We start from the raw sequence: 203,985 nt of genomic DNA on the forward strand, positions 1-203,985 counted from the left end.
GTTAACTCAGATGGCCTTCTGGGTAATTTCTCTGTGCCCAAGTTCCTGAGGATAAAGGGATAAAAATACATTTAAACCCCACCCCATTCACCACCCTGAAACAACATAGACAGGAAAAATACTGTTTGGAGCTTGGTTTTCAGGGAGGTGAAAATAACTCAATACTAATGTAAAATTTTAAAAGCATTTCTCCTGAGGTTCATCTTAGAAACTTCTGTCTCACCTGGCTTGACATTCCTATAAGCTTCATCCCCAGTGCTCTCAAGTGGCTGCCTCTAGCCCTCAGCATGCTGTCCAAGAGGGAACACTGGATTCAGGAGTTCACGCTAAATGTAAGCTGTCTGAATCTGGGCCTGTCAGGATCACTATCTGCTTCAAGCACATTTTTGCTCATGCTCTTACTAAAGCAGAACCAAGAGCCAGGGGCAAATCCAGATGAAAAATCCTAAGTGTAGGGGTGCTTGGATTCCCTTTCCTTCTGAATAAGATGGTAGTTCCTCACTGCACTGCACCATACAGGAGGCCTATGGTGGGTCCTTTCCATCTTCTACTCCAAAGATTCAGACTTCAGCCCATTCTATACCAGGTGAGAGCCTTGCTCAGCACAACTTCACATTACAGACATCTAGAGCACAGACAAGCAGGAAGAATGATTTGCATTTTTCCCTTTAACTAATTCACCCAATGCACAAGCCAGGAGAGCAGGGGAATATCTGCAAACACATTGTGTCTGAGAGTTTGCTGACAGGAGGCTGAGAAAAAGCTTACCAGATAAAGGTAAGAAAAAAAAGGTGTTTAATTTCTTGCACAAAAAAATTTCAAGGCAAGGAGGGAAAGTCTGGTAAAGTACTGAGGCACTGGGACAGCACAAGACAGGCCCATGGTTTTCTGACAGCCATGGCTTGGCTGAATGAACCCAGCCAGAGAAGTCACAAGGGGCTAAAAAATAAGTAACAGAGTGATGTCAGACAGGAGCTCCCAAGGGCAGGGGGAAAAGTAGAAGGAACAGACAGAAAGTTTCTCCTCTTCCAAGGTTTCTTTGCATTTATAGAAATCCTGGCTGCTGTGTAAGAACAACTTCCAAAAGAAACTGAAACTCAAAAGGGAATCAAGGGAAGAGAGAACCATATTTCCTGCTAAAAAGAGTCATTGGGTTATTCCAGCAGCATAAGTTAACTATTGTGGAGTTCTGCCATGCCATGCTAAATTGCTTTCAGGACAGAAGAGGCTCACACAAACCTAGTCCATGTATATATATCTATGCAAACCTAGAATCTGCACTGTAGGTATGGGGTACAGACATCTCCTCAGTGACATCCCCAAAGGGTAGAAGAACACTCTTAAGCATCAGTTAAATCTTTTTGTTACTGCAAAGTCTTTAAGATCTGAAGAGATGAAGGCTGTGGTGCACCACGATGTAGATGATATACCAAGAAACATATTCATTTACCATAAGTATCACTGAGAAGAGCCTTTATGACCACAGGAGGAAAAAAAAAAGGAGTGTGAAAAAGCTAACCTTATTCTTTAATTTGAGGAACAAAGGCATATCCAGAAGCAGAAGCCAAATATTGGGTTGTGAATCTAACCAGAGGTTGCTTTCCTTGTTAGCTTTCATAGACTCCTTATAAATAATCAGTGGACACCCAGCTAGTCGTGGAGTACAAAGATTTTAACAAAACACATTGCTGGGTAAACTATTTTGGGCTAAATTTAATAGGTTTTGACAAAAGGAGGTCAGACTCTGCAGTCTCTGACCCAGGGACCTGTGAACATGCTGGTGAATGTGGAGTATGAGCCCCTTGTTCTGCTCTGCTTGAGAGTCCCAGTGTCACACCAGCACTGCACCCTTCAGCTGGATCTCTGCGTGGAGGCGTAGCCCATTTCCAGCTTAATTAGAGAGTGATGTATCTGCCCAGACACTGTCGGAAAGGAATGACTGCCTCCTTTGTGTATGCATTTTCCACATGCTTCTCCTACATGTTGGGTGTGTCTGGTTTGTAGGATCCCATGCGACTTGAGTGAAATTACAGCCTAAGTATTTCAGCAGAAGTACGGTAATACCCACTGACATGGTTTAGTGAGGGACACACTTGTAGATACAGGAGAGAGGTGTGGGAAACAAAGAAAAGCCTAAAGTCAGGAAGTGTAAACTGGAAGCAAGTGAAAGGATTGACTCATGTCAGCAGTGATACAAGGAAATGATCACCTGCTTTGCAACTTATTTACTTATAGCAATTTATAACAACTTATAATGATTTCTGAATATTGCTTAACAATCCTGCTTGCCATGACTGTTCTGTGGAAACTTACCAAGGGCTACTGTATTCATCAAAACAAAGCAGTTTTCTGTGGAAACTTACCAAGAATTACTATGTTCGGCAAAAATAAGAGACATGTCCTTGGAAAGCAGATGGGTTCTAACAAGTTTAGTCTTTGTAGTGGATAGATAGCCATATATGGTCAGTAGAAACTAATATACTGGTACTTTTAGATAAGATAGAGGTGGTAAACCAGCAGGAACTACTCTTGTTATTCAAGAAATTGGCTAAGAGAATCTGCGCATGCTCCGAGGAAAAGTACAAGGTGAGAAAGACTGTCGGCCTTCCTCCAAAGACCCCCGAAGATGACCACCAGGAGGCAATGCGCAGGTGCAAAAGACAACATAAACTGCTGACACCAGCCTTTTGAACTAACCCAGCCTTACTCATGTATATGTATATTTGTATTATGTAATTCAATGAATATGTATATCCACACTCTATAAGTTTCTGGTAAAATGTGCTGTTGGTGTGCAAACTTCGTGGAGAATCCCCTTGCACCCTGGCCCAGAGTAAACATACCTGCTTTATAACTCATTCTGAGATGTAGAGTTTGTTTCCGCGAATCAGCAGACAGCCAGAAAATAACACCACACAAGATGTTAAGAGAGAAAATAAGGAAGAATATCCAGGTGGAACTGCCAGTCAGAGGTTATTTCAAACTGTCTCCAAGAGAACTGGAGATAATCTAAGTACAGACAGCAAGGCGAGACCTGTAAGAAATGGATAGGCTTTAAACTAACTAGGACATTTGAAGAAAAAACCAACTTTGGCAGGACAAGGAAGCAGTGCAGTGTGAGAAGCCAGCTTTCAGGAACTGAGCTGTTTGGCATTTTTCACCTGAAACTGAAAGGTTATTTCTCCATTTTCCATTTCCGCAAACTTTACTTGGGTTTTAAAATCAGACTGTGGATGCTGGTTTTAGTTCATCTTCAGGATACACATGGTAACATGCAAAGGAGACCCATATTCCAGTGATACCTGTTGGCTGCATCTGAAATAATTACGGGATAATACACAGTTTTGTCAGTGTAGTGAATAAACACCCTTTAATTAGTACGTTGGTAAGAGAAAATGCTAGATTGTGATGGAAGTAATTTTACCTGTTCAGTTGCCTGATCAGAACAAATTAATTTAACAAATTAACAAATTAATTTAACAAATTAATTTAATTTGTTTAATTAAATTAAACTGAGATTTAATACAATGTTTGTTTTTAAAGGCTTTCCTGAATACATGGAAACCTTAGTAAGACCACTGGAGGGCAGCAACGTCAAAGTGAATCATTCATCAGTGTACTTTTGGGAATTGTTTCCTAAAAACCCAAAGCTAAGAAGACCTTAGCAAAAAAATAGAAATAATTAGAAATAATTTTCTGCTACCCAGATGCAGGTATGCAAAACAGTGAAATTCTTCCGGTGCAAAAGATAGTACTGCAATATCATTACTCTTTCTTTCCCACATCTAAAGAATGACACCTGAAGTCTGCACAATTTGTGCTGTTTTCAGAAAATGCTAGAAACATCCAAAAATATTTGGAGCATTGATGCATTCTTAACCCTATGGATTTCTGAGGTTTCTTTAATCAATATATAACCCAAGGCTATTTTGTATGTATTTTAATATTCATATATATAATTTGAATTATATTTTAGAAATATGTATAGATACATATTTCCAAATTAATCCATATTGTTGCATTAATATAATGGGGGTGGCACGTTCAGCAGAGTTTTTAACTTTGATTTTTATTTTTAAGAGTGTCCTAAATTTCATCATTTCAAAGAAACTTTTCAAGTATCAAGTGAGCGGAATCAGTTTAGTGAGTCCTCCGTCTGTAAGGAAGTCCACTGACATTAATGAAGATTTTGGGGTCACCATGAAGATAAATGTATGAACTTTTCTGCAAGCTGTTTTGATTTGGTGAAAGGATGCTATTATTAGTACAATATTTACACATTTAAGGAGTACATGTTAACAATAATTTAATATTATAGTTAGTCAAACACAGCTGTCTATTGCTTTAGAATATATAAAGAAATATACTGGCTGACTTACAGACCCGGGTCATAACATCTGTCTATCCTTTTGATAAAATATAAGCAAGGTAAATAAAACTGCTATGGAGCTTGCTGTTTTTGTAAAAAGTGTAAGATACAGTTCCACTCTGCTATGTACACATCGCTTCCTATTCAGTACTTGAGCTCCCTGATTGCATTCAAATCACATCTGGCTGGTTTATATACAAATATGTTCTGTATCTGATGGCCTTAGAAAGCTAACAAGCAGAAAGAAGGAGCTGGGCTTGCTTTATCCATAGTGTCATCTGGTACCTGGATGCCTGAACAAACCACCCACATGACTGTAAGGTGATTTTGTTAGGTTACAATGGGAAGGACCCTTTCTGAACATGTTAATATCAGAAGAAAGCATAGTTTTGGACAACAGCTGAACTTTGAAGAGTCCTCATGGGATGACAAGGGATGTGTGAACACATGGGATGTGTTCACACCCTGGGGGGTGTGAACAAAATAAATATAGAAAAGCAATATAATCCTGACAAGACATGGAGACTACTTTTAAGAGTGGAATAATATGGACTTTAGCAGAACTTAAGATTCCTCTAAGGTCTGTGACTTAGGCTACATCTACCTTAGCAAGTGGCTTGGTGCACTAAGAGCAGAGCTGCAGTGCAAAAAAGTTGGTGCTCAGGAGAAAATGTCCACTCTGTAGGCATTTGGGGATGTTTTATTCCAGATTAGTTTTTGCCTGGTCATGTTGATTGAGATCTCATTAGTTGACGGAGCACATGACATGAACTCCTGGAGAGCTTAGTTTCAGATTAATTTCCTCCAAGAGAAAAGCCATCGTGCTCCACACTGCACACAAACATACAAAGTGGGGCCCTCAGGAGTCTTTTCAGATCCACACACACAATCCAGATCAAAACATCAGCATAAAATCCAACCTTACATGGTACAGAGGGGCAATACAAGGTAAAATGTCTGGTAGAAGTCATACATGGCAGTTAGAGAAAGTGCCTACATTTATACCTATAAGTTTCTGGTTTGTTTTTGTTTTTTTTTTTTCCATTTCCTACATGCATGAGTCTCTCTTCAGCCTGTGGAAGTTAAATATCTTAGAATAGTGCTAAAGAGGATGATATATATGCAAATTGTTCTTAATGTTCATCATATTTCTATGGAAATGTGAATATATATGCGAATTAAACAGCTTTACAATGGAAACAGTGGCATTTATTTTTTAACTTTATATGAGTAAATGATGACAGCATAAAAATGGAGATCTAACAAAAAATACACCAGTGTCATATGGGAAAAAATTGTAAGCTCTGGACCAATGTTTAAGCCCTCACTTCTGACCTTGCTTTTGACTACTGGGCAGATGGATCTCCCCTTTACTTCCAGATTTCATGGAGCATTTCTGGACTGCTGTTGGGAAAAAAATGTAGCTTCTAAACTGAGATGATCTGCTTGGCAAGTTACTGAAAGACAGTAAAGATGAAAGTACAGAAAGTTTTTTCCACAGTCAGTTTTCGTGTACATCTATATACTATTTTAAACAAAAACATCTGCTTTACTGCCACTACTCTGAGACTTTCTTAAAGGCTGGGAAAGAATTTTTTAAAAAATGCTGGATTTTATTAACATTCCAGTTAGCAAACAGATGTTATAATCAACTGTAATAGCACATGGCAAGAAAAGTTGGAATTCTGATATGGAAATATGTCAAAATGTGGATGGTCCAACCTACTTTTAAAGGCAAGGGCACACCTACGTACCTGCACAGAAACAAAGCTGTGAACCTTTTCTATTGGAAAACACAGGTACCTGGTCCTACCCTTGTCAGACAACAGTGATTTCTCTGACTTGCCTCAACCTTTGGAACAGGATATTGCAGATTTGCCAAACTTTTTCTTGGGCAACTTTCCCTTTTTCACAGGGAAACTAAAAACGCAGCAGGGCCTGGGAGTCTAATCTGGTATTTTAATCAAAACGAAGGCTTTGGTAAGCTGATGAACTAAAGCTTGTTACACTGTGTATTCACAAGCTCATGTGCCACATGCCTACAAACACCAGTTTTTCAACCACCCACAAGTGCCCCAGGCCTTTTGCTTAAATGCTCGTGGAACAACACCTGTTGGTGAATTATAAATATTTTTGCAATGGTTATTTTCTGTGAAGTACCATCAGAGGGCAGTAACATTGCCCACATCCACTTCCAACCCTCGCAAACCCCCTTTACAGTAACCCCAATGGAGCCCAATGACCCCGATAGTGGTGGAGAAGCCCTGCGGCCCACAGCCAGGCTCCTTCACTCTAAGCAAGATGCAAGGGGGAGAAAAACAGAAAACAAAAAAAGGAGGCAGGACAGGCAGCAAATGCTACGGCCAGGGTGGTTTCTAAGGAAAATATCGGCCAGTCAGCAGGAGCAGGCAACTGTTGTTAGCAACCGGTGTACACAGCCAGAGTGCTCGGGCAGGCAGAAGGGGAAGATGGATAGTTTCTGGGGCTGATGATGGATTACCCCATCTTCCAGCCCTCGCAGCCCGGCTGCAGCGGCAGGGCCGAGCCCTGCCTCTATGTGCCGTGTGGCAGCTGGGGAAGAAGGAGAGGATTTAGCTCCTTCCCTCAGCTGCCAAACTCGGGGCCTGCACTGGAGCCTGATGGCAGCGGAGGGGCAAACCAGCCCTCCTGGAAAGCCCGAATCCCCTGAAAAGTTTCAAGTCAACATTTTATTTCGTTTCTTATTATTTCATATAGCTCCGCTGCTTTAAAAGAGCACAAAAAATACCTATTTTTTACAGCAGCAGGGCAGAAACCAGGTACGAGTCTCAGAGAGACGCGGGGTGCCGCCCTCAGCCCAGTACAATGGCAGGGCGGCGGGAAGGCGGCGAGGGGTTGTGTGAGGGCTGAGGAAGGCCGGGAAGGGGGGTGGGGGGTGTCCCCATTATCCCGCTCCAGGGTAGCCTCGGACAGAGCTCAGCCCCGGGTGCCTCCGCTCCGCCCCCGGGCCGGGTCCCCCTCCCAGCTGCCTGGCCCTTCCCTCCCCCACGGTCGCTCAGCAACGGCGGCGCGGCCGGGCTGCGACTGGAGGCCGAGGGCGCCGGGCTGGCCGGGGCGACCCCAGAGCCGGGACAGCCATGGCTCAGCGGAGCCTCCCCCTGGGCACGCAGGTAACGCAGCGGGACTGGGCCGCACGGACACACACACCCCTCACACCCCACCACACACCACAGACACACCCCCCTCCTCACACCCCACCACACACCACAGACACACACACCTCCTCACACCCCACCACACACCACAGACACACACACCTCCTCACACCCCACCACACACCACAGACACACCCCCCTCCTCACACCCCACCACACACCACAGACACACACACCTCCTCACACCCCACCACACACCACAGACACACACACCTCCTCACACCCCACCACACACCACAGACACACACCCCTCCTCACACCCCACCACACACACACCCCTCCTCACACCCCAACACACACATACATACCTCCACACACCCCACCCCTTACACATACCTACACACCCCTGTACACAGCCTTACACACACCCCCCGCTACACCGCCCCCCACACACCTATACACAACCTTACACACGCACAGGCCTGCACACAGGCACACACATACAGTCTCGTGCACACACACACACATACACACACACGTACCCCTGCATACAGATACATACACACACACCCCCACATGCACCCTGGAGCACACAGTTACATGCCCTACACAAAGCCTTGCACACATGCACACACACACCTCCCCACACACACCCTGCACAGTGCTTGTATCTCTCTCCCTCACACACCACTCACATAGCCCTGTACACTCACACCCCTGAATAAACTATGGCACATGCACACACTGTGTGCACACAGAGAATTGCGTCCGTCACCATCACCTGCACTCACACCCAGGCAGCACAGACACACTGTCTGTGTGCACACACGACCTTGTGTACACACACACACACATACTTACATCCACACCTCAGTGTTCATGTGCGCACATGCAGTATGTCCCCTTTCAGGGTCCTTCCCGGGTACCTTTGCAGTCCTTTTTCCCCACTTTTCCATTTGCTAATTCCAGCTGTTTGCACATGCCCAGGGATCTCTTCCAATCCTATCTCCGGCTTTAAGCACTAACACCCTCGTTTTTTTTCCTCAGGACATCTCCCCCTTGCTGGCTAGTACCTTTGAGGACCTGTACACTAGAGATGTTATTGGGGCAGACATGGAGGCAAACTGGATCAAGTCTCGAGGAGGAGATGATGTTTATCGTGAGAGTTTCACAGAGGAGCTGCAGAAGGTATGAGTCGAAACCAAGTCAAAGTTTGGAGCTCTGTTCAGCTTTCATTGCTACTTCGTAATTTCTAAATCTTCTGTAAAATAAAATAAAAAGGCAGGGTGGGATCCTAGAACTGACATTTTAATGAAAGTTTACTTCACAGTTTCCCACAGAAGCTTTAATGTAAGTTAATATTCACCACATGCTTCTTCATGATATTCTTGGCTCTGGACAACTTTTCAGACACAGAGTAAAACCAGTAAAACCAGTAGTCCCTTATTGCCTATTCTGCTGGCTGACAACTTTTCCCTGTAACTGCTGGTCAGCGTACTAGACTTCCTATCTTGCAATGAAGTATTCTCATGTGCTGCATTTTGAAACCAGATGCTGCAAATATTATTTATATATGCTTACCTTAGTGGTGCACTATGACAATCTATTAGCGTTTGCAATGCTGTTTGGGAATCTTGGATGAAATCAACAGTAGGAATGCAAAATACTTGTATTATCATTTATTATCATTGTAATTATCAGTGATTATCATTGCTCTGATAGTTATTGTCAGTGTAGAAAAGTAGAGGCTATTGCTGGAGGTATTTTTTCCATTTTGTGTCATCAGACCCCCTCAAAGGTTCTCAGAGCTGAAAAATTTGAAGTTTTGTATTTCTTTTGAGTCATTTATTAATACATTAGTAGACACAGTATGTTCTGAGTAATAAACATGAATACTTACTCCCGAAATGGACTGCTTGGATAAGATTTCAACTGACAGTACATGTCTGTAACATGTATGTTGCATCTGAACTAGTTACTCAAGGCTCTCTGTACCATCAGAAAAAAAAAAAACCACCCACCAAAAAACCACCAAAAAAACCCCCCACCCAGGCACTTTTAGGGCACAATCCATCTGACCTGTTTTAGGAATCAATCTTGGCCTGAGGTGGAATTGTATCCTGGATTCCAGTGATAGCGGAGGGATTCCAGAATGAGCAGGAGAGGACGAAGCATCTCATTTTAGCTGAGATGCATCCTAACCTTTCTATTAAAAAGATTAAATAGAATTATTTAGTTATATTAAATGAGCCAAAAGGTTAAATCTTGTTACATAAAAGTTCTACAGAAAGCTCAGTTAGGCTACAGATGCTCTTGAGACCAATGTCTTTTAGTTTCTCTTGGTGTTGGTCTTGTATGTCTCTGTGCCTCTGGTATATTCTCTCTTTAACTTACTTTGATACATCTTTGAGGCAGGACTTTTCTTTTAGAGTTGTACTTACCACACTGGGCACTGATCCAAAATATATCAGGAGGAGGGAGGTATCACTGTTGGGTTATTTTGGAGTTTTAGAAACCATCCTAGTAACTAGGAGGGAACATCCACTTAAAATTTATTCCTACACTTACGGGCAAAATACAGTGCAGTAGCTACTGTCCCACAGAAGGTAAAAAGATGTTTTGCTTGCCCTGAGAGGGTCTCCTCATCTTTCACACATTTTTCTTAGGCAGTGCTTCTTACCCAGCTCAAATGGTAGGAATGACAGTATTTTAGCAGGCCAGTAATGATGTTTTACCAAGCTATTTCTATTTACCTCTCAAAGGCAAATGGAAAACATTTATCTGTAAGGAGATCATAACAGCTCAAATTACACTCCTTTCTCTACATTCACCCATGCCTGTGATAGCTTCTTGCTGAGTATAAGTGCCGACTGACAGAAACTGACATAGTAGAAGAGAACATCATTTGGGCCCAGGATCGTGCCAAAACTGAAGAAGAAAGGGCCCTAAACATGCTGGAGGCAGATGCAGGGGAAGATTTCCACAAAATAGGATTGCCACCAGGTGAGGATTCTGGAGGTACTGTCTCTTCCCAGTACATGCCTATGGTACCTGGAGACCGATGCAATGTTTGTCTAAATCACTGGTAGGACTGACACTAGACTCAGTGAGCTTTTGGTTTGGCTTTACATCAATAGAGCAACTTTGAAGGATTTTGTGCAGAGATTCAAGTAGAGTAACATCTGTTTAACACTGTAAAAAACTAAACTAACAGGTCATTTTCGAGGTATTAAGTCAGCAACTAATGACTTACCACCTAGCTTTATTACAAGCTTGCATACCTTGATATATAGCAACAAACAGAGATTAAACATTTCTCTGATGGCTGCATACCTGGGTTTGCACTGAATTTAGAATTGTGGAGATGCATGTCTAAGTCTTGGGATTAAAATACCAGACTGTTTCTCTATCCAAAAATATTACCTGACAGTGATAAGTTATAAAGACAACATTACTCTGGATTGATCAAGATATTGTATCTTAAGGGGCTAAGCTTTTGCATTTTTTTGATTGTGGTTTTTTTGTTGTACTGTTGCAGTGGCATCCTCTTTTAGGTGGATTGTGGATAATGAACTTCTCAGAAAAAATCGTTTAACCTGCCCTGATGATTACATCACTGATAAATTACCTGTTACTAGAGCACCAAAAGGTAACTTTTAAAGCAGGGAATAATTTAGACTTTTTAGAACACTCTGTAAGAATTGAAGCATTCGGGGATGTAGGAGATCTGAGTATATTTTTATAGTTTTCTGCCAAAGCAGAAGGAACTCTAGTATTATAAGCATAATATTCCTCTAAAGGGACATTGTCAAAATAAAATTCATAAATTAAAAATTATTGAGTTTAAATGTGCTTAAATATGAAATCGAATGATGGTAGCAGATTTGTTTACAAGTCTTTACATCTGACACAAAAAACTATATTAATTGTGATTGCTCTGCCTCTATTCAATTTCATTAGCACAAAGCTGCAACTGCATCTTGTATATGGAGAAGGGAAGTGGTTATATTAAAGTAAAAAATATTTTCAGTGAAATAAAATTGTATTCTTTATTTTGAGTTTAAAATTTTACAGTTCTGGAAATATATCAGTTTAATTTGCAAATTAAGATCAGTAAGAAAAATCTTTTGGGCAATGTCAAGACTTTTTTACTTCTTTTACTCGTGTGTGAGCCAAGTAAAAGGTTTTAGTATCACTAAAATTAAATTTTTCAGTCAAGTCAAAATAAACATTTCAGAGTAATCAATTTAGTCACAAATTCCAAGAGTTGGGATTTTGTTTCCATTGTAATTCCAAGCAAAGCCAAAAATCTAATCTCAGAGTTTCCTCTGAGGTGGCAATTTTGTTGTCTAACTATAGGAACATGGGACTAGATGGTACATCCTGTTTATGTCAATTTTCTGACTGTCCTAAGTCCATCATATAGATCTTTTTGCAAACTGAACAGGTCATTCTAAGTCCCACTCACTTGTAAGATCAACATAGCTTTCTGAGAGTAATATAACTTGCTTGTTTAATTAGTATTTCTAAAACCTTTCTTATTAAAGCACTAAGCTTCATTCGTGCAAAATAAATTATAAATGTAAATTAAATTCTAGAGGATTTGAAGTGTATTTTTACCATAAAATAAATTAATACACCTATGCTTAGAATAAATGCTTATAATTCACATTTTTCTCTTATAGAATTAAATTTTTCATTGAGTTGCAGGAAAATCAGAACGTGGCTACATCAAAGAGACATTTAGTTTTGAACAGCGTGTTTCTTCAGGCTCGCGGTACCAGATGCCTGCAGAGATTACACACCTACAGAAAATACCTGGTAGTCTGCCAAACGTGTTTTTATGCACATTAACTCTGCCTTCAACCCCAGACTCTAGCCACCAGACTAAAAAGACAAATAAGGTACATTTCACAGATTTATTTGTTTTAGTCTGTCAGAACTGTAGGGTCTATTGCTGTTCCTGTAACAAAGGGTGAATATCAATGTGTTGCTGATTTGGCTCCAGTACTTATTTTATTTGATCTGTTAAGAAAAGAGTAATACAGTATTTCTATGTGAATTTTCAATGCTGTATAGCTTTAATCAGATATGTACAGATACCTTTTTCATCATGCTCAAAATTGCTGTGTTTAATTTTGCACTTGATCTCTTTGTTTTTCAAAGAAAACTAATGCCTCACAGAAGCTGGCCTGGAAAGAGCGTAAGTGCAAAGCAGAGGAAGGAAGTAAGTGTTCTTACCTTACCAAACTTGAGAAAAAGCAGAATTATTTGAAGAACCCCCGCTTTTTCCCACCAAATGCTCTTCATGGAGGCAAATCTCTTGTCATTTCGCAAGAAAAGGTGGAACAAACCATAGCCGGAAGAAAAGCAGAAGATAATAAAGGGTATGCAGTATATACAGTTTCTTGATTCTGAGCTGGAGCCCAGAGGGAGCTCCACTATAGAATTACTGTGGATTTACATGTAGATATTTTGAGCTAAATGTCTGTATAGTCTCTTAGGAAATAAAATATGTCTGTATGACATTTTGGTTTTGCTAAAGGATACATTTTGCAATTTCTCATTTTATCAGTATTTAAAGAACTAGGCAGTAAGAGAATGTCTCCTTTTTTTATCTTTCAGTGATGCCTTGTTTGTTCCTGTGTTTCTTGCCAATCCACCTACTGTTTTGTTTTCTCATTATGAACTTGGCCAGGTCTATGAGGTGAGAACTTACGTCTTTGTAGAGAGTTAATTCTACCACTGAGAAGCATTATGTCCTGCCATGATCTACATATTTCACCCAATCTTTTGGCTTTCTGCAGTTTAACAAAAGTCTGAGTTTCTTCCTTATATTGAAGTAATGACCCTTTAGCTTCCTTGAAGATACTCTTTCACACATGCCACTGACTCACTAACCAGTAAAAACTAAAAGGAATCCTTTTCAGTCTCCGCCTCATTTTGGTAGTATCTGATTCAGCTCTTATTGAATAAACTGTGATTTTTAGATTGGTTATGATGATAAATTAGTTACGACTAGCAGAGTACTAGGGAATTTCAAACATTAGAATGAGTGATGATAAGTACAATGGAGTATTATATTTTTTCTTTTTAAATTAAGATGACTATAGAGCTGCAGAACATCACTTCAACATGTCATCATGTAAGACTTATCCCACCCTCTACTTCAGCATTTGCCATTGGGCCAGGTAAGGGTACTTTTTACTGCCTTTAAGATGTTAACATTAAGAGATCTTAATTTATCTGCTTGAACAAAGATTTTTCAGAGATACTCTGTTTGGTTCTGCTACCCATAGTGCTCAGTTCTTTAGCAACTGAAGGCTGACTTATGTTTCTAGGGCCATTCACATGCAACGCATAACCAGATTCAAATGGTCTAATGAGGAATTCAGGAAGACTAACTAACATTAAGGTGTTTGAGGTTAGATTGAAATGTAGCCATGGAACACTTAAATTGAGTCTTATCCAAAATTCATGTAGGAACAGACGTAGTTTCTACTGAAACCATTGGGTGGAGAGGGCAAGAAACACCATACTTCAGTTGCAGCAAGGAAGATTAGGTTAGAGGAAAGTTCAGAAAAACATCTTTCCTATAGTAGGATAGCCAGGCACTGGGATAGATTTCCTAAGGAGATTGTGGTATCTCAGTCACAATGTTGGAGGAATATTTAGAAGTTAGATGCCCCCATGTAAGCCTTGTTGTCTGTGGCAGAGGAAAACTGGGTAATGTCTCTAGGTTTCTTCTCACTGTGTTTTCTGTAGTTATGACAATCATATTTCAGACAAAAATTCTTCTCTGAGTTCAGTGGAAGATATGCACGCACACAGATTACACTGGCAGGCCTTTTGGGGTCATTTGTTTTTATCAGCTTGACTTAGGCAATAAATGGGGAGAGTTTACAGGCACCTTTCCAGAGGGAGATGTGATCATAAATACATGTGCCAACTTTGGGAGGTTTTAATTTTTTTAATTCCCTGCATTTTTTTTTTTCCAAGGAAAATTTCCAGGAAAGGGAGGAATGATTGCTCCTGGGATGACATGCCAGTATACGGTCCAATTTATTCCTGAATATCTAGGAGATTATGAAGATTGTATATTAGTGGAGACTCAAGTATCAGAACCTCTTCTGATCCCAGTCCAAGCTAAAAGAGCACCTCCAGTGTTAACATGTCAGTAATGTCCAGTCCTTAAGTTTCTCTAAAGTTAAATAGACTTGGGGTTTTTTTCATTTGATCGTCTCCAATTTTATGTCACAAAACAAATGTGGATGAAGCTGGCAGTGCAGTTTCTACAGTTTGATTTCTACATTTTAATATCTATCTCCTTTTCACTTATAATAGATTTATTAGTTATTAAAATGTAATCCTGTCAAATTATTCCTCAATTAGTTGTTCTTGCCACATCATGCTCATTTTTTTTCACTGTATGAGAGGAGTGAATAGGAGCCAGTTTTCTAGGTTTGTGTCTTGTCAATTCCTGAACTCCTAACTGTAATTATTAATCCTAAATATTAAGGAGTTATGATTTAGTTATAAATATTTGATGCTATTAATAAATATTCATAGAATGTTACATTAATTATATATGGATATGACATATCTGCAGGATTCACCTCTCAGATATCTAGCCTCAACACTGACAACCAGGATTACTTTTGCAGAAACTTGCTTTGATTTTTTGTAAATTCATTATATATTTGTTATACTGAGCTTTTTAAAAAATCATCTTACTTTTTGATATCATCCAATAGTGTCTTTAAGTAGCAAATACCATTAAAATCTAAGATGAATGTAGAAATAGGCACCTCATACTGTTTAACATTCAAATGGAAAGAATTTGAGGGTTGTTAGGATTGCAGCACCTGGCATATTCATATGCAGTAATGTTGTCTGTAAAGAGTTATTTAAGAAGTAGCTGGCTTGGCCAGCTGCTAGCCTTCACTGTCTGGGTAGTCTGATTTTCTGTGTTACTCATTACAGTGCCTCACATTATAGACTGTGGTTCTTGCCTTGTTGGAAGAAAAAAAGTAACGATGATTTTGTGCAGAAATGAGGGAATTGGCACTGGCAAGTTCTGTATAATGCCAAAGAAAGCCTGGCCACCTCCTAATTTCAGGGTGAGTGATTAGAAGGGAAATACTGGACATGGCATGGTATAGGTACTCTGACGTGAAGGCCTTTTGAGCTAGTCCTGGTATATTAGCACAGAAGTCATAAGGCCTTGCTGAAGACATCTGTATTGTGCTGTTCCCTCAGGGATTCACATTTATCCTTGAGATCAATCTCTCTGGATATCCTTACCTTCTGCTTGTGCTCTGGCTTGCCTCTGGAAAAAGTTGTCTTGCTCAGTGGTGAAGTAAACTCAGGCATAGATCAGGGAAACGCAATAGAAATGCAATAGTTTCTAGCATTGCTTGAGCTAATTTCCTCCCCCTCCCCACCAAAGATATCACTTACTGACCTTGCTGCACCTGTAAACCCTAGCAGTCCATTCCAGTACGGCTCTGTCTTTAGCTTCCCATCACAAACAGGGTCTAAGTGAAACCGACAAAGAAGATAAGATGTGACTGGTAGATCGGCATTTTATGTGCTGGAGAAAAAGCTAACGGGATAGCTGATGTGCCAGGTCCTCCCTCCTGAAACATTTTACAGTTCCAACTCAAGGTGAGCCATAAGCATGGAGAAACAGACAGAGCTCCTATGGTCAGGCATAGCTGTTCTTCTGTGAACAGGAATATTAGGGCTTCTGACACTATCTTTTGTCTTTGGAGACAGCACCGTCCCTCCTGCTTTCACCAAGGTAATTATAAAGCATGGAGCATTCTTCTAATTAAGCCATATACATAAGCCTCATACTTTTGAGATGTGTGAAAAAAAATTATAGTAAGTGGTGATGTAGTATGCTGCCTGTTTTAGGTAACCCTGTATTTTAAAAATAACAACCCGATCAATTTAATTTATTAATCTTTCTTTTCATTTTTTAACATCTTAGGATGTTGACGTTGATTTTGTGATACAAGATCCTTTTGCAATCCATCCTGCTGTTTTTGAGCTAGCTCCAGGGCAGAGTACAACAGTAGAGGTTAGTACCAACTGCTACAGAAAGTATTTGTACTTTACCAAATATATTAGCAAGCAAGATCATTTTAGAAGATCTTGGCTGGACCTTGTGAATTTGGGTTTGTGCGAGCAAAAATGCTCAAATCCTTTTGTGCAATTATGCTGGAAGAATTGCAGTTGTGAGTTTTACTGGAGAGTCTTTCATTGCAACTTCTAAGAAACCAGTCAGATTTTCCCCACACAAAAAATCCTGTCAGAGAAAACAGGAATCTGAGAACACAGGAGTGCTAACTTCAGTCCAGCTGGGGCATCAAGTTCAAAAAACTTTTCCTTTCTGAGCTTCCTTGGAAAAAAAGGACATTTTGGGAAAAAAATTCTTTCACTGTAGAGCAGCAAGTACAAATCCTTCACTTATGCTGCGCTCTTTACTGAAAAAGATCCTGCACTACATGTTCATTACTAGTTGTCACCACTGCTTTGTCTGATGTGGGCCACGTTTAGAAACAAATTTATAAATAAAATATATATTATATATTTTGTTATCTATTATATATATTATGTATGTGGGCCATATTTTATTTTATATATATTATATATAATATAAAATATATATTTTTTTATATTCCCCTCCTGTGGGAAGAGGAAGAGTGATATGGTGAGTATGGTTAGCCTCCAACCCTTCTTTCTATCGTTACCTTCTCGCTGTGGATAAGACGATTGGGTCAGGCAGGTGTGGATAAAGGAGAAATTTTTCTCCTCCTTTCTGCCTCCACAGGTGCATTGCTTCAACAGAGCCAGGCACATGTAGGGGAGAAAGAGGACATGTATTTCGCATGGTGGTAATGGATAGCAGGCAGGAGAACCATGGTGCATATTACACAGCCAAAGGTATTTGCCCTGAACAATATTTGTTGAGGTGGAACTCAGGGAGGACAGACAGCAGCTGCCCTGCTCACACTGTTGTAGCTTGATAGTCAGCAGTGGTGTACTCAGTAAGTGACTGAGGGCAGATCCAATTCTGAGGGTGCAGTTCATACAACTAACCCTCTGGTGACCATTCGGATGCACAGATGTCAGTTTAGTGACCCAGAAAACACCTATTTCTTTCTGGTCTGTATTAAGGGAGTGTGACACAGTCTGTTTCTTGCAAATGTAAGATTTAATTACTAATCACTAGAACAGTCCTTTAGTGAACATTTACTAATTGAAGTTTATTACTTCCTGAAGATACATTAGTTACAGACATTGCTATTTCACTTCTCTCTTTCAGGTAGTGTTTTTCCCTTCTATTCCAGAAGTCTCACAGCAGACATACGCCATTGTTTGTGACAATTGCCAGGTCAATGATGTTACAGTCACAGGTTTGTTTCTAACACCTTTCAGAGACTGCATTTCTAACACCATAGATATTCAGATAATGTGAGTGGTTGTTGATGGCTTGAAGTAATGGTAACGTTTTATGTCATTGCATTAAGCAAATACTTTGTCCCCTGATGGTGTTAAATGCTAAGCATTTATTATTATTATTATTATTATTATTATTACTGCTCCATCCCAGTGCATGAAATACATGGGATTCAGAAAGCACTGAGCTCTTAACCCACTGTAGCCAAAAATCCAAATGTAAAATCTAACTAGCAGAAATAAAACCCTGTTATCAGGTGCAATTGATTTATTAGACTTTTGTATCAATAAGATAACATGGCAAACTACAAAACAGCACCTTTAACAGGGCAGAAATACATCTGGTTGTGAAGCAAATTTGGGGCAAATCTTGGATTAGGGTATTCAGGAGAGATAGGCAGTCTTTGGATTAGCTAATGAAACCAGTTGAAAATCCTGTAAATGTTAGTACTTGTCCTGTGATGTAATTGCAAATTGCTATAACGTTAGGCTTGACTTGTAGTCTATTTAATTACTTTATTGCAGGTATTTCATTTGGAATTTTTTTAATATGCATTTGCTGTTTATTTTTATTTTAATATACTGCTCAAAACATCTGTGAGCCACATTGTCAACCATTGCAAACACTCTGCTCACTTCAGTGAAATGATGCTGATGTAAGTGAGCTGAGGTTTTGACCCTGAAATCCAAATCTGTTAAATTCATGAAGATCTCTACTGATATATGTTGATAAACAAAGAATATCAGGAAAATATTGTACAATTAACACTTTCTGTAACTTGAGGAAACACCAGGTATCATCAGTAATGGCCATTGCTGGCATTTGCTGTTAATGAGTAATATGAACAACGTTAATAGCCAGATGGTAAACAGTAATACCTACTTATTTCTTCAAGGGGTTGGACAGCTGATAGCTCTGGAGCTTTTGTTTGTCACGGGTGGAGAAAGCAAACCTGAACCTGGTGAAGTTACTGATGTAACAGCACAGCATCTCATACAATTTGACCCTCAAAACCCACACACCACCGAGGAGAAGAAATTGATTATAAGAAACTCTATGTACGTACCTACTATTAATAGAGTAGTGCTCTGCAGTCTGAACATACTGATAGGGATCTGATTTGTGATACCATATTCTCTCAAGCTGGAGAAACCTTCATGCACTTGATAAGCTTTGTACAGAAGCCTTGCTTCTTTTTGCTCCATTGTTTCGTAATTAAGGTTCAAGGGTATGCTTGTAAGAGCAAGAACATTACACATAGATCAAACATTATGGCAACCATTAGCCATACCATTTGGCTCATACACTGGGTCAATATATTTACTTCAGAGTCAGGGTCAATATATTTACTTCAATATAGATAAATCTACAACTCCAAAAGATTTGTAAATATGTATAGTTGCAGGAAGTATTTAACAGGATCATCTAGACGAGATTTATCTAACTTTACATGTCTACAATGTATACTTGTGCAACTGAGCTAAAGCACCTTATACTCTTTTCCTTTCATAGTGCAGGGAAATACATGCTTTTAAGGATGCAAATCTGACTGTAGGCATCTCCCACAGAACAAGTCATAATGTGTCCTTGACTCCACTGGATCTCCACTGATTAAAACAGGAGCCCAATGTAACTAACTCATATTCAAACTTTCACATGATTCCTACTATTGAGTCCTAATAGATTTAAATATAAATTCTATTTGAAGTCAAGGAATATGTCCCTGTGTACAATGACGTTGTACTGAACATAGTGTCATCCTGATTTTGCTCAAAATCAGTTGGGCAATAAAGGAAGTACACTAATGTGAATGATTGCAGTAGTTAGAAGCTGCAGACCCTCAAAGCACCGAGGAGGTCAGTGCTGGGTTTGGATACATGAACATAAATTGCTACTTGCTACAGTGAATCTCTGGAAGTTTGTTTTGTGGCCTGGAAACCACAGGTGCATAATGCCAGAACCGAATGCTGTTTGGGTAAAGAAGTGTGATTCAGTAAGCTGGATACTGTTAACATGTCTTACACATTTATATAATTTACTTCCATATATTAGCATGTTCTTTGTACAACTTATATACTCTGACTCTATGCTGCCTCATCAGCTTTGTAGCTCACAAAGACTGGTAAGTCTAACTCCTGTAATTTTTAAAGAGAGGAATTCCCTACATGGAAAAAGGAACTGAAAATTTTCTCCCAATATTTTACTCAAAAATATAAAATTTTTTAATCATAGCTTTTTTGTTGTTTATTGATCTCTTTGCAGACACACAGAACTTCCTTTCTACTGGCAGATAATAAAGCCCAATCAAAAACCATTAATACCAGAAGAAACTGCAGACTTTATGAAGCTCAAATACAGTCAAGACACAGAGTCAGCCTTCTCCCTAAATCCTGAGCAGGGAGTTTTGCTTCCCCATGCGAATCATGAGTTTATTCTCACTTACACTCCACAGGAGGTATGGATTGGGATTCCTTCCTATCTGCAAACTCCAACTGTGTATTTTTATGCAAGTCATAAAATCCTTGTTGTGCAGCTTTCTAAATTAAATTTTATTAGCTAGTACTATGCTCTGATAAACAGTGTTCAAAATGTAGAAAGACAGTAAAAGAAAACATGTTTTGACTGCAAAATGTGAGACGGTTTCTGATCTCATGTAATTTTTGGTACTGACTGGACACAATTAATTTTACACTGAAACTATGGACACGTTCTTGTAGCTGCAGCTGCACTGGCTGGTAAAGTTACCACCCTCACCATACTACCAGCTCCTTCACAATCTCCTGACCCTTCCCCTTCTGCTGCGTGAGCTGCTTTGGGGATATGCCCCATACCTACTGCAGCCTAAATAAGTTTGGTTAGCAAACAGTGATTATTTAAACTGTTTCCAACTGTAGCTTTTTTGGGCTGAAATGGGTCCTGTGAAGAGCTGTGTGGTAAATTAAGGGAATAGTAGTAACCTTTGGCACAGAAATGGTGGTATGCAGCTGTGGGTAAAGAGGGATGCGACAATGTTTGAATGCAGCTGTACCAATGACTGTTGTCTTAGTTTCTGCTCCTCTGTCTGTGTAAATAGGGAGCATGAGCTCACTGTATTTAAAGAAATTTGATCCAAAGTAAGCTCAAGAGTGGGAATATCTCATGCTGTGGTGATTGACAGACACAGGAATACCTCAAATAAGTACTGAAGAGAAACTGACTGAGTTTTTTAGGTAGTTTAGTTAGTTAATAGGAAAATATATTGAATTAACATATACATTTAAATTAATATCTATCTACGAACAAATGAGTCTTTTGCAAAGCCCTTCAGATTTAAGGCCTGCTTCTATGTTTCCTTTTTTTTCTCCATTAGAATATAGAAGGCATCCTCTTTTCCCATGACAGAAAAGTGGTGGTTTTTACTCAAAATCAGAGTGATGGTCAATTAAGCTAAATACCCTGAAGCAGTAAGGAGAAACTTTAAGTTAGTACAGCAGTACTGAGCTTAATTTGGGGAATCTTTGCAGATGCTTGTGTGTAGTATGCAATATACTAGGGAAATAATAACAGGCATGTCAGAATGAGTATTTTTCTTGGAACCATACACCATGAGATCAGAATCTGGCTGAATGTTTTGCAGTCAAATATGTTTTCTTTTAGTAACTCTACAGTTTGAATATCGTTTATCAGAGCTTAGTACTCCAATGGTGATCGCTTATCCTTTTAATCCTCAACATAACTGATTACTTGAGATTAAAATCCTCTCTTCATCCATGTAGCTGAAGACTTATCACAGTGTGATTCAGATGGTACTGAGGGACATCCCAGAATCACCTTGGTAAGCTGAGAAACTATTTCCTGGTAAGATGTGTAGCCACATTTTAGCTATGCTATTACATCAAGTTACTGGGATTCTTTATCTTTCTGGTGATGATGGACTGACAGTTATGAAAGATTTTATCAGCACAACTAATAGTGGTGAAAAGAGTGTTTCTGTGAACTTCCCTCATGTCTGAAAACATGCCTTAGCCCTAGCTAGAGCTGCACCTCTCTTGGAAAAAGGTAATACTGTCATTTTGCCATTTATTCTCCAGGCTTTCTGCTGAGATTTCCAGCAGGTTTTCCTGTTATTACTGTTTGTCACAGCAGTCTATGACTTACATACTTGTTCATGAACAGACTGGGACGACTAGAGTACTTTAAAGAACCACTGGAATTTTTTCAGTTTTTAATTGTCCCCAGCCTGAGGTAGTTGCACACTGGCAATCTGTAGTTGAAAAACTTTTGATGATTTTCAGTTTTGATCTGTCAATTAAAAGATGGGATCCAGTTTAAACACTAGTTTAAAATGCTTAATAATTCTACCATATTTCCTCCCAAAGCTTAAGGAAAGAGGGGATGCTTCAAAACATCCCAGAATACAAAGCAGAGGATGTAATAGCACTGGAAATAGAAGTTAAAGGATCAACAGAACCGTTTCAGCTTCTTCTGGAACCATATGCCATTATCATCCCTGGAGAAAACTTTATTGGTGTGAATGTCAGGAAAACATTTAAGGTTCGTTTGCTTTTGACTTCATTGATATCACGTGCTTTGCATCACTGGATGTCATAGGTATATTAGAAAATATCAGACAATCCATGTTATTTTAGTTTTTCTTAAATACTTTTAAAGGAGGCTGTGACTCCAGGAGGGTCTGTACTGAAATCCCCTAGCAGGCCTCCTGAGCCCCACACTCCAGGCAGTAGGCTTTGTTCTTTTTCCACCTCTCAAGTTTGATACCACAAAGTATTAGCCTTCTAAATGTTCTTCTGGGTCACTAACCTGTTGCTTATCACTTTGTCACTCCTGTAATGTAAAAGTTTTCCAGTTGGGAGGAATAGCTAATGGATGATTTAATTACTTCAGAACAGAGGCACTGTTTATTCAAAGGACTACATCAAGCACAGAAGAACCACAAAAGTCACACATGCTGCAGCTTACAGGACCTTATTCTTACCTGCAGGTTCTGATAATTTCTGTTTGGCCATTATGGGACAGACTGCTGCTGCAATTGTCCACTCACTCAGCATTCTCCTCACTATAGATCAGGATCTTTCTGATCTTAGACTCACTTGGGGAAAATAGGCCTGTTAGCAAGAGCCAGGCAGGAAGACATTTCCCAGTTAATGGTCTTCCCATTTTTTCTTAGAATGCTAGTTGGCATTTAGTTTTATGCTTTCTCTTCCTAGAAGTTCTTTTCCAACTTAAGACAGCCATTTTATACTTTCCAGTAATCCAGTATAGCTACACATGTGGTATAGGTAATTAAGTCACTTACTGATAATATAATGACATTCCTCACGGTTTCCAATTGTTGTTTCAGTCTTAAAAAGATAAGCATTTGAACTGTGTTTAGAGATAATTGTGCTTCAGAGAACAAAGTTATTTGCTGTAATTATGAAATAATGTCTGAATAGATCTGAAGAGCAGGCCAAAGATTTCAAGAGCTTACATCTCCCTCACAAACAGATCCTTTGGCAAAAAAAGGCTGCTCTCAAAAGAAAGAGTAGAAGTTTAAGTTTGAAGGTCCATTACATTTTTGAAAAATGGGGAAAAAGTTTAAAAGGCTTCAAATATGATAATGTTATTTGAAAGAATGGTTAATGGATCTTCTTCAAGTTTTAGAAAACACCTTCACCTGTGTGATCTCCACATCTGAGCTACCTGAACTAAGCTTTCCTTATAGTCCTCAGAGATTGTTAGCAGCATCCAGGGGGTGATTAGTTTCATTACTCCCAGCACTCTCTAGTTGGCTTTATTTTCATTACAGAGAATCCTAGGAGATGAGTTCAGAGGTAGCTCTTGCATCTGTTTTGCAGACACCTGAAATCCAGACAGGTGAATCCCACTTCTTTTTGTCCTTGTTTTACATGGCAGAGGAGAAACGAAAGAGAGGACACAGCATTATCGTGAAAATAGCAGTAGCTAGTGCATAGTGCTGAGTTAGTACTGTTCAAGTCAGAGGTTAGATGAAGTTCTGTGCCTTTCCACTCCTACTGTGCTCGGTTTATTTCAAGATTCAGGTGAAGATAGAGCATATTGTAGTTAGATTCAAGCTATATTAGTATGTCATAATATTTAGTGGTGATCGGAACATGGTTAGAGTTTGCAAAGTATGTGTTGTAAGACTTGCAATACCCGGTTTGCAGTGCATCAGTACTCTCAGCAAATTGGCTTGTTGCTATGAAGCCTTAAAGCACATTAATCGTCTTGTTGATTTTAACTGTTTTAGATGTGGAATAACAGCAAATCATTGATCAAGTACACATGGGAGAAAATCATGGCCTGTGACATCATGGAAGTTGAACCTCATACTGGCGTCATAGGTAAAGTTTCTGTGACTTGCAAGCATCAGTTAATGACAGAAATATTTAAATTGGTATGAGTGGAAGAGAAAAGTCACAGAGCACTATAATGCAAGCTGCAAAACAAGACAGGATCCCCAACCCACTGGACCCAGCAGGAAACTTAATTTGGTTCCAGGAGTTTCAGTAACAGGCTTGCAGCAGGTGGTTTCATTGCAAAAGTGTGAGACAGGACCTGAATTCTTCTTTTCTAGATATGAATAAGTACTGTGAATTTGAACTGACAGTTACTGGAAGCAAACCTGGGTGCATCAGCCGTAACCTGCAGTGTGAAATTGAACACTGTCCAGAGCCAGTTGTGCTGCACGTTGAGGCTGCTTTTAAGGTAAGGAACAGTTCAGTGTTGCGGGATGACTAACTGTGGGGCCTGGCCATTTTCCATATAAAGCTTTTTGCCTCTTAGAGGCGTGACAAATCAAAAGCAGTTACAAACAGGAGGTATTTTTCCTGTCTAGTAACTATTGAGGCAATGTTGATACTCCCATGACAGTAAGAATTTTTCTGTGTTACACGCAATGCATTTGCTTTCTGCTATTCTCTGTGAAACTGAATGTTAATCTTAGATAATGTATGCTTCTTTAATTAAGAAGTTTTGGCAGAAATGTCTATTCTGACAGCTGTTTCCTGGTGTCCTAGGGTCCAATTCTTTATATTGATGTTCCATCACTCCGGTTAGGTTTGACTAAGCAGGGTGAGAGTGTGTTAAGAACCTTTGAGATTAAAAATCTGTGTCAGCTGCCAGCACAATGGAGAATGCAAGAAAGCCAGGTCTGTCTAGCTGAAAGGAATGAAGAGGTAAGTCACTGCTATAGCTGGCTATGCTCCCTCCCTAGCTATTTCTTCCTTATGCTTAGGAGTTGTAATCATTCCAGATATCAAAAGTGCTAATTTCTGTGCCTTCTTATGAAACTGGTTCTGTACAGCTCCATAAGTGCACAAGTTCTTTTGAGAATAAATGCTTCTTTGCAATTTTCTCTATTTCCATTTATTACAAATTCGCTGCCAGCCTGATCCAAAGAGACATAGAGTATTTCCTGTATGACAGTGATTTCAGCTGCTAAAAGGGTAAGACTTTATCAGAATTGAGGCTGCTAAACATTCTTCCCGCACACCCACAACAGCATCTTGGACCGAATCTCAGCACCTACTGAACTGGGCCTTTTGGCTCCAAACAATAGCTCTGAAACACACAGGTGTGTCCTAAAATAACTTCAGTTCGCGCAGGCAGGGCGAGCAGACAGGGCGCAGTCTATCTCCGGGCTCTAGAGCCTATCTGAACTAGTTTCTCTTATTGTCCTCCACGAGTAGACTGAACCATGGTCTCCACTCGGGTCAAAACCACCACCAGAAAGAACGTGGCGACCCAGACGGAACTGCCACGCCAACATGCAGCGGTCCAGGTTCAGGGCTGCAGGGAGTGTCTGAGACTGTCAGTCCTGTTGGAAGGCACCAGTGATAACACCTATGTGCACTGTGATCAGCTGGATGACCTGCTCAGCCTGGTGGTGCAACTCAAAGAAGAGGTCGAGAGATTAAGAAGTATTAGGGAGTGTGAAAGGGAACTTGATTGGTGGAGTAACACCCTAGCACCCCTAAAGCAACAGGAGCAAATGGAGTCTCCAAATGAGGTAGGTAATCCCTCAACCTCTTGCTACCAGGCAGAAGGAGGGGACCTAAGAGATGGGGGATGCTGGAAACAGGTCCCTGCTCGGGGAGGCAGGAAAATCCTCTCCCGACCTCCCTCACCCTCCATGGTGCCCTTCACAATAGATTCGGGGCCCTGGAACTTTTGAGTGAGGAAGAGAAGAAGGAAGGAAATGAGACAAACAAGGAGGAAGACCAAGGTCCACCAAGGCCAGGTCATTCTAGACCAGGTATTAAAACCAGTTCTAAAAAGAACCCCAGAAGAGTCATTGTAGTGGGTGACTCCATTCTGAGGGGTACCGAAGGCCCTATATGCAGACCGGACCCACTTCATAGGGAAGTCTGCTGCCTCCCTGGGGCCCGCGTCAAGGACCTCAAGGCAAAACTCCCCGCTCTAGTGAGACCCAAGGACTACTACCCTCTCCTGGTTTTTCAAGTAGGTAGTGACGACATTACCAGGAGAAGTCCTAAAACAATTAAGAGAGATTTCAGGTCCTTGGGGAAAGTGATTAAGGGGTCGGGGGCACAAATTCTGTTCTCCTCCATCCCTTCAGTTGGGGGAATGGATGAAAAAGAATACAGGAGAACTCAACAGATGAACTTGTGGCTCCAAGACTGGTGTTACCGTCAGGGCTTTGGATTTTTCAATCATGGGTTGGTATACAGGGCACCAGACCTTTTGGCTTTAGATGGAATGCACCTGTCCCAGAGGGGGAAGAGGATCTTGGGGCAGGAGTTAGCTGGGCTCATTGACAGAGCTTTAAACTAGATCTGAAGGGGGAAGGGGGCAAAACACCAGCCCATCTGAAGTGCATGTATACCAATGCACACAGCATGGGTAACAAACAGGAGGAGCTTGAAACCATGATGAAACAGGAAAATTATGATGTTGTGGCTATTACAGAAACATGATGGGATGTCTCCCATGACTGGAGTGTGCCTGTTGAGGGCTAAAAGCTCTTTAGAAGGGACAGACAAGGAAGGAGAGGTGGTGGGGTGGCGCTGTATGTTAGGGACGGTTATGATTGCCTTGAGCACAAGTGTAGTGAAGACAGGGTAGAATGTCTTTGCGTTAGAATCAGGGGGAAGGCCAACAGGGCAGATGTTGTAGTAGGAGTCTACTATAGGCCATCTACCCAGGACAGAGAGGTGGATGAAATATTCTATAGGTATTTAGGAGAAATTTCACGATCGCTTGCCCTTGTTCTTGTGGGAGACTTTAACTTCCCAGACATCTGCTGGAAATACAGTACAGCAGAGCAGGACCAGTCCTAGAGATTCCTGGAATGTGTGGGAGACAACTTCCTGACGCAACTGGTGAGAGAACCAACCAGAGAAGGTGCCCTGCTGGATCTCCTCTTTGTGAACAGAGAAGGACTGGTGGATGATGTGGCGGTCGGAGGACGACTAGGGCACAGCGATCATGAAATAATAGAGTTCTCTATTCTTAGAGAGGCCAGGAGAGTGCTAAACAGAACTGACATCCTGGACTTCAAAAGGGCTGACTTTGTCTTGTTTAGGCACCTGCTTGAAAGGATACCTTGGGAGACGATCCTGAAGGGTATAGGGGTCCAGGAAGGCTGGGCACTCTTTAAGAAGGAAGTGTTAATGGCTCAGGAACAGGCAGTCCCCAGGTGCTGTAAGAGAAGCCGGCGACAGAGAAGACCCCCCTGGCTGAACAGGGAGCTTTGGTTGCAACTCAGGGAGAAAAGGACAGTTTACAGCCTTTGGAAGAAGGGGCTAGCCACTCACAATGATTACAAAGAGGCTGTGAGGCTATGCAGGGCAGAAATCAGGAGGTCTAAAGCCCAGCTGGAAATTACCCTGGCTTCAGCAATCAAGGATTACAAGAAATGTTTCTATAAGTATGTCAACAGCAAAAGAAAGACCAGGGAGAGTATCCATTCCCTGCTGGATGCGGGAGGAAACATGGTAACAAGTGATGAGGAAAAGGCTGAGGTGCTTAATGCCTTCTTTGCCTCAGTCTTTAATAACAAGACTAGTTGTATTGAGGGAATCCAGCCTCCTCAGCCAGACGACAGAGACTGGGAGAACGACCCCCCTGCAATCCAGGAGACAGTCAGTGACCTACTGCATCACATAGACACACACAGGTCTATGGGACCGGATGGGATACACCCGAGGGTGCTGAAGGAGCTGGCTGGGGTGCTCGCCAAGCCGCTTTCCATCATTTACCAGCAGTCCTGGCTGACCGGGGAGGTCCCGACAGATTGGAAATTGGCCAATGTGACGCCCATATATAAGAAGGGTCAGAAGGATGATTCGGGAAATTACAGACCTGTCAGCTTGACTTCGGTGCCTGGGAAGCTGATGGAGCAGCTCATCCAGAGTACCATCACACAACACATGCGGGACAACCAGATGATCAGGCTCAGTCAGCATGGGTTTATGAAAGGCAGGTCCTGCTTGACAAACCTGATCTCCTTCTACGACAGGGCGACCTGCTTATTGGATGAGGGAAAGGCTGTGGATGTAGTTTACCTCGACTTCAGTAAGGCCTTTGACACCGTTTCCCACAGCATTCTCCTGGAAAAATGGGCTGCTTGAGGCTTGGATGATCGCATGCTTTGCTGGGTAAAAAACTGTCTGGATGGCCGGGCCCAAAGAGTTGTGGTGAATGGAGTTAAATCCAGTTGGCGGCCGGTCACAAGTGGTGTCCCTCAGGGCTCGGTTTTGGGGCCACTCCTGTTTAACATCTTTATTGATGATCTAGACGAGGGGATCGAGTGCGCCCTCAGTAAGTTTGCAGATGACACCAAGCTGGGTGGGAGTGTTGATCTGCTCGAGGGTAGGGAGGCTCTGCAGAGAGATCTGGACAGGCTGGAGCGATGGGCTAAGGCCAACTGTATGAATTTCAATAAGGCCAAATGCCGGGTGCTGCACTTGGGCCACAACAACCCCCAGCAGCTCTACAGGCTTGGGAAGGAGTGGCTGGAGAGCTGCCAGTCAGAGAGGGACCTGGGGGTGTTGATTGACAGCCGGCTGAACATGAGCCAGCAGTGTGCCCAGGTGGCCAAGAAGGCCGATGGCATCCTGGCCTGTATCAGAAATAGCGTGGCCAGCAGGGACAGGGAAGTGATCTTACCCCTGTACTCAGCACTGGTGAGGCCGCACCTCGATGACTGTGTTCAGTTTTGGGCCTCTCACTACAAAAAGGACATTGAATTACTCGAGTGTGTCCAGAGAAGGGCAGCAAAGCTGGTGAAGGGTCTGGAGCACATGTCGTACGAGGAGCGGCTGAGGGAACTGGGGTTGTTTAGTGTGGAGAAGAGGAGGCTGAGGGGAGACCTCATCGCCCTCTACAACTACCTGAAAGGAGGTTGCAGAGAGCTGGGGATGAGTCTCTTTAACCAAGTAATGAGTGATAGGACAAGAGGTAATGGCCTCAAGTTGTGCCAGGGAAGGTTTAGACTGGATATTAGGAAGCATTTCTTTACAGAACGGGTTGTTAGGTGTTGGAATGGGCTGCCCAGGGTGGTGGTGGAGTCCCCATCCCTGGAGGTGTCTAAGAGTCGGGTCGACATAGTGCTTAGGGATATGGTGTAGTTGGAAACCGCCGATGCTAGGTTAAAGGTTGGACTAGATGATCTTCAAGGTCCTTTCCAACCTAGATGATTCTGTGATTCTGTGAACTTCTTACCACAATGAATACCAAAGCTATTGTTTAGTATTATCTAGACTGTGATATGTCAAATGCAGTCCATTCCAGTCTTTGACTTCAGAGCTCCTTCCACTATTTCATATGAAATAACTAAAGCAGGTTGGAGGTGATACTGGTGGCAAAGAATTAAGTGAGAGCTGCTATCTGTAAACCATCACATATTCCTAAAATTAAAAAAAGAAAAAGGTGGCAAAATACTTATTTTGATTATTTGTGGCTCACAGTCGGATTTGTAGCTAGATTTGTCCTTGGTGTTATGCATTAAAGGGAAGTGAGGAAATCTGGACTCTGGGCTAAGTGCTTTTTGTTGTAATAAAAGGCCAAATTCTGCCTGTAGGGCTCTTTAGATAATTACCCATGCAGGAAACTGAGTTCACTTGTTTCACAGCAAAATTGGTCTCATTGCTGTTCAGATGTTCTGTTTTTCTGGACAGACTGTCAGTTTTGCAAAGGAGAGAGGAGCTTGTTAAGCAGGAACTTTCTGTTGACCATCAAGAGATGGAAGCCTGCACGAAGTTGTACTGTATCCCCATGAGTTCTTGAGCTTTGTTTTCTTTTCTACATATCATGTAGATATCTCACCAACTTTGAGTGAAAGTTGATGGCAAAAAAAAAGATTTATGAGTGGTGGGTATGGCAGCCTTGCAAAACAGTTGTGTGTGTGTGTCTATCCCTTTTCCCCAGAACAATTCTAATCAGAAGTACTTGATTAGGGATAGGGGTGCCCTGGAGGAGACCCTGTGCTCACAGTCTTCAAGCCCTTACATCTCACTGTTATTCCTCTGTCCCCTGCCATTCCCAACAAATTCCTGAACCCGAGAGAGATTTTAGACTTAATCTCTTGAATTTGTCATCCCAGAGCCTGTTCATATCCCAGTGAAGATATAGATAAAGTGCTCCATTCCTCCTGCATAAGAGCTACCCCTTTCCTTTCCTGAACCTCTCCAGTCCCCACCCCACACTGGTGCTCTTCCTGTTTCACTCCTCCAGCCCTCCTTCCCTGACCTTCTGTCCAAGAATCTCCTCAACTTGTGGCATATTGCATAGCTGCTGCTCAGCCCCTCCATGTGGGAGGAGACACTGCTACTACTGCTGGCTGCTTCTCCTTCACATTCTCCCTCATTTCGTGCACAGGCGTACCTGTTATGCCCTTGGCTCTGACTACCATTCTCTTAGGTCATTGCCTTCTTATTAGCTGTCCCCATAGAAGCAAAGTGCTGCCTCCTTGTCTAGCCAGGTTTTCACAAAGCTAGCACTGTGCTTACTGAAATCAGCCCAAGTGGGACTCTAGGGGCAGAGAGAAAGGACATGTCTGAGGAAAAACTAGACACAGGCAAGTCCTAATTAGATTGTGTGGCTTCAGTATTCTACACTTGCTTTGCAGACATCAAAGAAATTTCTGTTTCCTCTCTCCTCTCCTAGGTATCTCCCTTTACCATTCAACCATCTGCTGGAGAAATACCTCCTTTGGGTATATGCAGTGTGTCAGTTCAGTTCACATCACTGCTGTGCCAGCGTCTCCAGACAGTATTAGAACTAGAGGTAGAAAATGGACAAGCAAGGTAAGGGGGAAAAGTGGTGTCCTGCTTTGTTTTTTCCTGAGATTTACATGTGATTTTCACTTCAGGTAGTTTTATCTCCTAAAACAAAAATACGTAGCAGGAACTCAGAGTGGGGTTGTGTAACCTATCAATGAACTATCCGATTGCTAATATTGCTAAATAAACATAATCATCATTCTTTCCAGCGTGCTGCTGTATGTCTAGCGCATTTCATTAACGATAACAATAGACCATCTGTGTGTTTATTTCCAGTCATCTTCCTGTTTTTGTTGAAGTTCAGACCCCCCAAGCGTGCCTGATGTCTAGTCATCTAGTATTCAGTGAAATTTATTCTGGAGTTCCTGCCAAAGCAACCAGCAAACTTTTTAACCAGACACTGCTGCCAGCAAAATACTTATGGGGAAAGGTAAATGCACTTCTAATGGATGAAGCATACAGCAGGGATGGAAATTGCAATTTCTATCAAAATACAAATAATAACTGCTCTTAAAGGCTTTTCTGATGTATGTTTTGAGTAGTGATTGCTTTTTACTGGCTTATGAGCAGAACTTCAACTTGAGACCAGCCTTTATGAGAAGATTAACTACCAGTTGATGTCAATATGCTCTTACTGTCTGTGGATCGTCCCCAGGAGAATGGGTGGGCAGAGATGCAAGGGGAAATAAGATGTAAGCCACCAGAGTATTAAACAAGTACCATGGCAGTTTAGGGTTTGTATTTAATTTAGTAGAGCAAAGAAACAATGGTGCTTTTGAATTGGGTATGAATTTTGATTAAATTTCACATTCTGGGTGGGATTCAGCTTACAGATTAGGACCCCTAAATTTAATGTCAGTATGTAACCTATGGTCTGAATTCTCTTTTCAGTCAATGGAAATCTGAGCAGCAAGTCAGTCACCAGAATATATATGTCTAGTGTTGTTTTGGGTGCTGTAGAGTGTTATTCCTGACCTCCAGGTGTCACTCAAGAAGTGTGGTCTCTTGTAAGTCCTGTCACGCCAGCCAGCCATGCATGTATGGCTTGGCTACACTCTGTACCTGTGTTTAGGCAGCTGAATCCTACCCCATCTATACAGTCAATGGAGTCCAGAGAAGCATTCGTCTCCTCTTAAAATAGACACCTACTTTGGTCTGCAGAATGCTTTCTAGTACAACTAACCTGCATGTCTGTTGGCTACGATGGTATGTTGACACCTACTACACATACACTTGGGTGACTAGCCTGTAAGCTGAGTCCTACTGTCAGTGCCTTGGTCATTCAGATCTACTCTGACATCCAGGGTTCAGCTCAGTTGCCTACATAAAAGCATTCAGTGCCATCCAAGATGTCCTCAGGTGCCCAAGGGGTCCTAACAGAGCATGTGGATGATACAGGACCTACAGGAAAACATTTTGGAACAGCTGCAGGGATATCCACAGTATTTTACGTGGTATCCAATGTTCACGTGTGAGCAGCCAAGTTGAACCCCTGGATTCATGCCATGTGCAGTTAGTCACTTAGGGAAGGTGCCAATGCCAGGACTGACTCTTTAGGCCACCTCTGTAGTCAGTGGAGAGAGATGGGGCACCTCAGATTCTGCTCCAATACCAGATATGCTGACTTCACCCTGGAAAGGCTTGGGACCGTGAGAGGAATGACAGTGCTCCCAGCCCAGATGCCTCAGTTGGGCACCTGAAGTAATTTGGAATGAATGTAGGCATGAGGGTCTTACCAACCGTGGGGGAATTGTAAAGCAAGCCTCAACAAACTGTATGTGTTGCTACCTAAAAGTGACCTAAACCTGAGAATAACTCTGTCTTTATAGTCCTTTTTGATCTGAAGAGAAAATCTGAAAGAATCAGAGTTAGCTGAATGTCTGTCCTTTCTGTTTGGCAGCTCATTGGAAGTCAGGCAGCTTTCTGCTCCGCCACTGTCCTGCCAGCCAGTGGCACCTTAGGCCCAAATGAAGAAAAAGAATTCTGCCTAGAGCTGTCAGCTAACATCATGGTAAGTTAAAAACTGATGCAGTTTTACCAAAATAGCAACACTGGCATTCTCATCTCGCGTCCATCTGGCAAAAGGAAGGATTTTTATATACAAAAAATAATGCTCTTTTTTTTTTCTGTACAATATCTCTGAATTTGCTTTGGTTTAGAGGCACCATTGCTGAAGGCAAGAATTAAAGCAGTCCACATGGTGTGTGATTTTTCTACCCTGCCTCTTTGTTTTCAGCTGTTCTTGTTTTCTTTTGTCCTGGAATGTCTATTCAATTACTCTTAATGCTTATCACTTGTCTTGGAGCATACAGATCCTCGCTTTGGATTATTCCAAATGAAATGGAGCAGACTGGCATATATAGTATACATTTGGTTTTCTGAATGCAACTGGGCTCATGACATTTTTATATTTGAAAAGTTAAAAGGGGCTGGTGGGACTAAGAGTCTGCAAAATAGGGTGTAGCCTGCAGAGTTTGCAAACTTCAGGAATTCAGCCATAGACTTTATAGGGGTATTCAAACAGCTGATGTAATGCAAGTAAATAAAGGAGCTTCCTATAGGTATGGTGTACTAGTTCCCATTACAGCCTCTGGAGACCCAAGTTTCATTTATTCAGTACAATCAGAGATGCCCTAGCAGATCTTGGATACCCATGTATGTCTGGCATATGTGGCATAGGATCCCAGTAAACTTGAGCCTTCTTCATGGAAAGCTGGAAGCTCAGCAGGACATGTTGGGCAACTGAAAGGGCACTTCTGCATATGGCTGGGGAACTGGATGCCATCTGAGCCACCTATAAGAAAGGTGAGCTAGATGCCTAAGTACCATTAATGAATCAGCAGATATTTAGAGCTCATATTTGGAGTTCACCTTTATAGATGAACTCCAGGGCTCACATTTAGGGAGTTACATTTAGAAGCCTAAATCTGGAGCTGAATCCCAGTCTATTACTTTATGCAGGATGCACTGATTCACGTATTGATAAGGCAAAAAAGAATAATAGTGTTGAATTAACCAGAGTACTAGTGTAACTGGGCCACTTAATTCATTCTACAAGTCCTGCTTTAAAGCCAAGTAGAAATAAAACTTTGGTTTTGGAAGATTATTTAAGCATGACTAAAAGTGATTAATGCTTGGAGCTTCAACACTTGCAGTATAGGAAGTGTGTTAAAAATCACTAATGGAGCAGTTTTAGGCTTATAGACTGTATAGACAGGTACAAAGCCAAGAAATAGCCACAGATGTTTACCTTGGTACTGCCTTCTAAGCAAAACTGATGCTGGCAGAAAATGCACTTAAAACAATTCAGTAAAACTTTTCACAATTTTATTGTAGTTCTGGTTTTAGTCCAGTGAAGTTTATACATGTTTTCTAAATAAATTTCCTAATGAGGCTGCCTTTCCTCTGTGATATTTGCTTCATTCACAAGGAAACTTGACTCTTCTCCTTTCAGGGTGAGCTGAAAGACCTTGCCCTTTCCTGTAGCATAGAAGACATGATTGAACCCCTCTTTCTGAGCATTTCTGGAAAAGTGAAAGGACTGCATGTCACCTACTCAGTACCATGTGACAGTGGAGTTGCCAGGTAAATCAAGGGTCTACCCCTGAACTGAACAGAAATTACTTCTTCCCAAAGCAAAAATACTATAGAGAGGGGAAAAAAGCACCCTAATCTACGTAAACTTCATTCCTCCTCCTGCTGTAGGCAGCAAGGATAGTAAACTGTGCTGAAGGTGCCTATGTGAAGAAAAGGTACTGGGTTTACACTCCAGCCACAGTCAGCATCTGCATAAACCCAAGAGAAGACTGGAGAAGAGCACTTCTCCACTCCCACCATTGTTTAGCTGAAAATTAAATTAATGACTGTGAATCCATTAATTCATGAACAATAAATTGATATGAAGTTAACTGCACATTAGTGAAACTCATGTTCATGTGTTGTGTCTGTTCTCCCTTGTGCTCCTGGCACTTGTAACCTGCCAGTTGCCTTGACACTTTTGTGTACAGAGAGCACGAAAAATTACCTTTCTCCCTGGTAACCAAAGTGTGGGACCTCTGCAGTCCCTCACATGTTTGTGAGTAACAACCATTTTCTGGAATGCCAAAAATTTGCAAAGTCAACTCTGAGATGCAAATTTAGAATTATAGAATTATACCCAAGGCCCTGTACTTTGGACCATTAATTTTTGTTGCTGCACTGAGACATGATATTAAAGAAAGATGAATATACTTCTCTTTGACTTGGTATATCTGACTGATTTTAATTTTATTTTTTTTGATACATAGCATGATTACTTCCTTTTGGAATATGCTCATCTTCATGCATTTTTATATAAGTAACAATGGCTTTAATTGGTAGGTCAGCATGTTAAAACATACAGGATAAAACAGCCTGTTATACATGATAAAAATTTTACCCAAAATAAATCCTTACATGGACAGAAGTGAAAAAATGAAAAGCAATAAATGCCAATGGCAAAAATCATAGCCTGCATGGTCCTTTTACACTGGTTATCACAACCACCTTGCATATCGCACATTTTAAAATCTACTGAAATTATCTGTGGCATAAGAAAATAAGACTGATATTTTAATACTAATGTGATTTTTTTCTGACAGAGATGAAAGACAAATGTTACAAAGCCCATGCGATCTTCTTTTGGACTTCGGATCTGAAGTTGCATACAAAGACACAGTAAAGCGTCAGCTAATTCTTACCAATCACACTGGAATCAGTGCTCCATTCAAACTAGAAGCTGAGTATTTTACTGTCTATTCACTTACTCCAGAACAAGGAATCTGCCCGTAAGTCTTGCTTTTCTGCATAATGACTCAAATACTAATTTAGGTCTGGATTAAATAGGAAATCAGGACAGAATGCTATTGCCTCTGTCACAAGATACACTTTCTGCAGTGCTCTGGTGGGGGTTTTTTTAAGCTCTTACTCTTACTTAAGCTCTTGTAGTAATGAAACCTGCTGATGAGCTTTCCTGCAGAAACAGAGAGCTTGCAATGTAAGGATGGAAGATTTAACTGGTGTAAACAGCAAAACACTCATGTTGCCAATGAACATAAGCTGGTTTACACCAGCCAAGGCTCTGTTGTGTTAGATTGTACACAGAGTCTTACAACTCTCAAGTTGATTTGCTCTTAAATATGTTACTTTCAAAAAATGCTTTGTAGGTAGTCCTTCTTTAGGTTATAATGGCCACTAATTTAGGATACAGGTAGCGCTGTTACTTTAGCAGAGTCCTTCTCATTTCACGGAATTGTTGTGACTTTTTTTTTTTTTTCCCCCCCAAGCTCCTCAAGCTACCTGGTGAAAAGGAGAGGGCCTGTCACAAAGCATGCAGCCAGAAGAGCACAGTCAGGTATGAGAATGGCTGTTTATCCCCTCAGTGAAGAGAAGACAAAAGCCAACTGACTAACATATTCAGCATTAAATGTGCCAGTCAGGCACATCATTTTATTTTTGGAGTATCTGGCTAAGTCTACACTGTTAAATGACTTAGTTCCTTGGTTCATTCTTGAGTTTGAAAGCCCACATTGCATAGGCATAAGGTCAATTTCTCTCTTCCCCCTGCTTCTTTTTTTCTCTCTCTCGTCCTCCTTTTCTTTCTCTCTCTTTCCTTTTTTTTCTTGAAAACAACAGTCTGAAACAAAGATGAGTGATTCCGGTGACAGTTCACTCCCAGGATCACTCCCAGCACACAGTATGAATGACATGCATAACGTTTGGCTACTTCCCTCTTATACAGTCTTCCAATACCATTGCAGCAGGCTTTTCTCTCTCAAACCCTTTTATATACCTTCTCTACTGTGGAAAGCTACAGCACAGCACATCTATCATTTCTGATGTGTTGTACTGAAAAATAATAATATTTGGAGCCACATGAGACCCAGGGAGGAGGGAAATGGGAAAGAAATGCTATAAAATGTGGATGTGTCTTCTGTATCCAAAATAAAACTTGAACATATTGGTACCTTGCCATAGTGTTTGGTATCTGTTACAAAGACAGAGCTTTTCAGCTGTTGAATTAGTACTTAAGATTGGAAAAGTGCTGTTCTGACAGATTCCATGCAAGGTTATTGATTTAGAAGGCTAGGTGACTCAATGTGGAAAGGCTTTGCTCTTTGTAATTCATTCTTTGTGTTGAAGAGCACACAGAGGTAAACAGGCAGCTGCTAATGGAACGATAACCAGTTTGCACAAATTCCAGCATATTTTTCTCAAATTGAGGGTGTGTTTTCATGTAACCAATTAGTGCCTTGCATATCCCAAAGAGTCCTGGATCAGGTTGTTGGAAGGGAGTCCTATGAAATAATCTCTGCAAGAACTAACTCTCAAAAAACAGATTAGACCCACTGCAAAAGGGATCTTGGGTGAAGTGGTATAAATGTGGGTTGTGTAAATGATCCCAGATTTTTTTGAAGCCAGTGAGGTTAGGCCGGTTAACATCAGCAAAAATATGGTCCTATATATTCTTTGAAAGACTAATTTTGTCCCATTTCCTCAAAATTCAACAAATGCTTCTTTGCTGTGCTCCTTCAGCGTTTGCAGCAGCAGTGCTGTCTCATGGGAAGGGAGTAGCTTTCCATATACAACCTTCCACAGGAACTCTCAAAGCCTTCCAGCAGCTAATCATAGAAATAACAGCTTACAACAACATGTGGGGAGAGTACCGGGATGATCTTGTCTGTAAGGTAGGTGGGGCTTCGGTTTTCAGTGAAGAAGATGGCAGATTTTACACCAATTATATTTCCCAGGTTCCTTTCTGTTAAAAATACTTTTTCAGTTTGTTAAGGCTTCTGTAAGAATTCAGGGTAGATATTGCTATACTGCTACCTCCATTGACAAGTAAAGAACAATTGTTTGCTCTTACAGTGCATGGTTTAGTTTTGGGGTAATGTGTTTATCCCTTGGGAGGTTTTCATGTGCCTTTAAAATGACTGGAGCAGTTCTGATTTATCAAATCTGTTTGGTAGCTGGCCAGTGCACTACTCTGCTCTACCAATACAATATATCGTGTTGTATGGAAAGCTGTAGGGAAGCTGATGAATGCGTGAGGTATTGCATTCTCCTGCTGAGAAGAGCTTTCGTTAGTATATGAATTAGATGCTGTCAAAAGAAACCAGTCAAAAATATTTGCAAAAGCAATCAGTTTTCAAAGCATAATTTTATAACCCAGAGAACTAAAGTTTTATCTTGATTCTAATAGCAAAAATTCATTTTTAATAGGTGGGAGACTTACAACCTAAATTAATTCCTATGCAAATGACTGTGAAAGGCTGTCCAATCTTCCTACAGATGACAGGACCACAAACAGAGCAACCCATAATCAGGTATAGTGCAAAATACTGTCAGAGAATTAAATACCATTGGACTATAGCCAACATACACACCTGTTCCCATCTTTTTGTGATATAATGAGAAGGTCAGCAAAGTGACTGCCAAAGTACAGTATCTTCTTCTATAACACCAATACATTTGTCTCTGCCAGCATAATTAGAAAATATTCTACATACGAGCTCTCTCAGGTTTATCGAGAGCAATCACTCTTCTGGGCTTACAGTCATAGTTCACCCAGTCCAGCCTCATCTGATTCTGTGGAGATGGCAGCTGGTACATGGTGGCAGTTATCATCATCTACATTTCATTTCTCCCTGTCCCTTTACCTGGACCAGGAGAAATGCAGCCCCAAGGTAAATAGGGGCGGGGGAAGGTTTAAGCCCCCTCATACAGCAAGTTGCATCTACACATCTGGGCGAGAGTTAAAAGGGTTGGTTTATGGGGACCACAACATTGCATGCTCAGCCAGCTGCCATACAGCATGACTGCTTCTTTCTGACTTCAGAGGAATTAGGAATTAGCATTGTGCATCATACTTCAGCCAAGAGCATTTACAATGTCAGCTCTGTAACAGGGCATAGAAAATGGATTTAGCTATTCACCATAAAAAAACTCTTGCGCACCTGGAAATCCGTGTCTGACACGGGTCACTCCGCTGCTGCGTAGCCATTTGCTGCCGCTGCCAGAATGTTTCACAAAAGCTGACTTCACATGTTTACGCTGAAACGTCTGAGTCAACTAAGAAAATGGGAAAAAAGAGTCTGATTAGATAAAGAAATATTGTTCTTCACAGTATAGGCCATGCTTTACCTGATAGCCATTCTTAACAGGCTGCCAGTGCAGCCAGATATGTTTCCACTCTTAAACAAATCTTCAATGATTTCAGACATTCACTTTTATTTTCTACATGTCCTGACAGCAAGATTCCCCCCCCGCAGGTTTGGGACTCATGTCTCTGGAGGGTCTCCTGTCTTTCGGAGGGTCCGGCTCAACAATGCCTCTCCCTTTGGTAAGAATGACTCTTGTACAGCAAACATCAACACTTGCATTGCGCTCCTTATGATAATAAAAATAGAAGAATCCATCAACATATTAATTAACAGGCCTACTTGTTTCCTTATCAAGATGGTTTTTGTAAAAATAATAATAATAATAGTATATAAGAGAGTGTGTAAGCTGTTTTCTAACTTAGCCTGCACAGAAGAATAATACATGTTGTCAGATCTTTATATTCATAGTAGTGTTTATCATTATGGCATTACTGCCATGAATATTGGTTTGCTTTCTGTAACAGTAAAGCAGGTAAGCTGCAGCCAGAGTGTAGTAGAATATATGTAGTTGACTCAATGTGTTGTTACTATGAAACTGCACATCCTATCCTAATGTGTCTGGGGTTTTGCTCATTGAAATGATGGGAATTCAGGATTTTCCATCCTATTTTTTGTAAATCTCTCACAGCACTAACCCTGGTCAATCAGATGTGCTACCTGCTTCTTAGTGGCATCATCTGGCTCTTCTGTGTTTTGTCTTTTTATCTCCTGAGTGAGACTTTTAAGCTCTTCAGAGCAAAGGTCAATCACCTTTATTTTTCTTTCTGAATTCCACCAAACACATTTACTTAGCAAACAAAACACTCATAATATATTTTAATGTTATTAAAAGTATAGTTTAGGACCTAGAGAGTGGCCAAGCTGTAATAAGAGCACAGCACACATGGTCTTAAGTCATTTTAGTTTACAGCAAACATGGAAAGCTTAAGATGTGCTTTAATACAAATCCAGTTGCTAGACACAAATTTGTTACTTGATATTCTGGTTTTCCGGTACCGACTAAGCTACGAGTCTTCTCAATGACCAGAAGTCATTTTCCTTTCTCCTTTTCAATTCAGACATCCGCCTGGACTGGGAAATTTACAACCAAGAGCAAGATGATAAAAAGCTGGTGGACCTGTTGATGTTCTTTGGAGACCCTTTTCCTCCTAAGGACATGGATGAAAATGAGACTGAATCAGCTGGTAGTACCTCAGAGTCAGAGATCGTGTTAAAGTTGGATCAAACTGCCATTCCCTGCGGAAGCATTTATCCAGCTTTGCAAACCACAGATGAGGTCAGCTGTTAGTCTGTTTTTTATACTGCTGCTGAGATACATGATGGGTTTCTTGGCATGAAAGGTTGAAAACAATAACACACGATGTAACTTGTAACTAAGAGCTGGATTGTTAAAAGAAATGTCAGCTCCTCTCACAGTCAAAAAAGCAATACATGGATAGATGACTATTGGTATCAGCAATCAGTTTCCAGAATGAGCCATAAGCAAATAGCTCTTCAGCTTGTCCTTTTCTTAAGATTGTTAAAGAAGCTGATGAGATACTTTTTAAAATACTGTCATTGGAAAACTAATGCCATTTTTACATGAAAATGTTGCTATAACTAAAACTCCTTAATTTGGGTCTACTTTTCTCATGGGTGCTTTATGGTGTCAATGTGTGCTGTAGTCAGGGAGCAGAAACTAACCTGCGAAGTTCAAATTGCAGCTAATGATATGGAGGTATTTATCCCAGTGCTAACGTTAGATTGGTTCAGTTACTCTGCTAGAATATGGTAACACCTATTACATGAGAGGTTTGATTATAGTATGACAATTGACTCTCTTGAAGGGCTAGGAGCGACAGGGAGAAGATACCATGAGGATATGTATAATTCTCTGGCAAAAGCTTTACAGAAAAGATTAAAATCACATTTTCTCTGCTTCAGCTCAGAAGGCATAGTTGTTTTGAATACACCTCTAACCTTTCTTGTGCAACAAGAGAACGTTATTGCCCTAGAGTTCTGGTTTGTATAATGGGCCAGAGATGTCACAGTTGAATGCTTCTCTTGGTAGAATAGGACCCAAGCATGCACATTTTTCAAGGAGTTCAGGAGCAGTTTCAGGAGAGCAAAGCTATACATGAAAAAAATAATGTACAGGACACATCCACGTGTCCAGCTTTTGTGCCAGAAAGAAAGAAACTGGAGCTGGCCATACTCACTGACTAGTGCAGCATTCCCTGTACGCTTCACTTGCATTCCTCCTTTGCAGCGTAACAGTTTTAACCATTCCCCACCCTTGTGTCCCTGCAGTCTTCAGACTCGGACAGCAAAGAGAAGGAAACCATCATTCAAGAACCTACAGTACAGGAAATTGTCTCTGTACTTATACGACCTCATGAAGGGGTTCCTGCACACAACCCCTACTCCATTACGCCAAGACAGATAGTAAGCTTTTACATTTTTTTTGTGCTTAGATTTAGCATATTTTCTGCAGGACAGAGGAGACAGAGGAGGAGGAGGAGGTAGCTTTGGCTTGGGGTAGAGACTACTAAACAGTGAAACAGTAGGTTGGGAGGCTTTGGGATCTCGAAGACGACCATGAGAAGAGTTTGCAAAGTCAACAGAAAACAGAAAGCCTCCTACCTACATTTGAGCAGTTAACTGATGACTGGAGTCTCTAGGCTCTCTAGAGTAGCATCTTTGGTCTTCCCACTTGTGTTGCCTTGGTGAAACATGTGGCATTATGTGGGAGGCATCCAGCCTGGAGCTGTGGAAGCATGTTACTTAACCAGGGTAGATTTGCTAAGTAGACGTGGCAGAGCTGGAAAGCAGGCTGCTGGGAAAGAAGTGCTCTGTAGACAACTCCTTTGAATAAACTGTTGTAACTGTACAAATACAGGCCACAGGGTCACAATTCCTTAGGAATAAGATAAAGCAAAGACAGCGCTCGAAAGTTCTGAGTGACAGGGTTGTCCAAAACATAAGTGTGTCAGTTCTGATCCTTAAATATTAGGAAGTTTTTTGCCAAAGGGTTTCAGTTACAAGTTAGAATGAGCTAAAGATTACATAGAAGAAATAATTACAGAAATGACATCTCAAAGTAATGAAGCCTACAGTCAGCTCTGGGGTGATTGAGGCTGAGATATCTCAGATAAACAAGTGCCTCATTGTGGAGGCAGCCTCTACCGGCTGTAGCCAGCAGTGAGCTTGGCCCATGTGGAATGGGGCTGATGCCTATGGAGCCATTCAGGTAGTCCTCTGCAGAAATGTTCTCCATGTTTTTGCTATTGCTCCAGAAGGTCTGTTAGCTCAGGTGTTGTGCAGCACAGCTGGCCAGACCTGGCTTAAGTCCATGTCTGAACAGCTGAGCTCTATCTATGACCACAATGCACAGACCCTGCAGTGTTGTAGGACGTGACACAGCTCTCTAGCTCTGCTCTGGCCCTGCTAGACCTTAGGCAGAGCTTTCTTACGCTCCTCACCACTCTGAGCAGGGGAATGCAGTGCAAGGAGAGCTGATCTAGTTTTGCTTCTACTGAATGTAAGTCCAGCAAGACCAAACACCTCTCCCTGTGATCACACAAAATGGGGGAGTTTGTGTCTGCACAGCACTAGCCTGAAAGCAGTACGTGCCACATGGTCCCTGAGCTTACAAACTCGGCTGGACATGAATTGGCTCTGTAGAGAGATGGCAAAGGTTCTTCTGCAGCAATAGGAGGATTGAATCATAACCTGTCTATATTTCTGCAGCAGGATTTCACCATAATATGCATAATACACCTAAAGAAAGCAGAATCTATTCAACCTGTAAATCCCAGAAAATCCACTGTAGCTGGCTAGTGCATTTGATTACATTCCCTGCTGTCATGTAAAATAAAAAAATAGCCAAGAGCAAACTGAACTGTAAACTACTCTTAATTCACACTTGTAACCCTTCAAAAAATATTTCTTGTATCTGTGAGTGCTGTCAGTTGTGGGAGAATCATCTGAGTTGACCATGGAGTAAGAGTGGGCAGAACTGGGCATTTTTAAAAACGAACAAACAGGTATGTACGTATGTTTGTGAACTTAGAGAGCTGGTCTGTGACTGTGCTTAAACTCTGATGATGCTAAAGAGTGGCTACACCAATATTTCCAGCTGAAATAACTGTCGGGTTTGTTGTCACATGTGGTCATTTTAATGCAAGCCTGAGCGTAGCCCATTCCCAGGAGATTTCATGCTGTTTGTGCAACTCAGTTTTAGCAGCCGAGTGCCGAGGACGCTTGGGCAATCCCAGGCAGCCCCCCTGAACAGCTGTCTCTCGACTGCAGGTGGTTCCAGGAGGTGGCAGCATCTCCGTTTGCATCTCCTTCACCCCACGCGTCCTCCCAGAGACCGTGACCGAAGTGCAGTGTGAAGGGTTTGTGCTGGGTTTCATGAGCCTAGACGACAAGGTAAACTATCACAGCAAGGCTAAAGGTGACTAGAAAATAATCGTTTCCCTTCCTGTAATTTATGTACAGGCTGCTGTGTACCTGGCCAGTCTGTATAAACAGTCTTGTTCCTGCTACCCCATACATCCTTCCAGGGTTGTTAATTTGTTGCATTTGCCTTTTAGCTTGGAAGCATTCTAGGGTGGGAATGTCACCATCTTCTTACATTGTCTGGTGCAGCAGACCCCAGACAAAAGCCCAGGGTTTGTAACGCTATCACAACATCAGGTTTTATTGATAACAATATTTAACAATGGGACTGAGACTCAGGACTGCTGAGTTCTGTTCCTGGCTCTGCATCCACCTTCCTGTGTGAATTTGGACAGCGTATCTCTCCTCTGGGAAACTTCCTCTTCAGCAACCGCAAGCGCAGCTCACAGGCTAATGTGAGGCTTGAATGGTGTTTTATGAATTGCTTTGCTATTCTCTGACATGAACCATTGCAATGGTGCATGGTAGAATGAATGAATGATAACAGAATATTTAATAAAAACATCCCTAATGTTTCCGATTGCTGAGGGAAGAAACATCTGCATTTGTATTAACCACAGCCATTCAGAGTTCAACTACTGCTTAGCTGTTGCTGTTCCTTGTGCGCTGCCCACGTGTCTTACAAACAGGCAATACATTGTCAAGCAGAATCCTATTTTGGCTACAAACAGCCTCTCGGGCTAGAAGTGGGGTTTCAGCTTTTAGCACTATCACTTTATACATCATTTCTGTTTTCATTTTGTTGTCAGCTTGCAAAGACAGTGCCTAACAAAGTGCATCGCAGACACGGCTATGAAGCTCCACCGTTACGAGTGGACTTGCAGGCTGTCGTAAGGCTTGCTCTGTAAGTACCATCACACCGACCGCTGGTACGCTCGCAGGGTGAAACAGCCTGGAGGGCAGGGCTCTGACCAGCTCTGATTCTTTACACTCAGGTTAAAAATAGACATGGATCATGACAGAGGAGTGGTGTTTCATTCAATGGCAAGTGATCTCATACCAGATGAGCCTCTGTTAGGAGTAAGTATTTCATGCACCCTTTGTACTACTGTGAGAATTCAGAGCTGCGTGCACGTGGTTTTTAAAATGCAGCTTTATCCCCAGCAGCCTCATGTTGCAATTTTCTATATTGCACATGGCAAGATAGGTAAAAGGACTACAAGTACTTATTAGCCAGGAATAAGCAAAGCTGAGCTCAGACAATGCCTATTTTATACATCTTTCTCTTTCTTTGTATAGGAGTTTGTAAGTAGAAAAAGTAGTACTCTTTTCAGGACATAAAGGTCTGATAGCAGAATGAGTCACTTAGAGCAGCCTGGTCAGTTTCTGTGACCCTTGACATTCAAAGACTTTTAAACTTTATTACATTATTTGTATTTTGGGTTTTTACTTAAGAAATTTTGAAAAATACAAGTAGAAAATACTGGGTTGCTTTGGGGTAAAGTCCTTCAAATCCCTGGTGGTGCTGAATGACCAGACAGACTAGCACAAACCTCTCAAGGGAGTTAAAACTAACCAATTTTGGATCATTTCTCCACCAGGTTTTGACAGATTCAGTAATGACTCAGAGTTTGAAACTCATCAATTGCACTAAGGTTCCTCTGTACTTCAGGCTCCTTCTGTCTACGCCCTTCAGCCTGTCCAGCACGGATCCCAAAAAGAGCACCAAAACATCCCACAGCAAGAAGGACGAAAAAGAACAGCAACCACAACTTGTACTTTATCCACAGCAAAACATGCTGGTAGGCTCAAAAAATAATAATCCTGTGCCAGAATAGATAGTTTAGTAATTGGTGTGTTAGCGTGGCCCAGATGAACCACAAGAAAAACACAACCAGAAATCTCCCAATTTCAGGGGAAATAGTGGTATATTAGCAAATGCTGATTACTGCAATTTTGCCTGCTATATTGCGGGTACAAAATATTTTCCTAGAGTGGCCCTGATGTGCTTTCCTCTTCAACTCTGACCTGTTGTAAACTCCTGCAGAAAAACCTGTGGTTTTTGGAGCTCACTTAAATCAATAGCCATATATATGCTGGACAAATTAAAAGTTTTCCCAAGACTGCAGTTCCTCATTTCCTTAAATTAGATGCAGGCAGTGCAAACAGAGAAAAATTTGGTTTGTTTTGGGTTTACACAATGACATTAAAGGAATCAAAGTCCTGGAGTCAAGAATTAGCTAGGGTGCAACGAATGAGTAACAGTTGCATTTTTGAAGTGCGCTTCTCATTTTTCAGTGTTTATTTTGACATAGAGACACACACGTCTTAATTCTATGTGTGCGGGAAAAAAAGAAGACTACATGTTTAAGACAGCTTTGGGAATATGGTATTTGTAACCTCAGGAATTTAGAACCTTTGTCTTGCTAGAAACTGTTTCTCCCCTGTGGTTCAGAGATTAGCTGTTCACCTTTACACTCCATCTCTGTGTACTGGACTCATAGGAAATGGCTGTGTTTTTTCTTTAATTATAATGCTTTGTTCCAGTGGGAATTTGGTTGCTGGCATGACACCTTTGGGTTCCAGTGGGAAAATGTGTGCCTGGGCCTTTGAGCAGTGTTTACTTTGGATTTCCTGCACACAGTGTCTTCTTACGTGATGGTCATCTGAATTCCTCTTCCCACAGGTGAAAGTGTCATTCCACACAACTCTGGAGTTACTTATGTATCAACATTTGCCAGATACCCAGCTGCTTCCTGGATTCCAAGTGCTCCAGTTTGAGAACGGAGAGAGAAAGCTGAAGTTTAATCAAAATCTGGTCATTGAACATAGTAACTGCACTACGCAGGTAAGATCAGAATGACAGGTCAGGGACTGTTTTATCAGCATCTGACTCAGAATGACTGTGCCTTAGGATTTACTCGGCTTTGAAATACAGCCACCTCTGGAGTAAATTGTGTCACCCAGCTGAAGTGAATGGCCATGGGTTTGCAAAAGGAGACTGTTGAGACTGCAGAGTGGTTTTGGGTCCGCACGCTGGTATTTGTACCCCAGCTCTTCGCACGGCGCAACAGCCTGACCGGTACGGCTCAGTCAAAGGCAGCACATTCCACCACAGCAGGACGTGCGACGTCCTTCTGGGATGTGGGGTCAGGGCTGCCTCAGTGAACATGCCAGCGACTGAGTCACCCAGCATCGCCTCCTGCAGTACCCGAGTGCTTCTTGAAAGTCTCCCGAGTCTGTCTAAAACTCATGTGGTGTGGTCACAGCCCACACATGTTTAAAGACCGATCTCTTCCAGATGGAAAGGTATAACCACCCCCCCAAGTCCTCAGCAGTTCCAGTACACTGCAGGCTTTTTTTTTTTTTCCATACCAGGTATTTCTGAGGACTGATCTGTGTAAGATCTGAGCACCATATCTAAGATACAGTCAAATTACTAATAATCTTGGGCAATCTGCACAAATTGAATGACTCACAGAGGGCCATATACATTCCTAAGGGACAAGATGCTGTAATGTCTGCATCCCCACAGAAAATCCTAATAACAAATGAGAGTGCTCACTCCATGTTACTTCATTAAGACCACAGTGTCTGGTTTGAAAACTTATCCCAGAACTGTAAAACAAGCAACAATTTTATTCATTCAAAGCTGTAGAATGGGGAGTTGATTCTATTGCAAAAGAACACAGAACAACTATTCTTGATTAAGTGCTGGGGGTTAATAATGACCCAGCTGTAGCAGATATTATTAAAGCTCTACAAAAATAAGGTGGGGTGCTTTTCTCCTTTCTCTTTCCTCTGTTTTGCAGCTGGTCCCAGTGACTGCGTACCTCGCTGTTCCAGTTCTGGAGCTCTCTTGTGACATGGTTGATTTCAAGACCTGCTTTGTTGCACAGACCAAGACTGAACATGTCTTCCTGTGTAACAGGAGTGGCTGTAGAAGTTACTGGACTGCTTTGCTGGGTATTCTGGTTTTGCAGTTGGATTTCCTCGTTACATAGTTTCACTATTCCGTGTTTTTATTTAGTAAAACTGCACACACTCAATATATAGCCAATATGCGATGATGTTGGTTGCAAACATATCAGCTCTGCTTCTGTTCTCAGTTATGTGGGCTTTTTCTTTTTTTTTTTTTTTTTTTTTTAACATCATTGTATCTCTGCTGATTTCAGCAGCTACTCCAGATTTAAACAAAAGATTGAATCACAACCGCCACAAGTAGCAGACTCGCTTTGCTGATTTATAACACAGTCCTAAGAGGCAACAAGAAGCAGTAGCTCCTCATGAGTTCGGTCTGAGCTTGTGCCTGATGATGTTAACAACAGATGGGCTTCAAATGAAAGAGCAGGGCCTTATCATTTTGAAGTGGAGGCCACTGACCACTCCTCTTGATTAGAGGATGAAACCAGACACTGTCCACATGCACAGAAAACCTCTCACAGTGCAAGACAGGATTGATTAGTTGGCCAGCAAGGAGACGCATTGATTTGGGTGCTAAATGCTGTACAAACTTACACAAAGGGGCTTGCATTGCTTTGTTTGATATTTGCCCCTTTCACTGCAGATGAACAGGAAAGGCATAATGACCTGGAAGTATTTTCTGTCGCCCCTACTAATGGCATTTTGGAGGCACGTGAAGGGGATCCACCTACCAAAGAGATTTTGCAGATCAGCTTTACTGCAAGGTAAACAGGACTGAAATCTTGCTGTTATTCCCTGTCAAGCCTCAAGTGTGAGTAGACATTGAAAGCAAAGAGCGATTCTGCTGCCTTCTTGTGTTCTTGTGATACCAGGCTGCTCATTTTGCTTCTAACACTTGCCAGTCCTGGGCCTCAGCTGGTACTTTTTCCATATGACCGTGTTCCCTACACTGCTCCCATATATGGGATTTCTTTTGGATTTGGCACCCAGAATTTCAGACTTCAGATTTACCCACTCGAAATCATGCTGTTCCAACAGTTGGCATGACACACTGGCTGTGTGCCACTGGATAAAATCCCTTTCTTTAGGGCAATGTCTTGAATAGAGTGCAAAGCTCTAGCCGGTAATTCAGTGCAGAGGCTGATACAACAGTTGAGTCCTTCATGCATCCAGCACTTGATTAGTACAGAGGGAGAAGTGTGTCTGGAGTAGCTCAAAATTCCAGTAAAGCACCTGTTTGTCATGCAGGAAAGCGCAGTGTCTTTTGCAGTCAGTCTCAGGGATCCTTCACAGAATCGTCTAGGTTGGGAAAGACCTTGAAGATCATCCAGTCCAACCATTAACCTGACAGTTCCCAACTACACCATATCCCTCAGCGCTATGTTGACCCGACTCTTAAACACCTCCAGGGATGGTGACTCCACCACCTCCCTGGGCAGCCCATTCCAACGCCTAACAACCTGTTCTGTAAAGAAATACTTCATAATACCTAGTCTAAACCTTCCCTGGTGCAACTTGAGGCCATTCCCTCTTGTCCTATCACTTACTGCTTGGTTGAAGAGACTCATTCCCAGCTCTCTGCAACCTCCTTTCAGGTAGCTGTAGAGGGCGATGAGGTCTCCCCTCAGCCTCCTCTTCTCCAGACTAAACACCCCCAGTTCCCTCAGCCGCTCTTCGTATGACATGTGCTCCAGACCCTTCACCAGCTTCGTTGCCCTCCTGATGAAGCAAATAGAGCAAAATGTTCTAATGCAGTGATGAAATTTGGTTTACCCTTGCTTAGCCTGGAGCCATGTTTAGTGTTACAGTCATATTGATGTTTGATAAGAAAACAATGTATTTTTGTTGCCTCTAGTCCAAAGGTTTTCTACACAACGAAGATAATGTGAGCTGCAGGCAAATGACAGCAAAGAACAGAAGAGAGCAGATGAAAATTATCTTCTTTGTCCTATAAATGTCTAATATTGTTCTAATTATGGACATCTTATCATAACCTCTGTCAAAGCTAGGAATTAGCTGTGAATGGCAGAGGTAGTGACCCAAACCCTTTCATTTCTTTGCTCTAACTGGGGAGATGCAACTCCTGTAACAAAATTCAGCTTCCACTACAAATTATTTTCTTGGAAGTTATCACTCAGTGGCAGAAAGTTTAAAAGACAGACAGGTCCATGCCAGTATTTCCATGATCTCTGAACGCCGCAGACAAGGAAGTTTCAAGAAGCAAACTATAGGTGACACGAGTTGTTGTACCTGCGATCTCCCTGGAACACGCTGTGAGCTCTCCATCACTGGAGAGACTGAACTCTCAGCAGCAGCTGCTCTAAGCTGTTCCTACTTGGAGCAGCGTTGTCGTGGGCCAGAGACCTCCCCAGGCTTCTTCTGACTGCCTAAATTTTTCTGGAGTGCTTCTGAATATGCCTGAAGCGCTTCTTTTTGTCTGACAGCAGATACGCTCATCAGCATGCCTGAAAGTACCAGAAAGCAAAGATGTTGCTGTATTGCAGCCAGCTGTCTGTTCAGCTCCAGACGAAGAATTCCCAGCACAGCGGAGCTCAGGACCAGCATGGCATTAGTACATAATTACATGCAAGGTGTGAGGTGATTTTAATAATTCGCCTCCCTAAATAAGCGGTCTTCCTGCAGGGGAATTGTGTACAAGAAAGGAAAAATAAAAGTTGTCTGGCAGGACAGGCTCTTGCCTCAGGCCTTTACACCAGCCGTCTCTTAGAGGCAGAGAAGTCCTTCAGATGCACAGTCTCAGGAGCGTTTGGGTAGCATTAGCCTTAGGCAAATTACGCTGCAAGACTTCCACTTAATGCAAAACTATGCTTGCTGTAAGCTTCTTGATGTTCATTTACAACCAGGACTCCACTGACTGCCCCTTGTCTTAGGGGAGTTGACAGAAACTTTTCCGTTTCAAACTCTGTCTGTCACAGGGAGGAGTTTTCACATCAAGGCAGTGCAGGCATTTGCTCCCAAACACTATCCCCCAGCACGCCTTCATTTTATTTATTTAACTAAAATAGAATTTCACAAGAGATTCAAGTTCTTCTTTCAAACGTGAAGTTAATAATCCAATGTCTTCACTTCAGGTACAGACTGGACCACTCTTTTCAAACACCCTGTATGTAGCCGTGGGAGGTGACACCGCAGTGAATGGCTACCCACAGACTCGACACTAATGTTAGAGACCAGTGCTTGTGACCAGGAGCGGTTTATGTCTTAGGGCCTTAGGGCACCATTCTCCCCCTTTTCCTCTGCAAAGTAACAAATCTCATCTTAAAACACAGAATCGCATCTAGCTGTAACTGAACTGTCCTTCTGCTCTGCATTTTAGGAGTGACATTGAATACGAAACTATCGTGACCATTACCGGAATGCTGGGAGAGAAGCCTTGCAAGCTGCAGCTCAGGGGACGAGGAACATATGATGGGAAGTATGAAGACCTGTATTTAATTTAAGCAAAACTATGTGGAACAAATGTCAAGGTAATGGGTCAGATGCAGATGTGCCATCAGTGGAGCCTGTATTTTTGTCTACTTCAGTTGTTTTAATATGGACTGGAATTTTAGCAGAATGAAATTTAAGTTATGAGGAAAAAAAAGCTCATGGTACTTTAAAGAAAACAGTCATAACCTCATTCTGTGCTAGTACTTTTATTACCGTGATAAGCTTACCATTACCCACTGAACCAGGCTCTGCAAAATAACTGGGTTTAAATTGCAAAGCAGCTTTGGTAACAGCTAGACCAAAACCCTTCCCATATCACAGTATGACTCAAATTACAATTAACGACTGTTCATACCTTAAAAAGTAGCTTTTGTTTTGCCTTATTTGTTTGAGATTAAAATGGACATTGACACATAATAAAAAGCAAGAATTAGTGAATAGGACAGTATTCCCGGCCTGTTTTCTCAGTGCCTTACGTGAAAAGGGGAAGAGCCAACTTTCCCTGGACTCCTTGGAAAATTACCAACCTGCATGTTTCATCATGCTTGGGTACTGAGAATATCCCCTTCAGCTACAGAGGGAGGAACCCTTCTTCCTTTTAATTCTTTCCCCTCACATGGTTCCCATTTACTCACACTTCTCTTTAAATGTTTTTAGTATTACTTTAGCTAAAGGTCACAGAAATTCCCACTTCTGAGCCTGTTAAGTTTTCCACTCCCATCATATAAAAGGTTTTTGTTAAAGGCGGTGTGTGTGGGGAGGAGGGGGCTGCAATCCACACTTGAGGAGAAGAAAAGCACGATAGCTGCCTTCTGCCTAGTTTAAAACAGACTTGCACTAGGACTGAGAACTCCTTTTACACACGGGAACTTCAGTGTGAAAAAAAGGACCCTCAAAGATGCTAATACCTCTCTGCCCTCTCTAAATAATCTAATCTTCTTGCTCTAAAATACAGCATGCGTGACAGCTGGGAGAGTGAAACAGGCTACAGCACAGGAATGTGAGAACATCAAATAGCACTAACCAATCCTGACCTTCAACTAACAAGCATCACAAAAAGAAAACAAATATATTCCAAGAACCCAATTGTATTGCTGAGTGCAAAAACAAGAGTCAGGACAAAGAACCTCAGTCTGTGTTACAAATTTAAACTTTTCTAACATGTCAAAGATCACGAGTACATTTCTTTTTCAAGCCGTTAGCTCTCAGTTTCAGTAATCTTTCTGCTCCTAAGAGAGAGAACAGATAAGGGAGAACCTTACAAGATGAAATACACATTTGTATTAGTGCATAGAAGTACTGAGGTGTCACTGATGGTCAGGTAGTGCCTGCAGTAAGAGTAATGCTGAAACATGTTTCGCATTAGCTAAGTAAATATTATTAAGCATAAGCTTGTCCTCTAAGTTGGAGTCACACAAGCTGATAACTAGAAACGTGCTGTAAAAGATGGAACATCCACCTTCAAATCCCTGGCTCCTGGCAATTCAGCAGAACAGTTCTATTCAGGCACCTCCTGTGTAAGTTACATTCTCGTCCTTCCATCTTCCCCCGCTGGAGGCATCAGAGCAGCCTGGTTAAAAGTAGAAAGCTACAGCACATCCCCCAGCACAGCGACAATTTAAGATATAGCCAATTTATGACGAGGATAGGACAGGCACAGTTGTGAAGGAAATGATGTCAAGTCTTTGCACTGCTTTCAAAACAAGCTGTTCTAGACTTCTTGAAAGATGGTGAAATCTTTCAAGAAAACCCTGGAAAGGCCTTTTCATGTGCACTGATATTTTTGTTCTGAGCAACCCTTTTAGACAATTTGTCATATAAAAACACTGTACCATGAGCTACTTCTCTCTGATAATATTCACAGAATAAAGGGATTGATTAAACTAGAAACATTCATTCATAATCACCACACAAGGGCCTGTAGTTGAACTTCAGCTGAACTGATTTCTCTTCTCATGTCAGGATGCTTTTTAACTCTGAAGCAAATACCAGTTTTGTATTTTCTCAACTGCTTAGTAGATCTGTATTATTTACTCTGCTTCATAATTTGTGCCTAAAATTTGTAGATCTAGTAGCGAATCCCTGAATCCAATTGATTTCACAGTGCAAATCATTTGCTGTTACTAGAGAAGGCAGAGAATTAGCTGTTGTGTGGTTTCGTCAGTGCACTGAAGTTTAGTTCCCTGGGTACTCAAATACTGCCGCAGCGCCCATGCCAGTTCCAATGCACATTGACACAACACCGTAGGCTCTGAAACAAAAAAAACACATGGAATTAAGAAAAAGACAGACCAGGTTTAGATCATCTGGCACAACAAAGAGTACCATAAATTTGAGCTACCCACTGCTTTCCTGTGTCACCAAGAGATTCTGACTCCAGAGCAGGTCCTGGTGCCCTGGAGTTCTTGCGGGGTGGTGTTTGCAGAGCACGGGGACACACGTTTCTCTCTGCCTGCTTTGTGGAGAGGAGCAGTGCGCCAAAAGCAAGCTCCTTAGCCACCGGCCTCAGCCACTCCAGCAGCAGGGTCAAGCTAGAACTGCTCTGATTCAGATGGGTTGAGGATGAAACTTCCTTTCCTGCCTCCTGCCACTGCCCTTCACATGGCTTTGCCATGTAAAAGTTCGAGGCAAATTTGAATAGTCAGATGACATGCAGTAGGGTTTGTAGAAAAAGAGCAGAAAGCCTGACTTCAGAGTGAGTTCTTCCACTTCAGTTTGAGGTGGTTTAGAGTTTTTGCCTGATTGGCTTGGTATTTAACAGCTTCCCATCACTGTTACCCTCCCCTCTGGGCCAGGGCACAGCTCGTCCTGGGGTGCAAGTCCAGTGACGTTGTTATGTGCCAGCCCCGACGGGAGCAGTGGCAGAACCAGCCAGCTGCAGCTACGGGGTTTCTTCCATACGTCAGGAAGAGCCCGAGTGCTGAGCAGAGACCAAACCCTCGCAAAGCTGGATGCAGCCCAGCCCTGCAGAGCTCCCACCACGGACACGCTGCTCTAACGCTGCGCGCGGGAGGCATCTACCCCGGGGCCCTGCACCACCAGGGACCAGCAGGGACTCTGTGTTCATGGGCAGCGAGACACTGCACAGCCCTCCCCGCAGAGAGCCACGGGGAATTCACACACAAAGCTATCGAAGGGATGGAGAAAGCTTCACCCAAACTGATGGTTACTTCCGCGCCTACGTTACTTACACACGCATAAGGCATGGAGGCTAATACTGTTCCTCAGTGCTCACCTTCTCCCTCTGCGCTTCAATTCATTGAGCAAAGTCACCACTTGACGAGCACCAGTGCAGCCCAGTGGGTGTCCAAGTGCTATTGCTCCTCCCAGGGGGTTGACCTTCTCCATGGGAATGCCCAGCTTTTCAACACAGTACACAGCCTAGAAAGACAGAGGGAATGGGTTCATGGAGATGCTCTCACCTCCATTAGTTCTCAGCTCTCCTGCAGTGGAGAGCTAAGAGGACTGCAGGGGAGGCTGGTGATCTCATCTGTATATGAAGAGGGACAGCAAACCATCCCAGGCAGCTCTAGGGACTTCAAAAGATTTGTGCTTAAAATGAATTTAGCTCAAGCTATGTTTATTATTACACAAACTCCGCATCGTTGTGTCAGCTCTCTTAAGGCGTTAGGTGGTTAGTACTTGGGGGCCTGACTCCAGTTAGACCACCTTTCCCAGGGGAAAGGGGTGGAACTACTTTACAAATCCCAAGCACACAGAAGAGCGCTAAGCCTGTCAACTTCATCTCAAACTGAGCCCATGTACTTTCTGACAGGCATGTCAGAGATTTGTGGGAGACACGGCAGTGAAGTTTCTACTTTTCATGAAGGACTGCCAACACACTCACACCGATACCACCCAGTAACAAATTACAGCCCTTGTGAAACAGATTTTGCAAGTTGGTACGAGGATACGATAGTAAAGATTACATTCAGTGGACCCATTTTTCCATTGTTTTAAATATTAAGCTGTATAAGCAATGCCCTGCTTATTTTTGTTTGAAGGAAAGGGAATACAGTCTGCACACGTTATTAACATTTGTCTGAAGATGTAACATGTGGAACAAGTTCAAATCTTAATTTGGAGACCAATCTGAAATATACTCGGCTACCGAGCAATGTAGCAACTCAGACAGGATGTTCACTCACCTGGCTTGCAAAGGCTTCATTAATTTCATATATATCAATGTCATTCAGAGTCAGACCTACGGTTCAGGAAAATCAGGATTTAGGAGATATTTTTGCCTTATGACTATATCAAAGAATAATTCACTCACAGCCTCCCTTTGTGAATTCCAGTTCTACTCCACTAATGACAAAAAGAGGGTGACTTTGGCTCCATGTGGGGAGTCTATACTTGTACACATGTTTACGTACAACGTCTAAAGACTGCAAAAAGCCACAGTTTGTGGTATTGTGTCACTGAGTTTGACAATTTTCCTTAGATCAAACGTGATTTCTTTGCAGAGAGATCAAAGATTGAAGGGTATTTCAAGACTGAAAGGCAAAACTATAGGTGAGCACACAACCATAGCAATGACAAATGGACACAACAGTAATCATCAGCTATAAAAGCCATTTAACCTGATGAGTGTGATAAAAACCCCAAGAAAAGCCTGTTCCGCTGGTCAGATACCAGAATTGTAAAGAAAAAAACCTAAAACCCAAACACAAAACCCACATGCTCCTCATATTAAGGAAAACAGCACCAAACGAACACGGAATCACTTGCCACGTGTGAACTGCTGAGACTGTGCAGGGATTTAATCCTGAGCTTCTCAACGGTGAGTGAATGACAATTTATACACAAGTACAAGTGAAGAGCATTACAATAATCCCGGCTGGGATCTCTTTAAGGATTTGAATTTAAGTTCACTGTTCCTATGGCTGATAGCCGCACACGCTAAATTTCAGTCCACAGAGTCTGATTTGCCTTGTGCCAAGTTCTTACCCGCCTTCTCCACAGCTACAGGGATTGCATAGGCAGGTCCTATGCCCATGAGGTCGGGTGGGACTCCAACCACAGCAAAGGACCTAAGCACCCCCAGGACTGGGAGTCCCAGCTGCGCTGCTTTTGAGCGTTTTGCCAGGAGAACAGCAGCTGCTCCATCACTGACCTGGCTGGCATTACCTGTCAGAAGAGATCTATTAACACCTTTTTTGTCTAAGCACATTCTGTTACAAGGCAGGTAAACTGCAGGAACAACACAAATATAACAAGAGAGCTGACCTGCTGTAGTGCTACCATCCTCTTTGAAGGCAGGCTTCAGCTTTGCCAAGCCTTCCAGGGTCGTGGAGGGCCTAATCCCTTCATCTTGGTGCACGGTGATTGTTTTTTGGTTGCCCTGATTATCTAGAACAGTGGTCTTCACTGGAACAATCTCTGTTTTAAACAGCCCCATCTGCTGAGCTTTTGCTGCTCTGTTAAAGAAGAGCATGAAAGGTTAAAATATTCTGGAGGTGAATTGCAAGAGAACTAATGGCAAGGAAACCAGTTAGTAAGGGAATGAACTAAGGTGCGACTTGGTACACAGGTACATCATCGCTGAGCAGTGGACAAGATGACAGATGAATACTTATTTCCATTCATGAGAAGACAAACTTCTTAACTCTATGTTACGGGAAATATATCACTAACATTATGGGCATTCTCCCCAAACCTGGGTCACAGGATCACACACTTTGGAGCAAGATCCCCATTCTGTTCCCATCAACACATTTGTGACTGACTGACCACCACCAGCCCACAGCACGAAGCTGTACTTGTCCAGTGGTACAGCCACATCACAACTGCAAGAAACTAAATGAATCCTAATGTTCAAACATCAATTCTTAGTTTTGCAGTACAACAGGGGAAAGGAGCTAAGCCTCCACATAATGCTAGTAATTTCTGACAAGTTAGGGAACAGCTAAAGTTTCACTCATTCCTGGTTTTGTCCTACTAAAGACAAGTTGAGCTTTAGACCACAGGCTTCAGGTATAATCTTGTGGTGTTTAAATGTAATCTTTCAACCCAAAGTTACTGCAAAGTATGTTGCACAGTTCACCGTGACTACCTAGAAGGGTATCACTTAATTTAGCAGTAAAGGTGCAGCGAAGATTGGGTCTGATCCCTGAGACAGCAGTAGGGAACAACTGACATGACCACACTGATCTAAGTAGGCAGAATGAAAATAGCTAAATTAGAATTAGCTCAGGGCACGTAGTTTTAATCTTTCCTATCAACAATGTATTTTAGAAGCCTCCACAGTAGAGCTGATTTAGAAGATTCACCTTCCAGCAGCAGAGCACCCTTTACAGGGAATACGACCTGGAGACTGAAAGCTTGTTTTACCCCCTCACCATTTTACACTTTTACTAATGAAATGAAAATATTTAATACTCCCAGGTAAGCAAGAGTTAGTGCTGAAGGACAGATCAGTAACTCTGCAGACATCCTGAGACCGAGGCCAGAAAATCACCCCCTTCCTCATGCGAGAGGCGAGGATCGTGTTCACATACCCTTTTGCGTTATCAGTTCGGTGTCAGTGAGAAAGGCTGGCATGCCAAGTTCCCTAAGAAGCAGGGCCAGAATTTAAAGGTTAACTGGCCGGGGCAGTGGCTTCCTGTATTAGATAAATAATTGGACCGGGGTGATGCTTAAACAGAGCTCTGAAAGTCAGTTTAACTCTTTGATGGCAGCAACTATAACGTATCACCTGCCACTGGACTGCCAGTGCAGCCCCATGGATTCCGGGGTCAGCTGACTTTGGCAGCAACTCAACCTAAGAGGAAGGTTATTAGAGTTAGGATTGGACTCACTTGGAGCCAAACACCTGCAGCCAAGACAAGGCACTCTTCTCACAGGCTCGGCAGTTCTCTAGAAACAGCTACATGTAAATACTGCCTCTTAGGAAAGATTTGTTCTGCTGCCACTCCCGTGTTCAGTTTCAAACGATACTGAGCCAAAGCCACTATGAAAACACCGCACCATGCACTCATTTCAGAAACCTCTCAGAGACCATTGTATCCTTTGGATGCTGAAGAACACAGGGGCGCTCGCTGCTCAAGGCTCGCGTGCCTGGTGATACGTGCACTAGATCAGTCCCCAGTCCAGCTCTGGACTCGGGTTTCCTTACCACACAGCCCAGACACGCACCGCTCTTCGCTCTGACCACCTCAAGCTTCTTTACTCACTATTAAGGTTTGGAAGGCAGCACGAAGGCTGCACTTAACCACTCTTGGGAAGTAGCAGTGCATTTTCTATCTGTATTTATTCCTTAACTTAAAGGTTAAAAAAATATATACAAAAACCACATTTACTTTTGTTGGGAAGCCAAGGCAAAGGCATCTTGCTTCTTTCGGGAAACTCCAAACTTCTCTGCCACATTTTCTGAGGTTATTCTGGGGAAAACAGAAATCACAGAATTAATCCAACAACACAGCTAATGGAGCTGGAGTTGGCAACACAAGGTTTGAGCAGTGGCTTCAGTCTCAAAGCTAACTGCTGCCTTCTCGATCTAGAATGGCTTGGCAGAAGCAGATCCTGAACCAAATCACGAACCAAAGCAAGGTTCAAATCCCTCCCTCAAGTTTTTGCTCATTAAGCTCAAGACATAAGACAAGGAAACCTTTCATCAGTCGCTGACTTCACACAATTAATTTTCTACCACAAGCAAGGAGGATGCCAACACATACACATCCAAGCTCACTGCATTCAGGTTGATTTGAGGTCACTGAGGAGACAGACCATCTAGAAAAGCCTTAAACTTTGGAAGAGGAAACACTTACCCCATAGGAATAAGGCAATCTCGAGCTTTACTGTTTTCCATCAAACTGGAGCTGATATCACCAGGGTTATTTGCACTTCTGAGGGACATCGTTTCCACACTAAACACAGGAAAAATTTGAATTTGCAACCAGTGCCTTCATACTACATTTGTGATAATTGCTCCATTGAGACTGATGGAAACTCAGCATCTTGACAACACGCCTTCCTATCACCAGCTAATAACTACGAACTGGCTGAGGCAGTTCTGCAATCATCAATATAAGAACTACCATGAAATGAAAACTGATTTCTAGATTAAATTGGTCCTTGTTTCACTAAGAACAGGATACCAACGTCAACAGTTCATTTCTTGGGTTTCCACAGCTAGGAAGGAATTACTAACGATTCTGGCACTTTTGTCCCCAAACATAACAAGAAACCTAAGGTCCTAGGACTGGAGTTTCCAGCAGGATTGTCAACATCCATAAAAATGCCACTTACAGCTTAAGAACAGGAAGAAAAGCATTAAGCAAACCATGACAAAGAGACTTCAGTGAGTTACGCCATTTGTATTTCACAACAGAAAGAATTTAAGACATGGATCCCAGAGGCTGCAGTCTTTGACCTACAAATGAGTTAACAGATTAAAGATATCCAAATTTACTGCAGAAATACACAGCCACCACTTAAGACTAGTGAGCTTTTGTAAAGTCAGCCTAAACCATGAAGCCTACGATGGGAAGAGGGTTTGAATTCTACTCTGCACCACACAAATACACTCATGAAAAGTAAGTAACACAGAAACTATTGCTGGAAAACGCAAGACAAGCAGAAAATAAGGTTTTTCACCAGGCTTATAGTTTAAATTCCAGATGGCACTTACTAACTCTAACACGGGACACTACATTACTTGACTTCAGCTGCATCTACTCCCTGAAGAAAGGTATAGAATCAGGTTTTAAGTAAGAGCAAACCACAGCTACTGCGTTTTGTGTTGTCATTCAGTACCCCTCCGCCTACGGAGTGGGAGATTCCACTCAGGGGCAGAGCATGACTTGGGATAAACCCAAGTCACAAAAACTATTTGTAACTTATGGATTTTAAGTCTTCATGGAGGACCCTGCAGAGTAGAGGCCAGAAAACTTCCCACTATGAAACCCAGTGGTTTGCACACCCAAAGGTGCAAAGGCTGGATGCCAAACCCTTTGAGCCTTTCAGTACCATTAAGCGTATCATTCTGGTGGACACGGCCAAGCAACTCTTGAAACGAGTGTTTTAAAGGGAACGAGTGAAAAGCACCACGTGTTCAAGCACAAGCATTCCCCGTGAACACCAAGTGCTCTGCCTCCATCTGAGGAACATGCCTGTCTTGCTGAGCTGTTTCTTTCACAGCAGTCTAAAGAAGGGAAGGGCGTTCTCAACATCAGCTCTTGCTCAACCAGGTACACGCAGGTGTTGAGAAGCTGTAAATATAAACATTTTCCTAAGGACTACCACATGACTGTGTATAGTAATAAGTCAAGAAAGACTTAAGAGTTACCAAGGTATAGAGAAACCCAACATTTTTGACTCAGGATTACTGAATACTTTGTTTTAATTCATTTTTCTGAAGTGAACGTGTATGTGGTCACTAGTATTTCTCCAAAGCCAACCTAACATTTACATAACCCTCTAAAAAAATAAATGCTTCTTATGACATTAGGGCTGAAGCAAAGAACAGCATGCCTGTCCATTGCAGAACATCTGTAAGTCTGTAGAACAGTTATTAGCATGGGTAAGATATTAATTTCTTTATCCAAGATAGCTGCTAGTCTTCTAAGACACTAGTTAACTGGAGATTAGTTATAAAGCTAATTATGGCAGGCTGTCAGAGCTCTGCACACAAGTGGCATCCTACAGCAGGGCCAGAGGACCCTAATAAAACAGGCTTTTTGCTTGCTTCTAAGAGATACTCAGCCTCTTATTGCAACCCCAGCAGACATGTCACCAAGACCAAAACTTCCAGGGGAATTAAAGGACTTTCAAGCACCCTCTCTCAGACCCTTTAAGATGACCCAATTTTCTGCAAAAGTACTCAGCAGCTTCTGGAAATACACAAATTGCATTCCACCACTTAAATTTAGGTCCTAATTTTATTCACTCATTTGTCAAATGAGGACAGCATCTATTTCCTTGAGGGGAACAGAGCTGGTTGGAAGGGATTTCTAATTCCTCACACAGAACTATTGCAGAGGGACAGGGTGCTACCTTCAGGAAGCCTAAGCAAGTACCATAGAAAGACTTTCTTACCCACAGGCCAAGCCAATGTCATAGGATCCATTTCGGATGCCACCTGTAACAGCAGTGCATAAACACTCTTACTATCATTAGGAGCAAAAGCACTTCCATTCCAGCTGCAGTTTCATGCACACCTGAGGCACATACCACAGCCAAATGGGGCAATCCCTCTGCCCTACTGCCTGCCAGAACGTAAGCCAGGTCAAGGAGCTGATGAAGACCAACCGTGACCTGACACACAACCAGAGAGGACAGGAGCGACCCTTCTAGAAGGTGCCTGATGTGGAAGTGATGGTAGAATCAACCCCAGAAAACCAAGTTACTTCTCTAGGGGTAAACTCGGCCACTGGAGGATATAAAAGCATTCAGCCAACAACACACTGAAAGTTCCTAACAGCAGAAAACATTATCACTTTTTTACTGCTCTGAGAGATTTGAGGACAGGAGAAACAAGCACTTGGGGCAGGCCAGGCATTGACTCCAATCCAAGCGCCCCTAACACTTACCAGCTATATTGATAATGGCCTGTAGCCCAGAGGAGCACTGCCGGTTCACACTCGAGCACGGCACCGACTCTGGAATACCACTAGAAAATAAGACAGCGTTGGCACAGACTCAGTGACAAATACCACACAACAAACCAAACCTCTAATGAGAGCATTAAGCCACTTGGTTAAACTTTAACCCTCAAGTTCAAGACAGATCCCTTTATACATTTGTTGACCTATTTAGTCCTGCACCAAGAGAAAGCAAAGTTCATAGATAATTTCCACACTTGATTTGCAAGCGGCTCTGAGTGCTGTTTCCCCACAGGTACAGATCCTCCGTAACCAGGGCCCTCTCATCTGCCTAGTTCCTGAGGTCTAATCAGGGCCAGAAATACTGACAAGCTCTGCAACATTCGTCATTACTAGTGGCCTGTGGCTGCACCTCTCCAAAGTGGCGGTTGTATGCTGATTTACACAGGCAAACATCACTCGGCAATAGACACTGGCTGAACTATTTGGAAACTGGAATCCAGCTCAGTATGAGCCATCGACCACCAACTCCACAAAATGAACAGAAAGCCTTGAGACAACTCCATGGTTTTGGGACCATGCAGAGCCGAGAGCAGCACAGCCTTGCAGGACGGAGAAGCAGCAGGTGCAGCTGGGAGCCCACAAAACAAGATCTCTCGTTCAGAGGCTCAACACAGGCAGCACAAATGGATTAAACAGCCTCACCTCTGCCTCCCTGTCCCTTTGCCATCAGTGTCCTCCAAACACTCGATCAAAGTCTAATTTCTAGGCAAAAGGTGATTGGCTGTAACTTCCTGGGAGCGCATGAGCCTCATCACAACCTCTGACTCAGTGCTGCTCTGTAGCCAAGTCCCGAGAAGGAGAGGAAGAACCTCGATCTGGTTGAAAGTTTACCTTAGAAACTGTGCAACTCTTGCAATCAAAGCACCAGCTCCAGGCTGCAGCACGTTTCCTGAGTGCAAAGATACGATTCCAGTCAAACGGTTGCATTTTCCTCGCTATCTGCCACAGGCACCGAAGGGACGTTAACATCACTGCAGCTTGGTATCATCCAGCACCCAGATCAGAGCCCCGCCATGTGACAGAACAGTCGTGAAGGACGCACTGATTTCATAAACCTAACGCTACGCACTAACCCCTTCCAACCCCACGATACTTGCAAGTGTCCCATGGGACACCAGGAGCAACCTGCCCCAGACAGCTATCCAGACCAGGAGTTTCAAGTCCAGACAGAGGTTGTTCACTCACCCACACAGATGTCTCCCAGGGCCTCAGGACGAAGATTGACATCTTGAAGGACAGCCGTCATAACGGCAGACAACAATTCATCAGGTGTAGTATCCTAAAAGCACAGGGGAGTAGCACTACTCAGTGAACACCAGTAACTGCCCTGTCACCAGTTCACCCTCAGACTACTTCAGAGGGCTAGTGTACGATGCTCAGGCAGCTTTACTCCACCTCTCAGCTCTCGATGGTTGTCGTTTTTTTACAAAAGCATTATTACTCTGCACGTTCTTACCCCAGGTACCTTTCGAGGCTATAACACACTGCACTCTTACCTAGCTCGGTTTCATATGAGCACACTTTGTAGGGCCTTCAAAACAAAACAACTACAGTGAGTTGTATGACAAGACTTAGCAAGTGGAGTCCCTCCATTTGTGAAAGAAACAAGGTTGACCCCTCAGCTGGTGGGAAGCACCACCAGCACAAGGAGACCTATTTTGAAGGATGACAAGCAATGATCCTGGCACCATGTTCGTGCCTCAGTCAGAACCCCAGGGCTCTGCGATTGCCACCCAGTGAGAAAAAGGCCACTCCAGGAGAAGGGTGGCACGTCCACGCCAAGGAGCGAGCTGGGCAGGCGAGGGAGATGCTGCTTTTCTGAGCGGTTGCTCTGTTCGACCACAGCACCTAACAGCAGCGTGGTAGAGACCTACCCCAGGCTTTATGGGGAGCTGGGAAACTTGTCGGTGCATTGCCTGGCTTTTTTGGGGGATGCCAGTGGTCCTGCCGCACCTGGGCCACGCATCCCCTGACATCAAAACCATCAGAAAATGTCTTTTAGACCGTTTATAAAGCAGAGCCCCGCTCCTCGGCTGTGGCTGGGGAGGCAGCGAGCAGGCCCAGCACCCGGGTGCGTGTGGAGGGGAGGCAAGCGGGGGGGGTCCCCAACTGCCCGTGGGGGTGCTCAGCAGCTGGGGGGGCCTCAATGCCTGGGGGAGGGGGGGGGGCCCGACCCAGCACCCTCGGGGGGGGGTCTGCAAGCGGCGGGGAGCGGGCCGCCCAGCCGCAGAGGGGGGAGGCGGGCAGGGCGGCCGCAGTGTCGCCGGGAGGGGGGCAGGCGGGCAGGGCCTCCCCGGGCCGTACCTTGAAGCCGCCGCGCTTGGCGCGGCCGATGGCGGTCCTCCGCCCGTGCACCACCACCACATCGTCGGGGCTGGCGGCCCGCGGCGAGACGCCGGCGCGGCTCCCGCAGGGCGCGGCCCGCACCCCGGCCCCGGGCCCCGGGGGGGAACCGGCGAGGTGCCCCAGCACCAGCTGCGCCCGCCGCAGCGCCCCGCCGCCCGGCCCCGCCGCCATCTTGTCACCGCCACCGCCTCCGGCGCGCGCGGGCGCAGCCCGTCACTGGCGTGGCCCCGCCCCCCGCCTCAGCCGGGCTGTGGGCGCCACAGAGGGAGGGAGCAACGAAAATTAAACTAAAAACGTAAAAGAAACTAACACACCCCCCCACCAACTGCTAATAAATAAATATTAAAATAAACAAGTAAATAAAAAATAATTTGATAAAGGAAAATAAACAAAAAATTAAACCAGAAACGTAAAAAAGAAAAAAGAAAAAAAAGAGAAAGGAGGGGGCAAAAAAAGGGGGTGAAAGGTGAGGAAAGAAGAAATAGAAATAACGAAAAATAAAAAAGAAAAATAAAAGAAATTTTAAAATAAAAATAAAGGAATTAAATAGTTTTTTAAAAATATAAAGCCCTGTGCGTTTGGAGCATTTGAACAAAGTGGGACACCAGGGCAAAGGGACACGCAGGGCTGTAGGGTCTGAGAACTGCACAGGCTTGTTATTTCGAGTGAACCCCCCGAACCATCAGCTCCATCCCTGCCTTGTCACCCACCCCGGCCCCGCTGCCACCCGGGGCGGTCACACCAGGAGGCACCGTGTGCCCATCACCGCTCCTTGCACAGCTGCTGCCAGCTGGGATGTGTCCTACTGGGAAGGGACTATACTGGTGTGCAGGGGACAGGCGATGTCCCACTCCAGCCTCCCCCCCAGAGAAAATAATTTCTCGATGGATACATGACGATGCGGCGCGCAAGGGAAAGCCACCAAGCCCACTACAGGCAAAATAAAATAAAATTTAAAAAAAAAACCCGACCAACAAACAAAAAACAACTTTACATGGCATAATATTACATTCTCTTTTCCTAGTTTCATTCTGTACATCGGAACACTGCAAGGGTTTTAAAAAATAAAAAGGCAAAGGCACCTGAGGAGTGAGTCGCACACGCACACGTGCACACACACGTATGCACACACACACACACATGAGCCACATCCATCCACAGGAGGATTTAGGTGGTTTGAGGGCCCTGGGAGTGTGTTGGGGCAGCCCCAGCCCAGGGGGACCAGAAATCCTGGTTTGCTCTCAAGGCTTTGGAAAGAAGAAAAACACTCACCCACCACTGAAGGGCTGAGAAAATCAAAACCAAACAGATTCAATGAAAGAGGAGAAACAGCTTAAAAATGTGGGCCTTTTTTTTTTTTTAGCTTTGGTAAAAACACACTTTGTTACCCTCTTCTGACAAAACCCTTCCCAGCCAACACTGATTTTTTTTTTCTTGTATTTTTTTCCATCCATCCCACATGACTGAACAGACTGATGGATTTGGTCCTATTCACAGAATAAAATTCTTCATTCACCCTTGGAGAAAGGAGACGACTTCAGGCCCCCTCCCAGAGGAGAGCTGCCCATCACTGCCATGGGCAACTGGCACAAACCCCTGGTGCTGCCCTGTCGCAGCCCCAGAGCTTCACTGGAGCCCAACCTGGGTAATAACTGGCCTCTGCAGCTTTGCAGGCAAATTTCTAAGGAATAGTGTCGCCCTGACACTACCAGTGTTGTGGGGTTTTTTTAAACCAAAATAACTCCAATTTTTGCTTCTCTTTCAGAGCTGTGGACAAGGAAATGCTCCCACTGCCACACCAGCAGTGCAAAGTCTTGATCTCTTCCACGTGACAGAATTTGAGGATGTGTGAAGTCACACAAACAACCAATTTTTCAATTTCCTCTTCAGTCCAAGCAACATTTTTTACTTTCAATTAAAAACAATATTAAAATAAACTGGTGTTTGACACACTGGCCTGAACATAGCAACTTCCCAGTAACTGCGTATTTAAAGTCTTTGCTGAGCCAGGTAGAAATAGCTAATGCAGCAGGGAAGGGGCAGGTGGGATGGTGCAAATTTGTCCAAAATAACCAAGATCTGATTAATTCATTAGCTTCCAGGGATTCGGTGCATGCTCTGTGCCCAGGTTTTCCAGCAGGGTAGTGCTGGTCAAAGAGGCTGTAGCCCAGTTCAGCTTTCATCTGGCCCATTTCCTCCTACAACTTGAAATATACTGCGGGAAGAAATCTGCCTCCAGCTGCCCTCGACTGACACAGCTCTGCTCTCCTGGTCTGAAGCTTCACGGTCCTGCAGCTGCTCCCTTGGGCACCACCGTGAAGGTGATGTCCCCCTTCCCTGCACCCAGGGCTGGTCCCAGAAGGCATGGAGGAGAATGCACCCAGCCTTTGGCAGCCCAGATCTGCAGGTGTCAGTCCTCTCTGCCTAATTTTAGGCACCCATGTGGGTTTTACAGGGACTCACTGGGCTCTTCCTGCAGCTCTGCTTCCAAAACACGTTGGCATCCCTCCAGCCCCAGCGTAGCAGCACAGGCACGGGTTAGCAGGGCTGCGGCCATGAGCAGAGAGCTGCCCTCGCCAAGATCCCACCTCAACCCTGATGGTTCCCAGCATGAACTGGCTGGTGCTCAGCCCTGCCCACTGCAGGCATCGACAGCATTTAAACATCCCTCCATACAGCCCATGGCAGAGGTCCCAGGTATCCATCCATGGGTGTACCCCGCAGAGACCTCCTACACCCCGAAAAGACCCCTTCTTCCAAGACTTGCTCACACACACATGCACACACGCACATGCACAAAGGCAAAGTCAACACGGCCGCTGCATCATCACACCCGACTCCATGCTTTGTGCTGAGTCGAGCATCACTCCTTGATTGTAACCGCTTAAGGCACAGAACAGTATTAAATGCCGCCCCACTGGAGACGCCGGCTGGTCCCATGACCTCCAGGAGGGTTCGGTCCCCTTGTGAACGGGGACGCTTGGGTCCCCCCGACTCTGTGGTCTGAGGATGATCTCCTCCGGCTTGGCTGAAGTCCCTGTCTGTTCCTCTGCAAAAGGTGGTGATCGCCACTGAGCATCTTATTCCTCCACTGGTCCCAGGGACGCTGCCAGTGTCACTGTCGTGCTGGGGGGAGGACAGATCCCATTTGCTGCGCTTTTCCCAAGAGATAAGTAACACGGCGAGGGGGGACGACCCCAGTATTGCTGGCGGCAAGGAGGTTACTTGGTCCAAGGCTAGCACCCGCACAGTCCAGGAAATCCCTCGCTCCGAATTCCCGGTGCCAACAGTCCCGAGCGCAGCTTGGAAATCCAACAACGTGGCGGGTGCCGAGCCAGCAATGAGCAAGAAGGGACCTGCGGGGGCCACTGCCAGGACGGCCCAGGGCAGAGGTCTGAACCGCAGAGCGCAAAAGGCCGCGGGTCTGGCGGCCGCCCCCCTCCCACCGGCGTTTCCCCATCCCCGCTGCCAGGGGCTCAGAGCCCGCAGTTGACGAAGGGGTGCCTCAGCAGATCTTCAGCCGTTGGCCTCCGCTTCTCCTCCACGAAGATCTGCTTGAGGAAGTTGCGGCAGGAGTTCGAGACGCCATCGGGGAGCTGGGGGTTGGTCGGCTGGGTGGCAATTTTAAAAATAGCCGCCATGGCTTCAAACTCTGCCCATGGCGGCTTCTCCGTTAACATCTCCACCACGGTGCAGGCCACGCTCCTGCAACAATGCCAAGCACACAGGGGTGAGACAGCGGGTAAGGGACCGGGGTGGTGGCTGTGCATTTGAAGTCTAATCGACTCTAGGATTGTGCCTGCCTGAAACGGACTGCGCAGGAAGCAAACCCGCATCAGAGATGGGCGCACGTCTCTGGTGCTCATGGCCCCCTGAAGCTCACTGTTTACACAGGTCCTTGGCACTGGGCTCTCCACCCCACTAGCGGAAGTGAACTTGCAAGCCTTGCCCTAAAGCTGGTGGCTTTTCTGCCTACATTATCTGTCAGATATTAAGTTTCATAAAAGTGTGAGAGAGCTTATCGGAGCATTCCCTGAAGGGAAACACAGGTACAAGTTTAGACACCACAGTTTCAGCAATAGCACATAGTTCCCCAGGAAGCTGAGCCAGAATGAAACACGTTTGCCTACATCCAACTTCATCTCCAATGTGCACCCGAGGAGGAGCAAGTCAGATGAGCAGCAAAGAGCCTAAGAGGTTTCTCTGTGCTTGTTGAGGAGTCCTTGTCTCAGCAGGGACCCCCTCTGCCATCTCCATTCATAGCTGCTCCTAACGAATTGAACCACACTTCCCTCCCATCAGCCAGAGCAGGGTTCTGTTGGAGGAACTAGTTTTTGTTGACCCTACTTGCTTGGGCACCCAACAGAAAGCACACTAAGAAGACAGGGTTTTCTCCTCATTTATTGCTTTCCAGAATTAAAGAGAAGCTACGGGGTGGAGCTGCACATAACCCTCACACATAATAAGAGCTTCCAAAAGCAAGCTGTGATTCTGAGTGCTCCTGTTTTGGGACCTTCAGCTACAACGTGCTCCCTCTAGGTATCTGCATAATTGATCTTAACATTCAGCTCCTATTTCCATCCTTGGAACTGCTTTGTCTTCCATCTACTAGCTATACCTGTTGTTCCCATTACAACTTCCCAAGGGGATTGTTTGATTTAAGCAGCAGTGGTGGGGTTTCTACTGTATTCCTTACCACACATCAGCTTTCCTTCCGTAGCCCTCTCCACTGATAACCTCTGGGCTCATCCAGTATGGTGTTCCCGTGACAGATTTAATCCCCGTTCCAGACATGCAGATAGTCTGGATGCGTTTGCTGGCCCCAAAATCTCCAAGTTTCACATTTCCAGCAGAATCTCTCAAAATATTGGCACCTGGGGTGAAAAGCAAAAACAAAAACCCCAAGAGATGAAGCAGCAACTTGAAGTGGCTACAGTGAGGACAGCAGGAAGGACACAGGCAAGGAGACAGACATGAGAGAGCCCAAAGGGCCTTGGTGGGGCTGGACTTGGCATTATGTAAAATCCTTCTCTCCTAAGGCAGCTGCTTTCTGAGAGGGTTGACTCCCACCGGCATCTCCTCACTCAGCAGGTTTCCCAAGAGTGAGCAATGAACGGGAGACAACAGATCATCCTCCCCACCCACAGAGAGCAGAACAGAGCCTCAGATCTCTGAATGCCAGGTCCTCTCAATTCTTGGGTGTGTTACACCAGGTTTTCAGATGTGTAAGGGCAGTTAACAATAATCCCTCTCAAGAGTACTTAATCTGGGCTTCCCAAGCACAAAGATAGCACAAGATTTTGGTTTCAGCTGCTTGTTCAAGATTCTCATAGTTCAAGTTGGTGAAGGCCAGGGGTAAAAATACTTTAAATACCAGATCCCAGCACCGTGGTTGCACAGTGGTTTACAGTGGGGCAGGGGGAGGTTGGGTTGAACAAATCCGAGCAAGCAAGAAGCCCCTCTGTATTATCTACTCACCTTTAATGTCTCTGTGGACAATCATATTGCTGTGTAAGTAGAAGACTCCCTGCAGGATCTGCCTGGTGTACTTCCGTGTGACGTTCTCAGTCAGAGCACCATAAGCTTTTAACTGATCCTTTATTGAGCCCTGTTGCAAAGAAGCAACACACATCAACTACAAGGACCAGCAGAACCATCATGTCACAGTGGCTTTTTAAACTTTCCTGACCACTCTATCTTCCAGCTCAAAACCCCCCCACTCTTCTGTAGAAACAGCAAGATAAAAATCCACTAAGTGCTTAATGGAGCAAAGGCGTCCCAAATCCCAGTGGAGAAAAAGGTACCACCAGAGCTACCTTCTGCCAACACGACAGATCTTTTTCCCCCTCTAGTGGCTGGACGTCACCAATAGCTCATGGAGAAGGACCAAACTGATCAGCAGTTACAACTCAAGTGAGAGGATCAACTCCACTCGTTCTTCAAGCTGATAAATCAGTCTTCTATGAAGCCTGCCCCCACAACTTCTCACAGCAAGGAGTACACACTGCCATGAGGCAGACAGAGTCATGAGGGGCATGATCAGCCCCACATGGGACTGATTCAGTAAGACCACCCAGGGTAGACAATTTGCAAGTACTTGAATTTCTGACCCAGGCATGCAGGCTCTGACTGGTTTGATTTTATTGATCAAAGAGGAAAGGAAGCAGGGGTGCAGACATCTATCATCTGCAAGAGGTTAACCCCCCTTGGTTTTAGCTATATTTTCTGTCCAATTGGAACGAACCAGAGGTAGACTTTGGGTTCAGTCAGAGAGGACACACCCAGCTCTACCTCCAGAATTCAAGTTATCTGGAAAGCAGGAGGGGAAACTCATCCAGTTTCTGCCCGTCCTGCAGCTCTGGGGTTGATCCAAGATTGCCATAGTCCTTCGATTCTGGAAACAGTGGGCTGCTCTGCTCCAAGTCAGTCAGTCAAACTTTATCAGCTTTTCCACATCCACCCACCTCTGCTGTTGCTCTGCCCAGCTACTGTTTTGGCCTTCTTTTGAGGCTGGTGGTGATCCTGTAGATGGGCCTCTCCTTTCCCTTTCACACTGCTGCTGAAGTAACCCAAGATGCTCTGAAATTACCCCCTCGTACAACTTGTAGGCAGGGTATGTTCCCTCACCCACAACTAAACAAGCTTTCTTATCCTGGTCTCCCTCATGCTGCTGGGGGGACATCAAACAAGAAGGGGAAATGGGGTTTTTAAGGCCTGTGGTCAAATAGACCATTCTGTTTTCCAAGCATAAATTCAAAAAACTTGTTTATGGGCAGGGCAGGACAGAAAATACAGAGTCAGCTATTTAATGGGGGCAATCATAGGAATGCCAGGTGCCAGTGCACCCAAGCTTGGCCCCATGAAGCTTTTGCCAAGCTGGCTGTGATAAATCAGAAGCTTGACCAGATCCAGCACTGCAGAGCTGTTGTCCTGCAAGGTCTGGGAACTCATTCACTTCCACTGGCCTTGGAAACCAAAGCCCTGAGCTGCTTTTGTGAAATGAGCCGTTGTTGCAGCACAAAAGTCAATCTGTATTTGGTCAGAGCTCTGGTTTATCACTAAAAAAAACAAACACTCAACTTCCAGCCCTTCTGGACACTGCCCCAGCATCAAATGTTGGTTTCCTGGCTGCTAACAAACATCAGCACACTGCAGAATAAGCAGCAGAGGGACTGCTGAAACTCCCGGGTCCATGCCTCGTGGTAAGGCCTGAAAGTGAGATGCCTGCCCACAGGGAGACAGGGAGGACAGGGCATGGAAGAGACTCAAACGTGTGGAAGTCCACCTGATTACTCACGTGCAAGATGCATTAGGGGAGTTTCTAGCACGTTTACTAATGACCAAAATTATTTGTGACGAGATGACTTAATAGTCCCTTCTGACCTTACAAATCTCTGTATAAACAAGGGTTTATTCTCCCACACTCTGGGGAATTAATCCAGCTGGACAGGCGGCACTTAGGAGAACAGATCCTCCAGCAATGTAAATAGTGTTATGCTGGTTTATACCAACCAATGACTTTGTCTAAATGGCTGATGTCATTCACATGCTCGCAAACAGAGAAAAAAATGTTCAACTAATCTGCACATACTCCAACCCCTGCTTAGACTCCCTCTAAGCTTTCTGATCTTCTTTTTCCCTAGGGCTATTTCATCCCATATCAGCAAAGTCACAAACTGAAGCCACTCCTGCATGAGAGGATAATGCTACCAACAAAAATTTCTGTCCTGAACAGGAGACTTACAAGTGAGTAACACTGTTTTTAATACACACGTGCTGAAAGCCATAAATAATTGGTGACAGCTGTGGGTGGACAGTTGTACTATTAGCTTTTCCTGCAGGGATTTGCAATAAATACTTAAGGATAGGCTCAAGCCACAGTGTTTGGAGCCAGATCTGGATCATGTCCTACATTCACCAAGTTCAGATTCCAGACTGGGAACACACCCTGCTCCAGGATTCAAACCTAAAACCTGCCTTCAAGGCTTTTGATTTCACCCAGCGCCATGTTGTGGGGCTTCACCATGACATCTGACTCACAACCTAAGCTTTCCCCAGCCTTAGGAATGCATCCACTGTTTTGGTTTGGCTCATTAGATACAGAGCAGCTCAGCTGAACAGCTTAACTCCAGATCCAAATTTCACCAAACTCCAGGGCAGTCTAAATCTGTTCTCTGTCGCTCAGGATAATCTTTAGCACGAACTGCACTTACCCCTGGCATGTATTCAACAAAGATAGACAGTTTCTTCTCCTCAGGATCGCGCAAGCACCCATAGTACTGCACTATCCTGTCATGGCGGAGAGTCTTCAACAGTTGAATCTCACATTCTAAGGCGTTCACCTCCTGCAACAAAACAGACATACTGTGTGATGAAAGGGAATGGTTACTCTGAGAATACTATCCAAATATTAGTCCATGGTGAGCATTCTTTTCATAGCACCTGTGAAACTGCCCATGAGGACATCAGCAACATAAGGCTCAGAAATGAGGAGCATGGCCCTAAGAAAAAGGTAAGGAGAAAGACAGATGGGATACACAAGGGCTTGTCTTTGAGACAGGTTTACTTATTATTATTGCTTGTGCTCAAGGAGTTTTTCTGGAAAGGTGTGAATGAAGACACCAGCAAAGCTAATGCAGCACCCAGAGTAGGAAGAAGGTGAAGGGAGCAAGAAGGCCGAAACTAAGGAAGAGCAAGACAGACCTGCAAGAGACGATATCTGAGACACAGCAGACCAACATGACCAAAGAACTAGGAGGCAGAGAAGTCACCAGAGCATGCTGACTAGTGCCACAAGCCATCTGGGATCGCTCTGAAGAGAGCAAACAACACATATTGTCTCCACACACTGCCTTCCATCACAGACACAGACCCCTCTGCTACCTCCACCTGCAGCCTCTAGCCCAGGATTCCCCAACGTGCTGCAGGACAACGTCCTGCCCTTGTACTCACTTTACTTGTCTCTTGACTGTCAGGGTCGAAAGGCACCTGCTTCACTGACAGTTCCCGGCCAGTGTCAGCATCGTAGCAGAGATAAACTTCCCCAAAAGCTCCTCTTCCAAGCAGCTTCCCCAGCCTCCAGTTCACAGGTGCCTGCAGAGCTATATGAGAGAGGAGAGGGTTGAGAGAAGAGCACAGCAAGAAGATTTCAGCATCAGGGTCCATCTGCCCTTACAAAGTGCAAATCAGGCTTGCAATAATGCTACTGGTAGGGGAGGATGTCTCCCAGTCTGCATGAGTATAAAGCAGAAACAAGTCCCAGAATCATAGAATCATAGACTGGTTTGGGTTGAAGGAACCTTAAAGATCAGCCAGTTCCAAACCCCCTGCCATGGGCAGGGACACCTTCCACTAGACCAGGTTGCTCAAAGCCCTGTCCAACCTGGCCTTGAACACTTCCAGAGAGGGGGCAGCCACAACCTCTCTGGGCAACCTGTGCCAGTGTCTCACCACCCTCACAGTAAAGAATTTCTTCCTTATATCTAATCTAAATCTACCCTCTTTCAGTTTAAAACCGTTACCTCTCATCCTATCACCACACTCCCTGATAAAGAGTCCCTCCCCATCTTTAAGTACTGGAAGGCCACTATAAGGTCTCCCCGCAGCCTTTTCTTCTCCAGGCTGAACAACCCCAATTCTCTCAGCCTCTTCTCATAAGGGAGGTGCTCCAGCCCCCTGATCAGCTTTGTGGCTCCTCTGGACCCACTCAAGCAGGTCCATGTCCTTCTTATGTTGGGGGCCCCAGAGCTGGACACAGCACTCCAGGTGGGGTCTCATGAGAGCAGAGTAGAGGGGGAGAATCACCTCCCTCGACCTGCTGACCACACTTCTCTTGAGGCAGCCCAGGATATGGTTGGCTTTCTGGGCTGCAAGCACCAGAGTCACATTTCTTTAAGAGTCCTTCCTCCAAAAGCTGCTTTCTTAGCCAATGTTGGACTTTTTGTCCTCTGCTATAGGACTAGTTAGCAGGGTACAGCATGGCTGAACGACAACCCAGGCAGGAACCAGTAAAGAGTTTTATCTCACTGGTCATTTCGAGGTTATTATCCATCACTAAACAGGCCCAGAATGCACCAATTTCTATAACATGGCCAGTCTTGCAATACCAGAGCAGCCTGCAATACCATCTTTGAGTTCTGGGGTGATAGCAATGTAAGCCAAGGAATGGAGACTCTGGACACATTTTCTCCCACATCTCAAGTCTCCTGGAAGCTTCTGCTGCGTGAGCAAACTGACAGTCCAACACAGACGCAATTTTCTGCAACTCAGCAAGTGATGAACACCAGCTGACCCCACACACGCTCTCAGCTCCAGGCCAAGGTAAGATATAGTGTGTTGTATTAAATCTTCCTCACTGAGACATAAGCTAGCACAGTGTGCCTCATGTTGGGGGTGGAATCAAAGTGCATTCACACATGGTTAGCTTAGTTAATGCCCAGTAACTCAGCAGGTCACGGCAACTTAATTTTGTGTCGAGACCTGGATGTACTGAGACCTCAGACACCGGTGGCTTTGATTCACTTACAGTTCCTAGCTTTTGTGGGGGAGGTGCTGAAGACCTGTAGACCTTTTTCACAATTGTTCCACCATTTGGGCCTGTACTCATCGTACTGCAAGGTGCTGAGCTTGCTGTCCCCATTAAAGCTCTTGGTTCGGCTAGAAGGGACAAGCTGAAACAGGTTCTCCTGTGGGAAGTAACTCCTGGGGAAAGTTCTCCGGCCTGTAGGAGAAAAGGGGAAGAGTTACGGCAAGAACGCACACACCAGCTTGGATCTACCTATCATCACCTCCTCACGTTGCTGCCCAAATCCAGTGATGCACCTCTTCAAATTAAACAAAACAAGTTTAATGAAACTGAAGCAAAGCCCTGTGAACATTTTTAATTCAATTGAAGAGCTGTTAACAGCAAGCATTACATCTAATGCAGATGTTTCCAGAGGGTTATGCAACAGTTTAACTACATTAGGACTTTTGTTGGTGGTTACTCACAGTTAAACTCTGAACAGGCAGGGATTTACACTGCAAATTATCCCTGCCATCCCCTAAATCCACAATATAAATGATCATGCAAACAATGCCAGATCTCGTAATTGCTTTCACAAGGGTGGTGTCAGTGAAAGGTGAAGTTCATTCTGGAAGGTTCAATATGTTGTCTGCATGCCCTCAGTATTTTTTTTCCAAGGGAATTTGATTCTTATTCAGTTTTGCCTCCCACCACTTGCAGTCTTATACAGTGAAAGAAGAAGCAGTAAGAAGGTCATGAAGTGGTCCCCAAAGCTCAGAGCTCACCAGCTTAACACAGAGATGTGAACAGATACTGGTACCCTGAAATTGCTAGGGGATTTCCTACAGCTCTGTGAGAAACCTGCTGTAAAGGTCACAAACCAGCATCCTCAAAAGAAAGCAATTTAGGGGAACAGAAAGGCTAATATTGCCAGGGATGAGAAATGCCAATCATCCATGTGGTTAAGTTAAAACAACCAGTGTAAGCAGAGGAGGAGCTGAGCAATGACTTTCATACACGCTGTAGATGCCCAGCACTTTCCAAGAGCAGATCCGCAAGGTCTCACAGAGGATGCTCTTCAGAATACACAAGTGAATCCCAAATTAGTTGGTGGTTCTCCCTTTATTAGAAACCTCTCCTTCTCACGTCTCTCCAGTCCTAAGAATTGTCACAAGCCATGGAGATCCTGGACTGAGCACCTCCCACCCCGATCCTCCATCGTTTTCTTACCATCACTGTAGTCCTTGCGACTTTGGGAGAGGTGGTACTGCCTCGGGAAGGTCCCACCTTTCCCAAACCTCTCACAGAACGGGATGTCAAAATCTGACAGGAGGGAAGAAGACACAGTATAAATGCCCAGAGTGCTTCTTATGGGAAAGCGTTCTGGTCTTCACACTGAATTACAGGCAAGAATGAGGTGACAAGCTGTTCGTGAACACAATCATACATTCCCCAAGGCTCACTCTGAAATCTGTCTAGTCATGCACTCTTTAGTCAAAAATAAGTGTTAGACACACTGGTCTTGGTACCCTAAAAGCAAAGAGGCTTAACTGCTGACTTTATGGATCCTGGCCCACACTGTTCAAATACAAGGCAGGGGATTAACATAGACCATGCCTGGTTTCCACGGCAGAGCACTAAACATGTTATTTGCACATGGAAAATGCTAAAATTAGTGTGGAAACAGAACTACCAGCCAGGGTCAGGCCCAGATCCATCTACTGCAAAACCTCTGCTCTGGTATCAGCTATTTCTAGGGAAATGTAAAAAAACAGCACTTGGCTAACACTGGGTGATCTCTCCCCTTTTTCTTCTCAGATACAATTCCTGACCTCTGAAAGCCAGAGACCAATTTATACCACCAGAGCTCCAAACTTTTATATTTATTTTGATTAAATGCTAGAAAGATAGACTTAGAATATACAGAAGGGATTAAAGACTATCAGAGTTTAGATTAGAGTGAGATTATGAAAGAGATGGATGGACATGTGAGATAAGGACATATTTTTTTAATAAAAAACACAGCACAGGAAGCCATTGCTGGTAGCACTGAATAATTTGAGATTAAAATATCTGCCATTTCCCCCCTCCCCCCCATCTTTCACCTCCTGTTTTTCCTCCATCCAACTCTAATGACACAGTCCGTTCTGATTGTTTGTTTGTCTTAGCCTGGGGCCAGCAGCCGCTCCTTGGAGACCGCTCCTGGCCTCTGCTGTACTTCAGCATGATTTCCCCATTACAGCAGCGCGCAAGAGGAGCACATAATGGCTGAAATATGGTCAGCAAGAAAAGCAACAAGGACAGGTCAGGAGGTTCTCAGTGAGCCACGTGTGAGCAACGATGCTGAGTGGTGTCTCAAACCAAAATGCCTCCCCTACCACTAGGGATGTATTAAAACCTTCAGCAACGTGGACTGACCGCAGCTTCATCTCTACAGTTCAATCTAGAAATCCTGCCTCAGGCCAGAAATGAGTTATCATGCCACAGGCTGACTGCCATTTGCTCATTTTTAATAGTGAAAGTCATTACAATATTACAGAGTTTCCATGATTTAACCAGCTGGATGTTTATAAGTGATTAAGCAGTAACCGATGATCCTTGCAAGTTACCAATACACTTTCTTTAACAGCATTTGCAGTATTACAGATTATTATTAATGCAAGTGGAAGAGGTATAACTCCCTAGAGAGTCTGGGACTTGGGTTTTGCTATGTAGGAAGTTGGGATCCTGAAAGTGCAACGCACGGTACTAACAGAGACGAAATATGATCCCACAAGGTTGTTTCCAGCTTGTCAGTACCTCACAGTTGTCTCCAAATACAACAGCAAGGTCCCCTCAGCAACTTCTATCAACACAGAACTCATCTCTGATCTTTCAACAGCTTTACTTGCTCGCATCCATTTATTTCAGGGCCCTTGCTACCCAGTTTGGACTGTTGTTGCTGTAAATTGATTTCCAAACCAGGCCCAAAGGTTCTTCAAGTATTACTGCCACTGTTGCTGCAGAGCCAAGAAGGTTTAATGACGACAAGAGCAGCCCTGCCTGTGTTTGATGCTCTGGACCTTTTGATTTTAGAGAACATTCATGTTTGATCATTGCAGGGTCATTTCTGAAGTGTAACCTGAGCGATGGAGTGGGTTTACTTGATTGTTTGTAATTGCTTTTCGTGCAGTGTCATCTCTCTAATAGCCTTTATCCAGTCTCTTTACTACATGCTTTTTATACTTTTAAGTGAATGCAAACTTCCAAGAGTGCTTACCCATGCAGTCAAGACTGTCTTTGGGATGGGTCTTCCTTCCAGGAACAGGGGTTTGGGTAAAGGGAGGGCTGCAAAGGGATGAAACAAAAAAAAAAGGATAGACTTTATTATATCAGAAAGGCTATGGAATGAATTAGGAAGTGATTACATACAGAAATGACAGGCTATACCACAAGATGCACTGATCAGACCAGTCTACCCAAATGAGCTCCCATCCTCAAGCTGCACAGGAATGAAGATTGGTTTTTTGCTGGATTGCAGCTTGTTCCTGTGGCAAACAAAAGGGATTCTGCAAAAAACAGAGTCACCAGGCTGAAACGAAGCAGCCAAAGACCGTAACACCTATGCACAAGACAGCACAGGAGGAGGGCTACAGATTTCCCTCAACATCAAGTGTTCAGCTGTGCAACTCTGCTTTCACAGAATCGCAGAATCATCTAGGTTGGAAAAGACCTTGAAGATCACCTAGTCCAACCATTAACCTAACAATGAACATTGCTTAGTTGCTGCAGATGTACACACTGGAGTCCTTCAGTCACGCTTGATTCATGTAGGTCTCCCCTCTGCAAAATCATGCAAGAGGGGCTGTACCATCACTGGGCACACACACCCTCCCAGAAGACCAGAAGGGAGAGTGTGGGATTGGTGCTTCAAGGCTCAAGGTCTTTAAACTACATTGAGAGGATGATAAAGCACTGCAAGGGGATCTCAGCAATCCTAATTTCACCCCAGCCTCTCTAGGGGCCAACAGGGTGATCTGGACTGGTTGTTTTTCCTCTCTCCCTTTTAATAAAATGGGCATAGTAGTAGAAATCTGTTTTGCAAAGTGCTCTAAAATCTACTCATGTCAAAGCTGATCACAGCAGGTTTGCTACAGCGAAGCAGAATTTGTTGTGTTATTTCTTAGCATCAGACTGGTCACCATGCCTGGTGACTAGCTCTGCCCTCTTGAGGCTAATGCCATCTCAAGCAATTGGCTGCAAGGGCTCAGCTACATCTTTGCAGGAATAGCTGTACTTACTCCTCTTTCTGCCTTTGAAGAATATAGCCTTCCTCATGCTTTTTCAAGCTCCCAGACCCCATGACTGAACACAGCTGCCTGCTTCTTTATATGTGAAATCAAGCCGTAGTACCCTCTCACAAACATGCCTAACACTCTTCTCTCAGTTCACAACAAAGTATTACAACCAGGCCGTGTTCCTTCTGTTGTTCTTCCTAGCAAAGTCTGCAAAAGCAAAGCTGGGGCATAGAGGCTGGGACCACAAGGAATCCAGTTTCGATACAGCGGTAACAATGAGCAAATACATCACAGGAAATTATTAAAAGCCACAGAAAGGAAACGGACCTCGATGCTGAGACAAATCCAAAGCGCACAGAGCTGCAAACCTGAAGCACACTACACAATCAAATCAACACAACGCAGACTTGCTGGAACACAGCCTTGGTGCTGTACGGCAAAAGCAACAGGGGAAAAAAAAGAAAATCTTTTATGCAGAGGGAAAAAAAAATATATATATTGCTTCCCAAAAGGACACTGTGTCTTATACACAGCCTACCATGCACAGCAGTAAACATACGGTTGCTGTGCACGTGTGAGCTTGGACCAACCAGCCGCACCAACTATTGAACTGCAGCCTGTGTTAGTACAACGTGTCCTAGTTGCTTCCTGCTGAGAAGCTAAACTTAGTTGTTGCTCATCTGGTGTCCTCAGCACCTTGACTGACACGTCTGTGGCTGCTGGCAGTGCACAGGGGCTGCCAAATTTACAAGTGGTCAGTGGAGAGCAGATAGCGTGCCCAGGGAGGAGGAGGCATGGAAAGGCTAATGGAGTATTGACTGCAGAAAGCCAGAGGGGTAGGAGAGGGATCTGACCAAAGCAGAAAATCTGGGTACAGAAAGCCAGGCTGTCTGCAGATGCCCAGTTACTCTGTCCAGCTCAGATTACTGAAATCCAAATCATACCATCACACAGATGTCTGTGCTGAGATATGGCTTTTAGCACTCAGGATAAATTTGGTTTTCTCAGGTACATCCTCATCCCAACAGGAACCTCAGGGGATGCCACTGACCCTGCTCCTCTCCTGCTGTGAAGCAGAGGCTGCATTTCAGCTTGTGAACATGGTGACATGCACAACTCACCTGTCCACAGATCTGTCCAGTGACTGGCAGCTCCCAGACAGTGACTCATCAGGGCTGATGAAAGCTTCAAGCATCTGACAGTGAAAGAAAAGGGAAAAAACATAAAACTATGCACTGTAGCTCTTCAAGCTCCGATACTAGCAGACCTCCGCAGGGTCACCAAAGCTCCACTGAAGCCGGCTGATTTACACCAGCTGATGCCAGCACCAGTACAGATGAGATCCAATCTAACAGAAGTTTTCTTCCCAGTGGAAATCCATTTACGGTGCCCCTCTGGATTATAGTTCTTTCCAACTACTATTTGCTAGTAGGGAAATGGAGGCAAAGATAATTAGCACCCTGACGTTCAAAGCATGCTGAGAAGTCAATGAGATTCAAAGTACTCGAAGTATTTGTGAAAAAACAATAATAATAATAAAACCATAAATATCAGGACACAAATGATGTGCCCAAGGCCAAATGGATATTGTGGGCCACAGCCAGGATTGCAGCCCTGGACTCCTGACATCCTGAGCTGCCCTGGCACACAAGACCAGCCTTCCTCTCCAGTGATAAGCAAAGCATCATCAGGGCTTTTTGTTGGAGGAACTGGCTTGGCTCTCACTAGCTCAGTGAGTCAAAAGCTGCATTTGTGTTGCTTCCTGGATGAGACATTGTATGGGAGGGGGTTATTTATAGCTGGTTAGTAACAATAGAGGTTTTGTATCGAGTGGCAAACCTAGGGGCTATGTGCACTTCTACGTGGAACAGAACTTGCTCAGGGCCACGCTATGCTACGTTTGGTACAATGCTTCCTCCTGGCTGCAGACCCACTCTGGACACTCACTAACCTCTACTCCGCAGCCAGCCCCAAGACCAGCTCATTCCTGGGAAAGCTGAACAATGAGGGTTAAACACCACGTGGAGTCACACTTCACTGGCTCCTGGACCCACATCGCTCCTCCTTCCCTCTGTACAGCAACAGCCTCCCCTTCCATGCGCTGCTCCTGCGTTAGACCTCCTCGACCAGTTGTCATAACAGCTCGCATTGTTTTGGCAGAACAGTTCCAACTGGAAAGTGCAATTTTTCTTTGCTTCCCAGTTTTTACCCCAAAGCCTCATCCTTCAAAAAACACTAGCCAAAGAGGAGCAAGAGCTCTGCTAGACCCCACTCCCCACCTCTGCCAGCCACACCAGGTCTCTCCCAGCAGTTAAAACAATGCTGAAACAGATACACTTCTCAAAAGCATAAAATTGGGAATCCAAGCAGGCTCCATACTCAACTTCTGTTCATCTGCCAAGCTGATCTCAAGGCAAAGACCACAGTTACATCACAGGCTTGCACAGGGGCATCCCCCAACAGGCAGCAAGCACCAGCTTGTAAGTGGTTTTCTATGAGGCACATATGGAAGCTGCAGCACAAGGACATTCTGAGGGCAAAGCCCATATGGGGAAAAGCATGGCTGCTCAAGGAGGAGAGAAAAAAAAACAACCCACATCCCCAAATTCCCTTTCTCCTACATTTAATTTGCCAGAGAAGGGCAGCAGGCCACCCACAGCGTGATCCTGGGGAAAAGCGAGGAGAGCATCTGGGAACCTTCATCAGGAGCAGGCTCAGAGCTCAGCTAGCGCTAACGGAGCTCCAGTAACAGCCAGTGGAGCTGCGCTGATTTACACCCAAGGGGGAGTTCATGGGGACCCTCCCCCTGCACACACACACACTTTGTCTTAATCCTACTAAACGTGTTTGGAAGGCATGTGAAAACAATAGAAAGCCAACTTTTGGCTGCAAGGAGCACAAGATACATCTGCGCTCTGACGCTGCCAAGACTCACCCGGAGTGACTTCTTATTTTATTAATGGCTATATAATAAACCGTTGAAAACACAACTTTGCCATGGAAACACTGGCACAGCCTGAACACAAAAGCAGAGCTAGTGGGTGCTATTTGAGTGTAGAAAATGCATGTCTCCTCAGGCAAGATCCTTGGGGGCCGTCACAGCAGCCTGTGGAGTGAGCTTAGTGCCTTCCAGATGTCCCTCCATGTCCCTCCTGCACAGTCAGCCCTCCTGCAAACTGTGGATCCCGGTCCTGCCCTTCCAAGAGCTTTGAAAGAATGAATTGTGTGCCCAGACAGCCCCGGTGACTTCACAGGGCCTATATTAAGCTCTTCAGAGCTATAGTTTGAGCAGAGATGCAAATGGAGAGGGAGGCGTAAGCTGCTTCTGCTCTGGTCCCTCGACACTGCAGAGCTTCCCCCATCGTGGGTACCAAATTGACTGGAGGAAGAGGTATTGCTCACCACTGCTGAAGAACTAGCTGCTTTTTTATTGCTGAGGAATTAGAATATACAAACTACTTATTAAGACAGGAAAAAAAAAATATGGGGGAGGGACAGAGAGACAAAACCATAGAGAGAAGCTGTGGGCAGAGCCAAGAACTGTAACTGGAGCTCAGGCAGAAACAGCACACGGGAAGCAGTGAGAGCTGCTGACATCCCCAGGCTGTTGCAACCGCAGGCAATCAGTTGTTTGGCACACTCCCTTGTGGTCCCTGGTATCTGGGAAGGCTGCGGCCACGAGGGCCCGGCAGCTGGCGTGCACGTGTGTCCCAGATCTATGCTCCTCCAGAGCTACCTGATGTTCCCGAGCATGCTGCCATCACCACTGTAGCTGGCTCTTAGGGTTCCTGGAAATCGGACCTGCTGTTTCTTGAGCATTGCAAGCCCAGGGGCACCCATTCCTGGAAAACGCTGGCCTGAGGCCCATGCACAGGGCCCGCTGGGGATTTAATGGTGGGAATGGCACTCAGGGCACAGCCTCCCCTATGCCTAATGCTGCTCTAGTTTAACTGACATGCCCTGGCCCCACTTACGTTCTGATCCATGGTCTCAGGGATGAACTCGCCCTCACTGTTGATGCTGGTATAGGATCCTTGGCGAGCAATCTGCTGTTGCTCTTCAGGAACGCTGCCCGGGGGTGGAGAGCTCCGGCCAGTGTGCAGAGAGCCTAGGACACAGGAAAGGCATGGGTCAAAGAGAGGACTTGCCACATCCAAATCCTTCCAGAGACGCTGTTCCAGTGATCACGGACCTCCTGGACATGCTGCTGGGTTTGAACTTGTGTGGAAGGGAACAGAGAAGCTAGAGATGTGATACTGTTTATGGATGTCCTACAAAGCTTTTGCAACAGGGACAGTTTGTTACTGTGGGGCCACACAACATTTAGCAAACTTTGGCCTTCAACCTACCCTGAATCCTAAAAGCTGTGCAATGTATCTAGGTGCTGTTGATGACAGCAAAAAAAGGACTTTAGGGTTTTCTTGTGATACAGTCAATCTCAAAGCAAAACACAAACTCCAAACCCACCTTCCCTCTTTGACCTCCAGGCATCTCCTCCCTGGATCACATCACTGCCTTGTTCAGCAATCTGGGAAACAGCCCGAGTGAACTCAGTGCAACATCACTTAAACGCTTCTTATACGGAAAACAGTTTGCACTCAAATACCCATCTTCTTTCCCCCTTCCCTATATGAAAGTAAAGAGGATGGAAAACCAGCCCTCAAATCCATGAACCACCCAGAAGGGAACGACCTGTGGGATCAGCTTGTCACATCTCCTGCCAAGGGAGGGTTTTCTCCCCTGTCTGTAGCCCCAGAGGCTCCACGCCTGCAGCTGGCAGAGCCTCCACACCAGGCAGAGCCACCTGGAAACCCCCAGGGCTTTGCAGTGCATGGTGTGCACCTCGGCACAGATAGCAAGGCTTCTGCAGGCTCCCCCACAGGGCTTGTTTAGCAGAAGAGGGTTTCTATTTTGCACCTGGGAGAGAACTCCACAGCTTCCTTACATAGATGTCCCATTCCTCCCCTTATTCCCCCAAATCAACGCTAACTGATTCCTTGTGCCTTTTCAGGCTTTAGGGAGCATTGCCCTCACTTGGCCCAGATGCACAGGCTTGGCTCTGCTTGTCTTTCTGCAGTCCCTCCCCTCCATCCCTGGGCTGTCATCACTTCATGGTGAGGAATTGTTGACGTAGATCTGTGCTGCTCCATGCTGAAGCTTTAACTGGTCAGCGTTGTGCAATGTGAGCCTTCACACAACACAACAACTTGTTTTTAAGCAGACTTCTAAAAAGTAGACATCCTTGAAGAGTTAGAAAGCACATGGAGATGTGTTTCCTTACACTTTGTATCCCTTTTTGCAGCACTCTTGCCAAATCTTTGGTTCATTGCTACCATTTGGTAACAACATGCCCAGGCTAGGCACAATATTGCAAGAAAAAGGTACTGGGAAGGGGCCTATCCCATCGGGAAAAGTCAACACTGATCAATCAACACAACACTTCTGCCTCTTCTGCATCACAGTTACTGTGTCAGATTGATCTCTGGCATAAATCCATCAGCATGATCAACACTACAAATCCAAGTCCCCACCTTTCACTTAAGCCGATACGCATCAGGAGCTTCTAACCTTAACAGTGTCACACCAGCGTTAAATATCACTGAATCAGGCTTGCTGGATTTATACCAAATACATAGATATCTCTATCCCATGGTATGTCTTCCTCCAGACTCCTTGCTCGGATTGCAAAAATAAAAGTCATATGGCTTTGAGTTACTTTTTTTCGTCTTCCTATTTTCTCCTTCACAGATTTCCTGCAGGATAAGAACACAGCGGAAAAAAGTCCAACTGAAGTAACGCCAAGATCAAGGGGAGAGAATCTCTCAAGTGCTGTCGCGCTCATAATGAACTGGCTTTCCACCAGCCCTAAAAACAAAACCAGTTGGGAAGTACAGCATCCTCTCTTTGAAGATAAATAAACAAACGTTTAACCATTTAACAGTTCAGGCACCCTGAATAAATCACTGCATTATCATCCCCTTGTTTGCTTAGCAGATGTCAATCCAGAATGCATCATAAGGACATTTGGGTGGCTCTTGCTCCAAAAAGCTGCTGGAGGATTTGGCGTTGTGTAACCGCTGTATCTTAGCTCTGTTGAGAGTTTCTGTTACTGCTACAACGAGGTGTGGGCCTGCTCGTGCAGTGCTGGGATCTCTCGCTGCAACAACCCATTCATTGCCCAGAAAGTCTTTGACTCGGATTTTACAAAGAGCTGTACATGCCCTGTTTGATTTTGAACCCAGGGAGTTAAATGAGATTTATCATAAGCGTAAAGACTTTGCATGATCTCACATTAAGCCTTTGCCTGTAACAACTACTCCCAGTCATCAGGTCAGTTGTGTTTGACCTTCCAGAGTCACATTTCCTGCCAAAAACTGTAAAAGGGGATAAGACACTAGCCATTTCCCAGCAGGCAAGGAACTTAAACAACATGCTTAGGCTTTTGCACGCCTGGAAACTGCTGGATTGAACCAGATCCGTTTCAGCCAGGCTGTTTGGGTAGAAGAGCTGCTTAAAGTAATGAATGCAGCTTCACACCTCCAAGAGCACTGGCTGCTGCTGCTTCACATCCATGTGTGCCCATCCACCTGGGAGGAAGACAGGGAGGGAAGACAGCAGAGCCCCGGCACCCAAGATTGATTCCCCTCTCCAGTCCTATCCTGCCCCATTAACAAAACCTCAGGCAATCTCAGTGCTGCTGGTGTGGGGGGAATGGAAAACAGGGGTCAGGGAGAGAGAGCAACTGTGGTACTCAGTGGCAAGTTTAATTCACAGTGGGGGCAACACAAGGCATATTGGATATATTAGAAAATGCTGCTTTACCCCCCCAGAGGCAGAGGAAGAAACGGACAGGGAAGCCCAGATGTGCGTGTTTGATACATCACAGATGCTCTTCACACTTGACCAAGAAACAGCAGCAGCACCAGGCAGAGAGAGGACACCCCCAAGACACTGTCCTCCTGGGGTCTACAGGATGACATGTAGCTCCAGCCCTCAGACTCAGTGGGGATGGGGCAGGCTGTGAGGCACTTTATAAGCTGAATGCTGGCCAGATCTCAGCAGCTCTATTCAGGATTCCTGAACTCAGAGAAACTCTGCAGATTGGCACCGATTGAGCATCTGACCTCAGTTACCCTTTGGAGCAAGGTGCTTTGGGAAGGGATTCCTGCTCCATGTTACACGCACTAATGTAAAGCCATATATTTGAGACTAGAGCACAGCATGTCCTGAGCAGGGCGAACCAGGCCAGCATGGAGACTTACAGTCACTGCTGGCATCTGCTGGGGTCTTTCATGTTCCCTTCTGTTATTTTTATTTAAGAAGTGTCTTTCATGCAGTATGTGCAGAGTTTGTGGCGCTGCACGTACAGCCAGGTCTCCTGTGCCAGGCTTGGCTTTCCTCCGCCTCCGCGTTCTCTGGCTTCACCCTTTCCCTGCCCTGGCAGGTCCTTCCCAAAACTCCATCCATCACTGATCAGCATCAAACAGGAGTCCTGATGTAGACGTGAAGACCCTTAAAAGTCAGAGCTGGGGAGGGTTTGTTGGCAGCCACCTACGCTCACAGCTGCAGCCTTGGAGAACCCAGCCCTGGGATGACATCGCCGCAGAGCTGAATGAGGGACATGACATCAAGATGTGCCATTCCTCTGAGCCTTGGCAGAAACACAGAGCTCAGGATGCAGTGGTACAAGGGGAGGAGATAAACCTGCAGAAAATTTCTCACTTTGTGACTGTTGAGGGGAGGTGTGAGCAGATAGACCAAATCTCCTCCGATCTCTTCTTTTTCAGTGGGACCCCTACATGTCTCACTCCTTTCCATGCTGATCCTCTGAGGATCTTAAGGTAAACCTTAGGGTACTTCTACACTAATAAGCAGGACAGAGCCCATTTTCTAGCCCTAAAGCAGCTAGCGTGATGCACACAGACAAATTCTCCTCCTCTTCTCAAAACAGAGGAAGTCTCATCCATCTCAACTCCTGCAACAGGTCCCTAGCCCATGCTACCCCAATTTGTGCTCAGGCACTGCTGGGACAGCAGCCACTGGTACAAGGTTGGCCAGGGAATGTGCTAATGGTTAAGCAACCTCATCAACAGCTAGCCAGTGCTCATGTCTTGGCCCTGTGAATTTAACAGCACAGATATCACCTCCAGGCCTTTGTTCCTCAGAGTCATCTGGCCAGCCTGTGCACCAGCAAAGTCTTTGTACTGTCTTCTCTCTGGAGATCTGCATTCAAATCCTCCCACCCTGCTAGCAGGGGTTAAATGCTGCTGCACATGTGTCCAGTCACCCATGAAAACCTCAGCACCATCACTGCTGTGTCAATTCTCCCAGGTGAAAGTCCTGCTGTTCCCATGGCTGGTCCATATTTGACAGCCTGGATGCAGCCAGCATTCGCTCCTGATCTGGAGAGGGCTGGCAGGCACATGATGCCACAGCTCAGCAGCCTGGTTTGCCACCATAGAAAAATAAAATAAAATTTAAAAAAAAAAAGTTTTTGGGAACTTTCCACTGAAATGGTGATTCTGGAATGGGGCTCTTGAATAATTTGTGGATAATGTTCTGAAACATGTATTTCCTCAAAGTAAATAAAAACAACCCTCAGTTATCTGAAAATCCAGAACCCAAATAGATTTTAGCCAAAGTTTCCTGGCACTCAGCTGAACGTTTGCAGATGCTGGTCACCCAGAGACTGGAACATTTTTCATTCCCCCCCCCAAAGGGGGATTCACTGAAAAAGTTTATGGGAAAAAAGAAAATATTGACTTTGCATAAGGTTTTTCAGGGACATGGAGTGAAGACATTTTCTGTCCAGCAGAAGCAAAAATAGCCAAATCTTCCCCAGAAGATCTACCCGCCTTCCAATGTGCTTGTGCCAACAACATGCAGTTTTATTATTTTTCGCTGCTGCTAACACGGCAGAGTCAGCAGAAAAACATGAGACATCTCAGAAACACTGAGAACATGACCCTGAACCACCTTTTTTTCTAAAGTCACTTTAAATCTCCTTTTAAATGTGATTTCAACAGAAAAGCCAAACTGAGTTAAGATGCTTTCTTGATAGCAACCACTTTGATGACAGCAGAAGCAAACACTGAAATACCTTGCAACTGCAAATGAAAAATAGTTTCTCCTACAGAAATCCCAGCCTCTTAGGCTGCCTTTTGACTATCTACCAAGTTCAATGAAATCCCTGGTTCAGGGAACCACAACACAGGATCATGTCTGTCTATTGCCTGACGTTCAGTTTTATGCTTCATTTGAAACACTGCTCTCCCCTTCAGCTCGCTGCCCAGCTGCTAGATTACCCAGTTCTGTGACTCAGGAGGTCAAAAAAATGAATCTGCTGGATTGCGAATATCTCCTAAGCAGGGCTGCAGGAGCTTCATACAGACCCCAGATAATTCCAAAGAGAGGCCTGGTGTGCTATTACCGTGCAGAGGGTTTGTTGCAAACTCTTTTCAAACTAAGAGCAAGACTGATGGTCTGCATGGAAAAAACAGAGGGATGACTGTAGGGTGGACTGGTTACCTTTGCTACCTAACTACAGAACAGCACCGAGGACACCAGTTTTAGTGCATTAGCCACCAGCATGCAGACCCTCCTGAAGATCCCAACGTTAGCACGCTCTGCACCCTACATCTGGTGCTGCCCAGTCCTCCTCCTCTGTTACCTAGATTAAACCGGCATGTTAGTCCATTCCTCCACTCTGCTATTCAGATATTCCCTCAAAATCCATCTGTACCTCAGGCTCTCACCCTTGCAGAGCTGACACCTCTTCTTTTGTCTGTTTTGTCTTATCTACAGGACGCTTTTCAAGGCAGAGACACCTCACAGTCAGTGGTGTGGACGTAGTCAGGGACTCTCTTGGTATTACAGCAGCTCCAAAACAGTAAGGAAAGGCCAAAGCATGGCATGGAAGTTAGCAGGAAACTCTAACTTTTCAAAAACTAATTTCTCACTAGCACAGTTACACATGGAATCAATTCTGCCCATCATGCTCAGTTCACACATTAGTGACAGCTCCTGGTGCCACAGCTCTTTGCTGGCTTACATTAACAGCTTAACAAGTGACAAAAAAAGAGCAGCAGAGATGTTTTGCTCAAGCACGGTTTCTACTGAGGCTCTGTGCCTTACCATGTATTTGTGTGTGCATTTCATTCAGGGTCATCTAGTGACTCTGCCAGACTCTGGGCAAACTCTCAAGAGCCATGTGAGATATAAAAAAAAAACAAACCCACAATAGAAAAAGACAACCCTAGTACATCCAAACACTAGGCCTGAAGAGAGCTCTTGTACACGTACCACCCACCCCTGGCTTCAGCAAGACTTGGGCATGGCTGCACAAGGGGCTAAATTGGACCTACCCTAGAAGAACATTTCCTATATATCATTGTCTGAGATGCAGCAAACCACAGGGTATGTTATCAAGGCAGCACAGGCTATGAGACAGAGAAAGGGCAAATCCTTGGAGAAAAATACTCTTTTGTTACACAGAGAAAGAAGTTTGGAAGTGTTTACTGCCATATAAGTACAGCCGATCTTTGGAAGATGAAGTATATGGGGCCACTCCTGTTTAACATTTTTATTGATGATCTAGACGAGGGGATCGAGTGCACCCTCAGTAAGTTTGCAAGTTGGGTGGGAGTGTTGATCTGCTCAATGGTAGGGAGGCTCTGCAGAGAGACCTGGACAGGCTGGAGCGATGGGCTAAGGCCAACTGTGTGAGTTTCAGTAAGGCCAAATGCCGGGTGCTGCACTTGGGCCACAACAACCCCCAGCAGCGCTACAGGCTTGGGGAGGAGTGGCTGGAGAGCTGCCAGTCAGAGAGGGACCTGGGGGTGTTGATTGACAGCCGGCTGAACATGAGCCAGCAGTGTGCCCAGGTGGCCAAGAAGGCCGATGGCATCCTGGCTTGCATCAGAAATAACGTGGCCAGCAGGGACAGGGAAGTGATCTTACCCCTGTACTCGGCACTGGTGAGGCCGCACCTCGATTCCTGTGTTCAGTTTTGGGCCCCTCACTACAAAAAGGACATTGAATTACTTGAGCGTGTCCAGAGAAGGGCAACGAAGCTGGTGAAGGGTCTGGAGCACATGTCGTACGAGGAGCGGCTGAGGGAACTGGGGTTGTTTAGTCTGGAGAAGAGGAGGCTGAGGGGAGACCTCATCACCCTCTACAGCTACCTGAAAGGAGGTTGCAGAGAGCTGGGGATGAGTCTCTTCAACCAAGTAACAAGCGATAGGACAAGAGGGAATGGCCTCAAGTTGCACCAGGGAAAGTTTAGACTGGATATTAGGAAGTATTTCTTTACAGAATGGGTTGTTAGGTGTTGGAATGGGCTGCCCAGGGAGGTGGTGGAGTCCCCATCCCTGGAGGTGTTTAAGAGTAGGGTCGACATAGTGCTGAGGGCTATGGTGTAGTTGGGAACAGTCAGTGTTAGGTTAATGGTTGGACTGGATGATCTTCAAGGTCTTTTCCAACCTAGATGATTCTGTGATTCTATATCTTCATATATTTGTATAGGAGGGCCTCACTTTATTCAAGGCCTCTGATGCTGTCATTGCTACAGTTGTCACGTAATTGTAAGAAAACAGTAGGGATCTGTAGAAATTACGCTGTAACCAGCACCCACAGACGTGGCAGAGAATGTTCACTGTATGACAAAATCATTAATCCTGCCTATAGGTTGTAATATGAGTAATCATACCCCTGCTATACAATCCTATGGGCTGCTTTACCAGTTCTGCACAAAGCACCCTGCTCTCTACAAAATCCTACAAGGTTCTTCGCACAAAAAGTCCTACAGAGAGCTTATCAAGAGTGCTTGTCATTTCAGAAAGCTAGGAGTATTTTAGAAATCAAGAAAAGCATAAACTCAAGCACAGAAAACCAAAGAAAAGACTATACAAGGCTATGAACAAACTCCAGTCCTTGCAGAGCTTCAAGAAGAGACCAGGCACTTGCCAGCCTGGTTTCAGAGGCTGCAGTTATCTACTCCCAGAACTTCTGAAGGAAAGGGATACTCTGCTTCATCTGAAATGAGACCACTGCGAAACACTGCACACATCCATTCTCCTGAGAAACCACAAAAGCAGCTACCACAGACTTCATTTCACCTACAAGAACAGATTGATGGCATGGAGACACATATTTGATCCTTATGTGGTGAAGCCAGTCCCAGCTCAGGAGTTAAGGAACACAAGCCCACTCAGTTACATTATTCCGCTAACTGGGAAAGGGAGAGAGATGCTGAGAGAACAACAGCAGATGGTTAAAGGAATAAGTATGTCAAGGTCCCAGAAAGCCCTGGCTTTCTATAGATCCTCACTCTTCACTTTGATAAAGCTCAGCAGCATCGAATTCACTGGAGATTTTTATCACTGCATTTCCCCCCTCAAATTACACCTCAGATCTCCTGTTCTTCTTAGCTTTCATGCCTCTCTGCTCAGCACAACCTCATCTGACCTGTGCAGCTTGCAGAGTCTCTTCCTCAGGCTGAGGATAAGCAGCAGCTGCACTGAGTTACTCGTGGGAGACATCAGGGTGGCTGTCCAGACTGTAGCAGCTACAGAGTTGTGATAGAAAAGAGAAAGGGGATGGTGGCCAGCTTGTAACAGCACAAAACACCCCACAGTGTTGTATTTCACTGACCTGTTGAATACTTCCGTGTCCTCTCAGAGTCTTTGTACAGGGATCCCATGATATCACCCATGGATCGGGAGATCCTCATTTCATGCTGTTTACTGTTGTTCGGTTGGAGGAGCTGGTAATCAGACAAAGGAAATGATCAGACTCAGCCAGAGCCCTTGTGGACACACCATGTGAAACCCTGTGTTTGGGTCCCTATGACCATATTACCCAAGAACTATATATATAAAAAAAAAAAAAAAAAAAGACATGCACGTAATCTAGTGATCCAAAAATCATTCACAAACAATTCACATCTGTTCTTAAAATACTCTAATAAGATTAAGCTCCAGCTGATAATGGTAAATACAGATATTTGACATAAAAGACTGTTCCTGCATTATTTCCAGATAGATACAAAGACTGATCCCTGCCCTGAACCCAGGTTTGCAATCCCAAAATCAGAGCCTCTCCTCCACACTCCCTAGACTTCAGTGGCAGACTGGGCACTGCAGAGGTTCCTCTGTAAAAGTGCAGAGGAACAGAGTGGAGGATCAGGCTCTGCTAGGGAAGGTGGATAAGGGGGAGAGCAAAGAAATGCATATCCAGCTGGCAATTTAAAGGGTAGTGGCCATGTCTTACTAAGATAACATGCTACAGCATGCTGTGATTTTGTGATAATTTTATGTATGGCCTTGGAACCGTATGTTTCAGAGATGGACCTACTCTCAAAGGTATGAATGAATCTACCTGGCTTTCCTGCTCTTAGTAGCTGACTTGCAATACTGCTATGTTCCCATGGTTGCTAGGACAAATCGCTCTATTTCTGCCCAGGATTTAGGAAACCCCAACTGATGGCTCAGTTTTCCCCTGGGACTCTGGTCCCTTCACTTTCTGAGAGCCTCTCAAAAGAGTGAAGAAGTTCCAGGAGCTTCAAGCACCAGCGGTAGCATGAGGACAAGCACTATGAGTTTCAAGACTCCCAGTCTCTCCAGTACTTCTAGGAAATATAAGGAAGAAATAGAGTTGCAACATCTGCAAATCCCTTGCTTTACAGCCTGTGCTTGGGGCAGCACGACATGTGCTTTGGCAAGACATTCTGTGCAAGCGAGGTCAAGCTAACAGGCTTAACTGCAAAACCACTGAGCTCAGGAAAAACAAATAAATAAATACGGAAGAAAAGACAGTCCTGCATGAGACTGCAGGAATCTCCAGTTAGCTCTTCCTGGCCTTTAGTACTGCAGCACCACATGGAGAGAACAACCTTCACACTGCCACCCAGCATGGCAAGGGCCAGGGCATCACCCTGTATATGGAGGAGAGGCTACAGAGGAATGGTGACAGCATTCCTGGGCAGAAAGCACAAGGGCTTCTCTTGGGGTTTGGCCTTGTTTGAGGATCAGTATGGTGTTTAACCCTTCACAGGATGCAGGAGGAGCTAGAGGGAGCTGAGATCAGTCTCTGGGCTGCCACCACAGGAGGATTTCCGAGCAGCTGAGCCAGAGCAGGGCTGACCCCCCTCATGACCAGCTTGCCCTCTGCTCTGCACCATCAGGAGACTCGTTTCCACTCCCCAACACAATAACAAGACATCTCGCTCTGGACACAAAAGAGCAGAGAAGACGAAGGGCTCACATTCGCTTTCTTTGGAGCGCTCACAAGGATCCGCAGGCTCTTCAGGGAAGGGCTCAGCTCCAACTGTTCCATAGCTTTGTCCAAATCTTCCTGGGATTTCAGCGGGATCAGGAGCTGGAAGGGATTGAACAAACACCGGCACATGGCAGTGTCACACTTTTGGGTAAACAGAGGAAGGCAGATCCTTGCAGTGGGCAGCCTGGGAATCGGGGGACAAGGGAGGAACTTGAGAAGGCGGATGGAAAACAGAGCCCCCATGCCCTCAAGCTTGCCAAGCTCTAACATTTTCTTGCAAGTTCTCATCTACCAAGGAACAGACGCAAAAAAATCACAACAAAAAACATCTGCAAGGAGACAGCTTAAAGGTCACATCACCAATTCAGCTAGTGTGAAGAGGAGAGGGCTGAGATGAAATGTTAGGCTTGCTGCCTGCTATTCTGGGGCTGCTCTGATCTTGGGAGTTTGTAGGCAAGACGTACTGCTACCCAGCCCCAAAACAGCCCCACACATCCTTCCTGGGTTTCTTCCTCGGAAGATGATCATGTAATGGTGCTCCAAGAAAGCAGCGAACTGCACCCATGGATTTACTCTGGTAGTAGCCTCAGTGGCCTTCCCTACCCCTGCAGCCTGTGTTCCTGCTCACTGATGCAGTCTCCCTAGTGCTTGGGTATCAGGTGAAATCAGGGAACATCTCACAAATAAGAGGCTCTTCCCTTTTGATATGAAAGGTGTGCATTGCTCTCCCTCCAAGAACCCCTTCTTTGACTCCCTGCAGGACAAATTCAGCTTCTGCTCTTTATAACGTTAACAGAACTGGGAACGACACAGTGCCATGTCTATCAGGCAGCTAAGGGTCCTGATGTTTTCCTGGTAAGTGGCAGACTATTGCCTTCATATCTCCAGAGGGAATTTGACCCTCCTGACATTGCTGTGTGGTGCACCACATCCTGCAGACAGCCTGCAAAGCTTCCAACACCCAACACAGCTGCACTTCAGAGGGACTCTGTGGCCTTCTGCTGCCTTGGGCTAAGATTAAAACCACAACTTTTTGTCCCTCATTCAGGGACATTCTGCCTAATCTCATAAAAACCAGGCCTCAGCCTCTGTAGGTTGCCTCAGGCATTGGGACTAAATCCAGCCAACACAGCACATGTTATACTCATGGCTGTGCCAAAGTACACAGCAGTTCCACCTACCAAAGGGACTGAGTGGCCACAGCTCCCAGTAGGCTCTCACTGGTCTTACTGGGCACCACAGTTGCCCAGAACTCCTGAAAGGCAGGTCAGCCCTCTGGGTGATCAGGGTTCATGCCACCAGCCACAGCAAACGCACCTCAGATCAACCGCCACAGAAGACAACACTCAAAAGCCACCTGTGTCTACCTTTTTGATCCCAGGGTGTTGCCAAGGGTTTGGCTGTTGGCCTGTAGGCAAACACACCTCAGACTGTGTGCGCTGAGGCTAGAACTTCGGAGATGACCAGGTCAAGGGAAAACTGTGTGCCCTGGCCAACAAAGATGAGGTTTCACCTCAGACAACTGCCACAGTCATCTCCTCCACCCAAGGACCACAGAATGAGCCTGCCAAGTTTGATCCTAGATGTCCATGTGGCTGCTGTTTCTACATTGTGAGCACCTCAAGGTTTGGGTTGAGTTTCTCCTCTCCTGTGTGATAGGAGAGTTATCTTTCGTTCCTATTTTGCAGACATATGCGGGCCACCTATTTCATATGATAAACATCAGGCTTAACATCATCAAATCATAGAATCATTTAGGTTAGAAAAGACCTTTAAGATCACAACACACAGTCTAAACCTCCCCTGGTGCAACTTGAGGCCATTTCCTCTTGTCCTGTCACTTGTTACCTGGGAAAAGAGACCAACACCCACCTTGCTGCAACCTCCTTTCAAGTAGTTGTAGAGAGCGATAAGGTCTCCCCTGAGCTTCCTTTTCTCCAGGCGAAACAACCCCAATTCCCTCAGCTGCTCCTCATAAGACTTGTGCTCTAGACCCTTCACCAGCTTCATGACTCTTCTTTGGACACACTCCAGCACCTCAATGTCTTTCTTGTAGTGAGGGGCTCAAAATGTCCCACCAGGAAAGCCAAGCTCCCACCACTGTGGTGGTCCTGAGCTTACACCTGCCTTAGGCAACTAGCTTTGAGATACTAAAAGCCAGGTCTGCAAAGGGGCACTGCAATGGCTAAGTTTAATGCAACCTGCTATTCTGTAGAGTTTACAGTCCCAAATTAGATACCCAGGACCCCTATAGCTTGCATGGGAGAGTTAGATATCCAGAAATGGGATTAACAGGTGAGAAAAGGAAGCTGCCAGGTGTAAGTGCTGGAAGCAGTGGTAATTGCTGAGGAAAGACCAGGCCAGTTCTCAAAAGATATTTAAGCAATGAACTCCAGGTTGAGCTAGGAGTGCTCTTCTGGTGTAAGGTATGCAAATGTGGTTGAGAAATTTCTACAAAAGACAGAAAAAAAGACTATAGAGCAAAGTATTTAGCACATGCACACAGGAAGAGGGATAATCAGGCTATGCACCCTTTGTCTGAAAACTATTTAGTTATTTGTGTGTAGGAAAAAGATTCCACAAGGAACTCTTGAGAAAGCCTTGCCCCAGGATATCCTACAGGTGTAGGGACTTGAGTTCTCAACCCAACCAGATGGGGAAAAGTTCAGGAAGATGTACCTTACCTCCCAAGCAAGGGACCTAACCAGGTGGGGGGTTTACAGAGAACACCAACATCAGTCTTCTCTGGGCTGGCCCTCACAAGCAAGGCTGGAAACAGATTCCCAGTCTGGGACAGGGATTGGACATGAAAGAAAGGGAAGTACCAGGTAGATACCAACTATTTAGGGCTTTCAGTAGGTCCATGGAGTAAATGGTTAGACCATGGTTCATGGTAAAACTTTGGGATCTGAATGAATGACCTGTGTTCACAGCAGATATCAGATGAAGATGATATTGAATATGTCTCCCAAATGCTGTGCAGCTGTTCTCAGACAGTCTGATTCCTTAAGCAGTAGAGCTTAAGAGATATTCTCTCCATGCACTGCTTAACCCTCTTGAAGTTCACAAGGGTTCCACAGGTGTATCAACTGGAGACAAGCCTTCTCTCCTGCATTCACCCAAACAGAAATGAGAATGGTGAAGACTGGCTCCCCCTCATTTCACCACCAAGCAGAAGCTAACTCTGAACTGTAAGTATAGTCCCAGTGCTCACCCACCCCTTTACTGAGCTCCTCACAAGTGTTCAGAGCAATCCTTCAGCTGCTGCTTTGAACAGAATGTTCTGCAGGTCACTCCATCTCACTCCAATATCACAACATTAACACATTTGCATGCCTGCTTCAGTGGAGCCAAAAACATCAGGCAAAATTTGCCCTCCTGTAAAAGGGACTGGAGCCAGTATTTAGCTTGGCTTTACCTATTACCCACATCTGGCAAGTAGATTTTGCTCCATTTGGCTTCCAGACTGTGGCACATATGGATATCAGGAACAGATATCTACTGGGCATGAAACTAAATATAGACTCATGCAGAACCATGGAAGTAATTGCCAGGGTGCATTTCTAGTAACAGGGTTTATTCTGTCTATGGAGTGAGCAGCTGTGATGAACAGCAAAGTTTACCTACATCAAAGTTTCACTAAACAGAGCTTATTAGATTTTCTTCTTGTTTTAACACAGTATACTCCCCTGAAGCCTAATATTTTAGTATGGGACTTGGTAGTCAATCCACTGCAGTCTAAGAAAGTGAGTGCAAAGGGTGAATTTTCACCAACTACAACAGTATTGCTAGACCTCACTCTGTAAGACACTGCAGAAAGCCAAAGAATAGTAGGAAACAGGGTTGGGGAAAAATCTGAGAGGTCAATTAGTTCATCTTCCTGCCCAATGCAGAAGCAACTGGCATCAACAATTCTCGACAAATGTTTGTTAAATACGCTTTTATCTCCTCCCCCCCATAATGGAACTTCTACCACTTCCCTAGGCTTTAACTCTCCCTAAACTTCCAAAATGATGCTGAGGGACAGCCTCAGAGGAGACAAGAAAGGAGGTCAGAAGGGAACTAGAGGCACATCGAGATTCAGTGTTCTGCCCAAGGACATATCACAAGTTGGTCACGGAGATGGAACAAACGACAAGGTAACACTTAGTCACACCCGAAGCAGCTGTTTAGCGGTGCATACAGACCAATTCAGACAGAGCGTTTGCTGCGGAAGTCTGTCTTTCAATCCATAACGCAGCCAACTATGTCTAGCAAACACCACGCCATGCTGTCCATGGCCAGGCCAGATTTTGCTGTCCTGCTCACCAGAAAGATGAGCCCAGCCTAGAACTAACATGCAGACATGCCCCATGTACACCCACATCCAGGCCCTGCTCTTATCTATACCAGCCCAAGCCTCCTGATTCCATGGTCCCACCAGGATGTGATTCATGAGTGCCCCTGCTCCACCCAGCTGGCATGCTCATCTCACTGAGCTTGGCTTCAGAACTCCTCCTTCACTGGGACAGGGACTGCCATTTAGTGAGCTTTTGTAGGGGCCTGTTGATCTCAGTGTAATTTTGGTCTATAAGGTGCTACTGCAAGAGAAACATCTGACGGCAAGAAGGAATTACTGCACAGTTCCCTTTGAGCATGAAGAAAGGGTGAAACATTTTATTGTAATGAGTCTGTGGTCAGGTGACCTCTGAGACTTGCAGTCATGAGACTCAAAAACCTGACCCAGAACACACTAGGAGCCAGATGCCGGGGTGTCACCATGTGGACATGTAGGCTATCTCCCCAAAGGTCACTTTTGTCTATTTATAGTGTTTCCACAATTAACAACTCTGAATTACTACTGCCTAGACCTCTTCCCAAAGGTGTGGGTTCTCACAAAGAGGAATTTTTATGTATAGAAAAACAAATCACTGAAAGTCGTCCTCAACTCTAAGAAGTCAGGAGTACCCAAAGGCCTGCTCATGGTCCTGCTGTGTGCTGTGCACATGCCCAGGAAGACAGTCTCTAACATGGGGTAAAATGCATTATTTAAGCTTCTGTTTGCTGTTGTTGGAAAAAATTCCTCTTCCAGTGGAAAGAAACCTGGAATGAAATGAGTCATTCCTGGAGAATTCAATGGCAGGCTTTTCCCAGGAGGGCTGTCAGAGAATGCCCAAGATTAGAAACCTGACTGGCATTCAAACCCAAAACCCAGCGGACACTGGTATCATGAGGTACCTATTATAAAAGAATAGCAACTTTTTTGTGGATCAAATTTCCATTGAAACAGAAGGGAGAAAAAAAAAAAAAGAAAAAAGAAAAAAAAGAGAGAAAGATTTCTTCATGCACTCTCTTTCCATTCATACTTTAATGAAAGGCTGTTACTTGAACAAGCAAGTTGTCAGGACAGATCCAAAAGAATTTTTTTTTAAAAGCCCACCTATTTGTCATCTGGCCCTCTCCTCCTTCCCAAAGCCAAAACCACATTGACAGCCCAGTGGCTCTGATGCCTGCCCAGCTCATGGCGAGATGCCTCACAAGAAAACACTGAGCACACCAAAACAGATGCCTAGGGTTTCCCCCTTCTAGGTAAAAGGACTCATCAGTACCCTCCTTTCAGATACAGTGCTGGGCTCAAAGAAAAAGTTGGAAAAACACAGTGGCCTATGTTATAAAGAAGGTTGGAGAAGAAAGGTCTTCAAGCCTTAAAATGCAAGGATTGCAGAAGGAGGGTTTCTTGGCTGCTCGTATGTGGCCACAGGACCTGCTAAGGGAACCTTCAGTGGTGCACATTTCACTGCAGACCTAACCACAAGAACATGCACATGGATTTGGGGTGAAACAAAGTCAATGCTAGATAGAAGTATACTGTGTTAGCAGCACCGTCCCTCATGCTCTGGACTTCACCATGCTCCTGCAACTGCCCCCAAGATGGGAAGGCTTCACATCCAACCCAGTCACACAGTAGCCTACAGTCACTTCATGGGGCTCTCAGGAAAGCCATTTGGTCTCAGCTGTTCTCCTCTCTGTGCTGTGTGTGCTCTCACCAGCCAGGCACACTCTGAAAGTTGGTCCTATTGACCCGAGGGTACTAATGGGAAAACATCTAGTGCTGCTGACTGTGCAGTTGAACTGACAATGTCTCCATCATCTCAGTTACTTAATCCCCCCCCTGCCTCAGTTAGGGGGATTTTTTGTTCTGGGGGAAAGACAATGTTCCTATGTCACCATTTAATAGGCCTTAATTGAAATAATTTTGTGAAGGGAAAAGCCTGGCTTGGAGTCTGAGAATCCAGCTGAGCTGTGTCCAGACAACAGCTCTTGTACGCTCACTAGCTGGGAACCACAAAGTAAGATTATTTTTCTTCACATCCATGTACAACATTAAATTAAGGCCTTAAGAACAAACCACTGCTCAATTCTGAAGTGGGCCCCAGGCACTGTAAAACTCCCCCTTAGCAATAAGGAGAAGAGTACCTCATTGTTCACACAGACTAAGTCCATCGTCTGTCCAAAAGCATCTGTGACCTTCTGCACCACTTCTTTGAATCTGACTGGTCTTGGAAACTGGATAATCCTGTATACACAAACAAATACAACAATAGTCTCAATTTAGTAGAAGCATACTGGAATTCGGGATTAGACTGGTAGTTCAGAAGAAAGGACCTGTATTCTTCTATCATCAAGCATAAAGCTCACTCCTTGCTTTTACACTCATAGAAACACTTCCTGTCTGCTATGCCCAAGAAGGGACTTGACCTACCCTGCAAGAATATCTACCAAAAATCCTAGTGCAGCTCCTCTGCTCCTCCTCCTACTGTGAGGTACAGGTGAAAAAGAAGAAAGTCCAGCAGCCCTTCACTGGAGAAGACCCAGGATCAGGCACTGGTCAGTGATTTATCATCTCCATTTTCAGCAAGTGGCTCTGAAGAGGGAGGAGCAATGGAAGAGAGAATGATGCAGTTTGGCACCCTGTGACTCTCCTGCACCATTACATGCAGCAGCCCTATAGGTACATATCAGCAGGTACAGTCTAGCTCTACGGTAACAAACTTAAATTTTCTTTGGCTTTAACATGCAACTTGGACCATCAGCCTGTGAGTTTCCAGCCCTGTGTCCTGCCCCGCCACAGTCACCAAGCATCAAGCAGAGGTGATTCCATGAAAATGTCAAGCAGGGAAGGGCGGGCAAGCTTTAACTCCCAGCTCTATTTTTATGGGACCCATGCCCAAAATCTGGTTATCTTAAGTAAGTGTCATAGGCTGCTAATCAAAGAACACATTTCTGTAGAGTTGCAGCTCAGCTGTCGTTCAGCAGGGCTCAAGAATTAAAAAGAGAAAAGGATCCAAGCATGCACCCTACGTCCCTGGTAAGAGGCATTTAATGACTTCCAGTTTGGAACCACTTTGCCTGCGTGCAAATCCCAGGAGGTACTTGCAGCAAACAGGATGACGAGGCAAGGCTCTTGCATATAAAACTGTAGTTGATTTTAGGGGAACGAATCCTGCTGTGAGTTCATCTGCAGCTGGCTGACATCAGTAGGACGACATTGGGTAAAAAAGGTAATCTGTCCCTGTACAGGTAGGGGACTGAGTTGGGTACATACCTTTTCTCTCCTTCATATTCAAACTTGATCCTGACATTTCGCTGCTGAAAGAAAAAGCAGAAAATAGTTAGGTCCCAAACTGCATCCCAGATTGACTCGCAGATCCAAAGCTGACAGGAGTTCTCGGGGAGACTTCCCTAACTTCAGTGGGTGTCTGGCCTATTTAGGGCCAAGCTGCCTGCTGGACTTGTGGACTTTGGGGAAACTCCACATGGCTGATAAACGTGCTTGTCAAAAAATAAGGTCTTCTGTAAGCAAGAGGACACTCAGGCATCTGTATAACTTAGTTTTAATAAAATGCATTCATAAAAGTGGAAAACTGTGAATGCTCTCAACTCAGTTGGGAACAAGCCACTATTATCAGAAGCAAACATGTTAAGTGTCTGATGTCCATCCATCTTCAGTGCTTCCCATGGTTTTACCCCAGTACTTTTCTGCTGGAAACCCAGAAAGAAAGCTCAGAGGATGTTTAATAGAACACAGGAATATTTGGGGCAAAGCAATAAGAAGTAAAAGCAAGCATCCTATAGTGGAAGTGGAGAGGCAGTCTTGGATTTTAAAAGCCAACAGTGCTGGGGTGGTGGTGAGGGTGGGTGTTATTTTATGAGGACATACAAAATGCAAAGTATATCAGGCATCACTACACTATACGCAGTAAATGCCCACCCTGAACTGACCTGTTGCTCACCTCAAGAGAAATCATTATATTTGCCCAAAGAGCCAGCAGAGCCACAGGCACACTGGGCACACAACTTTGTAGGGACTAGTAAAAGCCACTTCTCCCATCCTCTATTTGTGCATATTTAGCAGTGATCAAGACTACAAGGAGCCTTTTCATTCATTCAGCTTCTCAGACCAAGCCTGAGTCAAGCATCCCTCTAGCATTCCTTGGCTCATTCAAGGACTTTATGATGGTCTCAAAACCCTCTTCACTTCCCAGACCAGGTTCAGTCACCCCAGTCAACCAGGGTTTTGCCCCCACAAGTGCAGACAAGCCTCCTCAAATAGTAGTTTTCTTCCCACAGAGAAAAAAGTGCTGGCCACCTCCCTCCAAGGTGTAACACCAGGGAGGGCTTGGTCCCGCGCCGCCTGCATCTCACAGGGATAATCCCCAAATGGGTGGGTGACAGCCCTTCCTGAGCAAGGGCCTTATCTCTAACCCTGGATTGCCAGAGCATGAAGGCACACTTTCCATCCTCTCAGAGGGAAAGCAGATCCACAGTGAAACAGCTTTGTCTCTAATGAGGAAAATGAGCTGGATGAGCATCCTTAGGTTTATTTTTAAACTGACAGCTTTTCGAGTTCTGCAGACACCCACCGAAGTTCAGGAAGTCAAGGCTGGAGGCGATTCAGTTGAAAAGCTTAAAAAAACCCCATCAGATTCAGGGTAAACATGTTGGATCATCTGAAACGCATCCTTTTTACCTCTGCTTGTGGCATTTTCTGTTTCCAGAAAGGCTGGGAAGAACCAGTGCTGGGACAGTCACCAAATGGGGCACTCCAGCAGTGTTACAGGCCTGTGCTAAACAGGCACTTACATCACCTTGGTGTCTACAGCCAGTTCTCCAGACCCACAATGTTTGGACAAACTCCAGCTTTGCTTCTAGAACCAGGCCCAACTCATAAAAACACCAGTCCAAAATTCAAAAGGAGAAGAGATGACCATAGCCAACTTAGTGTCGAAGGTCCAAATCATTCTATAGAGACAGGCAAATATGGGCGGGATTGCCATCCTGGATTATCTCTGTTGGAAAAGGAAAAAATATACAGGCTCTTTTATGCCAACTGTTATTTGCATGTGCCTCTCTGAACAGGGCCTGGCTGGTTCATCCCTCCTGGACGCTGGCATTAAGTCAGCTGGTATGGGTTCGTTGCATGTAGCTCTGCAAAACCCTTCTCTAAAGTAAGAGAAAAAAAAATCAGGGCAAGGAACTTTCAAGGTTTCTCTTTACAAAGGAGCAGGACATGTAAGGGGAAAAGCTCACGCAGCTCCAGCCTCGCTGCAGGAAACCTTTCAAAACACAGGTTTCACTTTCAGCACAGACCCAAATGCTGCACCGAGCTGGGACATAGCACACGCTGCCTGTTTATGCTGAACAACAAAAATTTTGCAGACAAATAAGTTTTGAAAAACAGCTTGTGGCTGGAAAATGTCAAAACACTCATATAAAGCTCCAGAGAGAAAAGAAAAGGAAAAAAAAATGAGGCACGACCCTGCTGCATCCTTTTCTTCTACATCAACAACATAGCTGATGTGCTGTGGCCCAAAGCCAACAGAAGTAAGCCAGCTGCCCCACACCGCTCCACTCTGCTTCTGAGCAGAGCAACAAACACACTGGCTGCAATAGGGGAATTAAAACTCACTTCATTTGTTAATTAGATTATTCTTTTTCTGATATAAAACACACTAACTTCTCACCTCCCTCAAACAAACCAAGACCTTAAGCTCGCAAGCATTTGGAAGAGGGATAAATATATATTAATCTATAGTCTGAGAAGTTGGTTACAGTTTTATTTTTCAGTCTTCCTTTGGCTTGGCCATGGTTTTGACCCACAGCTAAAGCTGAATTCATCACTGCTATCAGCAACAAATACTTTTTTCCGTTAAAAAAAAAATGTGGGCAGTGCCCAAAGCACTAGGAAGTCCCAGGGGATGCAAAGCACTTCCTAAATGCTGGAGCAGGCTGTGATTTTTTACACCCATGGAAATCTGGTTTGGAGCAACTGGTTTGAGATTACACAGGGAGTCTGGGGCATTGCCAAGTGCTGGAGCAAAACCTCACGCGAATCTGCACCCAGCATCTCAAACGCATGATCAAGGGGAAGGCAGGACCAGCATCTTCTCTGTAAGGACCTCAACACAATGTGCAAATGCTTGAGGGCAGGTTGTGGAAGAGGTGCAGGTGGTGGGGGCTGCTGGGTCCTACTCACTTTTGCAATTTTGTGAGGAATGAAGACAACATCGACTCCTCCTTGCACAATCCAAGTCATGCTATTTACCCTCCCTGCCATCAGATGTCAAATGAGGTTAATGGCAGCCTTGTTCTCCCCACAATCAAGAGCTCAGTAGTTGGTGCCGCAGAATAAGCTGAAACATCCAAGAATGGCATGTGTTGAATATGGTGGAGGAGAGGGGTAAGGCCATGCTGCAAGGCATTAGCCTTCAACACTGAGCTCTGGCAGAGGATTTCATTGATGGTTTCATGGAGCGCTATGAAAGCTCAGGCAGGTATTGGAGGAAGCAGGGGAAACTGAGGCATGAGGCACTCTTCCTAAGGGTGTGAAGAAAAAGCCCAGCCTAGGGAAGAGAAATCTCCAAGGAGACCTTATTTCAGCCTTTCAATATATAAAAGGGGCTTTAGAAGATGGAGAGAGACTTATTCCAGGTCCTGTAGTAACAGGACAAGGGGCAACAGTTTTAAACTGCAAGAGGCTAGATTTACGTTGGATATAAGGAAGAAATTTTTTATGAGGGTGGTGAGACACTAGAACAGGTTGTCCAAAGATGTTGTGGATGCTCCATCACCGGAAGTGTTCAAGGCCAGGTTGGACGGGGCTTTGAGCAACCTGGTCTAGTGGAAGGTGTCCCTGCCCATGGCAGGGGGGATAGGCTAGATGATTTTTTAAGGTCCTTCCAGCCCAAACCATTTTGTGATTCATTCTGTGAAGCAGAGTGGGAGAGCCAAGCACAAAATTTAGATGTTTGATCTCCTGGGTTGTATGTAGTGCGCAGCTTTCCCTCTCCGTGTGCGTTTCCATATGACACAGGGCACAGAGGAGCCCGCATCTCAGCTGGCGCCTGTAGGCCCTGCTGCGACACAAACAAAATAAGCGACAACCCTGACAGGAAATACCACAGTAATTCCCTTCGTTTCTGGAATAATTTCTTCTCCGAGATACTTGTACTGGCATTTCCTCCAGCCCTGCTAACAAATGGTATTTTACTCTTTCTTGCTATCCGACTCAGAAAGGAAAAAGCAAAGCCACTGCAGTGGCCACAAACCCATCACCATCTTTCCAGGCTTTCCTTAAGGTATTTTTAGCTCCTTCCTCAAAACTTCTAATTTCATGAAGAGAAAAGACCACAACTGCCAAGCTCCAGAGGAAGCACTGATGGGAATCAGGGGGAGAAAGGGGGCAACCACTTCTGCCCGCTTGGCTGGGGACCATGGACGCTGGCAGGCTCGGCCAAGCTCAGCCCCCAGAGCTAGAGCAAGCAGTCCTGCATGCTGGTTTAGATTAAGGAAAACGCTGGAAAAAAATGGAAAAAGTGTTTCCAAATGAGGTGAATCATGATCTTATACAGAGATCCCTGAAGAGCTGACTGCTGTTTGTAATAAAAGCACACACTGAGAGCAGGAAAACATGCGGTTAGGCCTAAAATGGAAGCACTTCGGAGGAACAGAAGGTGCTGAGCACCCTTGCTGCTGAACACCCAGAGGGTTGATCAGATCAGAGTATAGGTCGAAGCTGAGCAATGCCATGCCTGTGGAGAAGGGTGTCCGATGGCACAGGGACACCCTCACTACACCACCTCAATCCACCGACTGCGGGCAGGGACCCAGCAGAGGAGACGGCGCCACACTTTCACGTCTGCCTCTGTGCTAGCGCAGCACCGGGAGCTGAAGCACGTAAAACTGCCACGCCGCAAACTCCTAGACCAGCGCCAAGTTCAAAGACCTCCCCGTCATGTCCTCTTCTCCTCCCAAACTCAGCTGCCATCAGAAATGGTGTTCTGGTCGGACTCCACCTTTGTGGCTTGCTTTTAAAGCTGCTCTTGTCAAACTTAACAGAGGACAGCTTTGCCCATGCTGAGACACTATAGGGACAGGGCCTTTGGATCACTTCTTCTACCCAAATCCATGGTTGCCTCACAAACCACCTGAGACAAAGCCTCCAACTCCAGCATTAACCCTTCTGAGGTCAGAAAAGGCAGAAAAAATCATCACAAGGGGCCTCCTCTTCCCTTCAGCACTGCACCAAGAGGGGCTCATTCCAGCTTTGCTCTTACCCACCCATGAGACCTTGGGCACTTACTTTGCCTCAGTTTCCCCGTGGGTAAAATAAGGGCAATGGAGACCCACTTCTGCATGCTGGAGGGTAAACGGAGGGACTATTTTGACTTCTCTAATTTTCTACTTGTTGGATTAGGAAACAATGAGAAAACCCCACTGAGCGGTGCAGCATTCAAGCATTAGTGCTCTAGTTACTCCTTTGTACAAAGCCACAAAGCGGTGGGATTTCTCCTCAACTTCTGGCTCTGGCCAAGAGAAATCAGCACCACAGGGCCAGGCTGAGAGGACTTCTGCACCTCCCCGACATGCACGTTGTTTGCATTAATTCTGTGCTCGCCCCTGCTTTTAGCAATGGGACGTCCGTTACAAGCCAGACAGCTGGACCGTGTCCCTAAACCGCAATAGGAGATGACTAATCCGCGTCATTAGGAATTATCTGCACAGAACCCCCACGCGCTTCGGGTTATTCAGCAGCCAGACAGAAAGGGGTTTGTCTGGGATTGCCCCCTTCTCCTCTCGGGGGGTGGAAGCTACAAGATATCCTGGTCCCCCTGGATCCTTACAGCTCTTTTCCTCTGAAAAAGCAAGCCCAGCACGTGAGCAGCTCATTGGAAAGATGCTGTCTAGATTGCTCCCTGTTACAGATATTTTTTGTTTATACAGCAGCAGAAATCACAGGCTTCAAAATGTTTATCCAAAACCACCTATCTGGCAGGGAATAGTTTTTTTTCCAGCTGGATTTCTCCTTGCTATTACCCTCTTAGCACCCAAGTCAGCTCCGCACACAGACAAGGGAAAGCCTCTTCCCCAAATCCCTGGGACTCCACTGCCTTTTCCATCCCTAGCCAAGCCCTTCCCAGCTGGTCCTGCTGCCTTCTTGGTCCCTTGCTTCTGCCTTCCAGGTGGGGCAATCCCTGCAGATCTCATAGAGACTCCCATCTTCAAGGTGATATTTACAGACCCACATTGTATTCCCCAACAGTAAAACAGAGGTGATAAAGCCAAACTCATTTTAGGCTGCTGAAAAACCTACAAACAGAGAGCCCTAGAACATGAGCTGTATTTTATTCTAGTGACGAGCAAGCCTTGTCCTGCATCCAACTTGCCAAAGAAAAGACAGTCCGGAGGTAATTTACTAAAAGAACAACTTTTAGGTCAGTCTGACATTTGTCATGCATGGGAAAACATTCCTCACAAGTATTGGACTTTATTGCTGTGGGAGAACTTGCAATCAAAATTAACATGGCAGAGGAATCGCCATCTGTCATCAGCTGTGATAGAGGCCCACACCAATGACCTGTCATTAGACCAAAGCACAGCACTGACAACCAACTTCATACTGCGAGTTGCCAAGCACTATTCATATAAATAAATGGATGTGCACATAAATAGACAGATGCAAAATAAATGTTAATGTAATCACTCCTTTCTCCTCCATGCTTTTGTTTGGGATTTCTAATTTTGTGGTTTCCCTTCTTATCCCACTCATCTTTTTCCTTCGTGATTACAATGCAAATCTTTATTCTGCTGTTTCCTCCTTCCCCTCTTCAGAGCCACTGCTATAAACAAACTCTTTTGTCTGTTCAGTCTAGGAGACTGCTTGAAAGGACTCCTTCCAGCCACACCAGAGGATGCATGAGGAATAATGGAGTGATAAAAGGAATAATGGAGGAATAACAGTCCAGAGGATGTACTAGGGATAATGTCAGGATGATCCCTCTGTTCCCAAAGAACGGCTCCATTTTAAAGATTGCAGCTTACACGCAGAAGGAAAAGGGTGTCCATCTCTACCCCTCTACCCTGTTTTCTCACAAGGCAGAAAGGCAGCGTAATGTAGAGGCTGACACACCTCACCAGGACTCAGGAGATTCAAGCCCAGCCATCACATCTGCTGCCAGCTGCCTGGGCAATCTAAGGGAGGAAACTCATACGCACCGTGTGTCAAGTATTGCTGTTCTCATTTCCAGCTTGTTCTACCATGAGGCATTAGACATCCAGAAACTCAGCCTTAATCCGGAACTCATTTGTAAGGAAAGCAAACTAAAAAATGAAACATTTTTATGCAATTTGCCAAAGGATGTTCATTTCATAAGATGATCTGAAGCAAAACTGTCAATATTTTTGGGAAGAATACTGTGTAGCATGCACCGTCATAGACTACTTTCTTGTGTGGCCCGAGTCTACCAGGAATACTATCTGGCAGGCTTCAAATTTCAACTGCTGTCAAGAGAGCACTAAGGAACCCCTCCAGGAGACAGGAATGAGATAGCACTTTTGTTGTGTTTCTCTGTGGACCAAAGAACTGCTGCAAGCCACAATGGGACAGGCTACTTAGTCAACACATTCTTATTTAAAGTGTTTTTCAGTGAAAATTTGGAACATTGAGTAAAGGATTCCCATGCCTCAGAAAATAATTCTTCCACAGAAAAAAAAGATTATTTTTTTTTTAATCTAACAACTGAACGTCCAGACCCAAGTATTTCAATGTGAAGATGTTGCTGCAGGGCCTCATAAGAGACACCTACAATGAGATTCCCAAGAGGAAAATTTAGCATCTAAATGCCCAGTGCCTCACTCTCCCTCTCCAAGAAGGGAGACTGTGCAGTGCATCCTTCAGCTCAACCAGTCAACGTGATCACAGGAAAAAATAAAGAAAAAAAGAAAAAACAAAGAAAAAAAAGGGAACACCAAGTACCAAAGGAACCACAAATCACAGGCATGACAACAGCATTTCCAAAGCAATCTTTCCCCCCCATCAATGTCTGTGCTAAAAAACAAGAAAAAAAAACCCCTAAAAGTGACCCAAACAAGTCGATTAAAAGTTTCTGAGCTGCAAAATGAACCAAGTCCCCACTAATTCCACCTACTTTGGCCACTCCCCACCTCACAGACTAGACTCCCGTCATTCCGCGAGCCAGACTTGTTCCAGCTAGTCCAATTTAGTGAAGCAACAATTCAACATACTCCAACGCCCTTCATCTCGTGGGGCCTATCGGTCTGAATCCTCAACCCTGTATGCGCGAGGAGAGCAGGATGCTGACTATTTGCGTCTCCTCCATCGGAGAGCTCTGAGTAACAATAAGCACGCAGCTACGGCTGGTCCGCTTATGGATAAAAAGAAAAATCATAAAGGAGGCAATGTTTCTCCAAGCATTGATGTTATAATTGAGAAAGAAAGTTTATTCCCTAATATAGTAAAATTAAACACAAGTAGCAGCCAACAATTCTCAAGCTGATAACAGAGCACAACATAACTCTATTGGTGACTTATAAATTAAGATACAGAGTGGATGAGCTGTGGATATGAATTTGATTGCAAGATGTCGTCTTTATGAAACTTCTGTAGATAAGAATTCAGCCAATGAAAACTACTATTTTCCTTATTTTCAACTAATTATCTGGCTGTGTATCTGCAGCATTTACAGCAACAGTTTTCAAAAATGACCACAGGGATTTTGCCCCATTGTGAGAAAACAAGTATGCTATTTAAGAGAAGTCTGAAAAGCTTTGCTATCCTGACAGCAACCCGAGATGGCTTGGTATGGTCCCCACCCATCAACTTGCAGAAAATGCTACCCTCAGAGCCATCCAAAGCTGCGCTGGATTGTCTGCTTTGCCTGCAGCTGCAGAAAGCCAGCTCTGAATTTCTCCGGTCAGTTTTGTAAACATCTTGGACTTATTTCAGCATGAGCTGAACACAAATCCAGTGATTCAACTTGGACAGCTGCTACCACCAGGACACACTTTAAAACAGACATGCTACATGCGCACGTGTTTTTATCTGCATGTGTCTAGAAAGTCTAGAGGGATTCGGGAAAGGATTTTTCCCCTCTGCATCCAGGGTTCTTTGTCAGTAGCGCAAGTGCCATTAAAATATGCATGACAACAGTAAACGACAATTTGTTTTCTTCCTCACTAGGCATTCAGCAATTGCAAAGTTGATTGCAAGCTTATTCTGAGCACTAGAAGTAGAATTCCAAGTGGATTTGCTCGCATGCTTCTCCAGCAGCTTCCCAGTCCTCTTAATTACTTTTCCCCTTCTTTCTTTCTTGCTATTTTGACAACTGAATTATTTCTTCAGAATACTTGTGTTCACATAATATTTGTTCCATACACAAACAGGCGACTAAATCCACGTTAGCTATTATATCAGTGTCAGAGAATAATTTCTGACATTGCTCAAGGGACAACGTTTTTGCTCACTAAATCAACTCTGAATGTGCAACAGGGCCAAAATGTTTGGGTTTAGAAGCATAAATGCCAGTAATTAATATTTAAACACTTTATATAAGAATGACATTATTCCTCCCAAAAGAGCCTGGGTGTCTACAGCTCAAAGTTGGCAGTCTATCTCTCAAATATCTGAAGTAAAATGTGCACATGATAAATACTGTATTTCATCAATGCTGTCAATAGAAAACATTTGACTAATCCAAATCTCAAAGCTGCATAGCCTGTAACAAGTTCTACTACTTTCAGTGATAAGCAAAAGAAGTGCCTTGGGGTGGGATTTGAGATTTAAAACCAGTTGCAGGCTCTATTGCTATATTTGTGAATGATCTGGAGTATCACTCTTCTCCTCTGCTCCTTCATTGCTCCTCTGTGACACAGGGATGCCTGTAGCTTCTTTTCAGCTCTTTAAAAAGGGGTCCTAAAGCTTATGCTTTGGTAAAATTATGTTACTTCTGATGTGCTGAGCTCCTGCAGCACTTGTTCACTTCAGTTCTAACATTTAAACTCTTTTCTCCCAGCATGGGAAGCATTGTGTCCACCTCTTTAGCTTACTGGAGTTTGAGGTGGACTCAAGCAATGCCTTACCTGTTTGCTGGAGTGGACACTGTTTTTATTCCTGTTGTTGTCCAGCAGCCCCCCACATTTGCCCAATGCTGCCAAATCCTTCATAATAGAGTTCAGAGCTTCTTCTTCATCTGCAAAAGAAGGAAAGACAACTTAAGCATGGAAGGCAACCTTGCCCCTGGAAGTGCAGAGTAAAAATACAGTATTGCAAATACAATCTTTAAACCCCAATGGGTCAAAAGACATGATGTCTAGCCTTCCTATTAAGACAGGCATTCAAAAACTACACCACAGTCCCTCCCAGTCCATCATGTCTCGGAAATACAGATTTCTTCATCACAGGTGAGACAGATCCTCAGAAACGCCAGTGGCTGAGTGTGGGTGACCAGTGCTCCTCCAGCTCCTCCAGCTCACAGCCTATGTCTGCTGCTCGTGGGGCTCTTTGGAGAGGGACACATAGGCCAGATGCACTGTCCAGGTGGCGCTCTACAGGACAGAAACCTTTCAGGACTCAGAAAGCTTACGCAGCAGGTGATGGAGTACACCACAGTTCTTCATCTCTTCCTTTCCTCCTTCTTCATAAAGATGCTCAAGAGCCACAACTGATTTTCAAAACTAGAGCCAGTGAAAACCACGGGAGAGGGCAAGATACTCATTAGAAGAAGTGACAGACTCAACTATGCTGCATAGAAGACACACACACACTGAGATATCTTATGGTTTTTCCAGTTTCTGCAGTAACTAGAGAACTTTGAAGGACCTGTTTGATCTGAAACCAATCTCCTCCTTTTCAACACTTCTACATCTATGGTTGTGGTTATAGCTATAAATGATTACATTGCAAAATACCAACCACAAGCACTAAAAACCCTATCAAGACCTAGGGCACAGCATATTCATTAGGTGGGTGTGAGAACCCATTGCATGCTCCATGTTCATGATACAGTCAGGACAGGCAGGTATTAGGCACATACAGCTATTGCTGTAAAAATACAAATACAGCTACTGTACTTTCTGTAAAACTGAGTGGCTCCACGGATAGAGCCACCCCTACACCAAGCCAGCCTGCAGATTTAACTCAAACTCCGCTCAGATGCGAAAAATGACAAAAACGATACGAAATCAGACAGGACTGGACCCAAATACTGAGGTTCTTTCCCCAGAGAGGTATATGTCCTATATCCTCATGCTCAGATACAACATCATCTCCTCTTTTCCTGCTCCTCCTGCTGAGTTGCCCTATCAGACTGAAGCTGTGAAAAAAAAAAAAAAAGATGTGAGAAAAAGAATTCTCATGTGTGCTGCTGTGCACCCAAAGCCAACTCATTAAAGAAATAAAGGGAAAAGTGTTTAAAATCTAGTGTCACTTATTTTGAAACTTAGGAATGAGCTCTAATGCCTACATTTTCCTGTAGGCAATGTGTGTGTATATATAGTTAAAATATAATATAAATCTATATATAAATATTAAATATATAATTGACAAAATTATAAGATTCATCTCAAAGTACATTAAAGTGCAATTCCTCTTTCCTTCCACATTTCCCTACCTAAAAACACAGGTATGTTTTTCCAGTGGTGTGGCAGGGAGCATAACCTGAAATGCTACAAGAAAACACTCAAGAAAAAGATAACTTTCAGTTCTAGTTCAGGAAAGAAAAAGAAAAAAAACCAAGAATGCCCATAGTTTTGGGGGGCTTTTTTATTGTTAAAAGGGACCTCTGGGGACAAGCATGGTTTTCCAGAAGATTTTGTAGTAGGGAAAAAAACAACATAAAAAAGGAGAAAAAAACTTTTTTGTGGAGGGGGAAGGGAAAGGGGGGAGGTGTAAGTTAAAAAAAACCCACAAAACCAAAAACCCCATGCACCACCCTCCAGGAATTTTCCACCAAAGCTATAATCTCTAAAATGCCCCTCACCCCTTTCTTTTTTCCAACCTGAGTGACAACAAAAGTTTCCTGAACTCACTGACACAAAACGCAGTTCACTATGTCACAGGGAAACAGGGCTTCAACAGGCAGTGGCAGAGCCGGGCTTTTGCTAGCAAAACCACTTTCACCACCACTCTCCTACCTCCAAACCTCCCAGGACATGCCTGGCAGCATCTGCAAGGAAATGCACCTCTGGTTAACCCACCGGTGCCCTGCAAGGGTATTCCAGAACTCATAAGATTCAGCACTGCCTGTCCCAAGGAGGGACAGCAGGGTTTGCTGGAGGTCAATAGTAATAATAATGAAAAATAACAATAAACCAACAAACAGGGACAGAGTGACTTCAAACTTTTCTGGAGCGACTGTGAGCTGCTCCCTCCGTTGCTCCCAAGAGAAAGACCTGGCAGCCCCAAGAACTGGCCCAAGCCCCCCACAGACCACATCCCATGGGGTACACACAAGGTTTAACCATGCAGCCAAGAGCAATAGCATGAACCATGCTTTTGCCAGGATGTCTGATGAACACATGGCATCACTGAAAATATCAAAAAAGAGAGATCTTTGAGCTGAAGTGGATCCTATCACTATTGCCACTAGAGATGAGTATTCAGTGTCACTGCTTCAGTGTTATACCCCTCCCTACCAGGGAGGTTACTTTGTCACTCACACAGACAGTAGTCACAAGAGATTGCAATGCAATTTCACTAGAAAGAAGCTGGAAGTGAGCAACCCTGCAAAATGCAGAGTCTGCAATTGGAAATCACCTCTGCAGGCTGTACAGAAAACCTGGATGTCCTGGCTGCCTATACTACCACCTGGGGCCTATGCTGACCACCAAATCCGGGTATTGAAACTAACTTGTGACAAGTTATTTACTGATTGACAGAGCAAGGAAGGCAAATTTCCCAGGGACTTGGGTCTTCTTGAACACCAAGGGGTTTCCAATGTCCAGGAAATGTTGGGTATGTTATTACACTGTCCTCAAAGCAATAACTGAGTCTTCCTCCTCTACGTAGCCATCAATTTTGACAAAACTTTTTGCAACGCAGTCTTCTGAGTCTATCAAATACAGGTTTAAAAATTCCTGGTGCTGCAACCCCACCTGCATGATTATGAAAGTCACATTTCCTTAGAAAGTCAGGCTACACACCTCTGCCAGAAGAGACCAAATTTTGCATCTCTCCCAACATAGCAAAGCAAGAGGCATCCACTCACTTTCAGTAACTGCTTAAATTTAGCCCATTTTCAGAAACACCCAACCATCAACTTAATCAGCCTAGAATCAGTGGTGTAACACTGGGTTCTAGCTGTCCTGAATCAGGTACTAGAAGGAAAAAAAAAAAAAAAAAAAGAAGAAAATATTTCTTGTTATTTAGCTGTCAACTCAGCATCTTTGTTCCTCCAACTACCAAAAAGATGATGCCAAAGAGCATTCGAGAATTTTTTATTATAAAACGTGAGTGTTACTTGTCAAAAAAACCCAAACTACATATCCATGCCATCACTGCTACAAAGTAAGGTAAGAAAACTTCTTCCTATACAAGCAGGAAAGGTTGTTTGCTGCTGCTGGAGCATGAAAGAACACAACTTAAGCACAAGCAGAAGTATATTATTACCTTGAAGTAATGTATTTCTATGTGCTTAAGTAGCTTTTAAACTACTTTTAACAGTGTGTTTTTGGTCCAAGAGAACTGCAGTTTTCAGAGGAACTATGACCAAAGCCTCAACTGTTCAAAACAAAGCGACTACACCCCCACACCGTGCTCTGAAGCAACTTCAGAGCAGGAGCACAATTTGCATCATCGGTTGCAAAACTGACACTTCCCAGTCCTCTCCATGACAGCTTTGCACAGGGACTGATGCTTTCCAGACTAAGCCTCTTGCCTGTCCTAATTAGTGCTCTTGGGGTCTCCAAGCTGACTCCCAAGAAGGGTGGAGAACTTTGTTCCATGGAAACAAGCGGCCAGCTCAGCCAGTTCAGTCAAAATTCAAATAAGCACTGAAACTTACTGGATAATTAAATCCAAATGCCACTCACAAGCCTCTCCAGTGAAAGGGGTGTCACAGGCTGTTCGCTCTCTGTTTGGCTTGGTTTGAGCAAGCAGAGAGTGCAGGATGGACAACTCTCCCAGGGAGAAAATGCAGGGAATCAACAGGAATCCCGTGCCCAAGGGACATGCAAGATCAGGTTCTCCTGATCTAGCCCTGCAGGACCCAAATATGCTTCAGCCTTGTGAGAAGGCAGCATTGAGACTACACAGCAAACGTCTTCCCAGGCTTTGCCGGAGCTCCAGAACAAAACAGCTGCAAGTTGCACAATGCCAATGAAGTATCTGCAGAGCTCAGATGGACTCAGAGACGCTTGGAAACCACTGACTTTGCACAACATGCGCAGGTTCTTGCTCCTGAACATCCTTCTGACCCAGCTTCACTCTTGCAACTTTTTGTACAAATTCACTTAAGGTATTGTAGGTTGACAGGATGAATTGTACAGCGAAGCCTGCTCTCTCCCTAGCACAACATGTAAACAGGAATATTTCTATGATGGAAGACCAGGACAAAGAAAAACTGATTACACAGACAGCAAAAATGAAATGTAAAAATCAATTGTGTTTAGCACTGTCCCTTTGTCCCCTATGTCTCTTCTTCCATCCTCAGCTCTTTCTTTATTTTCATTTATTTCCTTTAGTGGGAAACTCATTTCTTTCTTCCCTACTCCCCACCAACAACCCAATTTTGTGTTTTTTAAATCAGCTTCCTGTGACAAAGCTCATTTGATCACACTGCCAGCCCATCCAGCCAAGGATCACTTCCAAACAAACAGAATAGAGGTCTCAAAAGATATTAATTTCCCAAAGGTTTGGGGGCAGGGGACATAGTCACACAGAGGAGAGGAACACACAGAAGAAGCAAGCCAAGAGCACTCCCAGGAAGCAATGACCAGTGGAGCTACAGCGGACAAGGGAAGGTTGGTTTTATACTTCAATAAAAGTACACTGATCCATTTTGGCAGGATATATATAAAAACCAGAATACCTCCTTCTCTCATCAAGTTTTCAGTTCTGTAAGACATTAAGACTTACAGGTCCCAGGCACTACCAAGGTGAATCTAGGGCATTCAGCACTTAGCAAAATCAGCTATGAAGTGAAATCAAAAAGCCACATCTGCCCTTCAGATACATGTTTCCGGTGCTACATGGCTTCGGTTTCAGCATGCGTGCAGGAGAGAGGAACCTGGAGTTTCAGTCTTAGTACAGCAGGCTCATAGCTGAAGGAGAAGAAAAAAAAAGCAAGGGAGAAATAGCAAGCCTGAAGGTCAACGTGGACCACCCAAAACAATTCAACCATCAGGAGAGAAAGCAAATGAAGAAGGGACAAAGGAATAATTTAGCTGTGTTCAGATGGTCTAGACAGTGCTGTTATTGTTGGCTTCACTAATAGGTCATTACTAAGAAGCAGCTTACGGTAGTTCCATGAAGCTGCTTCCATCAACACTGAAAAAAAAAAAAAAAAAGCACCAGCTGGATGAAGCACACAGAAAAGCCTGCAGAAGTAAAACAGTCTTGTAAAACACGGCAAGTTCTGATTTTGGTCTCTTGCACACTCTAGGCAGAGCTAGGGCTGGGAAAAGTTGGGGAAAAATCCTGGGCGTTGCAGAAGAGAAGAATATTGTCCTCTGAGTCATTACTGAGCAAGGCTGGAGTGTGTAGCTAAGGGGCCACATGTTGTCACATACACTTCCGCTTGGATCCAACGTAAAACCACAGACATGACCACTTGTGGTCACTAAAGATCCCACTGTGCTTTTCGCGACCGTGACACTGATAGCCCAGTTCAGCCATTGTGCCTGTGTAAATTCCAGTGGCACCCTCCATTGCTAGCATCCACCTCTCTGGAAGGTGAGGCAACCGCTGGGGATATCCCCAGGCAGAGAGAAGAGTTCTGTGAAGGCTGAGAAAGGATGAAGAGAGTATGGGAAGCCTCACAGAAACATTGTCGCCTTCAGTAAAACCACTTTCAAAAGGCAAGACTTTGAACGTACAGTGACAAAAATATTGAAATGACGTAAAACATAGTGAAAAGAAATATGGAACCATATGACTATAACACTGACAATCTTAACTTTGGCCTGCAAAGGACATCAGCCTTTCATTTTCTCTGTTTTTTGAAAATACACAATTTTTGGATTAACTGGTATACGACATTTATCATTTACCAAAGAGAACCTCAACTGAAAGCCAAAACTCACTACCTCAGCATCACTCAGTAACTGCAAAGGGCAGTCGATGGACTTTCAGATAAACTGTTAGATAGAAAGAGAGATGAGCTGTTTTTTATAGCTCATTTGATGGACAGGAATCTGAGACAGACCGAAGTCTTGCTCAAGACTATACAAATCCACAGCCAGAGCTAAATACATTAATGGAGCTTAAATTCAGAAAGGACTTAACTTTATCTAGCCTTGCTGGGTGTACGCAAAGGCCACAGAAATTCATCTAGCAGCCTCTACATCGCAATCTTGACCTGGAATCATGCGAAACAGCCTCTTTCAGAAAGCTGTCCAGAGAGACTCAGTTTGAGGAGCTCACACACTTATTCCAATAACCTCTCAGTAGTGAATATCTCTCTCAATTCCAGTTTGAGCATAGCTTGCTTTGTATTCTACTCATTAGATCTTGACAGCCTTGTATCACAGAGACCCCACTATGAACAGAAATCTCCCCCTATCTTCTGCAGGTATTCACAGACTGTGACCTCATCGCCTTTTAACCCCTCTTCATTTAACTAAATGGAAACATGTAGCTTCTTACATTAGAGTAATCCTTAATTCATTCCTACTGCTCTTTCTGGTTGTCTTTTTTTTTTTTCTTTATGAAGAGCAGAGCAAACATCAGAGTAGCATACAACATTCAGTGGCCACAACACCTTTTCATTTCTATTTGCACTGTGAACATGGGGTAACAGAAAACTTGGCCCACACGTTACAGTGAAAGTTCACATCTACTGGACCAACAGCAACCTGGACTGTCCCCTGCCTTCATCAGAAGGTCAATGTCATACCAGTCCTGGGTTTGCTTTCGTGGTCCAGGGAACTAGACGAGACTAACCTATGCGAAAGCAGGTGTCAAAGAACTTGCTTGTGAAGACAAATGCTGCCTTTTCTCCAAAAGCCAAGGGAAAAATAGATTAAGAGAAACCCAGGATGTTTGGGTTTCTTCAGTACCTGCAAACACTGTCAACAGACACATACTGCCACCAGGATTCAGGCTATGCACAAAATACCAGGGGCAGAGGTACCAAGACATCATGGACTCGGTGATCTCAAGGGTCTTTTCCAACCTAAATGATTCTATGATTCTAAATAGCAGAAGGGATCAATTAGTAAGTAAACACTGTCACAGTGACTGTCCAGTCAATACTGAGGAGACCAGTGAGCTCGAAGCTCAAGAGCCTGACTTGGACTGTAACAGAAACCCCTAAGCAAGTAAAGAAGGGACCCAGACACTCTCATAGGCAGGTGCAGACACTCTTTTGCAACTCATCCTCCTAGAAGGGCTGTCTGTGAATGACCTGTGGCAAAACAGACTGCTGCATGCATCCACCTATTGAAAGATGCAGATAAACCTCCATGGAAATTAAGCCCACATGTACAAATCATTTTGCCACTGTCTGCAGCGGTGTCCAGTATCTGATAAAGAGAAAAACTATCCAGCTACTCTCCCCTAGTCCAGATTACTGTGCACTGCAGCAGACACACCAGTGGAGTATGTTCCCTTTGCAAGTCAAAGGCTCGCCAGCAGCTGGATCCTGCTGTCGTTCACCCTCCTGCAACCCCACCCAAGGGATGGCAAGGTCACCCCTGTGTATGACTCAAGGGCAGGGCACAGCTCAGCAGGTCGAACAGAGCAATTATACATGAGGAAGTGAGGAAAGACCCTTCTGATATGCAGGATTTCTTGGCAGGAGTTTGCTCACTGACGTCTTATGCTTGGGACAGACAAATTCACATAGATAACTAATGCTTTGAGATGCTGGGGTTTCTTGAAAGCACATTTCTCCTTACCAAGGAATTATGATGCTAAAAGGTGCACCATCTAATAGGTATAGAAGATTATTAATAATTTACCTGACAAATCAATGGTAAACACTTCCTCTCCATAAATGGCATCATTTTGGACTTTGAATTTTGCCTTTATAGCACAACCAGTAACCCCTGTGTGAAAAGAAACAAAATCAAACCCATGAGAGGCTTTTGACAGCTACAGATGTCCATCATGCCAAATGCCCCCCCAAAATCTGTAGTTTTAGGGTACAGTTATACCATCTCACAGACCCTTTTCTCAGGGGTAAAACTCATTTTGAGGGTTCCTGCCTCCTATTCCCCCTCTGCTCCATGCTATCCCTCAGGTGACACAAACAACTATTCATAAAATTGCACAGTCAACAGATCAGAGAACCTGCTTAGATCAAAACCAACCCTTCCCTTTACATCCCCTTGCAAAAGGGGACAGAAATTAGTGATCAGGAATGGGTTTGGGGGGAAGGCAAGAATCTTTTTTAAAAAAGCTAAACCAGTTATTTTTAAAACGATAATTAGTAAAACTGTAGATCACATATATAACTAATTCTGATCACCACAATGACAGGACCCAACCAGTCCTCAAAATACTGAAGTACTAAAATAAGCAAACACCTCCAACATAATACTAAGTGATTGGACTCTTTAACACGTCTGTAAGAGCATTGAGAAAACAGCAAAAGAGAATAAACTGTCAATTAAACAAATATTTTATGTCATAACATATTTGAGATCCAGGGTGTGAGATCATGAAGAACTTCAACTGCCCTCTGAACTTCCCCAGGGAAAACCAAAAGCTAAGGTAACGCTACTGGGACTGCACCTCAGTTTAAGTAAAGCAAGAGCAATGCCTTTAAAACACTGAGTGATCAGTACCTTACAAACACCAAAACCAAAATTTTTCAAGTGCATTGAATGGCAAATTTTATCAGTTATGTAAAAGTTTCAGTGGCTAAGACACAAATCATCAAAGAAATTTCTCTTGATGAATGCGAAGAGCTGTGGCACAATACTGACATACCCTTGTCCCAGAGATTTACTGGGGACTTTTGCAATGGAAAAGGACTCAGGATCCAAAAGGTGTTTGGTTTAGCTCAGCAGGGAGGGAAAGCAGGGTTACGTCTGCAGTTCACCACAACCCTCCGCTCCCAAAATAGCCGTCCCTCTGACAGTGCCGCACGCAGTAAAATTCCACGGGATCAGAGCCACCAGCAGAGCTCTCTCATGCTCTACAACACACTGCCATCCTCCATGGCCCCATCCCCACGCACACTCGTCACCACATGTTCCCCACACATCCCTGCAAAAGCTGAGGGCAGCGAAGCCCGGGTAAGAAGCCATTTTCCCCCTAGATACAGCCCGTACAACATACTGACAGCTGGATTCCGTTAGCTCAGGGATGAGGGCGTATAAACTCCCCAGTGTTACAGGATGAGGAGAGCTGCTCAGAGGCTGCACTGTGCTGGGTATCAGAGCTGGACAGCTTAGAGATGGGCAAAAATCTTTGCCCTTGTGGGGTTTAATCCTGTGGCTTTCAGATAACGGCTCAGGCACAAAACCTGATCTCCTTCCCTCCTTCTCACAGTCCTCCTACTCCAGCAGCATGGTGTTGCTGGGCCTTGTAACAACCTGTGGGGGTCCAGCCAAGGCACCCCACACCCTTCAACCCTCCTCAGCTAATGGAACAAACATCTGACCTAAAATTGGGTTGCATATGGTGGGGGGAAATATTTGCTGAAGAGGGCAGAATTGGGGAAAACACATACTGCCCCTCATATCCAGACAGCGAGTTGGATCCTGGAACATGAGACATGATGGTTCAGTAATAAAAAACACACCAGTTTTTAGCAACATAAAGGGTTTCAGTGCTTCTCCAGCATTTACTGACTGACCCCGTGCCCTGTCACCACAGGGAGGTGGGGCATAGCCCAGGCCCAAGCCACCATGACACCCTGGGCTGCAGCAGGGTGCACAGGCCCAACCGTGTCCCAGGCCACGCGGGACAGGACAAGACCCTGGTGTACCAGTCATACCCACCATGTCTCTAAGAAGTCACACCTCAAATGCCTCTCCAGCCCCCAGCAGGTGTCATTTTGCTGCCAAAAGGGTGGCAGCATGGTGCCTAGCCCTGAATCAGTCTCCAGCACCGAGCGCACCACGCAGGGCTAGGACCCACAAGATGAGTTCTGATGAGCTCTATGCTTCTTAGACTATTTTATATTTAGTCAACTAATCAAGACCAGAACCCAAGCCTGGCCCTGTGACCTTCCACAGCTAACTGCCAGCTCACCGTCTGCTTCATCCATACCACCTCGTAGGCCCCCAGTCAGCTCCCCTACACCCTGGGCTGCTCCCTATAAGGGGAGTAGATGAGGCCACCACGTTGTGGGGGAGGAATTTGGCCATATCCACATGTGCAGTGCCAAAGCATGGGCCATGACACATTTTGTTGGCTATCACAGGTGTAACTGGGTAAGCTGCTTGGCTCCTAAGCACCTCTAAACTTGGCTGTGAAGCAGAAACCATAATGCAGACCGTGTTTACAAACCCCTTTGAGGCACACAGGGAACAACAAGAGCGCATCCTAGTCCCCTACTACTGAAGCTCATAAAGAGATCTAAAGCATGATGAAGATTAAATAAGCAAATCTATTAGCCAAAGAGCAAGCATTTACCCTACAGAGCACCAAAGAGAAACTTAACTCAGCCTTGACCATTCCAGCTGCCAAAAGTTTCCCAGCCCTGACCTGGGTGGCTCCCAGTTGCAGCCCTTGGGAAGACAGGAGGCACAGACAGGAATACAGCAGTGAGAGTCAGGGCTTTCCTAATGAAAGCACAGAGTGCTGCAAGATAAGCCATGCTAAATCTCTGCCTCAGAATCATTTAGGTTGGGAAGGACCTTTAAGATCATCGAGTCCAACCATAAACCTAACACTGCTCTTGGACAAACCCATTGTTTCTCATTTGCTTTTGCAGATTAAAGTTAGTCTAGGAAAACTGCAGGCAGGGGCTAGACCCTTCAAAAGCAAAATGAACCACATTTAAGAAAATGTTGTATGCCTGTAGCTCTGCTGAGCATCAAAAACACACACAAAAAAAAGGCTCTTTGGTTTTATAGCATGATGCTTTTTCTCCCACAGCATCTGCCTGCAAAACTCACCACTTCAAAGGTACCAGGTACTGGTTTCTCTCTCTCACCCCACAACAAACTTTCACAACTTTTTTGCTAACCCTGCCCTTTGCTCCACAGACACTAGCTACCTTTTCCTTTAATGGATTAACATAATTAAATTAAACTTGGGCAATTTTTCCAGCCTGTTTTCCTGCTAAGCTTAAAATTTGCTCCTTCTGAAGAAGGGTTTATGTGCCTAAGAGGCAGCCTGGTTTTTTCCACCTCTATCAGTTTGGTCTAATAAAGGATATTACCTCTCCCCACAACCCATACCTCTCTCTTGAGCACACTTGAAAGGAGAAGAATGTTTACCCAGCAAGAAACATAGCTGGCAAGTTATTTCCCCTGACTGCCTCCGATACCTTTGAAGGTTGTTTGCAGGCTCATAAAGACCTCTTTCTCCCTCCCAGCCCAGCTACTTCCAGTGCTCAAAGCCACAGCCCAGAGCCTGTGAACTCCTAACCTGTTGCTGCAGCAACAGATGCAATGTCCCAAATACAGCAATGCAGGTCCAGTCCCACTTTCCCCGGGTGCCCAAAGTGTCTGGCGTGACCCTAAACAGGAGGTCTGGGTGCAATGGGTATGGTGCCAGGAAAGGGAGAAGGAAACACGGACACTTTGTAACTTGGACACCTCTTGAAAATGACAAAACCCAAGCTAAAAAGCCTGATGTGCCTTATTATAAGATAAGCTACTGCAATTCAACCTGATTTTTTTTTAATAGCTCTCAACATACAAAGAGAAAGTGAAGAGCAAAACCATTGCCTTAGACTGAAGAATAAGGAAACTGAGGCATGGGAGAACTGAGACATCAATGCCTGCGTGCATGGGGATAGGGAAAGTCAATCTGTTCCCCCCCCACCAACTGGGGCAGTTCTCTCAGTCTCAACAGCCTCCAAAAAACCACTGAATTGGGTTAAATGGTCGGACAGTGGCTATGCAAACAGGTCCCTGTCCTCCTTCAGCAAGAGGCCAGCCTGCAGTCTTCTTCTCCAAACACACCCACTCTGTTAAGGCAATACTGTAAATAAGCATCATTCTCCCATCTCCTGCACCTCAGGTTACCTTTCTGCCGAAGCAGAAGTCACACTCGCTCCAGAAAAGTACTAAAGACCTAAACCTTTGAGTTATATGCACATACGCTGAAGAGAACAGGTAAGTGTTCCTCGAGGTTTTTATCATCAGAAACACATGCATGCACACAGCATTTTACAACCAGAATTAAGAACACTTAAATCAATTTTAAACAAAAAGAAAAAAATTAGGTGATAAACAAGCTCGTGTTTTTTATACCAACTTCTACATTTTTTTTATATTACTTTTACTGTGATGTCGTGTTTAAACACAGCAATTTTTAAACACTATTGACCATGGTCCTTCCACTGTATTGTATTGGAGACATGGACATCTTTGTAAGTGTCATATGCACTTGCTGGTCCACAGCTACATTTTGATCAAATTATAAAGAGATCTTGGACCCTCATGAAGAGGTGGCAGATGGAAATGGACTGCAAGCTGGAGGAACTGCTCTGTGCCAGGAGTAAGAGTTGGGACGTTCTGCTTTAGGACACCCATGTTCTTCACTCCAATTTTTCTCTCATAATCAAGGCTGGAAGAGGCAGGTCTTGGACTCTTTGATGCCTGAGAAGAATGGCAATGCAACAACCATGTTAAAAATGAGTTTATTGTTCTTCTAACCAGCAGGAATTACAGTACCAAACTGACAGCGGATAACCACTTCAGGCTCCAGTTTTGGATGATCAATGTCCAGCAAGGTGTGTTGGGGACTAGCCTTCCTGAAGATGTCTCTCTCAGACCCATGCTCAATCACCTTACCCCACTTCACCTCCATACCCAAGACCTGACCCACTCAAGAAACGTGTGGTCAGCTTCTGAAGCAGTGACTGAACACCTACAGCATGGCCACATCTCTCCCTCTAGAAATCACAGTCCTTCCAATGCCATTTCCACCTACAAACCATCCCACTGTTCTCATCACCTTCCTTTTCCATACAAAGAGTCAAATGCTTCAGTACAAATACAGCTGTTACACATCTGGAGTAAAGTGTCCCAGGACAACACTAAATGGGAGCCCAAGTGGTTTACTGAAGACCAAAGCATGAAGCAAAATCAGAACAATTCAGTCCTGAGATCCTATGCTGTATTCAGTTGCTCTTCCTTCCAAAATTAAGCTCTCTGATCTATCCTGCAGAGATACATCCAGGTCCTTCACAAACAGCACTAAGAGAATAAATAACTTTTAAGTGACATGGTCATGGTCATGTCTACACATCATAAGACCCAATGCCAAGGACCTCTACTTAGGCTGGCCCCAAGCTGGCGCATGTAGAGATACTGTCTTGAACCTGCAACAGCAGAGCAACCTACCTGCAGTGCCAGGATGCCACAGCTGCAGAGGGCTAGTCCAAGCACCACTGCACCGCATGACCCAACCAAGCTGCTATGTCAGAGGTGCAGCCCACGGAGATGCCAGAACTCCCCACTTCCCATCTTGCGGTCTCCATCAAGGCCATGCAGCTTTCCTAGAACATGTCCAGGAGTGAACAGTCCTATGCTGTACTCTGAGATACTGAGTAGACTATAAATAGGATCCTAGGAAGAAAGGCAAACCCAGAATAGACCTTCAGAGATCACTTCATCAAACACACCTCTTCTGTGGTCGACCAGAACGAAATAAGTGACATGACTGCAAATTCCCTGCTCTTCCCTTGAAAATGAGTAGAGGAAACAATCACACATATGAAAGGAGGGGGGGAAGTGAAACTAACAAAACCTCAAAACTTAGCCTAATTTTCTGTGTGTCAAAGCTGTTGCAAAGATCCTTTAACTAACAAACACCACTTGGCAACACTGATCAAGATACACATCACTTCATCTCTCTCTCCCCAACAGTCAAGCCAGAGACCAGACTCAGGACCACACACTTTCTGAAGGCAGTCTGGCAGATCTCACTGGTCACTACACAGGCACTGATGCTGTGTTAAGTGATGAGCTATAGCAATGCTCCAAGCAATGACCTTTGGGGAAAGGGACATGCACAGCACCTTCCACGCACACACAAGTGTAAGCAGAGCTGCAAAACTGCACAAGACTCCTACCAATTCAGCTTGCCTTCCCAAAAAACAGTCACAGTGCCTTGCAAAAGGGTGCTCTCTTCACTACAGTATTCCTGCAATTATTGCTTCCCCAGTGCATCCATATTATGTTTACAGCTGACAGTTTGAAGGCACCTTGAGCAGTTTATATCAACCGTACCATCTGTAAAAGAAGTCAAATTGACTAGCTGCTGAGAACTGGACTGGAGCCAGCAGCTCATGCCCTGCTGGTGCTCAGAGCAGGTCTGAACTTTCCGTCTTAAAAAAAAAAATAAAAATATTGCATTGACAAAGGAGTGACTTTTGCCTTCAAAGTGAAAATGTCTCTAAGAAATTTTGGGGTTTTTCACCAGGGATTTTAAACTGAAATTTGTCATTCTTTATATTGAAGAAGCAGGTCTGGACTTTCTCTTCCCTTCCTTTTTTTTTTTTTTTTTTACTTGGCTTTAAATTAGTCCTCTCCCCACAAAATCTCTCTTCTAGGTAACAGAAAGAACAAAAATCAGAGGGGTAAAGCCAGGATGGGGTCAATGCTGCTCTTCTACTTTCTCCATGGGGGAGGACAAACAGTTAAGGTGTGGCAGTGGCTTCACATTTTTCATTTTTTAAATTCAAACCACTATCAAACTCTGAATCACTTTTCTACCAGTCTGGAAAGACAATCCCTAAATTTACTGGTATTCCCCCTGTCCTTTTGTTTTTTTTAAAAACACCATTTCAACCACCCCTGAAAAGTTTTGAGTGAAATTGTGTAAATGCTGCAAATGTAAAAGTGAAGTGCTCAGCTTCAAGCAGGACTCCAAGACCTCTTCTCCTTTCCTGGGTCAGCAGGTCAGGAAGCCATTTCAGGAGATAAATTTAGGCTCCTCTGTAACCTGCCTCTTCTGGTGAAGGGAACAGGATAATCCAATTAGTTCCACATGTTAACTGGGCATTGACACCCATGTGAAATAGAACCTGGCCTTGTTCTTCAACCTGCTGAGCTTTCTCTTTTCTGCAAAATTAAAGAAAGGAGCAGAAACCCCTACAGCTGCTGGAACTGCTACTGGTTGGCAGAATGGCTTGTAGACCAATTTGGAATTGTTTCTGTGGTCAATGTTAACACTGCAAAGAGCTTTCTCATACTTTGCCATGCTCACAAATATATGAAACGCTGGCTGAATCCCAAACCCAGCAGTGCTGCTGTCAGTAAGGCATGCGTCTCCTGCAAAGGGCTTTAGCAGGGATGGGAAGACATCAGGCAACCCTTCCAGCTGTGTCCCACCTGTGTGACAGGTTACAAGCACAGTAGCAGAGCACGGACATTTTCCTGGAAGTGAGGTATGATTTTGCAAGAGTAATGGTGATAAGTTTGAGGGCCAATGGCATGAGAAACTGAAGGGGGGCAGGGGCACTCACACTTATCACCTGTTCATGTGATATGTTCACATGCTAAAACTGAGAAAGTCCAGCACTTCCAAGTGGTCCTGATTTCTGACATAATGAATTCTCTGTAGCAGTAGAGATAAGGTCAAGATCTTTATGTACCTTCAGAACTATAAATAATTTTCACTTTAAAAAAAGTCTCCCTCAGCATCACAGAGCATCTGATACACAACTATTCCAACAGAAGAGGGGGAAGGTGCAAGTAATCCAGGTCACCAATTAGAAAAACAATATACTCAAGCTCTGTGTGAAACAGAAGCTTCCTTGGGAGAAGAGATACAAGGAATGAAGATGCTCTGTCCAGAAATATAAGGCAGACCTGGGAAGAGACTACGCCTAGAACATGACACACCAGATCACACTGACGTTAAGAAGAGCATCTGTCCATTATAGCACCACTGAAAGGCAAAAAAAAAAAGAAAACAATGTAATATTCAGGCAGACCATCTTGGACGTGTCTCCCAGTCTGTTATCATGATTGGTAGCCCCAGTCAAAATTAGCAGGCTGCAGAAAATTAATTGCTTCAGGGGAATCCAGTTCTTACCCATCTTTCCATCTACATCAGGCCTCCATTCCACCGGTCCCAGACACTTGTACCTTATCCTCCACTCTCAAGCATCCACCCTGTAATAACAAACATACACAGAGGTTACAGATTAATTTTGACATGTCAATGGGAACAGAGACTGAACAGGACCAGTCTTCACAAAGCATTTCCCCACCATCATGGGGGCTGGAGGAAAGAAAACCATTTAGTTCGGAATTGAGACCAGGAGTCTGCCCTCCTCTACACAACCCAAAGGTAATGCAGTACAAACCTGGTACCTTTATTGTTTTAAAATCTTGGAGTAAACAACTTATACTTGTGCCATAGGTCTCCTTTTGTTAAGAGCAGACTGTCTTTAATACATTATACTTGTAATGATTTTTGCATTAATTAATGCAACCTTAAAGCAATACCATCTTTAATACATTACATTTTGCAGCATCCCTATGGGATGACACTCACTTGGGGAACAGACTGACAGCAGGACATGGAAAGTCAGTCCCAGAGGCAGCCTGTATCAAAGCAGAAACCTAAATTTAGGCCTTCCAAATTCCAGCCAAGGTTCCTCAAGGCTGGACCAGCTTTCCTCTGACCGCATGGGAAAAAAACTGAGTCTAGGTAGCTCACAGCAGCAATATATGCCCCATACATCCCTCATGGCAGGCATGTCCCTAACAGCCCTCCCAGAGTCTCTACCTCTTGCCAAGTGCTACTCATGGCTATCTGCTTATCTGCCCAAAAACAATGCAGAAGTGGGTTCAGTTACCTGGCATGCTGCATTTAGTCAAAGCTCTGTGCCCAGCAAGGGTTGAGGCTTTTTTGCTCACCAAGAAACTTAAGAGTGTAAACCTGAGCCTACTGGAGCCAGTCCTGCTCTCTAGTGAAAAACTTCATACTAGACTGAATAAAGGCATAACCCACCTAAAGATGGGCACCTTTTAAAGAGCAGTGTGATAGAAGCAATCAGCAAAGACGAGTCCACTTTAGCTGACTGATAAGCACAAAGATTTCTTGGTTGTAAACCTGTGTGACAGCATGAGTAAATGGAGAAACGTCTCAAGCATTTCATCAGACTTGCATGGAGAGAGTAAGACATTCCTGTCCTGCAGTCATGGCAGGCAACATTGACTCAATCGACAAGAGTTGTGCGCACCAGGACACAGACACAAATTCTGGAGTGCTATGTACCATGCATTGGGCAGAAACAGTAGAAAAAGGCACTTTGAAAATCTCCCAGTTCAGTCAAATCAATTTAAACACAATAACAAATCTGACGTGAACCAGGAATGATCACAAACATGGATTAAAACAATTTTCTGCAGCTCCGGTGCCTTGGTTTTGGCAAGCAGGAGGATATTTATCCAACCTATTTTGAGAGAGACAAGCAGGAAGGGAAAGCGATAAGAAAGCAGCAGAGGCGGAGACGTACATGTGCCCCAAAGTGCGTTGTTCCTTTTGCTGGTGCAGCTTCCTCTCTGGACAGCACCATTTAGCCTAAGAGCCCATGGCTGCCAGGGACTCTGCTCTGTCCGTTTTCAAGACAAAGGAGGAGGCAAGGAAATAATGAACAGTCTTGGAAAGGTCAAAAATCATATCTTGAGAAGGAACCAGTGAGTCTACGCAACACTGAATCAAGAGAGAGTAGAAACCCACCAAGAAAGCAGTGTAAAAATTCCATCTGATTATATCAAGAGCAGGAAACGGCTCAAATCTTCACCACTTTTGCTTTCAAAATTGATGCGACACTTTCAGCAATTAAGCTGCATGCAGAGTTTGCACCAAGGGCCACATGCAGATAGCCTAGATTAACCCTAAATTCCTGGGATAGCCCAGGCTAACTCTCCTATCAGTGTAATAGACTTTTCTAATGGCGTTCTGGAGACCTTCCAGACCTTTGCAATCCATATCTAGTTACAAAAGCATCCACCTACAGGAACTGTGCAAACGAACTCTGGAAAAAACAGGTGACCTTTCCATCAGCAGAGCCCTACCCTGTTTTCTTCTCCACCACCTCTGCCATAGCAAGCCCCTGAGATCCCACTGCCCAGCTCTTGTGAGCAAACCAACTCCGACAGACAGTGCAGGAAATCTCCATGGATACACGAGAGCAAAAAGATTTTCTATTTTAGCAGATCTCTTCAATCCTGAGGACAGCCAGCCTTCAAATTGGACTGCAAACACTGATGATTTCCGTGGCTTCCCAAAAATACATACCAGCAGCTTCCTGTTACAGAAGGACAAATTCCTGTTTCTAGTAGAAATTCTGTCCTTTTATTATCCCCCTTAAAAAACACGGGGGGGGGAAGGGAAAAATTTAAGAGGAAAAAAAGATGAAAAATCCTTTTTCTACTCCAATGAACTTCAAAGCAGCATCCCCCTTCTCCTCCCACTAAGCTCCCTGATCAGAGCCTTCAAGTGTTGGCAGTTTACAACACAAACCAGCAAGAGTCTGAAATGGCACTCCACCACTCCCCTGGCTAGCAGAACCAGGCTCCACTGTAAATCTATGCTAAATCTCCACTGTCAACCTACAAACTACTGCCCTACTAACCTTGCCATGCACAAATACCTCCTATCAAGCAATGAAAGTAAGAACTCAGCTAAGTGTCAGCTCCCAGGGATGTTGGGACAATGCAGTACTCATATTCCAGGTTTGTGTTGTGCACGCAAGAGACTTCGGTCTGCTCAGGAAACTTGCTGGAGGTTACTTAACCTGCAGGAAAGCCCAGTATAGATGCTCTAATCTAGAATAAAAGCAGCTTTGATCTGACTGAGCGGAATAAAATTCTGCAGTATTAGTGGCTCAACATCATTACGGCTACATGAGTACAGAGTATGTGTATCCACACAAGAGCTATATGTAAAATTATTAATCCATTTAAAAAATTAATCCCAGCTCTTCCCTCTTCTCCCTATACTCCTGGCTGGGAAGGGATTAAGCAAGACTGAGTTCAAGGGAGACAACAGCAACGTACTGTCCAGCTAAACAAGACTCCAGCCTCAGTGCATCTAAGTTGTGGGAAGTAAAGCAAGGGAGGAAAGGATGGAGAAGAGCAATTTTTCCCTGGATGTGAGGGAAGACAAAAAAGTGACTGGAAGAGACTTACTGAAGGAAGGATGTAGGTGCCCCCAGCATTGAGAGCTGGGGTCACCAGCAGCCTACCATTGATTTGAAATGGGATTTACAGTATCATCTACCCCAAAAAGGGCTTTTCTTACCCCACAGAGGTTCAGCATCCAACATAAAACATGGCCTCCAAGTCTGGACATCTTGCCACTATTGCAGCATAAGCAAGTGGCATCTTCCTCTGAAGTTTATCATCCCCAGGCTTCCAGGGAAAGCAGCACCTACTTATTCCTGCCTGAGCACCACTTAACACTTTGGTTTGAAGGTGTAGGGACACCACTGTAAAAAAAAAAAAAAAAACAACAACAAAAAACAACTAAGCCACAATTGCCCCTGAAATGTGGCTCAGCTGGAAAGCTACTCAAACGAGCATTGCTAAAATTGGGACTTTCCTTGTTTTTTCAAGCAGCAGGGAACAACATGTTGGGCTCAGAGAGTTTAACAAGCAAGAGTCAAGTGGAAAAAATCTCTCCTTTTTAAGAGTTGACCACATTAACTTTCTGCAAGTTTCCGGGAGTCCTGCCAGGGCACTGGAGTTTTGTATACTACGGAACTGTTAAAAATATTATTGTAAATGTTATTTTCAAAAAGCTTCAGAGGCCAGGGCTGGGGTAGTGTTAAAAACAACAGCAAAGCAAATGAGATTGTTTTAACGGTGAGAACACAAATGTATGCATGTTGATAGCTCAGTCAAACAGTCTACAGGCCTACAGGTTTCCTCAGATCATCTCAGCCTCATCCTTATAGTTTTGTCTAGACACTACAGAACATTTAACCTTGTGCACATAGAACTGCCCTGAAAATGGGATCCATATTTCAGGGCTACACAAGAAAACATCTAAATTTTGGTGACACTTCAGACATGTAAGACCCTATTCTTATGGCCTTTTCCACTCAGGTTATCCAAAGGATGCACCACACAGGGGTAGTCAAAAAGTAGCCACTTAAGACTATGTATCTATGTAGATGTGGCACTTAGGGACATGTTTTGGTGGTGGACTTGGCAGTGTTAGATTTATGGTTGGTCTTGATCTTTTAGGTCTTTTCCAACCTAAATGATTCTATGAGTGTGCAACTGGGATGGACTTTTTGCAAACATGCATGTAACAAGGCCAGGTTTGCAGGCATATCTCTCAAGTGGATTCAAGGGACAGACTCCACAAGCCAAAATGAGGAGAAAAAAAAGCCTTTTCTGAGCGTGCACTGATCAGGGTGCTAAGGAAGAAGTGACATGCATCAGCACAGCTCATGTAAGGAGCAAGCTAGTGGTCTGGGAACTACAGTGCATGAAACCCAACAAGCAATTCTATCTGAATACTCATCAGCTCAAGTTTTTTTCTCCCCATTTTTGGTCATGGCACCCCAAAACAGCTTAAGAACCTTTTTCACAAGGTATGTTGCTGGGAGAAGAGATCTGTGCTTCAGAGCCATCATGCACAATGGAGGATACCTTTAGTCAGTGATCCAGCCAATGCAGCTGTATTCAACAGCTGCTTCTGAAGAAAAATCTCCTGAGCCATCCTATTGATTCCAGCACAACATGTAGATAGAATAAGAGCTTTAAAACCTGCATGACTCCTGCTGTTAACTTCCATGACAGCCCTTTAAAATAGCCATTGAGATCTTAAAACCTCTGCCCTCTCAACACTTCCTCTTCTTGCAAATGACTTTGTAAATGAAATGCTGCAGACAGCATGCTCCAGTTTTGGTTTTTTTTAGTTAGTTTCATTTCTTGCTTTACAGTAATAATCCTTTTACCAAATTCAGTGAAATAATCAGTAATATATGCTGGCATATAAAATAGCTTTGATTTTGTATACAGATCTCAAACTTCTAGAAACCCATAAAACAAGCATGCAAATAAAAAGGATTAGAAAAGACTCAGCAAAAATCAGACAGCACAGCCCTATCAGGTCAGAGTTAATGTATTTTTTTATGTATTTAACAGACAAGTCAAGCAACGCAAATTTCCACAGAATACAGGTGGTCCCCACCTGTTTGGTTTTTTACTGGCACCAAGGTCTACACAGCGCAGAACTGCATTTCCTGAAGTCACGCTTGTTACAGAGAAACTGCCTCCTCCAGCAACTGGTGTAGCCAAAGCAATTTGCAGACATGGTGATTACACCCCAAAGCCCACCTCAGTCCCACCATACACTGTGCCTAAATGCAAATTTTTAAATCAGGCACTGAAGTGACAAAGTCTAAAGGACACTCTTCTGCAACCCACTACGTTCACCTCCTGGAAGCTACCTGAGCCAAGATCATTTGAATTCGCAGCCCTACCTGCTGAGGATGAAAGTCTGCAGCTAGAGGAGAGCACTGTTCTGCATCATTTCCCCTCTTACAGGGCAAAATCCTGTCCTCAGTTATCTGTGCACTTATAAAGCAGAGAGAAACCCTACTGCAAGTTACACCAATGGACACTCTCTGATTTCATTGAATACTCCCCTAAGTAAACACGACAAAGGAGAAGGTGTATCTCTATGTATAAGATAAAAGCCAACGCAGAAGAGTGTTGTAATTTCTTCCTCCTGCAGGTTTTCATGGCCTTATCTTTGTATTTCTCCTCAAATGACTGAAGACTTTGTGGGAGGGAAATTAAAACAAAAAAGCGTATCTGGAAAAGTGAGGCTTCAGGCCTCTTTCTTCTATGTCCCCGGGAAAAAAACAGGAAGAAGGAGAAGAAACCAAAAAAGAGAAATAGATACTAAAACCTTCAGGTGAAATATGCCCTCAGAAAAGCATTTGTCTCAGAGCAAAATCTCTCCTAGGAAAAACAACTGGGAGAAAAGCATCTGTGCAGCACCAATCTGCTATCCAGCATCAGAAATGAAGAGTGTCCATGAACAAAGCTTTACGCCAAAGAGCTGCAAAACCAACATTGTGAAATGAAGGACCTGGCCTCAGAGCCGGCATCTGCACCAGGGACTGGGACACCCAGTTCTCCGCAAGGATAATGGCAGGCAGGGACCAACCTTGTCTCTGTAGCTCTGACCTCTAAGAGTATCAAAAGCATTACGAACTTCACAACTGGTCCAACATGCTCTAACAGGGAAGTTGACACTGAGTGACCAAGCTTTGGACCAGGAAGAAGGGAGGTCCATCCCATCCCCTAGGTGGGCAGCAAGACCTCATGGCAGAATCAGGGCTCTGAAGTCACTGTACCATCTTCCATACTCATCCCACCTTCTAGCTGACTCGCTTTCTCTCACTTGCAACATCCCGCTGACAGCATACAGGATAATGTATCCCCTGTGAGTCGTCTTACCAGCCTTTGTATGCCACCATTTACCCTCAACTGGCTGCAATCGATAGTCCTTCTCACAGCCATCCCACCGCACAGCTTCTTCTTTAACAAGACGCAGACTCACCCCCACAGCCTGTCTAGATTTGATTGATCACAACGCGACTTTCCAATCGACTGCGAAGCCAAGGGCTGAGGACTAATTGACCACTTTCTACTCTCTCAGCAGCTACCTGGTTATTTTGCTCCTTCCTCATGGGCAAGAAGCGTGAGCTCCACAGCACGTGGGGAGACCAGGACCTGAGAATCAGCCCCCAAGAGCCACCGCAGAATTTGCAAGGTCCTTTTCGTGCTCATGCCACTTCTGCCATGCAATTCTGGATTGAGATTAGACCGAGGGAGGAAGCAGAGCTCAGCAAGAGCTTAGTGGCAAGCAAAGATTAAAAGACATGCTGTGGTTTTGGGCAGAAGGACCATGTTTCTGCATAGCCCCAGGACACTGCTGTCTCTACAAGCTTCTGGCTTGTGCGTGCTGTCGGTGGGGTGGTGGTGGGGTTATGAAACAGAAACACGTGGGTCTGCTTTCACAGAGGTTTTGTTCTCCTTGCCCTCTTGACTTGTAGTATCACATGAACTCAAGTATACTTGCCTTCATGTGTGACTAAACGCAATAAAAAATGAGCCATCAACAGTGCAGGAACCAGACTGGGCAGCACACAGCCATATGCTCACACAACCTTACAGGTCTGTAGAGCATATGCATTGCCTGAAGCTTAAAGTGCTCAGGGCCTCCCAGATCTGCCCTGCCTCTCCTGCCAGACCTTCGCTATACAGTTTTCACATAGCTGTGGCTCTGCAGAGCCCATGCACAGCCCATTGCCTGCTCCAGTGCATGCAAGGCAACTTCTTTTGGAGAAGGAGAAGCAACCTTGAGTTTCCCAAATTGTGTCACCCACAGCCGTCATGTAACGGTGACCTGCTCCCCCAGTGCAAGGCAGCAGGTCACGGCTGCTGCACTGACTCTCCTTCATTCCCAAAGCCCAATGGACAGATGGAAAGATGAGGAAACTGAGGAGAAGTCAGATCTTGCCTCCAAATCCAGCTTAGGGCATTACAGAGTGTTAGGCTGAGAACATGACAGCTCACCAAGGCCAAGAGCAGTCTGCAAGGGAGGCAAGAGTGATGAGTAATTTCCTCTCCTATGGCATCCAACCTGGTGCACTGCAAAGGAGAGTCACAGGCAGCAGAAGGCTGTGGGCCTTTTCACACATCTCAGAGGAAGTCTGACCTGAAGACTTTCGGAAGAGAGAAGCCCATCACTCTCAAGAGACTGTGGACTGACCCTGAACTGTCAAGGCAGCTGCACAACACCTCTGAAAAGGAAGACCAGTTGCTCAGCTGCTCCAAAATCAGGTCACTTATTAGGCACAGTGGGGAAACAGTCAACTACTTTTAGAAGAAAGCTCTGGAGAAATATAGCTCAACTCAATATTGATTCCCACGGCCCCATTACAGACAGACAGAATTAATTTCCAGGATGGAAAGAAACATATGCCTGCATATCAAAACAAAATACAGAAGCCTTTCCAGTTCTTCAGCTGCATTTCAATGGAAACCAGAAGGCTGTCAGGATGGAAAGATTTCAGTTTTCTAATTAATCCTCCCTGCTGAGCATTTAATGCTGCTAATTGATGAGAAGAGGCGGTGTCCAGACAGCATTTGAAATTGCTTTTTACATCTTTAGACCAAGTTTTCTCTCAATTAAATAATAATAAGGCAGATTTGCTCCCTGCATGCACTGTGCCTGGCTCCAACTCCCTCCCCTCTAGAAGATGTCTGGTTGAGGGAAGGGAGGCGAAGCCCATGTCAGAGCTCATTTACAAGCGTTGGAAGTTTTCCTGGAAAACGTCATCTGCGATACTGTCACTTCCACAGAATATGCCAAGAGAAAGACTATTGGTGCCAGGGACATGGTCTGTACCATGAAACACCCAGCCCCTACCCTCCATGGACGTAGGGGATAGCTTCTCCTGATTCAACAGAGCAATTGCTCAGCCAAGAAATAGATGGCCCCTAACACCTCCAGAAAACTACACAAAATGCACTGTAGTGTCAGGAAACAGATCATCGGGCCCTACAGCACAGCCCCAGATGTCCAACACAGTGTCACCACCAGCAAAAACATCTCACTGGTGGCAGAGCAGTCTTGGTTGCTCACCTGCACCACAGAGCAGTCCTGGTCTCTAATCCTAAATATTGATCTCACACTGGTGTTGACTTTGGAGCCAGCAGTGTGATCCTAAATGCAAAAGCCAACAGTCTCAATATGAGAAGGCAGTTCAGCATATGCCTGGATATGAAATTTCTGCTCCCATCCCCTACCTGTGTTGAGCACATGCTCTAGTTCTTCTCTGAATTAGTTAAGGACAGACTCTGTCCCTTTATACTCAACACTCAGCAATTTCAATCTGGGAGATGCTAAGTACTCTGAGCTGCAAATTAAATCGGGGAGTGCAAAATGAAAAAAAATACACGTGCACAAGGCTGTGCTATGGTTACTGAGGAGTAATAAACGAAACAGTGTTGACGGTCCCCAGGCTCTGGCCTGAAACTCCAGCACTGATCTGTTTGTCATAGCAATAGCATTTCCACCTGCACCTTTCTGACATCTCCTCTGGGAGTCTTCACACACCACTGTCATAGATCATGGCCAGTGGAGCCCAGGCCAGCTGTGCAGATGTCTAGCTGGCTGACCTCTCGTTACTTCTAATTTTTAGGCTTCTAATTTTTTTTTGCCTATTATTATTAGTTTTCAAACCACCTACTCCATCATAAATAAAAAGTAAAATTAGCTTATTCCTAGAACGTTAAAAAAAGATGAGCTGATGTCTGCACAGAGTCCCAGCAAGTCAACAGGAAGGCTCCAAGCATGCAAAGAATGTCGAGTCTAGAGCTTTTGGCTCTTTTACTACAAAATCCTATTGCTGCAAGCAACTTGCACACGTGCAAGTCAAGTCACACGCATGCAGAGCCCCTCACCTGCACAGGCTGGCTGCTACTCTTCCATAGTACCTTGAGTAAACTATTCCTGTCTGCCCAACTGCCTATTAATAAATATACATCAGGGAGAAAAACGGCACGCCAGCAGGGAGGTGGACGAGATGATCTAATAGGACCTTTTCCATCTCTTAACTTTTATGCTTAGTCACAAGATAAATATCTCCCACGTTGTAAAGAAACATGCTGGCTTTGCTTGCCTGCTTATGTTGGGAGAATGTTGCCCTCTGAAAACGTTTCATTTTCTGGCTGTTACTTCACTCACACTAACAGGACTTACCCAGGGAGAGTTAAGAAAAGGACTTGCATCTGCCTGGCTTTCGGCTTCAGTGAGCTCCGAGGCACCCGAGCAAGTCCCCTAATGAGAAACTGTGTTTCTGTATTATCTGAGTACTTGTGCTTCTCTGAGCATTCAAGCCTGACCCCAATGTGGAGAGGCACTCAGTTTACTTTTGCAGAAAGCAGGCTGGCAAGAGAACAGACAGCAAGCATCCCCTCCATCAACCAGCCAGGTCAAGCCTCCTGCAACAGATTGTCAGAAAACAGCTCAAAAAAACCCCAACAACCCAAACACCCCAGAAAGTCAAATGCAAGGAACCAAAGCATTTGGGGAGAAGAAAATGCAATGCAGCTTAGATAGTATGGGTTACATTGCAATTTGCATTGGCATTGATTCATGCCACTAGCAGCAGCAAGGCCCTCTCTTGGTTTTAAAAGGCAAAAGAAGCGCAGTCATGCATAGAAGGGTCCAGCGGCTGCATTACTCCAGCATCTCCAAGGTGTGTTCAAGCAAAGCATGCACCAATATGCAAGGTTTCTACAAGAGACCATCCTCACACATAATCCAAAGAGCATTTGAGAGTCTCAGGATCACAGATCTGCAAATTTCACCATGTAAGGAAAAAAAACCTTTTACCATATAAAGTATAAAAGAACCACACACACCGTAAAAACCACAAAAGCCACACAATCTGGATCTCTTGCAACAATACAGTCACCAAGGGATGGGGAAGCAACACTGGAAAGCGAGTCGGGAGTAGAAGGTTTTTCTTCATTTTCTAGTTCAGCTGCTGGACCACGGGATGACCCTGAGTATTGCCAATTCTCATAGGATTCAGTGTTTTTCATAAGTACTCCGTTCCTAGAGTCACATGATTACATCAGAATCCACACTTCCTTTTTTTTTTGTTAAAAAGAAGTACTTGTAGATGTCAAAAGTTGAAGAAAGAAGTGTAAGTCATGAAGTTTGAAATGCTCAAACAAAAAGGAATAGAAAAAATTATTTTTAAAAAAATCATTAACTTAAATATTCATTTTTTGGAGGAAAGAATGTGATCTAGGATTCTTTTCCCCAATACTATATACTGGAAACCTTAGTCTGGCAGGGAATTACTTAATTTGGGGGGGTTTCCAACATCCCCATCTGTAAGTTACAGATGAGAAAATACAGCTTTCATAGCAACACCTGCCTAGAAATTAGGTATCCCCTTTGAGGTACCCTGATACTGGCCTCCCTCGTCAAAAGAGCATTACGCATTGGGGGACAGTATGAAGGCACAGCAGTTTTATATAAAATAATAATATAGCAGAAAACAGCTTTCCAAATTTTGCTTCCACTTATTTTATCTGGCATCAAGCAGGGTAAAGCCCTGGAAGTCAGCTAATGCCAGCTCATCTGCTGGCATCCTCTGCTCACCAAAACTACTGGATTTACAGCCACTGGTGGGTCTTGCCCAGCAGAAATACCTTATGCTGATAACTAGTCTGTAAATAAGGACTTGACCTTCTGAAAAAGCCTTTGTTGGCTCTTACAGAGCTCATCCCGTGCTGCTGCTGAGCCCCGGGGCAGTGCTTCAGCCCACTGTGCTAGCCCCCACAGCACTACAGGCACGTGGACTGCAGCTAGCCACCTCTTAAGGGTAATAAACTTTGGCCCTGCATGCAACACAAGCACCCCGAAGAGAAAACTGCAGGTCACATTTATTTCCTTTTTTTCCACAGAAGAAAACTATTAAGATCTACAAGACTTGGATCTGGGGTGTGCTATGCTATGCATTGAATACATTACATCCATGGAAAAAGGGGGTGAACACTACACTTCTGATAAACCAGTGGTCTTCACCCACTCCGCCCAAAGCTAACTAACTAAGATGCAGAGAAATTCAGAGAAGGAGAACAGGAAGGACCTGAGAAACTGTGGCATACACACCAGCTTCTGGTGCAGGGTGCTTGTACAGGCAGCAAACCCGGAGCCAACCCCAAGGGGTAGCATCCATCACCCCAACGAGCTCAGCTGTGCCATTTCTCGAACAAGATGCATTTGCTTTTCATCAGATGTGCAGCCAGAGACGATAGCAAGTCATCTGTTCCTGCCTCACAGGACAGGCATGGGGGCAAAAAAAGGAAGCCTCGCTGTTCTCGCTGGCAAACGTTTCTGGGTTTCTGTATTATCTCATCTGTGAGATTAAAAGGAAGTGAGCACAAACCTGTTCAGTCACATTGTTCCCGCTCACCCCTGGCCAACAGTCGGGCCATTATGCTTCTGTGCTCCTGCTGTTCCCAGGACAGATCTGCTGCCCCTCTGCAGCCCTTGAGCAGCTCTAACCCATTCCCGCAGCACACTGGGACACGCTTCTGCCTGCCCCAGCCGTTCAATTGAACCAGAGCCAAGCACTGGCTGAGAGCATGCATGGTACACGAGAGGTTGGTCCACATCTATTAAACTCCTGAGCTCAGCTAACATTGCCCAACCCTCGCTTCCACCTTGCAAAGCACAGGCACGTTAAATCCACCACTCCCCATACCTCCCTATTCAATTACCTTCTGCCTACCAAGGATTTCCCTTCCCTTCTCTCCACCCACTCTCAGATGCCTGCAAAGGGTGGCTAGACTTGGGAAAGATACTGCAGAGGCTGCCGCAACCTGTTTGCAGAGGTGGCAAAACACTTGGGGACCTCCTGCTATCTGAAGTTATCATACAGCTATCGCCACTCTGATTCTCCTCGTTAATGCTAATCTTGTTGCTGCACTCGGTTCTCAGGGATACCAGTGCTGCTCCCTTTAGACTGTGCAGACAAAACTTGAAAGTGAATCAAGGGTCTACAAATAAACAAATAATTTTTAAAAAATTAAAATCAGATTGACCAATCACTGAAACACCTTTTGCTAATACTCTGCCTTGCTGCATCTCTATAGAATCAATCCTCTATTTGAGCAAACATTATCAACAAAAAAAACGTGATGCAATTATGGTTTTGTTTGCAGAATTTTCTCTGCACCTCCTTCTCCCTCCCCAGAAGGATTTGCTTTAAAAGAAAAACACCACCCATAAAGTTTCTGTGCTTGCTTATTTAAGAGGAAAAATACATCTTGTGGCTCTGTAATGTTATTAGTACCCTTCCTCTTTTTACAGCAAAACACGACTAAATGAGACATGCTACAAAAACTAAACAGACATGGAAGTTACAGGTCTTTCCCCCCTCCTCCCCATTTTTGAAATGAAATATTTTATTAGGCAAGCTCAAAAAAACAGATCACACGTACAAAGAAATGAGTTTGGAAATCCCCCTCCCTTCACCCCCACTGCTATTTGCTAAGGAAACCAGATGCTCAAACCCAGCCAAAAAATGATCTCAGCCATTCTTAAGAGAGCCTACAGTGCATTTTCATGAGTCATGGAAAGCAACAACTCGTTGCTTTGGTAATGCTAGGTAAGCAACTGGTCATCCATCCACAACCAGACTTTCAGCAGTAAGTCAAAGAGCAGACCATTTCTTAACAGATTACGTCAGAGACTGCCCCAAAATAGAGCCTCGTGGCAAGTTTATCTTGCAGGAGGTTTTATAAGACATGCTACAATGTATGTCTTATAGAAACATTTAGCAAATCATTCAGCAGCCGGGATCCCCCATGGTCTGATCCTTGTGTGGCAGGGGTGTTTCTCAGCACCCCACCTCCCAGCCCCTGCTCTCAGAGCAGGCAGAGCTGCCCACTGTGAGCGGTGAATGGAGGGGGAAGCAACAGACAAAGGCAGGTATTAGCAAAAAGAAGGCAAGTCCCTTACCCGCCCTCTTCCCATGAGCCAGGGCAGATAGGAAGCCTGCTGCCTGCTGGCCCAAAAGTCAACGCTGGGGCAAGCAGGCTTGTAGTAAGAATCGCAGGATGCTTCATCCACCAGATCCCTTCCAACCTGGGGTCTGTGGTGACTGCACAGCCCATACACACAGGACTCGATGCACATATGCACACAGGTGCATGAAAGATGTACTTAAGCTTTTATCAGCCGCTGACCAAATTGTTTTCTCATTTCTCAAGGACTGCAAGCTAATAACCAGGAGGACGCCAACCTGCGGTTAAGCAAAACACCGCTGTGTCTACTGCCACCTCAAGACTCATGCAATAAATGTACATGCAGTTTATCCAAGCACTGCAAAGGGAAAAGCAGGCTTTCAAAATATGTATTATATATATAATTTCCTACCACCCTCTCTGGGTGAGGGAGGCTACTGCAGGGGCACCACTCAAAGCCCTCAGTGACACTCCTGAACACATCCACGAAGACAGTGGTGTTCAGTGATGTAGCCTCGGTCCCTTCAACCATACCTGTCCATGGCACCCATCCATCAAAACCCAGGGTTAAGGTTTTGAAAATCCAGCCCAAGTCAGGTCAGGGAGGTGGGAAGTTCCCCCTGCAGCAAGGGGAGACCCTTTCCAACACATCCCATGTTCTTCCACACCCACCTCCCACCTTCATCACCTCTTGGCAACTCTCACAGCAAACACACAGCCACCACAGCTGAGAAGCTCCTGCAGAGGTAAGACACCAAACTGCACCTCTCTGGCAATGCACTCTATGAAAGGCAAGTCAGCTTCCCGTGTAATTTTGAACCAGGTACTGGAAGTCTTGCTCCATCTTGTCCAAGTACCCAATAGCTTTGGGACTCTGTGGTGGTCCAGGATAACAGCACAGCACGCCACACCACCTCCTTGGGACAGCCCAACCAGCTTCCTGAAAGGGAAGTTCTCCACTGGATTTCCTGGATATAGACCAAGACTTGAATTAGCTTGTCCCCAGCTTTCCCTCCAGAGATGTTACAATTACAGTTACAATTTTCAGCACCTTTTGCACTGGATCCAAAAGCCAATGGTTTGGCCTTGCCTCCTACAACACAAACTGCAAACAGAAAACACATCCTCATCCCTTACAGCCCCATTCTGAAGCTGACTGGGCATGCACCAGATGTTAGTCACACCAGTAATGCTGTAGGTGAAGTTGCTGAAATATTGCGATGATTAAACATTTTCTCTTTTTCTTGAGTCATCAGTCAGGTAACACAGTGACACACATCACGCACATCTTTAACAGTGCAGCGCCTTGGGGAGAGACTGTGGAGAGCCCCAGCAAGCATCCCTACCCCAAACTAAAATAGGCAAGAGCAGGCATCATTCCTCAAATCCTTTATGCTCAAGTGAGGTGAAGCCAAGCCAGTCTTCAGACAGAGACCATCATCAGGGTACGTAGAAAACAACACAGCTGTCCTTTTGTTGGAACCACCCATGACTCAAGTCAGCATCCAGGAGCACTTCATAACCCCCAGGCAGCACAGCCAAAAGTGACCATATCACAAGAGGGGGAGCAAGCAGGCATCAGCCCAGACCACTGGTGAAGCAGATCCTCCCAGCCAGCAAAGAAGGGTGAGTCAAGGACAGGGAGCAAGAGAGAGTGTGGGGCTGCATGGTCCCACATCCAGGCAGCCCTGATGGTCCCCTCCCAGCTTCAACACCCAGAAGGCTGCAACAGGAGCTTCCCCTGGCTGTCACCATCAGAGGAGCAGCTCCTGGGAACCAAGTGCAGAGATTTCCAGTGAAAACTCAAAAAAGAAGCATGACAGGACTTGCCCCATCGTGATTCTTTCAAGGCACTGCAGTTAGCCCCCTGCAGCCACCGTTCAGCAGGAATACATAGCAAGAGCACTAAAACGACACCTTTCCCTACCCTTTTTCCCCCTGGCAAAGCACAGCATAGCTCGGGAGCAGCTCGAATGCACCCTGCCACTGGGTTTATCCCAGGAAGCAACAACATTCAGAGCAGGACCTTGAACCTTTCAATAAAACCAATGATGCAATAACCTAAGCACAGCTCAATACAGTCTCTGTTTATCTCTTTTACTTGCCACCAGCACCATCCAAAGAGAAATAACTGAAATATTTTGCATATTTCCCTAATGACTCTTGCTACTCTGTTAGCATCGGCACTGAGGGACTAAGACCAAAGAGCAGCAAATGCATTCCACTAGTTTATTAACTGGGCACTAAGGTTTCCCAAAAGCCACTCTGCAAGAGGGAAGCCAGCAGAAGGATTGCAGCAGAGGGATCAGTGGTGCAGTTTTGTGCTGAAAGGCAAACAGAAGGCATCGAGGCTGCAGTGTGAGCACCTTTGCATCAGCAAGAAAGGCTTTCCAGGAGCTTGGCCCAGCCTGGTATCTTTAGTGAAAGATGTTTCATCTGTTCAGCTGAACGAGCCCTGTTCCACAGCTCCACACTATATCAATGTGTTGACCAATCTCAACAGAAGTAAGCCGAAATCTCTGATTTCCAAGGACCGGTTATTCATCACTTACATGCTCCTAGACCATCCCAGCGTACACACCTCCCTTCAGCCATCCACTTCCACAGCAACTGTGTTATTTCTGCTGCAGATACCAAGCTGAGTTATCAACCCATCATCATCATCCAGCCATAGATAACACTATCAGCTGCCCTTTGAGATGGCACTGCACTGACCCAGCATGCAAAAAAGGGACAGTCCCCTACAGGGCACTTCCCAGATAGTGGCAGAGAGGGAGGGATGAGAGGCTGAAAGGAAAAATGTAATATTTAAATATTTAAAACAGGGTTTCTATGCATGCACACATCCCTTTCCTTCAGTTCACCTTCACCACCAGCTGTAACAGGTCTCACCCTACACTTTCTCCCCAGGCCATTTTCCCTGATCAAGCCTTCCTTATCACAGCACTCAAGCCACTCCATGCAGGGGATACCCCAACCCTTTAACCCGAATCAGAGGCAAGATTTCCCCATTACTGAGAGCTGGCAGGAGCCAGATATGCCCATCACCCTGTGTTCACCACCCTTCTGCAGGGTCCTCACGCCCTGGGATAGGGCATCACTCATGTCATCTTATAGAGCAACAGGTGCAAACAGCACCCTATGAAGAGACTAAATATCTGCTATATTCTTTTAAGCTCTTATCAGGGAGGGCACTGCGCTATTTCCAGTTTACAACTAGGCTCTGATAATCTGACTTCTGCTCAGCCACAAAAACCCAAAGAGGTTGTAGCACAAAAGCACTAAGCAATCCAAGTAATCCACCATCCTGATCAAGATGGACTTCCATGTGCATATATAGAATAGAATAGTTCAGTTGGAAGGGATCCACAATGATCATCTAGTCTAACTACCTTCAGGACTGAAGGACAAGGACAACCTCAACAAGGATGGACCTCAACAGATACCCCAAAGAAGAAGCATCTTCCTCTGAACCTCCACACTGAGGCAGCAGCAGTAGAACCTGGTTCACTTTTGCACATGATGGCTGGGCTAATTACTGTTACGTGCAAACTTTTCAGTTGTCCCTTGGGGATTTGTGGGCATTTGAAAGTTGCTGTGCAAGAAACCCTTCCACACAGACAAGACAAATGCAATTGCTCCAGGACAGTCCTAGTAGTGCAGGAGCACTCAAAGCATTGCAGAGGTCACCAACACCCTTTAGCAGCATTGGGTTTAAGACATTCCTACCACCTTTGCAAAGACTTCTTATCTCACAAATTATTTTGTCAAAGCAATCGTACAGTCTTTCTTCCTCTGAATCATCTAGCTATCAATCAGATGGCTTTTTGTTATTTAACACGCGAGCTCCTGGCCATAGCAGGTTTGCAGAGCAGCTCTAATTCACCCACCTAGGGCTATTTTTTCAGGCAATTTGGTGTTTAATCACTACCTGAACACTCACCCCATCTTCCCACCCCACTGAGGACCTGGCCCACACACCTGCTGTTTACACAGTGGCCCACACAGTAGTTTGGCTGGCTCCTTCCAGGATCTGGCCCATGCTGCAGGGCACAGCACGCAGCACGTGTTGCCAACCGGACTTTGTCCCTTGCAGCTTTACAGTGCTGAGCCAAACCCTGACTCAGCTCCACCCTGGGTTTCATTGCTGTTGTGGCTTGTCCTCCCTGGGCTGCCCCAGATCATCTTGCAGAGTGGAGAGTATAAAATTAGGCGAGCTTTCACAGAAATGACGATTAGTTCTGCATAAAATGGTGGCCAACCTGGGTTTTACCTCAGGAGAGCAGGACAGGCTCCAGCCTACTACGGATTCTCATTAAATTCTGAGTCCCTTGGTCTCCACTAACATTTATATTAGGATCTTTCAGCGTAAGAAAAAGTGTTTGGGGAATGCATTTGGGAGCTGAATCCCCCTCTCCAGCAGGGTACAGGTATACCTTACACGTGTCCCTGACTTCTAAAAGCCTCAGAAAGTTCAGGTCAAACCCTCTGGATAGCCTTCGCAGATGTCTCAAGTGCTCTGGGAAAGGAAGCTGGCACCTGAGACCAGACACAGCAATGACAAGCAATAGCATGTCCCCACCCTGGGTCACAGAGATGGGGAGGCAGGGGAAAGAGCTGCGAGCAGCCACAGGGCTCGACCTTGAACCCACACACCTCCAGCTCACTGAACCCTTCCACCTCAACTGCTGTGGCACCAGGTGAGACGGCTTTGGGCCAAACTCCTCCACAGGTCCCCACCGCAGGCCACACTAATGGTATCCTCCACCATTCTCGTCTCAGCTTGGCCCCAAGCCCTGTGGCTCCAGGGAAACCTCCTGAAGCAACAGCCCCAGAGCTGAAACAAAGCAGGTATCCGTGTACCCCCAGCCTGTAGCCCCAAAACTCTCTGCTAGCCCCGCTACAGTGTTCTTCTCTTGCTCTCCCTTCCTGTGTTATCAGTCTTCTGCAGGGAATAGTCTCCCTGTGGCTTTGAAGAGCATCTATTTTACAGGAGATCTTTGCTTTTTCTTTCTTGCATCATTACAGATGAGCTAGGACAGACTGATTCAGTTGGACAGTGGTGCCATTTTAGTGACTAATGGGAAGATTACATAGCCAGACCAGATCAGAACTGCAGGGACAGACAGAAAACAAACAAAATTGCCCACATATCCATGCTCACGCATGCTCACTTGCACCTTCACGGACAGAAAAACACTCGTCCATCTGATGCTCACCACAGCATTCACCACATCAGACGAAGGCTCATGCTGCACGGGGTACAGGGCAAGCCCGCAGAAACAGCATGTTTCAGGTACAACCAAGATGACATTTGTCATCTCTGCATCTCGTATCACACTCAGCAAAGGCAAGTGTGGTCCTGATGCAGCATGCATGGCCACATATGGGGACAGGGAACTGTTCCCTGGAGGGACCCACTGAAAATGCCTGGTCACCCATTTCCCCATTAAGTGGAACTTAAATAAGAAAATATATAAAGTCTGGGGACTGAGAGGGAAGCTGCCAGGTTTCGGATCAGTGGACCATTTATAGCTTTTCTAAAAAGTGTCTGAGGAAATAAAAAAAAAGTTGAATTCCATATTCCTCTTCTTATGGCTCCATAATGCATTTTCCATCTCCCTGGTGCACAGCTGACATTCTGCACATTTCTGTGCACATTGCACTTGGCCTGTACTATGTGCAGAGAAGGGAGTGGAAGTGACTGAGCCCAGCAGCCTCCTGCTGCTGTCAGGCATCAGCGAGCCCTAGCCCCGTCGCCCACAGTTCCCCTTCATGGGAGCTGGGCTGCAAAGGGCTCAGCCACCTCCTGAGAAAGGCTGGCATGTGGGATGCATGTCCCTCTCCTGTGCTGGGTCTCAGGATTTAAAAGAGTACAGAGATTTGTAGAGAGAGAAAATGTATTTCCTTAGACCAGATGAACTGTACAGGCTGAACTGCAGTTGGATATCTCTTTCTTTTATATGATCTCCTGAATTAGAAGAGCCAAGGTAAGCTTAGAGCAATCACTCCCTCCTAACTCTCAGCTCTGAGCTTGCTGCTTCTGCATGTAGACAGGCTTGTATGCTCCAAAGCCAGTCTACATTCACCAAGCAGTCTAATAAAAGATATCCCTTCTTACAGCAAACCCTGACTCACTTCCCTCTAGCCTCGACCTGCAGGTCTCCAACTGCAGGGCCAGACCAACCAGAACAGAATCACAGAATGGTTTGGGCTAGAAGGGACCTTAAAGGTCATCCAGTTGCACCCCCCCTTGCCACGGGCAGGGACACCTTCCACTAGATCAGGTTGCTCAAAGCCCCGTCCAACCTGGCCTTGAACACTTTCAGGGAGGGAGCAGCCACAACCTCCCTGGGCAACCTGTTCCCGGTGTCTCACTACCCTCACAGTAAAGAATTTCTTCCTTGTATCTAATCTAAATCTACCCTCTTTCAGTCTAAAGTCATCACCCCTTTCCTGTCAGTACATGCCCTTGTAAAAAGTCCCTCTCCGGCTTTCCTGTAGTGCCCTTTAGGTACTGGAAGGCCGCTATAAGGTCTCCCTGGAGCCTTCTCTTCTCCAGGCTGAACAACCCCAACTTTCTCAGCCTGTCTTCGTCAGAGAGGTGCTCCAGCCCCCTGATCATCTTCATGGACTCCTCTGGCAGAAGATCCTCCCAGCTTTCACACTGGTTCCCATGTTCATCTGGGGAGAGCTGGACTGGAAGCACATCACCTTCCATGCCTCAGCAGCACACTCCATCCCACTGCTCTGTCAGGGAGCCAGACACACTGTGCGATCCTCACCGGCATCTTCCCAATGGGAAAATTCAGAAAACACATGAAGTCCAACCTGCATGCTAACACCAAGAAGCATCATCAAGGAATAGCAATGTTTCAGAATGGATGGAGAGATGACTGCACTCCTCTGGCTGCCATAATCACTGTCTCTTCATGACGCGGTCTCTCCATCCTGGATGAAAATCCAGACTACATCTCTCTTCGTGAGCACACTTCTCTCATAGGCTGTAACAGCCTCCAAAAAAAGAAACACATCACCCATCAGCACACGTTGACAGGGCAGAGCTGTGGGTTTCTGATGGAGATTTAAGACACACGGAAAAAATTACAGTACCAAAACGCGTTTAGAGAAGGAAGGTATAAAAGAGCCTTTAAATCCACATCCCACCAGGCTGGCAGCCCATCCAGCCTCGCGTCCAGCCTCCAACAGAGGAGCTTTTACAAGCTGCGTAACCTTCCTAGGGCAAAGGCTGTGCCCAGCTGTGGAGGTATGCTCCAAATCTGCAGGAGTCCTGGGAAACCTTGAACCGCCATTTATAACTAATGTCAAATTAGGAGTTCTGGAAACTGGACCATCCAATGCAGGTACGACAAGACACAGGCAGTCACAGGCAAGTCCCTAAACGTAGCCAAGCTCCCGCATGCCTGAGGAACAGCTTCAAGAGCTGTGCTCCAGGCACAAATCCTGCACGGAGCTACACCAAACTGCACATGTCAGGCTGGAAACAAATTCACAAGGTGCCACAGAAGGAAATTCCCCCAAACAGCTCACACTCACTGTAGAAGCAAAAGAGCTTGACCCTGGAAATCCCTGGGATCACTTAAACTCCACACAAATCCCAAGCCTCCAAATCCCAAGTGAGCCCCGTGTTTTCAGTCCACGCACAGGCAATACAGGCAGATCCCGCACCAAACCAGGAGCGGGTCTACTTCCGAAAACCACCGGATTACAAGACAGGAATTGAAGAGGAGGATAAAAGCAGCAGTCGAGAAGGAAACCGCTCTCCAAGAGGCGTCGAGGCCAGCGAGAGACGCGCTTGGCCGCCGCGCACGACCTGGCGAGCCTGCCGGCACACACCCACCCGCGCTGGCACCCGGCTCCCACCTCCGCTCCGCTCCCCGCCCGGCCGCCGAGGGCCGAGCTTTGGTGCCGGCAGAACAAATCCTCCCAGAGCATCAGCCTGACTCGTGGCAGGGCTTCCCCACGACAGCCCCTCGCTCCGTCCGGGTGGAAATCCAACTCCCCAGCTCCGCCAGCCGGCACGGTCCCTGACGCCGCCGCTCGGGTACCGGCTGCCCTCGACCACGGGGGTTCGTGCCCGCCGCAGAGCCTGCCTCCCCGCCGCTCAGCTCATCCTCACCGCTCAGGACAGGCTCTGCGCAGGGAGGACTTTGCTCACGGTGCGGCTGGAGAGCGAGGGCCGTGCGGGCATCCCCGCAGCTCCCCGGCAGGGCCGTGACGCTTCCCACCGACGCGGGGCCCAAGCGCCTGCCGCCAGCAACGCACCCGCTGGCTCCACGGTTCAACCCGTCCGAGAACGGGACCGGCTGTGCTCGGGTCTAATCCCGGCGCTCTCTGTCAGACAGCTGCGGCAGGGACGGGCTCCCGGGCTGACTCATGGCACCCAGGCAAGAACCTGGGAAAAATAGTTGCCCGAGAGCGCTAACAGAAGGCGGGGGCTGTGCCGGGGAGCCCCGGCGCCAGGGAAGGTAAATCCCCAAAGGGGAGGCAGGTCCTGCCCGAGCTCCGCACCCACGCCCCCGGCCCCTCACACCCCCCTCTCGGGGAGCCGCTCCAACCCCCTGCTCGACCCCTACAGCTCCTCAAACCCAGCCGAGCTACTTGCCCGGAGGGACGAGCTCCCCCCTTGCAAGGCTGGAAGGGGAGGAAGAACAAGCCGCCGAAGCCAGACCCGGCTGCAAAACTTTCGGCCACCGCTGCGAAAAAGACAATTACAACAATTAAAAGAGCGAAACGAACCCGCGCACCGCGGCTGCAGGGACCTACCGCCCCGTCCCCGGGGTTTGGGCGGGGGGAGCGGGGAGACTTACCAGTCCGGCGGCGCAGCTACCCGCGGAGGGCCATGCCCGGTGGGTCGGAGCACGGAGGTCCCAGCGCCCGGCTGGGCTGGGCTGGGCTCAGCAAGGGCTCGGCTCAGCAAGGCTCGGCTCGGCGCGGCGCGGCGGCAGCAGCGGGGCGCGGGGCGGCGCACAAAAGCGGGAGGAAGCGGTGACGCGCGGCGCTGCCGCGGCCAATGGGAGGGTGCGGGGGGGCCGGGCTGGCCCCCCCCGCCACCGACAGACAAACCGACCGACCGACAGACGGACCGACGGACCGACAGATCGAGCGATCGGTCCCACAGACTGGGGGGGGCCGCCCCCCGCGGCGGGGGGTGGAGCCCGGCCCGGCCCGCGGGGCAGCTCCCACCCGGGGAGGGGACACGAGGGACACACGGGACACACACACACGACACGGTACTCGCAGCCCGGGCGGCGCTGCGGCTGAGGCCCCGTCCCGCAGCCCCGCTCGGTCCCGGTGGGGCTCCCCCGGTCCCGCAGCTCGGATCAGGCCCGGTTAGACACCGTGGGATCCCCCGCCTTTGCTTTCAAGAAAGATGGAATTTGACCTGTGCTCCAGCGGAGGGTTTCTGGGACCTTCTGAAAGAGGGGGGCTGGGACCGAACTGTCCCACTTCGGGTTAACTTGAAAAAACAGGAGATGATGAGAAACGGTGTTGATGAGGCTCCATGGGTTGGAGCCTTGGAGAAGCTGGTGAAACCTTACTGCAGTGCAGCTTTCTGCAGCGCCCAGCTTTCTCCATGCAGGCAGGGCGTGAGGATGTGGTGAAAGGATTGCTCCCTGATAACCTGGCTTGGTTTTGCCTCCTTTTAGGGGGAATTGAAGCAAAAGCCAGCCACAGTTAAGACCAAAGGGAGGGGGGAGGCTCTCAGCTGTTCCCAAGCTCTGACCCGCTGTCACAGCGTGCTCTCCAGAAGAACTCAGGGCTCCTTATGCAGCTCCCTGTGGGAGGTAGAGCAGCCTCTGGGCTGCTCCCATTTACACCCGCCTGTCCCAAGCCTCCTTTGTGCGTCCAAGTCCCTTTGGGCTTGACTCTCTGTGTGGGGAGAGACAACGATGGCGTAAAGGCAAAATTCACCCCTGAGCAAAGGGGCAACACGAGCCTTGTGCCTGAAAGATGGATCAAAGTGGGACCTGAGTTTTGTACCAGATACCACTCAGTCTGGTGGAAAAGAGAGAAAATTCATGCAGACAATGGAAAAAGTAAGTAAGAATATTTCTCTGATTATTTCCCTGTTTCCCCATTTAGTAAATGTGTTGTGGAGAGAAACAGGAACAAAGTCAGTTCAAGATTTTGGCAGGGGGAGAGAAAAAAATGCGCAGAATCCTAAACCCAGACCCATTCCCCTCAAGTTTTTAAGAACTTGCCTCTGCAAGAAAGTTTGAGCCATTGCCTATAAAGGCAATAGAAACCCCAACCAGGGACCCCTCCTGAGAGATTCGGATCTCACATCCTCATATACAATCGCGTGACCTATTAATAAAATCCATAGAAACCAATTCTGTATATACCAAATAACAGCAGATGGCTCCAGCCCAAACCGCTCCGGGTTCCCTCACTCCATAAATGATTTTACTAGGGCTAGTCGTGATCTTGATGTAATTGAATAGGTTTCACTCTTTTCTCTCTCCCTCCCCCTCCCCAGAATATTTGTGCAGCTTATGGAGAGACATCCAAGGGGACCGAGCTGTTGCTGGAAGGAACCTCTGACTCCCGCTTGCCTCATCCATTTGGGAAGCGGCGTAAGTCTATTCTAAACCACCTGGCTTTGGGAAGGAGGTTGCCTTTCTCTGCACCTTCCCCTCTAACTCTTAACAGCTTTTAATAAAATGCTGGTAACTTGGCACGTTTGAAATGTTTTGGCTGCTGCCCATTGGGTATGTATGTAATGAATTCTTGTGCTGCAGATGCCTTTCTGAAATAAATCACATGTGTTTACCTTGGGAACTAGGCGCAGGACCCCAGGACTTCAGGTTCAAGTATTATAAGGCACTAAGTGACAAGCAGCAAATTTAAAACCTCCTGGTTTTAATGGGAATCAGTTAGGCAAGCACCAATTACTGCTGAAAACTCCTTCCAAGCAGCTTGTCTTTTCTGAACGTGTTTGATGCCCCAGGAATCCCGCTACAGGGGTTTCAAGTCTAGGGTGTTCCTAAACGATATAAAGATCGTCATGTGTGTAAAGCCTGATTCCATTGATGTCAACAGCTCTCTGCTGATGGGTGTGCTAAGGATCTGCCCCCGGATTCTGCCTCCGTGAGTTGCTCTTGAAAACACTTACAAAGCCTGGCAGAAGAACAGACAGAGGTGTGTGGCTCTGCTCATAGTTTCATGTGTTCTACAAATGCCGGCTGACTGGCTTCACCATGTTTCTGGAGAGGACTGAAAACCTGATAGAGAGTGCACAGTGGAGAGCACTGGTAAAAACAGTGTGTTGCAGACAGTGGTTGTAGTGGGTCCATATGGGGAAAGAAAATAGATGCGGGCTATTCTCTGTCCCTGATGATAACAGGAGTGGCATACCTTATACTCATATGGCCAAGCTCTCCCTTCTTTTCGAAAACGGTGTCCAAACTGCCATTAGGAAACATTCTTTGGTGCACGTGGTCCCATGCTGTGCTGGTGTATGTGCCAGTTGGTGACATGAAAACTATGCCACATGTAAAATGTATAGATGTGTGCTCTGATTCTTCTTAGTTGACATGTTGGGGTGGATATGAAGGACTATATCATCCTGATAATATCTTCAGTGAACAGTCTGTTGGCACAAGTGGGTAATAGGTATTAGAAAAGCTGATGGTTCATCCACAGACCAAGCACTTTGCAAATCACAGCCCCAGGCTTTTCTATTTATGTTTCTCCTTTAATGAGATAAGCATTAGTATTTTCTGTGTGCAGAAAAAGGGGAAGATATTTGGCTTTTACCTAACTGCTACTATTTTGGGCTATGTTAGGGTTCCTGCAGGAAGCGAACGCAGGTCCCAGAGCACCAACCCAATTCTTCTGTGACAATTCTTCTGTGTGCTTCGTCTAACCTGAAATTCTCCCATGCCTTCTGTTTGATATAATATCCTTTCTTGCTTCCTGTCCTAAACGGCAGCATAAAGCTGTTGTGTGCTGTGAGACGTCTGTCAGGCTTTCTCTCCCATCAAGATGGCTGTGTATTGGCAGTGGGTGAAATCATTCCTATACTTAGTTGGCAAACTGCACAGGAATGATGCCATCTCGGTGTAAAGAAAAGAAACCAATTAGTCACTCAGAAAATGTGTTGTGGAGATTTGCTTCACAGCTGAAGACTGGAGCTGGTAATGGACTTGGGTGGGATTTCAGCATGTAGACACAAGCCTGTGATGCCAAAACCTCTGCATGGCAGCACCTGGGCTTGTCAGACCTGCATCGGCTGCAGCTCCTCCTCGCCCAAGATTAATCGTGGGTCTGCTGTTTGCTGTGGAAAAGCACATGGAAAAAAAGGGCTAGAGCTGTCCTATGACTCTCTTGATATTACCCACATAGAAGCCACATGTATTTTGCTTAAATACTCCCCCATTTCCTACATGTTCTGACTGCTGCTAAGCTGAGCGATTTGGGGACTAGCTGATAGATAAACCTGGTCAGGACCCACAGACCACATGTGTCAGCATTCCTTGTGCTGTTCCCGAAATACACGTGAACGTATACAGAGGTTTGCTGGGGACAGACATTTGGGGACAGCACTTCATCTCTACCTCTGCTTCCGTTTTACAAGAACCACGTCGTGGAGTGGTTGAGAAGGGTGAGAGCCAGGTTCAGATCCCTATTGCTGAGGGGCTGCACACTTCCCAGCTACCTTTCTCTTCCTCTCCTGTTACATGAAATGCTCCTTGGCTGATACGACCATATGCTCTGCAGGGCAGACACCAAGATCTGCTGTATGAAAACCCTCACAACCAGACAAGAGCAACAAGTGATCTCTCCTTCTCGACGAGTTTTGAAATCTTTCCTCTGCTGTGGCAGAAAACGGTTTCTCACAGACAGCAGATAATGCCTCCTGCTCACACAACAAATGAATCCCGTGGGCTAGAACTTGGGTTTATACTCCCTCAGGCTGGGGAGGAAATCCCAGCCTCCTTCCCAGGCTCGGTGTACGGGAAATTTCTAGCATCCACTCCAGTGTAAAAGGTAGGTGGCAGCAGCAGCAACCGTATTTTAAAAGGAAAGGGTGAGTCCTGCACTTGAAGATAAAATGCAGGGGCCTCGTCCTAGAGAAGAGGGTTCAAAGCATGAGGACCCAAGAGCAGAGGAGCACTCTCCATGCACTGTTGCCCATCGACCACACGGGAATACTGCAACACCCCATATTGGGGGGGTTAGAAAGTTGCTCTGTGAGGGGTCAGAGCAAAGGGGTGCCCCCAGCCCTCTCTAATGCAACATTTCTGTCCATCCACCTAGCTGTACGCAGCTGACAGGAGAGATTTTTCAGGTCTTAAGGAACAAATGCTGAAGGCTAAGTGTGACACACAGAGGAAGGTAGTAGCATGCAGCAGCCAGCAGCATCGATCAACCAAAAGGAACAGGTTTTAACTCGTATTTCTTCCAAGCTGGGTGTGACTACAGTGAGATTGAGTTGCGTGAATAATTTTTTTTTCCTGGTAGTTGTCACATGCACTTTCATAGCTGAATATAAGTTTCCACGCTGTCTTTGTTCTATGACTCACCTTCTCTACCCAAGCAGATGGAAAAAACATCTCCAAAAAGGACAAAGTGAAAGTGAAGAGGGTCTGATTTCTGGGTGGGTTGTTAAGAAAATGTCATCAGAGAGAATTTCGCTGTGATGCTTTTTCATGTGTGCATGGAGCTTGGAACTGGTGTCATCCAAACAGTATTTGCAGGGTGACTCTATATATCACACTGGTGAAAGGTGTGGAGCTGAAAGCCCTGAAGAGTTGTACTACCTGTCTGCAAACAGACCCAGTTTAGACTTTCTCAGGTAAGGTCAGAACTATCCCAGAATAATTATGGGCTCATCAGGCACCTGAATATTATGAAAAATCGCACAAGAAATACTGTTCTTGTGGCATTCACAGCTGAAACTGCAAGAAAGCCAAAAATCACAGGGGACATCTTGCATTTCCATCCTTCCCAGAAAGTTCAGAGAAAATCTTGATACTTTTCCTGAGAAGAACAAACATTTTCCACCCTGCAACTGGCTCCTCTTGAGTAGAGGATCAGAGAAGGACTGAAAGAGCATGGTCCAGACATGGGTTTAGGTATGTATATCCAGTCTGTCCTGTTCTTTGTTGCCACTGAATTCAATATGATTTTGCTCCTTGAGATTATGACCCAACTTCTCTAATCACTCACCTGATTTGAAAGGTAACCGATCTACAGGGATGTAGTCAAAGCCACCCATTATAATCGCTGGATTACAGCTGCCATTTCAATTGGTATTTTGCACTCCTTACTCTATTCTTAATGAAGAAGCTCTTACCAGAACCTTTCAGGCATATTTGTACTCCTACAGCTGAAAGTGAATCATATATGAGCAGCCATTGAGCCTGAGTTTCTTTGTATTTCTTCCCATCCACCCACGTGGAGCTGGACTTTAGGTGACAGAAATCAAGGGAAGTAGAGACTGATTTACCACAACTGGGATCTCTCCCATTGGCCCTAAACTTATCTGCACACATCAAGTGGAAACCTACAGTTTTTCCTTTACATCTGTCACGAGGGGGAAGAAATCACCAAAACAATCAAAACCTGACTGTTTACACATGTTTTGTTTTATAAATGGACTTGTATAGAAAGTTACAGCACTGTTGCACAGACAGCTCACATAAATCTCTTATCACAAAAGCCATATGTCCTCACTTCCTCATCTGTGGTAAAATACAAGCAGCAGCACTTCGATAATTAGGAAGCTGAACGTAAACCACTCAGCATCCAGCAGTACGAAAGTGTATATGGGTGAAGGTTATAAAACACAAAACAGAGCAGTTTGGTTTCGAGCGGTGTCACTTGTCCATACAACTTTCCATTGCGCGACTGTCATTTGCGTGTTAACAAGCCAGTTCCTCCATGGAGGGGATACTGGAGAAACTGGAAAGGTTTGAGAGGTGCCTGATCTTCCCCATTCGGTTTGCTCTGAGCTGGCAGCCTGCTCACTTCTGCTGGGCATTTATCCTTCCCTCGAAAACGACTCAGAATCAGACCTCAAAATGCAGTGAAGTGACCTGCTCCCATTTAAGTCCCTTTGATACGACCTCCAGACACATAGAGGGGGAGAAGAGCATCTTGGGTGGTCCTGTGAAAAGCCTTCTCATCAGACAGATGGCACAGTGGAGGATGCCCTGTTCCCTGTGTGCAGCTAACACCATTTCATCTGGGAAGAAGAAGCAGAAGGGTCCCACAGAACCACAGGTGTTTTTTGGCTTCTCCCTTACCAAAACATCGGACAATGATCATCTGTGGCCCTTGTTTGGCACCGATAAGCCAAGCCATGTCACTTGCTAACTTTTAACTTCACCCACATGTTTCCATAAAGCTACCCTGAGATGGATAAAAATTAACTGAGTGCATACAATTAGCACAGCTGCCATTATAGCATGTCTGAGTCCTTCCAATCTTTTATTTTTTCCAAAAGGGAGACATTTCCTAAATTTCAGATCAGCCAGTGATGGCGAAATGCCCTTTTGCCCAGCTTGGTGTGCTTTGTGTAAGGGGTATTTATTTAATCCATCTGAAACTACATGAGAAAGGAGAGAAATATCCCGGTGGCGAGATAAGATGATTATCTTCCTGGCAAACAATAGGAACACAGTCAAAATTAAAAATAATTTGATTGCAAATAGGAAGCCTAGTAAAGCAGCAGGACTAGAGGAAACATGACTAATTTTTTTTAGCTTGTCTGAACTCACACAGCAGAGCTTTGCAAGAGCCATAACTTTGAAATATAGATCTGTAGAAAACCCATGGGGGGAGAATGGCAACGATCCAACTGCAACAGTACAATAGGGGCAAGTTAATGCAGCTGGTAGAGCTGACCTAAATGGCTAAATAGCAACAGACAAAAGCTATTTTAGGTATAATTTGGTGGGGACTACAGTAAATACAATTTGGGGAGAAGTGGAGAAAGTGAAGGCTTTTTTCTCGACTCTTTTTTGGTTTCCATTCATTTGCCATTCTCCTTGGTAACGCGTGGCCAAACCACAATGCCACTGTCACCTGCAGGATCAGAACCAAGCTCTCTACACTGAGCCTGCGGGCCAATGCTTCACATCCTTGGTCAGTGTTGATTCTTCCTGTCTCCAGTAAAGAACCTGACTTTCTGCAGGGCAAGGAGGAGGTGGCTGCAAGACCACGATGGCTTTGAGGTTTGTCTCCAGGAGAAAATTCTAATAGATGTGAAACCCATACAGGAGCCCTTATAAAGGCATTTCCTTCTCATAATGATTACCCAGCAAAAATGTTTATATGATTCCCAGAAATACTGCTTCCTTAAAATAAAACTCAACATAAACAAACCTCTATCCAGTGGGGGATACGAAGAAGAAAATGCTGTATAGGACAACTGGCCCTCAGCGTCCATGGCAGGACTCTTAACATCTTACTCTGTCCCAGACAGTGCTCTTATCTGCTGTGGACATGCTGTTGAGCTGAGTAGACACTGAGACTCATCTAGGCTGCAGTTCTTCTTGTCCTTGCATCACAGCCTGCATGTCAGAAATGGCCTAGTGACTATTGATTTAACCCAGTGGACAGTAACATTTGGATCTGTGTTTTTAAATGTCTAAGATGATTTGACTATATCCTTCTATAAATATTTTTGTCTAGAATATTCTGTGCTTTTATTAGCATTGTTAGAGAAGGATCTCTAATATGAAGGCAGTCAACACTCAAAATGCCCTGTGCTGTTACATGGGAAGTGATGTTACATCCATTTTACAGCAGAAGAAATTCTGCTGTAGACAGAGGGCTGAAATGATCCGTTCCAAGAGCACAGGGAGAAGCACAGATCAGAACACAACAAAGACATGATGTTCTTAGGTCTAGTGGTGACCACAAAACCACAATTTCTTTCTTTGCTTTAAAAGCCTTTTCAACCTGAGGGTTGAAGCAAGTCCTTGGTTAGCTCCATTGAAGCCATATTGAATTACATCAGCCAAGGATGTGAGTACACTTAACTAATATTAAGCTACTTCATTTACAGTTGTGCATGTCTGATCCTTTACCTGGGTAGACATTTTTTCTACTATTTTGAGGGCTTTTCTACTATTTTAAGTCAGGTGAGAGTGTGTTTCAAACTCATATGACAGCCATGAGCAGTAGCTGATACTAGATGCTAAACAGTATTTAAGCCACTTGGCAAACCTCAGACAGGTCCAGTAATTGTAGGTGGATGAGAGCATGCAGAGGGTCATTAGGTTCCTGATGGAGGAAATATCGCTGAAAGGCAGAAGAGGAAATGACAGATTTAATGAATAGTGGTCACAAGCTGAACTACAAAGAGCAATCAGTCTGTATGTTTTCCTACAAGAACCATCATAGTAGAACCAAGGCCAGATGGTCCCTGCACAGTACCTGATGGCAAAACCCCTCCAAACCAGAAGGCATGACAAATGACACCAGGGAAGTCTCTTACTAGTAAGAAGAGTGGCTGTATTTATGCAGGTAGTGATCTGAACTCTTTGAGTGGGTCTGTGTCCTTCTGCTTCCACCACAAAGGAGAGTGCCAAGCCTTTTGCAGTCAAAACATCAAAGCATTGTTTCTGGAATGGGAGGTCTTGGCAGTAAAGGCAGGTTGCCACTGTTACTAATGGTTCAAAAAGCTGAAAGGTAGATCTAGGTGGAGTATCAGATATGCATAAAAAGAAAGAGGTCTTTCATGCTGGTGGACAGATTTAGCATGCTACTCAAATGCAGGAAAATGAGATTGAACCTGTCATAGTCAAAGAGACATTAGAGCATACACTTGGACGCAGCAGGACTGGTAACAGAGTCACTACATTCTGTCTGAGCAGTGCTGCATTATATGTTGATCATGAAGGTTTTATGCTTTTATGAAAACAGCTAATGATGACATGATTCAAGATTCTGTAAAGGGCTCAAGAGAGAGACTCAGTAAAACATCAAATAATGATGTCAAACTTTTCATGCATGACAAGCTAAGAGCAAAAGCATCATTTTCAGAGAGACTTAAAAGAAGCAACAGTTGGGATTTGCTTCCGAAATGAAAGAGGAAATTATTCAGGCCCATTTGTTACTTTAGACACATGAAACACAATCTGAATTAAGATGGTGGTATGCATCATGAATGAAGTTGGGCACAGATGCTTATAAACATGGACATTGATGGATGATATCTCAAAGACTGTAATCAGTGATGTAATGACACAGCAGTGCTGGAGGCAAACTGTCCAGCAGAGGAAAGCTTTTTTGTCCTGGGGGAAGGTGATCAAGTGTGAGCCTTTAACATAATCAAAACTTCTCGAAGAATTCACAGCCATGTGTGCAGTCACCTTCTACCTTATTGTTTGCAGTGCTGCTCAGTGCATGGGTGAACCTGCTGCTGCTGTGTCTGTTGTCTTAAACACTGTTGCTGTTCGACAGAAGGCTGTCACTATTGAGGAAGACTTCTGCCTTCCCTTGCCTCAGTGTTTCCCGGCAGCCTGTTTCTGTCTAGGAAAACAAAAGTACTGGTGTTTGTATGTTGTTGAATTTCCATCACAGCAAGCTAGCTGCAGAAAGGGAGAGGAGAGGAGAGGAGAGGAGAGGAGAGGAGAGGAGAGGAGAGGAGAGGAGAGGAGAGGAGAGGAGAGGAGAGGAGAGGAGAGGAGAGGAGAGGAGAGGACAGGACAGGACAGGACAGGACAGGACAGGACAGGACAGGACAGGACAGGACAGGACAGGACAATTCTCTGGCTCTGTAATCCAAGATGGGTACAACAGACGTTTCTGACTGTTAACACTCAACTCCAGGAATAAACAAGAGACAATAAATGGCTTTAATGAGTGGAAAAGGACACCCAAAGCAGCAAGGGGAAGAGTACCGCTAAATGATGATTGACTTGTGAGTTGGGGTCTGTCCAAGTCCAAGGCATCGTGTGCCGCTGTTCACTTTGCAAGAAGCAATTGCTAAATAATGTCTAGCCTGGTCCCTAGGTTTCTCCTAGGTCTGAATAGTTCATGGCCATCCAATTCTTTTATCACAGGTCCCCTGTGTAATTTCGTCAAAGTACACAGACCTCCCCAATGTCCCATGAATTACCTAACAACTTCAGGGTTCCAGGAAGGAAGCCGTTTCTTGGAGGATACTTAAAAGAACAAAAATGACAACAGAAAACCTGTTCTCCTCCCTACTGGCATAGAGACTGATGGTATTGCCGCACCTGTTGGCAAAGCTTCTCTGCTTCCCAAAGGGAGAATGGAAAGCTGGAACACCGTCTTGGAGTAAAGAGACAGGTGTCAGTGGAAAAAAAACAAAGCTTTTGTTCTCATTGACTGTGTTCATCTGAATGGAAAATCCAGGCAAGGAGACTGGAGAGCCTGCAGTTCATGATGCCAGGTCTCCTGGTTTCTAATTTTAAAACAAAGTGCTCCTCACCACCACTTTTCCTAAACACCCCCATTACACATATTTTCAGAGGATGATTTCATAAGGTCTCACAGAAGCAGGGACTGAGCAGACATAAATGCAGAATCTAAGGAGAAACAACTGTGTAAGCAAAAAACTACCATCCTTTATTATCAGGGTAGACTACAGAGTGGATGCAATCAGCACTATTTTAGAAAGCACTGGCTTGAGTGTGCAGCAAGATTTGTACTTTCCTACAAGAGTGCGAAGGAAATAAACCTGACTTCCAACCATGTAACAGAAAGGGTATGGTGTTGGGTGTAAGGAGGTCTGGGTTCTGGGCCTGAGCAGACTATTTGTCCTTTATGGACATCTGTTTTTCCTGCCTGCTCTTGCTGCCAAGGTCGTCACATTTAACAGCCGTGTTGGTGCAAAATCATGGTGCTTTTGCCACTACCGCGATGTTGGACACCTTGCACCCTTTATCTATACAAATAGAAAGCTCGCAGAGACTCACTTGCTTTTAAACTCACTTTTGTTTCTTCATTGGTATATCAACAGTTTCAAATCTTCTCTCTTCATTTATGTTGCAGAGGTTTCTGTTTAGTGGAAACCAGCCTTCCTTGCCAATAGGAAATAAACCCTTTTCAGGCAGTAGGGCACCTCTCTTTTGCACACCCATTAAATAAGACCTCTTGCAGATGCAATGCAAGTGGGTGGCTGTCTAGCAGCTATGAGTAAGCTACAAGAGGATGTCATTATTGCCAGACTTGGACCAGCTTAATGTCAACCAAGACATCGTGGGGGAAACCTGACTGCAAACAAAAGCGAAGCCAACTGCACTATTTGTCCTTGTCCAAATGAAGACAAAGGCAAACAGGGAAGATTTATAAACTGGATTTGTAAAATCCCTTCATTTCTAATACAATAAAGAGAAGTGTTTGCTTCTATGGCATATGCATTACAAACCGACAACAGTGTTTTCCGTGAGCATGAGCTAAAGTTTTGGCTCTACTTTTCCTTCACCCTCTGGGATGAGTCACTGGTTCTTGTAGCGGGCTGCAGTCTGATGAGCCAGGAAGAGGAGCCCTTGTTGCACAGAAAAGGAATCAGGAGATGATGTGTCATGTGGTTACACAGGGAACTGGCATCACTTCCCACAGCCAGCCAATGCAGATTGCATGCAAAGGACCTGCAGGCCTGGAGGAGATGGAAATAAAGCCAAGACTCCCCAGGGCCCACTGGGGTTTGGGTACCACATTTAATCTTTGGTGAGCATCTAAGAGTTCGTGTAGCCCCACCAAAAGCTCCACTTCAGCAATTCAGGCACTTAAATGAGCTGTAGCAATTAATTTCATAGAATCGTAGACTGGTTTGCATTGGAAGGGACCTTAAAGACCATCTAGTTCCAACCCCCCTGCCATGGGCAGGGACACCTTCCACTAGACCAGGTTGCTCAAAGCCCCGTCCAACCTGGCCTTGAACACTGCCAGGGAGGGGGCAGCCACAACCTCTCTGGGCATCCTGGATGTTCAATCATCACCAACTCCTTGCTGCAACATGTTAACCCCTTCCCCATCCTCTCCCACTCCAGGAGAACCAGGGGAGTTACACAAGGGGAGCATGTGGCTGGAGACCTCTGAGCCAAGCTGGGTATTTTTTTGCATTTCCTCTTATTATGAGAGCCGTTGAATGAAAAAAAAAAGGATCCTGAGGGACAATTCAGTGTGTAAGGGATGTGTGATCACTGGTGTCCAACATCGACTTACGGAAACTATAGGATGAGGTAAGCCTTTTCACTTCAGCTGGTGCTGTCGGGAGTCAAACACATTTATTATTGCTAATCTACAGCTCACCTTTTGTTAACCAGCAGGTGAACAAGCTATCCGCAAAGCTGGTTCACATTCTAGCAGGCAAGGGTGCAGTCAAGTCGGGCCTTGGCACCTAAAGGCTAAATACTAATGAATACTAACTGTCAGAGCTGGGTGAGTGGTGCTCGTTGCAGGGGGTCGTTTCACCATGGCTGTGCCTCAGCACAATGGCACAACGGGGCCACGCGTCTGTGTGAGGTGGTTTCCAGTGCCAGTTATGTGGAAGATAAAGAGATTATGGAGGTAAAAATAAAATTAAAAAAAAAATCCCACAAATTCAGCAATAAGTGTGATGGGCCGAGGCGAGGCTCCTGTGAGAAGCTGCCATGGAAAGGCGTGGGGACCCCAGAGCAAGGGAAACGGGCCTCCTGCCCCGCCGCCTCCTCTGCGCCCGCACAGCCCCGGCCGACACCGCTGAGGGCTCGTCCGGGTCCCGCCGCCCTCACGGGACGCGGGACGGGACCGGCCCGTCCCACGGGCCCGCAGGGAGATGGTGGGGGCGGCCGCAGGGAGCCGGAGGCGGGACGGCTCCTCCCCGGCGCGGCGGGCTGAGCGGGCCGGGCCGGGGCGGGAGCGCGGCGGGCTGAGGGGGCCGGGCCGGTGGGGCGGGAGCGCGGCGGGCTGAGGGGGCAGCGGGCCGGGCTGCGAGGCGCCGAGCTGAGGGAGGACAGAGCCGAGCCGGGCTGAGGGGGCCGGCTGAGGCACCATGTCGGGGGCAACGAGAATGGCTGTTTGCCTGCTGCGCTGCGACCTGCGCGCCCATGATACCAGGTAGGGCCCGGCCGGCGGCCCCCCGGATATTTCTTTAGAAGAAACTCCGCTCTTGGGTAGGCTGAGGGGAGGTGTGCGCTGTATCCTGCTCCCGAGAGCTTCTTTGGCCCTCTCTGTGTTTCCAGGTGCTTCGCTGGGCTCAGAGCAATGTAGATTTCGTTATTTCCCTCTGCTGCATCAATCCCCGGCACCACCTGGGCACCCACCGCTACAGCTTCCCACAGACAGGGCCCCATCGGCTCAGGTTTTTCTGGAAAGCATGAAGCATCGAAGAAAAATGCTCAAGAAAAAAGGAAGGTAGCTGAGAAAGTGCCGTGCAGATATGTCTGTTTTTATTTTTCTACTCGTTTTATATGCATATCCATGCTGTGAGTCAAATCATGTCAGATAGTCTGGGCTCTGATAACAACTCGTTTCAGAGAGCCACAGCCCTTCTGTTAGGTACAATAAGGTCCCGTACATAGCCCCTGTTCAGATGACCTGCTGTGGCATCTGCAAAGGAGCGAAGAGTCATCCAGGCTGCGCGCCATGCGGGGTTTTGCTTTCTTTAACTCAGATACCACAGATGGGCACTACCCTTGAGCGCTTTGCCCAGAGTCCTTACGACTGGAGTCATGAACGTCAGTCTTCGGAGATGTAGGCAACAACACTAGCCACTGTGATGTGTCCTTCCTTGTCCCTAGCGAGTTTTCCCTAGGAGTTGGCTTGAGACAGACCAACATGGATCCTGGCTTTTGAGACTGGAGAGTTAAGTTTGCTCAGGCCCTGTCCTGCTAAACCCAATCTCTTTGGTAGACTGCACTGTGGGAAGGGGGTCTTGAGGGATTCCTTCTTCATTATGCCTTTAGAAACCTGGGATAGACCAGGGCCTGAAGGTCTACATGCTGAAGAATTCCATTACCGTAGATAACATCTGGCTTTGCTTAGCAGAAGGTGTGTCAGCCAGCCTGTCTTCTCCCAGAGCAGCATAACAGTGGTAGTAAAAACAAGAGAAATGGCAGCGTGGACCATGCAGATGGTGAATGTTATAGGAGACTGAAAGAATTAATCAGTGGATATCTGCACCCACACCCTGTAGTGAACAGATTCAGAGCTGCTTGGGTGCTGCTGTGCTGTTGTCAGCGGCTGATAGGAGACTGGTCTTCTGCAGTGAGAGATGTGTGGTTGTGAAGAGTTGTGACAAAAAAGCAAGATGAAAAAAAAATGTTAGCAAGACGTTTTGGCTTATAGAGTCATGCTAAGACCTAGTCTCCATTTCTATAACCATGAAGTATCTTCTTAATGCAGTGCTAGACAGAATTCTCCTCCACATCCAGTCTGCAGTGTTCCCTGTGGGCAGTTTGGTCTCTGCTTTTCTGTGGGAAGTAAGGGGAGCTGCTCTCTCGGCAGCACCCCTTGTTCCTTGCCCTTTTCAAACCCAGCCCATCTTTTGAAGAAACTTTTCAGTTATGCTTTAAATTATTCTGATAAAAACACTGTATTACCCCTTCAAGAACTTCTCCATCACAGGCCTCTGTTAGATGATGCAGTAGTCTGTGTGTGTGTGTGTGCGAGAGAGGGAGACAGGGAAGGGGACAGAGTCACGTATGAGGCTCCTCACAGACCTGTGCACCCACCTTTAACAGACTTTCTCACCACAGCTTCTCTTTTGGTCTGGTTCCCTGGGTACACAGCTGGGCAGTTGGTGAGGTTGCAAGGTGGAAGGGAAGTTTTGTTGACTCTTACAAACACAGAGCGTTCAGAGGAAAGAATTTGTCTGAATACTCCCACATGAAAGTGGAGAGGGGTCTGCCCACAGGCCACCGCTACCTGTGAAGGGAATTGAAAGAGGAATCAGTTCATGAATCTCAGCCTTAGTGTGTGAGGATGAACAGATCTGACATTTACTTTTAGGTAACAGCCTGGCTTTCTGCCCAGTCATCCTTTCTAAGGCATCTGGGGTAGTAGAAATGTGTTTGACACAAACCTAGCCCCAGAGGCTTGCAAACTGCATTCACTGGGTCCTAAAAAATCTAGGTTAGTCAAATCCTGTCTGTCTGCCTCCACAGAGAACTAGTACATGGGTGCCTGGGCTGGGACTAGGGCCTCCTGTACACACAAATAACAATAACATCAAACCTAATGCAGGCCAGTATTTTCTGTTTGCAGTACCCTGGTTGTGAGGAAGGGGAAGCCGGAAGATGTGGTCTGTGATCTGATTACTCAGTTGGGGTCTGTCAGTGCTGTGGCTTTCCATTAAGAGGTAAGGGAAATATTTGAGTGACGTTGTTAAAAGATAAAATTAGGTTGTGGAGGTTTCTTCCACAGTCAAGCGGTGATACAGATCCTGTGTGTTCAGAGCCTTTCTTGCCTGTGGTATTGTTAACCTTGGGGAAACTGGCTAGTTCCTGGGATGGGGATGGTGTATGTGTTTGGGTGGGAGTCCTTGCTGGATGACAGCAGCTATTTGTGATTGATCACTTGCAAGTGCTGTGTCTTGAGGAAGAGGAGTTTCCGGCAACTGACATTTTAGGTCAGCTGAGTGCATTTCTCCTTCTGTTTGCATCAAGCTGCCTTTTCCTGGCGCCTTCCTTGCACAGGAGCTAGCTGCCAGGGGGCATATTGTACTGAGTGTAGAAAAGGCCCATGGTGAGTTGACAGCACTCGTATTTAGGCAGTTGCCCACCAGCATGTTAAAGAACAAAAGAGTCCGGTCCTGGACTGCTGATGGGGTTGGCATGTCACTGACCTGTCTTCACAGAGCTAAGTAGTTTGATCCAGAGCCTGCTGAATTCAATGGAGGGCTCTGGATCCAAACCACTGGGTCTGGAGGCTTTGTGTACACACACACGTATGTATATATGTACATAGATGCACTCAGTATTAGCAGAGTCTGGACCTCAGAGCTGTCTAATGCAGAAATCACTCTGTGACCTGCACTGCAGGTATTTGCAGAGGGAAATACTCAGAGATTGTCCATAACCACCTCTCTCCAAAGGGCTGAAGCTAAATGTAGAGATGAGGGAGGAGGGCAAGACCAGGGACCAGGGTCTGTGGGCATGCAGGAGCTGAGGCCGTGCAGCCATGGCCTCATTGCATTTTGTTCTCCCTAGGCCACGCAGGAGGAGCAGGACGTGGAGAAGAGGCTGTGCCAGGTGTGTAGTCAGCACAGGGTGAAGATTCACACACTCTGGGCACCCACGCTGTATCATCGGGAGGACCTGCCCTTCGGGGCCTATTGCCAGGTGGGTGCTCCATGGTATCACTCACCCCTCCACTGTCCCATTTGTTTCTCACTCCAGTGAATGGCTCAGGAGGGGTCTTAGTCATCCAGTCCCACGAGGAAGGGACCCATTAGTCCATCTTCATTTATGGAACAGTGTTGTCATGCTCATACACATCAAGGGGAAGGGGCACTTTCATCCCTCTGTACCAGTAGGATTTACGCTTCAATATGCATAAAACCAAGGGGTTTGTTTGACTGTTTATTGAGGGACTGTTTTCTCTTTGCCCTTCCACCAGCACAGTTTGAATACTCAGTCTGCAGTGCCTAGACCCTTTGTGACACTGGACTAAATTGCTCCATTACCCCGTCTGGCTAAATGCAGCTGCTTGTGACAGTGGCCCTTTGAGTGTGGACTCTTCATAGCTCCCTCAATAGTCACTTGAGGTGTAGGCGATGGAGTTGAGTGATTCATGGTATCCTATAGAAAATGTATAAAATAGGGCAGAAGAGGCAGGCCATAAAAATGCCCGTTTCTCTCTATTGACTGAAAAGGCAGGAGGAGGTTACAAATTTTTACATTGAGGTCAGTCTTAGGGGTAATCAGAAGTTAGGTGAGATAAATCTGACCCTTATGGATTGCCCCATCAGGACACACCTTAAATTGAAAAGGCACATTTTGCATCAGAAGCAGAAAGAAACCCGATGAAGGACTGAACTCCTCATTGCTGCTAGCCCCAGGGGCATCTACCTCTATTGTGTCAGGCAATGTACAAACACAAGTCACAAATACGCAGCCTGAAAAGCCAACCCTCCATCTGCAGAAGCTATGTGGTGCTGTGTGGAGGGGCCAGGGTAGCCATCCTGCGGAGATCTGACTGTGCTGCAATCTGTGCAGGTTGCCCAATGTCTACACCCATTTCCGAAAAGCGGTGGAATCTGAGGCGAAGGTCTGGCCATCCCTGCGGGTGGTAGATCAGCTAAAGCCTCTGGCTCCAGGGGTGGAAGAAGGGTGTATCCCTGCAATGGAGGATTTGGGACAGAAGGGTAAGGGAACTTTACTTGGCAGTTGCTCCCATGAAATCCTACTCAGAGATGACTCTTACTAAGAGAATCAAAACATGGAGGCCTCCCAAAGGCAGTGGTTGCTCTTCAAACTGTAACTAAGCCTCTGTTCACTCGTACAGCAAATGAAGATAAATTCCCTGTGTGAAGAAGCTGCCCTGCGGCTGGGTAGAAAACATCCTGTTAGTCAGTAATTTTTAATATGTTTGATGTGGTCCTTTAAAAAAAGGAAGACCAGGACACAATCTTATGTCCCCAAAGCAGACATCCCTACTGCTGAACATCCCTAGATTTTAAGCTCCCTACCCTTGAGAAACTTTCCAAGAGGATAACAAGGTGATGGTGTTTTTTGTGGCAGATCCTGTGACTGATCGACAAACAGACATCTCCTGCAGTGGAGGAGAGACCCAGGCTTTAATGAGATTCCAGTATTATTTTTGGGACACGGTAACTCTTACACTTCCTTGTCGACATCCTCCCCCTTGTACATATGGCTGTGCAAGTGGGTGAGGCTGCAGTTTCACTTCCTAATAATATTTCCTTAGCTCCTGTATAACACTCTACAAAGGAGGGAATTAGCATTATTTCAGTTTTTCAGAGAGACAAACTAAATCAAAAAGAGGTCATCCAGGAACTGGGAATGTAAGCCAAATACTTAGGAACCTAGGTTAGTGGCCGTCCCTCTTAAGTCTTTTTTCCCCATCAACTTTTTGGAATTGGGATAATTTTTTAGCTCCTTTACCTTGATTTGCCCTTTCTACTCCCTTGTTCCATGCCATCAGCAATGTAGTTCCTCCGTTTTGGAGGAGTAAAAAGCAGGCTGAAGGGCTGCAGTTGCAAATGGGGTGAGAAATAACCAACCCAAGCTGCTGCCCACAGTTAAAAATAGTAGGAAGTTCCAAGTAGTCTGGTTTAAAAACTTGCAGCCAATAATTACAGCTACTTCTTGCTCCCTTGCTTTGGTGGAGTGAAGCTGCTCCTGACTGCATTTTGTCTGTGCATCCTGGCCGTTTTCGAACTTGTTCCTGGTCTAGTTTGAGGAACTGCCTTAAATTTGCCTTGTGCGAATTTAGATGAAGACACGTATGCTGATTGCCAACAGCATCAGGCCCTGCACAGCTTTGTGGATAAAGGGGGTAGCATCTCTCCAGCTGAGATGGGTTAAGTGCCCTCACTGGGACAGCTCCCAGGGGATTCTTTCAAGCTGTGCTACAGAAGTTCCTGCATTCCCTTGCTGTTGGGGACCAGTGTTATGGTTTAACCCCACTAGGCAGCTCAGCCTCACACAGCTGCTCCCTTGCTCCCCGCCCGTGGGATGGGGGAGAGAATCGGAAGGGTTAAAGTGAGAAAACTCGTGGGTTGAGATAAAGACACTTTAATAGGTAAAGCTAAGGCTTCGTGCACAAGCAAAGCAAAACAAGGAATTCATTCAGTACTTCTCATCAGCAGGCAGATATTTAGCCACCTCCAGGAAAGCGGGGCTCCATCATGTGTAACAATTACTTGGGAAGACAAAACGCCATCACTCTGAACATCCCCCGCTTCCTTCTTCTTCCCCCAGTTGAGCATGACACCATATGGTAGGGGATATCCCTTCTGTCAGCTGGCGTCAGCTGTCCCGGCTGTGTCACCTCCCAGCTCCTTGTGCACCCCCAGCCCGCTGGCTGGTGGGGCAGTCTGAGGAGCAGAAAAGGCCTTGAGGCTGTGTGACCACTGCTCAGCAGTAACAAAAACATTTGTGTGTTATCAGCAGTGTTTTCATCACAAATCCAAACATAGCACCACACAAGCTACTATGAAGAAAGTTAACTCTTTCCCAGCCAAAACCAGTGCAAGCATGCACAGCTTCTACTGTTGGTCCAGCGTTAATACAAGCAGTGCTGGAAAACCTCTTCCTTCCTTTTTGTTATGCAAATATTGTCTTCCCCAGTGAGCCAGAACAGCCCTTTAGCAATTGTAACCTGTGCAGCGAAGGGGATCGAGATCAGGCTTCCCTATGTCCTCTGCATGGTCAATGGAGTGCTCAGAAAATGGAAGATCTGCCCCCTGCTGTAAACGTGGGTGGCCCAGAAATAACAGGCTTCCTGCAGCTGACTGCTGGGTGCTGTCAGACACGATTGTTCTCAAACCCAAATAAGCAGCCACATGGACAGGGGAACCAGCCACCAGTCCCACTGGTGCTTCTAAGTGGATTATTGATCCAGAGTTAGGTGGGTATGGGCAGGGAGCAGCACAGCCAGGTTCACAGTGCTTGTAGAAAGAAATGTGCTACAGGCTGAAGCAGGGAGCATAGCTTGTGACAGAGCTATAAGGGAAACTGCTGGCCTGATCAGTTCCTGTGCACTGGAGGCAGTAACTGGGCAGCTCTGTAGTCCTTGCAGGCAGCCATGAGAGGGAGCCCAGCCCTGCCAGTTTGCTCTGGCTCCAGTTAGAAAGAAAACATATTTGGCAGGTTGCACATAAAGTATTAAAACCTTTTGTTAGTTTGCTTGCACAGAACCCGGTTGCATCTTAAAAGGAGACTCTGAATGGACTGGTGGGAATGGATTACTCAACTAAATTTGCACCATGGTAAAGATTTTTGTTGTGAGACTGGAAGCCCCTTTCCTGCTCCCATCCCAAACTGATGTTACCTGTCTGCTGAGTGCTCACTGGGCATGGGTAGGGGTCTAGGTGTGATTTCTTTTGCCCTTTTTCTTGGGGTACAGCAGCCTCAGAGCTGCTCTTTATTTCACTTCCAGACAGTGGTTCCCTGGGAACATCCCTGCAATTAGGAACTGCTGAAGTATAGCAGTACTGTGCTGAAAGCCCAGTGTGCTGGGAGCAGTGATGTGGACAGGGCACTGCAGAGACACACCACTTGTCTTTGGCCATGGTTTTGTGGAGTGAAGAGACACTTCTGATTATTCCTATTGCAAAAGGATCTCTGGTTTGAGTAAATACAATGACTTCTAATTAGGGGTTTTAGTGTCTGGTGCTAGAAGGGGCACAGTTAATTCCAGACTGAAACTGCAGCGGCAGAACCCACTTCAGCCTAATGCTGAGGACATCTGGAGTGTTTTTCCGACAGAATTGCGGTGTGAAACGATTTTCTGAGGCTGTTACAGGTCAGGATTTCTTATTTTCAACTGGCTTCAGTGGTTGCAGTGGATGGCTCCACCTGGTGGCACTTTGGGATTCCGGGACCACTGGCATTGCAGAAGTTCATTATTTTTGGTCTCCACTCGAGTTTTGCCAAGCTGGCCGTTTGCCCAGAGCAGACAGTCCTGATCTGCCTGCCCCAAAGTGTTTCTCTGTCAGATAATCAAAATCAGACCGGTTTAGATTGCAGCCAGTCACTCACATCTCATACTGGCCATTTCGAAGTGTTAGAGCTGGTCAACAATTAAGGGAAAACTCTTCAGGCCCTTTCTTCCTGTTTTCCAAAATCCATTAGAACATCAAATGTTTCCATAAACCCTAGTGGGAAATTGCAGTAAAATACATTTCTAGGAAAATCAAGGTAAAAGTTGTTCCTTATCAGCCTTTACCTGGGGTTGGAGTCTACAAGCTCTTTCCTGTCTTGCACAGCACTGATTTGGAACAAATGGAAGGAGCCCAGTGGTTTGAAATGCCAGAGCTGGGTTTGATTCCCTACTTTTCTTACCCTGCCTGAGGTCTTCAGCAAGTCATTTGCCTTCTGTGGTTGCTCAAATGAGACACTAATGTACTGTAGGAAAAGGAGCCCTGGGCATATGATAGATAGGTTTGTAGTAAAAGGAGGGCTGTCGAACAGCTGGGACAGTTGATGTGGAGTTTCACATTTGAGATCCATTTTGGGTTTGTCATGGGTGCGCTAAGTCACCAGCTGATCAAAGTCTTTTAGGCAAAATTTGTCAAATTTCTGTAAAATGATTTATCTCAGTAGGTTGGAGACTCCTTTAACAGTCATACACTGGGAAGGGGACAGATTTTGATTCTCAGACTGCAGAGTTGCAAAAATGTCAGACAACTTGACTTGGGGAAGCTGTTTGGGAAGTCAGTGGCAGAACTGCAAACTGAGCAAAGTTTTCAGACAACTCTAAACACAAAGCTGCCCTGTCACTCCCTCCGCACAGACATCAAGCTGTCAGTCCTGCATTGCATTCAGGACATCATCCTGCTTTCAGGCTGGCACTGGGCTGCATTTCACCTCGATACATCTATGAGCAGATCCAGAAGTATGAAAAAGAGAGAATGGCAAATCAGAGCATATACTGGTATGTCCCTGCGCAATCACTGTGGCTTGTTTTCTCTGAAAAGGAAACAGGCATCTCACGCACAGGAGAGAGTGATTTCTTAACTTTCTTCTTAACTAATGCTTGTTTTTCTTGTGCCTGCTGTCCGGTTCCTCTGGGTTGCATTGTAGTTCTGTTTCACTATGGATTTATTAGTCTGCCTTTGACATCTAGAGGCTCTAGGCACTTTAAGTAAAGATTATTAATGCTAGTTGTCATTATTATTGCTGGAAAATGTGGTTCATGATTTTTAAAACTGATCTCTGTAAATCATCACCATCCCTCTCTGTGTTGTTATTATGGGCTAGATGAGAAGAAAGAAGAATGATTTACAAATAAAACCCAGAGGGTTTCTCACGCCAAGGATATGAGCAGGGTTTCACCCAAAAGGCTCAGTGACTGTGTGACTTGCACAAATCACATGGTGTCAGAAGGACATCTGGCCACAATCCAGCAAATGCCCCGTGCTTGCTCGGCTGCCTGGCCATGACCACACCACCACAGCAGAGGGGAAGAGGGGACTGGGAAGTGGGCTTAATGCACCCCGCCTTGTCACCCGTGCTCTTCTTCACCTCACCACTGGCTGCTCGCCTGCCTGCAGGCTGTCCTGAAGGAGTCTGGGGGACAGCTGAGGTCACCATATCCATCCCTGGGTTGGCCTTGAACTTGCTCATGTACTCTGATCTGCCCAGACACTGTGAATTAAAGCCTGGTAGGGAGCTCTTATGGAGAAGTAGGTTCATGTTAGAGCCCGGCCTAACACTGGACCTGGATGGGAAAAAACCCAAACCACAAAGTCTGTGCATAGTGTAGAACTGTTTTCATATTGGTTTGTTACATTTTCAACATGTCAAACAGCACAATGGTTGGTGACAAACAGGCAGAACATTGCCAACAATTCCGACCAAAATACTCAATTTCAATTCACACGACCTTTTTCCTGTTGAAGAGTATGCTTTGCTTTTTTTTTTCAAAGACAATATTTCAAGAAATGAACATACTCATGTTTTTCCATCTAATAGTCAGCCAGCCTGCCTGCAGCTGAGGGGCCATGGTGATCTGAGCATTTTAAAGTGATAAATAATTATAAAAAAGAAGCTGTCAAACTCCCAGGCACTACAGCCAATTGTACAGTGAAATACAAGTCGTGGTGGCTGCACATGAGGGACTGATTGAACCTCAGTATCACCACACTAGTTTTTAGCATCTGGACAGTGTCCTGTTTTGTAATGAGATTTTTAGAAAAGATCTTGTAAGCCTAAACGTCAGCTGAGCAGAATATTTCCAATATGCCAGAGAGCTGAAGCAGGTCTCAAAGGCTGGGGTGCCATCATTTTATAAGAAGCTCTTTTTATATAAAACTGTCTATTTTATGCAGGCCTAGCACCTGATCTCATGAGCTAGACCACTGTAAACCCAGTTTTGAAAGGTGCCTTTAAGTCCCTTACAAAGGTTATTGCTTAAATTGGTGCAAAGCTCGGAGGAATGTGCTGACAAGCTTGCTCATGCGGAAGTGCGAAGCTGAATCGGGTCCTCGCCCTGCTCTCTGGAGAATTACATCCCAGTAGGGACGGATGAGGAACGGGTTTCCTGAAATTCTGCTCCTGCACTCGAGTTAAGGAAAGATTCCCAAGTGATTCATGCGAAGTTTGCTTTCACTATAGTCATCCAGGTGCAAGCTAGGTGAGTAGGCTGGGGGCAAGAACTGGTATCATGGGAAGGTATGTGAAGTTGCTCGCTGTGAATAAACATCATGGTGTTAACGATAGGTGCTATGGAAGCAAAATCTTAATTCAGTAGTTTTATCTGACCCACAGTGAAATACAGACATGGCTTTGTGTTTTAGAGTCCTGTTTGAACTGGTGTGGCAGAATTACTTTCGATTTGTGGCCCTGAAGTATGCCAGAAGGATTCTCTCATTAAGAGGTGTGTATGGATCACCATATTTGGAGAGGAAAGGTACAATCTTACAACAGAGAATGTAAGAGAAGAGGCTGTCAACATTGTGTTGTACAAATGTTCTTTCATAGTGCTTGTGTCACCACCCTGGGATGTTGCTGGGGACTTACTGTTAGCACCATGGTGCTGGACACTGTGTAGACACTGAGACTTTTGCCCAGAATCTGATTAGCTACAGGGAGTGTTATTAACACGTGTCAGTGGGAAACAGCAGCACAATAAGAGTAAAGATGCTGTTTCCGGAGACACTCCAGCTTTGGAGAGAATCCAGGCTTCAGGCTTGCCCAAGTGTACCAGAGAATCTGTGACAGAGCAGAAACCGACCCAGCAGTGTGCATCCCAAGAAACCAGATATTCTTTCTGCCTTGCACTACACAGGAATCAGAATGAGATTCAGCTCCAGACCCTGAGTCTTAGTGTGGGTGTCTACATGTGAAATGGGGCTCTGACCTCTCAGTCCAACAAATACCTAGTCCATATAGTCAGAAAACCCTACAGCTGCCTGTGCTGCGTGAGCTGTTCTCCATGTGAGGTAGGTGCCCACACCTGAGCGTACAGCACTGTTTTAGATGCCCTAGGGCAGTCTGCCCAGCATCGGGCTGTGGCTGCAGAGGAGCACATCTCCCTCAGGGCCTGTGTCACATCTGCCAGGCCTCTGTGGCTGTTTCAAATGCCCTACAGCATCTCAAATGGCACTGGATGGCAGTGGTGGGACTAACCTTAGATGTCTGGAGCTAGAGATGAGATGCCCCAGAGGCAGCAGGCCTCTGGTTTTGCCTGGACTGTAGGCAAGGACTGTAATTGCCACTGGACCCCTGCAAACATAAAGTCATCCCCCTCATCTGTTCCTACCCCACTGCAGGAGCAAAATGTTACCGGGGACTGCTGCCAGGTAATTCTGGGTTTAGTTTCTGCTACAGAAATGGACTTCACATAAACATTGTCCTGGAGTAAAGCTGAACAAGAAAATACTAGCTTAGGCCAGAGCATATCTCCAGCTGTGGTGTGACACGTAAGTCATTTTTAATTTGAAAAAAAAAAAAATCAAACACCAACAAAACAAATAATCAAAATCCATTACGATTTGAGCATCCTTTGAGTGCACAAGACTTCCCTTTGCAACACCTGAAAGGAGGAATGGATCACCTCTAAACCATTGCAAGAAGGAACATGGCTTGTTTGTAATACCACTGAGAGGTATTACACTTCATCCTAACATTTTGTCAACCAAGGTGCCCCTGGCTGTCATTGTTTTATTAATAACTGCCTACGTCAGCATTTGTCTTCATTGGCAGTTCATTTTTTTCCTCAGTCAGGCTTCAAAGTAAAGAGGTCCCCTGGAAAAAGGACCTTCAGTTCTTTGAGTATTGGAAAGGTCAGTAGAAACTGCAGGTTTGGCTGAGTGTCCTTTTGATTTTCACGTGTCTGCATGCTAACATGTGCCCAAACCCTAACTCAGATTTACGTAGGGGAACTGTCAGCATTCTCAGGGCCTGTCATTTAAACTGTTGCCAGCAAACAAGAATCCAACCCCTCGATTTGCTGGGAGTGCAGGATACTTGGCTTCCCTTCCGAGACTGAGCACCATACAGGAGCAGGCCCACAGGGTATCATGAATGGCCAGGCTCTGTCCGGTTGGTCCGTGCCTCGTGAGGTGCACTGCAGCTAGATTTTCCTGCCTAGGTGGAAGTGTTACAACCTGTTGATCCCTTCTGTTTAGTCACACAGAGGCTGACCAGCCCTTCTTGTCAATGCTAGATTGCCATGCCTGCTGCATTTTGTTCTTCTGATTGGTTTTGGTTAGAAGGTTAAAACATTAGAATAAATCACATCTTTCGTTATGCCACAGCCTTTTAATATCCTCGCTTTTCTTTAGCTTTTATAGCTTTGTTGTCACATGGATAGCAATCATAATATCTCAAAACTTGGAGGGACTAACAGATTAAAATATCAGAATCAGTGAAACACACACCTACATATCTTTCTTCACGTTAATGCCATGTGTATCCATTTGTACACAGGTACAATAAATCTTTTCCTTAACAACAGACAAGGCTCTCTACTTTTCAGGTACTAACCCTTGGGGACTTGTCCAATACATCCCTCTCTGCTATTAGTCACCTGTCAATCTTTCTGTTCTTGGCCCATCTCACTATTGTCTGTATATTTATTTCGCTCTGCAAAATTCTCTGCAATCCACTTGATTGCTTTTCCAGTCTGAGATTTTTCTGTACCTTGTTTTCTTGCCAAAAATTCTCCTCATTTTCAGTCTAATTTCCTATTTAATTTCCAGTGGATCTTAGTGGCTGCACGCCAGCTAAACCTCACTGAAATCTCTCCCTGCCGCTGTACGCTGGCACTGCCTTACCTGCTTGGATGGCTGTGAATGCATGACCACAGGTTGGTTTATGAGTGCCCAAAAATGTCATCGTGTCCCAGCGCTGTCTTTTGTCTCTGCCAACATGCAAGAGCTGGCTGCGATGGGGTTTCATGTCTAACAGAGGGTGGCAGAATGTTGCCAGCTTTCTCACCAAGGACCTGGGCCTGGCCTGGGGGATGGGGCCAGAATGGTTCGAATACCTGCCTGTAAGACTGAACCCTCTGTGTTTGTGGAGTTGCCTGTGCTCCCTGTCCTGAGTGACAGACAGGAGGACTAGCTCTGCCTAATAAGGAAGGATACAGAAGATGACTGGTAATTTTCAGGCTGAATAGAAGTGCATGTATATACTGCTTGCATGGTATGTACTGGCCAAAGCTCACGTAAGAAAAGGAAGTTTTGCCAGAGTGAAGCTGCCATCAACCAAGATGTAGCTAGGAAGTTTGCAATGGTAGTTTTGATCCTCCATGTAAAGGTTTTAGCTAGACATCTGTCACACTTGAGAAAACCTTCAAACATAAATTATGTTAGCAGTGCTCTGACTTGCTCACCCCAGAGGTTGGGGAGGAGGACAGCCCAGAAATAGAACATAAAAAGAAGTATGTTCTGGCCACTGAAGCCAGCGCTGGCACGGCGTCTTTGCATTGATCACTGTGGACAGGGAAGCCATCTAGTCAAGAACAGGCAAGTATGGACAATAGCTGGATCAGCTTCCAGGGAGCTCCGCCCTGGCTAGAGGCATCCTTCTTCATTCTGGTGAGTCACTGGCCTCCCTGCCAACTGGAGCACCAATTTGTTTCTCATATGCCAATCAGCAGCCATGCAAGCTCAGTTAAATAGTTAAATTGCTTCTCTGTCCTCAGTTCCCATAGCTTCTTCCCAGGAAGGTCTGAACAGGCTGGCAGTCCCCAGTTCAGCTCTGTGCATCTTTGCTTGGTTGCCATTATCTCTGGTGATACTGATGGAGACACCGTCAGTAGCACCATGCTCAGCAGTGAAAACTGAGGCTGAAGAGGTGAATCTGCATTTGTTCTGCACCAGACTGAACGGTACAGACTGAAAAAGACCAAATACTAATATCAGCCACACATTAGAGATCTTGTCTGTGCGATACAAGAGGCTACTGGTAATTAGTAAGCTTTCTACTCCCTAGGATGGCTGGAGGTACAGAGAAAGCCCAGTCACCTTGGCATTATCTGTAATAAAAGAGCCTTTTTTGTGAATGTAATATTTTTTTTTGAGCTTCCTTGGAGCTTCCCTGCAGCTTTGGCTGCAGAGATCTACAGGAGGATCTGGGTGCTCTTCCCATTGCTGTGACTCACACTAGTGCTGTGAGCAGTGCTGGGCTTGCACAGTAACATGGTGCAGGACTTCTGCAGGATCCTCCAGAAAGTGGTCTTGGTAACTCACACCAGATTTTGTTATGGAAAATCTTGAGTGCATTTCTTTTGCAGTTTCAGTGGGTTGTATGATAGCTGATACCCTGCGTGCCCTAAGCTTCGTAGCAGTGATTTGCCAAGCAGGGGCTGCATTTCAGTATGGATGATCTAGTTCCTGTAGCCTGAGTGCACTGTATGTGACACACAGTGGCCCTCCAGAAAAACGGTACAACACTCACAAATGCGCAAACACATCTGTGCATGCCTGTCCTGCAGAGTGAGCCACTAGGACCGTTTTGAATGATTTGTAGTATCTGGCTTTTGATAGCACCTATCAGCTATGGCTTTCAGAGCAGTTACAAAGGTGACCTCATTTCACAGAGAAGGCAGATCGCTTCATGCACCGGCAAGCCTTGTACTCAGAGTCGCCAGCTGATTAAGAGCTGGGAGTCAGAAACTGAGGCCTTGCTCCGACGGGTGGGCAGCCTTGCCTTCCTCAGATAGGAGCTTGGTTCGCTTTGCAGTCAGACTCAGAGGGCCACGGAAGATCCCAGGTCCTGTTCCCCAAGTGAGGAAGACCTGGAAGGTCTCACACTAGAAAGACGCTCCCTGGGTTACTTTTATTCATATGGGCATGAATGTTACCACCCTTGCTGGAAGTGGGATTTAGCATTCTGCACTAGCTGTTTCACCTCGGGAAGCCCCAGATGCTGACTGCCACTGTAGGTTGGTGTGGCACAGGCTGGTCCTTGTGCCCTTCTGTCCCTTCCTTTCAGCTTGTGTCACACTGAAATATTGCTTGACAGTTGTGTTTCTTTAACTTGGTGGCATCCCCAAACATACAGGAGACATCAGTTTGATGGGGAACATGGCTGTTGAATGGTAGAGGCCAGTGCAGAACTGAAACTGGTCTCACTTGCCTCTAAAAACGGAAAGCAACGCATATTTTATCTCTGATACTTCTAGCAAAGGCCCACCGAGTGTTTGCGCATGCCTGTGAAGAAGAGGGTGTTTGTCATCCACACCAAACAGGCAGGGAGACTAGGGCAAGCTCTCTGCAACCCACTGAAGCCAGGGGAGAGGCCAGAGACGTCTGGTGTCCTGAACAGAGAATCTCAGCTATGATTTCATTCACAGGGTCAGGCCCCAAGGAAAGGGAGAGAAACAAACAGAAGAGAATGCCAGGAAGGGGCAAGGCTGAGGGGGAAATGAGCCTGCCTCCTCCAGTCCCCCTTGGATTTGCCCTCGCCTCCCACACACACTCTCCTGCATCTTAATCGCACAATCAGGCCTCTGATGGCATCTTTCTTCCCCTCCTTATCTCACCGGCTGGAGGAAGTGCTGCTGGGAAGGGGAAGCCTGGTGCACAGGGAGCATAGCTGGCTATTGATCATCCTGACCCCTGCTCTCGGCTGGCTTTGCAGAGGAAGGGGAAGGGAACTTGGCAGAGCCCATTCCCCTGTGCCTTCTGCCATCTGGGTGCGTGGAGCTCCTCACTTTAAGGAGCAGCTGAGATTTTGGAATCCACTGTGTGGACTGGTTGTTGCTGCAGCTGCAGTAAAGGGAGAAGAGAACAGCACTGAACCTGCTTAGTGACGTGTCTTTGCAAACTTCTGCCACAGCTGCCAGTGCTACGCTTTCGCAATGTGGACACCCCTCCTAGGAACGCTCAGAGATCCCACACCCTATTTGCTATCACTGCCACTCCCCTCCTGAGCTAGGTTTGAATTGTCCTACAACTGGAAAGCTTCTGATGTTGGATTTAAGCCACCCTGACCAGCTGAAGAGCACTCAAGACTGGACCACGTTCTGCTCTCATTTGTGCCTGTTTCAGGAGCCTTGCTCCATTTTGTGTAAGCATCCTTGAGAGCTTTTTATTTGTTTAGATGTAGAATAACTTGATGATGTGCAGCCTACTACATACGTCAGGAGAGCTCTAGTGTCTCCATAGGAAAGCACCTCTCTCTGCCAAGTCCCTGTGAGCTGAGGCTTATTGCCTGATGAAGGCTGAGTATGGCAGGGAAACAACTGCAGTGTTTGTACTGACTGCATCTTCATACACTCTGTGTGGTCACTCCATGCAGTCTGAGTTAGACTTCTCTCCAGACTAACTAAGAGGATCTACAGAGATGATTTTGTTAGTCTGTGATCTCTAGGTAACCAGTCAGGAAGAATTTTCTCATACTTGAAATGTACTGGGCTACTGTTTCTTGGAATATTAGCACTCAAAAGCTAGGGCTAGTTGTCATGAAGTCTGCCAGATGATGGCAGAAAGAGAGAGATTTTTTTTTTAAAAAGGAAACAGAAAGACTTTTACCTATCTGACCTAAGGACCACGAAGTGAAGTAGCCTGGGAAGCTGATCCCAGCTGTACAAAACAGCCATGCAGCATGGTCCTCTTCTGAGAGAGATGGCTGCACCTACATGGGAGAGCTCTAACTACCCCAGTGGGGCCAGATTGATTCCCATGCGAGGAATTCAAATACACCAAAATTATATTCAAGTAAGGGGTGGATGGGGAGAGAAGATTCACCAAGGGCCAGACCAGCTCTTCTTACTGTTTTCTTCCTCTGTTCTCAAGGTGGATTATGACGTCTGAGCAATTACGGCAACTGGTTATACAGCGCTGGTATTGGCCATGACCCACAGGACAACAGGAAGTTTAACATGATTAAACAAGGCCTGGATTATGATGGCAATCCAAGTCTTGTTTGGCTGTCTTACAATGAAGAGTGCAGCAAAGCATATGCGGTAGTTTCAGGGAACAGGGGAGATCAATCTGCTCTGTGGACACTGCTGCAAAAACAGTTCTGTGATCTTGCCAACAGTCAAGCAGGTTCCTTGCTGTACAGGAAGATCTGACGTTTACAATCTGCTACTGTCCCCAAAGAGCCCGGTGCTCTGTATGCCCTCCCTGCCCTGCCCTTGGTCTGTGTGTTTAGTGTTTCATCACCATTTCTTCCGGGTAACAGCCACATCCCATTCATATGTCACACAGCCATTTCCTTGAGCACAGAGCAGCTTCTTGGAGAACTCACAAGTGACAAGAAAGACTGTTCAATAAACGGAGCTGCTCACATGGTGCCTCGGGAGGTCCTTGAGAGTAGATTAAACCTGTGACTCCTCTGACTATCCTAAGTGGTGGGAGCAGATAAATCGCCCTTTCCATGTGCTTAGCCAGTGTTCACATACTGGATCACCCATTTCCACCCTATTCCTTAGCTTCATGGCAAGCTGTGCTGTTGCCTTTCAGCACCGTAGCTGGCAGGACTTAGTAAGGAAACAGAAATTAGTCCTAGTAGGGGACACAGCAGTAAAGTTAATGGGAGACTCGGGGGCAGGGGGGCAAGTAAAAGGGTGTGCAGCTGAGCTAGTCACCCTAGTTTTCTTCACAGTCACTGGAAAGAAAAAAAGGACTTCTTGGGAGTGACTTCATCACCTTATGTCCTAAATAGGGCAGGTGACCTGTACCAAAAAAGCACCTGTCTCCCTCCTCTGTCTGCAGGTGAGCCTGGGAGAAGAGTCTCTGTCCAGGTCTCTGTGTTTAGGCACTAATTCTGGGTAGAGAGTTTAGCAGGAGGGTCTAAGACTTGACAGAGGTAACTGATGCTGTAGTACACCAGCTTCTTTACCTGAAAATTGAGGTTCTTTCTTTCTTGTTAAGAAAGACCCATGCTGGGAAGCACTTAGAGATTGTTACTGAATGGATCCTGTCCTGTTGGTTCTGTTTGCAGGGCGACTATGTCTGGCTATAGTCTCAGAACTACAGGGCATAAAGGGAGAAGATACTCGCACCCCTTGGGCACTGAGTGCTGCTCCCTCCCAGGCAGGAGTAACTAGGTGAGACCTACACACAACCGCTTGTGACAGCCCCAGAGTGGAGCCGACACATCAACCAGAAGCCCGTCAATACTGGGGAGGTTTGGATGGCATTCGGAGGGCTCTAGGCAGCTGCCCTGCATCTGTAGGACTGGCTGTGAATTCTGCTCTTCTTCCTCAGGTATAAAGGGGAAAAATTGATTTCATGCAAAGTCACGTTACCTCACGGCAGAAGGTGGTCCAGCCCTGCACAGGGACTGTGCAGCCAGGGTTATTTAGCTGTGTCTGTCTTACTAAACTAAATAGATCTGAGGCACAAGCCCAAGTACGGACCTCCTCTCAGCCAGCCAGTTACACTGTTAGTGTATTCCCCAGCACTATTTTGCCAGGGCCAACAAACACATTCCAGAACCTTGTTCGAGAACAGTTTGAGGGAACCATGTGCTAAGGACTGTCACAAAATAGTCTTGACAAAGCCACCCTACATCAAATGGATATAAACTGTGCCAGGTCTGTTTTTTGTTTACTATTTTCTAGGTAGCTTTTCTTGCTCAGGTTTTCTTCTGGATACATAGTGCCAGATATGAGCAGAGGGATGGGGTATCTCTGAAGGCCTCCACTGGCCTAACCACCCCCCGATGCAGACAGACAGGAGGGAGCCAAGGCTGATGCTCAGTTTCCACTCTGTTCATGAGGTGGAACTCCTATCATGCCAGAGTGCATCCAAACTGGAGTCAGCCAGACCAGTAAATATGGGGACTGGTCCTTGCACTTTTGCTTTTTGGATGTATCTGCCCTTTAGAATGGGCACAGATTAAGACGTGGATCCTGCGACACATCAAGACTTGCATCTTGACTGGGCTGCTGTTCTTGGAGGAGGTGACTATGGAAGGAGAGTGCTCTGTAGGTCTGGGTGGGGCCAGTGATGGTGAAGCTGCAAGGAAAGAAGGAAATAGATGTAACTGACAGTTGTGTATTTCAAGGGGTTTTCAGCATTTTGTCTTCCCCCATGCATCCTCCCTGCCTCCTCCCAAGTAAGGATACTTTGTGAAGGCTCAAATGTAGTTGTCATATGATGTTCAATGAAGAATGAAGCATGTCTTCATTTAGGGTTTTAATCCCAAGGTGCAGTACCAAACTTCTCAGGCCAGATTCCTTTGCCATGAGTGGAAAGTTTTGCAGAAGCAAAGCCTTCTGCTCTCAGCCATGCTGTTGAAGGGCCTGGATTATTACCCTTCTGCTTAAGACTGCATTTGAGATCTGAGAAAGGACCTTGTGGAGGAGCCCCTCGGTGAGACACTGGTTTCTCAACTCTCCAGCTCGCCTGGGGTTCTGTGCGCCTCCACTGCCACACTGTGCTCATGAAATTAAAATACTACTGGGAGGAACCGTTGGCCCAATGTTAATGAGACCTGGCGAAGAGCCTCGCCTCCTATCACCCCCAAACTGAGTATCAAAATACCTTTGAAAATACATGCGCACACCTTACCAGAAACCCATTTCCTAAGTCCAAGCCTAGAGCTGTGCCTGTCAGGCCTCCCCTCCTTTTTGTGAACTTGGGGGTAGAAATGCCATGTGCACATTTTTCTGCATGTCAAGGCTGCTTTGCGATCAGATTTACTCTACAGCATCAGTCAATATCTCACTGTTCATCTGTCACTTGCAGCAGGGAAGAAGTCCCCATCCCAGGGGCAGGGGAGGACCTGCACACATGCCAATGCAGCACAAGGACAGGGGGAAAGATTTTTACTTTCCTCGCAAGAAAGATCTATGGTGAAGGCTGTCCAGGTGCGTGCTGGAGAAGCGCTCCATGTGAGCTTACGCTACTGAAGATGCCAGGGTAACAGTTAATCTCCTTGAACCAAGCCAGGGTAGAAGTCTGGCCACAGCAGAGCAACTAGGGATCTGCCTCTTCAGCGTTCCCAGGGACACGAGCTGGAGGTGGGTATTTGGAGGTTGTGGATTAGCACTGCTTGTGGTGATGGGATCTTGTGTTTTCACTTCAGTGCTTAGGCTGCTGCTGTGAGCTCTGAGGCAGTTCGCCTGTCGCTCTCCAGGACTGGCTGCCCTTCGGCGCTGAGGGTCTCACCCCCATGGACACTGTATCACTCTCAACTCTGTAAAGTCCTTTGGTTGCAAGGGGCTGCCCAACTAATATTAATTAACCAAAATGGCATGGCCTTTCTGTTTGGAGGAGGTGTGGCTACTTTTCCAGTGCCTTTTGCCTTCCGCTGGTGTTTACAGCTGTCACAGCTAAACTTCTCTCTTTACAAACTGGAGCAGATGGTTTATTTGGCAGCTGTTCAGTCAGAACTCTTTCTAGTGAACTTTCTTATGCTAATTTTTCATGTTTTAAAGCTTTAAAACTACCACTCATTGTGCAATTAAAAGTTTTGCTACTGGAATATTTTATCTTGCTCATTTCCACAGAGATCCATAGACAGAGCAAGACTTCAGAGGACGGTTTTTTACTGTGTCTCCTACAGTACTTTGGAGAAACAGTAAATTCCTCTTGAAAACAGCCCTGGAGTCCTTGCAGTGCCCAGGTTGCTTTTGGTGCCAGCCTGAAAGCTGGAAACTGTTCAGTTCACAGCTGAAAACTGTATTTTGTACTTAGCACTAAAAACTGGCTAAAATGGTTCCCTGGCCACTTTAAGCATTTTGGTTTTATGCAGAATGTTGTGCTTGCTTGAAGAGTTTGGGAATCTGGAGGTAGCTCTATCTGTGCTGTCGTGGAACATTGTCACCAGATGGACAGCCCAGGTTTGAACTCCTCAATCCCCAAAGCAGCCCTCTCTCAGTAGATGGGATGTGGCTCTGGATTTACTACCACTAGGGATCTGTTTGGGCCCCTTTTGTAACTTCTGTTAAATCTCTTTCAACACTGACTTGGGTAGACAGGCTCAGGACTGGACTGAGAGAAGAACTGCTGCTGAACACAAAAGCGAGTTCTACCCTAAAGGAGACAAACCAAGTGATTTTGAACACCTGCCCTGTCGGGGCCATGTTCATAATCCCACCGTTTGTCGTATTAGGGGGCTGGACGGGAATGTAGCCATCCTGAGGTGATTTCGGGGGGGAAAAGGGGAGAACAGCGTTAGGGACAGCACTGTTCCCTGCATGGCAGAAGCGTCTCCCCCGACACAGCACGGGTCCCGCGCGTTCCCGTCCGAGGCTGCCCGCGGCCGGAGCGGAGCCGAAGGAGAGGGCGATGGCCCAGCGCCGTTCGCCTCCTTCCGAGGCAGCGCGGCCTCCAGCCAGGCGGCGGGAAACGCGCGGCCGCCGCGCACCCTGCAGGGGAGGGCGGGCAGCGCCCGGCGGCGGCGGCCGGGGGAGGGCGGGCGGCGGCGAGGCGGGGCGAGGCGGGAAGCGAAAGGGCCGCGGGAGTCGCCAGAGCCATGGCCACGGCGCCGGCGAGCCCCGGCCCCGGCCCCGTCGCGTCGCGGCCCGACCTCCACGCTATGCCCATGGTGGCGCTGAACTACGGCGTGCGGCGCCGCCTCGGCCTCTACCTCAACCCGCGGGCGGCGGCGGCCGCCGACTGGACGGCGCTGGCGGAGGAGCTGGGCTGCGAGTACCTGGAGATCCGGCGGCTGGAGGCGCGGCCCGACCCCACCGCCGCGCTGCTGGAGGACTGGCAGTGCCGCTGCCCCGGCGGCGCCACCGTCGGCCGCCTCCTCGACCTCCTGCGCCGCCTGGGCCGCCACGACGTGCTCCTCGACCTGACCGACAGCGTGGGTGAGGCACCCCCGGCCCCCTGGGCGGCCCCTGCCCTCAGCGGGGCCCGCCCGCCCCGACCCGACCCGATCCGACCCGCGCCGCCGGCCCCGGCAGCGGGGAGCCCTCCGCGCCCGGGCCGGGAGGGGCCGGGGAGGCCGGCGGAGCGGTGGCCCCTCAGGCGGCCAGGGCCTGCCACAGGCCCGGGTGTCTGCGGGGCCGAGCCTGGCCCTGCCTCTGCGGGGCCGCTGTGGGCCGGCGCGGGGGGGCCGTGTCTTTCGCGGGGCCCCGGCCTGTCCTGGGAGCGCTGCGTGCGGCTCCTGCCGCCCTCTGCGATAGCGGGGCCCAGCTAAGCGCGGTGCTTCCTTGATGCCGGGGAGGCAGGCAGGCAGGGAGGGAGGGAGGGGATGCTGCTGGTGTTGGGTTTTGCTGCTCTGTCCGGGGAGGTGATGTTAAGAAAAAATCCCACGCAAGCAGGAAGGCCCTCGCCAGACTGTGGAGTGACCTCCTCGGTGTTTTCATAGCAGCCTCGCATAGCTTCAGGGAGAGAAGGGAGAAGCACACTGTATTTCTGCTAACCATGAGCCCTTGAAAGTAATCTAGAGCTCAGTCTTATCCCAAACCTTAAATAATAAAGTTTCTGTGTGTCAGAGGACACACTGGGCCAGGTCAGCCAGGAGACAGGTTGCACAGACACTGGACTGTGAAAATGATGACGTGCAGTTCTAGTGTGATGGGAAGGTATTTGCAGGGAGAGATGAGGAGTGTGTGGAACCACATGATGGAAGGGAAAAAAATTTTCTTGCAAACTGAAAAAAATTGACATAGGTCAGTGAGAAGTATGCAGATCGTAGTACTGTTTTGAAAACCTGTTCTTTGTAGACTCTTCATATTCTTCATGATCACAGAAATTCAGAGGGAAGCCAGCTGTCATCAGAAGGGAAAATTCATTGCCAAAGGATTCCCAAAGCCAGAGACTCCATTGAAGTCCTGTGTTGTATAATAGAGCTTACTGGGTTAGTGATGAAGAAATAATAAATCTCACTTCCTGTTACTCATGGAGATAAGTGAAGATGTAGAAATTCATCTATGTAGACAACCTGACCAATGTCCTCCTGAGCAATGGAGGACTTTCCCATATGCCTGTAGTTCTTCCTACTCAAGAACACACTCTGAAGACTCAGTGTTGGGAAAGACAAAAAATTCAGTGTGCTTCATGATCCACTGATCAGAGGTTCATAACAAATAGCAGAAGCTTCCAGCTGTGCTAGAGAGCTGGGGCTTCACAGAAACATTGGCATCACCGAGGCTTCTTCCAGCTCTGAATTGAGGAGCTGGACCCCTGGAAGGGAATGTGGTGGCCAGTCTTTGTCAGAGCCTGAATAGACAACAGCAGAATGAGTGGGAGGAACTTGAGTTTCAGGAAAGTCACAAGTTTAGCCTGGCGGTGGGTCACGCTGATAAGAGGAGACAGATAAATTCTTGGAAGAAAAACCCGCTGAGGGCTATTCAACACAAAAATATTGCCTCTGGCTCAGGAAATTCCTTAACTGCAAATTGTCCAAAAGATAGATTATGAAAATAGATTGTAGATTATACCTAAAAGATATATTATTGTAGGAAAATATCACTGTACACTTATTTTATTTTTATGTTCTCCCCTAGGCATCTGTTTTTAACCACTGCTGGAGACAGGATACTAGTGTAGATGGACCCTCAGCCTTGACCCAGCATGGCCATTCCTATCCTATTACTTTTGGCTGAGGATTGCAGCCAGGGCCTGTTACCTCATGCTAGCACTCTGAGCTCTTGCAGAAGTTGGAGATACTTATCCTCATAAGAGGAAAGGAAATGGACAGTTGCGTGCACTCTTATGCACAGTATTTCCTGTTGCCAAGGGCATCTTTGTGTATGCCATTAGGACTCGTGCAGTGGGGTTCAGTTCAGAGTCAGAAAACTCAGTATTGAGGTTTCTGCGGTCTGTGCTTTCATCATAGGAGGTGCAGATCTGGGGCACTATTCGGCTGCTCACACAAAGGCATCTCAAGTCATTTGAGAGGCGTCAGGATATCTCACACGGCCTCTACCTCCTCATGGACACAGGTCATTTGTACATCCAGTGGCATACCATGCTAACAGATGTCTTGGACACTCTGGGGTCTCTCAAGTGACACCTTATGCCTTTGCGTGGGCAAATGAGCCAAGCTCCTTTGGGACACAGGATCCCCGTTAAACGCAACTCGTTGGCGCTGTGCAGCTCCAGAGGACATGTTTGGTTTGTGGTTTCTACTGCAGAACCAGTTCCCTGTCTTCTCATTGCATGCTCCATTGCTGGCTATGCTTAGAATGCTAAAAATTGGTGTCTCCTGCGGCCTTGAATAGTTCAGCTTTTGGCCACTCTGTACAGTGGGGCTGTCTCAGCAGCTCCTCTGTTTCGCTGTCTGGAGTACAGACACTTGCAGGATGCAGCTTTTCCATCCCAGCAGGTCTGCCCTAACTGTGATCTTTCTCAGCAGCTTATTTTGTTGTACAGTCATCTTTAGGGATGTGAAGTCACTTGATTTGGTACGTTTGTGCTAACTCTTCCCTGATGAAATTCAATGATTTTTGTTTCCTCCTGACCTGTTATAAAAGTTCTACTTTCCTGCTTAACGGTTACTGAGTCTGTTTTCTCTCTCTTCTCATCGTGCTAATCATTTTGCACTTTAGGTGTCATGTTTTTATTTTTTCTCTCCAATACCTCAGGCTTTTGTTTGACCATTGGAGGAATGTAAAGCCCGCACTGTGTTAGTTAGATGCTGGGTGGAGCGAGACAGCTTAGCTTGGAGGAGCTTTTTGCTACTTCGTTGATTGGTTTGCATCATTTTTCTTTATGGGCCTGCAAAGTCATCTCTGACCCTCGGTCGCTCTCGTTAACCTGTACAGTTTCCATCTGGGGACTAATCCATGCCAGATTAGTGAATGTCTTTCATCCCTGCAGGTTCGCTGGGCCTACTGGCAGTTTCAGTGTGATATGGTCCCTGGTTTGAACTTGTAATAAAACCATGAGGCTCCGGTGTTTTGTTTTGAAAGCTTTGCCCAGCTCTCAGGTTTATCCTGTAGGGATAAATGGGGTCTGGGGTCACAGCATGATGCCATCAGAAGTCTGTGTGTAGGCTTGACTACATGAATCGGGAGAATGCTTGTGTTAATGAGAATGTGTGGCAGCCATGAGTGGTGGGGTGATGAGCTCTGGGCACCAGTCTAGAAAAACGCAGGGCAGGGCATCATGGATGCCACTTTTGCAGCTGGGAGAAGCAAGAAGAGAAGACATGGAGGAAATACGCTTAAAATGAACATTTCTATATTGAGCACTAGTATTAGTATGCCTTTAAATAATTGCCTGTTCTTGCCTATTCAGCAATATTTTGGGTTGTGAACCTGGCTACCTAGGGGACCAAGGCACACGGAAGGTGGTGCCTGTGTGCCAGTTCTTCCTGTGGAACCTCTGAACCCGCTGGTCAATTCAAAGTGCCTTTAATCATGATTTCAAAGACACTGACTGACCTGACACGAAATGTGCACACCTCACGGCAACAGTCAGCTAGCAGAGAGGTGGGACACGAGGCTGTGCTTAAGTAAGGAAAGACCTGAAATCTGAACTTTCTGCCTGGTAAAGAATGCAGCTGAGTCTTCTCTCCACTGCAGGTCTGGGGAGAAAGGAGGAGGAAAGAGGCAGACTGGGAATGCCACAGCCTCAGGAAAAGCTTTGATCAGATCTGACTCTTTATTAGATTGGGGATAATCCAGTCACGAGATGCAAAACTATGAGATAGAAGCAGAGGATGAGGCCTCAGGAGCTGGGCTGCCTGCAGACCTGCTCGTTACCAATGAGGGCTGTACTACAGCAGCGCTTACTGGGCTCCTACCCTCATCCTGCACTGCCAGGAAATCCTTTACTCTGCTACTGCCATGGTACCAGTGATCTCTAGCTGTGCCAGCCTAACCCTCTGAGTGATCAGTACTTTTCTGATTGATACTTGTTGGGTTTTTTTAAAATCTTAAGTAAAGGAGAAGTCTCTAGGGAGTTTCATTTTTTTGTTAATTCCTGTTTTCAAATCTCCTTTTACTTTCAAGTTCTTCTGTGATTGCATATTGCAGAGTGGCAGAGGCTGCAAGGTTTCTTGTCACTTCTCCACAGACTTAACATTGAGATTTATCATTCATTTTTAAACAAAATCTGTTTATAATAGATCTGTGTCCATCACTGTCCTGTTTGGGAAGTTCACAGCAGTGAAGATGACAGGCCTGCTTGCCCTTCAGTTATCCCAGAGGGGAGGTACACACCCTCTCTGCCTGAGATAAAGAGGATCTCCACTAGCTCTTGCACGATATAAAGCTTGTTTTAGGGGCTCCTTAGAATTTTACATGCAGTTCTGGCTGGCGATAGGGCGGTGGTGTGAACAAGCTAGTGTGTGTCTACATTTATTAGTAAAAGCTAATATGAAGACTTCTAATGGAGAATCCCCACCAATTATTTTATGTTTTTAAATACTCTGAAGTGCATAACAGTGAGAGCAGACAGTAGAGCTGAGACCTTTATGTACATGATGCATCTGTTGAAAGTATACTGGGATATACTAGAACTAAGAATAATAGGAGATTGGTTTAAAATGAATAAAGTATTTAAAAAGCAAGAGCGAGCTTCAGGAATTAATTGCTAGAGGAGGTGGTAGAGGCAGCATCAAGAGGTTCAAAAAGGGGTGAGAGAAATTGTAGGTACCAAAAAAACTAGACAGGGGGTTTCCTTCTGATATCCCTGATCCATGAAATAGCTGTTCCTGTTTTAAAGAACCCCAGCAGTGTAAAGCCTCTTGCATTGGTTGTGTGTTTTTGCAGAGGAGGACTGTAGGAAATACTTACAGAAGAAGCAGGAGCAGGCCGACCAGCCGCTTCAAGTGCCAGCAGTAGACAGCAGCGTGCCGAAGACGTCAGAACTGATGGGCATCACCACCAGGGATGATCCGTACGGTAAGCGCCCATGATTACATTGCTGCCTGATACCTTGTGTTGGAATTGCCTTCAGCTGTAGCAGGTCCCTGTAGGAAGCACAGGAGACTTGTTTGCTTTTACTACTCCCCGTGACTTTTCATAGCCTAGGCCAGAATGCTTTAGCTGGTAGTCTGCAGGCACTTTCATTTTTCCTGTTCCCTAGGGCAGAGAGGAAAAGTAATCCTGGGGAACGCCGTACCCAGAAACAGGCTGGCACAGAGCCCACTGGACACGCATGGGAGGAGACTTCCCAGAAACGTGTCCCTTAGCACAGCCTGGCACAGAGCAACAGCTGCTGAAAGCACTGTGGGTTGGAGTCAGGGGGGAAGGATGTCAGAGACGATTGGTTGGCTATGCTGCCCTGTCTTCAGCAGATTTAACCACCTTGAATAAAAAGGAAGCAGGGTTTGAAGTATGGCTGCGTGTGAAGTGGGGGGAGAGAGGAAACACAGTTCCCTGTGTGTGTGCTTGCTGGGCTGTGCCTGCAGCTCTGCGTGTGCAACTGTGTGCATGTGCAACTGCGTGCTGGGCTGCGTGCGCACTCTTCTGCGTTTCCACCCGTGCGCTGGGCTGCGTGCGCAGCTGTGGGCTGAGGAAGCGGACATCTTATAAAGTTCAGTGACAGACAGAGCAGCAGCCGAGGCTGAATGGATCTGTGCCAGCTCACCTCTTCAGATGCTCCCCTGACTCGTCTGACTGTGGGTGGTCACCTTTGCTGTACGTGGGGACATCGTTAACCCACCCCAAATGTCCATAGACCAACATGCTGGTGTTTGTACATGGCAGTTTTGCCTGACGTGACCCCCAAGTTGGCGCTGTGCCCCTGAAGCAGTACCCACGGTTTGATTGGCCTGGCAGACAGCTACCCTTCTGCTTCACTGGATGCTTCTGGAGCTGGATCTGCCTGCCAGGTTCCTACTTTTCCCAGCAGCTTTTAGAGCCTGACCTATTTTTTCACTGTGGTAGGCTTTAACTGGCATAAAAACTTGAAAATATATGTAGTGACATTGATATGAAAAAAAAAATAAGGCAGTGGGAAACAATCCAGCAGTATTAAGGCGCTTAATTATGAGAGGCATTGCCCTTAAAATATAGCACTTTAATACTTCATTAAGTGCTAAATAAACGAGAGCTGCCAGACATTAACATCTTTGGAATACAGGGCCAATTAGGATATGACTTCAGGTACCCAAGTTTGACACCTTAGCCATAAAAATTGCAGTTTCCAAATTTCAAGGCCCACCTTGTAGCTCAGTAGACAGCGAGTGTCAGGATTGCTGGATGAAGGGCCTGCAGGAGGGTTTTGGTTGGGAGGTTTGTATCTCTGTGACCTGAGCTAGAGAACTAGTTCCTAGAGCCGTAAGGATATTTTAGATGCATGACGCCCAGTGAAATCCCGGAGCATCAGGGCTCTGAGTTGCATCATGTGGGGTACTCTGCTCCCTCTGGCTCTTCCCAGACTCTGTCTACCCCCGCTCCCTGTGGCTGGATGTTATTGCCTCTGCAGATTCTGCGTGTCTGCATCTTAGCTATTCTTCCCTAACCACTGCCAGCAGATGTGGGTTTCTGTGACTAGCCTGGACTGTGAACCAAAGCAGTCAAGGCATAGACATGTGTTACCTCCTGCCAGCCCTGTTATGGACAGGAGCCAGGCTGAAGGGTACCTGGCTGGGAAAGTGTTAAATTAGCTTCGCAAGTTTGGCCAGAGCTTCTCTGTCAACCTCCTGATTCTGAGTCAAAGTCTGTGGGAGCTAGTGAAAGTTCACTACAGGAGTGAACTTCATTTATAGTAGAAGATGAGTGCTAAATCTTTAATGGTTTCAGGGAACACAGCAGAGATGTTTGATGCCTTCATCTGCTACTGTCAGAAGGACCTTCAGTTTGTCCAGGAGATGATCAGGGAGCTGGAACAAACAGAGTTCAAACTGAAGCTCTGTGTATTTGATCGGGATGTCTTGCCAGGAACGTGTGTGTGGTCCATCAGCGGAGAACTTATAGAAAGGAGGTAAGTGAACCGTGGCTGTCTGGGACAGCTGAGTGTAATGGAACATTATGTTCATTTTACCATGATGTCTGCAGTGTGGTGCCAGTGAAGCAGTAAAAATGCACAAGGATGTGTTTATGGGGTTTGTTTTATGCTCTTGGCTCAAGAAGGAAGACTTGAGCATTCCCAAACATGTTGCTTCGTTGTGTTCACAAGGGAAATGCCACTATAGTGATGCTGCTTACGTTCGATCCCTTTTCTTTGGCTGTAATATCCTGCAGTCACATCCTTGGAGGTGATCTGGAAGTGAATGGAGCTCCAGGCTGAGTTAGCTCCACCCCACAGTTCGAGGGGGCAGCACTGGTGTTGGCTCTGGCACTGACTTCAAGGATCCTTCAGACCTGTGTGGGACTCGGCTGCGGTGGGAGCTGTGGGACATGAAAGCAACTCCCCAGATAGGGAGTGAAAAATCCCAAGGCAGGTGTTTGGCTTTTAAACACCAGCCTTTCAAAGGGAGGGGGCTTGGCGTTAACAGAGACCTTCACAAGGCCTCACTGTTTTGGCTGTTTTACAGCGTAGCTTTCCATAAAAAGCCTTATATGTAGTTTACAACCAGGCACCTCGAATGTAAGCAACAGACTGGAGAATGGAGCTCAAATTTATGAAACCAGGTGAATTCGCAGTAATATGAGTACAAAAAACCTCTGTCCAGTTCATTCTAATACTAAAAAGTACCGGTTATGATCAGTCAATAAAGGCAGCATGTAAGCAGATAATTAAGGTGGCATTGTTTGTAATTTATAGACAGAGGACCAAATAAAGATTGCATAGGCAATCTGGACTTTGCTATTTCCTCATGTTTTGGTATATGAGTGTGTATCTGTAATGAGGTTTTTGTGTATAACGTAGCTATCTGTTTGTCAGTAGTCCTTGCTCTGTAGTTAATTCCTGCTGGAACACAGCTGGCGGGTTCATTTCTCCACCACAGCAATTCAGAATACATACTTCTACCAGTGAGAATGAGAAGCATCTCTGCTGACATCTTATTTTTTTCTCCCCTGACCGCTTCATTTTCAGGTGTCGGAGGATGGTGGTGGTCATTTCAGATGATTACCTGGAAAGCAATGAATGTGATTTTCAGACCAAATTTGCTCTTAGTCTTTCCCCGGGTAAGATCTCACAAATATCTCATTTTAAATTGCATATCAACATTGTACTTTTTCTTACAGTAACATCTCCAGCTGAGATCAGAGCTGTGATGTTGCGCACTGCACAAATGCAGAATGAGGGGTAGTCTTAGGTGTGTTTAAATAGATTAGATAAATACAGGTGAGAAAGGAGAAAACAAATAGCTGATAGTTACAGAACTGGTAACATGGTCTCAGACCTGGGTTCTCACCACTGACCTACATTTCACGTGTGTGAAAATCCACCCAGGCACAGGGCTTGCCCTGGGTGTAATGCCCTTCACTAAGCAAACAGAGATTTATCGCTATTAGAAGCAGCCATTAAAACTAACAGCGGCTTTATAATTTTGTTGTGCAGGCAGGGACCTGGATTTGGTTCCTTACCCTGCCATTGAACTTCTGCATGACCGCGAGCGAGCACCTTAGCTGTCTGCTTCAGTGCTCCAGCTGTCAAGTGGGCTAACGCTGCCTGCTTCAGAGATGTTGTATCTGCATGTCAGGCTTGTGAAGTGCTTCAAGATCCATACAGGAAATACGCTACTAAAGAGAAAAGTATTATAATAAATTCAGGGTGTGAGTAAATGCTGGGAATAGAGTAGCAGGTAATGAACATGCAGCTTTTTGCAGAGATCCTTGAGTATTGTGGATAGGTAAACAAAATATGGAATGAATGTTCAACTTGGACTGGAAAAATCTGTGACATATTTTGTTCTGAATTGAAAATCCACCAATTTACTTCTGTCAAGTCTGTTCAGATTGCTTTTCTCTAACCACTAGTTATCCTACACTTGCGTATGTTGCTGGGGAGTAAGTGCAATACAGCCTAATAGTATGGAGGATATGTAATATCAGTAGGAGTGTCTGCATGTAAAGTCTCTTTTCTAGATGAGGTATCTGATGTGGTATTTTAAATGACATGCCAGAGGTTAAACTGGAAGCAGGTCAGATAGATACACGTTATTCCAAAACGAAGCCAGTGGCAGACCTATGAATTAGCTCCATCTTCCTTGAAACAGTAATTTCATATGATGGCCGTTAATCTATTGAACACCCCTAGCATGGTGCATCGGCCCCCAGTCATCAAGATTTGTGGCAAAGTCCTTTTAGTTCTTCACCAGTTCTTTGTTGGCATCATACCTTTCATTAGAACAACAGGATAAGAAATACCCATCTGTAATGACCTGAACTCTACCAGTAAAAACATGCATGTAAGTACAGGCTTATAGAAATCACAGAGTTCCTTGTTTGCGTGGGGTAAATAACACACAGAAGGGTTTGGTGGCAAGTTCTGGGAGCTCCACGGATTACTTAAGCATCTGCTGCAGTTATGAAATCTTGGTTATTTGCCTCATGCAGGTCTCAGTGTCATCACTTGCGCTGGGCAGCACAGTTTAGCTGGTAGCGACTATCCCTATGGAGAATTATAAGGAGAGTGGTTCCTCTTTAGAAGAGCTGCTCCTTCAAGCAGTAGCAATCACAGGGAGAGCTGTCTCATCTTGTGAATGCCTCAGAAAAAGCAGTTCGTGTTAGCAGAGTGATTCCTTGCAGCCCCTTGGTAGGTAACATCTGCAGCCTATCTGAGTAAATCAGGGTAGGAAGAAAAAGAACTGGAGATAACGCAGCAAAGCTGACCATCTAGAAGCAGCTTAGTCTCTCAACTTTCTCTTCATACACACCTGGAAGTAGTCAGGACTGTGTATTCCTGTTTGCATTCCACAAGAAACCGTGCTCTGTTCTTTTATGTCTGCAGTTCGTTAGGCCTTTATCACTCCCACCAGCGCAAGCTGCCCTACACATGCAAGATGGGGTCCTGCTACGTATTTGAGTGAAGTGTTCTTAGCAGAGGGCTTGGGATTCAGAAACTTGTTCTTCAGGGTGAGAGGTAGTTGCGTTATAATGAGATGACACGCAATCAGGAGCAAACCTGGATCCTGTGGTGTGTGTGCTGCTGTGGGGAGGAAATGGATACAGGATCTGACTGTGGTTCTGTGTAATCCTCTGCCTGTATGACCTGTCTTTCAGGTGCTCGTCTCAAACGGCTGATTCCAGTCAAGTGCAAAACCATGAAGAACGAGTTTCCAAGTATCTTACGGTTCATTACAATTTGTGATTACACCAATCCTTGCACCAAAAAATGGTTCTGGATGAGACTGGCAAAATCCCTCATGCTGCCGTGATGCAAAGTCCTGAGAGCAGGGCGCTCTTCTGTAGTCTGTCCTGGCTGTGCCTTCGGACCGTGGGGTCGTTCATGCAGGGTCTTTTACAACTTCAGAACCTGGATCCTTGCAATCGGTGTTTAAAGCCTGTGACCAGGAGCAAAGAATTTTCTCTAGCACTTTTTCATAACTTGGAAGGGGAAATAAAGCAACTGTGTGGGTGTTGATGTTCCAGTCAGTGAGCAACAGCATCCAGCATTTTGTGCAGTAAGCACTTTCACTGAAAATACAGAAAATATACATTTAAAAACTGAATGTAAACAAATACTTCCTATTATTTTAAAAGCTCTTGTACCATGTTGGTCTTGTCTGTCTCTGTTCAGGTCACATTTGATTAAGTGACCTTATACCAGGATTTTATATTCCCAGATCTTATTAAATGTTTACAATAGAGCTTTCCTTTAGTAGAAATACAGTCTTAAAATATAGCTTTTCAGTGAAAGTCCTTACTGCACAAAGTGCAGGCTGCCGTTGCTCATTGACTTGACCAGGAACAGAGCTCTGCACGTAAGTGGGTCCGGATCTTAAATTGTTTCACCTTTAAGAGCCTTCCAAAACACATCAGCTTTTGAGATGCCTCAAAGGTACAAGGATAAATACTGAATTTAAATTTAAAAGAGTGTATTAAATTGTCAGCTGGGCTGTTTGAAATATAAAGGCTAATGTTACATTAATAGGAAAGAGTATATTTTAATTAACCACTGTGATCATTAATGTATTTCTGTGATTAAGGCTAGGAGCAACACTGATACGCTCTGCTTATTAGACTTAGCCTTGAATCCTGCAGAGCGACTACTGGATCTTACCAGTTCTCCATGCTCAGGGGTGGGGGGCAAGAGTTCTGTCCAAAGTTGCATTTTAAAGAGACCCATTGGTGTATTAAATGGATTTATAGTAAATTACAGTAAATATTTACTTTCTGAATTGGGAAGAGAAGAATCTTGCTTATGTATCTGCACTTGCTTGAACTCTGCCACTTTGTTCATTACTTCAGCCACTGACTCATGTTGATTTTATGGATTAATGTTTTACTAGTTTACCTTTTTAAGGTTGCATCTGGATGTGATTTTTTTTTTTTTTTTCCCCCCAGGATTTGGTTTAAAACATTACCAGGCCTGAGGTGCAGACAGAAATGTGCACTCCTGCCTTTGCCTCACCCACCCTTTCAATGAATGGTCCCTTACCATCGGGTGCTGCACAGTCCTGTCCATGGGCCGCTGCTGGTTCCTCCTGGCTGAGAGCTGCCAGCCCTTGTCCTGAACAGGGCAAAGCTTGTTCGCGCACCTAACGATAGCGTCAGGGGCCATTTTTGGATAGGCCTACGAGCTGGGTGTTTTTCAGTCTCTCCTACAATATAACTGCTGCCATTGTGCCAAGGTGACGTTTGCACGTCTCTGTCTTGCTAGAACAAGTGAGAAGACCGTGGGCATGGGACGACAAAAGTTAAGCTGATGATGGGTTTCTAAATAGTTCATCTTCATGTCCTATTGCCCTCAGGCCTCTCCTGCAGAAGCAGAGACAGCTGCTTGCCTCAGGGTTTCTGCATAATCATTAAATGTTAATTATAGAAGAGTTTCTGGAGGCTGCTTGATCCCCAGGCGCTCCTGGGGCTCCGTGAATTCTCATACTCTGGAGTGTCTATAAACATTAATTATGGGTCATTACTCACAGGACCAAACCAGTTTCCTCTTGTTTCGAGAGCTGAAAGGACTCTGGTCACTGGTGAGGGGGGAGCACAGGCACAGGAGGTGTGCTGCAGACGCTAGAGGGAGGCCATGGCCTGTGCTGGCACTCCGAGGGCTCCTGCCCGCTGCCTGGGATGGAGGGGAGACGGCAGGGATGGACCAGCTGTGCCTTGACCCGCTGTCACGGCCGAGGTCCGGGGTGGAGAAAAGAGGAGTGGGTTTTCTTCCTCTGCCCCTTGCACCCTCTTCTAAGGAGGCTGTACCAAAAATAGGGAGAGTTTTGGCAGATTGAACCTCACGTGGTGTCCTCTGCACAGGTCCTGACAGGTGGTTTGGGACTTGGGATGTTGGAAATGAGGAAAAAATAATGTTTGTAATAGATGATCTGGTGATCGCCAAACAGGGGAAGTACTGCTTCTGCAAGGAAAGGCAAAAACAAGAGCTGGATTTCTAAATCTTCTGACTTCTGGTAGATGAATGAAATATTCCAGTTAATTGCGTAAGATGTCAGTGCTTCGGCAGGATCTCGTTATCATCCTGCTCTCTGTGCCCCAGCCCTTCTGCCTGCCTGGCTCAGATGCCGGGCAAGTACTGTCAGACTGTTGCTTTATTGCAAGCAGTTACAGTTGTCTTGTAGGCTAAAATAATTATTTTGGGGTAAAGTGAGGTAACAGCCCTAAAACTTAAAATATGCGCTTTAAATATATATCCTCTTTTATGTAAAAAACAGAGTTTATGCACTTCTGGCATTTTCATATCTGTCTTGTCACAGTAACTTGATAAAGTGTGACATCTATGAATGATATAAAATCTAGTTATTGTAAACACATTTCAGTGGCAGTTGTGGTTCTCCCCTCTTTCATACTCAGTGAAAGGTCAAAATTCTGAATACCTTTAAAAAAGGGTCTTATAAAGTTGTGTTGTTCAATTTTTTTTTCCATTTTTTTTTTTCCTCACTGAAATTGTCCTAGTTGAACCTGTTAGTACTAAATCATTTATTTTTCTATATTTACATATATATTTATATTACTTTCTATCCTGATACGAATCTGTGGAAAAGCATATGTGTTGTATAGCCATTCTGAAAATAGTCAACAATTCTGTGTTCCTTCCTCAAAAAAACAACCTTTTGCTACTTGTGAAAACATTTTAAAATAAAGAATTAAAACCCAGCAGGCTGAATCTCCTTGGGCATCAGAGAATAAATACTAGGTCTTGAAGTGTTAATCAGAAATGATATGAGGTAGGGGTTTGTTTTTTTTTTTCATGTTTTGCCTAAACATCTTCCTCAGTGGAGGTTTTTGGCTGTGCCTGGAGAAGGGAGAGGTAGAGTTGTGTCATGCCAGGAGGAAAATTATCAAGGAATTGTACTTCAGACGCGCATGGTTCTTCTCCAGGTCTCATTTTCGACTTTGTGGTCTGTGCGTGTCGCCATCCTGGACCTGCTTCAGCCCTGGTACCCAACAGGCTGGAGGGGACGGAGCCAGGGCTTCTGCTCCCGCCCCAGCAAGCAGGGATGCTGGGCGCTTAGATCCTACTCCACATCCCTTCTGGAGGCCCCGGCAGGGGATATATTGCAGTGCAGCAATCTGGAGGATTTTGCCAGCTTTATTTCCTTTGGCTCGGAGTCAGTCCAAGCCAGGGAAATAACTTGCAAACCCAGCAGCTGTCAGGCCAAGGCCCTGCCATGGGGAAAGATGAAGGATCACTGAATCACGGAAGCGTTGGTTGGAAGGAATTTCTGGAGGTCAAGGACGAGCTGCGCTTCACAACAGGAGAGGCCATACGGTAAGCCGCTTGCTGGACAATATTCCCTATAAAGCATATGAAGTAATGTCTTTGCTATGGCTACTGCAAGTGAACATATGGACAGTGATATGGAAACCATCCCTGAATATATTATTCTAGATGGAAATCGCTGGCAAGAGCAGCCTGCCAGGAGAGTCCTACTCCCAGAAGTGCTGGCATCCCATCTCTTTCAGTGCAGCTTTACACCACTCACCTGTTTGCCCGGTTTGAGCAGTTAAATGTTTTTTGCCTGTATCTGGCAGTAGTTCAGGTGGGGTCAGGGGGTCCAGCTGCAGTAGCTCTTTTCTAGCTGTCATTCCTCTTGTGCCAGAAGAAATATTCCTGATCCTCCATTTCAATGCAGGAACGTCGGCAGCATTTCCTCATTTACTGGAGGACAGCATTTACCTGGTGAAATTCAGTAACCGCTGCAGAACGTTCCAAGCTTCAGAGATGGAGGGTGAGAGATGAAGTATTGCCCCTTGATGGATCAAATTCTGTTCTTCATTATGCCGACATGAAAAGAATTACTTTATCATGATTGAGGCACTGCTTGTTCCAGAGGGCATATTTACAGGAAAAAAATTAGCATAGGGAAGAAAATGTAATTATGCATAAAAATGGCTGGTCGTATCCACTCTGGGGCTGTGCTGCTCTGCAAAGGTTTAAGTAATTGAAGGTGTATTTAAGTCTTAAGCTGCTCCAAAGTCTGATTTACAAACAATGCATTTTCTGTTCCTGTAGCAGAGCCCGGCTTAGCAACACGCCTTTCTCTCCTCCCTTTTCCGCTGCTAGAGCTGCTGATGCAGTGGCAGAGGTTGGGGCTGTCCGTGTCCACCAGAGAGCGGGTTCTTCTATCTCAGCTGGATAAGATGGTTTCCACAGAGGCATGTCATGGTGCACCAGCAGGTGTGAACTGCTGCACCTGGAGATCCTCCTGGCTGGCAGCTGGCGGAGGGGCTTCAGTTTCAATTTCCCCAATTCCTAGGCTTGCTTAGGTTGGGTTTTGGTGGGGCCTGGACTGGAAAGAGGGAATGAACATGGTCTTTGTTGGCCATGAAAGACTTTACATCTCTTTATAAAAGGTCGCTTGGAACTGTTTTCCTCCTCCTGTTTCACACCCTCCTTCACTGCCTTGCAGAGCAGGGACAGCCGTGCGCGGTGTCTGGGGCTGGCTCCGTGCTGCGCTTTCAAGCCTCCCCTTCCCAGCAAATGCAGAGCCCCCCGTGTGAGGAGGCAGGCAGCAGATGGCTGGAAGCACGGAGGCACTAGGAGGAACGTGCCAGGGTTTCCTCAACAGCCAAGCATCCAGGCTCTCCCCGGACTGGCCAGATTTCATACAGCTCTCAGCCCTGCCATGCGTTCACATGGGGAAAGAGCAAAGTAGAATGCCAGGCTGGGTGCCAGTCTGCAGGGAAAAGGTCCTGCTGGCTCGTAAGGTAGATGGCTGCTCATTTCACCTGCACCGAGGGAGTGGGAGGGCTCTGCAGGTGAGACGGTGCAGGACCAGGAGGAGGAGAACCTTTGCTCCAAGCCCAGTGAGAACGTGTCAGCTCAACGCTATGAATCTTGTCTGGTTTGTTAATGAAATCAAAGTCATGAGGTGATGAAATGGGTCTTTATCCACTGTTTAGGATGCTAAAGTAAGGAAAAGGATGGACTCACAGGAAATATGTTTCAGGCAAATGTGGGGGTTACAATGAAGTGAACTTTCACAAAGTTTTTGCAGCATTTTTCTGGCTCTAATCTTCAGCTATGTTCACCTTCTGTTTGTGTCAGCAGAACTAAATGTAAGAGCATAAGTCCTATGGTACTTAACTCTTCGTGTGCCAGTTTACACTCTGTTGCCTCAGAAACAAAAAACACCGTTCAGGAGGGGAAAACTGGGTAAGTGAACCTGAAGGTCCACGTGCCATTCCCTGTCCTGCTGGAGCCATGGCAGACCCTGCAGACTGCTTTACAGCAACGTCTTCAAAAGTGTTCAGAAATCTGGGTAACTGATTTAAAACTACTGAATCTTAGAAGATTTAGTGTTTGAATTTTGGCATCATTTGGCAGACATTCCCAACAGAAATATATGTGGAAATGAGATTTAAAGCGATTTGAGCTGAGGACTAAAATGGATGTTGGCCTTAAAATGTCAGTGTCTCAGCATCTCTAAAACCTCACGTGGGTATGCAAAGAACATAATTTTTCAATATCAGTAAAGGGCTTTTGAGATCTTTAGAAAGAAAGGCAAAGAAAAATCAACGCTTTTTTTACTCTAAAGCTATTTAGTCTAAAAATGAATATTCCCTGTTTTTCCTAACAGTTATTCTTTAGCCTCCTTGGTGACTTAACCTCTCCTAGCACTGCATCTGGCATCTGCTTAGCTACATTGTTTTATCGAGCATCGGGAATGGAAGCTTTTAAGATTTTCTATCTGAGCTCTCAGAAATCTCGCCTCATCAGCATGCTGCTCTCGGCAGACGGGTTTTTCTTCAGCTCCAAGACATGCATATTGATCAGTCATTTTCTTTTGTTACCTAGCATCCTGTCATCGATTTTAATTGTTCGGTATTGAAGAGGAAGCATTCAGTACACGTAGAATTACCAACTATAAAATTTTGCTTTCCACACCTTTCACCAGACGGTGCCCGCAGCTAAGCCCTTAGGAGCTGTGGATATCTCTCTCTCAGCTAAAAATCTGCACAAATTATGCAGCAGTCAATTTTTCTCTATTAAATCAATTTCTGATTCTCTGTGACAGCTCTCCCTGCCGCATGATTTCGCACTTCAGCGGTTTCTTTCTGAGGTGCCATGCGGTTTTTTGTTTTTTTTCAAAGGGGTGGTGGTGGTAATCCATTTAATTTGCAGATACCTTACTCACGTCTCCCCAGTTCCCCTTTCCTGCTGCTGTCCTTAAGAGATTTGTATGACTTCAAGTGACTCCCAGTGAGTCTCCTTCTTTTGTGGCTCCTCTCTGGCTCATGAGCCCACAGGGCTGATCCTGGGCTGTTTCCTGAAGCTTCCTCTCTTGCTGCTGAAGTGGAACAGCTTCTCCAAGACAAAACTGTAGCTTGGTTCTATATCTAATAGAGAGATGAATCTTCCCATCCTCATGGTGCAAAATACCAAAGCTGGGAGCTGGTGCGATTCATCAACTCTTCTTCTTCCTGCAAAATATCTTCTTAGACTTAGATTGTTCCCATCTTTTGAAGACATTCCTGCATGCTCAGAGGGCTTTCATTACAAATATTTCCCAAAGGCTCTGTATGTTAGGACCTTGGCCCCCTCCTACTGTCTCTGTGATTCTAGGTTTTCCTTTTCTCTAGATGGTACACAAAAAGGATCCTATTTTTAGTAGCCAGCAGTCAATGACACAGGAATTCATGAGTAGGGAGGAAAGGATGTGAACTATCCAAATAATTTTTTTTTTCAAATGAGATCTCTTTACATTCCTATTGCTATAGTAATAAGCTATGAGTCACTGTTACATGGAACTATTAGACTATTATTGTAAACTCATGTCATTAGAATCTGCTAATGTGAACCACAAACCTTGCCTGGCCTCAGCTTAGCTGGGTTTGAGAAGATATTGGCCGTTTAGAAGGGTAAGAACAATGTTTCCTCACAAATCTTATTCCCAGATGGCAAGAAGCGAATGAAATCTTATTCCACCCTATCTTTCTATTCCTAGGGTTTCTCTTCTCACTGCCTTTTAAGATAATTCATCTTGCTTCATGGTAATGTCACAAAAGATGTTTTATTTTATTTCTTCAAAGTTTGCCAGCTGTCAATTGGGTTCAAGCACTCCCAGCTGACAGAGTATCCATGCTGTATCATCTGAGAGCAGCAGTGTCTCCTCCAAAAGCTGCTTTCTGCGTTCAGTCCTGCCATGGCCAGCCCTTGGAAGGAGATTTAAGTACCCTGGGACACTCAGAACTTCTCTGCTGCAACATCAGGTGGCAAGGAGGGGATCTTCTCTGACATTGCTAAGCTGATTTCTGTCAGGAGTTTTGTCCAGACTGAGTATTTTCCTAGAAGAGTTTTGCTGAATAATAAAATGTCCAGAATGGTCTTAAATACACACACAAAGCTTTATGTAATAGAACCAACAGTCCTTGGCCACCCTTCATCAACTGCAAAAGAGGAGTCAGGCCAAGTGTACCCGCTTGTCTGGATGCTTGCATCAGGCTTATTTTGCACTTTCAACAACGAGGGAAAAAGCTCTGAAACACATTCTCACACCCCCCCCACCCCATCCTGCTCCGCTGCCTAGAAAATGTTTTATGATGGAGATTTATCCTCCACAGAAAAGGCCAGTGGGAAAACTTTTCTGTCCTTAGAAGCTGTGACATTCCCAGGGCGAAAAGAGGTACGGGCATGTGAAGTGTCTTTCATTAGCTTCTGTAAAGACAAAGCAGTATGACAAAACCATTATTGTAAACCAGAGCAGAGCAAGAGCTGATTATTAAACTGTGGTTCAGGTATGTGGTAATCAAGATCTTGTTATAATTACTTCTTAAACCTAGCATCAATTTTATATTAGATTTGAAGGAGGCATCAAAGCTATAATTTGTTACAGAGAGGGTTAACTGGCTTTCAGTTTGTATACTAAAAAATCATGAACTTAGAAGAGAAAAGTAAGAAAAAAAGCCTTGCCCTTTGCTTGTTTCCTGGAGCTTAAAATCTGGGGGATATTTTCAGTGGAGGAAGTAAGAGAACAGCACAGTGTTCTTGTTGGGAGGCAGTGGTGATGGGATAAGAAGTATGTTTGCAGAGCGAAAGCTGGTTTCAGTAAACATACTGTGAGAACCAGAATTCACCTGTTAAAACCGGGCCTTCAGCTACTTGGCTTCAAAGTGACCTCAAAGGTGAATTTAAAATGACTTAGCACACCGGCACTCAATGACGGGGTGGAGATACATGGTAGTACACAGGATCACTTAGGAAAACCTGCCATTGTGGTTTAGACTGGCATTTGGCTCGTGTTTTGAAAACAACTGTTATTAAAAACTTGCTCCAGTCAGAGGGTTTTAAATCACTGCTTCTTCCTCCACTGCATGGTCCTTGCCTTATTTCTCAAAACCCAAAGCAAAGCTGCCAGGAGAAATCCCCGGAGATAAAGTGCAGTGCCTGCCTTTGTTGGCTGGAGAGGAAACTGCCTTGTACTTTGTTAAATAATCAGCTGCTGTTTGATAGAGAAAGGTCCCTTCAAAAAACCTGGAAGTGTTTCCATGAAGAAAGAATAGCGGGCAAATTTTGTAGTGAAACAAGGTCAGGCATTCTGCTCGCCGACGTGCACTTGCCCTATTCTGAATGCAATAAGACAGGCATTGTTGGGCTCCCCCTCACTTTAGCAAACCATGTCCGTACCAAGCAGTTCAATAAGCACATTAACTGCTATTGTTTGCAAGAATCATGGTAGCTAATGCACAGTCACTTACAAACGGCGGTTTATGATGCCTTAAAAAGCCTTTAACTAGAAACGTGGTGACAAATGCCATGGCCCCAAACACTGCTGAACTGTGACAGAAAATGCCTCTGCATGGCTGTTCTGAAAGAGCAACTTCGACTGTAACAAAAAGAAAATGATATATCTGAGAGTCTACATGAATAGAAAGATGAAGTCTGCAGTGCCTCAATATGCTAACTAGAGTTTAGACTAATTTTCTACAATCCAAGTGTAAATGAAGTTAGTTTATGTTCACACCTGTGATGATGATAAAATACATCGATCCTTTACAGGTACTGAAGCTAGTAGTGTCTGTGTGCTGAGTATTAGAATCACCAATCTATGCATTAAGCATCAGTTTTACGATAGCCAATATTGCATGAATGGGAAAAAAAAAAAAGCAGAGAGCTGGATAGTGCCAGTAAATTTCATTGAAACAATACATAATTGGCCCACAAAGGCAGGAAACCATGTGCCTTACGAGAACGAGAGCGTTTTGTG

The 203,985-nt window shown here is 45.5% G+C and overlaps 5 protein-coding genes across 8 annotated transcripts; 3 read left to right on the top strand and 2 right to left on the bottom strand.

The window, feature by feature from the left end:
- The first annotated feature begins 8,493 nt into the window (after positions 1-8,493).
- On the top strand, positions 8,494-51,346 carry DLEC1 (DLEC1 cilia and flagella associated protein). The gene is made up of 37 exons (XM_074830737.1): positions 8,494-8,691; positions 10,350-10,506; positions 11,042-11,152; positions 12,214-12,407; positions 12,670-12,890; positions 13,129-13,210; positions 13,607-13,694; positions 14,503-14,676; positions 15,487-15,623; positions 16,499-16,588; positions 17,837-17,927; positions 18,867-19,029; positions 20,234-20,426; positions 21,727-21,785; positions 22,330-22,504; positions 24,222-24,315; positions 24,549-24,679; positions 24,991-25,149; positions 31,103-31,242; positions 31,495-31,648; positions 33,119-33,229; positions 34,673-34,803; positions 35,838-36,023; positions 36,522-36,589; positions 37,771-37,922; positions 38,458-38,561; positions 39,507-39,577; positions 40,457-40,605; positions 41,688-41,822; positions 43,689-43,811; positions 44,591-44,685; positions 44,777-44,861; positions 45,383-45,583; positions 46,468-46,629; positions 47,594-47,747; positions 48,349-48,469; positions 51,043-51,346. Exons 1-37 carry the CDS (start codon positions 8,617-8,619, stop codon positions 51,164-51,166), a joined length of 4,860 nt encoding a protein of 1,619 aa, XP_074686838.1. The 5' UTR covers positions 8,494-8,616; the 3' UTR covers positions 51,167-51,346.
- Positions 51,346-64,689, bottom strand: ACAA1 (acetyl-CoA acyltransferase 1). Its single transcript, XM_074830814.1, has 12 exons — positions 64,067-64,689; positions 62,948-63,041; positions 62,594-62,651; positions 61,688-61,767; positions 61,194-61,236; positions 58,925-59,023; positions 58,457-58,537; positions 56,385-56,575; positions 56,106-56,285; positions 55,304-55,359; positions 54,391-54,536; positions 51,346-53,406 (listed from the first exon to the last, which is right to left on the bottom strand). Exons 1-12 carry the CDS (start codon positions 64,277-64,279, stop codon positions 53,331-53,333), a joined length of 1,317 nt encoding a protein of 438 aa, XP_074686915.1. The 5' UTR covers positions 64,280-64,689; the 3' UTR covers positions 51,346-53,330.
- A 350-nt stretch (positions 64,690-65,039) lies between these two features.
- LOC141925901 (mitogen-activated protein kinase kinase kinase 3-like) lies at positions 65,040-149,436 on the bottom strand. Of its 4 annotated transcripts, none has more exons than XM_074830786.1 (17): positions 149,164-149,436; positions 126,831-126,910; positions 110,585-110,694; positions 100,752-100,792; positions 99,623-99,722; positions 93,152-93,265; positions 91,541-91,652; positions 82,864-82,997; positions 80,011-80,084; positions 77,872-77,939; positions 75,843-75,935; positions 74,634-74,828; positions 73,061-73,209; positions 72,322-72,453; positions 69,587-69,716; positions 68,805-68,982; positions 65,040-67,813 (listed from the first exon to the last, which is right to left on the bottom strand). In XM_074830786.1, the coding sequence occupies exons 2-17, from the start codon at positions 126,832-126,834 to the stop codon at positions 67,585-67,587; spliced, it is 1,863 nt and encodes a 620-aa protein (XP_074686887.1). In that variant the 5' UTR covers positions 126,835-126,910; positions 149,164-149,436; the 3' UTR covers positions 65,040-67,584. The 4 variants fall into 4 exon arrangements, with proteins under 4 accessions (XP_074686887.1, XP_074686877.1, XP_074686896.1 ...); XM_074830776.1 differs by having other exon boundaries at positions 100,752-100,795; positions 149,164-149,434; XM_074830795.1 differs by lacking the exon at positions 126,831-126,910 and having other exon boundaries at positions 100,752-100,795; positions 149,164-149,434.
- A 12,881-nt stretch (positions 149,437-162,317) lies between these two features.
- Positions 162,318-183,275, top strand: LOC141916177 (cryptochrome DASH-like). Its single transcript, XM_074808791.1, is given in 24 exon segments — positions 162,318-162,379; positions 162,504-162,628; positions 162,631-162,679; positions 164,531-164,624; positions 165,475-165,591; positions 165,593-165,606; positions 166,483-166,631; positions 167,008-167,096; positions 169,147-169,220; positions 170,798-170,887; positions 172,752-172,835; positions 174,181-174,239; positions 174,380-174,471; positions 175,158-175,212; positions 175,304-175,347; positions 175,349-175,450; positions 179,202-179,214; positions 179,217-179,479; positions 180,330-180,457; positions 180,459-180,525; positions 182,106-182,212; positions 182,306-182,380; positions 182,497-182,558; positions 183,190-183,275. Coding segments are annotated over 24 exon segments (2,100 nt in total).
- A 525-nt stretch (positions 183,276-183,800) lies between these two features.
- MYD88 (MYD88 innate immune signal transduction adaptor) lies at positions 183,801-197,431 on the top strand. Its single transcript, XM_074830827.1, has 5 exons — positions 183,801-184,177; positions 189,035-189,166; positions 191,012-191,192; positions 192,249-192,340; positions 194,381-197,431. Exons 1-5 carry the CDS (start codon positions 183,838-183,840, stop codon positions 194,533-194,535), a joined length of 900 nt encoding a protein of 299 aa, XP_074686928.1. The 5' UTR covers positions 183,801-183,837; the 3' UTR covers positions 194,536-197,431.
- The last annotated feature ends 6,554 nt before the right edge of the window (positions 197,432-203,985 follow it).

This window comes from Strix aluco, chromosome 1 (assembly GCF_031877795.1).
Source record: "Strix aluco isolate bStrAlu1 chromosome 1, bStrAlu1.hap1, whole genome shotgun sequence".
Classification (NCBI taxonomy): Eukaryota; Metazoa; Chordata; class Aves; order Strigiformes; family Strigidae; genus Strix; species Strix aluco.

Bases quoted from the DNA above. Each gene is read 5' to 3' on its own strand.
- DLEC1 (XM_074830737.1), top strand. From the start codon at position 8,617: ATGGAGGCAAACTGGATCAAGTCTCGAGGAGGAGATGATGTTTATCGT. The intron at 16,589-17,836 runs GTTAGTACCAAC...TCTCTCTTTCAG, and splicing joins GGCAGAGTACAACAGTAGAG to GTAGTGTTTTTCCCTTCTAT. The intron at 46,630-47,593 runs GTAAGATCAGAA...TCTGTTTTGCAG, and splicing joins ATAGTAACTGCACTACGCAG to CTGGTCCCAGTGACTGCGTA.
- ACAA1 (XM_074830814.1), bottom strand. From the start codon at position 64,279: ATGGCGGCGGGGCCGGGCGGCGGGGCGCTGCGGCGGGCGCAGCTGGTG. The intron at 56,576-58,456 runs GTAAATGTGGTT...CTTCTTTAACAG, and splicing joins GCCTTGGCTTCCCAACAAAA to AGCAGCAAAAGCTCAGCAGA. The intron at 53,407-54,390 runs GTGAGCACTGAG...TTTTTGTTTCAG, and splicing joins TTGAAGCGCAGAGGGAGAAG to AGCCTACGGTGTTGTGTCAA.
- LOC141925901 (XM_074830776.1), bottom strand. The intron at 74,829-75,842 runs GTAAGAAAACGA...TTTCTCCTACAG, and splicing joins TCGCAAGGACTACAGTGATG to GCCGGAGAACTTTCCCCAGG. The intron at 67,814-68,804 runs GTAAGGAATACA...GCATTGTTGCAG, and splicing joins GGAAGGAAAGCTGATGTGTG to GAGCGTGGCCTGCACCGTGG.
- MYD88 (XM_074830827.1), top strand. From the start codon at position 183,838: ATGGCCACGGCGCCGGCGAGCCCCGGCCCCGGCCCCGTCGCGTCGCGG. The intron at 184,178-189,034 runs GTGAGGCACCCC...GTGTTTTTGCAG, and splicing joins CGACCTGACCGACAGCGTGG to AGGAGGACTGTAGGAAATAC. The intron at 191,193-192,248 runs GTAAGTGAACCG...CTTCATTTTCAG, and splicing joins GGAGAACTTATAGAAAGGAG to GTGTCGGAGGATGGTGGTGG.